This window comes from Neofelis nebulosa, chromosome 2, assembly GCF_028018385.1.
Source record: "Neofelis nebulosa isolate mNeoNeb1 chromosome 2, mNeoNeb1.pri, whole genome shotgun sequence".
NCBI lineage: Eukaryota > Metazoa > Chordata > Mammalia > Carnivora > Felidae > Neofelis > Neofelis nebulosa.
In genome coordinates this window covers 208,200,500-208,438,841 of record NC_080783.1, presented here as the reverse complement: position 1 = coordinate 208,438,841, position 238,342 = coordinate 208,200,500, and the positions used below count along the sequence as shown (strand labels likewise).

Sequence of the window (238,342 nt, the reverse complement as noted above, 5' to 3'; positions counted from 1 at the left end):
AAAAGAGACTTCTATATGTAACACAAGCTTCCAATACTGTAGTCCAGAAAATAAGATAGAAACTGAACAGTAATTTTTATGAATTACTAACTGATTTAAAATATTAGTTTCCTTCTAATCCCAAGAGTCTGGGTAAGGAACTAAAATTTTAAAACTTGTAAAAGAGAGATATAGTCATGTTACAAAAATGCAGTGAAGGAAAAATTAAGCAGCCATGACAATAGTATTAATGTGGTAAGAATACAGACAGAAGAAGTGTGATGAAACCTGGGAAGTGGAAAAATATGGAAAACATAATATTCAATTGTATATTTATGATGTATACACATTAGCAGTTAAAAATACTTCAATCTGAAAACAATAAGAGGTCAGAGCGCCTGGGTGGCTCAGTCAGTTGAGCATCCAACTCTTGATTTCGGCTTAGGTCATGATCCCAGGGTCATGGGATCCAGCCCCGTGTCAGGCTCCATGCTGAGCGTGAAGCCAGCTTGAGTCTCTCTCTCCTGCCCCTTTCCCCTGCTCATGTGTGTGCCCTCTCTCGCATGCTCCCTCTCTCTCTCTCTCTCTTAAGAAATAAAATTCAGATTCCTTGGCTTCACTCAGAACTGCTAAATCAAAATCTTTAGTAATAAAAACAAGAGGTCACTGTCACTGCAGGAACCTCAAAGACAAGAGATCGTGGCATTTTTATTTCAAAAAAATTCCATCTGATAAGAGTTGCTTGAAAGAAATCCTAGTAGACATTGTGTGTTTAGAAATGATTACATTGGGGTGCCTGAGTGGCTCTGTCAGTAAGCGTCCGACTTCGGCTCAGGTCATGATCTCACAGTTGGTGAGTTCGAGCCCCGTGTCGGGCTCTGTGCTGACAGCTCGGAGCCTGGAGCCTTCTTTGGATTCTGTGTCTCCCTCTCTCTCTCTCTGCCCCTCCCCCACTTGCTCTCTCTCTCAAAAAATAATAATAATAAACATTTTTTAAAGAAATAATCACGTGAATAAGCTGCCAGTGTTAGCTCCCAGCAGCCATCAGAGGTGGCCAACAGAGGTCAATCTGTTCTTGGGCTTTTACAAAGTTATCAGAGCCAATAGTGCCTATTTTGTGGAAATTCCTAGTGCAAAACTGAATGCTGAACTGGAGAGCATCTCCTTTTTGGTAATTCACAATGAACAGAGTTGGTTTTTGTCTTTAGTATCATGAATATAAGGAAATAGATTAGAAGCCTAATTCAATTTAGTAATAAGATAGTCATTTGTAATCCACAAGTATTGATTATTTTTCCCATAATACTGCATTGTATATGGTATGAATTTAAAACAGCAGAAAATGTGCCTTGCAGCCTTCTTACTTTAAGAGAGAGGAGCAATCTTGGCAACTGTGCAGGGACTAGAATCCAATGTCAGTTTTACAGAATAGCAGGAAGCAAGACTTACAGGAAACTGAGGACTAAAAGAGCACAATTGAAATGGTTGAAATTATAATAAGGTGAATATCCAGATTTGCAACGCTGTTCTGAAAGCTTGACTGGCAAACTTCTACAGAATGAAGCTTAGATGGAGACACTAATTCAGCTTAACCCAAATAACTTATGTAAGATCACAAATATATCAGAAGAGTTTTCTTTCATAAAATGGTTTTTATATTCCTCAGACCTGCCATTGCCCATCTTTTAGGATTTGCACTCAGCAAAATTGTGGACTGTCACATTTAGAGACAGGAGGGATGAAGGATAAAGCAAATGTGGTAAAATGTTAACATTTGGGGAATCTGAGTGGAGGATATCTGAGGAATCTCTGTACTCTTCTTGTAACATTTCTGTAAGTCTGAAACTGCTTCAAAATACATTTTTTTTTTTAAAGTTTGTGAGTACTTTGCTTTATGATTAGAAAAACATGACTTAAGTATAATGATCTATGTGGCAGGTACTTAGCAGAAGGAAAGTCGTATACATAAAAATCTAGGAAAAGTGGAGTCAAGCGATTAAACTGTATCTTTTTTTTTTTTTTTTTTAATTTTTTTTTCAACGTTTTTTATTTATTTTTGGGACAGAGAGAGACAGAGCATGAACAGGGGAGGGGCAGAGAGAGAGGGAGACACAGAATCGGAAACAGGCTCCAGGCTCTGAGCCATCAGCCCAGAGCCTGACGCGGGGCTCGAACTCACGGACCGCGAGATCATGACCTGGCTGAAGTCGGACGCTTAACCGACTGTGCCACCCAGGCGCCCCTAAACTGTATCCTTTAGCACTACTGGGGGTGGGAGGGGGACAGGAGAGCTGCCCTGGTCAGAAGTGAATGTTCTTGGCAGAAGCACACTGACCATAAAGACCATGCAGAGAATATCACATCCTCTATTCTAACTGCAAAATAACCAGACTTACAATAGCATTTTAACTCATACAGGCTTTTTAAAAATAGGATACGCATTCCAACTGGCAGACATAAGCGTAACCCTACACTCTGGTTTATCACTCTTCTAGTCTAGCATATGGGATATACAACGTCACCAAAACCGTAAACCACTTATGTGAGTAAATGTGCCTTTGAAATGCTTAGTTTGCTTTACTGACTTTCACTCATTCCAATTGCATGTGAGGTGATAGACAAGAGTGTGCTTCCAGGGCACCTGGGTGGCTCATATGGTTAAGTGTCCAACTTAGGCTCAGGTCATGATCTCACGGTTCACGAGTTCAAGCCCCACATCAGGCTGTCTGCTGTCGGTGCAGAGCTCACATCAGATTCTCCATCTCCCTCTCTCTCTGCTGCTCCCCCACTCTCAAAAATAAACACTAAAAGAAAAAGTGTGCTTCCATACAAATTAGTGGCTATTTTATAAAGACCGCCCCCCCCCCCCAAATGTCATCAGTCTGTATACTGGGAAAGGCACCTTCCCAGTATCATGGATCAGAAATTTACATAAGCCTCAGTGCTAATAGAAAAATGGCTTCTTGGGCCTCCTGGGTGGCTCAGTCTGTTAAGCATCCGACTCTTGATTCCAGCTCAGGTCATGATCTCATGGTTCATGAGATCTGCACCGTCAGCACAGGGCCTGCTTGGGATTCTCTCTCTGCCCCTTCCATGCTCATGTTCTCTCTCTCTCTCTCTCTCTCTCTCTCTCTCTCTCAAAATAAAGAAAAATGGCTTCTTGGTTGGAGGTCAGTCTCAAGGTCACACTAATGCCTTCCGAGGAGGCGGGTGTGTGCACATCATTTACCTTATAAATCCTTACTGGAAAGATGGTCTAAATAATACAAAATAGACTTACCTGAAAGAGTATTCGATTGATCTCATAAAAATCTCTAATGGAATAACATTTAAGAATTTCAACCTTGTGGCCATTAAAAAAGGGTATGGGAAATCCATATTGCTAATATGGAAAGCTCTTCACGATACATTAAGTGATAAAATCAAGTTGCAGAACATTATGGAATCTGGAGAGGTATTTACCAAATTGTTCAGTGGTTACCTCTGGGGCACAGAATGGGGGAAGGCTTTGAGGGAGAGGCTCATCTTACAGTTTGGGGCATTAACTTTTTTCTCTTAGTCTTTTTTTTTATTTTTTATAAAGTTTATTTATTTTGAGAGAGAGCACAGAGTCGGGGAGGGGCAAAGAGAGAATCCCAGGCTGATAGCGCAGAACCTGACAGGGAGCTCGATCCCAAGAACCATGAGATCTTGACCTGAGCCAAAACCAAGAGTCGGACCCTTAATCCACTCTACCACCCAGGTGCACCTATTAAATAGTCTTAAAGTAGAGAACTTGGAGGGGTGCCTGGGTGGCTCGGTCAGTTAAAGCGTCCATCTCTTGGTTTTGTCTCAGGACATGATCTTGTTTCATGAGTTTGAGCACAAACCACCCCCCCCCCCCCAGCTCTGTGCTGCTAGCTTGGGATTCACTCTTTCCTCTCTCTGCCCCTCCCCCACTTGTGCGCACGCACGCGCACACTCTCTCGCTGTCTCTCTCTCTCTCTCTCTCTCACACACACACACACACACAAATAAAGCAAAAATTTTAAAAACATGGAGAGCAAAATTGAAGCAGTTCATACAAAGTACCACTATGTCCTTCGTTATTGAAAGGTAGATGGTACCTCTGTTTACATTTTACAAACTTACAATAAAAGTGCACAGAACGTTGTCTACGTTCTTTTGATTATGCAGTAATTGTCAAGTTACGTCCAGCTTGGGGCTCAAACTCACAACCCCAAGATCAAGAGTCGCATTCTCTACCAGCTGAGCCAGCCAGGTGCCCCTCATCTGGCAAAAAATTTTTTAAAAAGGTTCTTCCCCTGAATGTTCTGATTCTGTAGTTAACTCATACTTTCCCCAATAACTGCAGAGTCAAAGGCTAGGGAAAAATTATAACAAAAGCCACAAATTTTACATTATTCCCTAAAGGGACTGACAATCACTAAATAACTAGCTGCAAAATCTTCCACCAAAGATCTTGAAAGTGATCAAATAAAATAAAATTTAAAAACCATTAAAAATGCTGAAGGACTTACTTCTTTAAGTGAAACATTGCAGGGGGCTCCCAATTAACCTAATTATTGAAGAGAGAGGAAGCAGACAGCTCAAGGGAAACCGCACAGAAAAAGAGGAAGACCAGAAAAATCAGAGCACTGAGGGGCAACAGTTTCAAATGCCACAGGTAGAGGCTGGGTGAAGCCAGTCCCAACCAAGCACAGCTTTAAGATGGTGAAAGGTAGGAAATGACAAGATGGACGCTGGAACATGCCATCAGCATCAGCCATTTCAAGCACTTGCTTTGCAATAACTTTAAGTAGAATGGTAATGATCAGAGCTGAAATACAGGGCATTTTATGAAACGGCAGATAAGCCCTCCCCTTAGCTTGCTCTTTCAGATTCTGGCACATATGTAGGTAAATAAAAACCAGAATCTAGCAGAGTTGGGGGTGCTGTGCAAACAGGGCAGGCACCAAGGCAGTAGCTAACGACGCAGCTTGCACACACATATATAGGGCAGTCAACATTCCAGCCGGCTCTCTCAAAACTAGGGCAGAATTTTTTTTTTTTTTTTTTTTTTTAATTTCTTTCCTTCTCCCAGGACACTTTAAACAAACTATGCCTTGAGTCAGGATGAAAAGATGCTGGTTTTCTCCTGGAGACACCTAGATGTTGACTCACTCATTAAAATCAGTTTCAGAATTTTATTAAGTAAAAGTAAAATGATGATCTTGTTTCTTCCTTCTCTATCATGATCTACCAGCAGCATATGACCACAAAAAGATTTCATTGTTTTTTTAAAGTTTATTTATTTTCAGAGAGAGACAGCATGAGTGGGGGAGGGGCAGAGAGAAACCGAGAATCCCAAACAGGCTCCTTGCTGTCAGCAGAGCCCGATGTGGGGCCCGAACTCAAACTTTGAGATCATGACCTGAGCCGAAATCAAGAGTCAGACACTTGGGGAGTCGGTTAAGCATCTGACTTCAGCCCAGGTCATGATCTCATGGTTCGTGAGTTCGAGCCCCGTGTCGGGCTCTGTGGCAACAGCTCAGAGCCTGGAGCCTGCTTCAGATTCTGGGTCTCCCTCTCTCTCTGCCCCTCCCTAGCTCACACTCACTCTCACTCTGTCAGAAATAAATAAACTTAAAAAAAAAAAAAAAAAAAAAAGAGAGTCGGACGCTGAATTGACTGAACCACCCAGCTGCCCCAGATTTCATTTTGTTTTTAATAACACAACTTTCATATGATTGAATTGGCACGCTTCCTATTCAAATACACTCCATTTCTGCATAGCTTTTTGTCCCCTCTAATGCAGAAGTAGCCTCCAAGTCCCACACCACAAAAAAGGACTGACATTCGTGCCGTTCACCATTCACTTTATTCAGACACCCAAGCATACCACTCTGCCCGCAAGGCTACAGATGGTCTCCTCTGCACATGTCATTTCCACAGTAAAGAAAAACTCCATCGTTCCCAGATCCGTGAACAAAGGAAACTCTTAGGACTTCTTCCATTCGTAGCAGAGACAACAGCCCAACCAATCAGCAATGCTTCATCCACAAAATGCCCATTTCCTTCCCCTACCCCCACTCTCCCCTCTTTTAAAGCTGCAAAGGTTACAACAGTAACATTTAAAATCTACTCACTTTAGGAGAAACACGGTGAGGCACTCATTAATTTATATCTAAAAGTAAAAATAAATAATGAGGTTCTTGAACAGGACAACTTCCTCTAGGTCAGAAGAGGACTACAGCCTGGGGGTGAAACGAGAGGTTAGCAGGTACCACGAAATGGTAGATTGTCTCCTCCTTGAAAATCTCTTGCAGGTTGACACAATTCAGTAGGATTAAAAAAGGCCTCAGCTTGCACACAACTTAGGTGAAAAGCACGGACCCAACAAACCAGGACACTATTTCGCACTCGACTTTGATGAACTGAATCAAGGACAGGGTGGCCCACCCTGATGAATGACAGCCTCCAAACAAGGGGCTCAGTTAAAGTGAGTTTTGACACCATATATAGATTCCTCAACTCTTTGGAGAAAGTCCATGAGAAGCTGGATCAGTCTTTAAGCCTCAACTAAGCCTGGATCTTCTTCCTCGACGTAAAACAGCAAAAGCACCTGCGAGGTGGAGTTATCAGTAAGAGTGCCCTCTGGACTTTGAAGCATGAGGCCGGGAAGCAGAAAGATCTCTGGACAGGTCTGGGAAACACAAGAGGCAAACCACAATCAAGTTAGGCAGGCCTCACAAAAGAGAAAAATCTGTTGGGGGTCTTCGAAACAACAACATTCACGAGTGGGCAAAAAAAGGAAACAGGGCGATAGCCTTCAGACGTTGAGGGCAAGTCCGTCGAGATGCTTTGAGATTCTCGGCTGAGACAACGTGTGAGTTCAGCCTCCGTGCGCCACCAACACCGCAGCAGACGTGTCCCGGAAGGAGTCTCCACAAGAGTCCCTCTTCTTCCCCACGACTCCGCTGACACGAACACCCAACACACATCCTCCCCTGGCCTGTCACACTCCAGCTTCCTGTCTGACCCTCTCAGCCCTCAGCTCTCTGTTCTCTGGCAGTGGGTCTTGGGTCTTTACCGCCAGGCCCGATTCAGGAGTTTCACTTGTGCCAGTCTCTTAGTGATCATGGTGGCAAACACCAGGCCAAAGAGGACACTGCTGATTAGCACATAGTCATAGTCGTCCTTCAGGACGTCAAACTGCTTGGATGGGTAGACTCGAGTTTGGTAAATGTCCAAGCCGTAGGCCACAACCTAGAAGGCAAAAGGAGCGAGAAATACGTAAGAAAGGTGGCCAGTGGTCCACCATAACCTCAAACTCTGGTAAGAAAAGATATGGAATCCTCAGCTGTCTTCTGGGGTGAACCAAAAAGCAGCGATCACACACAGTGGCTGTGGGCTCTACTCACCAAACAAGTGGACTCCAGGCCTGAGGGAGCCGTGTAAATCCCTCGCATTCGAGAAACTGTCTGGTTGTAGTTAATGAATCGCTCTGCGTGTATCTGCACGTCTGGAGAGTACGGGATTAGGTTCTCCTCTCTGCAAAACATCAGCCAGGACTGGCATTCAAAACTCCTGCAAGGGGATCTCTTGGCTGCCCTTTTTGAGTCCCAGGAGGTTTCCAGGCCACATAGCTAGCCTCAAATCTTCCTTCAACATCTACTTGCATCACGTAGTTAAAAATTTAGCAGCTGAATGTCAGCAAGGGCTACAAGAAAGAAACCTGTGTGGAGAGTAAGATCTGGATTCCTACCTCGTTCTAAATCTAAGAAAACAACAGAATGCAACTTCACCCTAGAGGAGGAAAGTCAGGGCCACTCTAAAACTCACCCACAGAGCCACACTAGGCCAATTCCTGCTCTTTGCTCCACAGTGACTCGGTCCGTGCTCCTTGGAAAACCCTAGGATCCTCCCACGTGTCTCCCCAGCTTCAGCCGCCCCTCTCTCCAAACCAACACCCCCTTTCCCCCTGTTCCCCTTTTCCTGCTCCCTCTTTCCCACACCCCTAAGTGAAGAGGATTCGGGACAGAGGTGGAGAAATATGCAGAGATGATGGCTGTCAACACAAAAAATTACTACTAACAATGCCAAGCTTTTGACTTCCCCACATAACCCAGCCCCCATTGCCTCCCTGAGCTCACTTCCTAGTGTCCCCCCCATCCCTGCTAGCTGCTGCGGCCACTGTGGCCTCTTCCCTGCCTCTGGCTCACCAGCCATGATCTCAGGGCACAGGCACTGGCTGTCCCCTGCCTGGAAGTCTTCCCTTACATCCACAGGCTGGCTTCTGACCTCCTCCAAGGCTTCACTCCACAGTCACCTTTCCAGAGCAGCTTTCCCAGGCCACCCTCTCAAATTTCACCCCCAGGTACCCCTCCCCAACCCTTCATAGCCCCAGTCCCTTTTTTATTCTCTCCGTAGCATTTACAAGTACCTAACACAACATTATTTCTCTTGCTTATCTCATTTAACCTCCTCCACCAGAATGTTAAGCTCCATGAGGGCAGAGAGTTTTGTTGGATTTGTTCACTGCTATGACCCCAGCCCCAAGCACAGCAGAACGGCAGACAGCAGGCCAAGGACCAGGTTTGTTCAATAGGTCACATTCTCAGGGTCAGAGCCTTCAGCACCACCTGCAAGGTCTCACCTGCTTTGTTCTGTTGGGATCTCAGGACGGCGGGGATCCAGCAAGGCCTTAGGAAGGGAAAGAATTGCTCCGGAAGGTAGCCCAACTACACAGAAACAAGTCAACAGAAGTAAATGTTCACACAGTGATCCAATCCCAAATCGGGGCTAGTCACAAAAATGTCATTATCACAGAAATTTAAGATAGTTTCAAACCAAAAATTGGGTCACTGAAGTGCCCTTAAGTGGCCAAAAACAGTAATTCAAGAATACACATGGGTCTGAATGAAGGTTCCCACTTTTGAAGATACTGGTTTCTTCACACATCATCCTGAGACCTCAGGAAATCAAGTTCTAGAATCAAGAAATGGGTATGATGAGAGAGAAGAGCGCAGAAGGCCACTTGATCTCTTCAGCCCTCTCCTTTCCCTCCAGTGACAGCCGCCCCAACAAAGCGGGCGTCCCCGCCGCTGGCCAAACACCAGAACACCAGGTGTGTGCGTGTCGCTGCAGGCCACAGGAGAGCCTGCTGGTTACAGGATGGAGGGACCAAATCTGGGAAACCCACAGATTTGAGAATAAACTAGTGATCCAAGTGCCTGTCGGAGCTGAGAGTCCCTGACGTCTCTAGTAAAATCCAGCAGACCAAGCAGCCTGCTAAGCTGTCACTAAGTCCCGCACCCAGACACAGAAAGAGACCCTAACCCCTGCGGGTTTCCGCAGTATCGGCACAGACATGACATCAGGGCTCAATTTGCTGGGTGAGGTGAAAATGCCTGACAGAGAAGTGACGTGGCTCATCAGAAATGAGTCGTGCCGTCTCTTACAGGTGACAAAGCCAGACTAAGGAACTTTCTCGGCTGAAACAAAGCCCTCCTCAGTAACCTCCCCTACGGTGGTCAAACAGGGTGTGCCAGTGTCGCGTCTCCAACCATGTCCTTCAGTGTGACGCCCTACGGAAACCCCGCCACCCCGGACACCCTCCCCTGGTCACTCACTGAGCAGGTGCCGGCTGGTGATGCCCCGCTCGGTGATGGTGGCTTCCATGGCACTGATGGAGGAGGGGAAGATGTAGGACTGCTGGAGGACCTGGGGCAGCTGGGGACGGTCCAGGGAGCTGAAGGCAGTGGCGTTGTACTGCTCGGTGCCCTCGTAGAGCTCCAGTGCGGTAAACTCGTTACGCCGGGCCTTGGTGTTCCAGTACTGGTACTGCAGAGAGAAGAGAGGGCAGCTTGGGACGCGGCTGCTGGCTCGGCGGGAGAGGGGAACTTCCACAGGAAGCCAGCTTTCCGACGAGCTACACGTCCAGGGAGGAAAGAAACCACCCAGCACCCCACTTTTCTTCCTTGCTGCCAAGTTTACTAACTTTCAGGGTAGTTTTATCTAGTTTTATCCAAAGTGCACCGTAAGACAAAAGGGGTTTTCAAGATACTCAGAAAGCAGAACAGCAAGTTAGCGTTTGAGCGCTTATTACGTGGCAGGCGTCGTCCCAACCTAGGCCACAGGACACTCTGCTCTCTCTACTTCACAAATGATGCAACACACTGGCTCAAATAACTAGTTCAAGGTTATACAGTCAGGAAAAGGCAGGGCTGGCATCAGCCCCAGGTGGTCTAATTTCTGAGCCTGTCTCAACTGCCATCCAGGGGTTTGGATCCTACAAAAACACAAAGCGGCCACTGGTTGCAACAAGAGGCGATGAAAGGATTCGAGACACGGGGAGACCAGCCACGCGCTCTTGACTGTGTCACGTCCCTGGTAGTGACACCTGTAGATCTGCCCCTCCTTACCACCACCCAGTTCTCGGAGTGCACAATGTGGACGGGGCCCTTGGCTTTCCTCTGCACGGAGGAGTGGATGATGCGCCCGGTGACACCATCAACGAGGAAGATGCCAATGAAGGTGCGCTCGTGGTGTGTGTCTGTGCTCTCCGTCACCACGGCCAGCAGGTTGGGGTTCAGGCTCTGGGGAGAAGGAGAGAAGAGGTCCTTCAGAACCACGATGGCGAATCACGAGCTCCACTCTGCGGCAGACCTGGAGCCTGCCAGCCTGGAGGAGAAAGCAGACCTCCTGGTCAGAAGAGCCTCCTATTGGAGTTCGTCTTCCCTGCACTGGATCAGAGTCCCTGGGTGCCGCGTGCCACACCGGGTGCTTGGCCTACGTCGCCTCACTGAATCCCGTAAACCTGCGGTGGAGCTGTAGCTCTCCACATTTGGTAGGCGAGGAAAGGCTCAAGGTAGTTAGTTACGCAACCTGCTCACGTCACAGACACACCAAATGGTTAACTCAAGATACAGGTCTGCCCACTCACGGACCTAAGTCATCATTGCAGCGACGCTGTTTCTCTCCACCACTGCCCTCCCTACCACTAAGCCAATGGCCGAGTCTGCTCTGGTCTTCCCTGACCTGCTGGTACAATGTGACACAGGGCGGTCACCCCTTCTGGAAACACCTTCTCCGCCTAGTGTCCATGACACGTGCCCCCCTGCTTCTCCTCCACCCCACAGACCCCTCCTTCTCAGTCTATTCTGCGGAGTCCTCATCTCTTCGGGCTCCTGGACCTCGTCTATGCTCGCTCTCATGGTCACGTCACCCACAGGAGCTGGCAATGGCCAAGGCTGCGTATCTATGTCAGACTCTCCCCGAATTCCAGGCTTTGACAGGCTGCCATCTCAGTATCTCTTCCTAAATGTCCCATCTCACACCTGACACGCCACAAAGGGAACTCCTGTCCTGCCCCTGCCTAAAGCCTGCTCCCCGTGGGCCTCCCCCTGCGTCAGGGTCTAAGACCGGAGACCTCCAAGCCATCCTGGACTCCCCCTTCTCTCTCTCCAGCACAGACCCAAGCATCCCATCCATCAGCATATCCCACTGGCTCTACCTAAAGACACACCTGGAATCTGGTCCCTCCTCACCCCCCACCGACCCTGGTCAAGCCACCACCACATCGCCGGGTTACTACAACAGCCTACGCGGTCTGCCTGCTCTCTCCCTCGGCCCTCTGGTCTCAACACAGCAGGCTGAGCGAGCCCTTCATCTTGGTCGTTTACGTCACATTTGTGTTCCCAACTCCCCACTGGCATTCCATCTCACGTGGCCTAAAGGCCAGAGTGGCAGCTGTGGTATGCCCCACCACCTGCCGCCCTCCGACCTCAGCAGCCTGGACTTTCCTCACTTACCCCATTCCAATCACACCATCCTTGCCATTTCTGGAACACTCCAGGCCCACTCTGGCCTTCCTGTCTAGAAGGTTCTTCCCCTGCTACCACACACTGTCCCTTCCTCCTTCCGTCCAAGTTTCACTTAGGTGTCACCATCTCAGTGAGGCCCTCCTAACATTCCTATTTTAAATTGCACCCCCTTCCAATCCCAGCTCCCCATTCCTTCTTCTCAGTTTCACATTTTTCTGTAATCAACCTCTAATTTGCTGTAAACTTATCTATTTATTTTCATTATTGGCCTCTCCAGAATATATAACAGCCTCAATTTTGTCTATTCTGTTCACTAACGTATCCCAGAATCTAAAAAAGTACCTGGCATCCTCATAGCACTCAAAAAAAATGAAAGAAAGAAAGAAAGAAAGAAAGAAAGAAAGAAAGAAAGAAAAAAAGAAAGAAAGAAAGAAAGAAAGAAAGAAAGAAAGAAAGAAAGAAAGAAAGAAAGAAAGAAAGAAAGAAAGAAAGAAAAAGAAAGAAAGAAAAAAGTACAGCTTCCCCTCTGTGGTGTTCCTTCTAAACCCCAACCAAAGTCTAACCGTGAGAAAAACATCAAACAAAAACTGCCTACAAAACACCTGCCCAGTACTCTTCAAATCCACCAAGATCATGAGAAACAAAGAGAGACTGAAAAACGGAACAGAGCGGAGGAGACTAGAGAAACAGTACCACTATGTGGAGCATGGGGTCTGGGGCTGGGGCCTGCGGCAGAGAGGGACCTCAGCGAAAAACCTGGTGAAGCCCGAAGAAAGTCTGGAGTTTAGTTAACAGTCTTGCACCAATGCCGGTTTCTGAGTTCAGACAGATGTACCACAGTCTCCCAGGAGAAACCAGGTAAGGGGTGAATAACCAAATTCGATGCATGGTCTTTGCAGCTTCCCTGTAAATCTAACATTAGGCCAAAACAAAAGGCTTATTGAAAAAAGACTAAACAATGTGTGTGATGAATATGAATCTGTTCTTTTTTTTTCAATCTACTCTACTTTTTCAACACAGAAAAACACAAGTACTCTAGTAAATTTCACCTCATAAAGGTAAATCACACAGTGAATGTATTTTTCTCTAGTACAAGCCAAACGTACTTTAGAATTTGTTATTTTGGTTGTTCTGAATAAGTCAAACTGACTGCAGCCACGTGGAAGGCATCCATCAATAAAGATTTCAGATCAATGGCTCCAACAGCATTAATTACACAGCAGTACACTAACCACGGTCTGTGTTATCATCAATCTTCAAGACAATCCTGTGACGCAGGTGCTCTTATCTCCGGTATATTCTTGAAAACAGACCTTCGGGGAGCCTACCCAAATTACCCAGGACAGAAGTTAGCCTGCGGCAGAGCTAAGTCTGTACGTGGACGGCCCAGCAGGCCTGCACTCTGCGGCACGGCCTCACGCCTGGGGAAAGCAGCCTGCTCGTCAAGGCTCCTGGGTCGCGCTACCCCGTTCTATACCATCTCCTCCTCCAACTCAACCCCCCACTCTGCAGAGGGTGTAACCAATGACCACTACTACAAGGACTGCATTCTCTCCCCGAGGTGCTGCAGCCCACTGACCACCTCTCCGTCTCCCTCCCTTCCCCACTAACTAGTGTCGGACCACAGAGGTGGGGTTTCTAATGGATCAGCTAAGGCTCAACCCCAGAAAGTTCTATCAGCGCTACCACTAGTAACAACAGCTAATCTCTAGTGGGTAGCGGCCACGCACCAGGCACTATGCTACAGGTGAGCATCCGTGTGATCACACAACAACCCTAGGAACAGGGTATGTTATACTCGTTTTACAGACAATAAATTAAGGCTCAAAGGAATGAAATGACTCACTCAAGGTCAAGTATCTGCCAAATCGTAGAGCCAGAATCCAAGCCACTGCCCCTCTACTTGACACCAGACTGCTGAACCGTACCTTATAGAGCACACTGCGGTCCCCCATCACGCGGCCCTGGGAATGAACGTGCTCGCTGCTGCGCTTCCCCTTCACCTTGACGATGCGCTGTACTTCTGGGGGAATAGTCAGCTCCCAGCTTAGCTCAGTGGTAAGATCCTAGGGCCAGGGCAAGAGAACCAGCACTTATAAACTGGAGAGCACTTAAAAAAAAAAAAAAAAAAAAAAAAAAAAGAAAAAAAAGAGGGGCGCCTGGGTGGCTCGGTCGGTTAAGCATCCGACTTCGACTCAGGTCATGATCTCACGGTCCGTGAGTTCGAGCCCCGCGTCGGGCTCTGTGCTGACAGCTCAGAGCCTGGAGCCTGTTTCAGATTCTGTGTCTCCCTCCCTCTCTGCTCCTCCCCTGTTCATGCTCTGTCTCAAAAATAAATAAACGTTAAAAAAAATTAAAAAATAAATAAATAAATAAACTGGAGAGCACACTTAGACCCACAAGAGCTGTAGCCAGATACGTCCCATACTCCTCTATTTGGAGCCTCTGTGCTGGAAGAAATGGAGATCAGAGCTCCTAAGAAAACAGTAATAAGGATCTAGTTTGTGCAGGAGTTTTGGAACTCTCGGTTTGGTTCAGAAAGATACTAAAGCTAGTAAGAAAGGAGAGGAATATTCCATGGTATCTCACTGTTTGAGTAAGAAATATCCAAAGAAAGTTTACCACTTTATTACTGAAGGTGAAGATTCCTAGGGGTGCCTAAGTGGCTCAGTTGGTTAAGCGTCTGACTTTGGCTCAGGCCATCATCGTACTCTTCATAGTTGGAGCCCCACTTTGGGCTCTGTGCTGACAGATCAGAGCCTGGAGCCCACTTCGGATTCCATGTCTTCCTCTCTCTCTGCCCCTCCCCTGCTTGCTCATGCGTGCACGCTCTCTCTCAAAATTAAGTAACATTAAAAAAAAAAAAAGATTCCTGTATCTGAGGCCAGCAGTAAATTACTAAGCTGGCAGGGACCCTGAAACATTACAGGAAATATTTTTTTGGTTTTTTTTGGTTTTTGGTGTGTGTGTGTGTGTGTGTGTACACAGTTGTTTTTTTTTTTTTTTTTAATTTACATCCAAATTAGTTAGTGTATAGTCCAACAATGATTTCAGGAGTAGATTCCTTAGTGACGCTTACCCCTTTAGCCCATCCCCCCTCCCACAACCCCTCCAGGAACCCTCAGTTTGTTCTCCATATTTGAGTCTCTTCTGTTTTGTCCCCCTCCCTGTTTTTATATTCTTTTTGTTTCCCTTCCCTTATGTTCATCTGTTTTGTCTCTTAAAGTCCTCATGTAAGTGAAGTCACATGATTTTTGTCTCTCTCTAATTTCACTTAGCATAATGCCCTCCAGTTCCATCCACGTAGTTGCAAATGGCAACTTTTCATTCTTTTTGATTGCCGAGTAATACTCCATTGTGTACAGATACCACATCTTCTTTATCCATTCATCCATCGGTGGACATTTGGGCTCTTTCCATACTTTGGCTATTGTCGATAGTGCTGCTATAAACATGGGGGTGCATGTGTCCCTTCAAAACAGCACACCTGTATCCCGTGGATAAATGCCTAGTAGTGCAATTGCTGGGTCGTAGGGTAGTTCTATTTTTAGTTTTTTGAGGAACCTCCAGACTGTTTTCCAGAGTGGCTGCACCAACTTGCATTCCCACCAACAATGCAAAAGAGATCCTCTTTCTCCGCGTCCTTGCCAACATCTGTTGTTGCCTGAGTTGTTAATGTTAGCCATTCTGACAGGTGTAAAAGCATATCTCATGGTGGTTTTGATTTGTATTTCCCTGATGATGAGTGATGTTGAGCATTTTTTCATGTGTCGATTGGCCATCTGGATGTCTTCTTTGGAGAAGTGTCTATTCATGTCTTTTGCCCATTTCTTCACTGGATTATTTTTGGGTGTTGAGTCTGCTATATTCTTTATAGATTTTGGATACTAACCCTTTATCTGATATGTCATTTGCAAATATATTCTCCCATTCTGTGGTTGCCTTTTAACTTTGCTGATTGTTTCCTTCGCTGTGCAGAAGCTTTTTATTTTGATGAGGTCCCAGTAGTTCATTTTTGCTTTTGTTTCCCTTGCCTCCAGAGACGTGTTGAATAAGAAGTTGCCGCGGCCAAGATCAAAGAGGTTTTTGCCTGCTTTCTCCTCGAGGATTTTGATGGCTTCCTGTCTTACATTGAGGTCTTTCATCCATTTTGAGTTTATTTTTGTGCCTGGTGTAAGAAAGTGGTCCAAGTTCATTCTTCTGTATGTTGCTGTCCAGTTTTCCCAGCACCACTTGCTGAAGAGACTGTCTTTATTCCATTGGCTCTTTTTTCCTGTTTTGTCAAAGACTAGTTGGCTATACATTTGTGGGTCCATTTCTGGGTTCTCTATTCTGTTCCATTGATCTGAGTGTCTGTTCTTGTGCCAGTACCATACTGTCTTGATGATTACAGCTTTGTAGTATAGCTTGAAGTCTGGGATTGTGATGCCTCCTGCTTTGGTTTTCTTTTTCAAGATTGCTTTGGCTATTCGGGGTCTTTCCTGGTTCCATACAAGGAAATGTTCTTTATAGTCAAAGAAAACCAATACGTATAGCTTTATAGTTAAATACATTTTTTTTAACTATTTACTTGAGAAAGAGAGAATGAACGGGGGAGGGGGAGAGAGAGAGAGGGAGAGAGAATTCCAAGCAGGCTCCGTTGCTGTCAGCACAGACCCAGACATGGGGCTTGAACCCACAAACCGTGAGATCATGACCTGACCCAAAGTCAAGAGTCGGATGCTTAAAAAACTGACTGAACCACCCAGGCAGCTAAATACATTAGTATACATCCATACTGCATATATGTGGAGCCTTGGGGACGGGGGGTGGGCGGGGAGAGAGACTAGAAAGGGACACAAGAAGGGCACCTGGGTGGCTCAGTTAGTTAAGCGTCCGACTTTGACTCAGGTCATGATCTCGCAGTTTGTGAGTTCGAGCCCTGAGTCAGACTCTGTGCTGATAGCTCAGAGCCTGGACCCTGCTTCAGATTCTGTGTCTCCCTCTCTTTCTCTGCCCCTCCCCAGCTCATGCTCTCTCTCTCTCTCCCTCTCCCTCTCCCTCTCTCTCTCTCTCAAAAATAAATAAACATTTAAAAAAAAGAAAGGGACACAAGAGCCCCCCAGGGTCCCGGTGCCATATGCTGCTTCCCGATCTGAGGGCCATGTACACAACCGCATTCCTCTTGTGAACGAGCGAGCCGTAACCTCATGGTTCTGCATTTTCTCAATACCGTACATTGACAAACAATGGATTTAACAAAATAATGAGGTAGAAAACATGCTAAATAAAAGGAACAAATTTCACAAATTCCACTTAAGTAAGAAAACCTGAATATGAACCCCACACATTCTGTGGTCCATACCACCGTGACTCCAGTATTTACAAATGCACAGAAAGGACAAGGGAGGATGCACGGCCAACTACTGACACGCACTCCATCTGCAGAGGTCTGCTCATGTTCTGTGTGCCTCTGGATCAATATTTACAACATGCGTAACTTAAGTTTTTTTTTTTTTTGAAATAAAATTTGTATTAAGAGCAAATCAAGCTGCATCGCCACCGGCTCCTGTGAAGCCATTTGAATGCACGAAAACCTCCCCAGGGAGTAAGGTCACCAGTACGCTCACCTGGAGGTCAACGACCCAAGACTGCAGTTGGCTTATTTCCCACGTAAGCTTAGTGTCCTTTGTCCTCCTTTGGCTACTGTTTCCTCCCATATGTCTTTAGGACTCCACTGATCATGACACCCATGAGTTTGCTCCCCTCTACCACAAAGAACCATCTCTTTCAAGGTCCCCTTTTTATCAACTTGAAGGGACAATTTTTTTTCACCCACAAGACTAAAGAAGATGTTTTCCAGGGAGACCGTTCCCGTGCTGTTTCTGTAAAGATCAGCTGCTACAAAACGTCAGGAAAGGACACTTTTTTTTTTCTTTAACATTTTTAGGACAACAGCAGCTAAAACTTAGATGGCATTTATCATGTGCCAGACATTACTTCATGTGATTTACACCTTCATGTGATTTACAACCTTATGGGGGTAGATCCTACAATCATCTTATTTCACAGATGAGAAAACAGAGGGTTGGAGAAGTCATAAGCCCGAGGTTACAAAGTTAACAAGTGATAGAGCTTGGCTTCACTCAGACAGCCGGATCCAAGCCCTTAAGCTCTACACTGTATTGCCTCTCAAAAGACCCTGCAGGACAGGATGGAGGGCCTCTGGTGAGTCCACAAATCCCTTCTGTCCACAGCCCTACTAACGAGGCCAAAGTCAGCCCCTTGTGAACCTCAGAGCTGGACCCCAGAGCCAGTGTCTACACTGTTTGCTAGTGCGGGGCTCAAGTATGTCAGCATTAGAACAAATCAATCTCGTATCTAAAAATAAAACTCAAAGCACACATTCCATCAGGAGTGGGTCAATAACATCATCCTCATACAGAAAGTATGACTCATTACTCAACCCGGGTTCCCACCTCCCACCCGCTCAAGGATGGACAACATCCCTTCTCTCTGCTATAGAAAAAGAACATGGAATAAAAACTCCCCAGGGGAGGAGCACTTGGGTGGCTCAGTCAGTTAAGCGTCCGACTTTGGCCCAGGTCATGATCTTGTGGTACAGGAGTTCACGTCCCAGAGCCTGCCTGGGATTCTCTCTGCCCCTCCCCCACTTTCTCTCTCGCTCTCAAAATAAACTTAAAAATTAAAAAAAAACCTCCACGAGGGCAGACTTCATGTATCGGGCACCCCTCTTTCCACAGCACCTAGACCCTCGTCTGCCACACAGCAGCTGCTCAGTATGAAAATGACCGCGAATCAGACATCGGGATTATGCTGATACGTCTACAACAGAATGCATGCTATGATCCACTTCTTGGCGGAACATCCGAGGGACACCCTTACTCCTCCCCAAAAGGTCCTGCCATGAGGCGCCTTCCCTACCTTTCGAAGTCGATATCCACATAGCCGTCCCTGTTCTGCATCCACCAAATAGAAGAAGATGGAAGGGGCGAGCTCATGGAGCTGTCGCAAGACATTCCGAGTGGCCGGGAACGCCGTGACCTTGAAAACCCCAGATAGCCCAAGGAAGGAATTAAACGAAAAGGACTCTCCATACAGTTTCTCAAGACTCATTACTGTTCACCACCAAAAAGAGCCTTAAGAATAAAATAGCAAATCTTAAAAGAGTTGAAGTCCACTGACCCGACGTGGGGCATAAGTCTACTTTTGCTGAGAGCCCAAGTTTTCTCAGGTGCAGGAAGAGCCATCGGGTGGCTCAGAGACGCCCCTCAAGCCCACACACGTGCTGGCTGCTTTGACCAGCTCCGACCACACACCTCCCCCCACATCTGACCCTCCTGGATGCTCTCCGGCCACTCGAAAGTCTCGCACCTTGTACTCATCATCGATCAACAGCAGCACCTTGGCGTAGTCTTGATCCATGATGGGGAGAAGCAAAGACTGCAAGATGGGGCGTTTCAGCACCGGGGGAGCCACCTGACTCCATTTCCCGAAAATGGGATTGAAGACATACAGCGAGCTCATTCCCGTCTCCTGAAATGGTCAAGCAAACAGTCAGACTCCACCAACCGGAAAAGAAGGCAAACGCTAAGGGTACATCTGGAGAGCTGGGACCTCAGCTCAGCTGTGACAGCCTCCCCAGTGCCCTCTGGGTGGATTCCCTCTGTGCAAAATCAAGTCCTGCCTCAGCGGGAACGGTCCTTGAGGCTAGCGTGTCAGAAGGGAAACAGGTAAACTGCCTGTGGCTGCAAAGTTAACCAAGCACCGGACATGCTGAGGAACAAACAAAACGGTCAGGCACCGACCGATTCGGCAGTGTCTACCAAACCGCCTTTCTAAGGACATAGAGTGAATCCACAAAAATCCAGCTAATTCTGGGAGGCAGAGATAAACAGCTTGTGTCCTGCTCTCCCTCGTCTAAAGAGAAACCGGTGGCCTGTGTCCCTGGGAACGAGGAGAGCTGGCTCGTTCCAGGTCTGGTGACGTCACACCTCCTCCAGAGCCAACCGCCCCCCCCATCGGTCCAGGATGCTCCCACCACTCAGACAAACAGCTGCCTAACCCCTGAACACCCATCCCTAGCTATCCCAGCATTCCAAAGGCCCCGGAGAAATTTGGCTTGCAAAACACCGAAAAGCCACACCTACTCTGGCTCAAATCCGAGGAGGACAACCTCACCTTGTCCTTTACCAGAAGGGTGCACTGCGGGGGGTGGGGGAAATGGGCGGTAGTTCTCTGGACCATCAGTTTAAAGGAGGAGTCTGGCTTGACGTTGGGGAGATACTGTTTCCACAGGATGGTGCCAGAGCTGCTCTCAATGCCAAAAAGCTGCAAGATAAACAAATAACTGGCTCGCTACTAGAGAGACAAGCCGAAGAACCGACCCTATCCTGGGAGACTAGAACTGGCCCTGTCCCCTACCAGAGGCTTTTTGCTTCCCACTCGCGGAGCCTCAGAAGGTTTGGGTACCCGGGGCTTCAAACGCCCTCACCTTGCCTGAGGCCGTCACCATCACCATCATCTTCTGGAGGTTAAATTCGTCTCTGGCTAGGGTGTCAATGTTGACCTCATTCTTAATCTGGCTTCGGGGCTTCCGAGCGTCGTAGAACATCTTCCAGAGGTGGGAGGTCCATGCCTGCAGCAGGATGAGCTGCGACGAGAGGCGTTTCAGGAACATTCCCAGCAAGCCGTCTGGTGTCAAGGAAAAGGTAACACAACTGAGGCTCCCTCCTCATCGGACTAGGTGTTGCCAGCAAGGGGCTTCTCTTGGCGAGGGGTCTCTCCCGCTCCTGTGGGGCATTCAAGTCATCACACGCCAGGCTGCAAGTCTAACGGGCAGTCCTTTGTCTGAAGCTGCCCATCTCACGCTCAGGTACAGCCATGCAGGAACTTCCAAAACCTGCTTTCCTGGCTCACAGTACTCCACCTCCTGGAATCTTGGGAGAGGAGACTAACTAGGAGGTCAGGGGTCAGCCACGCAGGCTGTAGCCATGCTGGCATGTCTCCGCCACGGCCCGCATCCAGAATGGCCAGAGGAAAGCTTCTGTGTGCCGCGACAAAGCCACAAGAGGGGAGAGTATCGGGGTGCAGGACTCAGAGGCGGGTGCACTGTGGACAGGTACTCCCATTACCCACTGCTTCATTCCCACCCCGTCAGCTATTCAACCTATTCCCAACAGACCAAGTGATGACTGACCCCCAGAGCTATCACTCACTCCACCCCACCCCGTGACTGAGGATGCCACCCTCGAGTCTCCTCTGGAGGGTCAACGTGGCCATCGGAGCCAGCCAGTGTGAATAAAGAGCACGGTCTCTGGTGTCGCCTGAATTAAAATCCCAGCTCTACTACTTATTAGCTGGGTGACCCCTGTACATAACCTCTGACCTCTGGTTCCTCATCTGTAAAACCACCTGTCGTCTGCTGGGCTATTGGGAAGATTAGACCACAGGATATACACACAGGACTTCACACCATGCGGGGTCCACGGCGAGCGTTCACCGAAAAGTAGTGCCTTTGCATATCCTACTTTGCAGCAACCTCACCTCAAGGAAGAGGAGAGCCAACGGGACAAGTCACAGCCCCAGCGGTCCATGCACACACGGTAGGCACCGCATCGATGCCGGCCAGGACAAACAAAGAACCAACCAAAAGCTAGCCACGCGAGCAGGGAACGAGCAACAGGGCAGCAGGAAGCAGGTTTTACCTTGAATTGCTGGATCCGGGCAGCAGAAATGAACAGTAAAGTCAAATTAATCCTCAGCTCAAGAAAATCCACAATGCCTACCGGGGTGCCCGGCCCAGAGGAGGCCGAGGAAACACCAGCTGCGGAGTGAGGTGAGGGGAGGGAGGGAGAGGCGGGAGGCAGGACTGACCAGAGGGGAGTGAACCAAGTCCAGCCTGCGGCTTGGGACTGGCCGGCGTCAGAGGGCACCGCCAGTCACCACGACAACCGCACCCGCCCAGTCACACCTCTCCAGAAAGATGTGGCTGGGGTTTAGGGATGCCCGACACAGTGCCTGGAGAACCAAGGTACCGAGGCGACAGTAGCTATCATTCTACTGAGTCAAGCTTCCTTTCCCTCAGGATCTCGCCACAGAGGGATGCACAAGAGACTCCTTCAGAAAGAAGAACGGTTACCTAAATCCCATGGCCACAAATGCCCCGGAAACTGGTCACAGAGCTAGGTCCACACAGACTGGCAAAACGACTGTGCCCAGGAAGCCGGGGAGGCCACGAGCCAGCGTCTCTTGTGGTCTAACTACCAAACCCATTCCCGGGGCGGCCCCTCCAGCAGCCCTGCCGTCCCGGCCTCCGCGCCTACCCGCCTTCTTGCCAAATTCGCCTTCCAGCTCAGCCTGCGCGCCAGTCAGGGGCAGATCCACCGTCTCCAGGCACACCACCTCCGCCAGCGACTCCTCCCGGCCCCACAGCACCACCTTCCCTGCTACAGAAACCCCGGTTACAAAAGCCAAGCCCACCTCCCCCATCGCCTGAACGCACTCTTCTCCGTGGCTCAGGGATTCCAGCAGCTCCTGTGGGAGACAGAGAAGCAGCGGGGGAGGGGGGGATTCAGCAGCTCAAGTAAGGGGAGTTCCATACCCCACCCTAGAATGCTAAGGGATTACTCAAAAGCAGGTGACATATGGCTCTAAAAAACATTCAGGCTACACTCTGCTGGAATCTTTGGCAGCAGCCGGTCCACAGACCCCAAAATAGAGTCTGACTAGAAATCTGGGCAGGCCTGAAGAAAAAGAAGAGGGCCGAAGGAGGTCCGCTCACCCAGCTGCTGCAGAAACAGCACCAGGTGGTCCTCCGTCTGCACCAGGGCCCGGTAGCCCACGGAGTCATCCTTCTTCAGGAACACCTGGATGTAGAGCTGTGGGCAGAGTGAGAAGCACGCAGTCGGCGAGCATCCGCACGCCTCTGAGCACCAGACCCCAAAGGCCGAGGCATAGGGAGCGGTTAGAGGCCCGGCTCATGGTGTTACTCACTGTGTAAACAACACGGCTACTACTCAGACCCCCCACGAGATAACGTGAACTCGTCGGAGCCGGCGCAGGGGTGCTAGGCTGCAGCTCGGACCTCCCCAAGGAGGAACCTGCGTGCTTCCCAGGCACCGCGTCATTCCTCGTGCTCCAATCCCCCGCAAAGCGAGCAGAAGGCTCAGATTAGACGTTCCATTTTGGAGACGAAGAAGCCACGGCCCCAGACAGGCTGAAGAACACCCTGAACGTGCAGAGTGGCAATGCGGGGCGACAACCGGAAGTGCAGGCTGTGGCACCGGTGACCCCTTACTAGCTCCGTGACTCTGGGTGGCATCCTGAATCTCACCAGGCCCAGTTTCACTGGTAAAATGAGGGCAGTAGAGCCACTTCACAAGGCTGGTGACAGGCGGGGTCCAGTCGATTAGTGCGTTTATGAAAAGCTCAGCACAGCGCCTGGCACGCTCACCGCTTGGCATAAATGACACCCGCCTCTGCTGTGATTCACAGGGACTTGCAACAGGTCGGCTGCTCAGGAAGAACTAGAACCCGTGTCCGGAGAGCCCTAATCCAGGGCCCCAGGCTGCGAGCTGGCCCCGAGGAAGCGAGGCTCACGGTGAGAGGCTCACAGGACAGAGCAAGACCAAGGCCCCAACTCACCCGCTCTGGCCGAGTGCCATTCTGTTCCAGGCTGAAGGTGATGGTGGTGTCCAGCAGCCGCCGACCCGTTTCCACTAAGTAGAGATTGATGGTGTAGGTCTGGTTGAAGCACGCCAGTGAGTCCTGTGGGTACGGACGGCACGGGTTAACTCGAGAGATCCCCCAAAGCAAAGCCCCACAGAGGACGTCCAAGAATTGGGGTGAACCACCCTAGAGGGGGACCAGGCCAAAAGAGGAAATACACGCAAAGGAAAACAAAAGCAAAAAAGAAAGCTTAATCCTGAGACGGAAGTAAGGTACCTGAGTCAACAAACAGAACTACGACTGCCGTACTTGTTGCAGAAGGAAGTCGGTGCGGCGCAGCAGACTTCCCAGAGGTAGGGCCACAGAGCTCTCCAGAGGAGCTTCGGGGACGGGGGACGCAGCAACAAGCGTGCCACCCAGGGTCCCACACTCTGCCCCGATGCAGATGCACAGACTACCACTTGGCAATACCAGCCAGGACCCCAGAAGAGACAGGGAAATTGAGCGCCAGGGGAAAAAGTGCTTAAGAACAGATTCTAGGGTCTCTCCTTCCAAATTCCCAACTAAAGAGGATCCAGAGAAACCGGATTTCATTTACAGAACGTGGCGAACCCCATGTGAGGCTGAGGGCTCCGGGAGACCCGCTCCAAGCCTCAGCTGCTCCCAGCTTCCCTGGAGGGCCGCCCCTGTCTCTAGGTCTGGCACGATGCCAGATGCCCAATGCTAGTACTCAGTGCCGCACTGTACCTGAGGACTAGACTTCTCCGAAAAACTCCCCAGTGACCCATCTTCAGAACTGCTAGGTTTCTGCGGGGGAGAAGAGAAGGACAGAAGGAGAAAATTTAGCCAAAGGGTCATTCCCCAGTCACCAAAATGAAGCTCTCACTTCTGTGTCGTCTCAGCCCCTGGAGAAGACAAACCTCACTCCTGACTCCTGCCCAGAGAGCCTGTGCAGCCCTTAGCAGCCCCAGGGGAAAAGTGAGGTTGTAATATTAGGGTTCATTCCCGGGGACAAGGGGGTGTGCAGAAAGTTCTGTAGAACCAGCGAGAACTTATTTCTCAACGGCTTCCTGCCCCCCGCATTCCAACCGCCCCGACTTTTGGCTCTCAGGGCTCCTGGTAGATATGAGGAGATGCTACTCTCAATACTCACCACTTCACTCCGACAGGTCATGACCGCAGCCACCGTCTTCTCCCCAGTGGTGGCAAAGCTCACTAGGGCAGCCTGGGAATAAAGCAAAGTGCCACTTCCTAAATGGGGCCCGTACCAGCCAGTGGCCTTACAGAGGAGCACCTCTACAGGGAGGTCCCCTAGGCCTTGAGGCTAAAAGTGCTCCTGACTTTGGAGCACAGCAGCCAGGGCACATGAGAACAGACGAAGGCCCCAGGTGCGTCCATAGCTGCACATAAGCCTTTCCCCGTACCTCCAACACAGGCACAGGCCAGTCATAAATCTCATGCTGTTTTTAGTATCTACACGGAAGCTCGAATTAACATCCCCACCCTGCTGCAGACTCAGAGGAAGGCCCTAGTTTTACTCTAAACATTCTTTGGGACTCTCAGAAAAAAAGTGTTCCATTTCTGCTCTAAGGCTAACCCCTCTCAAAGCACACACAGAGATGTCTGGACCCGGAGGAAACATCTACAGATTCAGAGGCAGGGTTTTCTAGCTTCGTGACTTGGCTAGATTTGCCTGAATCCTATGCTGCCTGCGGTTACCTGTGGGAAGTTCTTGAGCAGACTCAGGACCCCGTGACGATAGTGCAGCAGAGCATAGTGACTCGGAGACAACTGCAGGAAGAACTGGGCCCGAGAAGGATCCGCCGGGTTGGGCTGCGTGGGCAGGACCCGGGGCTGGAACCCACTTGCAAATTCCAAGTCAAGAGACTGAAGGGCAAGAAGAAAGAGGATTAGGGCTAAACGCAGGCAAGTCACTGATCCACTGATCCATCCCAGGCCTGCTTCCCCTGCCCCACTTTGCCAGTGAAAGTAACTAGGCCATGGCATGTGGCTCCAAAAGCTCCCATTCAGGTTCCCCAAAGAGAAGAGTGGCCCTTTTCCCCTCACACCAGGTCAGCCAGAAGCCTGACCTTTTCCCAGCAACTGCCAAGGCTCAGGAAGGAAGCAGCATCACCAGGAGAAAGACTTTTCTAAGCGGCAAAGCCAAGGCCTTGGGCCAGAGGGCCGCAGCACTACCTCTCACCTGCAGTGGGATCTGTCTCAACTCCCACTCCGTCTCCAGGGCCAAGGTCTGGAGGGACCGTGAGCTCGGATCAGGACACACCAGCACAGCCTCATCCACCACACCACAGGCTCCGGTGAGACTCTGAAGCCAGGGGGTTGAAACCCTGACCTACAGGAAAGATAGCCTAGTGAGAGGTTCGTGAGAATTTTTACATTTCCCTCTCGGCTCATCAGCAATGTCACCACCAATCTCACGGGGGGCTAAGCTCAAAGGTTCTTCATGGCTGGCTCTAAAGGCCTTCTTCCCATCCCTCCCAACCTCTCAAGAGCTCCAAAGTTGGAGAAAATCAGGATTTTGTTTCTGGTCACTGGAAAAACATACCCAGTCGTCTTTAAGACCTGATACTTCAGGTAAGCATTTCTCCACTATATTTATCAAATGTGGTTTCCTCGCTATCTCACGGTATCATCTTCTAAGAAACTCACAGGCAATGAAAGCAACCTATGTAATTTTCAGCCGCCCCAGTAGAGCACCGTGTGCAAATGTGAGGGCTTTAAACAAGCACTGGATGAGAAGAAAAGAGTCCCAAGTGACCAGAATCAGGGACCACGAATGGCTTCCGGCCAAGTTCTCTGGTCCTGGATGCAAAGAAGGGCTCCATCTATTCCCCTCCACAATCCACAAGGCTCTTCAAGCCGATGCCTTGACCATACCTGCTGAACAATCTCTCCATCTTCCACATTAAACTTGACAATGTTCACGTGGCTGAAGGGAACGACTCCGAGGGCCCACACCACCCCAGAACCGTAGGAATACATCATCTGGTAATGGATGCTGTCACTAAGAGACAGAAGAAAAAAGGCAAGGAGCAACAGCTTCAGCTGTGGGACAGGCCCATCTCAGGGGTCCTCTAAAATCAGTCAGGTCCTGGGGCACCTGGGTGGCTCAGTCAGTTAAGTGCCTGACTTGGACTTGCCCGACCTGGTTTGTGAGTTCGAGCCCCGCAATGGGCTCCGTGCTGACAGCTCAGGGCCTGGAGCCTACTTCAGATTCTGTGTCTCCCTCTCTTTCTGCCCCTTCCCCACTCATACTCTGTATCTCTCTCTCTCAAAAATAAACATTCTTTAAAAATAAAATAAAATAAAATAAAATAAAATAAAATAAAATAAAATAAAATAAAATAAAATAAAATCAGTCAAGTCCTTAGCCAGAAGTCACAAACTAGCAGTCCCCAAGTAGGTTTTGTTTGGCTCACAGTTTTGTTTTGTTTGTTTGTTTGTTTTTTAAATAGTTGTCAATATTTAGAACTGAGACTTTACAGGGGCGCCTGGGTGGCTCAGTCAGTTAAGCGTCTGACTTCAGTTCAGGTCACAATCCTGCCATTCCAAGTTCGAGCCCCACATGGGGTTCTGTGCTGACAGCTCAGAGCCTAGAGCCTGCTTCGGACTCTGTGTCTCCCTCTGTCTCTTCCCCTCCCCCGTTTGCACTCTGTCTCTCTCAAACAGGAATAAACCATAAAAAAAAAAAAAAAAAAAAAAGGAACTGAGACTTTACATGTAAAAATCAGATTTCTAGCTCTTCTTAAAAGTAGGAATGGCACCCCCAGGCATTCCTATAGGGCGCCAATCTGCTGGGTAAGGCTGCCCCCTGGAGGCCAGCCAGGCACACTGCAGCTGCCGACAAGCCCCATTGGGCCTCCTTTGCTCCAGGATGCCATGCACTTGGCCACATAGGAACTTGAGTTTTACACTCTGAAAATGGCCACAGGTCTAAGCCAATCTTTTCCTTTCCTCCCTGCCTCCTAATCTCTCCCAGCTTTCCACATCTAGGACTTCTGGAAACCATCTCAAACCTCACCCAGCTCCTACCCTGGCCTCTTCTTCAGTTGTTCTGATTCATAACATGAATGAAAGGCTGAGTCCAACTGAAGACACACTTGGGTGGCTCAGTTGATTAGGAGACTGACTCCTGATTTCAGTTCAGGTCATGATCTCACAGTTCATGGGTTCAAGCCCCGTGTCGGGCTCTGTACTGACAACATGGAGCCTGCTTGGGATTCTCAGTCTCTCTCTCTGCCCCTCTCCTGATCACGCTCTCTCTCAAAAATAAGTAAACATTAAAAAAGAAAGAAAGAGGGGCGCCTGGGTGGCTCATTCGGTTGAGCGTCCGACTTCGGCTCAGGTCATGATCTCATGGTCTGTGGGTTCGAGCCCCGCGTCAGGCTCTGTGCTGACAGCTCAGAGCCTGGAGCCCACTTGGGATTCTGTGTTTCCCTCTCTCTCTGCCCCTCCCCCGCTCATGCTCTGTCTCTCTCTGTCAAAAATAAATAAACATTAAAAAAAAAATTAAAAAAAAAAAAGAAAGAAAGAGAGAGAGAGAAAGGCTTAGTCTGACTTGAACCAGAAGTCAAAAAGCCCAGAGTGTTATGACCAGGAGCAAGTGAGCCACTCCCTTTGCCGGACTGCCTCTAGTGCCCAGTTTGAGAATTTTCTCCTCACTGCAAAGGAAACGCCAGAGATAGCAAGGCCTTTGAGCGCAGGCCTACATCTAGTGAGCCCAACACCATCCATGTGATACCAATATAAGGTGAGCCTGAGCCAGAACAAACGCTTCAACCCTCAAGGAGACACAGGGGCTTGTGGAGAGCAGGGCGAGGCAGTCATCACCGGGTGGGAAGGTGGCCTTACCTTTCTGGGAGATGCTCCACCCACTTTAGGTGCCCACTGGAGAGATGATGCAGGGCAAGAGTGGTCTTCTTCAGGACCGCGATGTACCTCACTGACGCCTGCAGGCCTACCAGCCCGAGCGCCTGGAAACTGAGCACAGGTACAGGGGTGAGCACGGCCTGGCACCTCCGGGGCCTCGGACTAGAGGAGACGATCTGGAACACTACCACTGCAGCTCGGTAGGTGAGAAAACAGGCCTTGGAGCCAAACGCATCAGAATCCTAATACTGGCTCTGCCTGTGCTTGGCTGACTTGAGGAGCTGCATTTCCAACCACTCGGCTGTTCTGCTCCCCTGAGACCCCAGGAACCTCCTAAGGGTTGCTTCCCCCACCCCACCCCCAGGACTGCACAGCAAGCAGATGATCCCTCTACCGTGGCAACCTTCACACAGTACTGCCACTGAAGGCTACGTGCTTGCCTCCCCCAGCTGACAGTGCGTTTCTTGATCTCACATTCACACGTGTGTTCCCACTGTCTGGAGGGCTTGCCAAGTGTTTGCCAAATACATTACTATCAGAAGAGGTATAGGCTACTGCAAACGACCCTGTAACGGAAACAACCCCAGCAAAGGTGTAACAGTAGCCCAAGTTGCTCTCGCAACGTAAAATTAAAACACTGGGAGGTTTACATGACATTCTTATACCTAGGACATTACAGAGTTCTCAAGTCACGGTAAGATGAGGACCACCATTCGAGGGCAAGGATACACTCTGCACCTAGCACAGAAATCTGCGCCTACGGGGGTTCAATAAACACTGGCAGAGTAACCACATGTTCCATGACCTCAACTCATCAAGACACTGGGTGTTTGATGTTCTTTGGCTCTTCGGTGGTCCGTGAGGAAAAAAGCCAAAAGACCCGGAATTGCTGTCCATGCAGACCTGTGTCCCAGCAAAGCCTCACGCCAAGCCTAGGTGAAATACAGCTTCTTTGCCCTCTACCTGCCACTGTCCAAGGTTATCTCCCAATTCAGGCCCCCAATGTTCGTCTCCCAGGAACGCATGATCCGGCCTCCATTGGACACAGTGATTGCATCTGGAAGAGAAAAGACCACGGTGAAGTCATCTCCCCAACTGGCCCTCTGTAGCCTCCTCCGACAGTCTGTGCGCAATGGCCGCACCTCTGACGTATGGACGCAAATGGAAGTTACTTGCGATACCTGTCCTTTCCTTTTGAAAACACCCCTTCTCCTTTCTTAGCCAACCCTGCACAAAGGAAGGAACCAAGGAATGGGGAGATGGGGCCAACACCACGAGAGAGACAAAGCAGGACTCTGCTTACCCTGTCCACAGAGCAGCATGGCGTCCACAGCCCCTTCTGCTGTGCCCTTGTCAACATGGCGCCACACTGAGAAACACGAGAGTCAGAAATTACTATAAACTATAAAAGAGAGGCATCCAAGGAGACAGGTAGGGGAGAACTGAAGAGCTCTTTGTTTGCGTAGCAGTATCCAATTTTTTTTCAAAGGAGAGAAGGATTACAGCTAACTGGCAATGGTCTCCTCCCACTCACTAGGTAAGGAGGGGAGGAAGGGTTGAGAGGAGCGACTCTTATCCCAGTCTGAAGTATCTTCACTTCCCATACCCCCTGCCACCCTAAACGTACAATTGACAAAACAAAATCTCTGTGATCCACAAGAAAAGTAGTGATCGTAAATTACATGTCCACAATCTTAGTGCCTAAAAACATCCATGAAAGCAGCATAAGGAATTGGAGTGGCATCCAAACCTTTACTGCAGAATAAAAGAACGGGTTTTTTTGAAGCAGTATCTTAAGAACTCGCAGGAGTTCTCTTACTCGCAGTAAGAGATGCATCTTTTGGCCAACCTGTCCCTAACTTGAGTTGCAGCCAGGAAGACTACCTAAGCCATAGGCCATTCTGGATTCACTATGGTCAGCCATCCCATCCCAAGCTAATGGCCTACACAGGTCACTCACAGATCTCCCCTGTCCGAGAATTTAATGCTGCAATCACATTCTTTTCTGTGGCCACAACCAACTTCTTGGATCCAGGGGAAAATTCCAAGGAGGCAAACTTGAGCTTCCCAACATACTGCTGTCTCCTGAGGAAGAGAGTACAGGGCAGTGACAGGGGTCAAAATCATCACTGCACAAAATATTTCGGGAAAAGACAGCTGTGCCAATACGTGAGGTTGTCACCATCTTAGGTCCTTATCTCAGGACACAGGAGAAATGTCTGTTAACGAGATCCGACCAAAAGCAAGATTTCTATGCAGTGTAGTCAGAAGCAAACAGAACAAGGAGAAAGAATACACTCTGGTAGATAAGAAGTGCAAGTCTTCCTTTTAAGTTCACATGTTTGTCTCAAGTGACACATCTGACCAAAACCCCCCTGGAATAAACATTAGTCCTCTCGGTCTTCGTTAATAGAGGGACTAGACGCTCCTATTACACATGAGGAAACAGACACAAAGCCTGTTGTTCACAAGCATACAATCCAACTTGCCCTTCTATTTTCACTGAGCTCTGGAGGAAAAAAAAAAAAAATCATGCAGATTTTCCAACCAAACTCCATAGATGGGGTCAGGCTTCTGTTCTCTACAGCCTTTTTGAGCCCACTCCATGCTTGCGATCCATTTGACTCATTACTCAGACTTCCCTTGGAATAGATCCCGTAACTTTGAACACCGTTCTCTAGCATAAAGGGAATATAGTTAACTCTGCATGGCTCACTACCAAGTACACAGGAGGTGCCCACACATGGCTGTTAGGCAAGAAATACTCTCATCTCTGGCAAACTAAACACACATGGCATTTGCACTAAATTTCTCTTGTGGTGTGGTTTGGTCCGGTTGTTTTTTGTTGTCGTTGTTTCGTCTTCTTTTTTTAAAGAAACTGAGCGGATAGACAGACCTATGTGCCATTTGACAGTTTCTACTTGTATTTTCACATACTTAGTTCTTGCTATATCTATTAAATGCTTTATGAAGTACATAGGATAAACGTTACTAGTTTGGTTTTACAAGTAATAAATGACTACTCTCATTTTACACATAACTGAACTAATGTCTATTGAGGTCAACTAGTTACTGTCAGATCTAGAACACAAAACTAAGAACTTCTGACTCTAATACCCAAGCTCTCTTTTAAAACATTGCTATCTTTTGGGGTGCCAGGTGGCTCAGTCAGTGAAGCGTCTGATTCTTGGTTTCGGCACAGATCATGATCTCACGGTTCGTGGGTTTGAGTCCACAGCAGGCTCTGAACTGACAGCACGGATAAGCTTGCGATCCTCTCTCTCTCTCCCCCTATCTCTCTGCTCCTTACACTCTAGCTCTTGTTCTCTCTCACACTCTCTCGAGACAAATGAATAAACTTAAAAAAATACATTGCTATCTTTTATTTGAACTGCAAAAGTAATGCCTGCTCGTTGCAGAAGATATTAAAACTATGTAAAAGTATTTTTTAATCTTAAAATGCTTAAAATACCACCACTATAAACTTTTTGGTGTTTTAGGGTATTTCCTTCTGTTTATTCTTCTATTTGTAAATTGCATATACCTAGTATTCGGTAAGTTGGAATATCACAAGCACATATATATGAATACGCCGTACGCATGTAATGTTCACATATTACATTGTAAGGATTTCCACATATCGTTAAAAATGTGACTCGAGGGGCACCTGGGTGGCTCAGTCGGCTAAGCCTCTGACTTCAGCTCATGATCTCACAGTTCACAAGTTTCAGCCCGCATCGGGCTCCGTGCTGACAGCTCAGAGCCTGGAGCCTGCTTCGGATTCTGTTTCCCTCTCTCTCCACCCCTCCCCTACTCGTACTCTGCCTCTCTCCTGCTCTCAAAAATAAATAAAAAAGCATATAAAAAAAAAAAAAAGACTTTTTAGTCTCGAGTTGCCTTTGTCACACTGTCTTATGTCACATACAGATACATCTGCCCCACCAGACTGAGCTCCTTCCTAACTCTGTATCCACAGCACCTAGAACACCTGTTGGCCCATTGCAAGCACTCAACAAATACATGAATCAATGTGTCTGATACAGAAAAGACTGCACAGAAGAGGAGGTATCCAAGCTGGGCTCTGAAGAATAAACTGTTCCCTGAACAGTAATAATAACGGGTAACATTCATTAATTGCATTCAATGAGCCAGGCATTGTACTAATTTAAAGGAATGATCTCACTCATCCTTACAACTACTGCAGGTAACAATGAACTACTAGTAAACCCATTTTACAGATAAACCTTGGCACAGCGGGGTTAAGTCGCTTTCCCAAAATCGCACAACCCTTAAATGGCAAAATTTAGTTTCAAATAAAAGCAAACCAATTCCAGGACCTTAAGGAAGGGGGCGAGAGTGAGTAAGCGAGTGAATGAATGAGTTAATGGCACCTCCCGGCTGATGTGAGGCTTGCCGGGTCTTACTCTGAGCCCAGGGTCGAAGTTGCCTGGAAGGCAGCAGAAAGGACACTCGGTTTAGGACCTGTCTTGACCCAAGCCTCTGTTCACATACCCAAGAGACGCCAATTCGCGGAAGAACGAGAGCTCACTGAGGGGCTGTCGACCCCCGACACCCAGTAGATCAGAAACCTGAGTCACAAAAACAGGGCCTGACGGGGGAGGATGGAGCAGTGACCTCTGACCACAAACCCAAGCATGCCTGAATGTCAGGGCCGGCTTCACGGGCTCGCGACCTGTCACCCAGGGACTGGCTTAGAAGTGCCCCTAACGCTTGGTTTAATGCTCTGCTCTGGCCATCTCAAAACTCTTCATTCTTCAACGCGGGGTCCCACATTTTCATTTTGCACTGAGCCCCGCAAGTTATGCAGCCGATCCTGCTGCCTGTAACGGCCCTGCCTTTAGCAACCACATAGGTACTGAGAAAATAGCCACAGATTTCCCGAACAGGCCCCACACGCACGCACCAATCAAACTTGCCCACTTGGTCTTCGTAGACCGCGTCCGAAAGGACAAGCAGGGCGGCCCAGAGCCAGGGCCAAAGAGTCGCCCCTACCGCCGCCGCCATGATAGGAGCCCGGGCCGGCCCGCCGCCGGCCCGGCATGCACCGGGCCGCAGGCTCCGCCTCCGTGGACCATAGAGTTGGGATCGCACGCGCCGCCCTCGCTGGGGCCCTCGGGATTTGGAGGCCTCCGGGTGCGCTTAATGTCGCCCTAGAGAAGTCTGGGTGGAAAGAGGCGGGCTGTGGGGCAGATTGGGTCAGGCACGCGCGAGGGCAGCCCCGGAGGGCCGTCCCAGAGGCCCCCGCGCCACCCGGGTCCTAACAGGCAGCACCGCCTTCCGACACATGTGCGTGCAGCGCGATGCCCAAATCCAAGCGCGACAAGAAAGGTGAGTGAGGGGTCCTGGGATCCGGGGGAGCACCGCCGGCTGGCTGCCAGCTTCGGTGGGGACGTGAGTGGGACGCCAGGGCCTCCGCGAGGAGCTCCGAGTGGGACGCCGGGGCCTCCATGAGGAGTTCCTCGGACTAGCTGGGAGCTGCGAGAGGGCTTCGCGACTGGGGTCCGGAGTCTGCTCCGGTCAGGGGAACGGAGACTGTCTTGCCGGGCCTTCAGTGCTTTTCCAAGGCTTATTGGGCCGGAAAACAGCTTCTGAGCACCCGAGCACCCGATCTCGCCTTCGCCCACCTTTTCCACCCTAGCCCATCTTCCTTAGCTCTTCGCGCGCCTGCCACCCTGGCCGCTTTTCCTTTAAGACGGGTTTAATCCCAAATCTGGCCTTTTCACTTGCCGTTGCCTCTGTCTGGCATGCTTATGTTTCGGTCTTCATGTGCCTGGGTCTGTCTCAGCTGACAGTTCATAAAGGCACGTCTTAAAAGGCCATTTCTGACTCTTTTATTGTGGTAGTGTCTCTCCCATACAGACTCTCTAGCACAGCCACTGAACAAATATACTTGGGAGCCTAGTACTATTGCATCCACACGACTCCTGAAACAGAATGCTACCGGCACCAGTGACAGTCACAACAAAGTTTATTGCAATGAGAGGCAAGGCCGATCGATGGGGACCAACACTCTTGATCAGAGTGCAGCCTCGAACAGCCAGGGTACAGAGTTTTTATGGCCGATCACATCGTTTTAGCATCACCTGGGAACAGAACAGCAAAACAGTTCCCAGACTAGTTAGAAACAGTTCCCAGATGAGTTAGAAACAGTTGCCGGATGAGGTGATTATTTTAGACTTTCTGCCGCTAAGTTGCAACCAGTGGATCTCCTTGACCTTGCCTCTGATGCTCTTTTCTTTGAACTTTTGTTTCCTTAGTTGGTGAAGCCTGATTTACAAGAGTAGGAAGCGTAATTTACAAGAGTAAAGCAAGACTGTTATCTCTCGACTTTCAGTGTCAAAACAAAGCTGTTATTTTTCAAGCTACAGTGTCAACACAAAGCTGTTATCTCTCAAGCTACAGTTAGCCCTACACTACAATTTAACCCTTACAGTACTCTAGGCATTGGAGGATACAGCAGTTACAACAAGAAGACCTAGAGTCCTCAATGAGTTTAACATTTAATCACTGGAAATGTTATCCCCCAAAACACCAAAAATCCTATACGGTCAGATTCTAATGAGTCTTATGGACTAAAGATAAAGAAGTGATATTTCATATAATGCAGCCAGAGAGAGGTCTCTGATGAGCTGACAAGTGAGCAGAAACCTAAAGAAAGGAAGTGAGCAATCCACGGAGTTACCCGGGAGAATGGTATTCCAAGGAGAGGGAAGATAAAGTGCAGAGGGGCTGTGTGGCTGGAGCAGAGTAAGCAAAGAAGGGGAGGGAGGTGGGCAAAGAAGACAGGGCTTTACAAGCCTTTGCAAGGAATTGGCTTTCACACCCAGGTGAAATGGGTAGCCACCTGGGAGCTTGAGCAGAGGGATGACAGGGCTTAACTTTTAAAAGATCACCCTAATTTCCTTGTTGAGAACAGACTGGGGAAAGTGAAGCTAGAGGGCAAGGCTGGAAGGAATGAGACCAGCAGCAATCCAAGAGAGGGTCACACTGGCTTGGTCCACTATTGTAGCAGTGAACCTGGTGGGAAATGGACAGTGGCGTTCTGTTTGCCCTCCTGTGCTGCCCTTACCCTGACTGGCATGATTGATTACCTTTCCAGGTATACGCCTTGTGAGTGCCAGGCAGACTGAATAAGAAATAGCCCCTTACTGGGGACACTCATGGCCTTGCATTTGATGCTTTGTTAAGTGTTTGTGGAATGACTGGGTTCGGTAGAGGGAACCCTGGTGAGATGGCAAATGCCAAACCCTTCTGGATATGAGGAAATTGGGCCCCAGCTCTTGGTAGAGGTGCTTGCCCTCCCCAAAAAGACATTGCTGCATCCAAACTGCAGAACAGGTTGTAGCAGAGAAGATAGAGTCCCCAGATTCATCATTCCACAGCTTAAGCCACCAAGATTTTCTCTACGCACCATGGGGAGTGGAGGGAGGGGATCAAAAAGGGCCCTGGCAAGCTAGGTATCCCTCTGAAAACCGTCCAAGAACAGGAACAAGCCCCGCCCCCACACCTCGGTACAGCTTTTTAGGTTAGCCTAATAGGAGCGAGGGAACACCTGGTTTGTCTAAGTAACAGGAAGTATGTCAAGGGATCTCCAGGCTCAGGAAAACTAGAGAGTTGGCGTTCTGGGGACCCTGGGAATACAAAGCCCTGGTGCCTTTCCTCAGGCTGGCTTGGTCCAGCTGAGCTACCAAAGAGGAGAAGGAAGTGAGCCTGCAAGGCTTCTGGATATGTGTCTCATCATCTATCTTTTTCTTCTTTGTATTAGTTTCCTTAACCAAAACTGCCAAGAAAGGCTTAGAACTGAAACAGAACCTGATAGAAGAGGTAAGAGCTCATTCTTTTTATCGGTTCAGATTTTGGTTTATAAAGGTGGCTATAGGGTTGTCAGGGAAATAACTTTTTTAAAACACACACACACATACACACACACACACAAACATCACAACCACCACAAGGTGCTGGTTCAGCCCTTTTTCCTCCAGCAACAGCACCCGATAAAAACCCCCGTAGTAACGATTTCTGGTTTTCACAGAGCTCTTACTCTGTGCATGGCACCCCACTAAGTACTCCATGTGTGTTCCACTTCATTCATACGTGTCTATGAATAATGATCACTGTTATGCATCTAGGTAACAGAAACTTAAATTTGGTAGCCTGCCCAGTGTCAAAAAGCTGTACAGTCACAGGGCACCTGGCTGGCTCAGTCTATAGAGCATATGACTCTTGATCTCAGGGTCATGATTTCAGGTCTCATGACGGGCATAGAACTTACTTTTGAAAGGTGGGGGTGCACCTGGGTGGCTCAGTTGTTAAGCATCTGACTTTGGCTCAGCTCATGATCACAGTTTGTGAGTTTGAGTCCCACATCAGGTCGGGTGAGCTCAAGGCTTTGGGTGAGCCCTGCCTGCCTCTCTCTCTCTCTCTCTCTCTCTCAAAAAAAAAAAAAAGGGGGGCGCCTGGGTGGCGCAGTCGGTTAAGCGTCCGACTTCAGCCAGGTCACGATCTCGCGGTCCGTGAGTTCGAGCCCCGCGTCAGGCTCTGGGCCGATGGCTCGGAGCCTGGAGCCTGTTTCCGATTCTGTGTCTCCCTCTCTCTCTGCCCCTCCCCCGTTCATGCTCTGTCTCTCTCTGTCCCAAAAATAAAAAAATTAAAAAAAAAAAAAAAAAAGCTCTGGGGTTACTAGATGTAAGTGTACCAGCCAGCCCCCTGTCTACATTGCTGCAAGGCTGCAAGCTGGGTGACAGTAGATTGTCCTCCAGCACAGTGATTCCTTTTCCGTGAGACCTTGTCATGGCTGCAGCCAGCACTGTGGGCAGAGCGGGGCCGATGAGCCGCTTTTTCTTAGTAAATAATAAGGTGTTACAGATTTCCATTTCACAGGAGCCTTCCAAGTGTGGCTGAGCGTTTCTGGGTTGTCAGTTAACGGGCAAAGCAAAGCGATCCATTCCACTCATGGCCACAGATAACCTGGGAAGACCATGGGATGTTGACCCATGGCCCAGCTTCCCCTGCGCTTTGAGATCATGCCTGCTTTGCCTCAGGGGAGCCCCTGTAGTCCGTGATCATGACTTCAGTAATGGAAGTAAGGAGGAAATGATGAGATTAGAGCCTCCAGCTCTAAACTTCCACGGTTGTTAGGGACCTAGAGCAGATTTTTTCCCATCTGAGGCCCAACCCGTGCTGCCCCTTGAACTCCAGAACCCCTTGAATTGTCCCGCAGCTTCGGAAATGTGTGGACACATACAAGTACCTTTTCATCTTCTCCGTGGCCAACATGAGGAACAGCAAGCTGAAGGACATCCGGAACGCCTGGAAGCACAGTCGGTGAGCAGGTGGCGGGAAGAGGGCCTTTCTGGGTAGAGAAGCGGCCAGGGTGCTCTCAGAGCAAGGGGCGGTTATTGACCCTGCAGATACCACCTTATTAAGGATAAAGTGCCACACCCCCCAGAGGCACTTTTTAGCTGTTAAAACTGGCCTTGTGTTGAGCTTCTCACGGGCAGGATTTGGTAGTTGCTCAGGGAATGCCTGAGTAATGATCCCTCAGGAGAAGGGGCATCCTTATCCCTGGAGGCTGGTCCTTTTAGGAACATCCCGTCAGTTTTAAAATGTCGATGTGTCCTCTGAAATGACACAGTGACTTGAGAGCCATGTGGCGGGTACCTGCCCTTGGGGTGAGTCTCTGATGGTACGAGTGAGTCCTGGTGTGGCTCAGACCAGTGACTGTGCCTCTTCCACGTTTCCAGATTGGGGCGCTTAGTGGGTCACGTAATACCCACGGGCTGGTAGTCAATATTGTGAACGTTGAGGTCTTCAGGCAGGAAAATCACGAGAGGGATCCTTGGCTGTGGACAGAGCAGGCAGGGCTGTGTGGAAGAAGTAGGAGCCTCTGGCCACACCTCCTACTGCGGAACAGTCTGGGCCTGCGCTCGGGCTCCCTGGAACTGAGCCGGTTTGCACCTAATTGGGGGGGGGGGGGGGGGGGATGGGCAGGGCGCTTCCTTCACAGACCTCTCTTTTTCTGTGTAGGATGTTCTTTGGCAAAAACAAAGTGATGATGGTGGCTTTGGGTCGGAGCCCAGCCGACGAGTACAAGGACAACCTGCATCAGGTGAGTTTCTGGCCAGTGGCGGGATCAGTGAGAGCGAGGCCTGGCTTACAGCTCAGTTCTCCTTTAAACCCCAGACTCAGAATAGCACCCCCGCCCTACCAGCTCCTGACAACCAAAAACATCTCCAGATTTGGCCAGATGTCTAACGAGACTGGGCCGACCCTCTTTTGTTCTGTAGGTCAGCAAGAAGTTGAGGGGTGAGGTCGGTCTCCTTTTCACCAACCGCACCAAGGAGGAAGTGAATGAGTAAGTGTTACTGAGGAGCAGCAGGGAAGGAATAATCCGGGTACTTTATACAGTATGGAGGCGTTGAGTCAAAACTGGTTCCTGGAACACGGCTCCTGGGTCTTCCTTCTCTGCAGCACTGTGCTCGAGCTGACTGCTGGTCAGCAGCAGAGATGGACAGGGAGGTGGGGGTGGGGGGAGAAGAGGCCAGGGGGCCTGACTTCATGCGGGGCTGGGGGGCCAGTCAGGAGCCTCCCCTCCTACCACTGATCTTTTCCCAAAGGTGGTTCACGAAATACACAGAAATGGACTTCGCTCGAGCTGGAAACAAAGCAACTTTCACCGTGACCCTGGACCCGGGACCCCTGGAGCAGTTCCCCCACTCCATGGAGCCACAGCTGAGGCAGCTGGGCCTGCCCACTGCCCTCAAGAGAGGTACGGGTTAGTCCCTGTAGCGGAAAGGTCACAACTTAGCTGCCGGGAATGCAAGCTTGTGAGCTCAACAGACCCCCTCTGGCTTTGTGGCTGAGCAGGTTATTTCTGCCGGCCTCCGTTTTCTCCTGTGAAAGTGGGACTGAGTGACCACCTCTTGCTCGGGACGAGAGTGGCAGTAACTTGCAGCCAGAATTCAGCTAAAGGACACAAGGGAGGCTTCATCCCCCCGCAGACCCTCCTGAACGCTTGCTGGCTTAGCACGAGTGTGCTGGGGTTGGGCAAGGTGGAGTGGGGTCGGGGGTGCCAGCCAGCCCCCTCCCGGCTCTGGGCAGTCGGCAGAGAGCTGTGCACAGGCCTCTGTGCAGAAGTCACTGTGTGGGGTCCCCTTCTCTGTAGGTGTGGTGACCCTGCTGTCTGACTACGAGGTGTGCAAGGAGGGCGATGTGCTGACCCCAGAGCAGGCCCGCGTGCTGGTGAGTCTGACCCCTTCTGCATCCTGTGGCCTGTAGCACAAGGGACCACGGCCACTTCGTGCCACACATGCTCCTCCTGACCATTGGTTCCCTTTGCACATCTCTTGCAGAAGCTTTTTGGATATGAGATGGCTGAATTCAAGGTCACCATCAAATACATGTGGGACGCACAGTCTGGAAGGTTTCAGCCGATGGGAGAGGACTTGCCTGAGAGTGCGCCCGAGTCAGCAGAAGAATCAGAGGGTGAAGACGACTGACAGGCACTTGGGGCCAGGACACGTGGGAGCAGCAGGGAGCGCAAGACGGATGGACTGCTTTTCTATAAGGTGTAAAACTATCTGCAGGATGGCTCCCTGTGGACAACAAAGAGGAATTTTCCTAGAAAAAAGACCTTGGCTTGGGCTTTGGTTTGGATTCCCAGGATGCCTTTCCTTTTCCGCGAGCCAGTTTCCCGCGCTGGCTCCTGCGTGACGGCTGGGGTGGGAGAGCCGCCACCTGCGCTGGCAGTTCGCTCCTCTGGCCTCTGTGTCCCCCTACTGGACACGGGGTTTGCCAAGGAATACGGGAGCCCTGGCCGCCCTTCCTTCCGCTTTCTTCCCCTCCTCCCAAACCAGGGCCGGGAGTCTTACAGAGAAGGAGGGACACTTTCACTAAGACCAGAGTAAAGCCACTGCTGAAACCCAGAGCAGATATTAAAACTGCTTAACAGCACACCGGGACCTCTTATTCTTGGTAGTGACTCCAGCGGTAGGTTTTTACCTAAATTGTTCTTGGTGGCGAGTATCCCGCGAAGGATCTCTGAGTGACAGGAAATCTTCGGGATGTGTGGCCCTCTTTCTCTTTTGTGTGTAGCAGCATGAGTGCCATCTCCAGCCGCAGTGTCGAGAGATCAGGCTGGATTCGGGACAGGAGGCTGGGAAGCCTAATCCGTGCTCCTGCCCTCTCCCCCCAAGCCCTCGGGAAGGACAGGAACCAGGCTGCAGGCAGCAGAGGAAACAGATTCACCAGGTTCGCTCCCGGGCTGGGCAGCCAGGTCTAGCACCCGCTTTGTCCAAGCAGGAAGTGGCCGAGTGGACCACAGCCCCAGCCCTTTCACGTGAAGGCAGCTGGGGGCACTGTGGGAGTAGAGGAAATAAACAGCTTGTGAACTGGGACTGGGGAGAGAAAACAGGCTCACTAAAGCCGTTTAAGGCCCAGGGTGAAAGTGTGAAAGACGAGGCCCTCTGCCACCCCAAGCCAGCACTGGCCCTAGCAGAAGTCATCGGGACGTTGGTGGCAGCCAGGTGCCAGGCTGCATGACGGGGGGCTATAGGGGCCCTTCCTCAGTTGCCAGGTTCTGTGCCAGCTGCTCCAGGCTGGACATGCCCAGGATGACTGCACCCCCCCCCCCCCCCCCCACCGTGAGCACCTTGCAAGGGGAGACAGCCACATGGGAACTGTTAATGCACCATAGCAACCAGCCCTGCCCCGCCCCTGCTGAGACCTGGTGTCAGATTCTGCCTACATCCTATTTTATTCCAGAAAAAATTTATGTCTTGAAAGCCTTGCCTCTGCAGGCAGACGTGAGTTCAGAGGCGCTCCCCTGTGCTGCTCGGCAGCTGGGTAAACCTGGGTTAGTTACTTGACCTCCCCAAGCTTCAGACTTCCTTTACTATGCAGGGTGGCTGTGGGAATTAAAATCTTGTGAAGGATTTACTTCAGGCCTGGCACTTACCCGCTCAAGAAAGGGCAGCCCTCAGTAGGCCATGGCTTGAGCCAGAGGAAGGTGTTAGGGACACAAGGGACAGCAGAGAGGGGAACCCTGCCAGGCAGAGTCAGACTCTGTGGAGTGTGCCCCCTGGGACAGAACAAACGCTAATGGCTAAAAAGTGTCCATTTCAGAGTCCAATCTGTGCTCATGTAGCTGCGGGACCTTAACGGCCTCTGAAATGTTTCCCCACACGTAAAATTGGGATAATCACTCTTCTAGGGCCAGTAGAGCGCGTAATGTGGCATTGAGGAAACCGGATTAGCATGAAGAAATACCGGAAGAAAAGGAATAATCTCGGAAACCATCAAATAATTGTGTAGCCCTCTCCCTTCCGTTGTCCCCCTCAGCCCACCAAACAAAAAAGGGGAAAAACCCATCCGGGACAGCGGGTTACCCGGAGCTGGGGGCGCTGCCGCAGTGTGCACGGCCTTCTCCATCAGGGCAATGGTCTTGAAGTGGTGTTCCTTCCAGAAGCTGGGCAGGTGGGGTGGGTGGCACAGCGGTCAGTGCCAGGAGGTTACTCCAGGGCAGGTATCCACACGCCGGTCCCTGAGGCGCTGAGAAGCCAACCTCTTAGCATGCATGTGGCCTTCCGGTCCCCCAGCGGGGCATCTTGTAGTCTGGTGGTGGGGGTAGAGAGCACACAGTGGGCAAGAGGAAGAATGCTTGCATTTAACATGCTCACTTCACTAGGTGTGAACAACACAACCCCCCAAATCGGGACCCAGGTCACCAGGGTGCCGCCTGCCACCGGCCCCACGAGTCCCATCTCTGAGCTTGGCTGAAGCCACCTGCCTCCACTTTTCCCTGCTCAGTGAGGAGAGGGGACGCTCCGTGCCAGCCCCTTGCAGCAAATGCAGAATGTAAAGGAGATAATGGACCCCATCATGCTTTGTAAACTAAAGAGCAGACAACGTCAAAATTATCAGGCCTTGATTCCCCAGGGTGAAGCCCAGGCCCTGGCTGCTTCACTGCTGGGGCAATGGCTCCTAAAGTGACAACCTGGCCTGAAAGGTCAGAAAATGCAGTGAGGAGAGGGGGATGCTGGATGAGGACTGACATCACAGCAGTGCACACAGAGTGATCTCACGTATCAGACACTTTAAAAGTCCTTGGCCCGGGGTGTCTTGGTGGCTCAGTCGGTTGAGCATCCAGCTTCGGCTCATGTCATGATCTCACGGTTCATGGGTTTGAGCCCCACATCAGGCTCTGTGCTGACCGCTTGCTCAGAGCCTGGAGCCTGCTTTGGATTCTGTGTCTCCTCTCTCTGCCCCTCCCCCGCTCACGCTTTGTCTCACTCTGTTTCTCAAAAATAAAAATTTAAAAAAAAAAAGAAAATGAAAAGAAAAAAAAAGTCCTCGGCCCTTTGAACAATACTAAACATTGGAGCCTCCTGCACAAAACTCAGCTTCTTGTTCTGGTCCCAGCGACGTTGGGGTGGGGAAGGCAAGTAAACTACACACAGAAATTAACCTTGGAGGCTCATCTTCATTAATGTAGAAAGATTCAGTAGGAGCTTTCCAGCAATCCATGGATGGTGTCTAGATCTGGTAAATGGAGGAACAGCGATAAGGTGTGCATTTCGGGGCTCTTGCAGTAAAGAGCTGTTTAAATCCTCACGACTGATGAGTGCAACTTGGAAATGGGTTGCTTTGAGCCATGGGTACATATTGATGGCTTTTTCAAATTTTAGAAAGTGGGAAACGGAAGGGAAGAAGGCTGATCCCAACATTTGTTCAACTGTAACTATCGACTGGTAATGATCTCATGGCCAAGAGATTACAAAACTCAGATCCCTTTGCCCGAGGTGAAGGGCCCACTAGCAGTGGGGCAGGAGTGCCAGGTTTCCCAAGTCCTCATCCAAGGGCCCCCCTCCCGCTGTGCGCAGCGGGTGAGCCCTTCCAGGGAGAGTCTTGGGGACCTGCCAGAAGGCCCAGGGATCACATTCCCAGTCCAGGCCCTAATCCCTCCCAGGAGACACGATATAGTGGCAGCAGGGATCGGGGAAGAGTCAGGAATGCAGGGGCCTCGGTCTGAGCACCAGGAGGAAGTGCCGGTCCACAGGAAATCAGCCCCAGAGACCCCCTATTTCAGACTAGGGGGACCCAGGCCAACTCTTGTGGGACACGGCCCACCTCCAGCTCACCTTTTCTTGTACGTCTCAGCCCAGTTATCCCCAGAGAAGCAGTCCACAGGTGGCTCCCCACCATCGTCCTCCTTGTACTTGCCGGTCAGCGGGAAGACTGCCATCAGATCCACTGGCCCTCACCACTCCCACAAGCTGTTCCAGACTGGCGGGGGGATGGCAGGGAACCCAGGAGAGCCGGAGGACCCAGCCCAGCCTCCCAGGTCCTGGGCCGGGCATCTACTATGTCAGGAATAGTCAGACACAGGGGCCGGGAATGCCCTCCCGCCCACGGGGAGCCTGTCCACACGGCAGCCCATACCAGCCAGAGGGTTGTAGGCATAGAACCTCAATAAAAAGTGCCTGAGGCAGGGGAGGAGCTCCGTCTCCACCTGCTGGGCGGTGGCCTTGTACATGCCCTGCAGATAGAAGAGCCAGATGGAGAGGATACACATGTCAAAGGAAGAGACCTCAAATCTTCCCTTGCAGAACCCCCAGTTTGCACCCTATCAATCCTAGGGCCTTAACACTCAGGGCGTATGCTTAGTGGAAGGAAAATTCATTTATTCAGCCAACATTTCTGAGCACCAACTATGGGCTGGACATTGAATTTCCATCCACACACCCAAAGGACAAGGCCTCAGCCCTGAGAGATTTAATAGCAAGGTAGAGCGTAAACGGGTATAATCGAGACAAGCCTCAAGTACACTAGTAAGTTCTGTGAGCAGTGCCTGGCACCAAGTAGAGGTTCAAACATTTGCTGGATGAATGAGAAGGAGATACGTAGAGTCTGAGATCTCAGGTTCCTCTGGGGCATCGAGACGGGCCATCTAAGTGGGGCCTGAGCGCTTACTTCTACCAGGGAGAAGGGGAGGAGTGGTCCAGGCTGACGCACAGAGACAGGGCGGGAAGGAAGGGCCCGAGGAGTACATGCGGGCCATGAGGGGAGCCAGGGCCAGAGCCAACAGGTGCCCGTGGGTCAAGCTGAGGAGCCTGCACCTCATCCCCATGGCACCCGGCAGCCCTCTACAGGCTGTCGGTAGGGGAGTGACTGCTAAGGAGAGGGCACAGGAAGCAGTCGGAGGGGCCAGGGGAACCCGGGATCAGCAGCAGCCCCGCGGATGGGCCCTGCAGCCCCGGCCCTCACCTGGTACACCGTGGGCAGGATCCAGCCGCTGCTCTTGCAGAGGGTACAGATCTCGGCCACCTCCCAGGCAGCATAGTTGGAGAGGCCAAGCTCCACAAACTTGCCCTGCAGAGGAGAGGCCTCAGTCAGAAGCCGCCACGGCCCAGGACTCTAGAAAGGGGAGACAGGGGTGGGGACCCCGGGAGAGGGGTCTGCCCCCAGCTCTGCTCTGGGACTCCCCTGGTGCCTCCACCCTCCTGGGCAACGGCAGGCCAAGGAGAGGACCGGCAGACCACTTCCTGGAGCTCGGAGGCTGGCCTCACCTCCTGGTGCAGCTGGTGGCAGGCACGCAGCGTCTCTTCCACGGGGGTGTCGTGGTCAGGGGCATGCAGGCAGAAGAGGTCCACCTTGGAGCACCGCAGCCGCTTCAGTGATGTCTGCAGCTGGGTCCGGAGACTGTCAGGCTTCAGCGACAGTCTCCCAGGGATTGGCCTTGGTGGCGACTTTTGCTTTGGGGGGAGTAAAATTAGAATTCAAACCCATCTGCTGAACACCGGAGAGAGTCTAGCGTAATGGCTAAGACACATCTGGGTTTGTATCCCAACTCTGCCATTACTAGCTCTGTGACCAAGTCACTTAACCTCTCTGAGCCTCAATATTCTCAACTGTCAACTGGTAGTGACCATGGTGCTATCTTGCATGGTGGTCCCAAGGATTGATCAGAACTTGAATGGACATGCTCATTGTCATCACTATGATGGATTATTTACCAGGCACTAAGGCTGGTGAAGCCAACAGTTGGTCCCTGCCCTCAAGGACTCACTGTCTAAGGGGCTACTATACAGTAAGTGAGGCAATGATATGTACAAGGTGCTAGGGGAGCCCAGAGCATAGAGGCATGAGGCCCCCTGGGAGTTCAGGGAAAGCTGCCTTTAGAATCTGAATCTTGGTCTCCAAGGAGAAGTCAGCAGCTGCCAGTTGAGGAAGGGCGGGAAGTTCATTCCAGAGGGTGAGGACAAGGGCAAAAGCCCAGAGGAAAAGAACAGAGGAGCCATGCCTGCAGTTCCAGGGATCTGCAGCACCGGGTTCAGGCGGGTGCACGAGGCAAGAGAAGGCCCACAGACCGGATGCAAAGGGACTTGAGAGCACCCTGTGGAATCTGGACTTTACAGGGCCACGGGGAGCCTCTGAACACCTTCCAGCTGGGGAGCTAAGTGGACGGTCTTGCAGTTTTGAAAGATGAATCTGAACAAAGCATGGATAAAGAGCCTCGGGCAGGTCCGGAACCAGGGAGACCAGCAAGGGGACCATGGCAGGAAATCAGGAAAGAGGGGCAAGAGGCTGGAGCATGGGCCCCGGGGAAGGAAACGCAGGAACCCATCAGAGAAATAGCCCAGTGCCATCTGCATTGAGTCAGGTTCATTACATACTTTTCTCTCGAGCCCCCATTAAGAATCTAGGGTGGCCGGACTGATGGGTGGGAGGAGGGCCCTCTCTGCACATTTGGGGCTTGGCCAGTCAGCTCAGCCGACCGGAGGGCAGTCAGCAGGATAGAGGACGGCCCACTTGGAAAAGTTTCATTCCCTCACCTCCTCACCCTCTGCCCCTCCCTGTTCTTCAAGTGAATTAAACTTCGGATCTGAGGTTTGAGGACTTTGGCCCAGCCAGCTCCGACAGGAAAGAAGGAAGAGAAGGAGGGCTTGGAGAAGAAAACACCTTCAGGAATAAGACCAGAGCGGTCAGAGAGGCAACCAGGTGATCTGGAAAGCATGAGCACCGAGACACAGGCATGTTCTCTTGTTCCAGATCCAGCATGCTGTGAATCACGGGAGAAACCAGGCAAGACTCTACGAGAGGGGAGAAGAGCTTGAGTGACACAGCGCGTGTCCTAATAACACTACCGATAGTAACAGCCAGTATCGCTGAGCCCTCTCTGTACCCGCCCAGCACTGCCCGAAGCTTTTCACATGGCATCAGACCGAGAATGGACGTTCCCCTGCCCACACACAAACCCTCCACTTAGCTACATCTGCCTGCTCCAACACCCTTGGCTTTGCCAAATCGCATTCCCTTGGCACCCCTGCTGCCCACTGTGTGGACGCCTGTTCTCTTCTTACTCCTTGGCGGACTCTATCAGTTCTTCAGTGTCTAATGTTCCCTCTTCTGAGCTTTCTTCAACGGCCCCTGGGGAAATTCTCCCTCTTGTGGGCTTCGCCCAGCCTTCTCTGGAATCCCAGCTCCCTGGACTGGGTTAGTGCCAATTTCCCTTCTATGACCTCAGAGGCTAGCACGGAGGGCAGTTAGAAACGCTACCACCTCCCCTCTCCCATCCTGCCTGCTCTGCCCACTGAGTAACCGCAGCTGCCAGGCACTGCCAGGCACTGCCAGTCTCGTGAAGTGGGAGGCACTGCCGACTGAACGTGGCACCCCGAGCTCCACAGAGCAAAGTCTAGGGCCCAGAGCAAGGAGGATGCAGATCTCCCACCTGTCCCAAAGTCTGATCCGGGGCTGTGCCAGGGAATGCCAGAACAGTAGGGGCAGGGTTCTAGCAGATGGGACCCGCACAGGGCACCCGCGGGGGGCGGGAAAGGGGGCAGGCACTGCACAGCACCAGATCCAACCCTTTCAGTGCCCCCTAGAAGAGCTAACCAAGGCGTCCCAGACTGGACCTGTGTGGGACATTGTTGTAGGAAGGGGACTGGACGATCTTCTCGGAAGGGAAAAGAGGAAACGAAGGAGGTCAGGACAAAGGATGTCCGGCTGTCTGGAGCTAGACGTTCACGGAGTTGCCGGGAGGTCGGCGCCCGGGAGGGGCGCGCGACTGGGACACGGCTGGGGCCGGCTGGGCGCCGCAAAGTGCACGGGAGGGACAAGTTACCTCTGCAGTCGCCGCCGCCCAGCCCGAGGCCCAGGCCGCCCAGGATGCTCTCGGACTGGCCGTCGCTGTACATGAAGGCCGTGTCCAGCTCCGTGTGGCCGCGCTCCAGGAAGGCGCGCACCGCCGCGGCGCTGGCTGGGGCATCCATGCGGCGCCCCATTTCTAAGGTGCCCAGCACTGTGGCGGGTCAGGCCGGGGCCCCCGAAGCGGCCCGCGCGGCGACAGTGGCCGGGACTTGGCGGCGGCGGCGGGCCACTCTGGCGCCCCGGGGCGTGGAGCGCTGCCGTCGGGAGGCGGCGGGAGTCAGCGCCAGCCGAAATCCTCTCCGAGGTGTCTCGGGCCACGCCCACCGGCGTTGGGGGCGGAGTTCGGAGGCCGAAGGGGGCAGGGCTTTGGGGACCGCGTGCGCTTGGTTGGCAAGGAGGGTTGAGCTAGTTCTGAGGGTTTCCAGCGAACCCGAAGGCCAACGGCTGGCCCTCCTGGGGCCTCGCTGCCACGTCTCCCCACCTCCCTCGGCCTCCCCTCGCCCTGAACTGTTCCGGGGGCCCGGCGTCGTTCCGGAGGGGGTTTTCCTACGCGCTGAAGTGTCTTGATGTGAGAGGCCTTGGCTGGGGGAATGAGGCTCTCGGGGCTGTCCCGCCGCCATGCGATCCCAGAAGTGGGTGTGTGATCCCTCCAGTTCCGACTTGCCAAAGGCTTTAGCCCGAGGCCCTGTGGAGTGACAAGCAGAGACAGTCAGGCTCGGATTAATCTATCCCAGCGAAAATACCTTTCCAACATGAAGGCAAAATAAAGGCTCTGTTCAGACAAGCAGAGGGACAGAGCATTCACAGCAAACTTCCACTGTTAGAAGTATTTGTAGACCAAAGGAATTCGATTTTCGAATTTACCCACACAAAACATGAGGGGTGCTGGAGGTGGTCAACGTGGGTGAATACAAAACACATTTGTTTAACCTTTAAAAAAGATCATTGCGTTTTTATAAAATTAAACATAAGTTTACCATATGACTCCCCGAAAGCCTATGTTCACACGGAAGTCTACACACCTGTGTTTTAAATTTTTTTTTAATGTTTATTTAGTTTTGAGAGACAGAGTGTGAGTGGGGGAGGGGCAGAGAGAGGGAGACACAGAATCGGAAGCAGGCTCCAGGCTCTGAGCTGTCAGCACAGAGCCCGACGTGGGGCTGGAACTCACGGACCGCGAGATCATGACCTGAGCTAAAGTTGGATGCTTAACCGACTGAGCCACCAAGGTGCCCCTAAATTTTTTTTTTAATGTTTATTTACTTTTGAGAGACAGAGAGAGACTGTGAATGGGGGAAGAGGAGAAAGAGAGGGGGACAAGGATCGGAAGCAGGCTCTGTGCTGACAGCAGTGAGCCTGATGAGGGGCTCCAACTCACAAACTGTAAGAATATTACCTGAGCTGAAGTCGGAGGCTTAACCTACTGAGCCACCCAGGTGCCTGGGAACCATCCATTTTATTGTGGGTGAAGACAAAGAAGGGTGACTGCTTTTGTAGAGAATGACATTTTGTCTGTAAGTTGTTTCCCTCTAGCTGACAAATGGGACATTTCTTAGAACAAAGAGCCTGATTGGTGGTTTGGTCTAGAATTTCCAAGTTAAGCCCCTTTCCTTACTTCACGTTTAGCAAGCTCAGAGTGTTGACTTCTGCTGCTTGCCTCCCTTGCCCAGAGCTAAACCGGTATTTCCGCACCGGGAATGCTCAAATCCCAGCCACGAGACCTGGGATTTTCTTTTCCAGCCTTGGGTGCCTCCTGCTTGGAGGAGGGAAACGGGGCCCCTGGCTGCCCATGCCACACTTCCAGCAGCACGAGACCCAGGGCTAAGGCTGAGTGTCTTACAGATGACAAGGAGACAGGAGGCTTTCACTAAGAGTAAAGCCATTCCTGAAATTGAGTTTGCGAAAAATGTTCCGCAGCATCTTAGGAGGTGCCTGGGAGCATCTTTATTCTTCTTGGCAGAGACTCTAATGGAAGGTTTTGGCCTTGATGATTCTAAGTACCTCCATTTCATGAGGAGATTCTGAATAAGAGAAAATGCCCTTCAGGGTGTATGGCCTACTTTTCTTCCTTTGTGTACAGCAGAGTGAGGGCCAGCTCAAACCTGCTGTTGAGAGTTCAGGCTGGATTTGGGACAGAAGGCAGGGGAGACCCTCGAGAGGGCAGCCTGCACTGTACCTCTGCCCTCCGGGCACTCCATCTCATGGTTCTGCCCCTCTCGCAGGAAGCCCCTAGGCAGGATGAAAACTGGTCACAAATAAGTCAAGGAGACAGGTTCATGGGGTTTACTCAAGGCCTGGGCTACAGCCAGGTCAAGTGCCTGCTTTATTCAGACAGGAACTTCCCAAGGGGACCACAGCCCCAGCGTTTCCACATTCTGAGAGCAACTAGGAACCAGATGGGAATCTAGAAAAATAACGCATTGATCCAGACAATCAAAAAGACCACACTAAATCAACTTAAGGCAGACTGGTCAGGGTGAGAGAACAGAAGATGTGACGGAAAGGAGAGAAACCTTCAGCAGCTCGGGCCAGGGTGCGGCCTAGCGGAAGTAGTTAGGACATTCGTGGGCAACCAGGTGCCAGGCTCGCTCAAAGGCCTGCACGACGGCGGGCTCCAGGGGCCCTTCCTCAGTTGCCGCCAAGTTCTGTGCCAGCTGCTCCAGGCTGGACATGCCCAGGATGACTGCGTCCCCGTGGGCACCCTGCAAGGGGAGACGGCCACGGGTGAACACCTCATGCGCTGTAGTGACTTCAGCCACACGCCCTCCTCCCAGCCCCGCCCCTGCCGAGACTCGGGCTCTGAAGTTTATTTACGCCGTGCACAGTTCCACAAAGAACTTGAGGCGCCTTCCACAATTTCAACTATGTGACTCCAAACCCTGTCTTCTTTCCCTCCGCTGTCATACTGCTCATCCTCGGACAGACCTACGTTCAGAGCCCCGTTCCGCCACCCGGCAGCTGTGTAAGCTTGGCTTACTTACCTCACCTGTCTGTGACTCAGTCTTCTCTATTTTCAGGGTGGTTATGGGAATGAGAAATTATGTAAAGCGCTTAGCCCCCGTTTATTGAGTAACTACCATGTATACGGCAGACCCCGTGCAACTGTATGTATAAGGCTGATACAGGAGAAAAGTTTTAGCTGAGAAGACAGGGGACACAAGAGAGAGAGAGGGGAAACCCGAGGTCCCACCACAGAGTGAGACTAATGAGTTTGGAGAGATTTTCTGCCCCCTTCCTGGCTGTGTGAACCCATCCCCTCATGGAGAACACCACTTCCTAAGGCGTAAGTACTAACTAAATACATGTTTGTGAAGCTCTCATCCTGGGTCTGGGGCTCACTAAGAACAATGGAAGAATCGCTCACCATCAGGGATGGGGCCGAAAGAAACTTCAGAGGACAAAACTACTTAGATGGGGTGCCTGGCTGGCTCAGTGGGGGCAGCATGTGATTCTTGGTCTCGGGGTTGTGAATTCGAGCCCTATAGTGACTGTGGAGATTACTTAAAAATAAAATCTTTTCTTTTTTTTTTCTTTCTTTCTTTTTTCTAATGTAGGGGCCTGAACTCATCACCCTGAGATCAGGAGGCACGTGCTCCTCCGACGGAGCCAGCCAGGAGCCCCCAGAATAAAATCTTAAAAAAAAGAAGCGGCAGAAGCAACTTAGAAGTCACCTAGGGGTAAGTCTGGCTGTCCTCAGAGGGCAGTAGCAGCACGTCCAGGACGGCGGCTTACCTGGAGCCCGGAGTGGTGGTACATCCAACGGAGGGCGGCCGAGGTCATGCTGGGGACGCTGCGGCTGTACACAGCCTGCAGGGCCTTCTCCACCAGGGCAATGGCCTCGAAGTGGTGCTCCTTCCAGAAGCTGGGCAGGTGAAGGGGGTGGCACAAGGGTCAATAACATGGGGTCACAGCGGGGCTACAGCCAAAACGCCAAGCACAGCAGCTGTGCCCACCTAACTCTGCAGTGAGGAGGGACCAGCGTCTCTCCGGCAGCAGAACCAGTGTTTCTCCCGCTTTATCGGGCAGCAGAACGACTGGGTGCGGGAGGCAGTCAGAGGGACCTCACCAGAGACCCCACCTTTAACCTCTTTAGGAGTTCTTTTGAACTCGTAAAGCTGCCCTACCCTTACCTTACCTAGTGAAGCAGAGGTGACCAGTACAGGGGGGAGTGGGGGGGGGGGGGGGCCGGACTCAGCCCCAGGCCCCGTGAGTGTCAACCCAGGGCTTGCTCCTTCCTTCCTGGCAAGTGGTAAGCACTTCTCAGGGAAAAGCTATGACTTGGAGGGCCCGGCTTAAGGGGCAGGGATCCTCGTTTATTCACAGAGGTCCAGAGAACACCAGAAGTACCAGAGGTCAGGAGATGTAGGTCCAGGCAGCGGGGAAGACCTGGGACCCCGGGAAAGCAGCACAGAAGCTCTCCATTTCAGATAAGGGGGACCCCGTGCCCCACCCATCCTGACGCAGCCCACCCCCAGCTCACCGATTCCTGTAGGTCTCAGCCCAGGTATTCCCGAAGAAGCGGCCCATGGGTTGTTTCCCATCCTTGTCCTCGTACTTGTACTTGCCAGTCAGCAGGCCCCCTGCGGGAAGACTGCCATCAGATCTGCTGGCTCGCACTGTTCCCAGAGGCTGTTCTGGACTTGAGAAGGGGACGGCAGGGGGACGGCAGGGAACCCAGGAGAGCCGGAGGACCCAGCCCAGCCTCCCAGGTCCTGGGCCGGGCATCTACTATGTCAGGAATAGGCAGACACAGGGGCCGGGAATGCCCTCCCGCCCAGGGGGAGCCTGTCCACACGGCAGCCCATACCAGCCAGAGGGTTGTAGGCGTAGAACCTCAATCCAAAGTGCCTGAGGCAGGGGAGGAGCTCCGTTTCCACCTGCCGAGTGGTGGCGTTGTACATGCCCTGCAGACAGAAGAGCCAGATGGAGAGGGTGCTTGTGTCCAGGGAAGAGACCCCAGCCTTCTTTTAAAACTGCCAAAGGGTGCCTGGGTGGCTCAGTCGGTTGAGTGTCCAACTTCGGCTCAGGTCATGATCTCACGGTTCGTGAGTTTGAGCCCCACATTGGGTTCTGTGCTGACAGCTCAGAGCCTGGAGCCTGCTTCTGATTCTGTGTCTCCGTCTCTCTCTGCCCCTTTTCTTCTGGTTCTCTGTCTCTTTTTCTCTCTCAAAATAAATAAGCATCCAAAAAATACGTTTAAAACTGTCAGTCAAAACCTGCCCAGGACTTCAGCAGTGATTTCCCAAATCACTAGTGGTGGCAGAGGCTGGGGAGACGGTGCTGGATCCAAGGCAGGGAAACCCGACTGACTATATCATTGCACAAATATCTACTGTTGCCAGCCGTGGGCTGGACGCTGCATTCCCAAACACAAGTAAGTCCAGCCAGGTCTCTGCCTCTGCCTCTCACAGATGTTAGAGTCAAGCTCAAAACACAGAAGGAAAAAAAAAAACAACAACACAGAAGTAAGTATCTGTCAATAGATGAATGCAGAAGGGAAGGTGTGGTACATATACACAACGGGGTATCACTCAGCCACATAAAAAAGGATGAGATCTTGCTATTCGTGACAACATGGAAGGACCTACGGAGAATTATGCTAAGTGAAATAGGTCAAAGAAAGACAAACACCATATGATTTCACTTACACGTGGAACCTAAAAATCAAACGAACAAACAAAAAGGCAGAAACATTTGGGATGAGCACTGGGTGTTGTATGGAAACCAATTTGACAGTAAATTTCATATATTAAAAAATTAAAAAAAAAATTTTAAAAAAAGGCAGAAACAGACCCACATATACAGAGAACAAACTGCCAGTTGTCAGAGGAGAGGGGGTGGGGGATGGGCAAAAAGGAATGAAAAGGAGCGGGAGATACAGGGTACCGGTTATGCAACGAAGAAGTCACAGGGACGAGAGGTACAGCAGAGAGAATACAGGCAACAGTACGTACAGCGTTGTGTTGACAGGTGGTAGCTACACTTATGATGCACATAACACAGCACAGAGACTAGCGGGATCAGTATGTCATCCGTCTACAACTAATGTCACATTGTGTGTCAACTATACTTCAGTTAAAAAAAATACACACACGGGCGCCTGGGGGGCTCAGTCGGTTGAGCGTCCGACTTCGGCTCAGGTCATGAACTCACGGTTTATGAGTTCAAGCCCCGCAGCAGCTCACTGCTGTCAGCGTAGAGCCTGTTCCGGATCCTCTGTCCCCCTCTCTCTCTGCCCCTCCCCTGCTCACTCTCTCTTTCTCAAAAATACACAAACATTAAAAAAAAAAAAAAAAAAAAAAGAACCTTCTTTACAAGAAAAACCCCCACATACACACAGATAAAAGACAGAATAAAGGCGAGTTCTGTGATCCCAGTAGATGCTTACAAACACTCTGAATGCACAAAGATGAAGTCTTGATATTGGAGGCTTCTCTGGGGTATCGAGACGGGCCATCTAAGCGGGGCCTGAGCGCTTACTTCTACCAGGGAGAAGGGGAGGAGTGGTCCAGGCTGACGCACAGAGACAGGGCGGGAAGGAAGGGCCCGAGGAGTACATGCGGGCCATGAGGGGAGCCAGGGCCAGAGCCAACAGGTGCCCGTGGGTCAAGCTGAGGAGCCTGCACCTCATCCCCATGGCACCCGGCAGCCCTCTACAGGCTGTCGGTAGGGGAGTGACTGCTAAGGAGAGGGCACAGGAAGCAGTCGGAGGGGCCAGGGGAACCTGGAATCAGCAGCAGCCCCGCGGACGGGCCCTGCAGCCCTGGCCCTCACCTGGTACACCGTGGGCAGGATCCAGCCGCTGCTCTTGCAGAGGGTACAGATCTCGGCCACCTCCCAGGCAGCATAGTTGGAGAGGCCAAGCTCCACAAACTTGCCCTGCAGAGGAGAGGCCTCAGTCAGAAGCCGCCACGGCCCAGGACTCTAGAAAGGGGAGACAGGGGTGGGGACCCCGGGAGCGGGGTCTGCCCCCAGCTCTGCTCTGGGACTCCCCTGGTGCCTCCACCCTCCTGGGCAACGGCAGGCCAAGGAGAGGACCGGCAGACCACTTCCTGGAGCTCGGAGGCTGGCCTCACCTCCTGGTGCAGCTGGTGGCAGGCACGCAGCGTCTCTTCCACGGGGGTGTCGTGGTCAGGGGCATGCAGGTAGAAGAGGTCCACCCTGGAGCACTGCAGCCGCATCAGTGATGTCTCCAGCTGGGTCCGGAGACTGTCAGGCTTCAGCGATTTCCCTTCCCAGGGATTGGCCTTGGTGGCGATTTTCACTTTGAGGAGAGAATGCAAGGGCTAAGAGGCTTATTGTGTGCCCCTGTCTAAATTATTTAAGATCTCTGAGCCTCAATTTGCTAATCTGTAAGATGGGGATGGAACAATGGAACTGTCTCATAGGGAGATCATGAGCATTAAATATGTAAGTTCTCAGTGTTCACTGCTGCTTTAATCACTGTTATTAGTCACCAAACTGCTGGCTGTGCCAGGCCCAGCACTAGAGGCACAGTTGCTCCCTGCCCTCAAGGAGCTCACAGTCTAAAGGGTGATGTTATGACACAGTAGAGATAAGCACCTGGTGCTAAAAAAGCCCAGAGCACAGGGTTGTGGCCATTCTGGGAATTCCAGGGAAGGCTTCCTATAGGGATGACCCAGGAGCTGAGTCTCTAAAAATGAGTCACAGCCAACATGGGAGGATAGGAAGCACATTCCAGAGCGTGGGAATGCAGGCAAAGTCACAGGCCAAAAAAAAAAGAAAAGAAGAGTATGTGGAGGGCCATCCCTGCAATGCTGAGTTCTAAGAGCATCAACTCCAGGCAGGGAGCGGCAGCAGATGGGACAAGAGAAGGGTCACAGACCTAATCACAAATGGTTTTCTCAAATACCATCCACCAAAGGCAGCCATGTTCACAGTGTCTGTAGTCGGGAGACAACTAAAAGGGTGGGCCTGGAAACAGGAGACAAGAGGCTGCCTCAAGGACCCTGGAGAGACGGAGCTGCCCGAACAGGCATCACTGGCACACTTCAATCTGAGAGACAGGTCAAAGGCAAAGGCAGCAGGTGATTACAGATCTCTCTCCCCTTCAGACTCAGAGAACAAGACAGTGTTTTGCCATGCAAGCAGCTCAGAAGGGCCTTAACTGGCTGGATTCTACACTTTTCAGCAGGTCACAGGGGAGTCACCAGACTACTTGGGATGTGGGAGGGAATAAGTCCCACCGCTTCTTGTCCACATTGTCTCCATTTCCCTACATTGCTCAAATCCTCTGTGTTCCTGGTGTGAACTTTGCCTCAAGTTCAACCTGTGGACTTTGGCTCAGTGAATGCCTGTACTCAACGAAGCAAGCAGGGAAGGGCTGGAGGAGAAAAACCAATTCAGAAACAAAACCTTCATCGTTAAGGAGGGGCAGGCAGGTTAACTAGAAAGCGTGGGTCTGATTTCAGGTTCCCATTCTGTTCCTCCAGGTCCACCAAGCTATGAATCCAAGGAGGGCCCAGAGGGGGCTCCTGAAAAGAGTAAGGTAGTAAAAATAACAGCAAACGTTTACTGAGCCTCACCACATGCCAGGTAAGGTACCTCCTAGGCACATCCCATGGCATCAGGCTAATGAAGGGCAGTCCCTCCCATGCACAAACATCCTCCACTCAAGCCACACCTGTCTATTGGCCGTCCTTCCACATTCCAGACACTGCATTTCCAAGCCTGGTCTGCACAGCTGTACCTTCAGCCTTTGATGCCCCTTTCTCTTATTATCGTCCCAGTAAATTACTATTGGTCCTCTAAGGCCCAGCTCCAGTGTTCTCTGAACCCTCCATAGGCCTCTCCCTGACCCCATAATCCCCCACAGTGCTTCCTCCTCTGGGCTTCAACTTTCCCTATTAGACTCTAAGCTCCCTGTGGGTGCGTCAGAGCCACCTTCCCTCCTATAGCCCCATAACGAATCTCCCCACTCCACCCCTGCTCCCCCAGCTTGCTCTGTGGTCTAGCTGCAGCTCTCTCTGGGAGCCAGGGTACTGCCAACTAAAGAGAGCAAAGTCTAGGGACTGATGAAAGACCAGGATGAGAAAAGGGTGCTTAGAGAGCCATGGGCCGTGAGGGCAATGGGGAGAGGGAGGAGGTGGAGCTACTGGGGCCCCGCTTTGGGGCACTCGACAGGGTTGGAGGGGGTACTGCAGAGCTCTCTCTGGAGACCAGTGCCCGCAGAAGAGGTGCCCCAAGAAAGCAAGGCGGGGAGGAAGCGAAGAACTAGACCAGGCTCAGGGTAAGACTCGGGGTTCCTGAGCTGCAACCTCCAGAGGAAAGAGAAGGGGAGGGGAAGGAGATCAGGACAATGCACTGTCCGGCTGTCCGGGGCGAGACGTTCACGGAGCTGCCGGGAGGTCGGCGCCCGGGAGGGGACGCGTGGCTGGGGCCGGCTGGGCGCCGCACGGTGCAGGGGAGGTACAAGTTACCTCTGCAGTCGCCGCCGCCCAGCCCGAGGCCCAGGCCGCCCAGAATGCTCTCGGACTGGCCGTCGCTGTACATGAAGGCCGTGTCCAGCTCCGTGTGGCCGCGCTCCAGGAAGGCGCGCACGGCCGCGGCGCTGGCTGGGGCGTCCATGCGGCGCCCCATCTCCATGGTGCCCAGCACTGTGGCGGGCCGGACCGGGGGCCCCGAGGCGGCTCGCGGTGGAGACAGCGGCCCGGACATGGCGGTGGCGGCGCGAGCCTCGGGCACCCGGGGACCTCGGGTGCAGCGGACGGCTCCTCGGGCCACAGCGCGACGCAAGGCGCTCAGCATGAGGTCGGCGCCTGCGCGCTGAGGCGCTTCGAGCCCCGCCCACCAGCCGCCGGAGAGGAGCCTGGAGGCGGTGAGGGAACGGAGACAGGCTGCGCGCCGCCCCACCGCGCACGCTCCGCTTGCTCGCACCGCCCCCAAGGTCTATAGACTCCGCCCGCGGCGCAGGAGGCGGAGCCGCGCGGCTCAGGGGCGGGGCGGGGCGGGGTTTCGGGTCAGCTGACTTAGGCTGTGCAGACTCAACCCAGAAGCCGGAGCTGTGCTGTGGATCTTGGCGCGGTGAGGCAGGTTTGAGGCTGGGGGCAAGGATGAAGGCTGCGGGTCGGGACTCTGGGGCGTCTCTGCCACATTTTCCAATAACCTCCTCCAGCCCCTAGACCGTCTTGGGGCTTCTGTCCCCTCCTTCGGGTACGAGATCCTGGGACGAGGTTCTGAGCCGGGATTAGGTGGCCCCTGGGGGGCATACGTTCCCCTCCTGAGCATGGCCTCTCAGACGAGCCTGTCCAGGGATTAGTATCTGAGTCCCCTGTTCACCTCCTGGTTCCGGCGGTCGGCCCCCGTCGTGTCCGACGGCTTTGTTTTCTCCAGGGCAGGCCATGGGAGGGGGCCTCGCGGCGATTGAGCGCTGACCCCAGCAGCTGCCCTGTCATTATCCGCGCCAAACAGGCGGCTCGCGCGGGGCTGAGTCACCAGGTGGCCACGGACCTGGAGGCCTTGGAGTGGGTGGTATCCACCAGCGGGGACGCCCCTCCCCTCCACAGACGCCGCGGTTCTGTTGGGAGCCCAGATTGCCTCCTCCCCTCATGCCTAGGACAAGTTTTCAAGTGTGTCCATGGGGAGGCTGGGTTTGGAAGACTGGCGCGGGTCTTGTCCATTCAACACTTAACCGAAGGCTGCTTTGCGCCAGGGACTTGCGGAGGGCGGTAGAGGAGCGGGGGACAGTGCTTAGCCTGTACCAGGTACCATGCTCATTTCTTGGCCTGAATTATGTCATTTAATTCTGCAGTTTGTAATTCTGCAGTCTAGGAGGTGGATACCTAGGTTATCCGCCCCCCTCCCCCCCCCCCCCCCCCCCATTGTATAGATTGGAACTCGGAGGCTCAGTCACTTGCCCCGGAGTTCTATACCTTGTAGGCATCAGGCAGGTCAGTTCTAGGGTGTTCTCTCCTCAGACCTAGGTCATCTGAACTCACGACTGGTTTCCTTCCTTCCTTCCTTCCTTCCTTCCTTCCTTCCTTCCTTCCTTCTCTTTCCTTTCTGTATTCCTCTCTGTCTGTCTCCTCTTTCTTCCTCAGCACTTTCTGAACCTTTATTGTGCAGCTGGTGTTTCCAGCCCTGAGAGTCCGTCACAGCTAGGGTGAAGGGAGGGGTGTGGGCTTGAAGAGCAGGATTAGCTGAGGAATGTGATAAGCATTCTTCAGGTAGGTGAAGGAGGGGAGGGGGTGGGGTGACAGGTGTCATCCAGCCAGCCTTTGCAAGACCTCTTTGAGATGACATGTTAGAACTGGGTCAAAGTGTCTCCTTTACCAGGCCCTCCAGGGGCAGAAGGACACTCCTTGGGGAAGAGACCACACGTGCGGAAGCCTGGAGGCCTGCAGCTTCCTTGGGAAGCTTCCATGGGAAGCATCTCCGTGATTCAGCTTGGGATCCGAGAGAGGAACTTGGGTATGGCAGGTGATGCCTTCTCCAGCACAGCCTTTCTCAGAATCAGATGGGGTTGCCCTTCTTTTTTTTTTTTTAAGATTTTAATTTTAGGTAATCTCTACCCCCAGTGTGGGGCTTGAACTCACAACCCCAAGACCTAGAGTCACATGTTCTACCAACTGAGCCAGCCAGGCATCCCAAATCCCTTGTGTTTAAGGCTGCTTCTTGAACCCAAAGACCCTGATCTGAAGTCCAGAGACACTGTTCCTGAATTCTGGACACGTGCCCTCTGTGGTTCCAAGACACCCCTGCTGTGGTCCTTGTCAAACCTGTGGATGCAGCCAAACTTTGTTGGAACCCCGGACATCTGTTCTCACAGTGCTATTTGACCAAGAGGTGGGCCCCTTTCCAGAAGCCAGGCCTGGGGCCCAGGCTGGCTCTTTAGCTGGGTCAGAACCTATAGGTGACAGGCTGTACGCACAGCGGCCCCCAGGGGAAGGCCCTCTGGTCAGGATTCCTGTGCGTCTTAGAGTGCCCTGAGTTGTACCCATGCCCTGTGCATGGATAGGAGACCACCCAGCTAGTGCTCTGGGCCCTCTGAGCCAAGCTATGGTTCTCAAGACACCCCCTTCCCTCACTGGGCATGTGCTCACCTTATTTCCTCCCTAACCTGGTGAAAAGGATAGGGGGTGAGGGGGTGGCCTCAGGGTTGTTGAGCTATAGGGTTCTCATCCCTCAAGCAGTCACCAGCCTGACAGCCAGTCAGGCGCTGGGCTAAGAGCCTCATATGTGCTTCATCTGCACCACAAACCCCAAGGAGTGAGTGTCATCATCCCCATTTTATAGAGAGGCTTAGACGGGTTCCTCACTTGGGCAGGGCCACCCGACCTTATCTGGAAAACGGAGACCCTCTCCACTACCTCGCAGGGAAGTTACGAGGGTGGCGATGTAGTCATGCAATGGGCTGGATGGGCACACTCAGAATCTGTAAGAGGACGGTGGGGAGTCCAGTTGGGACGTGGCTGGGGGACCAGAGGACTTGCTCTGAGATGCCTTTAGCCCAGCAGAGATACAGTTCTTACCTGGATTGTCTGTTAACCTGGGTGGCCTTGCAGGTGCTAGTGGCAAGACATCAGGTCAACAGCTCCCACGTGGGCTGTGCTAAAGGTCATCAAGGTGGGTTACCAGGATGCAGGTAGAGGCTATCAGCACCCTTTCTGGGCCCCGGGGGTACTGCAGAGGCCCGGGCAGACAGTGACCCGGATGCCCTTACCCCCAGCTCAGGGCCTCTGCTCGTGGCCAGTCACAGTAGGGCTGAGAGTCTCAAACTTCCTGAGAAGAGAAGCTGACTTGCTTCCTTTCCCTCCCCGGTGCTCCCAGGGTGCTGCGATCTCAGCACTCCCAAGGGTCTGGCCAGGGTGACAGTCCATTTGGGTGCTGTGACAAAACACCAAAGACCGGGTGGCTTATAAACAATACACTTTGATTTCTTACGTGTTCTCGGGGCTCGGAAATCCAAGGTCAAGGCACCAGCAGATTTGGTGTCTGGTGAGGGTCCGCCCCCTGGCTCATAGGTCTTTTCGCTGTGTCCTCATGTCGCAGAAGGGGTGAGGGAGCTCCCTGGGGTCTCTTTTATAAGGACACTCGTCCCATTTATGAGGGCTTTGCTCTCCTGACCCAAGCACCTGCCAACGGCCCCATCTCCTAATGCCATCACACTGGGGGTTAGGTTTCAATGTACGAATTTGGGGAGCACACAAATGTTCACTCTGTAGCACAGGGCATTGCTTTATGAGGATTCTGGGCCTTCTGAGTAGGAACTGAAGGTGGCCGGAGACAGTCTCAGCCCGGTGAGGAAAGCCTCTGAGCACAGGAAGAGAAGAGGAAGCCTGCCTTCTGGCCACTGGGGAGGTCGGGGCAGTTAGGCCAGGCCACAGGAGAGCTCGGCCACGCCCAGGGACAGAAGCGCCTGAGGCAGCATTGGCAGGGTGGCTATGAGCTGGGTTGTGGTGGGCTCCCAGTCCCCGCTTTGACTCTGGCCTCTGCCGCTTCCTGGCTGGGTACGAGTCCCTTCCGTTCATGGAGTTGATATGAGGACAACGTGAGTAAATGCCTGCGAGGTGCTTCGCACAAAGCTGGCAAAGAGCTTAGTAATCAAGGGCTGTGATGCGTCTCGCCTGGTAGACACGGCGCCACCTGGCTACACTTTCTCTCCCTTCTCTTGGACTGTCGCGCAGACGGGGACTGCTTTAGTCACTGTGCAGGGTGCTCGGGCACCGGGAGGAGACTTTCCTGCCTGTTCCTGCACCAGCCACCTTCTGGCTTTGCTGGTGGTGAGAATGGGGAGGTGGCTCTGGACCCCTTGCCAGCGGGCGTGCCACACATGTTGCTCCTGGAGAATTCTGCGTGAGTGCCACGCTTGGGTCCCAGCCACCTGTGCAGGCCGTCATCCCCTGAGCGACGTTGGCAGATAGCCCTACTTTAAATGAGACGATGTGCTCAACGGGGCCTGGTCTCAGCAGACCCTCCTGGAGTAATTGACAAAACAGACTGGAAACAACGTAAATGTTCAAGAGTCCTGACAGAGGTGCCCCTGAGGGCTCAGTTCTCCGCACTGTAGGGACTCCTTTAACCCTGGTGACATCCGTGTGAGGGCGGTACAGTTACCACCCCTTTCATAGATGAAGGTATTGAAGCACAGGGGGGCCGGGGCATCGACCCAAAGCTGCAGCACCGTCAAGTGGTAAAGCTGGGATTCGAACACACTTGTCCCTGGCTGCAGATCAGCGCTCCCCCTGCCCGTGTCATTGGCACGCGTGTGCTGTCATCTTTCTGTCCTCGAGGCTGATTGTCCTCGGATTCAGAGGCTTGGTCTGTGCCAGGTGTTGAAACTGGGGATGGGCATAGCTGGGGGGGCCACAGGATGCAGACCTTCCAGAGCTGAAGCCGCCCTTTCTTTCTCCCCCTACGACCCTCCCTCCATCCCACAGCGGCCATGGTCTGGAAGAAACTGGGCTCCGGCAACTTCTCCAGCTGCCCCAACGGCTCCCTCGAGTGGATATGGGACGTGTTTGGCGAGTGCGCCCAGGACGGCTGGGACGAGGCCAGCGTGGGCCTGGGCTTGATCTCCATTCTCTGTTTTGCAGCATCCACCTTCCCGTGAGTACCGGCAGGGGCGCGGGGAGCAGGGCAGGGGCGATGGCTTCAGGCACTGCTTGGAGGGGCCCCTCCAGATTCAAGGCCATGTGTGCTGCCTCCACTCCCACTCACTGACTTCCAGCCCGCCCCGGAGGGCCCTGCGCTGAACCCCACCCTAGGCTGACACACAGATGATAGTAACAAGAATATTAACACTTGCTGCCCTGTGTTGAGGGTCCAGTGTGTGTGTGGCTGACTTCTAAGCGCTTGATGTGTTTTTTACTTCATTTAATCCTCATAATAAGCCTGTGAAATAGGAACAGTTGCCGTGCCTACTTTTATGAGGGAACGGAAACCCAGAGAGGCTAAGTAACTTGCTCTACGTTGCACAGCTAGGAAGAGAGGAAGCAGAGGGGTGGGTGGGCTGAGATGCACCAAGCCCTCGTCCTGTGACAGTCTGGTGGTGGGCGGAGAAGCAGGGATTACCAAACAGCGTGGCCACTGGCATGATTGGGGAAGAGGACACCCTGTGACCTGGGAGAGTCACTTTGCTGCTGCGTACCTCAGCTTCCCCATCTGCAAAATGGGAATGTTGTTCCCTAACTGCCGGGGTTGCTGGCGTGAGGGAACGTACGCCTTTGCTCGTTGCGTGCACAACCCCGTGGCTGGACAGAGTGTGTGCGGGTCAGGGACGCGGGGACAGGTGAGGTCAAAGAGGTCACCAAGGGCCCTGTAATGTGAGGCATTCTCCCCTGTTAGGAAACGTGCTCTTTATCCTGAGGGAAAAAGATAGGAGTTTAATCAGGAGCTCGGCATCTTTTAAAAATAGCTTTATGGAGAGATAATCCACATACCATATAATTAGCCTATTTACATGTATAATTCAGTGTTTTTCGTATAGCCACAGAGTTGTGTAACCATTGCCTTAATCAGTTTTAGGACATTTTCTTCGCCCTAAAAAGAAACCCCCAAAGCAGTGAGTCATTCCTCATTTCCCACTCCCAGGCCCTGGCAACCACGAGTCTACTTTCTGTTGCTATAAATTTGCCTACCCTGGACGTTTCGTGTAAAGGGAATCACAGAGCATGCGAAAGCCTGGCTTCTTTCCCTTAACATAACGTCTTCAAGGCTCATGCATGTTTGGCAGGTGTGAGGGCTTCATTCCTGTTTATGTCTGAATAATATTCCCGTGTGTGATATCCCCCCTTTTATTCGTTCGTCCATTGATGGGCATTTGGTCTGTTTCTACTTTGCGGCTATGCCAGTCAAGGCCACTGTGAGCATTCATGGGCACGTTTTTGTGGGTACATGTTTTCACTTCTCTTGGGTACGTGCCTAAGTAGCAAAATTGCTGGGTCATATGGTAACTCTGTGTTTACTCTTTTAAGGATGTTTAAAAAACATTAAGTTTCTGGTCTCATGACGTGGCCTGGCCCTAGTGATGTCATTTTGGGCCTGTGGTTTTCTTTTCTTTCTCTCTCTCTCTTTTTTTTTTTTTTTTTTAAGATTTTTTTTTCATTTTTCTTTTTAATATTTATTTATTTTTGAGAGAGAGAGAAACAGAGCACAAACTGGGGAGGGACAGAGAGAGAGGAAGACACAGAATCTGAAGCAGGCTCCAGGCTCTGAGCTGTCAGCACAGAGCCCGACGTGGGGCTCGAACCCACCGACCGTGAGGTTATGACCTGAGCCAAAGTTGGATGCTTAACCGACTGAGCCACCCAGGTGCCCCTTTTTCAGAGATTTTTATTTTAAGGGACGCTTGGGTGGCTCAGTCGGTCAAGCATCTGACTCTTGATTTTGAGATCATGATCTCACAGTTTGTGAGTTTGAGCTCAGAGTCTGGCTCTGTGGTGATGGTGCAGAGCCTACTTAGGATTCTGTCTTTCCTTCCTTCTGCCCCTCCCCGCCTTTGTGCTCACTCTCTCTCCCCCTTTCTCTCTCAAAATTAATAAACTTAAAAAAAAAAAGATTTTTGTTTTTAAATAATCTCTGTATGCAACGTGGGGCTCGAAGTCACAACCCTGAGATGAAGAATCACACGCTCCACTGACTGAGCCAGCCAGGCGCCCCCAGTGGTTTTCTTTTTAATAAGGAACCGCCAGGCTGTTTTCCAGAGAGGCTACACCATTTTACATTCCCACCAGCCATGTGTGTGAGGTTCCAGGGTCTCCAAATCCCCATCAATGCGTATTTTCTTTGTTATTGTAGCCACCCTAACGGCTTTGCAGTGTTATCTCATTGTAGTTTTGATTTGTATCTGCCTGATGGCTAGTGATGTTAAGCGTAGCTTTTCTTGTGATTTTTGGCCATTTGTGTATCTTCTTTGGAAAAAGGTCTGTTCAGATCCTTTGCCCATTTGTCAAGTGGATTGTCTGTCTTTTTGTTGTTGAGTCGTAGGGGTTCTTTACATATCCTAGATACAACAGCTTCATCTGACATATGATTTGCAAGTATTTTCTCCTGTTCCGTGGGTTCTCTGTTCACTTTCGCAATGGTGTCCTCTGAAGCACAGAAGTCCTAAATTTGGACAGTGTCCAGTTTATCTCTTTTTTTTCTTTTGTTGCTCGTGCTTTTGGTGTCCTATCTAAAAAAGCATCGTAGCCTAACCCAAGTCACAGAGATTTGCCCTTATCGTAACTGGGGTGCAGGGGCACAAGACCACCTAGCTTTGGGGGTCCCACACAGACCGGGTTCGGCCACTCACTGCTGACAGAATCTGAAGGCAGAGACACCGAGTGATGGTGAACCAAGAAAGGAATTTGTTTCCAAGAGGCCCATCCTGGGAAGACCATGGACTTGCGTCTCAAGAAGGACTGTCTCCGTAGTGCTGAAAATCCATCTGGATTTATATAAGGAGAATGTGGGACAGGGGTCAGTGGGGACGTGCTGGTGGGCAGTGAGGGTCAGGTCAGTCCTTGTCTTGGGGTCAGTCATTCCGGGTCTTGCTGGCTCAGGGCCGTCCTTGTCGCCTGAGGGAGTAGTTTCGGTTCCCTTCCCGGGATGCTTTGCCCGCAGGGTCTTTTGCCTGAGTTATGGGATGAGCTGGAAAGAAGAACTTAATCAATTAGAAAGTTTGAGGTCAAAATGGATGTAGGTGAAGCCCTCTTTCGTTATCGTTTCTTCTGAGAGTGTTATAGATTTACCTGATTCTGACACCAGCATCCCTGTGTATTTTTGCCCCACAGCACCAAGCATTTAACTCAGTTTAGGCCCTGTCTACTTTGGGACAGCATCAGATCCCACAGGTTAAGGGCTCAGTCCCACAGGGTTGCCCCTCCCCCTTCAGAGGTCACTTGTAAGTCTAGGTTGTCGGCTGTGCTTCTGGTAGGTGTAGACCAGCTCTAGATCAAACCTGCTTGGGTTTGATGAATTTGCTAGAGCGGCTCACAGAAGTCAGAAAAACATCTTACTCACTGGATCACCAGTTTATCACAAAAGGATGTAACTCAGGAACAGCTACATGGAAGAGATGGAATTTCTAATTTCTCTCCCAGCGCGCCGCCCTCCCTGAATCTCTTACACGTTCACCAACCTGGAAGCTCTCTGAACCTGTCTGTTCCATTTCTTGTGCAGGCTTTGCTACACAGGCATGCTTGATTAAATCAGGGCCACTGGCGATTGACTTCATCTCCGGCCCCTGCCCCCTCCCCCAGAGGTCACTGGATTGGGCCGGAAAGTTCCAAGGGTTTAATCACATCATGGCAACCAGCCCTCCTCTTTGGAGGATCCAGAGGCTTCCCAAAACTTAACCTCGTGAACATAACAAAAGGCACCCTTATTGTTCTAATCGCTTTGGAAATCGCAAGGTTTTTAGGAGCTCTCTGCCAGGGATGGGGTGAAGACCGAATCTAGATTTCTTATTATAAATCGCAGTGTAACAAATTAGCTTTTGAATTTAGGTCTGTTAAGAAACAAAGTGCCACTGGGTAAAATTGAAGATCCAGTTGGTGCTATGAAGCCATTCATGAATTGGACAGCATCCCATCTAGCAAATAGATGCTCTAAGGAGTTTTATAAAATGGAAGATTATAAGAAGGAGAGTGGGGCAAGAAATTATTAGCAGAAAAAAACGAAAGAGAGAAAGAAAGGATGATATCAGGTAAATTCACTTTCCTGCAGGGGATCTTACTTAGTAGATTACCTCATCTTCTTTTGATGGGGGATGGAGAGGACAGATGACCTCACTACTGCTGACCAGAAAATTCCTGACCAATTAAGACTACGTTTCTGGGTTGAAATGCAATTAGATTACTTATTAAGCCCCTGTTTGGTGATTTGGCCTGAGTGACTCCATCTTGAGCCTGTGGTTTTCTTTTTGATGGGTTGTTGATACAGTTTGAGTGATATTTTGTATATGGTGTGAGGTAGGGGTTCAGTCTTTCTTTTGCATGGAGATACCTAGTTGTCCCAGTACCATGTGTTTAAAAGACTGTTTTAATTCAATTCCCCCATTGAATTGTCCTAGTATGCTGTCACGGGCTTGACATTTTTATTGAATTGGCTTATTCCAGGTGCCATTGTGGGTATATTGCAAGTCGTCAAAGCAGATGCCATCCTTGCCTTTGCAGAGCTTCGACTCTGGCTCCCTTTATTTATTTATTTATTTATTTATTTTTAAGTTTATTTATTTTGAGGGAGAGAGAGCGTGCATACTGCCAGCAGGTGAGGGGCAGAGAGCAAGAGGCAGAGAGAGAATCCCAAGCAGGCTCTGAGCTGTCAGCACACAGCCCAACGTGGGGCTTGATCTTACAAACCGTGAGATCATGACCTGCTGGCTCCTTTTAAAAGGCAGTCTGGGAGGGGCGCCTGCGTGGCTCAGTCAGTTAAGCATCAGACTCTTACTTTTGGCTCAGGTCATGATCTCACAGCTACAGAGATCAAGCCCTATGTCAGGCCCCGTGGTGACAGCGTGGAGCCTGCTTAGGATTCTCTCCCTCTCTCTTCCCCTCCCCTGCTCTCTCTCTCTTTCAAAATAAATAAGTCAACATTAAAAAAAAAAAGGCAGTGTGGGAGTCACAGGGAAGAAGGGCTAGAGGGACAGGGAATAAGACTGGAGGTAGGGAGGCCACCTTGGAGGCTATGTAAGCCATCCAACAAGCAGCGATATTAGCGGGGGTTGGAGAAGCCCTTCACAGGCTGACCGGACAGGTATGGGTGACTGATGGAGGCTGAGGGAGAGGGATGCCTTGTTCCGAGCTGAGAGCTTCTCTAGAACGATCTGAGGAGCTGGCTGAGGCTTTTCCTGCCTGCCTGAGCCTGGCCGAGTAACCAGTGAGGGGGGTCAGAGGCCGGAGAGAGAGCCCCAGGTGACAGCAGGAAGGGCGGTCCCCTTCGTGCTCCTCTGTAGGACTCAGCCTTTCTTGAGTGCGGCAGAATCACTCCCCCTGAAATTTATGGAGTCTTGCCAAGACACATGTCCCAGAAGGGGCTTTAGGGGCCAGAGGATAGACCTTAATTAGGGGCTTCCGCGGTGCCAGGCCTGTGCCGGACCCTATTCCTCCCTTCAGGAAGCTTGAGTCCAGGAGGGACAGGGATGTCCTGTGTTACAAGGGAGAAGTGGAGGACACTGGCGAGCTTGCCGCAAGGAAGCCCTGGGGAGGAAGTGATAGTTCTCAAGCCATGAAACACAAAGAGGAAGAGAAGGGAGTGGGCCGGCCGGCTGCCAGGAACAGGCTGGAGAAAGGGAAATAGGTCCTGGTGGAGGGGGCAGGGGCAGAGGAAGAGCCAGAGCTGGGGGCCATGTGAGGACGCGCCCGGGAGGATGCGACTCCTCGCTGAACAGCAGTGAAAGGCTCTGAATGATTTCAGGGTTTTAGAAAGATCCTTGAGAGGGAGGACAGATTCGAGGAGGAACCAGGCGTGAATAAGAGACACAGAGGTGGGTGGTTGGGCAGGGGGCGCTCGGACAGGAGGAGGAGAGGGAGAGATGGCCATGGGGAGAACCAGGCCATGCTCTCTGCTCAGCTTCTGATGTTGGTGATGGTGGGGGTGGGGGTGGGGTGAGGTACCACTTAGCCCCCTTTTATTTAAATACACACCAACGATTAAACAGAAATGTAAAGGCTTAATGGCAGTTGTGTAAGGGTTAAGGGTGACTGGAGCCTCAGGGTCTGGCTGTGACAGGACTGGCCCAGCCCCTATGAGGAACGTGGCTACGCAGACCTGCCCTGTGGGGGTTCTGTGAGGACTGGGTGAGTCCATACGCACAGAGGGCCCAGAATTCTCCTGTAACCTGTCATCGGCATTGAGCTCATGCTAAGACCAAGGGTCCAAGGAGAGGGCCTTTGGGAAAACCACCAGCGTATCAGAAGCCACTGGCCTGGTGGCGGAGAGCTCTGGGGGTCCCAGCCCTGGCCCTCCCCATTGCCCTTTTTAAAAAAATTTTTTAACGTTTATTTATTTTTGAGAGAGAGAGAGAGCTGGGGAGGGGCAGAGAGAGAGGAGACACAGAATCTGAAGCAGGCTCCAGGCTCTGAGCTGCCAGCACAGAGCCTGACGCGGGTCCCGAACTCACGAACCGAGATCATGACCTGAGCCAAAGTCCGACGTTTAACCCACCTAGCCACCCAAGCGCCCCTTCCCATTGCCCTTTGAAGGTAATGGGCTGTCATCTGGTCCATCTTATCACCGGCTGCTCCTGGAGATCGTGCAGCCCCAGGCGTTGTGCTCCCGCCACCGTCCTTTGAACCCCCTTCCCCTCCTCAGAAGAAAGAATGTGGAGTCCCTGTGAAGTGGTCTCAGGGCCTGACACAGAACTTTAGCACCCTGTAAAAACTCCACGTTCCCACTGGGAGATGCCAGGGTGACAACGGAGGGGAATCTGAGTACTGCTATGGGTGGTTCTGGAAAGAGGGATGCCCCACAGGGTTCCCGGGTGACTTCCTGTGCTTCTGCGGCTCCTGCCCCACTCTTCCCCTGAGTGTCGTCTCCTTCCTCTGCCACAGCCAGTACATCAAGGCCTGCAAGACAGGCAACATGGACCAGGCGCTGTCTCTGTGGTTCCTCCTGGGCTGGATCGGTGGAGACTCCTGCAACCTCATCGGCTCCTTCCTCGCCGACCAGCTGCCCCTGCAGGTGGGCCAGACCGCGGGCAGGTGGGCTGCACGGGACAGCCAGCAGGAGGGTCCCCGCTCCAGCGTCCTGATCCATGGTTCCATCTGGCGAGGGCCCCACCCCGTAGAGAGTGCCTTCCGCCCTGCCATGCGGCATGACAAGGGGTCGGTCGGTGCCCTTGTCCGGGCCTCAGTTTCTCCATTTGCACACTGAGCACATCAAACCAGAGGATCGCTCTGGGGGTTGTGCTGTTAGGGTGTGGGGCCCCAGAGGAGGAACGGTTTCCCTTGGCAGGTCCAGGTGCCAGGAATCACAGGAATCCTCTGCCTTCCCCACCAGGACTGTAAAGTCTTTTTTTTTTTTTTTTTTTTTAAATGTTTATTTATTTTTGAGAGAGAGAGGCAGAGCATGAGTGGGGGAGGGACAGAGAGAGAGAGGGGGAGACACAGAATCCGAAGCAGGCTCCAGGCTCTGAGCTGTCAGCTCAGAGCCGGACGCGGGGCTCGAACCCACGAACTGCGAGATCATGACCTGAGCCCAAGTCGGACGCCCCACCGACTGAGCCACCCAGGCGCCCCAGGACTGTAAAGTCTTGATGGCTCCTGTACCAGCCAGACCAGAGCCCTCACTTAACCTCCCAGTCCCGTTCTGTATCCTGCACGTTTTCTCCCTCTGCCTCCCTGATCTCTGAGGCCGGGTAGAAACTGTGCTCCCCTCCTTCCCAGATAAGGAGACAGAAGGTCAGAGAGGTGAAATGAATCGGCCGGGCCACCCGGCTGCTGACCGAGCACGGCGGTGCTGTCGGCACATGGTCCGCAGAGCCTGGGAGCCCTGTTTGTCTTGCAGACCTACACGGCGGTATATTACGTACTGGCGGACCTGCTGATGCTGTCACTGTACTTTCATTACAAATTTAAGAAACGCCCCTCGCTGCGTGAGTACGGGGTCCCTCTGGTCGGGCGTGTCGGGGGCAGCGGGACAGCCGGCAGCCGGGGAGGAAGTGGGTTTCCCATTGCCCAGTGATAAACTCAGCGTAGGGCCTTATCTGCAGGTCTGAGCCCCAGCCGGCCAAGATGGAGGCCGGAGGGTGATTGGCACATCCCGGCAGGACCGCAGGGACTTCCCTTCTCTTGAGCTCTCATTCAGCAAACGTGGCTTCAGCTGCTCCTCTGTGCCTGGCCCTGGGCTTGGAGCTGAGGAACCGAGGACAAGGACAGGTCCTCGCTGCCCTTGAGGATTGAGAAGGGGGAGGTCAGATGGAGGCACTTGGGGGTGGGGCTGTTTCGCTGGCATTTCCGTGTGGGGTAACCCCCTCCTGATCCTGCTGCCTTCGTCTCTCCTTTACCACCCGAGGAGAAGGGTGCTATGATTACACCTGTTCTGTAGATGAGGAATTAAAGCTCAGAGAGGTTCGGTTACTCGCCCAGAGTCACACAGCCACTGAAGGGCAAGGCCAGGACTCAAGTCCTGGTCTGTTTCCTGCCACTGATAACCTAACCGTGGCTTTCCACCTGCCTCCCGCTCAGTGTCTACCCCCATCAATTCTCTGCTCCTGTTCATTTTGGCAATGGTGTGTACCACCCCACTGCTGAGGAGTGCTGGCCCCGTGACTGCCCCGAGCGAAGTCTTCCGGGGGCGGACGCTTCTGTCAGTGGAGCCGGGCAGTAAGGTGAGGTGCGGGTCTGGTAGGGTGGGGTGTGGATTGGGGGCCGGCTCGTCGTCCCCAAGGACCCTGCCCTGCATGGCCGTGGAGGTGGGCACTGCCCTCTCCCAGGGGGCCTGGGGTCTCGCCCTGCACCCCTGGCCCTGTTAGGCACTGAGCACCCCCTCGCCCCCAGCCCTTCACTCGGCAGGAAATCATCGGCTTCGTCATCGGCTCTGTCTCCAGCGTGCTGTACCTGCTCTCCCGGCTGCCTCAGATCCGCACTAACGTGAGCCTGGGGCAGGGGTGGGGGGACCCCCTGTGTTGAGGTGTGGAGTTTCGCAAGAGGTCTGGGTCCAAACTCACTGTTGGCTTGGGCAAGTGCATCCAGTTCCCTAAGCCTCAGTTTCTGCCTCTGGGGAGTGGGCATGGGCCGCCTACGGGCACGTGTGTCCTGTGTGTGTCTCAGGGAAGCAAGAGGTCACGCGAGGTCAGGGGCTAGGCCCAGAGTCCTGAGAGGAGAGGAGAGAGTGGCATATTGGGGCCAGGGGGGCTTGTGGGGCAGCGAGGGTCCGTGGGGGGCGGGGGAGCGGGCCATCGTGGGGCCAATGTCCCACGGGCCCGGAACGGGTGTAGGGGTGCGGGTCGTGGATACCAGGTGCACAGGGAGACGTCAGCTCAGAGCATGCACAGTGCGACAGGGACGTGTGGACAGTGACAACCCAGGGTGACAGGAGTCCTGTCTGCGGCCTCCGACCCCACCCCCTCCTCACCCCTAGTTCCTGAGGAAGTCGACCCAGGGGGTCTCCTATTCGCTGTTCGCGTTGGTGATGCTGGGGAACACGTTGTACGGGCTGAGCGTGCTGCTCAAGAACCCCGAGGTGGGTCAGAGTGAGGGCAGCTACCTGCTGCACCACCTGCCCTGGCTCGTGGGCAGCCTGGGCGTGCTGCTTCTGGACAGCATCGTATCCTTCAGGGGCGGGGCGGAGGGCAGGGCGGAGGGCGTGGCGGGGCGGGGCGTGCTGCTGCTAGACCCCATCATATCCTTCAGGGGCGGGGCGGAGGGCGGGGCGGGGCGTGCTGCTGCGGGACACCGTCCTATCCTTCAGGGACGGGGCAGCGTGGGGCCCGGCTTGGCAGCCTCCGCCTGCACACGGCTCCGCCCCCACCCATCCAAGCACCCCGGGAGGCACCAGACCCGGCGGTGAGCAGGAACCGAATGGCCCTCGCCTGGGAAGCTTACAGCTCAGTGAGGGGGCAGTTGGCACGCATGGAGTGATCAGAGTGTGGCGCGGGGGGCTTAGAAGGTCAGCCAAGGCCACCACAGTGCCATTTAAACTGCCCCGAAGAGGTGCCTGAGTGGCTCAGTTAAGTGTCAGGCTTCAGCTCAGGTCACGATCTCGAGGTTTGTGAGTTCAAGCCCCACATCGGATGCTGTGCTGTCAGCACCAAGCCTGCTGGGGATCCTGTGTCCCGCCCCCACTACCCCAAGCCCGCTCGTCCTCTTCCTTTCTCTCAAAAATAAACATTAAAAAAAAAAAGTTAAACTGCCCCCCCTCCCCGGGAGAAGAAGAAATCACGCAGAGAGACAAGGGAGGGGTGATCTAGACTCAGCTTGTGCAAAGGCCCTGAGGAATAAGGGGGAAATCAGCCCATCCAGGCCAGAGGAGTGTAAGCTGGAATGTGGAGGCAGCTGTCCCTGAGAGCCTCGAAGGAGGGGCTGCAGCTCCAGACCTTGGCCTCTCAGAGTGAGGGTGACTGGGAAGGAAGAGGGGAGCAGCTCCGGAGGGAGCCGGGTCACGTCCGTCCCAATCTCTGCTCCGTTTGGCCTTGACGTCGGCCCCTCCAGATTTCTATCCAGTTCCTGGTGTACAGGAACACGGCCACCTCCGCGGAGCGCCAGCCCCTGCTCCACAGTTGACAGGGACCCAGGCCAAGCCCAGGACAAACCGGGACCTCCAGATGCCACACCCAGCAAGGGACAGCTGTGGGCAGACACGGGGCTGCTGACCGTGGACTGGATCGTGGAGGAGGCTGGGGGTGCCTTGAGCTTCCCGCCCAGCTGCCTCCCCACCCACCTCTGAACTCTCTGGGCTGACTCCCGGGAGCCCCGACTGACTCTTCAGGGAGTGAGGAGTGAGAGGGGCACCAGGGCCAGTCCCCCACAGACCACCTTGGTGTGTGTCTGAGGCTTCTGTCCCTGGAAGCCTCGAGGAGGGCCTGCAGCCAAGACCTTGGCCTCCCAGAAGGCAGCTGGCGCCCACGAGCTCCCCTCCCTCCGTCTGTCTGCATGCCCCCCGGAGCAGGGCGCAGGTGCAGCCGGGTGCATCCGGGGCCATCCTGGTGACTCCGGAAGCCCAGTAAATGGTACCTCCCAGCGAGGCCTCTTTCTGTCCTCATTCCCGAGGTGCTGGGGTCTGGGCTGCTCTGGGCGACAGCGGTGGATGGTGATCCGGGCCCCAGCTGCCGGGTCTCAGGTGGGGGCCTAAAGGTCCGGATGTGGCAGAGCCGAGCAGGAGCAGATCGCCCAGCCTCCTGGGGACCTCTGGTTTTCTCACCTGCTTCTCATGGTGAGGACACAGCAGCGAGGACGATGCTCTGACAAGGTCCCGGCTGCTCTGTGCTCAGGAAGAAGCAGAATAGTTCGGTTCAGACCTTGGTTCTCCATCTTAAGCTTGTCTGTGCCTGTTACCTCATCTGTGAAGTGGGATGACGACATTACCATTTTGTATTTCCTTCCAGGATGGCGTAATTAACGGAGGTTAGCCCCAAAGTCTGGCATGTAGTAAGAGCCTAATAAAGCTTAGCTTTGGTAATCTTCAGTTGGAGGAGAGGCACATCCAGATCTCCCTGCAGGTCAGGGAGACCTTCCTGGAGGAGGCGACATGCAGAAAATGAGCAGGGGATGACGGGGAGAGGTGGGGAATGTTGCAGGGAGCAGGAAGGAGGTGAAAGAACAATGGGAAGGGAGGCGAGGAGGGCAGGGCCCAGCCGTGAGCTCTGGTTCTGGACCCCAACCTCAGTTTGTCTCCCAGATCCCATTCTGAGGCCTCCTTCTTACTGGCCATGACCCTGTGGGTGCCTGAGGGCCCGTCAGGGAGAGAAGCTAGGTCTCAGCCTCTCCGAATCTCCTCTTCTGCCCCAGGGACAGAAAGGAGTCTGGCAGTGGCGCCCACCGCCTCTGTCGAGAGGGACTGCCACTGCCCCAATTTGTTGCGACATGTATTTGCCGAGTGCTGCCTCCACTGGCCCATACTGTGTGGGGTGTCAGGGACGGGGGTGAACCAGCTCTGGTCCTCGCCATCAAGGAGGGAAGACGGCTGCCGGGCCCTGATGGTAATAAGGGCTTTGACCGGAAGGTACAAAGCGCCGGAAGAATGAGGAGACTCAACAGGAAAGGCTTTGTGGAGGAGAGGCCCTGGGGCTGAATCTTGAAGGCAGAGGAAAGTCAGGAAAGGGCTACAGCGTGTGCACAGGCCTGGCATTGAGCGTCTGGGCTGCTCCCGAGATGGGGCCGCTTACGAAGAGCCTTGAAAGCCAGACTGACCGTAGACAGGGTCGTGGGGACAGGGACAGGCAGCGGCTCACAGCAGGTGGCCTGGGTGTGGCCAGGGGAGAGAAGGCAGGAATTGGGGTCTGGGGAGACCGCGAAGGGGCAGCTCAGGCTCAGGTGGGCAGCGAGGGCAAGCAGGACCAGTCTCCCCCGGTCCTGTCCTGGGTCATACCTGTGGGGTCCTGTGTGTACCTGGCACGTGACTTGAGCGCTTCCTGTGTGCTGGGCTGAGCTGTGCCCTGTCGTGTAGGTGTAATTAGCCTGGCCGTTTTATAGATGGAAGATAGACTTTGAGGGACCAGGCTTAAGGTCGAGCAGCTTTTTGAACCACATTATGTCCCTCTGCTGCAAGGGCCATCCCACGCCTGGTGGGGGTTGGGGCCCTCCGAGTCCCCTCCCCGGACGGGGGTCCGGGGTGTTGGGCTGTGTGCAGTCCAGCTTTCCCTCGCTCTCAGGAGCGGCCCAGCCTTGCTGGGCTTAGGCTCCCTTCCCACTTCGAGCCTCTGGCCTTGTCCCAGCCAAAGGGGCCCCAGGCCCCAGGCCCTGGCTGCCTCTGGCCTGGGCCTGGTTCAGGTGCCCTTTGCCAGCCAGCACCTGGCTCCACCCGGGGTCCTGACCTTGGTGCCAGTTACCGGGGGCGCATTCGGAATGGCAGATGAGTCCCAAGTGTGGGCCTGAGTTAGAGCTGGGGGGGCTAAGAGATGAAACCTCACAGCCCTACCTCCAAGCCCTTGTGTGGTGAGGGTGACGTAATCTCTTCCTCAGGGGAAGCACCGAGTCTTTGGGGTGCTAGCTTTTGCTTTCCAGCACTGCCCAGTCTGCTCCGAGCCATGGTTGCTTCCTCTTCAGGAAGCCCCGGCCTGATGGATGTGCCCAGGGGAGTGCCCTGCCCTGTCTGATAGAGGACGTAGCTGTGGTGGTTAAGAGAGATGGGCTTGTAGGCTCATGCCCCAGCGCCTGGCATGTGTAAGCGCCTGGTGGGTAAATGGTGAGCTTCTCCGATGCCCAGGGCCTCCCCAGGCTCCTCCCGGAAAGCACAAGGGCCAGTCTGATGGACCCATTAGTTCCGCCACGCTGGCAGCCGTGCGTGCAGGTGGGTGGGGTCCCGGGGGGGGGGGCTCAGGTGGACTTCTCCACTGGGCACACACCTCTGTATCTTGTTGCAGGCAGGGGGTGGTGGGGCCCTCACCTCTAGGTGTGGCCTGAAGGGGTGAGCTCTCCCACTTTGGACCCTTCCTCCCGCCTGATTCAGCCGAGTTCTGCCTTTAGGTTTCGGGCCCAGGCTCGGCCAAGAAAGCGGCGTCCCACACATCAGTTGTCTGGGAGGGATTCTCCATCTGGACACTCATGGGGGCAGGAGGCTGGGCCGGTCACCCCCAAAGAGCCCGGCCCGGGCGGTTCATATTTTAACTATTGAAGGAGATGCTGTGTATGCAAATGCCTTGCCACAGTGCCTGGCCTCGGTGTCCCCCCAAATCCTGGGGGGCAGGAAGCTGCCTGGCAGGCAGGTGGCAATCTCCAACAAGGCAGAAGGAAGGGCCCAGCATGCCCGTCCTCAGCATGAGGCCCCAGGTCCTCCCAGCCCGGGGTTCCCCTTGGTCATTTAGGGAAACTGGGATTTTTCTTTTTTTTTTTTAAAGTAGGCTTCACGTCCAGTGTGGAGTCCTACTCGGGGCTTGAACTCATGACCCCGAGATTAAGACCAGAGCTGAGATCAAGAGTTGGCACCCAGGCGCCACAAACCTGGGATGTTTTAAGCCATAGCTTAGGTATGGCCTTCAGTCCCCAAAGCTGAGAACGGGGAGGAACGCACAGCTCACCCCTGCACAGCCAGCCAGGTGCTGAGGCTTAACTGTTCCATACGCATGCGCTATACCTGATCAGGTTGAATAAAGTGGGGATTCATTGCCTTCTGCTGTGGGTTAACTCAATGTACCCGAAAACTCAGTCCCCCAGCCCTGTGACAGCCCTGAGGACACAGTCACCCACTGGGATCTCTGTGCCCAGCACACGTAAGTGCTCCATAAAGGTTATTTTTATTAATAATCACTTCCCAGGGTGCCCGGGTGGCTCAGTCGGTTAACTAAGCGTCCGACTTCGGCTCAGGTCATGATCTTGCAGTTCGTGAGTTCGAGCCCGTGCTGACAGCTCGGAGCCTGGAGCCTGCTTCAGATTCTGGGTCTCCCTCCCGCTCTGCCCCTCCCCCGCTCATGCTCGGTCTCTCTTATCAAAAATAAACAAACATTAAAAAAAACCAAAAACACTTGCCCACCCCCACCACAGTATGGGCAGACTGTGTATCCCACCATCGTATCCCCCTTCCACAGTAGGTGCTCAGTAAATGTTTCCATGAATGAATGAGTGAAGTGAATGCCTTAAACACTGTCCCTCAAGAAGCCCTCAGTCTGGTGAAGGAGACAGGCACGTAACCGCCGATCACAGGACTACTGAATTTGTGCACTCGAAATGGGGGAAGTGTATGGTGTGTGAGTTCTATCTCAATAAAACTGCTTGAAAAAAGACCAAATTAGCTATTACTAAATTTGGGAAGTTATGGGTATGAGAATACATTACATCTTGCAACATTTCTCCTCATTTATAACCATTACAAGGTAACCCAAATGCCTAATATTCACCAGGAACTGAAGGATTGCATTCACTAGGCCGGTCAAAGACCTATACGTGTATGATAGTCTATTCATTCTAGGAAGCATTAGTTGAGCTTTTAAAGTCGAAAGCCACAGGGCACCTGGGTGGCTCAGTGGGGTAAGCATCGAATTCTTGATTTCGGCTCAGGTCATGATTTCACGCTTCGTGAGTCCCGTGAGTCCAGCCCCCTGCTCACTCGTGCGTGCGCTCTCAAAATAAATAGACTTTAAAAAAAAAAAAAAGGAAAAACTTAAAAAAAATAAATTTTGCAGATTTTTCTTTAGAGGCTTCATCACTGAGAGAACAGGAGAAAAAGATCCTCCAAAATGGGCAGGCGGGGGCGCGCGCCCCGGCCCCCTGCTTACCGTTAAGCGGGAGTAGACGGTGGCCCCTCGGGCCTGTGGTGGGGGTTCGGTGGCAGTGCCCTCCCCCAGGGGGCATTTCCTCCAGCCTCCTCGGGGTCTGCCGGGTTCCGGGAGCAGAGGCCCACTGGCTAAGCGCCAAGCGTGCAACACGAGACGCTGGAGGCAGGCTGCGGGGAGCTCACAGGAGGGAAGGGAAAGGCGAGCCGGCGGCATCTCCAAAGACCGAGGCCAAGCCGGCTCCAGAGCCTCAGGGGCAGGACCCCTTCCCGGTGGGGATGACGCCGTCCTGACTCTTTGGTATCAGAGTCTCTCGAGGGAGAACTTCTTACCTGGCTCGGCATGGGTCGTGCAGGTGGGGGTGGCGGCCCCAGTGACTGCAGGGCACCCAGGCTGCACGGAGGGGATGGCACCAAAGAGAAGAGGGGCCGAGGCCCAGTCCACACTGCCTGCTTCCCCCGTGGCGGCAGAGGGGTCCACACAGTGGCTGCTTAGTCCATGACGAGAACGAAGGAGACGGTTCGGAGTCTTGGAATCCGGGGCCCCAGGAGGACAGCGAGAGACGGACTTGTCAAGGTCACAGCGAGGGCGTGAAGGGACCCCGGAGACACAGCCCTGCTTGCCCATCTGAGCTCTCACTCTCTCGAGGCCACCACCCTTCCCCGGGGCCACTGAACAGGTGCAGGCTTCACCCGGGAGCCAGGGTGTGGGCCCTGCTGACCGGCCATGTGGCCGCCTGGTGTCAGCCGGGACAGCAGGGTCCGTCCGGAAGGGTTGTGAAGCGTCCCGCTTACGGTGGGTATTTGCGGAGATGAAAGGGGGAGGAGCAGAGGGGACAGCGCAGGGAGGCCGCGCCCAGAGTGACAGAATGACAAGGTGGGGGCCCCCCTCTTCCGGGGCGGGTGGGGCCGGGGAGCCGAGCAGCAGCTCCGGGCTCCGCAAGGACCCCCCTTCTCGCCCACCGCGCAGCTCCCACCCGTCTTCTGTCCGACTCGCCACCCCAGTGGGGGCCAGCCCTCACGGCCAAGGCCACACGTGCCTGGAAAGCGAGGCCGGCGAGAAAGAACACGAGGCCAGTGCTGACTGCGTCCCAGTTTCTTTTTATTCATTTTTTTGTTCTTTTTTTTTTTTTTTTTAAGTATGGAAGCTCAAGTATAAGATGTAGATTTTTTTTTTTAAGCTTTACAAAAAAACAAAATAAAACAAAAACTCCTTTTGCATTCCATAAAAATTGACAGAAAAGCACCTGGCCAGAGCAGCCCGTCAGCAGGCCCCACCCCCGCACCCCTGCCACGTGGTCTCGTGGGACAGGGGCCAGTCTGTGCAGGACATCGCCGAGGGCCACCCGCTTTCTCCCAGAGCTGTCCCCTGTCCCCCCAAGCCCCAACCCCAAGCAACTCCCAAACACACGTGGACTCAGATTTCCAGTTTTTCTTCTCTCTTTCACACACCACAGTTAGTTCATAAAATTTTTTGTTTTACATTTTTTACACCGATGTAACAAAAAGGTGGGAGGGAAGGGGAGGCAGACAGACTGTATTTTATGCCTATAAATGGGGGAGGGAGGCAGACAGGGGGCAGGGGCAAACAAAAAACACACGGTCTCTGTGGAAATACGGAGAGTTTTGATGGCAAAACGTGGTGGGAAGGAGGCCTCAGAGACAGGAGGGTGTTTACTGGGCTTTATTCTCAGGGAGAGATGGTGATGCCGTTGTTCCGTGACCTGGGGGGGGAGGCGAGGGGCGAGGGAGGGGAGCAGAAGACGAGTTTTCTAAGAAAGGGGTCTAACGAGCGCATGGCGTGTCCAGTTAGCGTGGAGCAGGGCTTTAACACTGCTGCTTTCTCTTCAAGGCCTCCACCAGGTCGTTCTTAAGAGCTTCTTGCTTTGATTTGTCTGCGAAAGTCTGCACAGACCTGCCGGAGGGAAGAGAGTTGATCAGCCCGTGTGACGGGCAGGGGGCCGCCTCGAGCACGGCGCCCGAGGCCCGAGCCCTTGGCCCTTTGCCAGGCGGGCTTCCTTTGCAGGGGAAGCGCGCGGCCCGCCTGGACGGGCACCCACCTCTGCGCCAGGCTGGGGGGCCCGGCCGGAGCCACCAGAACCCCAATCCACTTCAGGGCCCGAGGTGGGCCTGAACCAGAAGGTGGCTTCTGGGCTTCTATGCACAAGGCAGCAAAGACCCTCTGTGCTTCTGACCAGCTGCGGACTCGGCCGGTGGGGGGGTGCGCAGAGGGGCACGGACTCTGGGTCGCAGGGACCCTGCTATCAGCTGCCCCTTCACTGCACCCTTGCCGAGCAAAGGCAGCCCGCTGCCCGCCCCCCAAGTGCAGGGTGCAGAGGAACCCCCACTCAGCGAACGTTTAAAAGCCCTGGCCATCTGAGCAGATCGGGTTCACGTCCAGGGTGGCGCCGGAAGGGCAGGTGCTCTCAGCCGTCAGCGGTGAGCGTGGCCGAGAAAATCCCTCGGCCTGGACGTCAGGAGGCAGGACGGGACTGAGCTAAGAGGCCCCAGGTCCCTGCTGGCAAATCCTGATCTGTGGACACATGCTGACGTGAGTGCCCCACGCGCCGGCGTTAATGCTCCTCATTCGCCAAAGCGAACAGCCACTGACCCTCGCAGAGGCTGTACGGTTTACGAAGTGCTTCCCACACACCTCTCACTTCCCTCTCACGGCATCCCGGAGGAGTCCCACCGGGGCTCCCAAGCACAGAAGAGGAAACTGAGGCTCAGGGAAACGCCCCCTGCCAACGGCCTGAACGGTCACTCTGTCAAACGGACTCAACGTGTCGACCGGCCAAGGACTTCTTAAACTGTGTAAACTTTCCAACCGTTTCAGAGCAGTGGAAAGAAAGGAGTGACGGCTGCCCGGCAGGAAGGCGGTGGACGCCACGCCCACGGGCGTCTCAAGCTCCGTGTGCATCAGCCGTGAGAGAGGATGGGAAGGAGGAGTCAAAAAATCCCCAGATTCCAAAAGTAAAATGAAGCAGGACCCAGGAGAAACGAGAGCATCCCCAGTTGAGTTCTGGCTACCGAAGCCCCGAAAAATCGTGGGACTCGGCCTCCGAACGGTACACGGGTGACACGGAAGACAATAAGACGCTCTCACGAAATGCCGACACGTCTGGCTGAGCGTCTCTAAACAAATATTTGCCCTGGACTGTCCTGGCTCTGCGGTGGCCCAAGGAAGGGTCAGACACCAGCCGTGGTGGCCTTGGCTCCAATTCTTAGTCCGCCACGTGCTTCTGGAAAAGCTCCCGGCAGGAAGTGGCGGCGGCTCACACGGCTCCTTGGCCTGCGAGGGTGCTGGCTCTTCCGGGAAGGACGGGCTGAGCGCACCAGGCCTCACCCCCAGCCCCCAACGAAGCGGAGAGTCCCCGAGTTAGAACCAGAGTGAGAGGTCAGAGACAAGACACTGGGCGTGGAATGGCCGGAGCCTCTAAGTAGCAGGACACGGGAACACAGCTTGGGAGGGTCAGTGCCAAGCAACGTCAAACTCATGCCCGGAGCAAGTGCTAACTCGGCACGGACAGAGCGCCAGGCTGCCCACTGCTGCAGAGGGTTTCCATGCCGGAAAGCCTCCAGCGGGTGGCCACGGGACTGACCACGGACAGGGATCTGGCAGATTCTAGGGGCTGCCAAGAAAACCGCACAATGGTGGCCCACCGTAAAAAGGAGGCTCTCTCGGGATGGGAGCGGGACGGTCCCAGCGTGAGGCCTGAAGGTGGCACGGAGCCCAGACCGACCAGCAGCGCCGCCTGGTTACACAAATGGCCCGGCCCGGCCATCCCGCCGAACCTCTGCTGGGTCGGGTTCCCGGTGGCCAGTCCCTGGGCCCTGCGGCCCTGCCCCACGTTTCCCTCCTCTCCCGGGACACCGACTGCTTCCATACACCTGTATCTGCCACAAGCTCAAGCTCTGGTTCTCGGTTATGGTCCACAAGCAAGGCCATTTCCTTGTCGTCAGCACAAGGCGTTTAAGAGGAAGGCCGCAGCTCGTTAGGGGCAGAAGGTTACTGGCCCAAGCGGCTCCAGCAGCCACCGGTCTGGGGGCGCACCAAGCCTGGCCAGGGGGGTTTCGGCCTCCGCTCCGGGCTCTATCCTCAGGTTTGGGGCGACATAGCCCTCTCAACTCACAGCCCCGAACAGTCACTTTCCCACTGAGGAGGCTCACTTGGCCTCTGTGACGCTTGGCGGGAAAAGTCCGAGGCCCTGGCCGCACATAACAGCACACGCAGCAGACTCGGGCTGCCCTGAGCGGCCGAGCGGAAGGCAGTGCACAGACCCCCGCCCCGTGGCCCACGAGAGCGGTGCAGACAAGCGGCTTCTGCTGGAGAGGCAGAGTTAATCCCCAGACGGGGGCTTCTTCCAGGGCCAAACCCCCTCTCTGCCCCACACCCAGCCCTGCCCGGCGTGCGAGACACACACAGCACACGCGTGATACGGGTCCGTGTTACGTAGGGCCGAGTCTACACGTTAACGTGGCCGCTCACAGCCGTGAGCCGACACGGGGGTTAGTGGTGTTTAAAGGACCGCGCGCAGCGACAGCTGGTCCTGGGGGTGGTGGCGGGCTGGTGAGTCCTGTTTAGTGGGGAGGGTGCGCACGCCTCTCAGGCAGGGTACCTGCGTCGGCTTAGTTATCAGGCTGGATGTGGATCTGGCGCTGGGTCAGCACTTGGGAAAGCTCCCTCTGCAGCTGCTGAAACTTGGGGTGGTCGGGGATTACGTCAACAGATCTACAGAGAGTGGTCACAGATGAGCGCGGCGGGAGGCGAGGGCGGCACACACCTGGGAGTACCGGGCAGGCGCGCGCCGGGCACGCAGGGACCCGCGAGGTCGAAGACAGGGCGGTGTCGTCCCGGCCCCCGCACTCCGGCCCGAAGGGGTGGCCGCAGAGCTCGATGCTGGGGGCGGTCTCGACCACCCGCCCGCAGGCTCTCTGGGTCCCTCTCCTCGTTCTCCTGCCGCTGGCCAGGCTGGGCGGGGAGTGTGTCTGCTGAGGATGACGCTCTGGCCCCGGGGTGACCAGAGGACAGCAGTGTTGCCGGAGTCGGGGAGTACGACCCACCGGGGGCCAGATCGTGTTCCCCAGAGGCGGGTGGGAGATGGGGAAGATGGAGACCCGGTGGGGGTGCCTCGCTACTTTAAACTATTGGAGGAGGAGACTAGAAATCTGTCTCCTGGGTGAATTCACAAGTCAGCGTGGCCCCTGGAGCGGCTTCCTGCCTCTGATTTGGCCCCAAAGGAGAGACTCACACATGGAGCAGGGGATCAGAGGGCTGGAGGCTGAGGGCAGGGCACCAGACCCGGGCCTCACCAGACCCAGGGCCTCACACGGTGGCCAGGCGGGCTCCATCGCATCTGACCCCTGCGGCAGGCCTGCCTCCCTGACGGGACGAGGGCCAAGTAGAGGAGCCACCGGCCAAAGGTCACACAGCTCGGGCGGGCAGCACTTATACGGGCTCTCAGCTTTGTGATTTCAAGGCCAGTGCTCACTCCACAGCCGCCCCACCTGCCCCCCAGTGGGCCTCTGGCCTCCTGCTCTGTCCCCCCATGGCCTCTGGAGACCCAGAGAGTCCCTCCCAGCCTTCATTTGGGCCCAGGCTGCAGAACCAAGGACAGAAGATGGGTGGGGAGGGGCGGCTCAGGACCATGGCCGTAGCCAGCAGAGCCCTGGAGGACGCTGGAGTAGCCGGGGAACCCAGAGCCCAGTGGGCTGCACTCCCTCGCATGTTGTGAGGTCCGGGCAGATTCCTGAGATGGAACTGATGAGGCGGGGGACCGAGAGGAGGGGACTTCAGGGACGAGGGCACCAACACCTGTCCAGGTGAATGTCCCAAGACAACAAAAACAGCAGGGAAGGAACCGGCGTCTATTGAGAATACCAACTGTGCGCAAGGGGTCTGACCTTTCAAAATCTGCACTAACGATCCCATGACGTGGGTACTTCAGCAGGTGTTACAAATGAGGAAACTGAGGCCCAGTGACAGAGAAGTGTTATGCAGCACACCTAGGATTCAAATCCTCGTCTTTTGGTTCCAAAGCTTATGTTTTGGGGGTACATTACCTCAGCCCATTGACGATGTCCTTTGTTTTCCCAAAGTAGATCTCATTCAGCGTACTTCTGATTTTATTTTCCATGTCCTGGGAAGGGAGGTCAGTCAGACAGGATGGCAAACAGGAGTCCCGAGGCCCACACCCTCCCGGTTCCACCGGCTCACCCCTGCAGTCCCCGCAGTGGCCACAGGGGGGAGGCGTGAGACCGCACCAAAGCCCAGTGAGCCAGCCACCCCCACGCCCCCTCGGGGCCAAGACCCCGCCTATCATTTGTGCTCTGAGCCCTCCCCAGGCTTCAGACACCAGGAAGCCAATACTCAGGGACTGGCGGCCACCGCTGACCACGACAGGAGCAGGTCTAAACCACACCACCACCTCTCAGGCCCCCCACCAACTTCAGGAACAACTGTGTGAAGCCGGAGAGCACCCTTTCCTCCAAAGAGCGTGGGGAAGGGAAGGCAGAAGCAGCTGCGGCCGGAGAGCCTCCTGAAGTTCCTCCTGAGCCCGTGACCTTGTAGGGACACTTCCTCTCTGAGCTCAGGTCTCTCCTGGCACCCAGCGGGCCGGGGGAGCAGGACCGAGGCTTCCTGCGCAGCCTCCTGGGAGCACGCGCTGGGGGGCACAGAGGGGGTGCCCCGGGAGCTGAGCCCTGCGTGCATTCCCATCAGGAGGCTCGGAACACACGAGCCCAGGGCAAAAGGGCCAAAACAGAAACACGCTGCTGGCCGCTAAGGCGCTGCGCACCGGGGAGGAGGCCCGCGGGCCCGCACACACCCCTGGGGGCAGGATGTCTGGCGCTGGGGTGTGACCCAGAGCCCCACTCACCTCTACCAGGCGCCCTATATTGGCTATGTGTGGGGAGCAGTCGCTCACGGTCTCATCCTTCTCCATCTGCAAGAGAGAAGACGTCCCTCCACGTCAGAGCCGCGCAGGGCAGCCTCTGCCGACAGCACAGGCCAGCCCTGTGCTTTGCGCACAGCCCGTCGCTCCCGCCGGTAGCTGGAGAGTCAGCTGCAGGTGGTACAAGGCCACTTGTCCAGCGCGGAACCCAAGCACCGGGGACTTGGGCTTTGAGTCATAAACAGCTCAGCCAGCAGAGGCCCAGAGGCCCCGTTCCCAGCGGGGGGGCCTTCCGGAGCACCCCCCTCCCGGCCCCCAGGCCGCAGCAGGGAGGGCAGAGGGGATGGCCCTGGCCAGACACTGGCTCAGGCTGTGGGTCCCCTCATACTGCACAAGAGCCTCCACTGCCCTGTGACAGCAACTTCGGAGGGAGGGGCCAGCAGCCGCGAGAGACCGGGGACTGAGGAGCCTCGCCCAAGGTGACACAGGTAGTGTCAGGTCGTGGCCCAGACACTTCTTAGTGCACAGCCTGCGGGGCTGGTCCCGTGGCTGGGGGCAGTTTGAGCAAGAGGATCTGAACCCAGATTCCTGGACAGCAACCAAGTAGGGTTTTGGAGGAGGTGGGACCCAGCAGTCGGGTCTTGGGCGGGGTCAGTTCTGGTCCAATAATCCTAACTATTAAAGTCCTGACAAAGTTTTACTCAAAGCAGTAAAAGAAAGCAGGGGAGGGGATGACAGATGATTCCTGACCTGCACACTTAGGCACGAGGTGTGGACCCCCTACCCTTCCGTCTGTGCAAGGCAGAGTTCCCTCCCAAGACCGTGGATTCCTTAAGGAGAGCCTTCCTGTCTACACCTCACAGGGGGCCTAGGACGGTGGTGAGTTACGGAGTGGACAGACTCCTAGCGGCCCTGCTCACTGTTGGGTGAAACAGGTCCCCCCGAGACAGGATGAAAAGACAAGGACAGGAGTACCAAGACAGCCAGAGCTCAGAATGAATTCAGACAAGAAAGCCCAGGGGGAGTGGGAAGGTGAATGGGCTTCAGAGGCAGGAGAGCAGGGCGGATGCCTGGGGAGGGCAGGGCGGCAGTGTGCTCAGAGGTCAAAGGTCTCTGCTGCTTCCCACACCTAAATTTTGACTTTCTTCTCAGAGAGAACGGTTTTCATGGCAGGAACAGAAGAGACCCCGTTAGGAGCCAGGTGAAGCGAGCAGATGGTACGAGGGACCCAGGTCGCTTTAAATGATCAGGCTTCCGGGGTCAGACAGGTCCGATTCTGTGGACCAGCCATCCCTGAAAAGTCACAGCACAGCTTCCAGGACACGGGGGGAGGGCGGAGACTGACACTACTTTCACCAAAAAGGAAGATATGAGTTGGAGATTCAACACGGACGCACACCAGCCCTGGTGACAGCATCGAGGCTCCAAATGATCAGAACCCAGGGACGTGGGCTGGTACGGGGACACGACAGCTGCCAAGTGCAGGGTCATCTACTCCGCTCAGTCCCTGTAAGAGAACTCTGTCTGCAACCCAAGGAAGCGGAAGCTCAAAGATGTCAAGGCATCTGCCCGGGTCACGGCAGGTCTCGGCTGGCTGGGGTGAGTGCAAACCACATTCTCCGGCTCCAACGTGAACCTCACCAAGTACAGAATGGGAACCAAGTCCTGCGAAGAGACGCGTGGTTTCGAGAGGATTTCAAGCTTGAGGACAACGTGATGTGGCTGCCACAAGAGCTTCCACGCAACTTCAGCTACAGAGATGAGCCGTTACCGGTGCCTGGTCAGGGGCAGCCCAGCTGCGTGGTGTCGGCCCCTCTCCCTCCGGGCTGCCCGGCCCGGCCACGTCTGCAGGGCAGGACTCAGTTTAGGGTGCTGGGTTTTAAGAAACCCGTGGGCAAAGCTGGAGGTCCGGTGCTTGCAAGGTCTCAACACCCTGACCCCAAGAAACGGGCAGGAATGGGGTATCTGGCCTGCCCCTGGCGACCCTGAGGAGCCTCGAGCCTCAGAGATCACAAGGGCCCCCACCAAACAGAAGTGAGAGCGCTCCTGAACTCGGAAGTGACAGCCACTCCCCACCACGTCAAGTTTCCTAAACACCCTTTGTCCTCCCACAAAGCACGGTCTCTCGCCGCCTTCCCCACGCGGGAGCTAAATTCCTGGCAACCCCGGGGAAGTGACGAGGCTGAGCTCACCGAGGGCCCCGTCTTAAATGAGCGCCAACAGCCCAAAGTAAGGCTGGGACTGTTGGCAGAGGGCTTTGGGCCGCCAGGGTTAAGTACAAGCACATCAGCAGCCCAACCTCTCGGGTATCATGATCTGCTTCCGATCAACCTTCAAGGGAACGGAAGGGCAGGAGAACACCGGTCGCCCAAAGGTACAAAAGGTCTGGGGTGGGGGCCGGGGGTAGGGGGAGAGTGAGGAGGCCTGGTCTTCTCTAGGAGCAGACTGACTCCCCAGGAGGACACAAGGGGTCCCTAAGCTTGTGGCAGGGGATCCGAGCCCAAGGAAAAGCCTGGCAGGGACCAGGGACCGGAAAAGGGAAGGAAGACATGGGCTGGGGGTGCGGGCAAGGAGCCCTGGCGCACACAGACGTGTTTCCACAGCCCCCCTGCCCACACCCCTGCTGACTCCCTCCACACCTGGTCAGGGTCAGCTTGCTGGAAACGCTGACCCACCAAAAATAGAATGATTTTTGCAACGCATATATTATTACATCCTTATAGAAGCGGCTGCCAGAGGAAAACATTTTTATGTGCTGTGGCCGCACAGATGTTCCACAAAGTGGATCCAACCAAGTCTGAAGTCAGAGCCCAGCCCACTTGTCCCCATCAAGCTCCTCTCCTCCGCTGTGGCCTGGAGACGGGAAGGACACGGTAAGTACGTGGAGAGCAGGCCGTCTTCCTCAAGTCCAGTCTCTCCCGTGGCCATGTGGCAATTTCCAACAGGCGTAGCCTGGAGGGTGGGACCCTGAAGGGAGCCAGCCCCGCTCCGTGTCCCGCTCTGGAGCCCAAGGGGTGAGGGCCTTGGCCTGCCCATACCTCCATTTCCAGGCCTCTACCTGGGCCCACTATGTGCCCAGGACAGGGCCTGGCAGAACGGCAGCTCCATTCCCGGGACTCCTCCGGTCCTGGCTCTCAGGCAGAAGCCAGAGACGTCCTCCTGCTGACTGAGCTGTGCTCTGGGTAAGAGCTGGGCTGGAGGCCAGGACTTAACACGCTGTCAAGCCAGAAGACGTGGTCAGACAGCCTCTCAAGGAAGGTTCGGTGTGCCCAGTTTAGGGAAATTTTAATTGAGCCTAGAACTGCATATATTCTAGAAGACGGAAAAGTCTCTGCTTATAGGGTATGCGGTAGAAGGCATTTCTGAATAATAACAGAAACAGCTATTATTTCTTGAGCACAGACCACGTGTCCAAATGGTTTTTTATTTTTCCTCTACAACAGCTTTTCCAAACAGGTGTTATTAGCTCAACGGTGAGAACGCGGAGACTCAGAGAAGGGGAGCGGACTGTCCGGATCACACAGCTGGTAAGGGAGCAGGGTAGGACTGACCCAGGTCTGGACAATCCTGAAGCTTGTTTTTCTTCCATGAGACCTCTCCGTGGGCTCAACTTCATGCACATTCTTTCCCAGAAAAATCAAAGACAAACCACAATCCGGGGCTCGGAAATTCCGAACAGTACCCCACCTCATCCACCTCCCTCCCCCCCCCCCCCCCCCCCGCAGGGCCCCCTGCGGATCTCCAGTCCCTTCCTCTCCTGCCTGACTGTCCCTAGAAGCTGATCCCGCCCAGTGCTGATCCAGGCCACCTCACGGAGCACAAAGAAGCAAGCGAGTGCTCCCTGAGCTGCGGGCCGTGCTCGCCTGCCTCCTGAAGACGCCACGGGCCTCGTTCCCCTGCTAGAACATACCGCCCGGCCCAACTGCCAAGCTCAAGTCAAAGGGGATGTCCCTGCCGTGACACAAGGGCAGGTGACTGCCTTGGAGTTTTCTGGCTTAAAGACAAGTCACAGGGCGCCTGCATCTGAGTGGGGAGAGAGCTCAGCTTGCAAAGGACCCGCCTGATCCCCCCACTCGACACAACGTTCCACCTTCGTTTCTAAATGTTTGGAATCTGAAAAAACTATCAAACGAACATCTGGGCCCACCCCGGATCGGAAACCTTGGATCTCCTTCCAGAGATTTATGGTCTTGCCTCTTGCCCACGTCTCCAGCTGTCACACAGGAGAAGTGACCTCTCAACGCAGCTTCCTTTCTAACATGTTGGTACTTGGCTTGCAACGTCTTTCACTTGCTCCACAGCCTTCCCCCTGGGGCCCAGGTGGCAGTCGGCCAGAGGGCACCTTCCGCCCTCCGCCCCCCGGGAAGGACCTTACGATTTGGCTGTGAGGAGCTCCCACAAGCACGGCTGCGCACCCTTCCTCCCCAGCCCCTCAGCCGCCTGCATTTGCCCCCGAGCTTGTTCCCCCAGTTCCACCTTCCAGCCCATGTCCCCAGGAGGCCCTGCTAGGCGGAGGGAGGGTGGAGGCAAGAAAGGGCCAAAGGGGAGGTGACGGGAGAGGGCGCCGAGGGAGCGCAGGCTAGTGCGCCCCTGGTCTGAGCCCACCGGAGCGCCTCTGCAGCCTGGGTGTTGTGAGCAGGGGGGAAAGGCGGCCGTTGTTAAATTCACCAACGATTTAAAGAAAGCTCTCCATTCTGGGGCACCTGGGCGGCTCAGTCGGTCAAGCAGCTGACTTCAGCTCAGGTCCTGATCTCCCAGTTTGTGAGTTCGTGCCCCGAGTCGGGCTCTGTGCTGACAGCTCGGAGCCTGGAGCCTGCTTTGGATTCTTGTCTCCCTCTCTCTCTGCCCCTCCCCAGCTCACGCTCTGTCTCTATCAAAAATACACATCAAAAAAACAAACAAAAAAGGAAGCTCTCCAAGTCCTGCACTTACGCTCCCAGCCACCGAACTGAGAAGAGGACTGGGGGCAAAGCCTCCAAAGCTGGGGAGGGACCCCTGGGGGCCTCTGTGGAGGAGTGCTCCCGACCACTGGCTGGGATGGCTTGTAGGGTGGGTGCCTGGTGACACGGGTCCTTCCTTCCAGACACACACGAGGCAGGGGTGAGTGTGTGGCCGCGGGGAGGCCTAGCGTCCAGAGGGAAAGCCTGGGTCTGGTCACCGCGGGCATGGCTTGGTAGAGGAGCTCAAATGAGGAAGCCTCCCCTGACCCCATCACTCACGTCATGACGGGTCACCCACGCCCCGCCCCTCCTGCCTTGTTCTTCTTTGTTACTACCAGCGTCGGGGCTGACACCAGCTCATCGACTGACCTCCTGGCTGCTGGGCCCAGAGGACAGATTAAGAGCAGAAAGTACAGCATGGTACAAGGCAGCCCTTTTTTTTTTTTTTCTAGACAGACAAATCTGGCTCCGCCTCCTACTAGACAAATCAGCACGAGGACATTACGTAACAGTTCAAACGTCGGTCTCCTCCTCCTGTCGGTTAAACAGGGAGGGGAACGCCACCTCGCTTACAATCGAATCAAGGGGGCAGCCCCCCAAAGCACCATGCGTCGCCCACTCTTTATCACCAGCTTTCCTGGAACCCCTTGGTTCCCGATCCAAGGCAACCGGACGTTTTCCCGAGGTTCATCTGGGACACACAGCTAAACCCGCAGCCCTCATTTCCCGTTTGCTCGGAAGCCACGCATCATTAGCCGAGACCTGTCTCCCTGGCCGAGGCCCTGCCCCTCCTCTCAGTTACTTACCTTGGAAACCGGCCCCAGCTTTAACGCACCTCGGATGAGTTATGCGACCGGCCGTTAGGATGACAGAAGCACGAATCTCCTCATTAAAGGCCGAGGGCACAAGGCGACACAAACGGGCCTGCGGCCCCGGTTGGCGGGCTGAGGACAGCCACTCATCAGGCCCGTGTGGCTTGGCAGCAGGCACCGCTCGCGGCCAGCCGGAACCAGGCCCTGGCCGTGGGCTGGCGGCTCCGACCGAAACTACCAGGAAGGCTGAGGATTAAATATTTGTCCGGGTCGCTGTAAACCAGTGGAATTATAAACAGTTTGGAGCGGTAAGTGGTGCAGGAAGCCGTCTCCGGATATGGATTTAGGATTTTCCACCGTCGCCCGGGTGGCAAGGGGAGGGGGAGGGGGAGGGGGAGGCAGGCTGCGGTACAGCTGGCCGTCCGGGCTCAGCTGCCCTCCCCGCCAAAGGTTCCTGGAGGACAAGGGCCTGTTTCCACGCAAAATGACGGACCTCGGGTCTGAGATGAGTGGGGACAGCCCCGCCCAGGGGCCAGAGACGGGGACCCCCAAGATCCCCGGTGGCTTCAGGCCCCTCTTACTCGGCACAGTCAGTGGAGGCTTAGCATGGGGTGGGGGGGTTGGTCTAAGGCCCTGGGACACATCCCAGGCATGTTGACAAAACGTCCGCCCTGCCCTCTTTCAAATGCATGTATGCACTTTTCTGCTGAGCCCACGAGCCCACAAACCTACGTGAGTCACTAAATTCATCTTTTCCGCAATCTATTTTTTTCTATCAAATACGGCTATTAAAAGTATTGGAGTTATTAACGTTAAAACATTACGGGGCGCCTGGATGACTCAGTTGGTTCGGCTTAGGTCATGATCTCACGGTCCGTGAGGTCGAGCCCCGCACCGGGCTCTGTGCTGACAGCTCAGAGCCTGGAGCTGCTTTTGGACTCTGTGTCTCCCTCTCTCTCTGTCCCTCCCCCACTCACACTCTGTTTCTCTCTCTCAAAAACAAACATTAAAAAAATTATTTTAAAAAAAATTAAAAAATCATTTGCTGTCGAAAGGGACCCTCGGGCACTCCTGGCCGGGGCAGAGGCGAGGTTCTCTGCACGGAAGAGGGCTCCCTCCGGAGGGCGTTCTCAAGACCACCACACTGCTGCCAACGGACTTCTGGGAGCCCAGGGAGCCCAGGTGTTACCAGGTCTGCCCTTTCTCTTCGACCCCGCCCCTTTTTTTCCTAAGACATCTCAGGATGGTTTTTTTTGGTTTTTTGTTTTTAATTTTAATTGACAGAGAGAGAGAGAGAGAGCGAGCGAGCACGCGCGTGCGTGCAAGCGGGGGAGAGTGGCAGAGGGGGAGCGGAAAGAGAGAATCTTTTCCACACTCAGCACGGAGCCCCACGTGGGGTTCGATCCCAGGAACCGTGAATCGTGACCTGAGCCAAAATCAAGAGTTGGACACTCCGCCCCTTCTCTGCCCTGTACACAGAGACACCCCACTGCCCTGCACCAGCTCCAGGTGAAGGCCTTTCTTCCAGGTGGGGCGGCTGACGGTCCTACACGCAGAGGCTTCAAGTGGCATCTGAAGCGCCAGCTCGGCCCAGTCTGCTCTGCAGGAAGCAGCAACTCCCAGCCTCCAGCTCCCAGGTCACCCAGACACACCTGGAGGGGACATCTGGGACACGGGCTGCTGAGGACACCTAAGCAGCAGGCGGGTGAGAGGCACGTGGCAGATGCGACATTCTGCTCTGTGAGAAATCGATGCTTCCATTCCGGTGACCTAAATATAATTCTCATACACACCGGTCTTCCTCCACGGCTCCCAGCTCGTGGCTCCCAAAGCCTTGCAATTTCCTGAGCCACAGTGGGACCGTCTTTTGTCGTAATGGTCTTTGGTCTCCTGTCCTCAGCGTCTGAAATCACTTGGGAGCCATACAGGTGAAATGGGCTTATGTTAAGGAGGAGATTTTGGAAAGCACCTCAAAATGGGGGCTGGTTGCCAGGGGATCTTTCGGTGCCCCCCGATTTCCAGGCAGGGGCGAAGGAGGGAGAGCCAAAGAGTTTCCAGGTTGGGGAACAGAACGCTTCCAAGTGCCGCCATGCCGGGCGCCAAGCTCACGCTCCAGGAGGACAGAAGACAGAAGCCCCTTTGTTTAAGACCTCGCCCTCTGCTTTGTCTTCATTCGGCCGTCCATCTGTATCCTCTAATATCCTCTGTAGGAATCCGGCGCTCGAACGAGCAAATGGGTTTCCTGAGTTCTGGGAGCCACTCCAGCAGATTAATCGAACCCAAGGAGGGGTTTATGGAAACTGCTGACATGTGGCTGGTCAGCCAGCACAGGTGGCTTGCGAGTGGCATCTGAAGATACCTGTGGTGGGGACGGCCTGGGCCCCTACCTGCTGGGATCTAACGGGTCCGAGCAAGGCGGCAAGGCGGACGCCCTCGGGCTGCCGAGGAGGGCTTGCAGAGATGGCCCGAGCCAGCGGCTGTTCGTGGCCGGAGGTACACAGACGTGGTGAGCCCCGGTGAGGGTGAGGAGACGAAGCCGTGGCCACGCCTGCGGCCCCTCGGCCCCCCGGAGGCACGGAGCCAGACGGAAGCGGCAGGTGGCGTTCGCCCATAGACTGCTCCACGGTCTTCACTTTGAAAGGGTGAAGCCCTTTAAGTGTCCGACTCTCGACTTCAGCTCCGGTCATGATCTCACGGTTCATGAGCTCGAGCCCCATGTCGGACTCTTGTGCTGGCAGAGCATGCTTGGAATTCTGTCCCCTTCTCTCTGTCCCTTCCCTACTTGCTCACTCTCTCAAATAAAAATACACTTAAAAAAAAAAAAAAAAGGAAGCCCTGGCTCACACTGGACGTACGGCTGGCTCCACGACGCCCCCTAAAAAAAAAAAGGACTGTGGGAAAGATGATTATCAGATAGATGATGCCTCCGCTGAGGGAGTCTCTGGCAGCCACACTGGAAGGCTCTGAGTCTGGCCCCGAGCTCAAAGGGAAGCCACAGTCATCGTGGTTCATGTGCAAGTAACAAAACCAGAAGGAAGGGCTAACACCTGGACAACTGAAACCAGGATTGAACGTCGAGTGTCGAGAGAATGGGTAAAACCCCAAAAGTGAGGTCAAGTGTAAAATCTCATCTGAAAGAAGGCCAAGTGCACGAGAGCACGACAGGAAATCCCGGGCCCTCGGTGGCTCGTGGGAGGAAGAGGGGTAGGGGGGCACCTGTGGGCTCGTGACGTGCCAGCCGAAGCGATCCTGGGCGCACTGGAGGAGAGCTCCTGTTCGGACGTCACTTTGTGTTTGTTTTTTTTTTTTAAAGTTTATTTATTTTTGAGAGACAGAGAGAGACAGAGTGTGAGCAGGAGGAGGGGCAGAGAGAGAGGGAGACACAGGATCCGAAGCAGACTCCAGGCTCTGAGCTGTCAGCACAGAGCCTGACGCGGGGCTCGAACTCACGGGCTGTGACGTCACGACCTGAGCCGAAGAAGGACGCTTACCGATTGAGCCACCCAGGCGCCCCCTGGGATGCCACTTTTAGTGGAGGCCGACGTAAAAGGAGTGGACAAGCTCCTTAGTTCTGCCCAGTAGGGCGGCAGGTGTCCTGTCAGGTTGGGAGGTGACCTCTCAACTCTTCCAATGTCAAGATCCTGTGACTAAGGCAGCTTTTTGACTGCTCTGGCCAAACGTCCTCATTTTTTCTTTCTGAGGGGAAGGCATGTTTGGAGTTTCGAAAAGCACCCTGCCTGGACCCACACTGAAGGATTCTGGTGAGCATCACCGAGGTCTGTGCTCGGAGCGCTGCCGTGTAGGGCGGGGGCCAGAGCTCAGCAGACAGCAGGCTCCCCCCAGTGCCTGCTGGTCACCAGTCACTACTGGGCACCCGCACGAGGCGGCCACAAAACCCGCTTAGATGCTTAAGGTAGGCATGTCCTCTCCTGGATCCTCTTAGCTTTTATGACAGCCTTTTCTCTCCTTTTTGGACACACTGGCTACCGTCCCCAGCAGCCTGTCGCCAACCCGCTGTCTCTGCCGTCACTCCGTGTACAAGATAACGCCCGTCAGTTCTCTGCACAAAGCACCTCTCCACCAGAGTCTCCTGCCTGCCCACAGCCATCCCTCCCCCCATGGCGAAAAGCAGCCAGATTTTACCGCAGGAAACTGACACCCTTTTTTCCATCTATACCACCACCAACCTGAAGTCTGGCCAGACTGCTTCACGCCCCCCCCAGCCCTGGGAAATGATACTGCGATGGACACAGGTGGCCGAGGCCAGTGAGACATTGCTGGGGTTAGAGGAGACCTATTGTGAAAGGGAAGCTCTTTCCCCCCGGACTGCCCACCGCCAGATGCAAGCCAGAGGCCGCCTGCTCCCATGCGGAGACACGGGAGTCCTGACGCCCCAGGCCCAGTCACACCAAACGAAACCCGGACATCTCTCAGTCACACAAAACGCCTCGTTTTCATTTTTGCTTAAGGCTGTACTTGCCACCAAGAGTCCTCACACAGGACCTGAGTCACAACTGGGACATTCTCCCATTCTAAAGTGTTATCAGCAATCTGTCCTGAACATCACAGAAGCATTTCAACGTAAACACCCTGGCAAAAAGATAGACCCTTCCAAGACCTGATCTCCGGAATCACCAAGAGACCTGTGGGGAGGTCCCCGCGGGCACAGAGGCTGCCCCAGGCCTTCCCTGCGGGGCACCGGCAACTCTTACCTGTCTGGTTAGGCTGCCTCCGAGGTTCATGGTGCCAGAGCCCGACTTGTTGGTCTGCAGCCACAGCATCACCGTGGAGGTCAGCTTGTAATGGGCGGTGCGACCACTGGATTTCTCCTGCAGGATGAGACGGACATCAGGACCCTAGATGCGACCCTGAGCTGAGGAGAGCCCGAAGCGGCCCCTGAACTCAGGGCCATTCTACATTCGAACGTGTCCCTCCCACCACCACGTGCCACCAGCACATGACCTTCTTAGAAAATCCCAGCTGGCTTCTAAAGGGACCGAGTCTACAACCACGTGCACTCAGTTCTTTGGGATCTTTAGCACCAGGGACTACTGCAATCTTGACTTCTCTCTACAGAACTAAGTGGCTTTGGGGCGCGTTTAGGAGTGAACAGGGCTTGAACAGGGCTTCACATATCACAGCATCCCCCCCACTTCAAGAAACTTCTGCCGGGAGGTGGGGGGGGGGGGGGGGGAAGGGCCATACCTGCACTTCCACCACGTGGATGGAGTCCCAGCAGCCCTTGATCTTCTTTGATCCATCTCCAGCCTTCTTTATGAGGATCACTCCAGCAAAACCATGATCCAGATCCCAGAGGTAGACTGATGAGACGCCGCCTTCAAAATACCTGCCGGAAACAGGCCCACGTGCCCATTAGATGTTAAGCCCGTCAAATTACAGCTCATCAGCCCAGGGGTTCATTTGGCAAAGCTTCATCTGAAGGTCTGTCTGGAACTGAGGACCCTCCCTCCCTGCGGTGCTTTCCAGGGCTGACTCTTCACGTGTCCTGAGCACCTGTGCTTGGGGGAGGGGGTCCCAAAAGGAACAGGGGCTTAGGAGTCCTAAAGTTGAACTGGAGTGTGAGCTCTGCCATACTAACTCTGTGGTCTTTGGCAAGCTTACTAAACTTCTCCGGGCTTCTGGTTCTTTCCAGATGAAGGATCCAGCAAAGTGTGTGATGTGGAATGGACGCACAATGGGGGTCATCACCAGAGTAATCGTTACTGTTCGACATCCCTTTCAGGACGGCTATTTCACAGGGGGATCAGGAGAAAAAACAGCAGAGCCCCTCCCCCCCCCACCCCCCACCCCGAGCTCCCTCCTCAGGTCTGAGTTGGTGTGGAAAATCTCCTAACTAAGAACAAATTCAAGAGGGGAAGAGGACGACATCAGGCTGGGGTCCCAAATCCAGGAGACCCAGAGCGACAGCGTGGCAGAACCGGGCGGCCGGGGGCACAGCGGGTCACCAGCCGCTGTGCGGTGAGTACCCGCGTCCCAGCACGCTCTTTATCAGCCCGCTGCTAGAGCACATTCTTTACCGGGACGTCTGTGGCCTCTCTGACCCCAATTAACCTCGGCATCCACGGTGTGGCAGGCACACTCTGGGGCTCGCTGGGAGGGCCAGCAGCACATGCGCGGCGCTGAGCACAGGCTTGGGGGGCACAGGGGCCTGAGCCCCGGCCCCCCCATCACCAGCTGTGGTCACACATTACCCACCCACCAACTCTTTATAAAGTGTTACCAGGTACCGACAGTCTGAACTGGGCCTTAGTTTCATTATAAAATGGGAACAGTAATACCTACTTTATAGGACTGGTAAGAGACAAAAAAACAAAACAAAAAAACCCAAAAAAAACCCCACGGGAAAGTAAAAAATCTGACCAAAGATGATTATTGATTTTAATAACAAAAATAAGTACTAAAAATAAACACGTTTGTGAATTCTCAATAAAGCTGTTACATGACAAAGATATACACGGTTAATACTAATATTTAGAGAATGTGGGTGAAAGGGACACTAGAGTTCTTTGTACTTTTGGGGGGGGGGGTAATTTTCATCTGAAACGATTTCAAACTAAAACGTTTTGGTGGCGACTCACGCGAGTGTAACAATCGGAGCAAGGAAACAGCCTTTCCTCACGAGAACGAGTCTCCTACCTTTGATCCTAACCCACAGTGGGCCCACCGGGTGCCCAAGGGGTGCGGACGAGGTCTGCAACCCTCACGCCTCCCTGCGGGGATTCCTCGGGCAGAGGGGGCAGCCCGCCGCTGCCATCACATCCCATCCCTGCTTCTCGTTCCCCGCAGGATGAGCTGTGATTAAGCCGTCAGATGAAATTCACACCCCCAGTTGCCCTGGGCCAGGGCTAACCACACGGTCAAGCCAAGGAGGGCGGGAAGGGGCTGGCTCCAGGCGAGTGCAACACAGAGCACAGATACACCTGGGTGGGTGGGGGTGGAGGGCAGAGCTCAGAGGCCTCCTAGGCGACCTCCAAGAAATCCACACTCAGGGACCCCACTCAGGAAGGTTCCTTGTCTTGCTCCTACTCTGTCCACACTCCACTCTCTGGGGGTGGGGGGTGGTAATGAGATGTATTCCGGTCTAGGACCTGTGGCCCCACCTCTCTTCCTGGAGATCCAGCGGTCTCTAGAACAGGGCCCCTGCAGTGCTCGGGTGAGCTCCAACCAGGGGCTTGGGAAGCCTTTCTGGCCCGTTCTCCTGGGCTCTGGTGGCTCCCGCAGCTTGAACGTTCATCAGGAGGCACACCAGCACACTAGGGAAGAAAAGCCCCGCCAAGCCCAGTCCTGCTGGGGACGGAGGGCAGGGTTCCAACGCACGGCTTCCCCTCCGGTCTGCTTGTGGGGAGCACGGCCCCACATCAAAAGGGAAGAAACAACAGCTCTAAAAACTGTGGCTTTTTTTTGCTGGCAAAAAGGAGGGGCCGATAATCCCTTCTGAAGGCTTGATGCCCGCAGTCATTCTCACCCTTCCGCCTCTCGTGGCTCGTGGCCCTGGTCTCCGTGACCAGACGGCGGCGGTGGTCTTGTCCAGGCTGTGCGCCCTCTGTGCCCTAGCGTACTGGGGAAAGCGGGCCAGGCAGCCCTGGAAGGGAACCAGGAGAGACCCTGGTGGTTTCACAGCCCTGGTCACCACGTAGAGACCAGCTCCACAGCACCAAGCAGCCTACAGTCAATTCCCCTCGGTCCTGTCCCTTGGACTTGTTTTCTTCCAGAAAACAAAACCTCTACATTCATGTTTTATACGGTGGAACTGGCCGTTTCCACCCCAACGTCCCGCCCGGTGGCCTGGCTCCCACTCTGGGCAGCCTCTCCCCGGGATCCTCAGCCTCCTCTCTGGGCCACACTGACCCGGACAAAGTTTCAAGTCGGAGACAAACGAGGTAAAAACACAAACACAACTCTGACTCCTATGTGGGTTGCTATTCCTTTCTCCAAAATTAAAAACTTCACTGCAAGAACAGTTACAAAACAAGGAAATTTAAAAATTAGCCCACAATACCATATATCAACTTATCCCATAAATCTGATTTTTCCAAATCCCCTTCCAGTCCTTGTCCGGGTGCGTAATTTTTATATAACGAAAAGCACAGCAACGGTACTGCGTTGAGCTCGGCCTTTTTGCCTGGCACAGGATCGTCAGCACTTTTCCAGAGGGCCCCATGATCTCTCACTGTTTTTAACAGCCCAGGTACTAGTCCATTGGGCAGCATCCTAACTTAGTCGATTTGACTTGTAATAAAGCGATGGCAGCAGGGTCGGAGGCGACGCCGTTGACCTCACTTTGAATCTGTTCCCTCTCCCATCGGGGTGTTCCTCATCGGGGTGAGGCAGGCGTGCTGAAACCCGGCCTCTGCAGGCATGTGGCCCCAACACACAGCAAGTCAACAACGGGCCTGCATTCCATTCACCAAAAGGCATCTCCGGGGACTGGGGAGCCAGCAAGTCCCAACCCGATGCTCCAAGACAAAGGGAGCAGAGGACTGAGTGATCAGAAGGGCCGTTTCGGAATCTCCCAGAAACACCAGCCTCCCCGACAAGTGCCGTCAAGGACCGCGGTGAGCAGGTTGGTGGCGGGGTGACTGCGGGGCATGCAGACAGCCCCCCATTACGTGGTTTACAGCTTGGCTCTGCGAGTGAAGCATTAATTAAACAGGGACCTCAACAAGTTTTTGAAAATTTATTCTTACCTACTGTACTTTGATCATAATGACATGAAACAGGAAAAAAATAATTTTTATGTGGTTCACATTTATGAGTTTTTACATAAAGGCTTTTGTGGGTATTTTAAGAATGTGCTAAAATGTTGTCTGAAACCACATAAAGCCATCTGAGGAGTCGCCCGCCAGAACTAACAGCACACACATGGAAGCACTTTAACTGGCCTTTGTATATTTAATGAGTCAAATAGTATTAATATTGTTTAAATGCGAACATGCCGTTTCAATAAGGTGGTTCTACCATCGCCAGCGACCCGCTCTTGGGCCTCGCACGTCAATGTGAATGAATGATCCAATGTGCCGGGACCGAGAGCAGACCAGCGCTTGATCATTTCTAAAGCCCCAGCCCTCCAGGGAGGGAGGGAGGACGGGCCCCATACCAACTGCCACGACACCGCTGTGTGAGCTCGGGAGGCAAGGCCCAGAGTTCCTGCGGTGGGCTCTCTGGTCAAGTGGGCAGCTCAGAGAACTTTATTTATCTAAAAAAAAAATGTGTTTTTAATTTGTTTGTTTGTTTATTTAGAGCATGCACAAACAGAGAAGAGGCAGAGAGAAGGAGAGACAGAATCCCCAGCAGACCCCGTGCCGTCAGTGCAGAGCCCGACACAGGGCTCAAACTCACAAACTGGGAGATCAGGACCTGAGCTGAGATCAACAGGCAGGTGCTTAACCGACCGTGCCACCGAGGTGCCCCCAGCTCTGAGAACTTTAAAACATGAAGGCCTGAAGACGAGAGCAGAGGCTTTTCTTGGTCCTGAAACCCACATAGACTCAGGTGAAGGGGATGAATGATGTCTTAGCTGGGGACAACACAGGGACACTCTGCAGGGGAACTGGGGAGAAGCCACCCTGGAAAGTCTTGAACCATGAGGCAGCGGTGCCCCTGAAAGCTCCAGGGACACCCGCAGTGGGGAAATGACACGCTGGAATCAAACTGTGCTGGTGTCCACTGAAAAGCAAACCCCTTCCACCATCCACCACAGGGCTCCGTGGTCTCAGTGGCTCCCAAGACTTTCCCAGTAAGGGTGAATGCTTCCTTCCCTTTAAAAAAAAAAAAAAAAAAAAAAAAAAATTTAAATTTATTTGTTTAAATTATCACTTTTTCAAAGTAAACCCTACCTCCAACGTGGGGCTCAAACCCACAACCCCAAGATCAAGAGTCACGTGCCCTACCAACTGAGCCAGCCAGGCGTCCGAAGGGTGAACATTTCCTAAGGCAGTGGAACTGCAGAGAATTCGGACAGCTAGGTCTAAGATGGGGCCACCGTGCACCGGCTCCCTAAGTCCGGTCCTCTGAAAACCAGTACCTGAGCACAACAGGCAGATCCAGGTTTCATAAAGTCCAGAAGATCGGGGCACCACGGGCCACCTCCGCCACTAGAGGAGCTGGGGGTAAGCAGCCAGCCCAGCAGGTGGGCTCACATTTATCCACACAGTCAATTACAATTAAGCATCATCTGCTCAAGTTTACTCCCTATCACCAGCTACATCCCTGAACCTGGACCAACTAAAAGCCCGACTCCTCAGAGTTCAGTATCCGTCCTCCCTGCAAATGACTCTTGCACTCGAATCACGTCATAGTCATGGGTACAGATTCTGAGTCCGTAACTCTCCAACCACAGGACTTCTGGGTGGAGGCGTAGCGGACAGAAGAGGGAAAACATAATTCTTCACATGCTTCACACTCAAAATGACCTACTTCACAAAAGCTGAAGAAAAGAAAACATCTCAGCTCCTGAAGCTTCACGGAGTGTGTGCAGCCGAGCTGTGCGTGGAGACCCAGCATGGAAACTTGTTCCGGGAATCTGAGCTCTAAGTATGAATTACCCAATCCCCAGTCTTGGCCAGTGCTGGGCTGCAAATGTAACAGGAAAGACGGGACTGGAGTGGATGGGACCTCGTCGGCTTTCACTCCTTCCTTTCAAATTGCCCCCGGGAGAAGAGCCGGATCCACGCTTCTAATACAGAGGCCCCGGCAGGTAATGAGTCACACGCCACGACCCTCCCAGCAGAACGGCATCCAGGACAGACCTGCTGGGAGCGGGCCCTTGTTGGCCTCACTTGGATGTGCTCTTTTTGCTCTACGTGGCCGGGGGGCTGCAGCAGACGCGGCCCCCTGGCAGTGCGAAGTCATGTTTGACGTGGAGGCCCAGGCCATCACCCCCAAGGTCAGAGAAGCTGGGGGCATCATAAGGCCCCTAGATGCTAGAGTGTGAGGGGCCTCCTTCTGCAGTTGGCTTCATTAAATAAGCCAGGAGAAGGCAAGGAATATTTATTTGGCACCAAGGTGGTGCAAAGACTGTTTTCCCATTTGCAAAATGAGGCAGCTGGATCACAGACTCACCAGGGTCTTATCCGGCTCGGCTGCCCAGGATTTGGTGGCTGCATCAAGGCCCATATGAGGTACACTCTGAGCACCACAGTGCACATTACTAACACCTTAATCAAGTTGGTCAAGATTCTGCTTGCACGCCTCCAGTGACAGAGAACTCACTACTTTTACCAAAGCCATCATTTTCATTTTGGACAGTCTGACTAGTTCTCACAGGGCTAGAGTGAAAACTTCCACCCACTGCCCACCAGAACCACACAAAATAAGAACTTAATGCTCTTCCCTCCAGTAATCCTTTTAAATATCTAAAAATAGCTTACGTAAACCCCAAGACTCCTCTGTTGTGACCTTCCCGTTATCTTATTCCTCCTAAGACGTGAATTTAAGCCCCGGCCCCTTGCTTATCCCCTTCGGTAAGGGTCCGAGAACAGACGTCAGCACCCTGTGTTGGCCAACGTACGGCGGAGCCCAGCACAGCTCCAGGGGCAGAGGCAGCTTCTCCACTCGGGAGCCCAGGAGTGAGGCAGCTTTCCTGGCCACCACACCGCACTCATGATGACACATACGACCTCGTGCTCATCCCTCCCGGAATGTGTTTCCTTACGCACTGTCATAAAATTGTCTCCCGTGTCCTGTATTTTTGAGACCTTGGTGCACTGGACCTGAGAATCCACTTTACACTCATATCTGTTCTACTTAATCTCAAAGACATGGCTTCACCACCTCAGTGTATCTGTGGGGCTTTGGAGCCTGCTGTCTGTCGTCCGTATCCCATCCGAGCCACCCTTCCCGGAGGTCTCTGCATGTGGGAATACACACAGAGGTAGGGTGCAATCAGGGGAGTATAGGACCAAGTTCCAAACTGAGGGAATGAGCTCTCCCAACCAGCTCTAGAGAGTCCTGGAGGCTGGGGTGACCCTTCTGTGGCGAAAGTGATGGTCGACTTGGAAGGACGCACGTGGTCTGGACACTTCTTCCGAGTTGGGGGTCAGAAGTATCTAGGTGGGAATTCCCACGGGCTCTGATCCGACTGGAGATGAAGGGGCCATCAGGATGGAGAGGGAGGGACAGAGGGGATAGATGACGTGCGCAGGCCGAGATGCCAGGCAAAGGGTTCACACTGTATAGAAATGTTTACTGTCAGTCCAATGAAAACAAGGGGAATCCTTGTGGTACTCTGTCTGAAGCCAGGAAGGCTGTCCCTTAAAATGTCCCAAACTATTAAGATTCTAGGAGATTCTTCCTTCCCTACTCTGTGCCCTTGTGTCTCGGCCGTGGTCTGTGGTGCTTCTGGGATCTCCCTGCGTAGCAGCAGTTAAGACTTGGGGGGACACTCTTCACCGTGACTGGCACTTGGTCACGACAGTAACAAGGAGGTCATGTGGGTGCTTGTTCAGATGGAAACCCTCAGGCTCGCTGACTGACTTCATGGCAAAGACAGGGAGAAGGAAACCCAGAGGCAGAGCCATTTCACTAGCGGCTCAAGTTTGGCCCCAGAACAGGACCTTCTTGTTTCCTCCCAGCCAGAAAAAAGTAACTAAAATTCCCAGCTACCAGCAGCAGTTTGTTTTTCTGATCATCCTTAAACATCCTTACAACGTAAGAAGGCACCTGGTACCCACAGGTGGGAACAATTCAATTCCACTCCAGGAAAAAAGAAAAATCTCCAATTTGCTTGGAGAGGCATCTAAAACTGGGCCTCCTTCCTTGCAGTGCAGACCAACGTTCCTCTCTCGTTGGCTCCAAACTGGCCACCACCGAGAGGTGAAGAGTCCTCCCTGTCCAACAGAAGGACGTGGGTGCTGCCCGACGGCTACGGCATCTGGAAAGCCCACAGAGAGCCACAGAACAGGCTGACAGCCACAACCACGAGGGTCTGGGAAATGCGGGCTCCCCCGCCCGGCCCTGGCCCCTGGCGTACCAGCCTCCATTCGGATGCATCCACGAAACCACGGGGGGGGGGGGGGGGGCGCTGGCTGTTCGTCTCCCTGAGGCTCCTTCTCTCTGGGCTGAGAAGGGAAGATCTCCCTCCTCCTAACCTTGGCCTGCTCTGAACTGCACTCAAAGCAACGTCCTGTTTGCTCTGTGAGCACAGTCCCGTACCCACTTCCCTGGGGGCTGGAGCTGGCTCTGCACAAAATGGAGAAAGGCCAGCCCTTGGGTCTGGGCTGGCAGACCCGCGGCTGAGACCCCGCTGCCCCCGCGGGTGTGTGGAGACCAGCTGTTCCCACCGCGGCCTGCCGAACGTGTCCAAGTCTGCCCGTGGACACGGCACAGGTATTCTGTGGAAATGCCTTCCAGGGCACACAGGTGCAACAATCCCCTGAGCAAACATACCGATCGGCTTAGGCACGTGTGACTTTAACGCCAGTTGCATTTTGAAACGCACATCTGGACCACGGCCGCAGCCCTTTACAGCCTCTTTACAAGGTTTTCAATTTTTTCTTTTTTTTTTTTTTTTTTACTTACAGAGACACGACGAAGGTCTCTCTAGAAACAAGGGTGCCGCCCACGGGGGCGGCAGATCTGGCTCTGGGATCCGACCCAGCCGTCCACGCTCGGCGCCACAGTGACTGTCTTCGGGCTCTCTGGAACCCCACAACAATCCTGGCCGTCTGGAATCACAGAGCCATCACAGTCATCAAGGGCTGCCATCATGGGAAACCCATTCTGTGTCAAGGGCTTTGCGTATGTTATTTTACAGTTAAGAAAACCGAAACCCAGAGAGTGAAAGAAACACGCCCAAGCCACAGGGCTGAGAAGAGGGCCGCTGGGACCCGACCTTGGGTCTGGCTGGCCCCGTGTAGAAGGGGCACCGTGGCAGTGCAGGCGGGCAGCGGGGCTCAGGGGCCCTGGCTCAACCCGTGAGGTTGAATTTGGCTCAGATGAACACACACAAGCACGCCACCACCACCGTATACCACGCTGGTCTGGGAAAAGAAAGCAGGAGACGACGGTGCATGGCCTGGCGGCTGGGGCCCACCACACTGGGAATTCTGGAAAGAAGAGAAGGATCCTCCACCTTAATAAGGCAGCTAGGGTCTGCTGGCTGAGCCTCTGTTAAGACCACCCGCTCTTGATTCGTGCACAAAGCAGCTTCCCAGAAAAGATGGGTCTAGGGGCGCCTGGGTGGCGCAGTCGGTTGAGCGTCCGACTTCAGCCAGGTCACGATCTTGCGGTCCGTGAGTTCGAGCCCCGCGTCAGGCTCTGGGCTGATGGCTCGGAGCCTGGAGCCTGTTTCCGATTCTGTGTCTCCCTCTCTCTCTGCCCCTCCCCCGTTCATGCTCTGTCTCTCTCTGTCCCAAAAATTAAAAAAAAAAAAAAAAAGAAAAGAAAAGAAAAGAAAAGATGGGTCTACCAAGAGTCCGGGAGGCAGCTCAGCCAGGAGCACAGCTTGATCACTGAGGGGAGCTGGTCCTTCCTTCCCGATGGGGGTCTTCACCCCAAGACGTGCAAGTGCGTGATCCAAGTGTGACCGTGTGACATATGCTTGCCAGAAGCCAAGATTTCTGGAGGAATCAGAGTCGCCGATGCTGATTCAGGGGACTGTGTTTATAAACAAACTTCTTTTTTGCACACGCCTGCTTTCCATTTGACCTTCCTCCATTTTCTTGGTAAAATTTATTTTTACAGAGACAGAAAGAGAGTGCACACATGGGTGAGGGGTGAGGGGGAGGGAGAGAGAGAGAGAGAGAGAGAGAGAGAGAGAGAGAGAGAGAATCCCAAGGAGGCTCTGCACTGTCAGTGCAGAGCCTGATGTGGGGCTTGATCTCAGGAACCGTGAGATCATGACCTGAGCAGAAATCAAGAGTCAGACACTTAACTGACTGAGCCACCCGGGTGCCCCTCTTTGACCTTTTAGCAGATGAAACTCAGACGGCGTGCCAGGGCAGCCAAACCCTGAGCTGCGGCCTTAGGATGGCGGGTGGCTCACTCCCACCAGCCGCCTCCAGGCTGGGGGCGGCTTGCAGGCTGGTCTAGACTCTCTCTTCAGGGGCTCCGGAAGCCGCAGCGGACAGTGTCCGTGTCAGAGTGGCGGTCACGGGACAGCTGAACCTTGCGCTGTGGGGGCAGGACGCGGACCAGCTCCGCTCCCCCGGAAGGCAGACAGGCCTCTCTCTCGGCCCGTCTCCCTAGCCAATTAAAACGGCACGACTGAGGGGGGCCCGGGTTTCCCCACTAACTGCTCCCAGAGCTTGCACACAAGCCCAAGGCTGCGGCAGTCCGGGTCCCGCAGCAGGCAGGGCGGGTTCCCAGAGGCCCTCCGTACGCGTGGCTGAAGATACAAATAATACATGTGAAAACCCAAGTACTGATTACACTGCCGACAAGTGGAAAGCCAGACACAAACCCTGTCCTCGCCCGCAGTCCCTGGAGCGCGGCCTGCAGCTTGGTGCAGGGACAGAAAGCTTTACGCATCGTGAGCCGTTCAGACCTATCTGACCAAATGGCCCAGGTCTCATCAAGCTCCAGAACTTTCTGAATTATCTCCCCACCACTTCACACTCCAGAGACTGAAGGTAATTGCCAGCTGTTTCTGGGAAGGCACTGGGTGACCTTAAAGCTACAGATTTTACCCGGCCAGACTGAGGGACGAGTAGTTGGGACCCAGTAGCCAGACTAAAGGAAGTCTGGGGTGGGATCTTTCCACTCAGGCCTCTCCAATTCAGCCTCCAAATCGCTTATGGAGAGTTTCTGAGGATGCACTTCAGAGCTGGCCTATGTTCCCCTGGGACCCTCCAGACCCTTCCTGGTGCACTGAGAATGACACCCAAAGCCCATGCCTGACAAGGGCCTGGGTACCTCTCACTACTGCTCATACCCTGCTCCAGCCTCCACTCAAGTGACGCCACAGCCCAGGAACCACAGCCCGAGTGACTCCCACTGCTCAGAGCACTGGCTCACCCACCCTGCCCCTGCCAGGCTCCACGGCTGAGCACGTCCCCCCCCCCCCCGCCCCCAGCCCTGCCCGGCTCCACAGCTGAGCACGTCCCCCCCCCCCCCCCCCCCAGCCCTGCCCCTGCCAGGCTCCACGGCTGAGCCCGGGCTCTCCACGACCACCCGAGGTTGTGATTCACTAAGAGGCTCACGGGACTCAGCACAGAGTCTTCCTCCCCTCCAGGAGCTATTCCAGTGGAAGGAGACAGGGCAGAAGCAGCCGAAGGGAAGGCACGAGGGGGAGGACCTGAGGAAACCAGACACAAGCTCGCAAGAGCTCGTGACTCCTCTTTGGGGTCAGACAGGACGTGCTCCATTCCTCCAGCAATGAGTTGTGTGAGGTGCTGTCTACAGGGACGCTCATCAGACCCGGTGACCAGGATTTTTATGGGTAGAGTGCTCCCTACCCAGCACACACAAAATTCCAGGCTCCCAGAGCGAAGCAGGAGTTCAGCATAAACCACAGGGTTTGTGCACAGAGTTTAAGCAACACGCGCCACTCCTATCAGGGAATGGCAGGGACCCTCCCTGAAAACCAAGCTCCTGGACGCCAGCCAAGGGCGAGCCTTGCAAGGACAGAAGTACCACACCGGCTACTCGAACTCTCTCCTGCGCAAGGGCAAACCCACTATCATCAACGCACGCTCGTACCCCCCTATCTAAAGTCAGGCTCTTTTGCTCTCCTGCCTCCACACCTGGGTTTGGTCCTTCACATCACTCAGCAAATCGTGCAAGCACTTTGTTCCCTTCCTCGGGGTGCACCTGCACCTCTTCAACTTCTGTTAAAATGTGAGTCCCGTGTTCGGGGTGCCTGAGTGGCTCAGCCGGTTAAGCAGCCGGCTCTTGATTTCGGCTCAGGTCATGATCCCAGGGTTGTGGGATCAAGCCCCACGTCGGGCTCCAGGCTGAACACAGAGTCTGCCTGGGATTTTCTCTCTCCACCCATCCCCCCCTTGGCCCCTCTCCACCACTTGTGCTCTCTCTCTCTCTCTCTCTAAAATGATAATAATAAAGCCCTGGGTGGCTCAGTCGGTTGAGCGTCCGACTTCGGCTCAGGTCACGATCTCACAGTCTGTGAGTTCGAGCCCCGCGTCGGGCTCTGTGCTGACAGCTCAGAGCCTGGAACCTGTTTCAGATTCTGGGTCTCCCTCTCTCTCTGCCCCTCCCCCGCTCATGCACGCGCGTGCGCGGTCTCTCTCTCAAAAATAAACAAACATAAAAAAAATTTAAAAAAAAATGGTAATAGAAAAAGGGAGCCCCATGAGGGCAGGGGCTGCACCTGACCCACTCCCTGGTGTGCCTTGTGCTCAGGGCACAGAAGGTTCTTAATATCTGTGGACCGATCGTAAGTACTCTCTCCCATCACCACAGACGGGAACCACTTCACTCCGTTTTCGAGACAGAACTTACTTGAGGTCTCGCTGTGGGCCAGCAGCTGAGCCCCAGCCAGAACCCACAGCCTTCCAGTGTGGCTGGTGATGTGACACGGCCTGCTCTCTCACCACGTCTGCACCCAAAGCCACCTCATACCCACAACCATAAAAGGCCCAGGACATGAAACATCCACGGGATAACTACTGCCAAACTAGAATGATCTTGTCGCGCTGGAGTCGGTGCAAGAGGAGCCTTATGAACAGCACCCCCCCCACACCCCTAAGAGGGCAGGGGGCACCTCTTCAACAGACAAGGAAACAGACGCTCAGAACGTGCACATACTTGCCCAGAGTCAGTGAGTGAGTAAGCGCAGAACGGAGAAGGAAGTCCAGGCCCTTTCAAGGCCCGGCTCCTCCTGATTCCACAGCCGGCCACTCAGGTCCAGCGAAGGCGGGGAGACCCCAGGGGCCCCGGGTGCAAGGTCCGGGGAGGCAGCCGGGAACATGAAGTTCCAAGGATTCGGGAAACCAAGGCGATAAACTTTTTTCACACACAGATGTGGATGCCTTGCCCCTCCAGGGCCAGTGTTGCCCAAATGTCAAATGACAGAGGGACAGGATGGAAGAAGGAAGAGGCAGAAATAACCACAATTCGTGCATGGCCCCAGAGAGGGGAGAAAAGGCAGGGAGCTGGGGGCAGCCCGTCCACCCAGCACCCTGGCCGCTCCCAGAGAGGCTTGTGGGTTTCTGGACTGCCACAGGGACGCCAGCCTTGTTTCATTCTATAAACTTCTTCCAGACAAGGAGAGCTGATTAGAAAAGCTAATTAAATCTTTTGAAGATTATCTCAGACCCGAAGCAAGGGAAGAACACGAAACGCTTTCCCACCCAGCTCCTCCACCCCCCAGACTCTGGCCTTCATTAAGCTTTGATTTCAATCAATTGCACACCCACTAAAATTAACTTATAAGGCCAATAAATTGCAACCGCATGTTTGAAGGTATTATCTGCTGCAAGCCAAGAGCCAAGGACCGCAGAGCACGGGGCAAGATGTTTGGCACAGACGGGAGTAATCATCTCTGGAAGAAAGCGGTGCCAGCCCACTTGGTCAGAACATCTGGTCTCAGCAGAATCCAGGCCGACAGAGGCAAAAGCGAGACCCGGTGTGAAAGCCAGAGGTGGGAAGGTTTCCCTGGGAACCCGAAAAATCAAAGCACCGATCCTGGGGTTCACAGTGCGAGGTCCCTGGCAGCAGCGGTGGCCGCCCCACATTGAAACCCCCACTCCCGACTCTTCCCCGAGGAAGATGCATCGTGTAGATCAAGCGATGGGGTTTTGTGACCGATGAGCTACCCTAGGCTTGGGCCTAAAAAAGCAGTCAACTTTGCCAAGAAAGAACGTGAAGCAATCCCATAAGCCAGCCGACCAAGAGCCTGCCCTTTCTGCTACCTTTTCCCATGTCCCCAGGTGCTACGCAGGCTGCGGGGACACTCCTTGGACTGAGCCAGGCCCACGTTCACAGGTACGAAACCGTCTTGGGGGTTTGGCAGAGGAGAATGGAGTAGCCTGGATGTTGGTGACCAGGGTGGGAGGGCTTGGACGAGGGCAGTGAGCCATCAGGATGGCCTGAGAGTAGACAGCGACCCCACCCAGCCGGCCAGCAAAACAGGCTTGTCCCCTAAGCATGTGCAGCAAATTGACTATTTGGACCTAAAATGAGGGCTGCTTGGGTGGTACAATCAACAGTCGTTGGGACAGTTCTTCCTCCGGGGGAAAGCTGCCACCATACCACTGATGATGGCAAAAAAGGGCATCAATGAACATGGGAGGGACCCGAGTCAGAGGCAGGGAAGCAGAGACCCGACCGGCTTGTGAGGGGCTCCTACTTGAAGGCTCCTCCTGCCCACACCCCAACTGAGGGCACATTTATTCCATGATGGGGGAAAGGTGCATGCAGGCAGGAGAGGGGGCACCACGCCCCTTACAAGTGGAGGGTCTGTGGGTCCATCCATCCCTGGCCCCGGCTCCCTCCCTGTGACCACTCTGATCAGTTCCAGGGGCTCATAATTCATCCTAATTCTCTGCAAACTCAAAGCCTTGACACAGCCCGGATGAAAGCACCCCCCCCCCCCCCCCCCAGACCTGAGGATAGAATCCATCAGGTCCTCAGGATGCTAATGAAGAAGCCGTAATCTCTCAGGGCAGAGAGCAGCCTCTGGGGAGACAGCGAGCACTCCCTCTCTGGCAAGGCCTGGGTGGCTCTAGATGCCTGACCCGGATCACGTTTCAGTTCTGGTCTCAAGCACTCACTCTCCCAAGGAGAACAGCAGGAGAAGGATCGAGGTTAACGGGTCCACGATAAGCAGGGGAGAAAGGGGTGTCTGCCACTTTGCCGGAAGACAAAATATCCCTGCAAGGTCTTCAGGCATAAGCCAACGGGGGCGGCAACAGGGAGGGTGGCAGGAAGGAACACTCCGGATCTCTGTGGGCTGCGTTCAGTGGCCTTCCCAGCACGGTGAGGGCCCTTCCCACCAGCAGTCTACACGACACGCTCCCGGAAGTGTTCGCTGCAGAAGGATTCTGAGCCCGCAGGCCGGAGCCTGGTAGCTTCAGTCACTTGAGAGGGTCAGTGGTCAAGAAGTCGGGCACAAGGCAAGGCCAGTCCTAACTCTGTGACCCATCAGGACCCAAGAAATCAGAAACATCTGGGGTCATCGGGAATCCAAGACCAGGGGAGCACAGGGGAGGAGTCTGCTCTCCAGGCTCCTCAACGCCTATGGGGGTACAGGCCAAGCTCCAGCATGGAATGGGGTGCCCCCGAGACGGCAGCACGCCCTTGCTCCTCTTCTGCGCTCGTGGTGGCAGCACTTTTCTTCCCGGCCCCTCACGCAGCAGACACAAGGCAGTGCTAGGGGAACGCCTCCCCTCGCGGCGACCTTTGCCAACACGACAGGGAGACAGGCGGAAGGAGGGCTTTGTGGCCTCACTCGCTGGGGGCGACAACAAATGAGCCTTTCTAATGGGAAGGGACAGAGCTGAAGGGTCAAGGGAGGGCGTGACCTACTGCCCCTTCACCCCATGGACCGATCCGGTCCCCGGAACACCCAGGTAACCACTGGCTTGTGCTCAAGGCAGAGAAAAGGCCTCCTAGCCCCCAGCTGACTTCTCTCTACTCCAAAAACACAGGGCAGAGAAGAGGTCAGCCTTCTGGGCCGTACCGTGGTCACCAATGTGGCTACCACCAACTCGGGAACTGAACTGAGAATGGAACTTCTGGAGGTGAACGATGTACCACGATGTTTTAAAAAAAAAAAAAAAAAGTAATTAAGAAAAGAAAAGAAAGAAGAGGGGGGAAAAAGATTTGTTTTCATAATTTTTAGCCCAGAAGTGTGTCTCATTTTAACTCTCGTCATGTGTGGTCCAGCTGGGAAAATGTTCCTCACACATGGTCTCAGGAGAGAGTGTCCTCAGTACTCTGATAACAGTGGGTGGTTTGAAACACGACTCTCGGTCCCCAGTGACAGCTCTAATCACCACCTGTGTGGTGGCCTGTGGTTGCTGGCACACGGGAAGAAGCGGGCCTCCCCGCACCCCCCACACCCAGAGGCCCGGAACTCTCTCCTCCCTGCTAGCAGCAGCACGCAGATGCTGCTGGGGACAGAGGTGCGTCCTCTGGGCTGGATTCCATGCCTGCCACGGCACCTCAGGGTCTGGGCTTGTCCACTCGGGTGCAGGAAGCCGTCCTGTCAGTCCCTCTCAAGCCCACAGCGGGTCAGCACCCCTGCAGAGGTGGGCACAGGCTCACAGACACCTTCAGGTGGACATTTGCTCAGGAAGGGAAGTCTCTTCAGGAGATGCCGTGAGGAGATACCCCCAGGGAGGGAGTCCCAGGCCTCGCTATACCGGAGCGGGGTGACCGCTCTAGCCAATCAAGACCCCACAGAAGGCACACGCCTAACAATGACCACGTGTCATCACATATGTGAACCAGCAAGACGGGAAGGAGAAGAAAGTCAGAGACAAAACCGGGCCCTTCCCTAGGTCTGCCCCAAAAGGGCAGGACCAAGGCCACGAGTCTGAATCACTTCACTCAGGAAATCACAACTCAAACCCTTAAGTCCAAAAGAAATCACAACCACTCTCGTTCTGACCCCTGGAGAATCCAAGAGGCGCCCGCACAAGCGGCCTGACAGACTGCTCTTTCCTGGCTCGGGCGTGGCTGGCCCCCTCCGGGCATCAGACCTCAGCTCCAAGGTCACGTCCTGCAGAAGCTTTCCCAACAGCTCCGCTTAAAGCAGCCAGTCACTCTCTGCCCCACCACCCAGCGGGGTACCTGCTCACAACCGTCTTCCCACAGTGGACACTTCGAGAGGGCAGGAACGTGGTCTAGCACGTTCGAGGCCACACCCCCAGTGCTTGGCGGGCACCTTCCATGCCAGGCGAGTAAGTGAACAGACTCTGGACTCTGGACAAGGATGACTTTACATCCCAGGTCCACTGCTCACTGGCTGTGTGAACTTGGGCAGTGTACTTCGGCTCTCTGAACCGGTCACTCACTGGCAGAATGGGGACGATCCTTTCACGCGGGCTGTTCTGGAGAGTAGATGGGGGGGGTGGGGACGGGGAGTCCAGCGAGGCCGTGAGCACAGCGCTCACACCGTCACTGGCTGGCCACCGCCCGTCGCTGCCCTCTCATTATCAGTACCATCCCCACAGCACGAGACGGACTCCACTTGGGAGTTCTCGTAGGAGAGCTGTGCCGGCCTCCTAGCAGACGGTGGAGGGAAAGGTGGCAGTAAAAACCAACTACAGATACACGAGGAGACAGCGGTGCGTCCCCCTCCCAGCCTCACTGCACGAGCAGCAGGTCTCCGGCGGCGTGGTTCTGGACTCGAGAACGCTTTCAACACCAGGATTGGTTTTAACTGTGAAAATCAGTGACTCGTGTTTGTGGCAACAAACACGGACTCACACGCCAGCTCTTTGCCTCGACATCCTGTGGAGCCCACGGTCTCATCTGTAAGGAAGGGACAACCCTCTTCCCCAGAAGTTCTTGTAGGGACGAAAGGTACTGTACGTAAACGACTGGCGTGTGACAGATATCGAAGATACGGCTGAATCACAAGGCGAAGCATTCGGGGGCGACCGAGCTGTTTCAGGCCACCTGTTCCCGGCTTCCTCAGAGCCGGGCTTTTGTATTTCATGCGTCTGCTTAAGCGTCATGGGGATTTTCCGTGCGTGTATGCCTGAGAAGTGTCACTTTTCCTCCTGAGCCAGCTTCTAAAAGAAATTCTTTGTTAAATGTGTTGGAGCAAATCTGCTGTGAGCTGGAAGCCCATTGCAACTGTCTGAAAACCGGAGTCCTGCAGTCGTCGCAACACGTGCACCGCCACCAGCTGCTGGACAATGGTTCTGGCGGTTCGGATGCTTTGCTTCTCTCATTTCCACTTTCTTGCCCACAGCCTAGATCCGGGTGGGCGAACAGCCCGAGGGCCAAATCCCACCCACTTCGAGGCTCGAGAGAGTTTTTAGGTTTTTAGAGGACGATATATACAAAAAGAAAACACTGAGAGTAAAGGACAGACACTTAAGTGACCTGTGAAGCCTAAAATTTAACTTGCTCTCGGGCCCTTCACAGAAACCTCTGCGGATCCCTCTCTGAAATGACCCAATTTGGGGCAATGCATATTTTACGGCTGTGCTCTATTTTCAGTACAGAACTTTTACGGTGAGATTCTACTGATTCGGGAAAAAATGCTTCAGAGGCTAACCTTCTCTGGGGCCTTTCCTTGCAAGGTCGATCGATTAAGTGGCCGCTCCCAGTGGCACCTGCTGTTATTATGAAGCACAACACGGGACCCGCACGGGGGGCTTGTGCATGGCAGCACTCCACCCCCGACCGAGTCAACTGGTAACCGACCCGGTCGCCAAACAAACACCCAGCATCCTGCCGTGAGTGCTGTTTTACTCGGTTAGGCGAGCCAGGTAACAGATTCAAGGAAGGCTGTTTGGCCCGGTCACACTTCCCTTTTGTGATTTACTTATCGAAGCCGCAAGAGCTGGAGTGCAAAGGGAGGAAGGAACTCACAGGTCTCGATACTGGTCAAAGGCATTGTTGGCTTCCACCTCCAGCTTTCTCAGCCGAGCCGAAGGCATGGCCCCGTCTTCCAAAGGAGGGTCATACTTGTTACTCCATGGTGACCTGGAGGGGAGGAAGGAGAAAGAGATAACATGAATCGTTCCAGGAAGACACGGCCCATGAGCCGTGAGCCCAAGCCCCAGGTGCCCGACATTTCAGAGGCAAAGTCACTATCCATAGCAGTTTCCAGGCCCTGCTCGGAGTTTGCAGAGCAAGGGCTTGAGGCACACAGGCCTGGGCACGGACCCCGAGTCCCATCTCTCATCAGCTGTGTACTTCTGGGAAGCATCTTGACTTCTCTGAGCCTCCCTTTCCGAGTGTATAAAATGAGGCTACCATTTGCTACGAGAAGGCTGTTGTGAGGAGCGAAGGAGAAAACACACCGAGTGCCCAGACCAAAGCCTGGCATGTACTAAGTACCAACGATGTGACACCTTCTTCCACCATTGTATTGATCAACAGACGCCCCTCTCGCCTCTCTGACCTGCTGGCAGTTCTGTATAAACTTTTAATCCAAAGACCTGCCTACACAACTAAAGATAAGAGAAGGGAGCTGTCCGTTAGGGAGGCAGCAAGAGACTCAGCCCCAGGGGAACTGCTGATTACATGTGAGAAAACCTGAGGGGTCCTGTTCTCCATGGGAACAGGACAGCCTTCCCAACATCCAAGACCACGGGCACATACAAAGACAGCCAAGTAATGAGAGGCAGCCTTTTTCTAGCCCAAAGACTTCCCGCGTTAAAAAAAAAAAAAAAGTATTTTGCCCCATCAGGAAAGCATTTAATGACAGAGAGTACTGGAAAGGGGGTTCCAGGGGAAGTGCCTAATCATGAATTCCTGCAGGTGGAGTTCAGAGAAAGAATGAGAATGAAAAGGAGAGAGGAACGGAGGGGCGGTGCGGGTGCCACGGGCTGTGGACAAAGTCCTTCCCACTCCTGGACGGAAACCCCTTGACGTCTCCACCGTAAGAAACACATACCGCCTTTCCACGTCGCCCCCAGCTGACAACCAACCTTTGCATCGCAGAGAGTTCCAAAGAACCTTTCAATTTGGCATTGATTTACGGAAAAAAGGGATCACTGTCCTCAGAACCCCAGTATTAATGAATTCCGTGCACAAGCCTCATTCTTCCAGGGGACTGCACTGCCCCCCCCACTCCTGGGCACCCCCACAAACAAATCACAACCGCACCCCACCGCCCCGCCCCACTCCTGGGCACCATCACTAACAAATCACAAGTCTGGAACCAGAGGGAGCTGGGTGGCCACTCCTCCAGCTGCCTTTGCACACAGGCCCCAGCTCTCTCGGCTGCTGGGCCACAGAGGGCAAGCGCGGGAAGAGTCATCGGCCTGGCTCCCAAAGGGGGCTCTAGGCAGTAGTAGCCCCGGCCACTTCGAAAGCAAGGAGTCTGAAAACCCTTCTTTCCAAGCTGACCATTCCTCTGCACCATTTTCCTCTCTGTTGGAACAGAGACTTCACAAGAACGGGGTAAGATGCTCCCTTCTGCCCCCTGACCAGCAGCCAGCTCTGTGATCACCCTGAACTGGGCACACAGCACAGGGAAGAGTTATCCAGTAAGCCAGGACCCATCTAGCTTAGGGAGCAGCTGTGAAGCAGACACTAAGCACCCTCTCATCTTTGCCTAAAGCCCTCTCCCTTCTAGAGTGTGGCTGAGGTGTCTGTTCTTACTGTTATAGCACGTGTTCTTCATTCCCCCAAACTGTGCTCAGAGAACTTACCTCCACGACAGAAATGTTCTCTATTGTCACCGATCAAAAGGGCGGCTACTATCTTTCGGTTGGCTGCTGAGTGTCTGACATGTGGCTAGTGCAACCGAGGGGCTCTGTTTTAATTTTACTTAATTTGAATTCATTCAGGCAACCAACTCCAGAACCAAGGTTCCAAGAAGGCAAGTCTTTCCTGTCTTCTTTGTCCGCTAAGCACCTAGAACATGCTGGCACGCAACCACATGCTCGCTTAAGCTTTTAAGAGAATGAATAAATCCTTCCCCCCCCCCCCCAACACACACACCCTCCACTCTCACATACAGATGTCTATCTCTGCAGCTGCCACAGTCCTAGCCTTCCCTCCTCCAGGCCAGAAGGGCGCCTGGGGAAGGAGCCCACGTTGCCCTCCTCACGTCCCTGCGCCCAGCACAGAGCTCCCGGGTGGTGAGCACTGGTAATGGGCCGAAGCCTTACAGCACGGGGTGGGAAAGAAGGACCCAAGGGGATTCTGCTGGTGGCCCTCCAACCAGAAGAGAAGGAGCCACCCTCCGCTCGTTCTGAGGAACAACAGAGGCCTCGCAGCAGATCCTGAGACAAAGATGCAGTGGAAGAGAACCTGAGGCCCCCCTCCCTGCCCCCCACGTGCCCCTTTCAAGACTTCCCAGAATACTCCCGGGCCTGACCTTCGTTTCCCCAGCTACACAGCCATCGCCTTCCTGCGGGCCTGGAAGACCTTCTCCAACTGGCTTTCATTTGGAGGTGACCTGATTAGACACAAGAGCCCATCTCTCTTGCAGACCGGGGGCCTGGAATTTTCAAGAAGCCTGTAACTCACATTTCTCCTGGCTCACAGACGACAGCATTTGAAGCCGTTAGTCCTGGAGCCGGGGTAATTGTAGCTGGGGGAAAAAATCATAACATTACCCAGAATATTCTTAGTGGAAGGGGCACTCAGAACACATTTAAGAGCTTAAATGGAGACCATTTGAAAAAAGACAGATGGACAGGAACGGTTAGATTTCAAAAGTCAGGCCTTTCATTTCCCTCAGAGAATGCTTTTTGTTTGAGCTAACAGGTTTCAAACAGTGCTGCTGGCAATGGTCACGCCATAAGGATCTTATTTAAGCAAACGATCAAACACAGTTGGGATGGAAATGTGTGGAGAGAAATCAGAAGACCTTGAAGTTGTACCCCGAGAAGGGAAGAAGGAAAGAGAAGTCCTGTGCCCTGAACACCCTGGGCTCCTCTTTGGCTGAGGTCCCCAGGAGGTGCCCCAGGAATGCGGGAGCCGGTGGGGCAACCTGGAGGGGCTGCAGGCACCGGGGAAGCCCGGCCCGGGCATGGACACTGGATACGGAAACAATTCCAGCCATCCCACAGGCTGCCAGGGACCAGCTGCCGCACACAGCGGACTGGAGTTTTCAGGTGGAAAAGAAAAATACAATGACGACATTGAGTGAGCAAGAGTCAGCTCGAGGGCCACCTCTTCCCGGAAGCTTCCTGAACCCTGTGCCTGGAGGGGGCCGCCTGTCCCTTGGCGGTGTGCCGCCCGGTGAGACCACTCGGCACCGCCTCGGACGCCTCTCCAGCGAGGACTGGCCCTTCAGGGCGGAGCCCGATCCATCCCGGCTGCCACAGCACCTCCAGCCATCTCCACCTCATCCAGCCCTCGCTCAGGAATTCCAGGCCATCCGCAGCCTACCTGCCATCTCCACGTCCTACCTAAAGGACATCTCAAGCTCCTCCCACAGTCCTCCTCATCTCAGTCCGCAGCAGCCCCCACCTCCCCATCCCCCCTCACTGCTGCTTCCTCCACGCCCCGGCCCCGCGACAACGCTGCTGACTCTACTCCCGGGACGGGCCTCTCAAGTCGGACAGCTGCTCACCACCTCCACTCGGGTCTCTGGTCTGGACGGGGCCAAAATCTATTCCTGGCCTAACTTCGAATCGAAGCTGGCAAGGGGGCACGACTGTAAAACATTTGTCTCGTCTCTCCGTAAAGTCAGTATCAATGAAATGTTCGTAATTCACACCAGGTTCCGTGCCATTCAGCACTTGGCCTGTGTCACTTCTTTTAACCCCTCGTAGCTCTGTGCTACGTCCTTCAAGGCCCTGCAGGACCTGCCCTGCCGCATCCTTGACCTCAACTCCCACCCCGGCCTTCCTGTCAAGCTTGAGCCCGACCAGCGCAGCTCCAGCCAGGGACTTTACGCCCAGAACGCTCTTCTCCCAGACCCGCGCATGACCGAACCTTCTCATCAAGTCTCATTTCACATATTCCCACAGAAGTACCGTCCCTGACTTTCCATCCTGCCTCTCCTTTTGTATTTTCTCGATTCACTTTTCACAGTCTCGGTTGACTACTGCGTTCGCTACTTGGCTTCCTCACTGGGACGGAAGCTCCATAGAAAAGGGACTTAAAGAGTGCCGGCACACAGAGGACAGGCCTACAGAGACGTCACCACGCGTTATGCCGAAAAGAACAAAGCCCCCGATTTCCAGGTTAGAGGTGAGAACGCTAAAGACCAGAAATGGTAAGTCATCTGTCAAAGGCCTTGTGGCTACAGGGGCCAGCGCTGGTTTGGAGCCAACGTTGTGACTCCAGGTAATTATTCCCTGCTTCCGTGTCTCAGCCCCTGCCCCCTGCCCCAAGAGAACATCAGGCCGAAGCTGTAAGACTCAGCCCAGGTTGTGTGGCCTCCAAATAAACCTAAAGCAGGCTGCATGCCTCCACCATCCTCCAAGGCAATGCACACAGCAATGAATCACAGAAATGCTGGACAGTTTAGGGATTCCTGATGTTTAACAGGAAGAACGCCTAGACACCCTTAAAACCTAGCTCAGACATCACCTCCGTCAGGAAGTTTTCCTGGAGTTTCCCCAGCCTCTTCTAGGCTACCTGCAAATTCCAAATGAGCTCGGTTGGCCCTGGTCGCATGAACCACATCACACAGTAACCAGCTGCTAAGTGCACCTCCTGTTCCGGAGTGGCGGTTCTCCAATGCAGGGGCCAACGTCAACTTCGTTGGGTAGGGCCCTCAGCACGGCGATGGGAAGAGGAAGGAGAGCTGTGGATCTGGTGGACAGAGCTGCCTCCCAACGTCCCTCACTGAAGCAGTCCCTCCTCGCGCTCAAGATCCCCGTTACGTGCACACCCTATACCTTGCCGTTGGCATGGCTTAACGCAATTACTGTTTTGTAACAACAGCCACCTCCCGTTAGATTGGAAGGGCAGGGGCCCTCGCTCACTGCTGAATCTCCAATGCTTTCTGGAGGCACCCCACAAGCACCCAGTGGTTGACCAGATGGCAGGATGGATGGTGGGAAGGGATGAAGGGTGGGAGAGAGGGAGGAAAGTCAGGGAGAAAGAAGGCCGGTGGGCTGTGAGACTGTCCAAGTTCAGTGGTCCTCGTGCTGCTGGGCCGGTGGCAACGCCCGGCCCGGGCTCCGGCCCACCATGCCTGCCGCATTCTCGGGGTGGGAGCTCACCTGTACGAGTCCCCATCTCTGTTGTAGTCACACAAAAGGTAATCCTTCCCCACCACCTTGTCTCTGGCGATTTTCAGGGGCTGGTCAACAGAAGACAGGAGATCTTCACACAGACTGGGGACCTGGCAGAAAGAAAGGAAAAGGCAGAACCGGGGGGTTAAAACAACACGTCAAAACCAGGTTGGCTAATGGCAACCAGAGCCATGTCGTGGTCAGCATATTTAACATCTGGCCCTTGGTACTCTGCCAGAATTATGGGCCTGTTCTTTTCTTTTCCACATGTGTCTGACACCAACTGTGTCCCTCCATAAAGAAACCTGTTCTTGAGTTACAGCGGAGCGTGATTTCCAACACAGCCTTCCTTCCAAATCTGCGTGCAGCGTTAATTACCTGGTCGCCAGGGTGGTCTGGTACATTTAAGTATGTATATGCTTGCTATTGGTCTCTGGTGGGCAAAGTACAAGCTCAAGTCCTGAGAAGAAGGTAAACATTTGAAATACACAGGAATCCAAAGAACTCTGAGAATAACCCGTCCGTGCCGGAGAACTCCCACAGGCTCCCATGCCGGGTGGAGTTTCCAATACTTTCCAGGCCCCCGGCCAAGCATTGCCAGGCTGGCTGGTGGAGTCGACGCTACCTGCTGCAAAGGTAGCTACACACCGGCCTCCCCCAGTGCCGAGCTCCAGCTGGCTTACCTCAGGTGGACCCACTGGGAGCCATGTCACCGAGAAAGAGGGCCCCAGGGCCTGAACCCCACGACAAATGCTGCCGACTCTGACACGTGGCCCCACTGGTAACCAGGCCGCTGGCCACCGCCGCCTCCTCCTCCTCCGCCGCCGCCGCCTCCTCCTCCTCCTCCTCCTCCTCCTCCTCCTCCTCCCAACTCAAACATCAATTTCCACCAAAATATTCCAGGAAGCGATGGCAGCACTTTCTGAAATGGATTCCTTCAGGCCTGAGTCACTTCCATGCTGTATTTTCAATGTGCTGACTTATTCCTTTCATGGGCCTGGGTTTATGGAGGCCCCACCATATCGTTTACCAGGCAAGCGGCTGCCAACTGCACCAACAGCCCTTCCAAATGGAAAAGTTAAATCATGTGGCAAAGGTACCCAGCAGAGCGGCTCAGCAAGGGGGCAGACGGCCGCGGCAGTTCCCGCGTTCCTCCAGAAGACCCTTATCGCCTCCAGAAAGGTGGTGGTGGGGAGACTGCCACCCCAGGGACCACCCAGCCTCCGGGGCCTCTCCGGGAACCCCTGCTGAGCCCCACGGTGCTTCCGGGCAGCTTGTAAGGCCCTGGCTGGCACAGCTGGAAGACGGTGACCCTGTCTCGCATAAACTCCAGCCTCTGTGAGGCAGAGGTTCCCTCTACGTGGACCACTGCCAGTCACCTAGGCCCCCAAGAGATGCCGGCACCACTAACTCCTATACACCACCTGTGTCCAGCTCCCACAAACACACACACACACACACACACAAAACAGGGCTATTTTCTTCCTTTTTTGTTTTTCTTTAGATTTTATTTTAAAAATAATCTCTACACTGAATGTGGGACTCAAACTCACAACCCAGAGATCAGAACTCTCATGGTCCACCGGCTGAGCCAGCCAGGCGCCCCAAAACGGGGCTGGCGAATCAAAGTTAGTTTTGGTGACGGTAACATCCTACCCCCTACCAAGTGTCTGTCATGTATCATGGCTGTCAGAGTACAGACGGTCAACTTGAGAGCTCACACACAACCTGTGAAGTAGGCATGTATTACCCCCATTTTCCAGATTACAGACAGCCGAGGCCCAGGGTTACCAAGCTGCCCAAGGGCCACACCAGAAGCAGGCAGCAGCCACAGAAATCCGCCCCCCCGCCCCCACCTCTGATGGTAACCCTGACACAGAAGAGGAAGGACAGTGCATGCCAAAAGCACACTGTGGTGGCAAATAACCCCCTTCTGCTCCCACCCCCTGCTCAGCAACCAGTGGCCACGGGGCCTGGAAGAAAGCCCCGGCCACGGCAAGGCAGATTTTAACAGCTTCCGCCCGACGCCGCTGGGATCTGGAGGTGGTCTTGCTTTGCTGCTGTAGGCCCAGAGGAACGGCCCTGAGCACCTGTGCCAGCCCAGCATGACGAGCCCCTCCCCTAAGCATCACCGTTGAATGCGCTGGACCAGCTCACCCGGGGGCCCTGACTTCTGCCTAGAACCCCATTCTAACTGGCTGGCGCCCCTGGCACTGCTGGCCAGTTCATCCCGGACTGTGTCAGAGAACAAGCCACCGGGCTCTGACGTGCAACTTCCGGACTCCACCGCTTACCATCCCTGTGGTCTCGGGCAAATCATTTTTACGTCTCAAAGTCCTTATCTGGAAAGTGGGGATAAGAGAACCAGCTCATCGAGATTTGGGGGATCACAGGAGGCAATGCCTTCAGCATTCCAGCCATGCCCAGCACAGGGGCATGCACGCACACTAGTACTGGACAGCGAAGCGCCCGCCCTCCCCCCTCCGTACCCGCCGCGGTCATCTGCGCTCTGTGACTGTTTGATGGCAGCGCCAGTCCAGGTCCCACCTGGATTCACCGCACTGCCTCTTTGGGATCCGGATAAAACGGACCCTTGAGAATCCAGTTCTTCTTGCCTTCAGTTCTGCCTGGAGCCAGCTGTTGCCCCTTCCCCACCAGTCCCGCTGCTTTGCAGGGACCCCCACCCCCACACACAGGGAAGCCCACAAGATCGTGGGATTTGGTATAAAACAGGCTTGACTTCATTGCCATCCAAAAGGTGAATCCGTGGATCAGAAGTATCTCCATAATTTCTTCCTAGCACTTATGCTAACTGAAATGACTTTTAAATTTATTTCTTGTCTGTCTCCCTTTCCCAGGGCAGGGACTTCAATCTTGTTCACTGCTGGATCCCCAGTGCCTACGGCAGTGTCAGAGGCATGGTGAGTTCTCGAGGAGATTTGCATGGGAGGGAGGAATTTTATAACGCAAAGCCTCCCAAACACCAATCAGCTTTGTTACTAAGTTAATAAGCTGGTGTGCAGCAAGAATCTTCATCAAAAGAAGCTGTCGTCCAGAACTGAACTCTGATGGATGCCAGTGACCAATTTTGGTTGTGGTTCCAGCCAGACAATCTCAAACCTGAATCATGACATGGTGGAAAAGCCCTTGGGGGGGGGGGGGGCGGTTTATGAATACAGACCCCGAGGAACACAGCAACGGGGGCAAGACTGAGAACTGAGAGACCAGGTTCTAGCCCCTGCTCTTCTGGCAGACACACCGGGCGCCGACCCGGGAGGCTGACGGCGGCCTGTTATGAAATGAGACGTTTACTTGGGTTTTGTTTTACAAGTTGGGAACTCAGTGACCTACTCTTCTTTTTCTGTTTTTCTTTCTCCTGGGACCTCCCCACCTCCACCTTAAAAAAAAAAAAAAAAAAAAAAAAGCACTTCTGGCCTGTGAAATCAAAAAATGTGGCAGCCACTGGTCTAGAAAATGGGATCCAGCCCTCCCTGCCTGTCAAAGTAGATAGATCAGGGTAACTTTCAAGGTCAGTGTGAAGAACCGGAAGGGAGTCCACTCCTCCCACCTTGGACGTCCTGTCCTTCAGAACACAAAGCTGAGGCAACAGTGCAAAGGATCTGTGGTACCAGCCGTCATCAAGAGCCACTCTCGTAGCCTGCCCAGCCTACCTTTCCTATTCTGGTCACAAAGCTTCTCAAGCCCATGAAGCCCGGGGCAGGGCTGACCTCCCCTCTCCACCGCTGCCCACGGGCAGCCAGAGAGCCTCAGCCCCTGGCCTCCTCAGGGATGGGGCCTCCCTAGGAGTTTTCTCCAGGGGCAGATACACGGCCTGTATTCCCTCTGCCAGGGAAGCGGGTGGGGGTGAGGGCCCTGGGCTGCGGCAGGCCTCAGGAGAGCATCTGCATGAGCTTCTGAGCGAGGCAGAGCGGGTGATACTATCTGAGCTCCCAGATCCAGCTGCCCTTGTGACTGAGGCTTTTAAAGTCCATGGCCAGGTACTAACCAGAACAACATACATCTAAACTGTCACTGAAAAATTATGGCAGTGCACCAGAAACCACAGAGAACTCCTGAAGGCGCAGGGACGTGCCCTTCCGTGAAGAGAATCTGGGACGCGATACGGCCGGCTGATTCTTCAACCAGGCAAGCACAATTTTCGCCTTTTGGGTAAACTTTCAAGTTGGACCGTATTTTTGTATTCCAGTCCCTTCCACCAGTCCTGTTTCTCCGGTCAAAGACAAAGTGCCCTGGAAGAATCCTCTTCCTGTCGCCACAGGGACTGAGACGTGTGGATGACACGGTGTGTCCACAGATTTGTACCAGCGCAGCCGCTCGAGGGTGCGTTAGTCATGATCTGGCACCACCCACACCTGTCTGACTTCCATTCCGTCCTACCCCCCACTCCTGCCTGCAGCCTCCCAACACCATCCTGTCCTGTTCAGCACTCCCTCCATGTGCAAGTTAGCACATGCGTTCTTCCACTGGACAAGTCCCCACATAAAGGGTTGCTGGAGAAAATACAGGATCAGGCGGTTAATTTTTAATTTCAGATACACCACGAATCTCAAAAACATGGAGCGTACGTTTTCATTTGCCAAACCTGGCAACCCATCCCCTTCTCTCAAACCCTACCACCCTTAAGAACCCAGCCCGGGGCGTCTGGGTGGCTCAGTCGGTTGAGCGTCCGACTTGGGCTCAGGTCATGATCTCGCGGTCTGTGAGTTCAAGCCCCGCGTCGGGCTCTGTGCTGACAGCTCAGAGCCTAGAGCCTGCTTCAGATTCTGTGTCTCCCTCTCTCTCTTTCCCTCCCCCGTTCATGCTCTGTCTCTGTCCCAAAACTAAACGTTAAAAAAAATTTTTTTTAAGAACCCAGCCCCAAATCCGACTTCTTTGTCAAGGTGCCAAATTCTTTGGAATTCCTGGAGTAACACTGATGTCAGCTGAACCCCAAATGCTTTGGGGATGGCTGTTCTAATACTGCCATCAGCTCTCACTTTACTCCTTCCTCGCTACTTAACATTCTTTGTCTTTGAGTGCTGTGAGCCTACAGAGGCAGAGACCAGTTCCTGAGGCCGAGCCCCACAAAATGCATGGTGTGCTGACTTCTTCTGTGGAAGTGGGTACTAATCTTGATCGAGGTTATACCAAAACCCAGAATACAGGCAGTTTCTCTCTGCAGTCGCTTACTTACCGATGCTCCCCCTGCATTCAACCCCAAGGCTACCCCCGCTCAGTCCTGTCAAGTGCTTAGAAGAGTGGAAGAAATCACATTAAGTCTCAAAGATCAGGAGTTTGTAGAGCAATTTAAATGAAAGAACGGGTCCAAACAAAGCCAAGAGTTCACTCTGGGCTGCATGTGTCATCGGCTCCACTGCCTCTGAAGGCAAGAACACGTGTTTGGTGCCTACACCCAAGGGCCGGATGGTTTCTGTCCAAACTGCACATCTGAACTGCTTCTCGGCCTTTGCAAGGAACGTTCAGATAACACCAAAGGTGTCAGATCAATCCTGGCTGCTGGGGGGATTTAAACTTAATTCCCAGCGACTTGGAACAGAAAACAAGGATGGCGTTCTGGCCACCCTTCTGGTGGTGAGGTTCAACTTCTCCACTGCAAAGACTCCTTTGAGGCCACACCCCAGGGACCACCCAGCTCTTTAGTGACACCATCATCTGGCTCCCTGGTGTGGGGGGAGGATGGCCCTGGAGGAGGGGGCGGGGAGAGGAAGAGTGAGCTGGGGCAGGGAGAGAAAAAACCCCAGGGGGTAGAAGGTAAAGGACAGGCGAGGACGCCCTGAGCAGCAGCCACAGATGACCCTTTAATAATGAGGATCAAGACAAGCAGGCCGTCACAGCCAACACCAGGCACTGTATCACGAACTCTCCTGGCACCACCTCCTCCAGGCCTCAGGTACCCCAAGTGTGGAGCAGTTATAGAATCCTTATTTTAAGGCCGGGAAAAACGGGGCCTTGAGAACTTGCCCAAAGTCACAGCACTACTCGCCAGCAGTCTGGGAAAGGACACGGGAGATACGGAACGGCTCAGTCAACAAAAAGTGCATCCACTCTTGCTGTCGCCCCAGCCTGAATGCTTTTCTATCTAATGCAACAGCAATCACATGAAAAGAGATACAAATCAGAAGTTTCCGGCCACAAGTGAGGTTCGCGTCTGTGCCGCCATGTGGTTCAACTTTGCCTCTTCCCCTCCTCCGTTAGTTATTAATGTTGAAAACAATTGTTCAACCAGAAGAAGAAACTTGAGATGAACCCTTAAAAAAGCACAAAAGCCAGACCAGTGCAACTCCACGGATAATCTAATCCACAGCACCCCCGTCTTTAAGAAGTGCACCCTTGTACCTCAGTTTTTAAAAACATGGCCAAATGAACACATTCCATCTTTTGATCTGCCCGCTGGCCGAGAGCCTGCCACCAGAGAGATAAGAATCGAAAACAGACCCTGTCCGCTGGGTCGCACACTCGGATGAGTGATGTTGGAATCGCAGCCGGGCACAGGCCTGGCTGGCCGCGCTCCCCTCCCCGCGCTCCCCTCCCCACGCTCCCAGGCATCGAGGTGTCAGGATGCCGGGGCTCCGGGCGGCCAGCAGAGGTCTCTGCCTACAGTTTGCTCCTTTTCTACTTTGGAAGGCTACATCCTTCCCCCCTTTCCGTTAATACGAATACAAATACAAATGAAATCTAAAACTAAAGAGAATGCTTTTAGGGACACAAGTGCTGGTGTAGGAAACAACCTACAGTGTGGCTTTCAGGAAAACACCAACCTTGAAATCAAACACCAGTTCAAATCCTCGGTCTACTGCTTCCTGGCTGAGCGTACCCTTCCTTAACCTCAGAACTGGGGCTACAATACCCGCCTCAACGAGAGATTCATTCCACTTAATGATGCTGAGCACCCACACCAGGCATGTGCTCGGTGCCATGGACTTGGTAGCAGACAAGATGGACCCACGCAGCCTGCTCTCCCAAAGTTTGTTCCGGCCGCTGGGAACAGACAAGTGCACAAGGAGCCATCCTGAGTGGTGGCGAGGGTGGGCCTGTGGAGATTCAGTGGTTTGGGAGTTGGCAAAGAGATGACACACGAATGAAGGAAAGCGGGGGGGGGGGGGGGGGGGGGGTGGGGACGCTGTGATGGGAGCAAGAGCCAGCACGCAGAGACTGCGGCAAGGAAGCCACAAGGCGAGCGTAAGGAAGACACAATCATCTGTGGCCACAAGCCACCCCTCCCATGACAGGGAGCCAGCACTGGGAAGGGGCTGTGCTGTGGGGGTCCCTGCCCACACGAAGCCCTCCAGCCATGCCTGGACCTCAGCAGAAATCCTAAGGCCACCACCCAGCCTAGAGCCTGCTGAGAAATAGGAGGAGCTTCGCACCTGCTGAACTCGTCCCGCACTCCCAACCACACCCACACAGGGGCGCCGTCCCTCCTTCCCACTTCAGACCCAGCCCTCTTCTAATTCATCCATCACTGGACGCCAAGAATGATATCCCTCAAATGAAAGGACAGACTATTCTTCATCGGCAGTCTGTAAATTATTTAGGAAGATGCACAACTGAGAAAGAATATCACTGAGTGTCTGAAACAATTTCCCAATTTTGGAAACATTAAAACGTGATGAACCATGCACACTCAGATTCAAGAGGCTGGTACCTGTAGTGCCCCCAGTAGACTAAGTACGTGCTCACAACGGGCACACAGCTGTTCGCTGGGGGACAGTCCTCAGGGTCTGAACAAAGCTGGCCAAACAGTGCTACCACCAGGAAATTGTTCTTGGTCAACAGATATTTTATTCTACTTAGAAACGAATTTTTCACATGCCATTAATGACAAAGAACTTTCTCAAGAAACCAGTCCCCCTCTCCCCTTTTTTCTTTTCTTAGGCAGGTGCCCTAAACCACCCCAGAGAGAAATAACAGAGATGAACTTCCTGGGCTGGGTTTCAGCCATTCATACTCAAGACTCCAAAGGCTTTGCCTTCTAGAAGCTCACAGCCTGGAATAAGAGGCCAGAACGGTTTTCTAAAGGAAGGGTCAGGAAAGGGCAGAACAAAAAGAGGGCAAATTGAAAGGAAAAATTAAAATCACTATCTGTGAGTCAACCACAGGCGAACACACAAGGTTCCTGTTGTCCATTTGTAACCTTACGCTTCCCTGAAGGGGATGAACCAGGCAGCCGGAGCCTAATTAAATTAACCATTCCCTGGCCAGGGCTACAAGTCCACATCTGGTGGAGGCAAGTCTAGAGAATTCAGGGTCATTCTAACCTGCCTGCTCCTTTTAATTAAGGCCTTGTCCCCCAGGGACAGAGCACAATACACAAACACCTTCAAGAAGCCAGAGGCAGAAAAGTCACCAGACAGAAGGCACTGTGGCCTCGGAGCCTGTGCAGGCAGTTACCCCGAGCAGAGCCCACTGCCCCAGCGTCCTATACAGTCCATCCAGACCGAGGCTGCTCTCCCCGGGGCACCTAAGAACCCCCGCCTGTTCCCTGCAGTCCTAAAGCTTCAGAGAGGAGGTGACTCCCCGGCCTATGCTCCTCCAGGCCACAAGGCCTTGGCTGTGGGCCTCACACATTCAGGACGGGGTCTCTCTCCTCAGGACAAGGGTGGGGCCTAACACCGTCGGGGCTTCCAGTGCTGGTGACATGGTGCTCCAGTGCAGAGCAGCAGGGTCCCTCAGGTCGAGTTCTGATCTTCTGAAGGCTCCCAGAATGTTCTCCCTCCTGGAGACTCGGCTAGGGGGCTGGCTGGCTGGAGGCGAGGGTGAGCGTGCCTGTGACCGCTGGCCCCTCAAGGCAGACGGAGACTCAAGCTCTCAGCCCTAGGGATGTGACGAGCACCCGGTGGCGACCATACGGAGACAAGCGTGGACAGAGAGCTGTGACCCTCTTGCTGGATGTTCCATGGTCCTGCCTCCTCAGTCTTTGTCGTTAAGGGATTACTGTCTTGGCTGCATTCTTAGAAATCACTTCAAATCTTTCAGGGAAAAAGACCAGGTAAAAACTACATGAAAACAACTTGTTGATAATGTGATCTTTACACTAAGGCCCTGTAATTTCATGGGAAGGACAGGGGATCTCCACCCTCTATTTCAGTTTCTGTAATTTTTTTTTTTAATGTTTACTTCTTTTTGAGAGAGACAGAGACAGAGTGTGAGCGGGGCAGGGGGGCGCTGAGAGAGAGACAGACAGACAGACAGACAGACACAGGGAGACAGGATCTGAAGCAGGCTCTGGGCTCTGAGCTGTTAGCACAGAGCCCGATGTGGGGCTCAAACTTGCAAATGGTGAGATCATGACCTGAGCCAAGATCAGACGCTTAACTGACTGAGCCACCCACCCAGGCACCCCCTCTATTTCAGTTTCTAAAAGCTACTACCTGGGGACACCAGGATGGCTCAGTTGGTTGGGCATCCAACTCTTGATTTCAGCTCCAGTCAAGACCCCAGGGTCATGGGTTCAAGCCCTGCATCAGACTCCATGGTGAGCATGGAGCCTGCTTAAGATTCTCTCTCTCCCTCTCTCTCTCTGCCCCTCTCCTTCACTACAGCTGTGTCTAAAATTTTTAAAAAATTAAGGAAAAGAAAAAAAAAAGCTATGACCCTAGCAGCTGTAGATGTTCTTCTAAGTGGTTATGCACAAGGCGTTTTTTTAACATTTATTCATTTTTTAGAGACAGAGACAGAGCATGAGCAGGGGAGGGGCAGAGAAAGAAGGAGACACAGGATCCAAAGCAGGCTCCAGGCTCCGAGCCGTCAGCACAGAGCCCGACGCAGGGCTCGAACCCACGGACTGCGAGATCATGACCTGAGCCAAGGTCAGACGTTTAACCGACTGAGCCACCCGGGCGCCAACACACACGTTCTTACTTTATCATTATGGCAACCCTGTATGACACGCTGGTGTCACTGTCATCCCAAATTATCGCTGACCAGAGAGGAAGACGCCGAGGCACAGGTGGGTTAAGCAATGCGGCTGAGGCCTGCAGTTAGAGGAGGCCCCTCGGCCGGTGCCGCCTGGAGCCTGCTGCCTGGCGAGCAGCCATGGGACAGAACTATTTCAGCTGGAAGGATCACCAAGTGGGTGGTGGCAGAGAGGTGCACCCGGCCGAAGTGGGGTTTGCATGACGAGGTCCACGTGAACCACCCCCCCTCCCCACAACGGCCTGAGGGTAAAGCAGCCGCTCTCAGGGTGGAAGGTGAACGAACAATCTGCCCCCTTGCTCATCGCTGCGCACTCGGGTCTGGGCCCGGGCTCAGGCTTTACAAAACCCACGTGCGAAACCTTCATGCGCAAGCCCTCCTTAAAGCTACGAACAGGCTACCGTGGAAACGCACACACTGAGATCCTGGTAGGGAACTGACAGAGGGCATGTGCCACCCGAGTGAGAAGTGAGCTGCCAGACGGGCAATGCTGGTGAAACGCAGAAACGTTCTTCACTGCTGGTCGGGGAAGGCTCAGCATGGCGGGGAGCGGGGGACAAACCGCTGGGTACCCATCCATGCGTCCCGGCACAGGGACAGGATTCCTAGAGTGGGTGCGGGTACGCCGACCAAAGCAACACCACCTCCCCCACCCCCCCGCCGAGGCCTCACAGGGGGCCAGGTCCCGGTACACCTTGCTCCAGGGACCCTTACGGCCGACCCTGGGAGGCCAACGACCTCGCGAAGCAGCAGCGGAGGCTCAGAGCCATGCAGCCACCGAGTCATATGCCAGAGTTCCGGCTCTTTCCACCACACATTCTCCCCAAACACTCAAGACCACAAACTTCCAAACAACCCTGACAGTCTCGCAAAATTCCAGCGATGTGGCTGGTTCCTTTCAAGTGGAAATGTTCGTGCCATCTGTGTGTGTGTCTGAGCGGGGCCGGAGGCCAGCGCTGTTGTGCCACGTTATGTGAGGCATGCCCAGAACAAGCTGGGCCTTCCCCCCGCCCCCATTAGCACAAAAACCATCCTGGCTGGCTGGCCACAATGTTTCCCACTGGATTCCTTCCACTGGATGGATGCCTCATCAGGTTTTGTTTTAATTTCACTGAGTCACCCAGAGAAAATGACCACGCACAAAGAAAAATCTGTAATTCTTCCTACTGGGGAAGTTGGCTCCACTTAGGAGGCACCAATGTGTCCCCTTTCATTGGCTGGGTCTTTCCAGGATCAAGAGCTCCTCTGTTTCTCCACTTTGGCCCATTAAGAGGTAAAACTCAAATCTGACGTTCCAGATGAAACCCACCCAAGTGCATGAGGGGTTAAATACAGTGTCCCCGCCCTCAAGGAGCTCAAAGTATAGGAGGAGAGACAGGGACACAAACCAAGTCCCGACGTGCTACGTGCTATGGACGGGGAGTACTGGATCGGCCATAGAAACGAAGAGGAGGGCTGCCCAGGGCTCCCTCGGAGGGGAGAACGAGCAGGGGAGTCCAGGCAGATGTGTGGGGAGCTAGCCGGGAGCTAAGTTACAAAAAGTGAAGCACAGGCGTGGCACGGCGATGCCTGGGGGACTGGGGTGGAGAAGGGACACCCACCTGGACAAAGGAGTATGGCATGGAATCCGGATGGCTGCACCATCCAGTGCATATGCCAGAAACCCATGAAACGTACACCTTAAAAGAGTGAATCTTACAGCAAGTAAATTATATCTCCATTAAGCTGTTGTTTAAAAAAAAAAAAAAAAAAAAAAAAGAGAGAGAGAAATCAAGAGAGAATGTCCCAGGTGGAGAGCACAGGTACATCCAGGGAAGTCTAAGTTCCATGCAAATGCAAAAATATCAATTTGGGTTTTTTTAATTTTTTTTTTTTTTTACATTTATATATTTTTGAGAGACAGCACAAGCGGGGGAGGGGCAGAGAGAGAGAGAGAGGGAGACACAGAATCGGAAGCAGGCTCCAGGCTCCGAGCTGTCAGCACAGAGCCCGACACGGGGCTCGAATTCACAAACCGTGAGATCATGACCTGAGCTGAAGTCGGATGCTTAACCGACTGAGCCACCCGGGCGCCCCCAATTTGGGTTTTAGCAGAGAATATATTACATGATTGAAGTCTGGGTTAGTAAGCATCTGGGCATCGGGGGCCAAAGGCAATGTTACTTTTTCCTTCACTCACAGTAGCTACTGGAGCACCAACCCTTATAACCCAGAGCTTTCCCACATCAAAACAAATTAATAAACAGAGCACACAGTAGGGGACGCATCATCAGCCCGGCAGCCAGAGCTGGGTCCTTAGTGAAATGGGCATAGACCACTGGATGGTCCTCAGTTTCCTTATCTCTAAAATGGACCAACTGAATGAGATGGGTCCTTTGCTTCTCCAAGGCAGAGAAGCGGTGCCTGGTGGGATGCTGGTGGAGAGGGGCTCAGGGTGACAGGGCCTGACTCTTTTGTGTTTGTGTTAAGATTTAGCTTGAAAGAGGATTCCAGTCATTAAAGAAATATCTGAAAGCCACCAGACTAGATGACTAGCAAGGTTCATTTTAGCCTTAAGATTCTGCAAAGTCTCACACATCAAGAGAGTCTAGGGCCACCTGGGTGGCTCAGTTGCTTGGGCGTCCAACTTTGGGTCAGGTACGATCTCATCGTTTGTGAGTTCGAGCCCCTGTGCTGACAGCTCAGAGCCTGGAATGTGCTTCAGATTCTGTGTCTCCCTCTTTCTCTGCTCCTCCCCCACTCACACTCTTGTCTCTGTCTCTCTCTCAAAAATAAACACTAAAAACAATATATTAAAAGAAAAAAAAAAAAAGACAGCCTATGTACTTATCTCTATGACCGTCCAGGAAATGGCCTTTGGAGCTAATCAGAAGCTTGTGACGTTCTTCCTAAAACTGAACACAACATCTACTGAGCGAGGCACTGTGTGTGATCCAAGAGAGCCTAAGAGCTGGGCCCACCTCCGAGGTGCACGACCTCAGGACCCAGACCCAGCACAAGGGAGAAGGAACAGGCTCCTGCATGGGCTTCGCCCTCAATCCCACACTCGAATTCAAAGTCGAACAGAAATTTCTTTATTTGTACACAGAACCTACGCTACGCCCTCTTCTCTCTTCCAGGAGTGACCTCCCCCACCCCCTCAGAGCCCCCCATGCCAATTCCACACACCAAAGGGAAGCGGTGTTTTCCTCCTGCCCATGACAGGATCTTCATCAACTTCAGTGTCCCCGTCATGCATCTGAGACCTGGTCACCAGCAGTGAGCACGCCATCCGCTCTTAAAGGGACTGCCGATGGACACACATCAGAAACCCCAGGTCCCCGAAGGACATGCAGGCTGTTCCAGGTCCCGGCCCACGTGCTAGACCCATTTCCAAGGTCAGGGAGACAGGCTGGGCACGCCATGCTGCTCTCAAGTGCTTTCCATCTGGTCCCAGATGTGCTCTACAGGGGTGACCCAGGCACTGCTCACCCAGGGCCAGTGCCTGCCAGGCTGCACAGGCCTCCCTGTTGACTCTCCAAGTCCTGGGGAAGCGGAATCTCTTTCCAACGGACTTTGCTGTCTCACGGCTGTCATCGACCAGAAAGCAAGACCTAATCTAGAGAGATACTGAAGTCTTCAGGCCTCCTCAGTGGAGGCTCTCCAAACATTACCTAAAACACTGCTCCCGGGGGTCCACCGGCAACAGGATGCCACACAGTTCCTAAAACGCAGACGCCAGATAGATCCCTGACTAGGGAGTTCTATTAGGGCAGGGCGAGGCCGAGGAAGGGGTCTTTGTGGGTTTCTGATGAATCACGCCTCCCAGCTCCAGCTGACAAGAACCGCGTATCTTTTTCCCATCGGGAGAGCGCAGCCTCCTGCTACCGGTGATCCTCACGTAGATCAGACTCCTCCTGAACTACTTCCCTGATCTCACAGTACTGCTGCCCACCAGCCAGCACCACGGGAGGACTGAGCTCTTTTGTTCATTTTGCCCAGAACGAAACCCAAACGATACCCTTGTCCTTCGTGCCTCCAGGAGGGCAACAGCACGGGCACCGAGGGCACGCACTGCCACCTCCCGGTGCCGGGGCAATGTGCACCCAGCGAGTCTAACAGAAAGGACCACGGAGCGCCTTCACGATCGATCCAACCCAAAGAGACGCAAATCCATGTCCGGCAGAACAGAAACCAAAGAGGAAAGGATTTCCCCTCTTGGAGGCGTGCAAGGAGACTTGCTGAGCGGCCAACATTTTGGAAAGATGGAATTTTAAACACAAACACGAAAGGGCAGAGATTTGAGGCAGAGGAGCCGGGCACACAGCTGGGAGGCCCTTTAATTAGGGAAAGATTTGCAAAGCCTGTGGAGCATCGGCAGATTTTCCCCAGGTCTCCGGAATGGAAAGAATGTGGAAACCAACAGAGTGACCAACAAGTTTGCGTTCGGCTTGACACTCTCACCAAGAGTGAAGCCCACGGTCCTATCTCCTGCCACCTTTTCAGCAGCTTGGTGATCGATCCCTTGGTGCAACAGAGGGGGATGCCCTGGCCTGGGAGGAGACAGGCTGGACTGGCTCCCTCCTAAGAGCACTTCCCACAATGCACAGGAAACCTCTGCCGTCAAGGTGTTTCATTCACATTAAAAAAAAAAAATTTTTTTTAATGTTTATTTATTTTTGAGAGAAAGACACAGAGCGTGAGCAGAAGAGGGGCAGAGACAGAGGGAGACAGAGAATCAGAAGCAGGCTCCAGGCTCTGAACACACAGCCCAGAGCCTGACGCAGGGCTCGAACTCACACATCGTGAGATCATGACCTGAGCTGAAGTCGGACGCTTAACCGACTGAGCCACCCAGGCACCCCTATTTATATTTTTTAAGTTTATTTATGTGTTTTCAGAGAGACTGAGACAGTGTGAGTAGGGGAGGGACAAAGAGAGAGGGACAGAGAGGATCCCAAGCACACTCCGGCTGCCAGCACAGAGCCTGACGTGGGGCTCAAACTCATGAACCGTGAGACGGTGACCTGAGCCGAAACCAAGAGTTGGAGGCTTAACCGACTGAGCCACCGAGGCGCCCCTGTCAAGGTGTTTTAAGGCAGAAACATAATTCCAGGGAAAACTAAAGAGCCCCGCACACCTGGGGCTGCAGTTCTCGTCTGCACGTATTATATGGCATTTTCATAGGCGTTTCTAATGGACTTAAATATCAGGCACATGGACAGATGGTCTGTAATAAAACAGAAAAATGATATCCCCCCAGCTCCATTCAGGGGGAACGTGTGCCTATTCAGCTCCCAAGGGGCAGAAAGGAGGAGGCAGTGGTTTTCCCCACATGGCCAACACCCGTGTGGCCATCTTCTGTCCGGGACATCGTGATGTCCCACACGGCACCAGGGCACAGTCTTTTTAGACAGGTGCTTTGGCTCTCCTTTGCAGGGTGCCCTGTGCCCCAAGTTCCCAAATCTAAGTTAGGTGACAAGGCTCAGGAACAAAGGCGGGGCCGCCGCGCCCCTCTCCTCCACCACAACCTAAGAGTTCAGGAGAAACAGTACGCCGGGAGCCTACTGCTGGTAACAGAAGCTGTAGTTGTTAGCAACCGGGGCTAAGGAGACACCAGGCGGTGACGGAGTACCCGAAAGACCAGATTTGGAAAGCCCAAGGTCCCTGTGAGATCACACAAGATACAGGCGACTGGCACTGCGGCTGCACGAAGCACTCGGGGTCAGCAGGGCCAGCCAGGTCGCCGCTGCCCAGGCAAGAACTGCCGGGGACTCTTCCACAGGCAGGCAGGCTCGCCGAGCAACTCAGGGAAGAGGCACACTTCCCAGCTCTAGTCTTAAAACTGCAAAGAATCAATCGCTGTCCCTTCTATTATGTGGCTAGAAAGTCTGAGTGGCAACTAACAACTGGTCCTTGGCGAGACTGGAGTGTGCACCCATCACTTGCTTTCTGGCAAGGGACTCACAAGGCCTGAACCGATGCCCGAAGCTTACCAGGCATCAACTCGCAGGTCTAATCTGGACAGAGACACACACTCCTACCTGATCTTTGTCCAGCTAGCTCCCTTCCTATCACCCTGTCTCAGGCTTCACCTACTCCAAGAAGCTTTCCCTGAAACCCACCCACCAAGGGTAAGCTCAATGCCCCTCCATGCTGCCTCCATGGAGCTCTGTGTTCCTCTCCATCGGAATCCTTGTATTAAATCCATCTGGATATCTGGCTTCCCCACGACTGTGGGCTCTCTGGACACAAATATTATCTTACCACTCTGACCCCCGTGCTTCAGCACAGGCTCTAGCGCTTAGGGGTCCCTTCACTGGGGGTCCCTTACGTGCCACACACTGGGCATACAAAAGTGAACAAAGCAGACAAGATCCCTGCCCTCGTAGAGCGTAGGGGGCAGTGAGAGTCCCTGAGAGTACAGGGGAGTACCATGGCTGGGGTGACCAAGAGACAGGGTGGGGGAGCGAGGCCAAGGCAGAGGTCCGAAAGATTAGCAGAGCTGGTGCGGAGATGTTATTCCCAGTAAAGGGACGGCACGCACAAAGATCCTACAAGACAGAGCACAGGGCCTTTGGGAAACCCTAGCAGGTGAGTATGGCTGGAGTGGAGGGGCCTCGGGGGAGGGAAGGGGGAAAGAGGGGTTGACAGGGTCAGGTCAGATCAAGAGTTGTTAAACCCAGACTGTTCTCTGGCCTTGATCCTGATGACAGTGTGAAGTCAGGCAGGGTCATGGAGGGTCACGATGAAAACTGCATCTTGGAAAGTTTACTCTGGCTGCTGATAAGGAGGTGGACTTATCAGTCCACCCGGGTGTGGGACTACAGACAGGGAGGTCCAGAGGCTGTCAGAATAACCCAGTAACCTAGGGAGGGGTAGTAGCAACAAATGTCCACTGAATTGCTCTAAATGAGGATAAAGATGCCTTCGGCCGACAGGCTGGATGGGGGTGGGTGGGACTCCTTACAAGTGACCACCTCGGGCACATGGAACCATGTCTCCACTGGCCTCCAACAGCCCGAGCTGCACCCAGTGCTCCCGGGGCCGGCCTCTGTGCTGGACTCCCAGACGTAGCTCTTCCAGAAGCCACAAACCCTACTTCATGCCTCCACTGCCAAGACCCAAGAGGTCAAGAACTAGAGGCGATGGCATTCAAGCCCACTCGTCACTGTGGGAAGATGTGGCACGCCCACCGCCCCCTTCCCGGCCGGATGACAGCACCACCTCCCAGAGCCCGACCGAGCCGCACTCCCCCACAACCCAGCCAAACCAGACAACACGGGGCGCACGGACGAGGGACACACCCCTCCTTAAAAGGACAGCTGAACTGCAGCGGGTGCAGCCACTTCCTGTTGTCACGAAAGCCGTAAGGAAGGCGCACCACCTTCTCTCTGTCACAGCAGTCGGTGTGACCCAGGGAGCACTCATCATGTGCACCCAACGCTGCCCCGAGCACTCCCTTTAGTCCTTCCACCCGCCCTCTGAGAACAAGGTGAATTCATAACTCACTGTGCCGTACACATGGGGAAACGGAGGCACAGGGAGCCAAGGCAGCTTACTCAAGGTCACCCCGGTCTTCAGGGTGCACCAGCCCCAGCTAAGTCGTGACCCTGGTGATCTTAAAGACGTCCAGTGGTTTCCCCGTGTCCTGCCACCTGCCGGGGCCACCAGTGCCGACTCCGTGGGGCTGAGGCCTCCCTGCACCCTTTCCCCTCTCTCCTCAGACTGCACGGCTTTACAAAGCATGTACGGAGGATCCTGCGCTCTCAGAGTCTGGGGACGGCTGGGTTTACTGGACCATCAACCACTATTTATTTAGCATCAGCAACGTGGCCGGGCCTGTAGACCCCGGGGACACGGATGAGCAGTGTTACATTCCACAGATGCTTTGGAACCCGAGGGCCCTTCGGCGGCTAAGAATGCAGAATCGTTAGGCAGCCAGGCCCTGGCGAGTGACACGGCTTGGAGACGTGGTTCCCCCGGCAGGAGGAGTTCAGAAGCGGGAAGGTCAATGAAACAGGGTGTGAGAATGTCGGGGAAGCAGCAGCAAGCAACTTCCCAGGGCCCGACGCACACCCCTTCCTCCCAATTTACGTTCAGCACCGTCAGAATGAGGGGAAATCCACCAGCACGAAGAATAATCATTTCCAGCCTGGGGCAAACCTCCTAAAGCGTTTTGTTCTGAACCCGGAGTGTTATTTTAGCTTCCAGTCAGTAGTAATTAAGTGTGCCTCCGCATTCCAGGAAGAGGAGAGAGGGAGCTTAACGATAATTAAATCTCTTCTGCATTTGGCCCCGAATCCCTCCTCGAGTGGCCTGCTGTCAGATAACTTTCCCAAAGCCTCCATCTGACACAACTCCTACCACCACCATCTGCGACATCAATTCTGGTCTTGGCGTGAAGGTTTCAATTACACGCAAGGTAACAGGCCCCCCGGGACCAGAGAGTCTGGAGTTTTACAAGCACGTTCTTCCCTCTTCTCCTGCACACCATGCATCCAGAATTTGGTCGGTAATCGTTTGCAAGGGGGGAGGGCACAGGGACAGCCCCTCCGTGAGGCCTCTCGAAGGCAGGTTCTGTGCCTGTTGTGATTGACAGGGTCTCTAATGAACCTTAATTGTGAGCCCAACAGGCCCAGGAAGGCAGCAACAGATGTGGCGACGCGGCAACCAAAAACCGCCTAATGAATAAAAAGTGTCCTGCCTGATGAGGGCCAGTGACCCCAAAACGGAGGACGGAATCATTCCTCACCCCTGCACCCTTTTCTACAGCGCTGACTCCTTCCTGCAAGCGACGGGAAGCCTCGGGGTGGACTGGGAAGGCACCCGCCTCGGCGCTCCCAGTAGAAAGAGACCGCCGGACCTGGGGTCACGTCATCCCCACCTCGGCCGCCCCTGCAACTGGGAAGGGGACTGAGTAACTTCTTGCCGGCGTGAATTACTGTGACGGTATCTGCATTCAGAGTCCGCCGTCGGCTGGGGACCTGCGGTGCCCAGGAGAAAACTATTCCTGGAGAAGCGGTGGGCACAGACAGCAGGGCGACAGAAGAAGGGGCATCTGAGTCCAACGGACCTGGGGTTGCTCCTGACCCTGCCACTTACTCATTAGCTGTGGGGCTCCGACCGACTCATTAAGCCTCCTGTTTCCTCATTTGTAAAATGGGGATAAGACTAACCTTGTGGTTTGTGGTTTAAATACATTAAATAGGCAGAGGGTCAAGAAAGGGATTTGGCATCTGATAGTTACCAACTAAAAGCCAGGTGACCAGCAGAGTTTTAACTCATTCGCACAACGGCCACACTGCACGTGTGCAAGAGCCCCGTGGACACGGCTGCTTACTCTGAGCCAGGTACTGTGCTCGAAGCTTCACACATACGCCGTCTCCAGTTTTCAAGCTCCGCGTCATCACGCCCACCCCTTGGATGAAGAAGCCACACCCCACTAGTCTCCCAGCTCAGACACAGTGACGACGAGAGCTCGGCTTGGCCAGGCCCTTCGGTTTCCAGGTGCTCAACCGTATCAGGTCTGGTGCTCCTAGTGGGCATAACGAGCACGGAGTGTCAGACTCACGGGTGCCCTAAAACTTCCTAACCCAGAACTTTCCAGGAGTTTGATCTTCAAGCATACTCAAACAGGCTTCTGTAGCCTGACAAAGGGTATATGCGGAGGGGGGAGATGGTTAAACAATCGGTCTGTGTCCCAGGAAACGTGCTGAATAAATGGATACTCTGCCGCGAGCCCACCCCCAACATCCACGCTGCGGCTGGTGGCACCTCGCAGGCATTTTCTGCATCGGGGGATGAACAGGGTGTGGCGGGTAAGGTGCTCAAGTAGCCTCCCCACCCAGAGCCACAGACTCAGGAGAGGGGCCGAAGGGGAAAGGCCATGGAACAGAGGCCACTGCTGGATGACTGTGAAGGACCCGCAGACATGGACTTGGAGGGCTGGTCCTCAAGCTGGGGAAAGGATGCCTGGGGGGTCACACTGGCAGTGCGGTGCGGGGTGGCTGGGGGAGATGAGGGGGGTTGGGTTCAGGCTGGGACAAGAGATTAGCAGTCCTGATCAGACGGAAGGGGAACCTGGACAACAGAGAGGGATCCTGACGGTTCTAAGGTCACAAGTGGTCTGTCCCGGATGATACCCGGGTGCCTGGGTGACACCTCCGGGTGGCTGAAGAGAAGGCGATGAGGTCAAATGCCCTGTGAGCCTGTCCGGTCCGCCGGCTGGTCCTCGGGCACTGAGGTCGTGCTCCCCAGCCGTCGGACCATCCGACCCGTCCTGTCTGGCTCCTCCGCCAGGGCTTCCGAAGGCAGAGCTCCAAGCGTTAGGAATTCAGGGAACCGAAGCAGGGAGAAGGGCGCCCGCCAAAGCAACAGGGGAGAAGAGGGGAGACGACTCACACAGGCCGGGAACCCCCGTCCACCAGGACGGGACGGGAAGCAGGACACATCATCACCCTATCCTGCGGCATGACAGATGCCCTTACTGGCCACGAAACCTGCCTGCCACAGTGGGACTCTGACCTCCTCTGCCGACTCTGGGGTTGAGGGCAATGGCGTCTCCCTGCTTTCCATTCAGGAATCCCCACCGTCAGAAGACGGGGCAATGGTTTTCAGGACCACCTAAAAACGTCTCAGCGGAGGGCCCTCTCACCAAGTCCCGGCAACCGTGAGCTGGGTTCTAAAACCCCAGTGAAAGTCAAGACCGGAACTGTCCACCTGTGAAAACACAGGAAGGCTGCTTGGCGTGTCGGGGCACGGCCCCTAGGCTGGCAGAACCCAGGAGTCAGCGAACAGGTCCTGGAAAGCCATTGGAGATAAGAAAGGCATCAGCTAGCATTTATGAAGCACCTGTCTGTCATGCACGTCGACGCTTTCCACATACCCCCAAATCCTCACAACTGCTCCAGGAATGTGGTGTTCTTACTTCGATCCTCTATGTTGGAGGACCTTCTGGGAGGTGAAGCGACCTGCCTGTGGGTGCAAAGCTGTTAGGTGACCCAGTGGGCTTCAGTCCCCGTCAGCCTCGCTCTGCCCACGGAAGTGAGCTGCGGAGGCAGTGGAGCCCCACCCTGGGGGACATGTGCCAAAGGCCCCCGCCTGCTCGGCTCTCTCCACATGTTTACCATACAGGGCGGCCCATCCGGTCCCAGACCTGAGAGAAATCAATTGCCTCTTCTGCCAGCAAAAGGGGATCCTGAAAGCAGTGACACTGACACAAGGTATTCATGGTGATATTCTTTTAGTCCTAGGCAAGAGAACCCAGGTTCTGAGACTGTGACCGTCCGGCCCCCACTTCACAGGAAGAGCAGGAGACCCAGAGAATCCTGCCCATCACAGTGAAGTTAGTGGCAGAGCCAACATTATAGCCCACGACCCCTGACTTCCAGTAAGATTTGCTTAATGTACACAGTGCTTTTATCCACCTTCCTATTTCCCCCTACTGAAGGAGCAAGAAGTTCCCTGAAGCAGTTCTCTATTTGAAGAAACCACAAGGAAAGCTATGTTCTTTCTAAGCCATTTCGCCAGTTAACAAAAATTTTAAACTTGGCCGACATCATACTTATGGCTGTGGTCAAAAAGGGTCTAGAATCCAGGTCATTTGATAGGCAGGTTACGAACTTTTCCAGGAAAGCAATGTTTTCCAAAGTAGATTCCATGAAAGTGAGGTAGAGAAATGCTAGTTTAAAAGAGATGGTTTTGTTTTTTTTAACTGCAGGACTTCTCAGTACCTTTAATAGGACAACGTGGATGGTGAAGCTTCTAGAGGGCAGAGTGTGCCACGTTTTCCCCATTGCTCACTGTCTTTGTTCCTCAAGAGACTCAACCAAGGTGAGCCGACCGATTTCACGACAATCAGGAGAAATGCAGGTTGTATCCAGGAGGAAATACAATCCATCCACTGAGCAGAAACCCAGGTCATCAGTGAAGGACTTTTCCAACCTATCCTGTTTCATTCTGCATTCCTCTTGAGAAGGACAAAAAGGATGTGGATTAGACGTCTGCACTGCTCGCTCACGCTCTCTCTCTGCCTCTCTGAATCACCTATCTGTGTGCCTGGCCCTCTGTCCCAACAAAGGATTCCCACTTTCCTTACTGGTGGAGGCCACAGCACATGGCAGCTGGGAACACGAGAGCCAGACTGCTTGTTCAGAGCTTGGTTCCAGCACTGCTACCTGGTGACCTTGGAAGAGCTGCCCCAGCCCCTGCTGCCACTTCTGGCCAGTGGGAGAGACGAGAGCGACAACTTCAGGAGGAGGTTTCTCAAGATTTGAGGAGGCATGTTCTGTATCATAAGCGGCAAATACTTGTCAGTCTATTCTCTGCCCTTTCATTTTATTTTGTTTCAACTTTTTTTTGTTAATGTTTTTATTTATTTTTGAGACAGAGAGAGACAGAGCACGACCAGGGGAGGGGAAGAGAGAGAGGGAGACACAGAATCCAAAGCAGGCTCCAGGCTCCGAGCTGTCAGCACAGAGCACAATGCGGGGCTCGAACTCACAGACTCTGAGGTCGTGACCCGAGCTGAGGTCAGATGCTTAACCGACTGAGCCACCCAGGTGCCCCTATTTTGTTTCAACTTTTAAGTTAAAATTGCATACGGTCACAGCCATCATTCTGGCATTAGTTTCTATGCCTTAGTAAAGGCCTCCCCCATCTGAATACCAAATATCATCTCTGCTTCCTCTCTGGTTCTTTAAATATATTTAAAGTAAATATGTTTATTTACTTTTGAGAGGGAAACAGAGTGTGAGCCAGGGAGGGGCAGACACAGAATCCAAAGCAGGCTCCAGGCTCTGAGCTGTCAGCACAGAGCCCGACGCGGGGCTCGAACCCACAAACCGCGAGATCATGACCCAAGCCGAAGTCGGACGCTCCCCTCTGGTTCTCGCCTGTCCATTTCATATCAGTCTGTAAGGAGGAGGAGGGAGTGCAGGCTTGGTTTTCCTTCCAAGTTTTAGTTGTTTCAGCAATTTGACCAAACAATCAAGTGTCTTCTCACAGGGAAACATGAACGGGACCTGTAATATACCCTCAATGCTTGCGTGACTGGGCCCGTCGCTGAGCGGTCGGCTCTGCTCGCTGCTGCCCTTGGTTCTGAGCTCTGTGCTGTCTTCGCACACGGCCCGCCCGCCTTTCGTGGAGCCCGTTCCTCGCCGGTGAAGTTCTGCCACTGCCACCAACGGGGTCTTGTCCTCCCAGCGCCCCCAGCACCTCATACGGCCCAACCGGCTTCCGCTGGGCTGTGTGCTGATCCTGGTCATTCGATCTGCTGGCCCATCCCTTCAGTTCTTCTAGTGCAATAGCTTGCTTTCTCAAAAATTTTTAGATTTGCTTTATTGACTGACCGTTACTTGTGTTGGGGCAGAATGTTTTAAAGAGCATCCCCTGCCCCAGCACACACACGGTGTGGGCGTGTGAGCATGACTGTGCATGTGTGCATGCCTGTGTGTGTGTGTGTGTGTGTCACCGAGGGCCTCTCCTCTGCACCACTATTCCAGTGGAGTCCACTCCTCCCAAAAGCCAGGCCAGGCAGGAGTCGGGGGGCAGGTTCTACGCGCTTCAAGCTCTGATGGAGCTTCAAGCCAGAAGAGGCAGGAAGAAGTCTAAGAAGGCTTTTTCCCTCAGGTACCTACAAGTTCCGTGGCCACCGGCCTGCCCTCATTGTGAATTTCTTTTACGGTCTCACCTTAAAAGAGGATTTAATTTTAGCAGGGCACACAGAAAGTGCCGGACTGTCACGTTTTCATTTTTCAGACCGTAATTCAGTGGACAACACCGAGTCGGACCTTCCCCTGGGCCGCACCCCAGGTGGAGGACAGGACACTCTCACTGTCCTCATCCATAGAAGGGGCTCTGCCCGCGCTCCTCCCAGAGGAGCTGAGGAGACGAGGCGACAGGTCAAATGTATTAATAACGTGGCCCACATACAGGAGTGTTTCTGACACCTGATGGGCCTCCATTAAAGCCATGTTTCCATGACATTCACTAAGAACGATATCAGGAAGAATCAAAAAAGAGGGGAGGAGAGTCAAACTCTAAATCTGAGCCCCCACACAAAATAATCTCCATTTAGAATTTAGAATTTCCTCTGAAAAAATAACAAAACTGAACTGGCTGATGGGCATTAACAATGACAGGAAACAGCTTTCCAATTACCTAACTCTGGGGGATTTCAAGCCCCTAGCCATCCAGAGTCATCCACCGTGACTGCTCTGTGCTCTAGAACTGCTCAGGACCAACAGACACGTCGTCACAGCCTCCTGGAAACAGTCTCGGCTCCGCGAGGAACCCATGCACACAAAGGAAAAGCAAAAGGCCCCCCAGATTTTTCTCCTTCGTTCACTTGGCTTCGAGTCTGAATTGTCTAGGCTACTTGTGAAGCAGGCAATTTATCTCATTCTCAAACGGATCAAATGAGGGCCCGTTACTCTACGTATAACAGAACTCATCAGAGATTCAAATAGCTTTCTGGGATGTATCTAGGAGGGAGCAGGCCAGGTGAGGGCACCCCAGGGAGCCCCATTTCCCTTTCCAAGCCAAATCATGCCACGCGGGCCTAGTTTACAGGGCTGCCTAGCTGCCACCTTGACACAAATCAGAGGCCGCACCTCTGAGGTGCAGGGTCCTTGCCTCAGCAGCAGGTTAGGGTCATGAAAGACCATCTCCGTCTGGAGAGGCAGCCCTGGGTCGGGGACGGGGGCCAGTTCAGCACCTTGGTCCAGGGGCTGCTCTCTCCTCTCCCCTGCATTTTTATTTTTTTTTTAATTTTTTTTTAATTTTTTTTTTTTTTTTTTTTTTTTTTTTTTTTTTAGTCCCCACAGCTGCAGTCCATTCAAAGAGCAAAAAAAGCTTGCATGAAAAGGCTCACCACAACTTTCCAAGGAATGGAGTTCATTAAAATACTGCTGGAGGCCCTTGGCTGGAATGCTTTTCCCCTTGTAAAATGGAACTGCAGCTCAGTGTCGCCTGTAGGGAAGCTCAGGATAAGCTCAGAAACATCAGCGCAACAGAGACTGTGCAGGGGCTTTTGCATAATTACCAATTATTCGATCCATTCCCCTGCTCAAGCTCCAGAGACAATATCCGGCCTAGGAGAGAAAACTTCCCGACAGAGCCTATGACAAATGGGAGAATGGAAGCCAAGTTCCCCCAACCCTGACCTAAACCCAAAGGGAACTTCCCTAGGGACCAGAGAATGGGGTCTGGCCTAGGGCTCCCAAACCACCCGGCCCCATGAGTCAGTGGTGTGTCACGGGGGGGGGGGGGGGGGGGGGGGGGGGGCGCGGGGGAACGGGGACGGGGGACCCCTCACCTCCAGCTCAGCTCCTAGGTGCCCAGCAGGGGGAAGCCTACACCCAGCCGGGAGGCCCACGCACAAGGCCCCAGGCAGGAAAAGGCCAACTTCCCCAAGCCTCAACTTGACTTAAAGCTTTGGTGCAGAAAGCATTCTTTTTATATTAAAATGTCTTACATGTGGGCATGTTATGGATTGGAATGTAACTGTTTAAAGAGAAGAAACATAAAATTCTCTACTCCATGCAGCCACTTTGGGACCTGCCCCCCAAACTCCAAAGAGGTGTATCTGCTCCAGTGTAAGGAATGCTGTGGGGAAAGAACTGGAGGAACAGGGAGAGGCCTGGTGAAAGGCGGCCAGCGGAGAGCCGGGGGGAGACAGCACACGCTCCCTGCCGCTGGGGCCCGACCGCCGAGGAGACCCGACCGCCTTTACGCAAAAGTAAAGACAACAAATGCTCCGGCTGGGTATCTGCCTGATAGACAGACAGTGCCGAGCTGGCCCCGGCCAAAGTCTTCCTGCAATTCTGCGCTAAGTGCCAGCTCTATGGAGCCAGGGCTTTTGTCCTGTGCCCTCAGCCCCTGGAAGAGTATTTGACACACAGGGGATATTACATTCTTGTCGAAAGAGCAACTCAGTTCTGCAGCTCTTGACAGCCCCCCTCAGAGCTGATTAACCGGTAAAGACCAACGGGCCGAGAGAACCCAGCCAAGGTCCTTCTCATTAGGGGTCGGGTTTAAGGATCCTGGTATTTTCTCCTGTGGAAAGGGAGCCAAGGAATAAAGGCTGCATTTCTTCCCAGGGCTGAGCGCAGCGACTGACTCAGAGGAGGTGCCCCGTAAATGTGGACTTCAATCCACGAACTTTTCACCCACTTAAGCGAAGACCCCTTTAGAAAGGAGAAGACACTTTTTTTTTTTTTTTTTTTTGAAAGAAGACATTTTAAATGTCGCCTCTGAAACAAAGGAGGAAAAAGTGCTGGTGGGAGATCGGTTTTCAATGGCGACAATAAGGGGCAAGTCAGGCGGGAAGAAGATAAAAGCCTATTCACTCCTGTGTACAGATAAGCTGGATCGTCTTGGCCTGCAAGGCCCGGTCCCCAGGCCCCGCATGTCTTCACCACCTGGGGACGGAGCGGGTTTGGTGCTTCGTTCACAGAGCCACCACTGGGAGAAGAACTTCCAGATCTCATTGGTTCTGCTATTAAAGACTGAACATTGAGTAACAACGCCTGGCAGAAATCAGACACGGTAATATTAATGGACGATTAAATATAATATTCGCCTTCATTTCAGCAGACTCACAAACGTCTGAGAGCTTGGCTCCACCGGCTGCCTCACGGAGAGCAGGAGACTTGGAGACTTCAAGCTGTAGGTTCCCACTCGCTCATCTCCTGGGCCCCCGGTGCCTAAGAACCCGCCGTGCACCCCAGCCTTCTGACCTGTCAGGTGCAAAGAATCGCATGCTCCCTGCAGCCCTCACGCTGCCGAGAGGCAGACACTTTCTGCAAGCCATTCAAAGCCCAGGGCTGCTGAGGCTGGCAGGACAAAACCCTGCACCCAGCTGGCCCCTTCTATTTCTGGAGGGCATTTCTGGCTACTACAAAGAGGGATATGCGGCCATGAAAACCGACCTGGTCCTCCGCTCGCTGGGAGAAGCACCAGGATGCCTCTTGCCGCCTCTAACCCCCAGGCCTGGCCAGGATAGCTTGGGGGCTTTCCCAGCTGATGACCTCCCCCTGGCTCGAGTTAGGTCTGGGGACACCCACGAGCTGGACCTCTAGGTGGCTACAGCACAAAAGAAAGAAGGAATGAAAAATTAAACAGCCAACGTTTGCAGGCAAAGACTCTCCTGCCTGGTTAAACGGATTTAGGGCTATTTTTGGTCTGCTCTGAAAGAGGGCAAAGGACGGATGGCCTGCTGGGTGCCAACTCGCAGAAACAAACTCCTTCCTCAGCTCAGGGCTCAAAATACACCCAGCCAAGTTTCGGCTAGAGCTGCCAGTGTGCAGAGTGAAGCCACAGAAGGTCAAAGTTCAGGGAGCCAAGGGAGCATCTAAACATCATATGATTCTTGGCCCACACGGACAATGTGGGTATTTTTGAAACAGCTTAACAACGGATTTCAGCTGGCTTCACTCTAGTACGACAGGATTAATATGCAATAAAATGGATGTTTTGGCCATCTGCAAAGGAAGGTCATTTCCCACCAATCCCAGCATGCACCATAATCCCGAAGCAGCAAACGCTCAAACGCTGGAAAGAAAAGAGAAGGAAGAAAGCTCAACGGGCATGATAAATCCGGCTGCCCCGGCCTCACAGCCACGCACACGCCACATTTCTCTTTAATACTGCTCTGCAACTGGACCACTGGTGGACCGGATCAATTCCCCTATAGTTCTCTGGCTCCAACATCTAAGCGTGGCCGTTCCCTTCACGGAGAATGCTGGCAAATCCTCACATTTTTGTCAGTCTTAAAATTGGAGACTTCTCTTGAAAACAACTACTGCCCCTTCATTATTTTGGGCAGGTGAGCACGGGAAGAATGACTGCGATTTGCACCGCGCGGTGTGTTCGCCGCAATGGAAAACACCGGACTGATCCCAGATCATGTGAAACAAAGGCCTGGATACACACACTGCTTCTAGACAGACCCGTGGCGGTGTGAGTTTTCGGAAATTATAGCTCTGGGAACTTTAGAGGCACAGCAGTACACTCAGCATAGACCACCTCTTACAGGAATGAAAAGAATACTGCAGACCCAGTTAAAAAGAAAAGAAAAAAAAAAAAAAAGGCAAACAAACCCTGTCATTCCCAGGGCAAAGAGAAGAAAATCAGCAGCAACGAAAGACAAACATTCAAAGAAGGAATTTCTAGGATTGGTCACAGGATCTTGAACAAAATGGGCCCAAGTGCTCCTTATACACTACAGTGCATAGCGAGGACCTTGACGCAAGGCCATTAATCAAAAAGTGGCCTTTGAAGCATGTCAATATAGTTTTAACGAGGTGTGCTTTACCAGATCCTAATTCGGCGAAAAGTCATGCTCCATTTCCATTTTGAGATTTATCATACTTCAAATTAAAAAATTAATGAGCACACTGATTCCCCAGCCCATGCTGGATGATGGGGATCTATTACATACGGCCTCCTGTTCAGCCTTAGGAGGTAGATGGGGCCCAAGGCTGGCCTCCACACAACTTGGTGAGGGGAAGTCGGCACCCCTCCAAACTCCCCACAAAGCACTGGACAAAAGTGAAGTGCTAATCCCACGTGGCCTAGCTCTAAGAAGGGAGCGTCTTTCAAGTCTCTAGCTGCTGCTGCTGTTGTTTTCAATTGTATGAATTTTTTTTTAATGTTTATTTTTGACAGAGAGAGAGACAGAGTGCAAGCCGGGTAGGGGCAGTGAGAGAGAGAGACACAGAATCCGAAGCAGGCTCCAGGCTCTGAGCTGTCAGCACAGCAGAGCCCGATGCAGATGCAGGGCTTGGACCCACGAACCTCGAGATCGTGACCTGAGCCAAAGTCGGACACTCAACCGACTGAGCCACCCAGGCGCCCCTGAATTATATGATTTAATTCTAAATTACTCTCCATAAAACATACATTTTAATATTTTAAATTACTAATGAATTATTTAACCCCCTTTTCCCCAAGCAGGTAAGACGGACACACTAGGAAGACGTACCATATTTAATCTGCTGCTCTAGGGGTGAGTGATTCACCAAAAGGTACCCAGCAGAGTGATCCCACCTGGAGGAGTTGGGATTCCTGGTGCTGCTCAGCCACACCACCGCCCCGGCTTCTTCCTGACCGAGTCTAAATCACCTGAAAGAGGTGCAGTGGTCCTGCATGCATTTCAAAGGGGACTGTGAAAATCAGATGAAATAATAACGCAAACCAAAGCACCTGGCCCAGTCCTGGGCACACAGCAGGCGTTCAACCGTTAGCTGTTGAACCCGCCACCCGCATCTCCCTCCAGCCCCTCGCCAGCCACGTTCTACGGAAGACAAAGTTAGAAGGGGGGAAGCAGTGCCTCTGACCCTAACCCACAGGATGCCACAGAGCACGTCACCTATCTGGGGCAGGTGCAGGGTGGTACTTCAACCTGGGCCCAAGCACCCTTCTGCAAAGTACGTGCCACAGTGGGCCTCTCGCACCCAGTATGTGGCTGAGGTGAGAGGCGGCTCTCCTTCACTCCCGCCAAGCACAAGTACCAGTACCAGACCCAGCCAGGGAAGCTGACCAGGTTCCCATAAAGGCGGCTCTGGGCACATCTCTGAAATAGAGAGCGGCGAGGGGATCGCACAGAAAACACACAGCTGTAGAACACTTCAGTTGCCCTAAGAACAAAATAGCCCCAGGAATGGTCTACTGAGAAAAATTTGCTCACCATTTCTTCTATGTTCGGTTGATTTCTAAAATACGGTACCAGCTAAGTTGGCACACTGAATTTAAACTCAGCCAAGCATGCTTTCATGCTGAGTTTAAAGACAAACAGGCCTCCGCCACTGACCCAATTAGGGATCTGATCATACCTTTGGCCTCTGCCCACCTCTGCCACATACGATCAAGCAAAAATAAGCAAAAATCTCCGATCAGGAAAAACACAGAATACAGCACTTCCCAGTTCGCTACTTTAACGGGGCCGGGAGTCAGCAAACCAGTCCGCACAGCCCGGTGTGCCCCAAGTTCACGGAGTGGATGATGGTGACAATAACCCCCGCCTCACGTTCAGGCTCTCCTTCTGAACTTCAGGGACCCCTCGGAACCACCCAAGTCTGTATTTCACCATTTCCCAACACAGGCTGCTTTCTCTCAACAACCCCTCCACCCCCGCAAGCTGCCCCGCCCAACTCACTGCACATCCTCACGCCCAGATTGTTTACAAAATCAGGTCTAACCAATCCAATGTTTGGGCCCATGCTGGAAAATCAGGAAGTTTCACATCAAATTCTAAATGTATGGCTTCTCCAGAAAAATCCGCAAGCAAGTAACAGAGGACCACCCTCCCACAGGGCAATAAACAAGCAGCTGGAACGACGCGGCCACTGCCCTTTCAGAGGGGGCCTGCCCACCAACCCCCTCGAGTACATTCCGTTCCCCTCACGGGCTGAAGGCACCTCCCAGGCTCTGAGTTTTGACTTGATTCTGCACGTTCGGAGGCTCGTTTGCCTCGCGCTTCCACCCACTCTTCTTTCACATGCCCCTAACGCGCCTCCGTGTCAGCCGGGACCCATCGCGCCTTGCGTCGCAAGTACCTGTCGCTGTCTTTCTCATCAGGGCCGCTCACCTCAAGAAACCTCCTCCTCCTTCTTACTTGTGGAACTGTTACCCGCACAAGCTAGCAGGTTCACAACTCCTCACTGGGCTGACTGTGTCACACAGCTGCCTCCCGACTGGGACTCTGGGTGCCTATAAATACACAGACAGTTGCGAGTAGGGGCCTGCAGACTGCTGGGAAGTTCTCCGTGGCAATGACACGAGTCTCCCACGGTAAGGCTTTGCTAGTACAACTGCTCTGACCTCATACAATGGAATGAAGTGTGTGGACAGGTTTTCAATCCATTACAGTAAAAGCCACCTCATCGATGAGCCACGGTCAGCAGGTGACGATCACATCCAGAAGACACGGGGGCCATGAGCACAACAGGGGACTGGACTCGGAGGCCCAGGTGCCAGAGCCGGAGCCAGAATGTACTGGCCAAAAAATCTAGCAACTCAGTTGGCCTCTTGGGGCCTGATTTTAGTTTATTTTACTTCTTTTCAATATTTCCCATAGCTTTATAGGTTATTTAAAATAGTGTGAGCTATTTCAAATAATATCATGGTGCCAGTTAATCTGAGGCATCATTGTGAGACCAGTCATTCCGAATTAAAAAGAAAAGACACATTTAAAAAGTAGGTGTGATGAGGGGCGCCTGGGTGGCGCAGTCGGTTAAGCGTCCGACTTCAGCCAGGTCACGATCTCGCGGTCCGTGAGTTCGAGCCCCGCGTCAGGCTCTGGGCAGATGGCTCGGAGCCTGGAGCCTGTTTCCGATTCTGTGTCTCCCTCTCTCTCTGCCCCTCCCCCGTTCATGCTCTGTCTCTCTCTGTCCCAAAAATAAATAAAAAACGTTGAAAAAAAAATTAAAAAAAAAAAAAAAAAAGTAGGTGTGATGAGATCTTTGAAGGCCGGCTTTTGTGTCTTATACCATTCCAAGTGGAAGGGAAGCCCTCAAGTATGTCACAGGAGAAACTTCCACAACAGCAAAGAAATGAAGGAAGCCTGGCTCCGGGCACTACCGAATGCCTGCTGGGCGTGTATGGCCTCTTCCTCCCTGCGCGGAGATGCAAGCTTCTAGAACCTGAACCCATGCAGGTGGGGCAAGGAGACAGACGGTGACCAACTTCAGAAGTCCTATCTTGGGCTCTGCAAACGCAGCTGGCTCCGAGACAACCGCGTGGAGGAATCTCAGAGCTCAGTGGGGGTGGAAGGTTTCTGCTGCATTTTGAGCGCCACACGGCAAAAGGCACACAAACACAACCAGTTGGGAGCCACAGCCCAAAGGAAACCATACGAACAAAGCTCATACCAGGTCGATCAGGTCGCTGAGGTTTTTCTCGATTTGCTGTGGAGGCAGGCGCCTCATCAAGTCCAAGGCACAGTCCAGCTGCTGATCGCTCTGTGAAAAGAGAAGCAGACGTGTCTGTGTTATTTTGCTTTTGCCAACAGAAGCGCCAAAACCCCCTTTTATTATTTTTAAGTTTATTTATTTGTTTTGAAATGGTGGGGGGGCAAGGAAGAGAGAGACAGGGAGAGTGTGTATGAGCAGGGAGGAGCAGAGAGGCGGCGGGGAGAGAGAATCCCAAGCAGGCTCCGCACATTCAGCACAGAGCCTGATGCAGGGATTGATCCCACAAACCGTGAGATCATGACCTGAGCCAAAATCAAGAGTCAGACGCTCAACCAAATGAGCCACCCAGGCGCCCCTAAAACCCCCTCTGAAAAAGCATTCTTGCAGTTTCAGCTTGCCCAGGGTACTCTAACTCCAAGCAGGACTGCAGCGGGCCCTCCAACACATCTCCCAGAGAGAGGGGGACAGGCTCTGTGACGGCACAATCTCACATGGAGGCATCCAGAACATACTCCAAGTGGGAAGCAGGCCAGAGCTCCACCCACAGCTCAATGCCCCTCGGCTTTCCTTTTCCAATTCAACAGACCGTGGGATATGCCGACATGTGACCTCCTGATCAGCCCTACAAGGGACCATGCTCCAACAGCAAGTTAGGCTTTCTCCTTTGCTGTCACTTGGACACACAAGTCAGGTAATGTTACCAGGCAAAGAACAGCCGGCAAGATGCACACCAAGGTTAAAGTGTTTCGGTGAATTCAACGGAAGCTTGGGACATGTCCCCAGGCGCCAGGCCCTTGCAAAGGAGACCGAGACCTGGAGCATCTCCAGTCAAGAGGTGGCTCCAGCTGCAGAGCAGACGGCCAGAGCAGCCAACGGGGGTCACTGCAGCCGCAGGGGCCCAGGAGGATAAAGACTATACCGTGAGCTTCACAGTACTCTCGCCTCATCTGGCATTCAGTCTGAACACATTTACCACAAGCCGCCAGCCAGCCCTCATAAATACGGGGACCGATGACGGAGGCAGGAGGGCGGAGGAAGGACCGAGTGGGGGTGAAGTGAAAGTAATCAGTGCCCAGGGGGCTATGGCACAGGAGGCACGACGAGAAAGGGGAGAAAGGCAGCCCAGGCAGACAGGGCAGACGACCGCACGCCCACCCTGAGAAGTACAGGCAGGGAGGCCGGCCCGATGGCTCAGAGGCACCGCCTCGTGCGTGTCCCCAACCTGCTCTGCCCAGACCAAGCGCAGAATCTTTAAAAGCCCTCCATCAACACACTAGAGTATCTTCATAAAATACACAAAGTGATCCTGGAGATGCCACATTGGCCTTAGTGAAATAGAACCCCCAAGTAGGACCGCCTGTGCCCTAGGTATGTTAACCACAGACGCTGTGGGGCGAGGACCCGCTCCGTACTTCACCACGGAACGAACACGTCGAGGTGGCTGGAGGCTGTTTCATTCCCAGGTAACTGATATGGCGTATACAGCAGGCTGTTTTTAAAAAAGAAGAAAACAAAACAAACAAATACAAAACCAACTTGTGCCCTGCTGAAGATGGTGATCAGTGACACTTTATTCTGGGACACACGACCGTCACTACTACCCTGCAAAGCTGGACAGACACACGTGCACACGCACATACTCTCACCCCAGAAATGGTAAAGCACTTGTTCTGTTTGGTGGAACATTCCAGCAACCGTGGGTTCCCCACTTGCGCCATGCCATCTATCTACGCCAGCCAAGGCCATAGTGACATGGGTCTGGCCTACTGGCACGGGAAGACGTTTTAACACCACTTAACGGGTCGAGAACGCAGAAAAATGTAGTTACTGCCAGAGAGACTTCTAGTCAACGTCCAGTTCTGCCATTCATCAACTAGAAAGAACCTTGGGCAAATTTCTTAACCCCTCCAAGCCTCTATTTATCCGTAAAATGGGACAGTATGTACTTCACACGGTTGTTGCAATGATTCACTTAATACCCGTGAAATTTTTAATATACAACAATATGTGTTTGGGAGTACTGTCTGTGTATGTGTATTAATACATGTTGTAAGTATCTTGACATTTTAAAATATAAATGTAACATCCACCCCACTCAACCTAGCCCTCAAGTCTTTCCGGCTGCTGTAAATTGGAGACACGAGCAGCTGTGTCTCCCCTCCCCCACAACCGTGCCAGAACAGAAAACCCTGAAGTATTCAAGTCAAACTAGCTAAAAGATGTAAACTAATGAGCCAAAGACCTAAACAGACACCTCCCTGAAGAAGAGAGGCAGATGACAAATGAGAATATGAGAAGATGCTCCACATCATTTGTTACCAGGGAGATGCGGAGAAATATAAACGAAAGCAGCGGTGAGATCCCATTACACCCCTATGAGAGCGGCCCAGACCCAGGACTCTGCCGACAAGGCTGTGGGGCAACAGGAACTCTGACTCGTTGCCGGTGGGAACGCAAAACGGGACGCAGCCACCTTCGAAGACAGTTTGGTGGCTTCTCATGAAGCGAAGCATGCACCTGCCATTGTATTCATACGATCCAACAACTGCACGCCTTGGTATTTACCCAAAGGAGCTCAAAACTTATGACCGTCCACACAAAAACCTGCACACAAATGTTCATAACAGCTTTATTCGTAACTGCCCCACCCTGGGAACAACGGAGATGCCCTTCCGTAGGTGAATGGATAAGCAAACCTGTGGCCCATCCAGACACCGAAATACTCTTCGGGGCTAAAAAGAAAAGATACCAAGCCATGGAAAGACATGGAGGAATCCTGAATGCCAAGTGCAAGAAGCCAGTCTGAAAAGGCTACATACTAGTGATTCCAACGAGGTGGCATTCTGGAAGAGGCAAAACTATGGAGACAGGAGAAAGACCAGTGATTGCCAGAGGCTGAAGGGGAGGGAGGGCTGAACACGCAGAGGGACAGCACACAGGATGTTCAGGTCAGTGAAACCACTCTGCACGGTACTATAATGGTAGACATGTGTCACTGTAATGTGTCCCAAAGCACAGACCGTACAACACGAAGAGTGAATCCTAACGGAAACTATGGATTTTGAATGATTATGATGTGTCAGTATAGATTCAGCAGTGTTAACTCTGGTGGGGAATGCTGATTTATAGTGGGGAAGGCCCTGTGTTGTAAGGCAGGGAATATACGGGCACTCTCTGTACTTTCTTGCTCAATTTTCCTGTGAACTAAAAACTGCTCTGAAAAACTACGTCTATTAAAAAAAAGCCGGGGCGAGGGGCGCCTGGGTGGTTCAGTCGGTTAAGCGTCCGACTTCAGCTCAGGTCACGATCTCGCAGTTTGTGAGTTCGAGCCCTGCGTCGGGCTCTGGGCTAATGGCTCAGAGCCTGGAGCCTGCTTCCGATTCTGTGTCTCCCTCTCTCTCTCTGCCCCTCCCCCGTTCATGCTCTGTCTCTCTCTGTCCCAAAAATAAATAAACGTTAAAAAAATTAAAAAAAAAAAAAAAAGCCAGGGCGGCTCAGTCGGTTAAATGTCTGACTCTTGATTTCGGTTCATGAAATCGAGTCCCATATCAGCACAGAGCCTGCTTGGGATTCTCATTCTCTCTCTCTCTCTCTCTCTCTCTCTCTCTCTCTCTGCCCCTCCCTGGCTAGTACATGCTCACACTCGCTCTCCCTCTCTCAAAATAAATAAACATTAATTTAAAAAAAAGCTGTGAACCAGTGTTTTCAACTGGGGTTGATCCTGCCCTCCCACGAACCCCCAGGAGACATGTGGCAATGCATGGCAGTATTTTTTCGTTGTCATCACAGGAAGAGAAGGCGCCACTGGCATCTAACGGGTAGGAACGAGGGATGCTTCTAAACATTCTACAATGCAGAAGACAGTCCCCAACAAACCTGGCCCCAAATGCCAGAGTCAAGTTTGAAAACCCTAATTTAAAAGTCAGTTGAAAGTCATTTTGGGGGACTGCAGACGCTCAGACTCTGATCAAAGTTAAGGCTCTAGAAAACTGCACACCCACAGAAACATTTTACACACAATTCCAATTCACAGACCACTCACAACCCCTAAAAACTTCTGGTCTTTAGAAATATTCTCAACTGGGTATTAATACTCTTCCTGAGAACAAAAAAACCAAAGTTAGATAGAAGTAAACCTAGCTATGCTGAAACCTTCATCCAGAACATACAGGAAGTCAAAAGCAATAAACTAGAAATTGAGCAGTGTATTATCTAGGAAGAGAAAGTCGTAACTTGGCCAGAAAAGAGCCACATGGAAAGATCGGGTGTCCACCCTTCCATGCAGCCTGCGCACAGCCTCGCCCCCGAGGGCGCCACGGCCCGGAGGCCCCGTCCTGGACGGTCCTCTGTCTGACTGCATCTATTTGAGACCACTAGAAAAACACAACTGCAAAATGGTCTAACTCCTATTTTGCATTAATCCCAATGAATCCTACTCGGAAATGTTTCACTACAAATTTCGAGGGCTGAGGACATCTGTCGTTAAATTAGGAAAAGGACCGAAGGCTTCCCAGAAGTGAAGCAACATGGGGAAGCTTAACGACAGCTTGTAAAAAGTTAAAATTAGAGTGAACCGGGGCCCTTCACCCGGGAGTCACCCCATACCCTGAGGGGTCCAAACAGGACACAGCACCAGAGAAGGAAGAGAACACGGATGGCCCGCAGCTCCGGGCAACAACGTGAGTGAGCCCAGAGACGCAGTGACCGGCTGTCAGGCTTGGGTTTCCCGCCCCGGTTCCTGCCCTTGACCGGCTTTCTGTGTATTTTGTGGACGCTCATCCCACGACTGAGTGCTCCCCATGGGCGGACGGCGCCTTCAAAGCCCAAAGTGCTCCCAGACACACCCCGCAGACAACACGCCTCCGCAGGTCTACCTCCCGCTGGCGGTGGTCTCCAGGCTGAAGGGCAAATAATAAAAGCACGACCACCGCCCCTCCCTCCGCAGAGTGCTCTGCCCATTCCATTAGTCATTCGATAACTACTCGAGTGTTTCCTAGGTGACAAGCACTGTTTTTGATGCTGAATGGTGAGTAAAACAAAGTGTCTTCAGGAACTTATGCTGTAGTCAAAATCTGCATGGGGAAAAAAAGATCTTTGTTAGGAAGAGTCTCTGTTAGGACGTCAAAGAGTAAGGAGGGGACAGGTACCCCACTTTAGGCTGGTAAGGTTCTACGGGATCGGACTACGAGTTCTGGGTATGTGTGTGTGGGGTGGGGGCTGTGTGTGTTTAAGCATATAAATCAAGCCAGGAAATGTTTCACTTTCTGCTCGTTTTTCACACGACTTGAAGAAAAAAACACAAAACTGCTTCAATCACCCTCCAACAAATAAAGCCACTGTTAATACAGAGTAGAAACAATTTTTCAGAATAACAAGCTGAATAAAACACTACAGCCTAAAACAAAAATCTCCTATGGAATTCTAAGACAGCCGCCAGGGTTGCCCATCATTTGCAAGCAGTTCAAACTCGGCCTGTAAAATGAAGTAAAAAGGCACAGACTGATTTGGAAATCCTCACCAAACAATTTATCCAGCCCCCAGGCACAGGACATGTCCCAACCTGTAAAAAACTCGAAGTCTAATTCAGTGAACACACCTATCCACAAAAATGAAAAAAGTCACAGTAAAGATGACACTAAGTGGTACGGGGAACCTCATCTTTTATCACTGGCTACATACAATACAGGCTAGGAGTGCACGAGGCAGGCATGGGGGGATGGAGGGGGAGATGAGGGCTGGGGAAGAGAGGCCCTGCGATAAATGGGTAAGGAAGAGGACAGCACAGGGACACGTAGGAGGAAGGAGTGGCACTGGGAGGGGACTAGGGTCTCATCACGAAGGGCCTCCGGTCAGGCTGGTTTCCGCCCACCGGGCTCAGAGGGCAGCAGTTTCTAAGCAGGCTCCAAGCCGGGGCTCCAGACCTCAGGTTCCCGGCAGCTGTGCCGCGGTCTACTTTGTAGAAAGGCTTCTGTGCCACGTTCTCTGGCCTCGCAAACTTTAAAATCGACTTCTCCAGAGGGATTAGGAGTTCCTAAAGATTTGTCCACAGAGGAATGACAGGAGCACTGCTGCGTCTCAGAAGGTTAAACAGATTACATTGTCCAAAAATGGCCATAACAAGCTCTCTCACCGGGCCTGCTCCTCTGACGTGACTTTGACACTCCTCCCTTTGAGGGGTGGAGTCTATGTACCCCCTCCTTGGAAATGGGAGAGCTTTGATGGCTATTTCTATCAACAGAGAATAGCAGAATTGATGCTCTGCGATTTCTGAGGCCAAGCCATAAAAGCCAATTCGTTTGTTGTTTTTTTTTTAACTTTTTCTGTTTTAAAAAATTTATTTATTTTTAATTTAAAACTTTTTAAAATTTACATCCAAGTTAGCATCGTACAATAATGGTTTCAGGAGTAGAATTCAGTGATTCATCCCCTACATAGAACACCCAGTGCTCATGCCAACAAGTGTCCTCCTTAAGGCCCCTTACCTATTTATAGCCCACCTGCCCAGCCACAACCCTTCCATCTACCCTCAGCTTGTTCTCTATATTTAAGAGTCTCTTAAGTTTTGTCCCCTTCCCTGTTTTTATATCATTTTTGCTTCCCTTCCCTTATGTTCACCTGTTTTGTATCTTCAGGTCTACATGTGACTGAAGTCATAGGATATTTGTCTTTTTCTAACTAATTTCGCTTGGCATAATACCCTCTAGTTCTGTCCACAATGTTGCAAATGGCAGGATTTAATTTTTTGATTGCTGAGTAATATTCCTGTGTGTGTGTGTGCACACACGACATCTTCTTTATGCATTCGACAGTTGAGCTCTTTCCGTACTTTGGCTGTTGTCGATAGTGCTGCTATAAACGTGGGGGTGCACGTGTCCCTTCGAAACAGCACACCTGTATCCCTTGGATAAATGCCTAGTAGTGCAATTGCTGGGTCGTAGGGTAGTTCTATTTTTAGTTTTTTGAGGAACCTCCACACTGTTTTCCAGAGTGGCCGCACCAGTTTGCGCTCCCACCAGCCGTGCGAAAGGGTTCCTCTTTCTCCGCACCCTCGCCAACATCTAGCGTTGCCTGAGTTGTTAATGCTAGCCATTCTGACTGGTGTGAGGTGCTATCTCATTGTGGTTTTGATTTTGTATTTTCCTGATGATGAGTGATGTTGAGCACTTTTTTCATGTGTCTGTTAGCCATCTGGAAAGACAATTCATTTTCCATCTTGAGTGCTGAACACTCGGACTTGGAGCCCCAAGCTTCAATGTAAACAGTTTGCCCTACAGCGGCCACACTGTGAGGAAGCCCAAGATAACCCACGCAGGAAAGCCACATGAAGGGACCATGAGAGTCACCAAGCCCCCCGATGTCCCCTCTTCCAGCTGCAGCTAGCTGTCTGACGGCAAGAGCTCAAGACCCCAAGCCAGAACCACTCACCCAAGGCCCACCTGAATTTCCTGAGCCACAGAAAGCACTGGACATAAGGATTTCTGTTATTTTAGGTCACTAGATTTGGGGGGGATTCTGTTAGTCAGCAATAGTAACTGATACAGAAGGACATCTCTGGTGACTGTGGGGGAGACGGTCTGACCAGAGATGGGACCGGGGGCAGGAGAGCCAGGACAGGAGCCTCTACAGCAACCAGGGCTGTGGCTGTGTGGCTGGAGAGAGGACAGTGGGGGGCGGGGGGGGGGGGGGGTCAGGAACTTTAAGAGGCAGGAAAGACAGGACAAGGGCACTTACTGGAAACGGGAGGAGGCCCAAGAAGTTGGGGACGGACCACCTGCTAGAGGACAGCGCTGTGGCCTCGTTCGCGTGCGTGTGGTTTCTGCGTGCCCTTTTAAAACACGTTGTTGTAATTTCAAGGACAAGCAGTGACTCCGACCGTGTGGATTTCTGAGCGGAAGTCCTGCTTGGCCCGCGCTGGTGTCTGGCCAAGGCCGATGTGCACTTAACAGCATCTGTCTGTACATAAACAACCACCCAAAGCTTCAAGGCCTTTACAGTCTTTCCTAAGTTCATCAAGACCTTCACGCGTTTACATTCCCGAGCGGCTTAAGTCAATTCCTGCTTCACAGACAGCACCGAGGCAAACTTCACCCAGGCTGATTTCCCACAAATTTATGGGGTCTAACTTGACCATGACTTGTATCATCTGTGACCCAAGAAGCAACTCTGTTTACAAGGTGCATCTCTTTTCTGCCATGTGGCTCAGGAACAAGTTGTGCTGGGGGCTATTTGGGGAAAGATTCACCAGCCAGACCAACCCACAACTCGTCTGTAGGTCACTCTGGAAAAGTGTCTCTTCCATTGACTGACTGCCCTCTGGCTGAATCTTCTTGGAGGGACGCACGGTGGTGAGGGCCGAGCGCAGAAGGACATGGCTCACCAAACACACACAAGCATTCCCTCTGGATGACTTTTCATTCCCACGGGAAAGCCCAATACCCTCTATCAAGCGAATCAAAGCCACAGTGAAAGCCCATTTGGCAGATCAAGCCTCCTTCCACCTTTTGGGGTCAGTGCCGCATATCATCACAGCCGGATCAATGTCATTTGCCAAAAACTGAGGAGAAAACCGCGCGATATAAAAACCATTTTACAGTGGCAGTGGCGGGACCACCGTGCTCTGGATCCCTCTGGAAACACCATGCCTTTACAAGTCTCCGCTCTACGAAAATTCTATCAGAATCACAGGACGGACTTCGAGTGCATCTAGGTCCCGCCCTCTCATCTTATGGACGAATAATGAGGTTCAGAGAAAGTCTGGCAAGGTCACACGGCCAGTGGCGAAGTCAGCACTTGAGCCCGCACCTTCATGCTGAGAGGTTTTCTACCACACCTCACGCTATCTTTCCACCTGATTCAGTTAGCACAACCGTGCGAGGGACGGGCACACACGGGGGACACAGGGCTGGACTAGTCAGACATGGTCCCTGCCCTCAAGGAGCTTGTGACCCAAGGAAGAAGGCAAATAGCAGGAAAGGTCTATGCCACTCTGTTCAACCCTCAGAACTACGGACACGTCACTCACCCCATCATCACTGAGGAGCTGGGAGCCCCTCCAATAACCAAAGTATCAACCTTGTTTTCATCCGGAGAGATGGTAACCCTTCTAAAATGTTCTACAGGGTCCGTGTGTTTACAGAGAAGACAAAGCAGTGAACACAGTTAAACCATCTCTCACTGGCAGAGGGTTCCTGGAACACAGCCCGGTGTCTGCTTTTTACATTTTTCTGATCTTCCGTTAGCTACACTTCATCTGTTACTTTTAATCTACTATGAGTGTGGAAACTGGAAACCTATTTTTGTTTAAAAACAAACAGACAAAACAAAAACAGCATCAACTCTGATGGAAGGAATAAACCACAGGTTTTTAACTTGGGGTACAGAGTCACTGTTCCACAGCTTGTGAGTGCCTTGACAGTTTGTAAAGGGGTGTGTGAAGGTACAGATGTGTGTGTATGGGTGAGAAAGGAGGCGAGGGTGTGTATGTGTGTGTCTGTGTGCGTGTGTGAAGGTAGGGATGCGTATGTACGCATGACAGAGAAAGTAGGGGCATGTGTGTGCATGAAGGGAGGGGTGTGTATGTATGTGTGGGAGAGAAAGTGTGTAGGAAGGGATGTGTGTATGAAGGCAGGTGTGTATGTGAGAACGTAGGGGGTGTAAGAAGGCAGATGTGTGGGTGTGTGCATGAGAAAGCAGGAGTGTGTTTAAGAAGGTAGAGGTGTAGGGGCGCCTGGGTGGCTCAGTCAGTTAAACGTGATCTGACTTTGGCTCAGGTCATGATCACCTGGTCCATGAGTTCGAGCTCAACATCGGGCTCTGTGCTGACAGCTCAGAGCCTGGAGCCTGCTTCCGATTCTGTGTCTCCCTCTCTCTCTGCCACTCCCTGCTCATGCTGTGTCTCTCTCTCTCTCTCTCAAAAATAAATAAACATTAAAAAAAAAAAAAAAAGAAGAAGGTGGAGGTGTAAATGTTACAAAAGCATGTGTGTGTGAGAGAGAAAGCGGGTGTGTGTGTGTGTGTGTGCACACATGTGAGCACACAGGTTTCCAAGGTTAAGGGTCCACAGCTTTTTTCAAAGAAGTCTAAGACTGTGAAGGCACAGATGTGATTTAATAACAATAAAAATTCCTATTCTCCCACTTCACCTGCAGGGTGGAGCTAAATCAGTCACCACTTCGTCCCTTGGAGCCGTGGTTTTTAAAACCGTGAAGCAGTGTGGCCTAGCAACGCTCTCTGTGCTGCGGGACCACCGGGAATGAGGCAGAGGGTCTGGTACAGCGTCTGACCCAGGAGCTCCCCGCAGCCCGTCCTCCTCAAGTGGCAAGAGCCTTCTCAGAGGGCAGAGCACATGGCTTACCTGCTAGGACTTTCACACAACAGTTTTGTGGGTGCTCAAGGGCCCTTTCCTCCCTGATTTTTTGCTCATTCGACTCAGGTTTTCCACTTGGGCTGCCAAGAGTCTCTAGCAAGGCAGGCGGAGCGTGATTTCTGTTTCCAAGTCATGAAGCACCAACAAAGGAGGGCAGACTCCTGCAACTCCCCGCCCCCCCCCGGTGCTCCCCGCCCTGTTTATGATGGAGCATGTGAGACCCATGGCTCCCCTAAAGCCGAAAAACAGTAAGCGTTGATCAAATTCCATATTCGCCCCCAAAAGATCTTCTTCTTTTTTTTTCTTTCTGTTCTGTACTGTTCTCTCCTTGTTCAGCTTTATTTCTGAAGCCCTCTGGCCAGGACAGCACCAAGGGGTATCTCCATCAATTCGGCTTTCTCTGTATTTACTGGTGTTCCCAAACCCGTCTGAGGCCACTGAAACCAATGTCAATGGGACAACCCCCAGAGAGTCCCCCAAACAACCTCGACTCCCCACCCAGCAGTGAGAATGTCCAAGTGCCTCTCTCCCTGGTATATTTATTCCAAGACAAAACTTAGCAACCCCTGCAGAGGCTCTGTGTCAAATACTACGACAGCCATCAGCCGATGTTTCCCTTAACACGTCCCTTCAGGGAGCGCGAGATCCCAAATGAATCACACTCAGCAGGTGGAGCTGTATCTTTGCTGTAGTGTGGCTTAAAACACTGGTTTGGGATATGACCGATTCAGTGTTTATAGTCCCCAAACCTCACAGAACACAGAACGGTTTCTCCGCAAAGATCAAAGTCTATCTGGTAAACTTGGTGGGATGGGAAAACTTCCCAATGCAGAGTCAGCAATCGAGTCCCGGAGGAGGCATGACTGGGCGAGCACATTCTGCACGGCAAGGCAGGGTCCCTGCTTAGCAAGGGGAGGAAGCACAGGTGCATGTGTTCTACCTCCCCTGTAAGGCAGAAAGAAGCCCTTTTCCTCCTGCAGCCTCCCCCTGTACCACCCCCTGCCAATACTCCAGAAAGCCTGCCCACCCCTGTTCCGTGCACAGAGACTCAGCTCCCGATCTGCCCTCAACTCGAAGGCAACTGCTGGTCGCTCTCTGTGGCGGCCAGGCAAAGCACAGGGGATGACTTTACGCAGGGAAACATCCCAGGTCAGATGACAACTGACAGGATCGCTGTCTGCCAGATTTCTTTCTTCCGCACTGCTCTTGGCTCTGCTCTCGAGCCAGCTGGGGAAGTGGAGCATTTTATCTTGGGCGTGCCTCCCTCTACCTCTCCAGATTGCAAGGCGCAGAATCAGAGAAACGGAAAGCTAAAGGGAGCCTGAGCAACCATCGAATCAGCAACTTCTTTTAAAAACGAGAAAAACTGAGGCCCAGACTTACAGAACTAATTAATGCAGACTTAATCAGATAAACTAAGTAGCAAATGAACCAAGACCACAAAACAAGTCTCTTCATTAAACAGTTTAGTGCTATCTGCTTACAGAGCAATCCTAAATTAATTCAAGACTGAGGACAGATTCGCCCCCAAAATCATCATCTTTAATAAAATTCTATATTATTAGAATCAACAATGGTGTTTCAAAGACTACTTATATATATCATCCATATAATTTTGTCTTCCAAATTAGTCATTCTTTATCAGAACATGAAGAACCCAAAATGCAGGGGTGCCTGGGTAGCTCAGTTAGTGAAGCATCCCACTCTCGATATTGGCTCAGGTCATGGTCTCACGGTTCCAAGTCATGAGTTCAAGCCCCGAGTCGGGCTCTGTGCTGACAGCACGGAGCCTGCTTGGGATTCTCTCTTTCCCTCTCTCTCCACCCACCCCCGTGCTCTCTCTCTCTCGCTCTCGCTCAAAATAAATAAATAAACATTAAAAAACGACAACAACAAAAAAAACAAAATGCAAACCAATTTCCAAAGAGAAAGGGCAGAGAACGGGCTTCTGCTACGGGCCTACTACGGACTGTAACTTACCCACATGGCGCATATGGGTTTTGGGAAAAGTCTCACCACAGCTCCATGAGTTTCCCCAGTTATAGAGAAGTAAACCAAGTCTCAGAGAAGTTAAGACTTGCCCCAGATCCTGAGCACTGAATGACAGAAAAGGACACAGAACACACAACACACTGGTCCGCCTCCCGGGACCAAACACTCTCTAGAGAATGTCAAAGGCCCAAACTAAAAAAAAAAAAAAAAAAAAAAAAAATGATTTCAAATAACTTTTGGAGAACGGCTTGCTGGCTCACAGAATCCTTAGGGTGAGTCTCTTCTCCCCAGCTGGGCAAGTCGCGAACAATTCTACCTACAACCAAATTCTGAAACCTCCTGTCATCTTGGATTACAGACTCCATTCTCACAAACACTATGGCCGACGTGTGGATTTCTCGAAAACGCTAAAACCTTTTTCAGACGGTTTCTCTGGTTGATGGTTTCCTGGACCCCTTTGTAAGATGTGCAAGGTGCCATTACCTATTGTCTCATCATTAATGCTTCACAGATGTCTACAGCCACTGCCCCGGCATGTTCCTGACTGGTTTCACGTAACAAGCTCTAATCCTTCCACTTTGTCAGCTGGTAGTTAGATGCGTAATTAGGGCCGATCCTGAGACGTCTTCAATCAAAGTCATACACGCTGTCCACTTCTACTTCAATGACACAAGGAATTCAGGAAGGCTTTCACAAAAGTCGAAGGTGATTAAAGCAGAACGTCCCAGGATTCCAAACATTAAAAAAAAAAAAAAAGTTTGGGAGAAACATCGTCCACATGTTCCCCAATGGAGGCTGAGAAAAGTAGACCCCTTTTTCATGGCAGGAACAGCCACCTACATAAACCCTCTCCCACACTGACTTATAAGATGGCCTGGATAAAATTTAACATTTCCCCGTGGGCTTTTGCCAGTAACACGAGTACGTGGTTTCCAAAGGTGTGGGGGAGACCTTGAGTCTAACTTGCAAATAGTACAGACAGACAAATCTTGATGGAAAAGCAAGATTTAAAGGAGCGGGAAAACTAAAGGCTCCATCAATCCAAGAACTTCATCTAAAAGGGGGCAGCACTGCCTTCTGTGCAAAGGGAGGCTTGAGGAAAAAACCACAATGCTTACCCATCAAGCAAAGCACTTGGCCCACTCCTATCCTGGGTTCCTGATGCCCTATCTCAGAGATGAATCAATACGGAAGACTCTCCAACCTCTGCTTGTCCTATGGAACTCAGGGGCAGCTCCCGATCAAGGCACCACCCTGTACACGAGCCACCCCGGGCACCACTCATCACAATACCGCAGAGTCCCGCAACAATGACCGGCCCCCTGGCACTCCCAAATACGTCACCAAAGCTTCCATATGCTTTGCTGACAGTAAAGTACAACGAACATTTTACCAACCTGTGATAAATCTGCAAGTCTAATCTAAGTCCAGTCTCAAAGCTCATCCCTTCTGGTTGTCAGGACTCACTAGACAGAAAGATGCCTTAAAAATGAAGTCCTTCTGGCTTCAAGATCTATGACCTTCAAGACAAACACACCACCTTGCCGGTCAGAGGCTGGCACAAAGGACCTTGGAAGTTAAGACAGACAAAGGTGTACATCTTTCACCTGCTTCTTCTGAGTAATGAAGATCTGGACAGGTCTTTCCCCTCCTTCAGCCTCAACTCCGCCATCTATTAAATGGGTACAATAATAGTACCTGCCTTGCAGCACTGTTTTGAGGACATCAGAAAGAATATGAAAAGAACCTCGCACAGGTCCTGAAATACATTAAGTAACTCAATAAAGAAAGGTATCATCACCGTCCTCTTACACAGCTTTTAGTTCCAGAGGGCCCAAGAATCGAAGTTCCTATGTGGAATTAAAGCGCACGCGCGCACACACACACACACACACACACACACACACGCACGTTTACATAATTAATATTACCGGAACGTGTACAAGCGGGTAGCCCTGGAACAAGAGCTTGAGTATCAAATCAGGGTCAGGCCACTCCTTTTTGGTTCTTTTGGGCTAGACGAAAAGTGATTGTTACGAGTGAAAACTACTCCCCCATCTACACACACGTTTCCTTAGGGCTGGTGTATATTGTCGCCAACAAGACATTTTCACAAGTCCAAACCTTCTTTTCTTCCACCCTCAACGGAATGCTAAGTGCTCTGTCTCAAGAAACTTGGTGTGTGCGTAAGGAGCTTAAAGTCCCTCAATGAGCAGAAAGAACTAAAGAAAGGGAAGCAACAACTTCCAAATCCGAAATCTCTTTCGGACGACCAGGAACTACACCCGAATACCGCACGGCACCGTGATTATCACCTCTCGCGCCAGCACCGCAAGCAGGGCTCGGGCAACCACAGCCTACAGATACGATCACCAGTAGCAGCTCTCATAGTTTCCACTGAGCAGTGACGCCACGGCCGGCTCGGACCCAAGGGATCAGAAGGCATTCACAATAATAGCTAAAACGTATTCGGGCACTAAGTGATTATATGCCAAAATCTCATTTCATCTTAACAACAATCCTAGAGGGTCACTACTGGTGTTATTCTCAGACGTGGAAACTGACGCAGAGGGCGTGGTGACGGCGCGAAGCAGGGACGCAAAGACAGGGCTCTCCGACCCCACAGCTGGAGTGCCCAGGCCCTCCCCGGCACTACCGTCTGGTAGCCAGGCACCTGCTGCCACCACCATGCTCTCTCTGTGGCCTAAGAACCACTGCCAGCTCTCTGTTGCCAAGTCTCCGAAAGAAGGGGAGCAGGTTATTCACCGTCCTCTTCTGCCAGCTAGGCGGCAAGCGAGGGTGGTGATGGAGCGCTCTAGTTAAGGATACAGGTTTTGTGTTGCTGTTGTTTTAAGTTTGTTTATTTTTATTTTGTGAGAGAGCAGGGGAGAGGGAAGGGGACGGGGACGGGGAGGGGGAGGAGCAGAGGGAGAGACAGAATCCCAAGCAAGCTCCGCATTGTCAGCATGGAGCCCGGCATGGGGCTTGAACCCACGAACTGTGAGATCATGACCTGAGCTGAAATCAAGAGTCGGACGCTTAACCGACTGAGCCACCCAGGAGCCCCAAGAATACAGGTTTGAGAAAGGTCATCTGCACTCAAATCCTGGGTACATCAGGTTCTAGCTGTGTGACCTCAGACAAGTTACTAAGCTCTTCTGAGCCTCAGGTTTCCCAACCTATAAAATGAGGGTAGAGTCAGTGCATACTTCACACTGTTATTTTAAGGATCAGATGGGGGGTATTCCTTATTACAGCACTTAGCACACACACACGGAATGTAGTCACTGCTCCCTAAGTTTTCCATGACAAGTCAACAGAGTAGAGGAAGCGGGGAGCGGGGGTGGGGGTGGGGGAATAAAAGGATATGATCTAAAATTTCAAAATAAAGGTCTCTGTGGCCTTCCGCCAACCTCTAGAAAACAGCGCTGGACTTGTGCTCCTGCAGCAGGGCAGTGACTGTGAGCCCAGGGAGTGCTCTGGGCCTGCAGGGCCCGGTGGCTTCACCGTCACATCACAGGAGGGCTGGCTCAGGCTTGGTGGGCAGGGCTGGGCCTATTTCAGCCCATACCTCCACCAAGAGGAAACCCAAGGATGGGCCTCTACGGCAGTTCTTTGGGAATCCCAATGCCCGACTTCTCAGAGGTGGTTTCCCATTCCGTGGCAGATGAAGTGGTTTCTCATCCAGACGTATAAATCCACTGACGGCTTTCACTAAAAGCAAAGAGTCTGTGACAAAAGACCTCAAGTCGGTAAGGTCTTCACGAACGTAAGAAATGTCACTGTGGCCCAGGCCAAACACGCTCACAGACCTGCTTCTAAGAGCAGGCAAGGGAGAAACTGAGGACAAGGTGCTGACCGACTCAAGGGCTGGGGTGTAATTAGCCTATCCACCTCTATCTAGCCTGCACACTCTTCACCTACGGGTGAAAATTACGGTCAAAGCCGCACGGGGTGCAACCGAGGCCCAGGAGACACTTTCCTAGATAAGGTTTCAGAGCGGGGTGCTTGCTACGTTCTACTAAATAAACGGTAACGTCAATTATTGCCTGTCACTTGGTCACATGAATAAATACAGAATGCAGAGTCGGCCAGCCTAAGAAACTTGTGCCCCTTCTGCACAGTCTTACAAAAACTTGCCACGGAATGGGGGATCTCTACGACTGGAAAAGCGATCAGCAGAACCCAACGGGCAGTGAAACTCACTCCAGGCGCTGTCACAGCAAGAACCCCTTCTCGCATTCCCAAGCTAGGAATGCATTCTCCCCGTGCTCCCACCAGCCCAGGGAAACCGAATGAATCGTCTACAAGGGACCCCAGCAAAGCCAGCCTGAAACTCACCAGTGAGAGAGCTTCGCAACACAGAGAGAAAACATCTTTGCTTTAGTTTGCCAATTTTCTGAGCTCATAAGTTCCGTGACCACAGTGAAGGGGGAGGCACCGCAGGAGAGCTTAGAAAAGTACAGGGGGCTTGTTCTGCGAGTTCTCTTTGCTCTGACACGAAGGTAGAAATCAATTCACTTTCCCCTTCTAACCCCTGAGTCCCAGGAGAACCATCGTGTTCGGATGGCCTACAAATGCTCAGCTTTCCGGCAGCGCCCCAGACAGGGAACGCAGCCATCCAAGTATTGTTCTTACCTCCCACCTCCTCCTACGTCAGGGGAGGGGAGCGGAGGGGAGCGGGCACATGGTTCCGAGGTCACGCTCCTCACTTAAAGGATCGTGGGAATGCTTATGGAAACACTTGTGACAGCTCTGCCAGCTGGAATCCCTGCTTCTAAGAGGCTGGAACGCCAGCGAGTGCAGGATCGGACACGGGAGGGAGGCGAGCGCCAGGAGGCAGATGCTGGCGATCTCATAAAACAGACGGCGATGACCAAACTGTCCCCTTCAACGCCGCGTCACTTTGCGTGCTCCGATTACACCTCAATAAGGTTGGGAAGAAAGAACAGGAGAGAGAGAGACAGCCGGCCATTCTTCCACCCCCTCAAAAGTACACTGCTGCCCGACAGCTTGGGGAAAGCGGGTTTTCGAGAAAATTCAATTAGGACGTAAGCTTAAGGAAACCCAGAGCATGCCGAGCGAAAAGAGTTTCCCAAGCGTCTCAGGGCCGAGCGGCACACCCAGGTACCTGGAAGACTGACCACTGAAGCCTCCCACTGCTCTCTGAGGAGCTGAAGTTCAGACAGGGCCCGGGGCTCACCCACGCTTACACGTGAAAGCAGAACCCAGACCCAGAGCTGTGCTACCTTTTCCATTTTCCTGTGCCCCTTCCTGGTGAGACTCAGCACAAGAGGAAGTGGCCGTGTAAGACTGTCCAAGTTAGGAGGTCCGTTCTCAAACACGCCAAGTTGTTCAAAGAAGGTATTAACACAGATGTCTGCCCGACTCCCCACCGGAGGCTGCCAGGCCCTCCAGAGCCTTCAAGGTCACCAGCGAGGACACCCCGCTCCCTCTCTTGTCGTTTCCCCGCATAACCAACTGCAGGCAGCTGGTCATTGTTGGGATGTCCTCTGACTGGGGAAAATGGCTTAGCTGATTATCACAGAAAGAGTAAATCCAGGGCAAGGGGGCAGGGTTAGGAATCGTTTCCAGTGATGGAACAGATCTACTCATCAGCCAGGATTCTTTCTTGCAGGATGTAAAAATCAGCAGGTTCCACCAAAGACCCACAGAAGTCCAAGGAGGTATATGCAACGTGGTGGCACATCTGGGTGAGAGAGTCCTGTGGGAAAGAGCCCTTCCGGCCTCGGGCAAGCCCACCAGAGATAGGAAACAACCTGTCTCTTGGAAGGGAGCCTCAAAACTTCCACAAAGTTTTATTGGAAAAGTGAGACAGAGGAAAACAGTGCCCATTTCAGCAAATTTATTATGAGTTATGAATTTGTATTTGTACAAATGTAAGAAAAGATAGTTATCAACTAGTAAAGTCTTTGAGTGAAAGGTCTCTTGTTGTTCAAGAATCCAGAATGTCAGAGTTTTAGTGACCCCCGAGTCCCCCGTCCCCCTCACAAACCCCCTTCAGCCTCTGCCTGGTCATCACCGGAGGGGACAACTCACCGCCCATTTTCACACAGCAGTCCTGCCCCCCAGAGCCATCCCAAAGACGTGCAAGGTCCTGGCCTCATGACATCCCTTCAAATACGTGAAGCAAGCCCTCACACACTTGTGTCCTCGCCCAGAGAGCGGCTCACTCCCGCTCAACACTGCCAGTGCTGCCTGGGTCCTGCAGAGGACACAGTTCTCACACCACTCTCCATCACGCACTCCCCAGGGTCAATTCCACTGACTCAGGCAGTGTTTACTACGTGCCGCTCGGTTTAGATTGGACTCCCCCTAGCTGCAGCCCTTGGAGTTGTTCTATTTTGTTGTTTGTTGAGGGAATCAAGGTCCTAAAACAAGTACTTCCTTCGGCGGTCTCCCCAGCTGCCATCGTCACATCCTGAGCCTGGACGTGAGAAAGCACACCAGGGCCAGGCAGGGGGGTGCTACCAGATTTTCCCTCAGCTAAAGGAGAAAACACACACGTTACTGACAAGTCCAATAAACTGCTCAGAAAGTACTTCCAAGCATAACCATTCAGGAAACGTTTTAATAAAAGATACATCGTAATGAGTATGCTAGAAACAGAGGTTAAGAAAGTGTAAAAACAATTTGCTCTTGGGGTGCCTGGATGGCTCAGTGCGTTAAGCATCAGACTTCAGCTCAGGTCCTGATCTTGCGTTTGGTGAGTTTGAGCCCCGCGCGGGGCTCTGTGCTGACAGCTCAGAGCCTGGAGCCTGCTTCAGATTCTAGGTCTCCCACTCTCTCTCTGTCCCACTTGTGCTCTCTAAAAAGACAAACAATCCGCCCCCCCCCCATAACCCCAACAATTTGCTTTTGTATGTAGATCGAGCATTTCTCCCGGAACCCAACCCTAGCAGCTCAGTCCAACCTTCCTCGCAGCCAAAGGGTGACTCCCAATCCAGCCTCGGGCCGGCTGTTCTGGATGGCAACCACTGGATCCAAGCTATGTTGCTGGAACGTGTGGTTTGTACACTAATGAAGTGGCATCAGCAGACATCCACGCTGAGGTCCCCGAGGTGGGGCGACTCAGAATTAATGTCCCAAATAGAGCTCTGAACGACCGAATCCCCGATGGCTTGCCTTGCATCTTCTTGGCTGTGCAGCGTGCGTGTCCAATCCAGAACGGGGGACACATGGCACCCGGGTGACCTGGGCTCACCAGGAGTTCATCTGCTCAAGGACTTTGCCCGGAAGTAGAGTGAGCGGGCGAGGCGTGCTCAGGAGCGCCACATTTCCTGGGGACTCGGTTTTGTTGCCCAGCCAGCCCGGGGGGGGGGGGGGGGCGAGGACGCTCTGTTGGCCCGGTGGGAGCAGGGTGCAGCGCATACACTTAGCTCCATTCGCTGGGCTCCCATCACGCCTATAAAGAACGAGTCCCCAACCGGAGGGTGGTGATGGGCATGCGCATCCCTCCTGCACAACATAACACCCGGCGACTCACCAACACACTAGGAACTCAGAAGTCTAGCACTGCTTCAGACCCTCCCCGCGTGCCCGCCCCTGCCAAGTGCCACAGGCAATGGTGACGCTGGGTGAGGGGCAGCCCGATGGGGACCGCAGAGCAGAAGGCAGAGGCAGTGTGCACAGGGGCCCTTCAAAATCGTCAGGGTGGGTATCTCCAGATGGGGCTTTGTTATCTATAAACTTTGTGATTTCTAATTATAAGAGGCAGGCACGAGTGTGTCAGCACAGAACAAGCTAGAGTTTTTACACTTAAAAAAAGTTTTTAAACTGACAATTTTCAAAACAAAAACCAGCAACCAGTCGTCATTCAGAGTATGGTACAGAGAGCAGCAAAAGTCTATTCTCAGAATGGTCACCCAGATTGCTCATCAAAATTAAACTCGGTGGGGGCACCTAGGTGGCTCAGTCGGTTAAGTGTCCGACTCTTGATCTCAGGGTTGTGCGTTTGAGCCCCACGTTGGGGGTAGAGATTCCTCAAATAAACAAATAAACCTAAAAAGTTAAACCAGGTAATCTGATTCAAAGGGGAGGGTGGTGTGGGTGGGTATAGATACAAGATTGGCCATGGGACAAGCCACTGGTGCTATATGCTTGAAATTTTCCACAATAAAAAGGGTTTTGTTTTGTTTTACAAATTTAAATCAGGCAACACCCCCTCGCATTAAGCCCCAGCTGCCAACTAAGCCAGGCTCCGAGGCCTATTTAGCAGACATTAGGCAACTTTCTCCCACTTGCAGTAGGGCCTGGGAAGCACCCTCTCCACCCACCTCCCCAGCCAAGGGGGGTACAAAAGGAGCCCTGCGCAAAGCTCTGCAGCAGCCCAGGTGCTTAAAGGACTGAAAATCACAGGGTCCTCAAAGTCACCAGAACTCTCCAATCTGGAGAGCTCTGCTTTCACTGGCTTCCTGCGACGATGCCACCGGGCGCTCTAGAATCTCCAACTCTGGTTTGGTTTTAGGAAAGTTCCACTGCTTCTGGCTTTAGCTTGGCTCCCTCTACACGCTATAAAAATACTGCTTCCTAGAGCTGCAGTTACTCACAGCAACTGCACTGAGAGAAGTTGTCATGATCGGCGTTCGTTCCGTGAACAAAGGGCAAACAGGTACATGGCTAGCACTGGTTGGATTTCACGCCCTTTCTCCCTCAAAAAAAAAGAAAAAAAAAAGCCTAATAATTATATCCTTCTCTACGACGATTTAAAAAATCCATTCCTTGGAGCGTCTGGGTGGCTCAGTCGGTTAAGTGCCCGACTTCTGATTTCGGCTCGTGATCTCACAGTTTCATGAGTTTGAGTTCCACGTCAGGCTCTGCACTGACCCCACAGAGTCTGCCTGGGATTCTCTCTCTCTGTCCTTCCCCTGCTCACATTCTCTCTCAAAATAAGTAAATAAACTTAAAAAAAAATAATAATAAATAATAAAAAATACATTCCTTATTTTAAAATAAACAAGATACCATATAACAGAACCACATTAGCATCACCAGACTCCGGGTGGAAGAGACACAGAAGGTTGCTCGGCTCAATTCTGGATCCATGGCTCCTTTAAAGACTTTATGAACCAAAATTCAAATAAGAACCCAGATGTGACTCTGGGTGCCTCCAACATGCCCAGCACTTCACAAGGAGGAAACAGAGGTGCAGGGAGGCTAGGTCACCTGATCAAGATCACACAGTACAGATGTACTGGCTGCAGCACGGGTGTCCCTAGTTAAGGACGATACCAGTCCCTCTGGAGTATTCACAGTTCTGCCCCTTGTGAGGCCAGAGATGAAGTGACCCTCTCCACAGACAAATGCACACACACCACAGTGTGGATAAGACAGCTGGTGGGGTCACACACGTCTCCCATTCCCAGACATCCCAGGTTAAAAACCTCGGTTCAGACTTTGGATCACGAAAGGGCTTGGGCCAGAGAGTCTCCAATGAGAAGGGGACATCCAGGTAACTGGCCTCGCCTCCCCTGGAGCCTGCAGGATCCCAGAGTTGCTCTCGAGGTCCGTCTGCATGCTGCCTCCTCCCCAGCCCTCGGTAACTCTGGCTTGAATGGGACCAAAAGTCTCTTTGGGCTGACCCTCTTAAAATAAGGAAGGCATCTGCTCACCCATCTATGTAAACAAAGCTTTACTGCAAACTAAAGATGAACAAAAAGGGATTCTTTACAGAAAACACAAGGTGCCTAAGCCCTGTCTAGATCACGAGCACGAGATTTTGTGAAGGTAAACTCGATCCTGGCTCCCATGGGCACGGCTCTTCCGTTTATCCCCCTGCCACTTTCCACCTCGCACCTCAATCCGACATAAAGCCACCTCCTAGAAATCTAAACCCGATCCTTGGAGCCAAATAAATAATTTCAAGGAGCAGGTGACACAGAAGAAATCTAGAAAACAATTTTGCAAACATAGCTGCAAACTGGGAGAGAAACATTTTTCTTCCATGTACAAACCCCTTGACCCAAGGGTTTTGCAAAGGTCTTACACAAAGCTTTTACACGTTCGTTCATTCATTCCACATTATTTCCAGTAGCAAAAAGTAAAACTAACCTTAACGCTCAGTGTACGGGAATTACGGGGAACCATTAAATGAACCACTATATGATCATGGACAAGAAGTTTGCAACAGTGTTGTAAGTTAGGTGAGAGAAGGGCTTCTGTGATGCCGGTACAAACAAGCAAGGATGAAAAATTTGAAATACGAAAGCCAGATTTTAAAAATATGCTCAGAGAAAACCGGGGGCTGGGGGAACCAAACCCACACCAAAGTAAAAGTGGTTTTATCCATGAGGGGGGATTTCTGAGAACTGTTCGTTTTTTATCCTCTTTGTACTTTTTGCATTTTCCAGAAATGAAATACGTACTCTCCCTCCCCTTTTTTTTCTGACTGTAAATGTGATACAGGCTCTCTGTCAAAAATTCAAGCATTACAGAAAGCAGGAAGCCCCCCTCCCGTCCCATCACCCAGAGGACATCACTCCCTAAAGGTAACTCACACTAATCACTGGGCTTCCATTTAACCAGATGTTTTCCAACAAGCACTACTTTAAGAATCAAATCTTTTCCTCAGAAAACCATCCGTATGATCCCATATAGGCGAACCATCCAGAAAGAAGAAAAGATCAGTGGTTTGCCTGGGGGCAGAGAGCGCAAGGGATCTTTCTGGGGGGGATGACAATACTGTTAAATTGGACTGTGGGGACGGCTCTGCAACTCTAAATTTACTACCAAACTTACAAAACTGAGCTGCACGCTCAACGCCAGGGCAATCTGTGCTATGTAAATTACACCTCTGTAAAGCAGTTGCAGAAAAGGGAAACACGACAGGGGCAGAACCAGAGGCCCCTCGGGGGCGGCTGTGCACCCTGCTTCCCTCAAGAGAACTTGCCAAGACCAAGTGGTCGCAGCAGAGGAAGCTGGTGACCTCTCAGGAATCACTAGACAAACCTCCCGCTCACAGAAGCTCGTCAGATAAAGTGCGAGAGCGAGCGCGGGGGGCCAGAGGTCAGTTCCACTGGACACAGGACACAGCGAAGTCCCGGCCCTGAAAAGCCATTCATAAGGGCGGGGGGGGGGGGGGGGGGGGGGGGCTGGACTGCCAGGCTCTCCTTAATGACAAGTGGCGGTGGAGAGGGAGCACAGGCCCAAGGGGCCAAATACCACACGGGGTTCAGGATGTGCTGTGTGTACGAAAACCGAGAACACTGCTCTCATCCAACAGAAGCTTCAAAGCTGCCTCGACAAGATGTCACTCCCCGGAAGTGGTCAAAGGTGAACAGAAATGGGCCAAAGTGGAAATGGGGAACAGGACAATGAGCCATGTGGAGGAGAAGGTGAGTGGAGGTTCATATATTACAGAAAAGGCACACAGAACAGAAAAGCAATCTGGATGCTGGAAAGGACGGAAATGAGTACAATTCTTTTAGAAAGTAATTGGCAATTATATGTCAAAAGCTTTTAAAGTGGTCACACCCTTCTAGGGAAAATGATGATAGTCTGTCACCAACCATTACAGTGTTTGCAGAGAAAGTCCTTTAAAACATGGGAAAATGATCTATTTTATGTTAAATTAGCACAGTTGGATATAAATATTTAATCTCAACTAAGGGAAAAAAAAAGCCAATATCCTGGAGAGAAACAATACATGAAAATATTATGTGTTTTCTCTGGGAGGTGAAATTAAGTGATTCTTTTTCTTTTACCTGTTTTTTCGAACTTTCCAAATTTTTATTTTTCAATCTCTAAAATACCCACGATCCAGCTGCCGACTGGATTTTTTTAACTTTACCCTCTAGGGTTTGCACTGTGCAGAAACTAGGCTTTGTTTTCCAAATATAAAATTCTAATGCTGAATCTGCTTTTCCAAATTACAACCCACCGATCAAAAAATGACAACCCCCAGGGGGCCCCCAGGCGGTGTGCATCCCAGCCCTCACTGAAAATAATCTCTACTAGAAGCATGTAAAACTTCTATCACCCTTTGGGACATGAGGATTTTGTAGCTGTTGCTTTGTTTTCAAGCGGGAAGGGGGGAAAAAAAAAAAAAGAAAGAAAATTAAGAAACTTAAGAAAAACGATGGATTTAAACCTTAGCCTAGAGAGACAGGGTCACTGGGCAGGCCCAAGCCTTGTCCTTGAGGGAGCCCAATACCACCTAAGAAGGGAGCTGGAGCCACAAGACCTTCGTGCCTTCTTAGAAGTGTTCTGTGGACACAGCAGTCCAGCTACATGATTTCAGCTGGCAGAGTCCCTTAACAGACATGCCCCCGGGATGCCACCCCAAGGTCAGGGGCAGAGCAGTCTGGACAGAGCTCAGCTGAGACCTGGCAGGGCAGGGCCCAGCTAACTGGCCCCAATCACAAGCCCCTCGGCTCGGAGGCCTCAACCAGAACGCTGGGCCACACTGATGAGCCGGGGCCACCAGAGCAACGGGCAGTTAATTCAAGTCACAGCACAAAGTTTATTTTACATTTAAGAATGAGAATAAGTTTGGGGCGCCTGGGTGGCTCAGTCGGTTAAGCGTCCGACTTCGGCTCAGGGCATGATCTCACAGTTTGTGGGTTTGAGCCCCACGTCGGGCTCTGTGCTGGCAGCTCAGAGCCTGGATCCTGCTTCGGATTCTGTGCCTCCGTCTCTCTGCCCCTCCCCCACTCGCACTGGGTCTCTCTCTCTCTCTCTCTCTCTCAAAAGTAAATAAATAAAACATTAAAACAATTTAAAAAAAGAATTAGAACAGGCTGGACATTAGCTCTCTAATTAGGACACTCTCCCTTGTATCCTAAGAGCTTCCTCCAATGTGGGAGAAAAAAGGTAAAGACAGAGCTAACACGGGCAGTGGACTCCAGCCCCACACGGGGTGGGCTTTTCTTTGGGAGAGTTAAGAGCCCGCCAACGAATCAGCCAATCGAGTGTTAAGGGGCCCTGGTCCGCGGACAAGGAAGTCAAATAATCTCCAAGTAATCAAACAGAAGATCGGGTCTGCCCAGCCCCGTTTCAGCAGCAAGCCGTGCCGCTGGCAGGGAGAGGCACGCTAGGGCAGCTCCAAAGGCGAAAGTAAACATCCAGAACACCCTTCTCTCCTGGCACTTTCCATCTCTCAGGGGGTTTTTCCTTTGCAAGGCAGAACTTCCACTCCTAGTTGTAAATCAATTTGAGTGCGCTGATCGCCTCTCCTCCCTCCCACTCTTTAGGGTATCTGATGAGTATCTTTCTACTCTCTCTGCCCCCGAACAAGATTGTTTAGACACCGAAATGAATGCATTACTTCCCGCTCTGGCAACCTCCTTAATCCACAAGGCTCGGAGGTAGAGACCCCCCCTCGTTTTCCCTCTCTGAACCACAAATCAAATCCTGGTGGCAGTTGTGACAACTCAGACCCAAGGAAGATACCAAGTGCTTTGCCACCCCTCACCTTTCACAAATGCTTTTTTCCTTCATTCGACTGCAAATGACTCGCGTGCCAAGTGGCCTGGAGACCAGACCAACTCAACTCAACGTAACTCCCTAATCTGTAGCAAGCTGTCACTGGCCAACACATTTCCTGGGGGGGCTGTTTTCAGTGTGTCTTCGTTTAATCACTGGCCTTGCTCCGTCCAAAAGCCTCTCCTGCCCGTGTGCCATGTGGATTCCATTAACTTGGCTATTTACTCTCCCTGCCGCCTCCCCCTCAGCCTGACAGTTAAAGTTTCCACCCCGATGGCCACTTAGCCACCTGTCGCTCCTCTTCTGCCATCCAATCTGACGTGAGTGTCACCTCTCTAGGTTCTGGGTCACATCTTCCGGGCTGGCTGTGGCCTGGGTGGGAGGACCCTGCATCCCGGAACTGTCTGGGCATGGGAGAGATGCCCGGTTACACGCAACCCCCTGCAGGCTGACGGGGCCTGGGAGGGGCCGAGATGACAGGACACGCGGACGCTGCTCCAGGCTGCCCAGCGCCCCCTCCCAACTTCCCCCATCTGGCTCCCATCTGACCCGAGCAGCTGGCCAGGTGGTTTTCATTTGCAGACGAAACCCCAGCAGCCCCAGCACCACACACCTCCTGACCCTGGAGCCCATGTGAGGCCGACAGGCACGAAGACTGAAAGGCCGCACTTTCCGAGGCCGGAACCAGGGGTAAGAGAGCAAAGTGGGGTCTCGAGGCTTGGTAATTCTGACGACAGCCAAGAAAAAGAAATGCGCGGGTCTGACAAGATGTGAATCAAATCTGGCGCTGGAGTGGAGGAAACAGGGAGAGGATCCGTCAAGGTTCCGTGTCCACCAGCATGCTGGAGACCACGAAAGCAGCAGCGGGTCTTGCGTGCGAATTGTGCTATGTCTACAGGGTGTGTTAGGAAACCACTAAAATCAGGTTTATAAAGGAAGCGTAATGATTATGATTTTTTTAACGCTTCTTTATTTTTGAGACAGAAAGAGAGTGTGTGAGCAGGGGAGGGGCAGAGAGAGGGAGACACAGAATCGGAAGCAGGCTCCAGGCTCTGAGCTGGCAGCACAGAGCCCGACGCGGGGCTCGAACTCACGGACCGTGAGATCCCGAGCTGAGCCCAAGTCAGACGCCACCCAAGCGCCCACGTAATGATTATGATTTTAACCACAGTTATACTGTTGAAGGCTTTCTGTGTGCTTACTATGTGTTAACTCATTCAATCCTCATGACTGGCTTATCAAACAGCTCCCATCATTAATCCTGTTTCATAGATGAGAGGATCGAGGTACGGAGAGGTTACGGAACTTATCAAGGGTCACAAAGCTAGTCAGTGGCACAGCTGGAACATGAACTCAGCCTGGCTCCAGAGGCTACGTTTGTAACTGCCATGCTACGACCCTGCCACCCAGCAGGGAACAAACAGAAACACAACAGCACCTACTTATATACCCACCAGAACGTTAAATAATAAAACGCCAGAAAGAAGTACTCCAAAATAATACTTTGTCTAAGTAGTGGGATCGAGGTGATTTTTATTTTTTTATGCTTTGCCAGTTTTTTCTAATTTTCTACCATTTGCTAAGTCAGGAGGAGACCATGACTATGTTCGCTGTGGAGTCCTGAAAGAAAAAAAGATCCCTTCTAGCAGTAGGGATCACCTGGCATCAGTCCCCGGCACTTGTAATGAAACTTTCACACGAGTCACTTCAACCACCAGCACGCGTGCGAGTGTCTCCACCTGTGAAATGGAAATGCCACCACCCGCCCTCAGAGCCGGCTCAGGGAGACACGAGAGCACGGGCGGAGCCCCTGGCCCTGGACTGGCATCGAAACGATCACACCCTTTCCAGGAGGCCCAAAATATTACTGACCACAGCAGCTACCGCTTTCTGATGCTCACCCCCGCCCCCCGTCCCCCAGGCACGGAACACAAACGCAGTCAATTCTTTCTAACGCCCTGGTAGGTGGAAGGGAGAAATGAGGTTCAGGAGCTCACCCCGGGCCGCAGGGCCTGGAAGAGGCCAACCCAAGATTGGAACCAGGTTTGCCCAGCCCCAGGGCCCACTCTCCTTCCACGATCTCCACTTCCCTTTCAGATCAGGTTCCAGGTGAAGACCATCTTCCTCTTTCGGCTGCTCCCTTTCAACTATTTCAGACTCCTTAAAGGTCCAGGGAGAAGGGAGCATGCCTCACATTGAAATGATTACAAGGCAGTTCTCAGTATCTTTGTTCACACTCGAAACCTGATCCACCTTGTTCAATTATCCCCCAGCTGTCCTTAACTCAGTCCAAGTTCATAGACAGATTGATGCTGACAGTCTTGGGAGCAAGCATCAGCCCTGCCCTCCTACAGCCATACTTAGGAGCAGTCTATTTTTCAGAACTGCCTTCAGGAGATGGTTGCCGTTTTGGCATACTAGATCCTAGACAGGAGTGGTGTGGTGGTTATTAAACACGCCCTCTGCCGGGAGACACCGATCCCAGTTCTCCCGCACGGGCCAAAGCTCAACCCCAGGGGGCTCAGATGGGTAACAGTGATGGCCTGGCCACGGATTGCAGTCTGGGGCAGTGGAGAACAAGCATGCATCCCCGAAACGGTGCTGGAGCGCTTCCGAAGAGGCCGACGGCAAGCCCTCTGGAAGCAGGACCACGCTGGATGGTGCCTCCTGACTCACCAGCAGGGGTGGGCCCTGCTTTAGGAATCCAAACATGTGAGTATTCTAGTTCCTCCTGACCTCCAAACAGACTTCCTGCCAGGGTTAATCAGATGCAGAAGAAATGTTTACTTCTTAAAAAAATGTTTAAAGTTCATTCTACGGTTCCCTAAAGTGTGGATCTGATATACAAAAAGTCCATTTTACTTGCTGTACATCAGTAGGAGTGTTTCAACCGCCTAAGGGCAGAGGCCACCCCGACTGGGTGCACGTTGAAGCAGGAGGAAGACTGCACCCTGGGGATTATCGAGGTTCACATGGTTGTTCCACAAACAAGGAAACCGAGTCCAGAAAGAAAGCAGCTGGTACCAGAACCTTTGGAAGCAAAAACCCTTACAAACGATCCCTTTATACGTCTGCAATGTCAGCTGATATGGAGGCTTGTGTTGGAAAATCTCGTACTTCTGAAGGATAAGGGGGCAAGGGAAGAGAAGTATCTGAACTGCAGACACTCACCATGTTTATTTTGGGAAAGAACAGTCAGGAGTCCACGGAAGGTTATGAAAAACCCCAGTGACTCCATCTCTAATGTTTATCTTTGGAATAATAGAAAGGGATGTTTATTATTTGTAAGAATTCTCTTTGCTATTCCACGACTCGTTCCTGCATGCTAAGACTGCTCTCATCCGGTGCCAAGGAGACACTGCTGAGTCATCAAGTTGGTAAAAGTTATCACTGCTCAATTCGTGTCACCCTGCAGGGCAGGCTGCCATGCACCAAGTCAGCTACGCGGAGGGACTGCCGTCGTTCGTTCCCAGCGGTTCCCATGGCACCTTACGGCCTCAACGACATTAAAGTCTGAGAACCCATCAGCCTGAGCAGCGAGCTGCTCCGAAATGCCCACCAAGTCAGCACGAGTTTCCCAAGGAGAAGCCACTGAGGGATCTGGAGGTTGGATCATGGCACAAGGAAGGGGAGAAGTGGGGACAGAGGATGGAAAGAAGGAACAGGGAAGGGAAGACTATGGATGAGAGGAAAAGAACTTACTGCCACAGTTGGCACACGAGAAGCCTCTGAGAATGTGAGCGAAGAGGCTCCTGGGTGGCTCAGTCGGTTGAATGGCCAACTCTTGATTTCGGCTCAGGGCATGATCTCGAGGTTCGTGGGATGGAGCCCCTCCCATTGGGTCTGCACTGACAGTGCGGGCCCTGCTTGGGATCCTCTCTCCCTCCCTCCCTCCCTCTCCCCCCTGCCACCCCTGTCCATCTGTCTCTCTCAAAATAAAGTAAACATTAAAAAAAAAGAATGCGAGGAACAATCCTGTAATTGGGAAAATATAAAAGCTTTTTTTTTTCCCTACTCCCAACCAACACGTGGTGGAAGGGATGGCAAGGAATATATAATACTGGATGAAATACTACGAATACCACCTACACACGTGCAGCACCCAGGAGCCTGCAAAGTGCTTCCACGTCAGCTGCAGAAATCTCCGACAAAGTTGTGAGGCCGACACCACCACCATCCCCGTCTGTAGGAGAGGACGCGGGTGCCCCGGGAGGTGAGCGGAGCACGCCCCGTGGCACAGAGCTATGCAGTGACAAGGCTGGGGCCAGAAGGTGGGAAAACTTCTGCACCTGACAGTGTGGGAATATTAACAAATAATACATCCCTGAATCATCTAATTACCATTGCCCCACTTCTCTGAACAATTCTAGTACCAAGGTCCTCAACATACCCCAAAGCATATCCATCATGCAAATGGCTAACATTTATTGAGCGTGAAGCACGTTATTATTACAAGTATTATTTTATTATTATTTCTCTCCATCCCCAATACCAACCATCCCCCTCTCGCCCAACCCACCGGGTCTCACCTGGTCTACCACAGTGGTCTCCTGACTGACCCTCACTTGCCCAGCCCCCTCCCTTCTCCACATCGGGGTCAGAGCAAGCTTAAAGACTCAAACAATCAGTCCCACTGCTTACACCCTTTGAGGTCTCCTGGGAAAGGGGCGCCTGGGTGACTCAGTGGGTTAAGCCTCCGACTGCTCAGGTCATGATCTCACAGTTCGTGAGTTCGAGCCCCGCGTCGGGCTCTGTGCTGACAGCTCAGAGCCTGGAGCCTGTTTCAGATTCTGTGTCTCCCTCTCTCTGCTCCTCCCCCGCTCGTGCTTGCATGCGTGCGCAATCGCTCTCTCTCTCTCTCTCTCTCTCTCTCTCTCTCTCTCTCAAAAATACAATAAATGTTAAAAAAAATTTTTTTTTTAAGTCTCCTAGGAAAAAGACAACCCCCCCACTGGCAACTAGGAGGGTCCTGCCCACCTCTCCATTCTCCTCTCCCACCCTGCTCCTTGCCACCACTATCTTCCTTCCATCCCTCTACTCATTAAGCTCCTTCCTGCCACAGGCTTTGCACCCTGTGGTTCCTTCCACGTGGGCTGCTATTCCCTCAGCTCAAGCCCAGACCCTCCTGACTCTCCCAATGTCCGCCCCCATCCTGCAGCCTCAGGCAGCAGGACTCCCTCTGGGCACCATGACTACCTGGTCGGTGTGGGGCTCCCCCACCAGGCTGCAGTCTCCAGGAGAGCAAGGCTGATGTCACTTCCGTACTGCCCGGGTCTGGCACAGTGTTTAACTCGGGGTCGGTGAATAAATATTCACGGAACAAGCGGACGAGTCTGCTATCTACTTGAGCACCGAGGACACAAAAGGCTGCCAGCTGTCTCCCAGTCGCAAGCGAGCCGCCCACCATCACGCAAGTGCAGCAAGGATGATGAGGGGCTGCAGGGAGGTGTGGGAAGAGCGCTGGATGTGGGGTCAGCATGTCCTGACAGGGGTGAGGCCCGATGATGACCAGCCGCGTGGGCGAACATCACTCAACCGCAGACAAACCCTGGGTGGCTTCTGCTTGGAGGCTATGTCCACCTCCCCGGCCTGGGACTCTGAACCAATGCCAATCCCACCCACCTCCACCGCACAGCCTCCCTCTCACCGAGCGTCCCGTTGTCACCCTGCTTGCTTCTACCCTTGCCTCTCACAACCCCTCCTCTGTGCAACAGCCAAAATAACCTTTTCTTATGTTAGCTCCCGGTATTCTCCTGCTTAAAACCCCAAGTCTTCTTATTACCATTAGAATAAGACCCGAGGCACAAGGCCCTGCATCCTCAGGGTCCCGGCAACCCGGCAAGGCTCAGCAGACCCTTCTGCCCGCTCCACCTTGGTGCCCCTGCCCCGGCCGGCGCCCCCCCCGCCCCCCGCGGGCCCCTTGGAGCTGCCTCCCTCTCAGTGCTCTCACCCGCCTTCCCTGCCTGCCCAGCACACCACCTGCTGCTTCCTCGCAGCACTTATCACTGGAAAGCCTTGTGTTTATGATCTGTCCTCTCGCCACAAACCAGGGACTTTGTGTGGGTCACCACACGGGTGAATATTTGCGGAATCAACGCCTCCTACAATTTTGTTGTTGTTTATTTCGAGAGAGCGAGAGAGCATGCGAGTGCGCGTGTGGGTGCGGGGAAGAGCAGAGAGACAGGGAATCCCCAACAGGCTCCGTGCTCAGTACTGAGCCTGACGCGGGGCTCCAACTCACGAACCGCAAGATCATGACCTGAGCCTAAATCAAGAGTTGATGCCTGACTGACTGAGCCACCCAGGCACCCCAACAATGTTAATACAACCACTGCGCCCTTCCTGGGGACCAGCTGCAAGAAGCGTATGAGATGCATTAACTCATCCTCCAAACCACCACCCTATTCCCATTTTACAGATGAAGAAAGTGAGGAACAGAGAGGATATGTGGGTTTCAAACCCAGGCAGCCAGCTCCACCCAGCACCTGAGCTGCTGACCACTACCCCACGTGTGCCGCCTCTCATCGCTTCCCTGGAATGCAGACTTTTCTTGCACGTGGACGGAAGCTCCTGGAGAGCAGGTACTGGATCTAGAGGTGCCTGTTTCCTCAGGGTTAGGTACACTCATTGGAGGTCCTAGAAGAAAGCTTAGCAATAAGTGACGAAATCAGGGCTGCCTGGGTGGCTCAGTTGGTTGAATGTTCAACTCTTGATTTTGGCTCCGATCATGATCCCAGGGTTGTGAGGTCGAGCCCCGCACTGGACTCTGAGCTGACTGTGGAGCCTGCCTAAGATTCTCTCTGCCCCTCTTTCCCACTTGTGCACGTGTGCACATGCTCTCTCTCTAAAAAATAATAAATAAATGAAGCAAGGAAGGAAGGAATCAGAGGGGCACCTGGCTGGCTTAGTCAGTAGGGCATACGACTCTTGATCAAGGGGTTGTAAGTTCGAGCCCCACATGGAGTGTAAAGATTACTTAAAAAGAAAATCTTACAAAAAGAAAAAAGAGAAGAAAAGGCATCAGAGAAGACTTGGCTAGGAAAGCCGTACAAAAGATGGCACCCTGTCTGCCGTGTTTACAACTCACACACTCACACTCGAGGATGGAGGCACCAGGTGGGAGCTGGTGGGACCAGCAATGAGACACTGGCCACCTGAGTCACACCTCCAGAGAGGGAGTCAGTCCTATAAGGTCTCCTATCTCTACAAACTCTTTCCCACGACATGTCATGCAAATGACATTTGGAGGGGGTTTCCCACTGCTTTCATTTTGCAAAGTTAGAGAAGAATACTAACAAGTACTATTGTTTTCTCCATGTTGTGCATTTATGCACAATCTCTGCTGTATCCTTGTGACCCCGCGGAGCACACGTGGTCATCCCAAGTGAGCAGGGAGGCTCGGTGATTTGAGAGAAGCTGACCCACACAGCCGCGAGCGGGGGATCCAGGCTGTTTGGTTGCAAACCTGCACTCTCTACCACGATGCCAAAGCTTTCGATAATGTGTTTCGGGAAAGTGGTCCCAATTTTCTCCAAATGACTTCAAGTAGTACAGCTTAGAGACTGCAAGGCAAAGGCGGAACCATGTTTGGGTGAAGCACTTCTTCTAAGCTGATGGTTCAAAATGCCCCACCACAGCTCAGAGCTCCGGGGGTGCGAAACCACAGCCGTCAGCAGGCGCCCTCATGGAGAGATCGGCCCCCCGTACGGGAAGGAGGGCCTGAGTCTACACTGTGAATTCACGGAACCGGCCTGCGAAGAGGAAGCCAAAATGCAGACCAAGCAGCCAGGAAGCCAAGGGCCCACGGGGGCTGCCTGCGCAAGCCTCACAGGCCAGTTACAGGTGGCTCCGAGGGACTGAGTGGCAGGCGCAGACGACGCCACCTGGGCAGAGAGGAAACGGGAGGCGTCTAAGAAATGCCAAAGGCCAAAGCCGGGCTGAGTCCCGGCTAAGGAGAGCAGAGCGTGGCAAAAGCACCCAATACCAGCCGGCAAGTGCCCACGAGGGCGCCGGGCCCCCAAGGGCTCATGGCATCCAAGACTCTGGTGATAATCCGCTCTATTATTTCACTCAATGAATCAACTTTATTCTCTGAAAGAGGCCAATTTCAAAGGACCTCTCCGTGCCCACCAATGGTCTGCCCAGCGAGCGGGAGTCAGCCAAGCTCACCATCTTAAAGCCTTCCAAAAGGGCTGGCCCACCCCAAGGTCCAAGGACATGGTCACGCCCAGCACCACGGTGGCTACCATATTCTTTCTCTCCAAGCCATGAAGAGGGCACAGTCTCAGAGCAGGCTGTTTACTTGAGGAAAATAAAGACGAATTTCCTGCATTTTATAGGGTTCTTAAATGCAAGGCTCATACCTGTAAGAGCAACCAAACAATCTGCTACCACTGTAAATGGAGCGAGTTGAGGAGAGAAAAGCTTTGAGAAGTAAAAGAAATGAAATACAAAAATGATCTCTGAATACTAATAAAGCCTCTCAGAGGAGGATCAGCTGCGAATCCAAGGCAGGATTAGGTATTCTATAGGCAACAATGCACACACACACACACACGCACGCACGCACGCAAGATCTACGTTTTATACAGATGCTGTCACACAGGAACATCCTTCCAACAATACCAGTCTCAAGATCCCGGGCTTCAGTTCCCTTGACTGGGGCTGCCCATGGTTCATAAATAAACTGCCTTGGATGGAATGCAGACCCACCCCACCTGGCCATGACTGCACTGTACAGAAAGGCTACTCCAACCTGGCCAAGTAGCTCCATCCAACCACGTGACATCCACAGACCGCATCTCACCTGGGCTGCCCCAGTGTTCTACCTGGGAAGGGGGAAGGAGCAGCGTACTGCAACACAGAACTGCTCAGACCACGGGATCTACGCAACACAAAACCACTTACATCTCAAAGGGAGAAGTGGGGAGGGGGGGGGGTTGCCTAGACACAACTTGAGCAAGAGAGGCTCCTACACAGGTCACCTCTGTTCCTCTAGGTCATGAGACTGTAAGAGGCACTAACGAGGGGTCATTATACTCACCTTAACGGGGGCACTCTGGAGGATTTTCAGCCAGGAAATGGAACAATGACCAGCATTCCCGACTATTACTTAGAGATTAGCTCGGTGCTGTGGGGCAGGGAGAGGGGAGGTTTAAAGGGTTCTATTTAACCCCAGAAAAGCAGGAAGTTCCAACAAAAAGGCTGTCACTCTACCCCAGTCTTGTTGGAGCTAAAGCACAGCAGGAAAATCAAACAAACCAAAGGGGAATTGGAGCCATTTGCCAAAGGAGGGGCCTCGGGATTAATGGACTCTCTAATTTTCAAATTTCCTGAGGTTTCCGGCTAATTAGGCCCCTTAGCCATACTGTAATGTGATCAAATTTCAGCTGAGTTCACAGAAGGGCTAAAGGTAGAAGATGGCACTAAGCTCACCACTGGGCCCCAGGGACTGCAGACAAGGCCCGTGGCACTTGCTTCCAGCTTGATCCGCACTAATTAGGCACCTCTAATTCCCCCAACAATGACTCAGAGGCCGGCTGGGAGGGCACCGTGTAATCCACCATGTACACTCAGGGAGCTCTGGTCTTGCACGTAAGGATAATTCTCGAATTCGGTCTGAGCGTGCAGACACACACGACTCACGGGTGGGGAGAGACGACGCTGAGTGAGTGCAACGCCAGCAAACACATGCGAGAGCAAACACCTTCAACCCCGCTAACCAAGAAACGGGAAAAATGAGGTACTATTCGATGCTCATGAAATCAGAAATTTGACGGCCGACAAGGAAGCAACACACGGACACTCCTATCGCTGGTGGCGTCAGGACCTGGCCTGACACCCTGGGAAGACGGTCTGGCAGTGTCTGTCAAGGGCTGTGACAGGGTTCCCACCCTGACACACTGGGGGTCCATCCTACCGAAGAATCCAAGTACAAGGGAAACCGCGTGAGGGAGCCCAGTCACTGTGACACTGTTCCGCATGCAAAACACGAAGCGACCTACACGGATGTCGGGGAGGTTAGGGCTGTGTCCATCCATCTGCTCTGCTCTAAGGAGCCATTAAGGAAGGACAGCTGAAAGACTTCTTGCTCGCCTGGGCAAAGTCCTAGGTCACGGAAGTTGTTTTGAGTGGACTTTACTTTTCAGAGCAGTTTTAGGGTCACGGCAAAGCTGAGCAGAAGGCACAGAGATTTCCCATCTACCTGCCACCCAACTCGTGCACAGCCTCTCCCAGGACCAGCACTCCCCTCCAGAGCGGGGCCTCAGTTGTAAGGGAGGGACCCGCATCGATACGTCGTTATCGCACAGTCGTGGTTTACCGCCGAGCACCCACCACAGAGCATCATCACACAGACGAGTTCCACCAGAAGTTCCTACAAGTCCCGCACGCTCCACCTATTTCAGTCTTTCCTCTCCCCCGACCCGACAGCCACTGGCCTTCTTACGGTCTCTACAGTGTGCCGTTTCCAGAATGTCCTGTTGCCGGAATCGCACAGACTGTAGCCTTTTCAGACCGGCTTCTTTCACTCGGTGCATTTAGGTTTCCCGTGTCTGCTCATGGCTTGACAGCTTCTTCCTCTTTAGCGTTCACTAGTGTTCCACTGGAGTGGGTCACAGTCTGTCCATCCGCCCACCTGCTGAGGGACACCTTGGTGGCTTCCAAGTTTTAGCAATTATGAACAAAGCTGCTCTAAACACCCATGTGCAGATTTCTGTGTGGACATAATTTTTCAACTCTTTTGGGTAAATACCAAGGAGCACGGCTGCTGGAATACAGGTTTAGTTTTGTAAAAACCTGCTAAACTCTTCCAATGGGTCTGTATTCCCACCAGCAACGAATGTAAGTTCCGGCTGCTCCATGATGCCAGCACTTGGTATTGTCAGTGTTCCGGATCTGGGTCATTTGAACAGATGGGGGGTGGGGGGGGTGCATAGGGGGAAGCTCCCTGTTGGTCATGTTGGCTCTTAAAAAGGAAGATAAGGGGAACCTGAGTGTCAGTCAGGTAAGCATAGACTCTTGACTTCAGCTCAGGTCGTGATTTCACGGTTGTGGGATCGAGCCCCGTGTAGGGGTCCAAGCTAAGCATGGAGCCTGCTTAAGATATTCACTCTCTCTCTTCCTCCCCCATTAGCATGCACGCTTCTCTAAAATAAAAAATAAAGTGCTCCTGGATAAAAAAAAAAGGGGGGGGGAGGAGATAAAAAACTACCTGTGCCCTATGACCATAACTAATCAAAACCCACATGTACGTGATAAATAAAAGGACTTATTAAAAATGTCATTCTCGGGCGCCTGGGTGGCGCAGTCGGTTAAGCGTCCGACTTCAGCCAGGTCACGATCTCGCGGTCCATGAGTTCGAGCCCCGCGTCAGGCTCTGGGCTGATGGCTCGGACCCTGGAGCCTGTTTCCGATTCTGTGTCTCCCTCTCTCTCTGCCCCTCCCCCGTTCATGCTCTGTCTCTCTCTGTCCCAAAAATAAATTAAAAAATGTTGAAAAAAAAAAAATTTTTTAAAAAATAAAAATGTCATTCTTGGGTCACCTGGGTGGCTCAGTTGGTTAAGCGGCCGACTTCAGCTCACGTCAGGATCTCACGGTCTGTGGGTTCGAGCCCCGCGTCGGGCTCCGTGCTGACAGCTCAGAGCCTGGAGCCTGTTTCGGATTCTGTGTCTCCCTCTCTCTCTGACCCTCCCCTGCTCATGCTCTGTCTCTCTCTGTCTCAAAAATAAATAAATGTTAAAAAAAAATTTTTTTTTAAAAAATGACACTCTTAACAAGCAATTTTTCCTTCTACAACCCAAGCTTCTCTCAATGAAGCTTTATCGGACTGAACCGTATGAAACAGCCAATGTCAGTCACTGTTGGCCTACGATGATGGCAACTTCATGTGGCTCAGCTTAATAGTTCTATAATTAAGTCTTAATAACCTCAGGCATTCACAGCATTTGTCCCTATTCTATGCCACCACCCCCTCCTCAGTGTAGACAAACCTCTCCACACATGTGGGCAAACAAGCTGATGGGTGTGCAAGCCAACCTTTACAAAGCTGTAATCCAAAAAGGTAGAGAAGTCCTCCCAAGAGGACGTGAAGCAGCTGATAAACAACAACAACAACAACAACAACAACAACAACAACAAACAGCCAGGGGCGCCTGGGTGGCTCAGTCGGTTAAGCGTCTGGCTCAGGTCATGATCTCACAGCTCATGAGTTCGAGCCCCGCGTTGGGCTCTGTGCTGACTGCTCAGAGCCTGGAGCCTGCTTCAGATTCTGTCTCTCTCTCTCTCTCTCAAAAATAAATACTAAAAAAAAATTTTTTTTAAATAAATACACTTAAAAATAAGACAACACAGCCAGTGGAAGTCAATTTCACCACATCTCAGTCCCATCCTAAAAGCCACAGGCAGCCTCTCCTGGGACCACAGTGTAGAGAGGGCACTTCTAAGCTGTGAATTCAAAGGGCAGAAAGCCGTCACTTGGTCAGGGAAGCCGGGGCACAAAGTCCAGCATCGCGGCCTTCTGTACAAGGGGGCGTGTGCGAGGGGCGACAGTTGCTACCGGGCTCCCCTCACTTCTGCCTGCCCTTCCACAGGCCTCCTTCACCCCAACCAGGACCCACCTTTCAGGCCAGCGTCTCAGAGGACATTTGCTTCCCTTTCCTGGCCTCAGGGCACGACCAATTCTACTCCACTAGGTACCGGGATTCCCGGCGCCCAGAAAACAGGATCTGAAGGACAGGAAGGCACACTGGAAACAGCACACTGAACAGCTGTCTGCAGAGGTGGGGCAGCGTCTTTCAAACGTCAGCACACAGGTAGAAAATATCTGGACAGAAACATACATCACGCTCCTAGCACCATCGCTGGGGTGGACTTAGGGGTGGTTCCACTTTCCTAATCACACGTTTCTATGCTGTTCAAATTGAGTATTGCTTTTCTAGGGAGAAAAACAGGGAATTAAATATTTTTAAAAAGAGAGAATGAGAGATCTGCTTTCAGTTCTTTCCGAAACTTCCTACCACTCCTCACTCAGCCTGCTGGCCTCTACCTCAGAGTTCCCACGTAGTAGAATTTCTTTATTCAAAAAAGAGGGGTCGGGAGAAAGAAACCTCATGTACTGGAAGGTCCCCCCAGGCCAGGCACTGTACTAGGGATTTCATCCACGTCATTTGCCCGTTTGATTAGCTGAAGCGGGTCCTGGCCCTTCTGAACAGTTACGAGGGCCGAGGGCCGTCTTGCAGGCAGCTGAGCTCTCTGGCTGGAGATCCACTACCTGGCAGGGAGCGCCGGCCTCGAGGGAACCCAGTCATCTCTGGAGAAGGGCACCAGGAGCTGTGTTAGTGTCATTTACTCTCCCAAACAACCCCATGTGGTAGTTTCCTGAGATCAGCGCCGCTGTTTCAAGGATGAGTAGGAGAGCTCATGGTCAAGCAGAGCGCAAGCTTCCTGGAGGCAGAGCTTTATTCCCTGTCGCATCCTGGGCGTGCAGAACAGTGTGGTTCATGGGAGAAGCCTCCGGAAGCACGACTGCTGGGTGTGGCGATGGAAACCCACAGGCTCGAAGGGGTGGAGTGGCTTGCACGAGGCTGCCTGGCTAAGCAGGTGGGTGGTCAACTTCTGCTCCAACGCAGCAAGGCTGGCCATGGTTCTCCACTGCTTCAGGGCACACAGGGGAGCCAGAGAATGTTTTAGGATGAAGCTCCGCCTCTTCCTCTCTCCCGGAGCCCACTGTGAGCTCACTGCTGGTTCCTGGAGCTCTGGCTGACCTAAGCTGAGCAAGGGCATCCCAGCAGGAGTGTGTTCAAAGCAAGCCTTTCGTGGATACGCGTAGAGGAGGACACAGGCTTGCCAGATGGGCTGGCCTCCCCCCGCACCCCCTGCTCACCTTACTCCTAAATCCTCACAGCCACTGACCCCAACTTGAGCACCACTGTAAAGCCTATCTCTTAAAAACCCCAACTGAACTTTTACCTAAAGCAAGACTTATTTAATTATTTATTTATTTTTTAACGTTTAGGGGCACCTGGGTGGCTCGGTCGGTTGAGCGTCCGACTTCAGCTCAGGTCATGATCTCACAGTCTGTGAGTTCGAGCCCCGCGTCAGGCCCTATGCCGACAGCTCAGAGCCTGGAGCCTGCTTCGGATTCTGTGTCTCCCTCTCTCTCTGCCCTTCCTCTGCTCACACTGGCTGTCTCTCTCTCTTAAAAATAAAATAAAAACATAAAAAAATTTTTGTAAGTTTTAAATACTTAAGTAAATACATGTATAAAAATACATCTATTTTTAAAATAGCCATTATAGGGGGGCCTAGGTGGTTCAGTTGGTTAAGTGTCCAACCTCGGCTCAAGTCATGATCTCATGGTTCATGGGTTCAAACCCCGGGTCAGGTTCTGTGCTGACAGCTCAGAGCCTAGAGCCTGCTTCAGATTCCGTGTCTCCCTCTCTCTCTCTGCCCCTCCCCTGCTCACACTATGTGTGTGTCTCTCTCTCAAAATTAAACATTAAAAAAATTTTTAAATAGCCATTACATAAATAAAGCTTCCACTGAAAATGAGCTCAGAACAAGGCAGCCCTGAGTGGGAATCTGAACTCTACAGTTAACCGGCGACACAGCTACAGGTAAAGGACTTGGCCAAGCCTCAACATTCTCATCTATGAAACTAGGATAACACCTAGTTTCCTTGGGACAAACATTAACTCATTCCTCTTACATGAGATAGCGCGGGGCGTCTGGGTGGCTCGGTCAGTTAAGCGTCCAACTTCAGCTCAAGTCATGATCCCATGGTTCAAGATTCGAGCCCCACGTGGGGCTCTGCACTGACAGCTCAGAGCCTGGAGCCTGCTTTGGATTCTGTGTCTCTCTCTCTGCCCACCTCCCCCCCCCCCCCAATAAATAAACATTAAAAAGTAACTAAACAAATAAATAAATGAGACAGTGCATTTACTTAATGTCTTGAATACCATGCCCAGAACACCGGGGGGAGTTCAATGAGTAAGTGCTATTGCTATTAAAGACAAAATCATAAAATCTAGTCCATCTGGTCCAACACCCTCGTTACAGATGGGGAAAAGGAGACCTAAGGAAGGGAAGTTAACTTCCGCTTATCCAATATAGCGCCCATCACGGTACCTTATCAACAGAGGGCACCCATAAGTGTACTGTGTAAACAGTGCACGCGAAATAGCGGTAGTACTGGATATGAAACAACACATTCACCTAATCTGCTTAGAAACCAATTAAACCATTTAATGGTATTCCCTATGGCTGCAATCTAGAATGATTCTGTAAGTTGTTGAAACTTTTTCAGTGAGGGTCAACATTCACCCGGACGTGCACTGCCCAACACCGCAGCCACTAGCCACTCCTGGTTATTTAAGAAAAATTGAATGAAACTAAATATTCAGCTCAACACACTAGCCACATGTGAAGCGCTGCATGTTGTCTAGAGGATGCTGGACGGCACAAGTACAGAACATTTCCATTATCACAGAAACTTCCAGTGGGCAGCACAGCTGTAGAAGACAGAAGACATCCTTAAGCAATGTTTCACTTCTTAAACAGTGGATCTGGTTTCCCAAATCCTCCTGTCTCCTAACAGCACTACCAGAAGATCAGAAAAAGACTTCATTAGCCTTCTTTTTCTCATGCGTTCTCTTACCAAGCCTAACGTCCCGCAAAAAGTTACAAACAATGTATCACTGGGGAAGGAAGGGCGCAGACAGGGGTCTAGAAGGCAGCGGGGACCAAGGACAGGTAAAAGTAAAGATGAGCCTAATCAAATGTGTCCTGAGCAAACACCTAACTTCCACCACTATTCTCCACCCACATCAGTAAAGGGAACATGCTTCCCAACAGGTCAGAGGTCCACTCACCGCGGCTCCTTACACAGAAGGACCTTCAAAGGGCTGGTAGCTTTACCTCCGCTAAGAGGCACTTCCAGTTTTGCAACAGGATACGATGAGTGCACAAGCTAATTTCTTTTGCAATTTAATTCTAACACCAAAACGCTCAGGTAACCCCACCTAAGCCCAGCACAGCCTCACACTCGCCCCTTTCAAGGGTCCACAGAGTGAGAAGCCCTGCAACATTGGAATAGACCCAGAGAGCGGTCCTCTCTGCAGCTGTGCCCGCTTCCATTGCCTTCTCTGAGGTCCCAGCAGGCTGACACCCCCCTCCAGAAGCCAGGAAGGCCACTTGGCAGCCTCAGCTCCTGGGATGCTAGGACACACACACACACACACACACACACACAAAATCACACGAATGATGCAGAAGATTTTCATAACACTCTACCTTTTACATTAAAAAGGAGGGGAAGTAAAGGATCTATTTGTATTTATTTTACATCTTAAAAAATGAGTAAAGAAAAGAAACACAGCCAGCTACACAAAAGCTTTCCCATGAAGATTTGCAGCAGAATTACTCATAACATCCCAAACCTGGAAGCAACCCCAAATGTCCATGAACTGGTAAAAGGACAAACTACAAAATACCCATGCCATGGAATACTGCGGAATCCTACACAGCAGTGAAAAGGAACAAACTATCAACACAACCAACCACGTGCATGAATTTCAAAAAAATCAGGCTAAAGTAAAAGAAGTCAAACACAAAAGTCTACGTCCTGTGATTGCTATGAAATTACAGAAAAGACAAAACCAACGTAACAAGGCACATCAGTGGCTGTCCAGGGATGGAGTGGGGGAAGGGCGAGAGATGAAAAGGAAGAGGCACAGGGAGCTTGTCAGGGTGAACGAACTATTCTACAACTTGGTGTGGTGGTGGCTACATGATTATTACCAAAACTCATTAAACTCTACATTTAAAACTGGTGAATTTCATTGCAGGGAAATAATGCCTCGATAAACAAAATGAAAGAAAACAAAGGATGGGAATATTACCAGTGTCAGACAATGGATTCAGGGAAGGGGGGGGCAGGCAGGAGGAGATGGACACACGAGGGCAGGGACAGGAGGGACCCTGTTCATTACACAGTGCGTTAATGCAAAAGTTCTTATTTTTCATCCTGGGATTGCACTGCCCATTCCAAATCTGAGTTACAATTCTTTTTTTTTTTTTTCTAAATTTATTTATTTTGAGACCACAAGAGAGAATGAGAATCCTGAGCAGGCTCCACACCGTCAGCACAGAGCCTGATGCGGGGCTCAAACTCACGAACCCAGATATCATGACCTGAGCTGAAGTCAAGGGTCAGACACTCAACCAACTGAGCCACTCAGGAGCCCCCTGCGTTACAATGCTTTCAAAGCTAGACTCAGAGGAGAGCTCTGGGTACTGGCTCAGCTGGGGCAGGGTGATCCAATGTATGGTTCCTGTCCAATGAGCTACAGGCACGAAATCTTACAGGGCCGGCGGTGGGAGGGGGGAGCGGAAAGCCTCTACATCAAACATCAAACAGAGTTGAATGTAGAAAGTCATCACCTCCTCTTCTCCAGAGGCCAGAGCTACCTGTCCCGGCCTTCCTATGTTATTAGAAAAACAACGGGGGGGGGGGGGGGGGACACACAGGGCGCGCCTGGGTGGCTCAGCTGGTTAAGTGTCCAACTCTTGATATTGGTTCAGATTATGATCTCACAGTTCATGGGATTGAGCCCCACGTCGGGCTCTGCACTGAAGAGCCTGCAATGAGAGCCTCTCTCTCTGCCCCTCCCCTGCTTGCACACTCTCTCTCAAAATAAACGTTAAAAAAAAAAAAGTAAAGAAAAACAATAGTGACCATTTGTTGAGCACGTACTATATACCCCAGGTGCCATACTACTCATCTGACACGTACCATCTCATTAATAACAAGGCCAACAACGACATGCATGGAGCCCTTACTACATGCCAGGTACGAGGGCAGGTATGTTACCTGTTTTATTTCACATAACTTCCAACGGAGCCTCTGATGGGGCACCGGCCCCACAGGGTTAAATGACACCCAAAGCCACGCAGCTGAAAACGGAGGAGCTAGGACCCAAACCCAGGTGGTCTGGCTCCAGAAGCCAGGCTTTATATCCATGTCCAAGAACAACTCTGTTGCCAGGACAGAGGCAACACTAACCGCTACACCCACATCACACACCCCAGTGCTCTGCGCTCCAGAGCACGGCAGGCCTGCCACGAGGGTCGCCCACTCCCACACTAGAGAGGGGGCCAGAGAGACAGAGGAGCTCAGGATGCTGCCAGGCTCCGAGGCCTTATTCTTTGCACTAGACCAAGCTGCTCCGTTGGCTAACAAGCCATGAGGGCTGAAACCCAAATAAAAATAAGAAGCACGTGGGAAGACAAAATGTTCCTGAGCTGCAATATTTTTAAATCTCTGTTTCTCTGAGCAAACGAATTACGTGTCCAGGTCAGCCCAAGCTGCTGTCAGAGGAGCAGGGAAACCACAGAGGTATCACTGAATGGCACCCCAGAATTCTTGAGCCTGGAGGGACCCTGGTGCTCATCAGTCCGATATAAAGAAGAAATGGGAGAGGGGGAGGCTGGGGGGGGGCTCAGTCGGTTAAGCATCCGACTCTTGATCTCCGCTCGGGTCATGATCTCACAGTTTGTGAGACTGAGCCCCGCGTCAGGCTCTGCAATGACAGCACAGATCCTGCTTGAGATTCTCTCTCTCTCTCTCTCTGTCTCTCTGTCTCTCACCCCTCCTCTATCTCTCAAAATAAATAAACTTAAAAGAAGAAGAAGAAGAAGAAACAGGGTGGAAAATTCCCCTGCCAGAGATGGGAGGGGAAGCATTCATCATCACACAGCACATCAGGGGCCAGGACGTGGCCTGAAGTCAGGGCTCCGGAGTTCTGGAGCAGTGCCCCCTGCCCCTGCAACATTTCCCGTGCGGTATGCAGATCACTGGAGTCTGAGAGAGGTTTTAGAGGGGTATGGACACATGGAATCCAGCGGTTACTGATTTTTAATATGCACAAAAAATATGACAAGCACCTCAAATGTGACCTTACAGATGTTTCTGCTTAGGAAGAGGTGAAAGCAGGCGGCGGTGTTAGGCTCAAGCCAATTTGAAGAAAATCACTAAATGATAATAAAGGTAGCATAAAAATATGGCAGAGTGCTGGCAGATGGCCAAGTAGGGAAACAGGTCCTACACCGTCCTGGGCTCACCCCGGCAGCAGGCTAAAGCAAGAAACCAAAGGAAAAGGTGAAACAGAAAGGGAGAGAGGAACAGAGGTGTGGAGCCCCACGGGTAACCCCACTCTTACCCAGTGAGTGAGTGCCCGCAGCCAGGGGCATCCAGGTGTCCCGCTCGCCACTCCCAAGCTGATCCAGCCCAAGCCAACAGTCTTCCCACCCCAAATGTGAGAAGGTCCCAACACCAAGCGTCAGCCCAGTCCAAGGGCACAGACATCCTGGATCCTGTGTACCCCCCCATCCCCAGACTGCAGGCAAGGGAGCCTTACTCTGCTCCCAATGCTTGGGCCAGTTGTGAAGCTGTAATCCATTTTCTTGCCTCGGTGATGCAGATGTCACAGACTCTCCTTTCTATTTTGCCACATGCTTCTGTTAAACTCCCGGTGCGGGGAGGCCAGAAGTCCCCCTCAAGGCCTCCCAGGTGGCAAGAGCCCAAATTACCGGTATTGGTTTTGGTTCAAAGTACAGTTCGGGTTCACGAAATACCACGTTATGCCTCCCCGTCATCTGTTTCCACGGCAGCGTCAGGTGCTGGATCTGTGGCTGGAAGCCACTGCAGGGCAGCAAAGGCCCTTAGGAGCTGCGCCCGCCCACCCCGAAGGTCTCCAGGAACAAAACGCTCATCTAAAATCACGGGGGATACAAAGCACCTTCTGATCACAATGGAGTCAGCCTCGCTCCAAGAGGCAGAAGCACCCAACCGTCTAAAGACAGGACAAGTGACCCCCGAGCACTCAAGTCTTCTCAGGCTCTGGGAAAGATTCGCTCATTACTGGAAAACTGCCTCTAATACCTACAGGGATAATGCTTTTCCCCACAACTCCCCCTCCCAATGACAACAACAAAAATCAAAGTCTAGGGAGGAACTCTATTAAAATCTTATTTTCAACCCATCATCAGTGTCACCACCTCTGTGTCACCAGCTAGACGGCGCGGCCAGACACCGGGTTCATTCGGCACGCCACGTCCAACAGCCGGTTCTCGCTCGCTGCAAAGTCACCTCCTTGCGAAAATTTATGAGTAAAGCCCCCAATCAACACTCGGGGGCACTTTCACAGTCACGCCCAGACCTGCGCAGAGCCTCAGACTCGCTGAGCTGCCCAACGCGCACGGTCTCCGAGACGGAACAAGGCGACGATCTGCTCCACCTCAGCTCTCGCGCCCTCGGCAGGAGTCCTTCCCGCAGGCTCTGTCTGCAGTGTCACCTTCTCCATACCTCGGTGCGCTCTGTTGACTTCGTGGTCTAGAAATGGCCCCCAGGCTCAGCGCCGTCCGGGGCTCCTGAGCACGGGCGGCTGGGAGCGCGAAGGAGAACGTGTGCGCGCTTAGACGGGCTCCGCTCAGGCCCCAGGTAGCGCGCGGCGGCCCGACGGTGATGGTAATGAGCCAACCGCACCAAACGGTGTCCTCAAGCAGAAACACACATAACGCAAGGTGTTTTTTTCTTTTATGTTTCACATCAGATCCTCAGACCTTACTCATCTTGTAGCTGAAAGTTTGCGCCCTTTTAGCAAACTCGATTTCCCCTGCACAACACCCCCCCTGCCCCCCGCCAACCACCGTTCCACTCTGCTTCCAAGTTTGACTGTTATTTGTTTGGATTCCACATGTAAGTGATGCCATACAGTATTTGTCTTTCCGGTTATGTATTAATCAGAGGACAAAAATGTTGTGACCGGAAGATCCCAAGAACTGTAGCCTGCATTTCTCCTAGAAGCAATGGTTCAGGATTTGCTAATTCACCGTTCGTGGTGACGCTACAGAATGATAACTGAGCAACAGAAATAGACTGTATACACGTAGGTAGGAAGAGAGTTCGTATCTCAAGACACAATCACATGGAGTTGGGGAGAGGTCACACCCACAAGACATGATCACACGGGCAGGGAGAGTTCACACCTACAACATGACAACGTGGCAGGGAGAGTTCACACCCACAAGACATGATCACACGGGCAGGGAGAGTTCACACCTACAACATGATAACATGGGCAGGGAGACAGTTCATACCCACAGGACACAATCACATGGGTGGGGAGGTTCATCCCCACAAGAACAATCACATAAGCAGAGAGAAAGTTCATACCTCAGAAACAGCCTATAGGAACAAAGTCATACATAACATGCAATAAGCAAATAAGGATGACCAGAAAAAGTGCTGTACAAAAGCCTCCACGTTATTAAAAAAAACAAAACAAAACACACACACACAAACATGCAACATTAAGAAAAAATTAACTCCTACTTATCCAACAATGGAGGAATGGTTGACCAAATGACAGCATTAACCAGCTGAAATATTAGTCATTTAAAACATTCACGAGGGGCATCCGGGTGGCTCAGTTGGTTAAGCATCCGACCTCGGCTCAGTCACGATCTCGCAGTTCGTGACGTCGAGCCCCATGTCGGGCTCTGTGCTGACAGCTCAAGAGCCTGGAGCCTGCTTCCAATTCTGTGTCTCCCTCTGTCTCTCTCTGCCCCTCCCCTGCTCACACTCCGTATCTCTCTCTCTCAAGAATATTAAAAAAATAATTATTAAAAAAAAGTTCATGAAAATACTGAAACAAAAAAATTTTTGTGAAAAAAGAGCACAACATACAAATCACACAGAAAGTATGAACACAATCCACAAAAAAACCTTTAAAAACCACGCAGAGACAAAGACACTAAAGCGATATACCGAAAGGTTAACCGTAGCTGCTGGCAGGGTAAGATTACGGGCAAGTTTTTTTTTCCTTCTGCATTTTCTGACTTTTCTATAATGAACACGTTACTTTTAAAATAAAAGGAAAGGGGCGCCTGGGTGGCGCAGTCGGTTAAGCGTCCGACTTCAGCCAGGTCACGATCTCGCGGTCCGTGAGTTCGAGCCCCGCGTCAGGCTCTGGGCTGATGGCTCGGAGCCTGGAGCCTGTTTCCGATTCTGTGTCTCCCTCTCTCTCTGCCCCTCCCCCGTTCATGCTCTGTCTCTCTCTGTCCCAAAAATAAATAAAAAACGTTGAAAAAAAAAAAATTTAAAAAAAATAAAAAAAAATAAAATAAAATAAAAGGAAAAACGCTGAACTTTAAAAAAATAATACTGTCAGATTCCAAAGGGATCCCTAGTGGCAGGGAACAGGGTCAGGAAGCTTCCCGGGGCCCTTGCCACTGGTGTTCACACCCAACTAGATGGCCGTGGGTCTCCTCCACTAGGCTGTGGGCTCTTTAAGGCGAGGCCCTCCCCTCACTCAGCGGAGTGTCCCAGGACACGGCACAGAGCACAGGACACACTCAGCACACAGCGATGGGGGGAAGGGCACTGAACCACCAGCAAATCCTACTCCAGGGACGAGAGCGTCAACAGCTAAACCTCATGGGTAAGGGTTGTGCTGTGTTGCAGGTCAGGCCAGGGTGTGGACGGGGCACACAAATGGACAAGAGTGAAGTCGGAGCCTCCTTCACGACACGACACAGGACGTCTTCACAAGGGACCCCTGCTGGGTCACGTCAAGCTCTCCCACCCCTACCCTTCTGGCTCCAATGACTGAATTATTGCCGATTGCTGGTTCCGCTGAACAGGCCACGTTCTCCTGCACGTACCGTTCTCTCTGCCTGCCGGGTCTCCACCACCCGTCCTCCTGGTAAATGAGTCTTTTCATCTCGCTTCAGACAAAAGCCTCTCCCCTGAAATCTCTGTTGTGGTCCCCGCTCAGTCGAACCCTCTTCGCTGCACCCGCACACACCCCTTTCCAGCGATTATCTTCCATTCCACAGCTTCGCTGGACAGACACTTGGTCTCCTTATAGATACAGTAACGGTCTTTATTATGCCCGCCCCCCCCCAGCAGAGCCCAGAGCATTGCTGAGTATTTGCATGGATGGATGGACAGATGGTGGGCAGACAGGATGTGGAGGGCTATGGTAGTCAGAGAAGGCTTGGTGGCCACGAGGGGACAGAGCCAGGCCTGGAGGCAAGCGGGGAGGACGCAGGAAGAAGGGAGGAAGGCACGGAGGGGGATGCTGCAAGCCGAGGCCCAGAGAGAGAAGCAAGCCAGGCTCTGAGGGTCACCAATTTTACGTGGTCCTCAGATGAGCATCTCTCCTACCAACAGTTACAGGAGTTGACTTCAACGTATACTTTCTACTCGGGGCAACTGATACTGGTTCTCCATTCACGGTAACGGCAAAGTTTCTTCAGTTAAAAAATGAGGTAATCTAAAGAAAAATGACTGGTTCTGATATGGAGATGCTGTCGCAAAAAGCATGGCGGCTACCCCTAGATAGAACATTTCTTTTTTTTTTTTTTTTTTTTTTTTTTTAAATTTTTTTTTTTTCACATTTATTCATTTTTGAGAGAAAGAGAGAGAGAGAGAGAGAGAGCGAGCATGGGTGGCAGAGGGGCAGAGAGAGAGGGAGACACAGAATCTGAAGCAGGCTCCAGGCTCTGAGCTGTCAGCACAGAGCCCGACGTGGGGCTCGAACTCACCAGCCATGAGATCACGACCTGAGCTGAAGTCAGACACTTAACTGACTGAGCCACCCAGGTGCCCCTAGATAGAACATTTCTGCAGGAAAGCAAGGAGCTCTCTCAGCTTGGCCAGAACAGGAAGCCAGACTGCGTAAACAAAGCCGGCGAGGCAGGGGGGTGAGGTCAGATCCAAGGGCCTGGAGGCAGCCTGCGAGGCAGAGGCTGTCATAAGTTATGAGGGCAAAGGGACAGGAAAGACGGGTGGGGAGAAAAATGCTCGTTCTCCTTAGCCCCACAACCCACTCCTGAGGGTTTACTGCAAGGAAGTGACTCTAAGGAGGGGAAAACATACATGTGTGCGTCTAGATAAACAGATAATCAGTAACCACTGCAACTAAGACACAGCAAAAGGCTTGCAAACCGGTCATTTACTGAATCCTCACAACCCCAATAAGGCAGGCACTCTAACGTGAACATCCTAGAGAGCGATGTAGACAGAACAGCCCGACTCCGGGCTTTGCTTTCCTCGACACCACCACATTTGAATGGCTGTATTATATACCATTGGGCTACCGTGCCACCATTTTTCAACCGACTGTCACTCGCTTTCGCCAGTGCCCTGCCACTGTGATTCCCGTCTCCTACAGACACGCCACAAAGTAGGAGCCAAAACCAAAGGGATCTGGGTTGGAGTCCAGACCTGTCCCTAGATTTCTTCTGTAACTAAGGGCACTGGCTTTCTGGGCTCGTCTGAGCTGAAACTCTCTTAGGACGTCATGCTGGAAAAGTGTGGTCTTTGCATGCGTCACTGGAGAAGCACGTTCAGAGAGGAGTTTTCAAATGTGGCTGAGTTCAGGCAGCAGCAAAGGCAACAGCCCACTTGAGAACACAGAGTCCAGATTCTAGTGTGTCAGACACAGGACCCCAGTCCCAATCACCCTAGTGGTGTACTGTGGGATCTGGGGCGAGCCACAAGCCTCATGCGGGCAGCAAAACTCCGTGACCAAAGAGGTTACGTGCAAAGGCTTTAAAGTCATAGCAACCAGGTTCAAGTCCCAGCTCTGCCATTTATTAGCAATTTACATCAAGTCTCTAAATTTCCATAATTGTCATTTACATAAAGGCCGAAATTCACAGGATCCCATGCTTAGGAGCTAATTCTAGGGGCCAAAGGGAATAATGCATGATAAGTACTAAGTAGAGTAGGGCTGGTGCCTTCCTTTCCTTGTTAACTCTGAGGGCTTGCTAAATGCTTCAGCCGCCTTAGAATCCGCTTGTACTTGTTAGGACCCATGGCCCATCACCTGAGGCTTGGAAATCGTTTTTTTCCCTTTCCTGAGACACCGGGCCATGTCATGGAATTCAACTCATGGGGTTTTATCAGTTAATTCAATGGCTCACAAGGCACTCTGAGCTCATCCTATGGAGGTCCAACACTATTTCTGTGTCCTTGTTCTGCCGATTAGTCACATGATGGGAGGGCCCTTCCTTGGGGACCATGGCAACCAGTACTTGCTTGTTATTTCAAGAAATGCCTTCTCGACAATCAATATGTACCAAACAGATACTGTGGAATCAAAATAAAAGCAGGATCCTGAGGAAAACGCCCAGGATGCTTCCGTGTGCTCTCCATCTGGGATTCAGCAAGCTCAGAAACCGCGGTCCATGGCCAAGAGGGGAAAAAGCCTTACAGCCCTGTGGTACCAGTTTTATGGCAGGCAAGAGGACAAGGGAACTCATCTAGGTGGCAGTTGAATAATCACTTCCGGAGAAAGTGATTTAAAGGAAGAATGAAGAAATCAATGTTAAGAAAATGTGAAGGCTGGGCCCATTTTCCAGGCGTATCACCAAGTGCCAAGTAAGACAACAAGGAATAGAGGTTGCCATGAATGGAGGCCATGGAGGCTATGGAGACCCTCCCCATCCTGCAAGCAGGTGCCAACATCCACAGCCCGGCATTCTCAGTTCCTTAAGATCAGGAACCTCTTTCGGTACCTTAGATTGGTTTTACCTCTTGGGGTTGGACTAATTCCACTGGTAACATAGGTAGGCAGACCACCAGAGTCTTTCTGTTCATTTCTGGCCCTAGTTGCAGGTGCAGCACAGCCAGGGCATGGAGTAAGTTGATCCTGAATTCAAATGCTAGCTTGGTCACAAACAACTACTGTATCCCCAATAGTGCATTATTTCAGAGCCCAGCTGGATATGCACAGAAGGGAGGAGACAGGACAGGTGGCAGTAAAGACTACATAGTGCTCAGGGTCTTAAGAGTAATTCAAGGTTAGAAGCTACAATGTAGGAAACAAGGTTTCCCTTTAAATGAAGAACCACAGTCACGGCAAGCTCATTCTTGTAGCATCTTAAGATGGGCTCCAAGTCATCAAAGCAAAACCAGGGGCAGCCGCCTAACACAGTCTGCTTTGAGCTGCAAAACATATAAAAGCACTAAAGAACATTAGTTACAACCATCAACATAAACACTTTCCTCTGTACATAAAAACAACATCGTAGGACCAGCCTAGGATTCTAGAATGGAATCTAGAATCAGAAGACCAAGTTCAAAGGCCACCTCTGCCCCTTACTAGCTGTGTGACCTTGTACAAGATACTTCTTCCCTTCTTAGGCCTCCATTTCCACATCTGCAAAGTGTGTTGGGGGGCACCGTGACCAAAATGGGGCTACGGTACAGATTACAGGAGATGGTATCCACGATGGTCAGCGCACAGGGGCTGGCCCAATGCAAGTCCCCCTGGGTGATGAAGCCTCTAAGCCAAGGCACAGAGGGCTGCTCGGTCCAAGAGCAAAGTCCCTGGAAGCCACAAAGTCACAGCCTCCCCTTAGTGTGATCATTACATCTGCTTTTCAGATTTGTGGTATTTCTCATTACAGGGATTTTCAGATTCAACCCAAGTCTCTTCCCCATAGAACAGTGCTCATTTATATGAATGATCAAGTCCCTACAGATAATAACGAACCTGTATTAATGTCCACACAGGAGGCCTGTGTGGACACTGTGTAAACACTGTTCTTATTTAATCCTCTACCCTGTAAAGAGGCAGATGTTATGTGCATTGTACCGATCAGGAAGCTGAGGTTCAGAGAGATTAAGTAACTAGTTGAAGCTCACACAGTTCACAGGTAGCCACGGTGGGAATCAGAGCCAGGAGCCTCCTGCTATACCTTACGAGGCTGCCTTCCAACAAGTGTTTTCTCTGCCCATTTCCCTTTATTTTGCCTCCTTACCCCTAAACCCCAACACTGTACATGCCTTAAAAATCTAACACAAGCCCTCAAAACAAAACATTCGGCGCCTGAGGCAGCAAAGTCTCGGAGGTCTGTGGCAGTTCACAAATGCAGCACTGACTAGTAGAAGCTGGGAGCACCTACGAACACCTGCCTGTTCAGAAGGACGAAAATGGCTCAGAAAGTAACCACAGTCCCGGGGTGGGGGAGGGGGGGGGAGGCAGGAATGACAAGCATCACTGATTAGCATCATGCCCCATTCCACTCAAAGACCCTGGATACCAAATGTAACTGGCCCTCCAGGGTTGGCCACTCATGCCAGGAGAAGAAAAAACTAAGCCATTTTCCAGAAGAGTGACTTTTATTATAAGCTGGAACAAAAGTACCATTCCAAACAACTTGTTCAGGGATAGTCAGGTGCATCTCTGCAAGGCCCGTAAGTAACAAGAGTTTCCAGTGAGCTACCAAAGAAGCACTTTCCTGAGAGCTAGGTGTTCCAATACAAAGCAGAGGCAGTCTCCACATTCGGCTGCGATAGCACGTGACCGACAACTCCACAGCACCGATAACAACACCGCCTTATTACTGACGTTAATAATGTTACCACGTCGGGCTTGACATGTATTAACTCGTTTAACCCTGGCAAAATCCATCAGAAATACCTGTAATTTTACCATTTCATAGACAAGGAAACTGAGGCAGAGAGTGAACGAAGCCACCATGTCTGCAGGTGTGGATCTAAATTCAGGCTCCCGACCCTGCCCTTCAACTGTCCCTGCACTCCAGAATCCAGAGTGCCTGGGATCATTCGGAAACTCCAAGCCAGCCATGTGACTCTGTGCCCAGTGCTCAGGGACACCACGTGCAGAGCCACCAGTGAAGCTCAGAGTCATCAGGATGACTGCTGCCACCATATCCCGATCCCACCGCTGCCGGTGCCTCCGGACAACCTTCAATGTCAGGGTGGCTTGAACAGCTAACGGGTGCACTGACCCCATCTCAGAGGCAGACCCTGCTCAGCTCCTTCCGTTCTTGTCACCCCTACCTAAAGTGAAACCGACAAGTGGGAGCCTGACACTGGCTCTGGACTGCCACAAAAGTGTCACACTTGGAATCACCCTGCTCAAAGTGTTTCATCTGTATAGGGCTAAACCACATACAGTGCTGACAATCGGCCATTTCTGACCTGGGAAAACAGCAATTCCATACAGTTCAACCTCATGGGGAAGGGGCCCTCACATTTATTAAGGGCCTACTAGACATCCATGCATTCAACAAACACTATGGGGCAATGGCCCATGTGCCAGGGACAATGGAACACTGTGTGGCACTCACACTCCGAGGGGGCACTTATTGTGCCCCTTCCCTCCTAAGGACCAGAAACAGCTTGAGGCATTGGGAGAGTCGCCAACTGAAGCCACTCAAGGTCATAGAACTACTGAACTGGGCCCCTAGGCTCTTTCCCCTCAGAGGCCCAGCAACCTGCGGCAGGCTGTGGCACCCAGGGCTGGGCTGGGCCTTCAGAGGAAAAGGTCAAGGGAATCCTGCAAGGTTTCGTGCAACCAACAGTGTCAGTGGGGGGCTGTCCCAATCACTAGGATACGCACCAAGAACTACTGTCCTACCCAAAACGCCAAGATGTGACCCTACTGATGGCACGTCAAGACAGATCTCTCACTTGAAGGTTGAGCAGGTAGCTTCCCCAAAACAGACTACAGCTCAGAAAGACCCATCCATCCCCTTTCATTTTAACAACCCGAACCAACAAAATCTTCTAACGTCTAAACCCAGGCTTCAGCCACCATGGCCGGACCCGCAGGTGAGCCGCTCTCAACCTCAGCTTCCTCGTCTATAAAATAAGCATCCTGGTGAGTCCATGCAGGACAGGCAGGATAGCAGAATTCCAGAAGCATGCAATTTTGAGTGGGAGGGCCCTGCACCGGAATGCTGACTCTGCCACTGACTACCTGGGGGCCTTGCAGCGAGCCACTAACCCTTTCCGAGCTTCAGTTTCCTTATCTGCTCAGTGAGGAAACCACCCCCCAGGGCTGGGTTGAGAGAATTAAAGACCGTGACTGTGTGCATCCAACACAGTGCAGAAGGCAGGCACTTTGAAGATGCACGGAGAACCCAGGAGGGAATCCTTAATAACCCAGGGGTGAAGACTGCTAACCCAGGCACCTCCAATTCCTGTTGCACAAGCGCCTCAGGACCAAGTCAGAGAACTCAACTCTCAGGACGACCAAAGGTCCACACCCACTATGGCCAAAAGAGATCTGAACACGGGAGCCGTCGAGAGGAGGATACGCAAGGAAGTCAGGACAGCCCGGGCGGGAAATTCTCAAAGAGCAAAGCACGCAAAGTGGCCCAGCCCGGCCACTGCCACGTAGGGGTCTGCCTTCCTCAGTGATGGGTCCCTCTCCAGCCCCAGAGACGGCCAGGAAGTCACAAGGCAAGCTGTGCTCAGCAGCGGAGCAAAGGACTGATAAAATGAAAGCCAGATCAGTCAATGGGGCGTGTGACTCTGGATCTCAGGGCTGCGAGTTCCAGCACCACGTTGGGTGTAGAGATTACTTAAAATAAAAAATCTTATAAAAAAAAAAAAAGCCAGCGATGAGACAGAAATTCAAGAATAGCTCCTTCAGTGGCTGTAGTGCCTACAGTCAGACTCTTCACCAGGAGTCTGGGGTAATAAAAGCTCCTCCTCTCAGTTTCTTAGCCCGAAATTCTATGCAGGAAGCCCGTTCATGGGAAATCTGATGTACCCCTTCGGGGCCAAACCTCACAGTGGGGAAGCCTTGAGAAGCAAGCCAGACCCGAACCCTCCGGCCACCGATCATCGGGCTATGGGCGACGAGGAAGGACGAGGGCGTCTGGTACCACCAAGAAACACACAGTTCCACTGGGAGGCCGCCCACAGAGAGCACGTGCAAAAGTATCTTTTCATAACTTAGGATTTTAAACGATCAATATTTCACTCTCATTAAATGTAATGAGTCCTGTGCCTGAATCTTGGAGAAAACTCTGAAACAGTTAAGTCCCGATAATACTAACATCCTGGTCTCGCGGCAGGTCCCTGCTCAGAAGGGTCCTGGTGAGTTCAGGGTTGGGACAGGAAGCTTCATGAGCAGTTGTAGGCAGTGGGTGAGGAAGTTCAGGGGCTGAGCAAGCGGCAACGACTGCTGGCAGTCTGCAGTGTGGTGAGATCTTTGTGGCCAGGGCACACCAGGCTGCAAGCCCTAAGGACTGCTAGCCTTTGGGGAGCCTGGGTGGCTTGGTCGGTTGAGCGTCAGACTCTGTTTCGACTAAGGTCACGATCCCAGGGTCGTGGGATCAAGCCCCACATCAGGCTCTGCGCTAAGCGTGGAGCCTGCTTAAAATTCTCTCTCTCCCTATGCCCCTCTCCTGGGCTTGCACGCGCAAGCTTTTTCTCAAAAAATAAATACATAAAAATAAAAGACTGCCGGCTTTGGGCAGAGGACTCTACTTCTCAGGGGCTCTCTGCACAACAGGGCACTACACTTGCACTTGCCCTCCAAGCCGGCGGGGTGGGAAGAGGAGGAAGCAGGGAGAAGGGAAGGCAAGTGGCTCCCTTAAGCCTAAGCCCTTCTGATGTGGACTCCCCCAACCCCACCCCACCCCGGTTGCTGCTGCATGATGTGTGCCCCAGACGTGTGCCCCAGTCTGTCAAGACTCCAATTAACCTGTCTCCACCCGCCTCCTCCGCCTAAGACTCATATTCTATTAGGTCTATCTGATGGCTCGGTGAGCATCCACACGACAAACGCCTGGATGGAAGAAACGCCTGGAGGCAGCAGCGCAGGGGCCCAGAGCCCAGGCTGTGGGGTCCAACTGCCCAGGCGGCCTAGGTTTCCTCGCCTGCATGACGAGGGTAACACGAGAACCTGCTTCATAGGACTGCTCTGGGTATTCAAAAGTAGTCAACAAAAAGTAGCTCCTGTTATGGTCGCGGCCACCATGCACAGTCCCCCCTTCCCGCCCCCCTGCAGACCGGTGGTCTTAGGTGTTTGCCCGCCCAGAGCCTAAGGCTGTGCAAGCAGAGTGGAACTGGGGGCCACCCGAAGATACAGGATTGCTGGGCTAACCAGACTAAAATCCCCGCTTAGTTGTTAGTAGGATATCAAGGCTTTGCAGACAGTACTATCTAGGATTTAAACTGACCAGAAATAGCAAGTTGGATCAATGATACAGCAGCCTATCAGAATGCCTTACCAGTGAGCTCTGGGGGCACAAATGTCCCTCTCAGACCCAGAGGTGGTAAATCACGGCCTCTCACTCTGCCTTCCTATCTTCATCCTTCTCGCCCATGTGTTCCTCTCCGTACCCCGGGCCTCACAAAGGGCTGGGACCCTCGTAACCCCACAGGCTGGTGCTGGCCTCCCTCCGCTCTCTCACCTCTTGGGGCCTTTGTACACACCAGGGCCAGATGACGCTTCCTAAAATACCACGACTCTGCCAGCCTCCTCAAATTTCTACCTGCCCCGTCAAATATTTAACTGGCTCCACACTGTCCCAGATCAAATGCAAACTCCTTAGCTTAGCAACTCAGGCACTCCCCAGCTGACTCCCAGGACTGAGGCACCCCCACTCGCTCCGTCTACTCTGTGGCTGATCTCCAAACTCACAAGACTGACCGGACCCCTGAACTCTGCTTTTGTTCCAGGCAGGGCCTGGAATGGCCTCTCCTTGACTGCACCCCACCCTATCCTCTCTGCCTGGGCAAGGTCTCCCCGGGCTTCACACCCAGCCCCCACCCAAGCTGCCTGTGGGCCCAAGCGGTCTGCAGGGCTTCCTGGAGGAAGTGGAATGCAGGCCGCGCAGACACGTGCCCCTTGCCAATAAAGCCTTTTCCATACTGCGTCCTTCCTGCTGCACAAAACCTTCTGGATGCCTCTGGTCTCCCCTTGCGGATCAGAGAACGGGGATTATGGCCTCTGTTTGTGTCCCTTACTCTGCGGTGTGCAGAATAAGACACATAATAACCGTAGCTACCACCTACTGTGTGCCAAGCACTGGATTCAGTACGTTGCAATTTTCCTTCTCCCGGTATCCCCGCAAAACGTTACCCACGTGCTACGGATCAAGAAACTGAGGCCAAGGGACATTAAAACTCCCGCTTCAGATCACCGCTGAGGCAGGACTCCGACCCGCCTGGGCCCAGCTCCAAAGCCCACGTTCTGTGGTGCAGGCGGCAAACACAGGACAGGGACTCTCGGCTCTCACTTCGCATTGCCTGGCGTTGCTGAAGCGCCCACCGAGTGCCAGGTGACCAGTGCAAGGTGTGGGTGATGAGGGGGCACCAAACAGATGAGCGCCCTGCTCTCACGGAGCTCACGTGCTCGGTCCCCAGGCCTGACCCTCTTCTTCCAATCTGGGAAGAGGGCAAGGATTCGGTCCGTAAGGGGTTCCACCAGGCACAGGCCCGAGATACAGCAGCGGACCGTGACAATACACAAGTGTCCGATGTACAGGAAGCCTTTTTGGTGAAGTAGAGACTCGGGCTCTGTGAGGGAAGCTCTTCACTCGAAGCACAGCCCAAAGCCAAGCAAACCTCAGCAAGCAGTACAGAGTGAAGGAAAGGGGTCTGTCTCTGGAGTCAGAAAACCCAGTCCCCCACTTAACGGCTACACAGGGACTCCCCACATACCCCTTTGAACCTCATCTATAGTAGGGTGATAATAACAACAATAGTGACTGTGTATGCAATTATGTGCCAGATGCTGTTAGAAGCACTTGACATGTATTATCTCATTTAATCCCCATAACAAGCCTTACGAGGAGGTCCTGTTATTATCCCGAGGCAGTCTGGCTCCGAAGTCCTAACTGCTTATACTGTGCTGCCCCCCACCCAAGGCTGAACCCTCCCAGCGGGGCTGATGCAGGGATCCAGTGAGCTAAAGCTCGCAGCACAGTGCATGCACATGGCTGGTGCCCTATAAAGGCACATCTCCGCCTCCTTACGCTGCAACACGGCTCTCTGAAAGCCTAGGTTTGGAAATGGCATTGCTCTAGCTGGTCCTAAGGTGGGTGATCTTGTGACGGCATCCTCCGGCCTGGCACGCCCCACTCTCACGGCTGGGATCCGCTGCACAGAGCAATGGGCCCAGAGCCTGTACTGCAGGCTCACAGCTTCTGAGAAGCAAACTGAGTGTCCAGCACGGGAGTCGGGTGGCCCCAGCCTGGAGTCCCAGGCCTGCCACTCACACCGGTCACTCAACCTCTCGAGCTTCAAGGTTCCACGCAAGTAAGATGGGGGATGGGCTATAATCTAAGCCACGTTTCTGCATCACAGTAGATTCTCCATCAGTGGCCGCTCCCCAGGTTGGGAGGGCGGGACTTCCACGGCACCACAGCGTTACAGTGCTGGGTAGGAGAGGTGCTGGCGTGGAGAGGATTCACTTCCACAGTTATGGCAGAGGGAAGAACAGGCACACTCCGAAAGGTCTGGGAGTGAAGCCTGGCACAAGCCAACTTTCTCTTAAATCTCCTGCTGTGTCTCACGCAAATGGCTTGCGGCTGCATCAGTCAAGGTTCTTCCCCCTTAAACTTTAGGTAGAAGTGGCATCCCCCACCCCCACCCCCCAAACAATGTAAGCTGTGAGCAATGGACGCTCATCTTGGTCATCACTGAGTCCCTGGCACAGAACGCTGCATAAAGGAGGCACTGAATACACAGAGAATTAATGCTATCCTACAGCTTCGGGCACCCCCTAAGGCACCGCTGTATTTGCCTAACGGCAAGCATCGCGCAGCCTGGGAAGCAGGAGTTGGAAGGTTATGTACCTGCCCAGCTACCATCTCTCCGGGCTGCCTGCCAGTCATCCGTCCTCTCCATGGGACTTCCGAGTTATAAATAGGAATATCTGCTTTCAAACTATGATTTATCATCTCCATCTCAAGCTATCGATTGTTGGCTATTTTTTTTCAAGCATTCCACCAAAGAGGCCAGTTAAGTTTAATTTTTTTTTTTTTTTCAACATTTTTTATTTTTTTATTTTTGGGACAGAGAGAGACAGAGCATGAACGGGGGAGGGGCAGAGAGAGAGGGAGACACAGAATCGGAAACAGGCTCCAGGCTCCGAGCCATCGGCCCAGAGCCTGACGCGGGGCTCGAACTCACGGACCGCGAGATCGTGACCTGGCTGAAGTCGGACGCTTAACCGACTGCGCCACCCAGGCGCCCCTGAGGCCAGTTAAGTTTAAACGGACGGGACTGCGCATCCATGTGGGGTCCGAGCTGAACTGTCTCTCGTCTACACCAGGAGACCAGCCAAGACACATTAGTGTCAACTATATTGTTTCACCTTGCAACAATGTGACAGGCCTCTCCTATCAGCTCCTGTCAGGCAAAACCATCCGGGAGCTGGAGGGACAACTCATGAGGGGGCCCCACCATCTAGCACCAGAATCAGAACTCTTAAGTTAGAACAATCATTCTTGACTTGGAAGCTACAGCTACGTAAGGAAAAGTTGTCTATGCATTCTTAACCGATGCCAACAAAAATCATGGCATTTACTCCAAAGTCCAACGCATTTTAGATTCTCAAACTGCTATTCCCCTCCATTGATAACTGAGATGTAGCTTGTTTTCTCAACTGTCACACACTACTGAAAATAACCACGGTGGTCTTAACTCATTTACCTATTCCAACATCCCACGTCACCACTTGTGTCTCAGCCCGACTGACCAGTCTGGATTATTAGTCCCAGCATTCATGCAAGGGACTGACCTGACAAGCAGCAGTCAGAAATTACTCAGAAGCCTAGGGGAAACAGCACGTTCCCAAGAATGAGTACAAAAACCCAAGTGACCGGGTTCATGGACATAAGACACGCCCCAAAAGCCATTTCCTTCAGTGCCAGGTGTTGTTCTAGGCCCCAGGGGTGCAGCCATGGAAAACACAGGGGAAAACCCCTGCCCTCCAAGAGCTCCTGTCCTGGCCCATGCCAAACCCACCTATACCACCATCCGAATGACTACTGCTCTGTTCAGTGAGGTCTCCGGTGCAAAGGACCCAGAACACAACCAGTCCTCAGTAAATGCTGCTGCTCCCTTGCCATCGCTGAGTAGCCCACTATTCTGTCTTCTAAACAGTGTCCTTCCTATCTTCTGGCACAGCAGCAGCCCGGGACAGTGGGGAGGACGGATGTCGGAGGCTGACAGATGTGCTTCCACTGGCTAAGGAACACCTGGAGTAAGTTACTCCACGACCGAGCGGCAGCCTCTTCACCTGTACGACGGGAACAGTAACTCCCTCAAAGGGCCCCGTGTGGATTCAAGGAGCTCATACAGCTGAACTGCACAGCACAGTGCCTGGCACCTAGTAGCCCTCAAGAAAGGTCAGCCCTTTTCTTCCAGCTCCTCCACGGTTCTTTCAGACTGTCCAAATAAAACCCAAATACAGGACTCCTGAGAAGCATCATATGTCGCTGTGCTGCTCCTCCTAGGTCATTACGGGCCTTGTCCCATTACCTTTGGAGAATCGGGCACCTGGGGCTAAGCCAAGATGCCCCTCCCTGCTAGATATGCTGCCGTGAGCAGCCCCGCCTGGCCATGTTCCCCTCCCTGCTTTTGCCCCAAGAGCAAATTGATTAAACCTCCCCCCACTTTTAAAGTCCTCACCCAACACTGTCCTGGAACACTTCCCCACCCAGGCCCGGGGCGGGGCCGCCTCCCAGCAAAACACCCATCAGAGAAGTCTAATCGCATTAAAAATGGCATAAGCCACATTTTTAATCAATATACAGGAAGGCACCAAGAAAAAAAACACAGCCACTCTTAGTCATCCTGGTTCAGCAGCCACATCTCTTCATGAAACAAGAAACTGAGACCCTCAAAACACTCTGAAGCCCAAAGTCCACACGCAAACATCTATCTGCACTAGGCAGGAGGAGCAGGTGGGTGGCCTGAGCTCTGTCAGCCCATCTCCAAAGGTTCCTTGACCTGAGGCAGAGAAGCCCTCTGGCCCTTCCAGTCTGGGCGGAGAGCCCGTCCTGCAGGAGGCTGCAAGGTGGAGGCAGGGCAGGCTCACTTGCGTTGGCCCAGGTGAAACCTCAGGCCATCCAGAGGACCCAGGGCACCTGCCACCATGACTAAAACAAACACCACGAGTGGAACTGGCTAGCTATCTCTCTCGGTGTCTGGCTCACCTGATCCGAGGCACCTCCATAATCAGCAGTTCCAACCCTCACAAGCTGACAGTTCAGGGGGAAGGGGAGGCTGCGCCTGCTGTGCTGCATCGTGTCCGGGCCGTTTGTTGGCCTCGGGGCCTGCTGGTCCCCCCCAGGGGCCGCAGCCTCACAAGGGCGATTGTGCGTTCATTCCTGCCCCGGAGACTCCCCCCGCCCTCATCCCTCTGCTCCCACTCAGGCCCCGGCACGACGCCCCACAAGCACCGCACGGGGGCAGCGGCCGCGGAAGGGGCCCCGCAGAGTGCGGCGCTGCCTTCCTGCCTTCCGGGCACACAGGTGCCCGCCCTTCCCTCGCTCGGTCCAGGCGGCCTCCCCAGAAGGGGGCAACCCTCCACCTGAGAAGTCACAGCCCCGGGACCACCACCCTCCCCGCGGGCTGGAGAGCTCCCGATGCTTCCCAGAGGCGGCAAAGAAGGTTCGCCCTGGGTAGAGGGGAGGGACCACCTGGGTCGGGGGCAGGGAGCAGGGCCCCGGAGAGAGGGTAAAGGCCAGGACAGAGGGGGGCTGACGGAGGCTACGCTAAAGGCGGTGAGAAGTCTGAGGAAGAGGATGGGAGGGGGGTGTTAACGTCCAGGCGGGGGCCACGGACGGAGGAGGGAGAGGTCCAGACTAAGGCCAAGGAGGGAAGAGAAGGCTCAGGCTGAAGCCTTGGAGGAGCGGGGAAAGAAATCTAGGCTGGGACCACTGGAGGAGGCGTTGACGGGGGCCCAGACCGAAACCACGGAGAAGAGTCGGAGGGAGACGGAGGCCTAGCCCGGACCACAGGGAGGGGAGCCCAGCCTGGGCCACGGGAGGGAGAAACGAAGGCCTACCCTGGCCTCAGGGACGGGGAAAGAGGACCCAGCCCGGGCCGTGGGCAGGGGCAAGGGGGACCACGCCTGGGTCACCGGAGGGGGTGCCTGGCCTGGACCACGGGTCCAGGAGGGTCTAACCTGGGCTGCGGGGGAGACTAGCCTGACCGAGAGGCGGAGAGTGGGACTCCAGCTTGAGCCAAGGGCGGGGGCTGGGAGAGGGAGGCAGGGTTGCTGCCCAGCCCCGCCGCCCGGGCCGGCAGCCCCCTCCCGAGCCGGCAGCGATGGTGTCTACCTGGGTCCCAGACCCCGCCCCTCCCCCACCCGGGGGACCCACCCTTCTCGGGCCGGGGGGTGGGGGAGGACGGCGGAGGCAGGGGGACACGAGCTCCGGCGGGGCCCCCGGGCCTGGGAGAGGGTGACGTCGGGCCTTTACCATGGTGGCGGCGGCGGTCCCGGTCCCGGCGTCTGTGGCTCTCCCCCCCGCAGCAGGGCCCGGCGCTTCCACTTCCCCGGGTGCCCAGGAGTGAACATCCGGGTCAGCGGCCCCCTCCCCCCGCGCCGGGCCGCCGCCACCTTCCTTCCCCGCCCCGGCCGGGCCCGGGCCCGCCCCCACGCAGCCGGCTCTCGGCCAATGAGCGCACAGGGCCGCGGCGATCGCCAAGTATGGAGCGCGGCGCGGGGGGGAGGAGCGCCGAAGGGGGAAGTGAGGGGCGGGGCCTGCGAGCGGGGCGGAGCTGGGCGCGGCGGCTGGCGGGGTGGGCGGGTCCGTCCGAGGCGCCGGGACCTGGCCGGGGGGCCGGCAGGGGGTTTCCGCCCGCACCCACGCCCTAAGTCGCGCCCGGTGGCTACCGAGGCGGGGGTGGCGGAGCGACAGTGCGCGCGGGCCTCCGGGGCGGGGACGAGGAGGGCCCTGGGACTGGGAGGGGTCAGGCCCTGCCCTCCCCTCCCGGTGCACCCGCTGTCTCCCGCGCGGACCCGGAACTGGTGTTGCGGCGGGCCGGTCGGTCCCGGGGAGAGCGTCCGAGCGATCGCGAGGTGTGATCGCAGCGCCGCCACTTGCTGCGTGGGGACCTGGATCAAGTCGCTGCACCTGAGCCGAATCCCAAAAAATAAAAAAAAGAAGAAAAAAAAAAAAGGAGCCCTAGGCCACGCCATTCATTGGGCGCCCACTGTATACCAGGCCCTGTTGGGGGCACCGAAAGAGAGTTGCACTCGACGTGAAGATGCCCTCAGAGCTACCTGCCGCAGGTAGCTGTGAGGACCCCGCAGATAGAGATTAGAAAACTGGACTCAGGAAATGTTAGGCGTTTACGAGTGTTTTTAAATGTGCTACAGAGAACAGCCCAGTCGCCCAGTGGGGCTGCCTCACTCCACGGAGTGACTCAGAAAGTTTTTTTATTTCCTTTTCCTTTTTTCTCTCTCACTCGCTCCATTCAACAAGTATCTGTTGAGCTTGGTCTAGAAAGCAGAACTAGGATTCTGGCCGTGCTGATAATACCTGCCCTCCCTGGCTTGCTCACTCTATTTTGTGAGAATCAAATCAGGTCAGCTGAGACAGGATTGTAACTGGTTAATGTTGCACAAATGGCGGGAATTGTTACCATAGGTCAGGCCATGTCCTAGGCCCCCATCCTCAGGGAGCTCAGAGTCAAAAGCTGCCACTGGCATAAGAAACCAATACAAGTAAGTGATTAAGGCCTGTGTTACGGGAATTCAAAGAGAGTGGGACTTAAGAATTTTTTCAGTTGGTAAGCATTTATGGAGCACCTACTGTATACTGAGCACTGTTCTAGGCTCTAAGGATAGAGTAATGAATTTGACAGTCCCAGTCCATGACGTGATAGAGGTGGACCCTTGGAGGAAAGACAATCACCTGGTAAGTAAACATCGTGTCAGGTGGTGATTAGAGGTGGAGAACACTCAGGGCGAGGGAATAGGCAGGCAGATTAGCCAAGTGGGGCAAGGGGAGGGCTAATTTAGAAAGTAACATTTGATCACAGGGAGGCACAAGAACCAGATAGGGCACAGACCCAAAGGGGACAGTCTCTGGTGTGTTCATGGACCAAGGAGGCCCATGGACTGGGTGGCCCAGTTTAACTAGGGGGAGAGCCCTGGAAGCTGAGGTGGGAGGGACACCAAGCAGTGACAGGATCAGGCCTAGGCTTGAGCAGGATCAGGAGGTTGCTGTGTTCTGAATGGACTGTAGGGGGCTAGGGCCAGTAGAAAGCTATTTAAGGCATGTTTTATTTATTTAAAAAGCACTTAAATGGGGTTTCCTACATGATGAACACCGTTAAGCACTTTACAAATAATAATTCACTTCATCCTCAAAACAGAGGCCCGAAGAGGTAAACTGAAAGTCACACAGCAGAGAGACGAAGGTGCCTACTACCCTGGGGACACAGTGGATGCAGCAAGGGAAGACCCCTTTCTGGATGTTTGCTGATGGCCTGGCAGTGGGCACAGGAAGAAGAAAGGAGTCAGGAATGATGCTAAGATTTTTAGCTTGATCAACACTGGAAGGATTAGCCATTTATTGATCTGTGGAAGATGAGAGGAGGAGCAGGCGTTTGTTTTGATTTGGGGTGGTTATTTTTTTCTTTTTTGTGGGGGGAGGATAAGAGTCAGTTTGGGACAAGTTATGTCTGAGATGCCCGTTGGAGCTCTGAATGCAAATGTCAAGTGATTGGATGTAGAAGTCTGGAGTTGGGGAAGAAGTTAGAGTTGGTATGAGAACTATTAGCTAAGAAATGATATTTTTAGGTACTGAAGGGCGCAAGACATCCAGGTGAGTTCGCTTAGGAGGTGAATGTAGAGGAGAAGAGGTCAAGAAGATACAGAGGAACCAGCAAGGAGACTGAGAAGGAGTGACCTGGGAGGGTAGCAAGAGGACGAAGAGAAGGTGATGTCCTTTTTTTTTTTTTTTTTTTTAATTTTTATTCTTGAGAGAGACAGAGGGAGAGAGACAGGGTGTGAGTGGAGGAGAGGCAGAGAGAGAGGGGGAGACACACAATCCAAAGCAGGCTCCAGGCTCTGAACTGTCAGCACAGAGCTGGATGCGGGGCTCAAACTCACGAGCCACGAGCTCATCAGCTGAGCTGAAGTCAGACGCTGAACCGACTGAGCCACCCAGGCACCCCAGGTGGTGTCCCTTCTTAAAGGCAGGGGATAAGAGTATGAGGGAAAGGTTTATGATAGAATAACACTTGAACTGTTTACTTGAAAAAAATAAGACTGACAGGGAACCTTGCTGTTCCAAATGCATTACCTGTATTTTCTCATTTAATCCTCATACAACCCTGTGAGGTCAGTGCCTATTATTCCCATTTCACAGATGAGGGAGCTAAGGCACACAGAGGTTAAGTAACTTGCTCCAGATCACATAGCTAATGAGTTCAAAGCCAGGCAGTCTGGAACCAGAGCCCACATCCGTAACCCTAAGTCTGATCCTGTTGCTTCGCTGCTCACAAAGTTAAGTCACATCTGGGGCACCTAGGTGGCTCAGTCAGTTGAGCATCCGACTTCCGCTCGGGTCATGATCTCGCGGTTTCTGAGTTCATGCCCTGCATCGGGCTCTGTGCTGTCAGCACGGAGCCTGCTTTGGATCCTCTGTTCCCCTCTCTCTGCCCCTCCCCTGCGTGATCTCTCTCTCTCTCAAAAATAAATAAACACGGGCGCCTGGGTGGCTCTGTTGGTTAAGCGCCCGACTCCGGCTCAGGTCATGATCTCACGGTTCATGAATTCGGGCCCGTGTCGGGCTCTGTGCTGACGGCTCAGAGCCTGGAGCCTGCTTGGGATTCTGTGTCTCTCCATCTCTCGGCCACTCCCCTGCTCATGCTCTGTGTCTCTCTGTCTGTAATAAATAAACGTTAGGGGAAAAAATTAAAAAAAAAAAAAAAGGTCACATCAGACAAGAGGCTCGGGGGACAGCCCCCTCGGTCTCTCTCATGCAGCTCTGTTTTCGCTTCTTTGGATACATCTGCTACATTCTTTACGGTCCTGCACCCTCAGCTTGCTTATACCACTATTCCCTCAACATTTCAGCCTGCTTGGGGTCTATCCTGGTGGTCTTTGTTCCTCCTTCATTCGCTGCATCAGCTTGCTCTATTACCTGGCAAAGTATTTTTCTGTTTCATAGTTCAAATCCCGACAGAATCCAGTGGACCCATCTCATGTCTTAATGATGGCAGCTTGTTGGATAGATCCCCGGCTGATCCCAGATTGAGCCCCCACACGTTGGATCCTACCCCCGACCCGTCAACCATTGCCATGACCATGGGGCCATGGGCATTAAGCATGGCAGCCTGCCAGGGGCTGCGGGCTAGCAGCAACAAACACCATAAATATTTTTAGTACTCTTTCTCCTCCCCTCCTCTTTCAAAAACCCAACCCCCCTTGAAGTTCATGCTGTCATATTTTCCAGCGGCCACCTCTCCTTTTTTTGCCCTCATGAACTAACCTCCTCCCCTCTTGTACCTTTCTTTATGACTTCAGCATCCATAAGCATAATCCATCAGAAATCTTACTGACTCCTCAAGGATTTCTTCCTTACCAATGAGTTTTTCCTTCCCTCTGCCTTAAGTACCCACTCCCGCAGTCTTACCTTGAACCTGCTCCCGCCCATAATTGCAGTCTCAGAACACACAATTGCAAATATCTCATATCCGACTTTAACCTCATTACTATAGTATCACATGCAAGCATTATTTCAACCTCATCAAGCCCTGCAAACCTTCGACCCTGCCAGGTCTTTGCATTTATCTTCCCGTTCACGCTCACCTCCCTCCTCACCCAGCTTAGTAATGAACGCTACACTCACTTCCTTGCAAAAACCAGTAAGCCCTTGCCCCTCTCTTTTCTTCTAACTGGCACCAACCTTGTTAAGCCTGGCTATTCCCCAACACTCTGCCTGCCTCAGAACGTCTGAATGTTGCTGGCAAATTGAAAGTGACTGGTGTCACTCCAGATTGATGTCCACAAATTTCAAATGAGCCCTCAATCCTGGCTAGCAGGATTGCTACCTCTCTGCCATATTCTGTTCCCCTTGCTACTCTGCGAGGATGATCTATCAGCCTTGACCCTCGGTCCCCTTTTCATCCTTCACTCTAAGCGACGGGCTTGCCTCATACTTCACAGACATAACAGTATGAATCAGAACCTTCTGGTCTACCAACAACTCTGCACCTTACCCACGTTCTCTGCCTTCTGGCTTTTGAATGAAGGGTTTGTGCACCCATCGAAGCTGACATCTCCACTCCTACCCTGGATTCCTCTTTCCTTAATCCTCAGTTTCTCCCTCCATACTGGATCATTCCCACCTGCACAAAATAACATGCCCTAATATCTCGTATCCTAAGAAGTTTCAACAACACAAATCTTGATCCCACATCTCCTTATAGCCACCTCCCCATTTGTTTGCTCCCCTTCACCCCAGCACCTTGTGAGTTCTCTGCAACTGCTGTTCCCACATTAACTCCAATTTCTCAGATCAGTCTGGGGTTAGCTTCTGCCTCCACCCGTCGGCCTGGAAACCATGTCGTAGAAGCCAGTGGTCGCTTTGGTGACCTCATGGTGTTTGCTGCATCGGTCACTCTCCTTGATGCACCTCTCTCGGTGCTCTGGCTTCCTCTGAGTTCCCTTTGATGCCTCCTTGTCTGTATCTACATACTCTTTCGGTTGCCCTGGGTGTTCAGTATCTAGAACATAACAGGTGTTCAATGGAGGTCTATGAAGTGAGACCAATAAAGTATGGCTACTTTTTTTTTTAATTCTGTTTTTAATGTTTCTTTACTTTTTGAGACACAGAGCACAAGCCAGGGAGGGGCAGAGAGAGAAGGAGACACAATATGAAGCAGGCTCCAGGCTCCGAGCTGTCAGCACAGAGCCAGACACAGGGCCCGAACCCACAAACCACGAGATCGTGACCTGAGCCGAAGTCGGCTGCTTAACTAACTGAGCCACCCAGGTGTCCCAAAGTATGGCTACTTTTTTTTTTTTTTTTAATTTTTTTTTTCAACGTTTTTTATTTATTTTTGGGACAGAGAGAGACAGAGCATGAACGGGGGAGGGGCAGAGAGAGAGACACAGAATCGGAAACAGGCTCCAGGCTCCGAGCCATCAGCCCAGAGCCCGACGCGGGGCTCGAACTCACGGACCGCGAGATCGTGACCTGGCTGAAGTCGGACGCTTAACCGACTGCGCCACCCAGGCGCCCCGTATGGCTACTTTTAAGTGAGTGCTTACTACATGCTACACTCTTCCCATGCGTTACCTCCCTAATTCCTCCTAACAATCCTTTGAGCTAGGAACTTCTATTTTGACCATTTTATGAAAAATGAAGCTGAGCCTTAGAGATGGCTTGCATAGGGGCGCCTGGGTGGCTCAGTCAGTTAAATATCCAGCTTTGACTCAGGTCATGCTCTCACAGTTCCTGAGTTTGAGCCCCTGCGTCGGGCTCTGTGCTGACAGCTCAGAGCCTGGAGCCGCTTCAGATTCTGCCTCTCTCTGCACCCCCCTGCTTGTGCTCTCTCTCTCTCTCCCAAGAATAAATAAAAATTAAAAAAAAAAAACACTTTTTTTAAAGAAATGACTTGCCTAAGGTCACACAGACAACGCATGGACGAATCTGTCGTGACTCTGACTCAGCGTCTGTCCCGAGCATCACTAAGTTGAGATCATGTGTAATAAAGTGTTTTGTCAGTGCCAAAAGACGATGCTACGACACATAGCACATAGCAAGGCAATTTACACATAGTAGGGGCCCATAAGTGTTTGCTGAGTGGAGGCAGGGTGGGAGGAAACCCCCGAGCCAAATCGTACTGTCAGCCGAGGAAAGAAAAAGCCATCTCGAGGACCTCAGAGAAACAGCCTTCCACAGCACGTCGAATCTTTTGCAATGCTTATCAGCCAATATAGGACACAGTAGAGCAGGCATTACCCAGAAGCTTGCCCAACGCGGCTTCTCCTTTTCGTTAAGTCCCCACAGCTGGAAACAGTGGGTTAATAAAGGCACACCATCTCAGGGGACGGGGGCTTGCTTAGCTCCTAAATCCCCTTTGATTTAACAGGCCTGCTTTCTGAATTGGGGATCTTCTTGGATTACTAACAGTGGTTTTAGATGTTTTACTGTGTCTTTGGAGATACAAGAGAACACTAGGATTAGCCAGCTTTTAACCTCTCTCTATACTGAATTCTATAGGCAAGGGGTTTCAATCACATTCCTTGAACATTCTAATTCCATATACTACAGTTTCAGTGGGATTTAGGGGTCTTGTTACCAAAGTATCAGAAGGAAGGAACACCACCTGGTAATGTCATCTTCCCCATCGTTCAGCTGGTTCAGAGGTCACTTCTGGGGCATCCTCTCTTTTCTACGACTCAAGCCTTTCTCATGCTCAGACCTTTAGTTTGGGGAGAATTGAGGCCACCCCCAGCTCCAGAGGAGAGGATCCTGATTGCCTGAAGACAAAGTATGGCCTTGGCCATACTAATGGGTTTGGGAATGGACCATTAACCTAAGTTGGGCCACAGCACTTTCTGCAGAACGCTAATCAAAATAAACTCTGCGTGAAGGGAGTTGGTCCATCAAGTAAGTTTGGGAAATGCTATGAACGATATTCCCTCTCGGGGATTCTCTGCTCACAGGAACCTTACACTTCAATTATGATGTCTCTTCCCAGACTGTTCAACTACTCCCTCTCAACTAGATGATTGCTGTGCTTTTAAGCATCCCTAAGTACTTTCCATCTCACGTTTAAAAAGAAAAAAAAGGTCTACATGAAAGCCACCCCTACACCAGCCTACCGCCTATCTCCCGTCTTCCACAGCTACAGAATTGTCAGGCTGTCCTCTGACTTCCTAACTTCCCATCCTATGCCATCACTCCTCCATACAAAAAAAGACCCCAAGGTTGCCCATACATCCATGTCGAAAACACATGGGCTTTGCTCAATCCTCACCTCCTTCGACTCTGGTAGCATTTGACACCATTGGGCACTTTCTCCTTGAAGCACCTTCTCCCATTGGCTTCTATGACACCGTGTGACTCTCCCGGTCTTAATCCTACCTCCGTGACTGCTCCTTCTCTGTGTTCTTTGCACACTGTGTCTCTCCTACACAACCATTAAACGATGGGGTCCCTTGTGGCTCAATAGTAGGCTCTTCTCTTAAATTGTGCCCTCTCCTTAGACCATCTCAACCACGCCCCTAGCTTCGGTGACTAGCTGGCTTCAGTCATGAGCCCACCCCTGAAGCTGGCAGGAATGGGGATGTGATCATGGGCGGGGCGTTTCCCTGGTGATGGGAGGAAATTGGAGTACTGTGACCAAAAGAAGGAGAAAGGGATGCTGGAGAATAGAAAACAAAACAAAACAACAAAACAAAACCAAAAAGATGGCTATTACAGCCATGCATTCTGGGTAAACTCATGCAAAGCAATGAAACAGGCACGTTTTGGGTCTCAGAAATTTGTATCATAGAACCCCTACGCAGGACTGAGTACCGGCAAAACAACAGCCTGATTTCCTTGGAAGACGGGACACTGTGTGGTTAGTAGAAGAGGAGCCTTGGCTAGACAGCTTAGATCAACTTTTTCCACCCCTTAGCATCTTGAAAGAACACGTGGCAAGCAACAGGGAAGTAAACAGGCCACCTGCAATCCACTTCTTTTTAATATATCCCCAAAGTCAGTGCCAAGAGGACCTCTCAGTCCGAGGTTAGACACCATCATCTCAGGGCTTTTGTTTTTGCTCTCCTAGGGGGTACCTGGAGAACTCACAGCTGCCTTCTGCTAGACCAGAACTATGTGTATCCTGACCATCTGTGGGGTCTTGCTCGGAGTTACAGAAAGGCCTCTCACATGTGGGCCAGCTGTTGGAGTTTTTACACGCACACTTGGGAGAATTCGTGTTTGGTTTATTAAGCTGGCCAGCCAGCCACCCACCAGGCTTGGGATGGGCCTCTACAATGCGTCTGAGGCTGCCCCTGCCTCCTCCATGTAGTTTTTTTCTGACAGTCCCCTCAGAAGCTGAGTTTGGGAACCCTCCTGTTCTGGGTTCTCCCGGAAACCCTGTGTTTTGCACACTTTTTCACTTGCAATTTGTCCCCTCTGCTTTCAGGGCTCCTTGAGACAGAAACTCCAAGTCCTCTCATTAATAATTAGCATAGTACCTGGGATATGGTGCTCTGTGAATGAAGCCTGTCAAAAGATGAGCCAGAGAACCTCCAAGCACAGTCGTCCAGGATGCAAATCTCGGCTCCTCCAAAGCACGCATCCCACGTTCCAATCAGACATTGCAATGTTGCAAATGAAACTGGACCAGATGCAGAACGGACGTAGGAGCCGGTATGGGGGCGGGACTCAGGGACCAGTCTAGTGAAACGGTGCAATAATAAATCAGAGCAACAACCCACTGAAAATCAAATATTTAAAAATGCCATTTATGAGGGGCGCCTGGGTGGCTCAGTCGGTTAAGCGTCCGACTTCGGCTCAGGTCATGATCTAGCGGTCCGTGTGTTCAAGCCCCGCGTCAGGCTCTGTGCTGACAGCTCAGAGCCTGGAGCCTATTTCAGATTCTGTGTCTCCCTGTCTCTCTGCCCCTCCCCCGTTCATGTTCTGTCTCTCTGTCTCAAGAAAATAAATAAACGTTAAAAAAATTTTTTTTTAAATACCACTTATGAGGGTGCCTGGCTGGCACAGTCAGTAGAGCATGTGACTCTTGATCTCAGGGTCATGAGTTCTAGCCCCACGTTGGGCATAGAAATTACTTAAACAAACAAGCAAGGAAAAACAGAAAAAAAAATACTTAGGGATGGGGTGCCTGGGTGTCTCAGTCAATTAAGCATCCAACTTTGGCTCAGGTCATGATCTCACGGTCCATGGGTTCGAGCCCCGCGTCAGGCTCTGTGCTGACAGACTTGGAGGCTGGAGTCTGCTTCGGATTCGCTCTTTCCCTCTCTCTCTGCCCCTCCCCTGCTCACACTCACTGACTTTCTCTCTTTCTCTCTCTCAAAAATAAACATTAAAATTTTTTTTAAAAATTACTTAGGGATACATTTAATGAAAGATATACAAGTCCTGTGTACCCTGAAAACTAGAAAACATTGCTAAATAAATAGATGTCCCCTATTCATGGGTTGGAAGACTCAGTATTGTTCAGATATTCATTCTGACGATCTATAGATTCAGTGCAATCTAATTAAACATCCCAGCAAGTTTTTTTTTCCTTCTAGAAATTGACAAGCCGGTTTTAAAATGTACATGGAGGGCCACTTGGGTGGCTCAGTCGGCTCAGGTCATGAGCTCACGGTTTGTGGTTTCGAGCCCAAACCTGCTGACAGTGTGGAGCCTGCTTGGGAATCTCTCTCTCTCCCTCTCTGTCTGTCCCTACCCTGCTGGTGCTCTGTCTCTCGCAAAATAAATAAATAAATACAACTTAAAATTTTTTTTATAATAAAATGTATCTGGAAATGCAAAGACCTGGCGTGAGGCTCTTAAGGGAGGAAAATAAAAGTGAGAGGACGTGCCTGCTACCTGATTTCAAGACCTACTGCAAAGCTGTAGAAATAAAAACAGCATGTCATTGGCAGAAGAGACACACAGATCAATGAAACAGAGTAGTCCAAAATTAGACCCACACATATACATCCAAATAATTTTTGACAAAGATACCAATGTATTTCAGTGGGGGAAGAAAAGTGTTTGAAACGAATGGTACCAGAACAACTGAAGATCCATGTAGAAAACAGTGAATCTTGACTCGTACGTCATTCCATGTGGAAACATGAACTCAACTGCATCACAGACCTGGGGCACCTAGTTGGTTCAGTTGGAGGAGTATGTGACTCTTGATCTTGGGGTCATGAGTTCAAGCCCCACATTGGCTGTAGAGATTATTTAAAAATAAAATCTTTTTTAAAAAAAGCTAAAACTCAAGCTTCTGGAAGACAACATGAGTGAAAATCTTTGCAACATTGAGCAGGCAAAAGTTTCTCAGGATACAAAACACACTAGCTAGGAAAAAAAAAAAAAACCCTGATAAATTGGACTTGATTTTTTTTTAAGTTTTTATTGTTTATTTATTTTTGAGAGAGAGAGAGAGAGAGACAGTGTGAGCAGGGGTGGGAAGGAGGCACAGAGAGAGGGAGACACAGAGTCCAAAGCAGCTCCAGGATCTGAGCTGTCAGCACAGAGCCCAATGCGGGGCTCAGACCCACAAGTTATGAGATCATGACTCAAGGCGAAGTTGGAAGCTTAAGCGACTGAGCCACCCAGGCGCCCCAAATTGGACTTGATTAAAATAAGACAATCCTGCTTTTCCAAAGATACCATTGAAGAAAAGGCTTTCAGAACCATGTAAAGCATTGTTTAACTTTACATAGGACTTAAAATCTTTTTGAAAGAAAATGGCATTCTCTTCACTACATGAGCTCCAATCCTTCCAAATAAATAAACATAAATATTAGCTTTATTTTTTAGTCAAGGGAACCAATGGAGTGCATAGCATAAGAGGTCCTTTGTTGAGATTGTTAACTCCCAGGACCAGGCTAGACCCAACGACCTATTTATTGAAGGCAATTGATGTCATTATAGTCAGAAAGACTCCAGATTCTGGCCGAAAGGAAAGCAGAGGTCAAAGGCAGAGAAGTGACTGCAAATATCTGGCCCAGCAGGTAAAGTGACTGTACATAGGGAAAATGAATCACCAAGTCTGAAGGTAGGCAGGTGGGGGACGACATGCAAAGGAGAAAAGCAGAGGGCATGATGGGTCAGGTTGATTCAGCACAGAGGCCCAGAGTGATGACGGTAGGGATAGAGCTCATTTCTAAACCTCACTGGTGCTCACTGGTTTGACAGCTTGAAACAGCCAGGCAGGAACAGACATACTTGATTTTAGATCCTATGAGCTCTGACCCCATGTAAAACCTATACGTATCAAGAAAACTCCAATTGCCAGACTTCTCTGTTAGGCACCACTCCCCGGACAACTGCCATTGTAGTTCTGTTGGCTTCATCTGGATGACTTTTCATTCTTTGCTCCACACTAGCTGTGATTGCTGTAGGTACGTAGCACAGGCAGGTCACCTGTTCCACTTCCTTTTCCCGGATGCAAACATCGTCTGTATTTCCCAGCCTCCTTTGAGGTAGGTTGTGGTCATGAAACTGGTTTCATCCAATGGAATGTGGGAGGAAGTAACATGAGTCACCTCCAGGCATGGCCACAAAAGGCCACTTGTAACCTGCCCCATTCTCTCTCTCTCTCTCTCTCTCTCTCTCTCTCTCTCTCTCTCTCTCTCTCGTCATCAGCCAGCCAAATGCAGAGGAAGCAAGAGAAGACTCCACGGTGGAAGAAGCCTGAATCCCCTCCCAGGGCAGTTCACAGTCCCAGTGTCTCAGGGAGAAAATAAACCTGTATGGTCGTAAGTCACTGAGAACTGGAGGTTGTTTGTTTCGGCAGCTAGCATTATCCTGACCAGCACAAGTCTCAAGAGCTCCCCCATGATAGCTTCCAATCTAGCAGGTAATGTTTGGGGCCACCAATTTAAGCAGGATTTCTTTTTTTTTTTTTTTTTCAACGCTTTTTATTTATTTTTGGGACAGAGAGAGACAGAGCATGAACGGGGGAGGGGCAGAGAGAGAGGGACACACAGAATCGGAAACAGGCTCCAGGCTCCGAGCCATCAGCCCAGAGCCTGACGCGGGGCTCGAACTCACGGACCGCGAGATCGTGACCTGGCTGAACTCGGACGCTCAACCGACTGCGCCACCCAGGCGCCCCTAAGCAGGATTTCCATACCAGTGTGAAGGTTCCATAGGTATCTCAAGATAGAGTTGGTGAGATGGACAAAGGTCACACAGCTACATGGATGGTGAGCCGGGGTTTGAACGGAGGTCTGTCTGACCCCAAACCTATGCTTTTCACATTCTTCCACATTACCCAAAAACAAAGAGGTGTTTAGATGTTTCGAGTGATGATCATCACAAGGATAGGCTGTAGGGCTCTGCGTAATTTACTCTCTGGCACATTTGTGCTATGTATTTTTTTTTTAAGTTTATTTGTTTTGAGAGAGAGAGAGAGAGAGACGGAGAGAGAGCGCTTGAGCAGGGGAGGGGCAGAGAGAGGGAGAGAGAGAGAATCCCAAGCGGAATCTGCTCTGTCAGTGCAGAGCCCAGCACAGGGTTCGATCCCATGATCCTGGGATCATGACTTGAACCAAAATCAAGAATTGGACATTTAACCGACTGAGACACCCAGGTGCCCCATCTGTGCTCTGTGTTACTATAGAGCCTCCACCGCTTCCCCACAAGCCAGTGAGGTTGAGTATATATGAACATTTGAATAGGTAATGGAATCCTCATTTTTATATCAACATCATCCCCAAGGGCTGAAACGTGGGTGATTAAAATTATTATCTGTTTCTCTAGCCAGCAACCCAAATGTTCACCAGTCTGGTAAGAGACTCTGGGGACCATGCCAGAAATATAGCTGTCTTCCTTCACCGTCCACTTCTTCTTTTCTGCCTCCACCATCCAGATCATAAACTGGGCTCTCTGCTGAATACGTGCATCTTCTTTCCCCCTGCAATGTTGAAAGAGCAGGCGATAAAGCCCCTATCTCCTGGTTTCCACATCTATAAAATGGGGGTGTGATACCTACCACATACAATTGTTGTGAGATTTAAATAAGCAATCAACGGGTGGCATGTAGGATGCTGTTCATGTTTATGCTAGTCATTATGCACTCCCTACCCCCCCAACAATCTCTCTCCACTGTTCCCACCAAACATCAAATGAGTCTTGGTATTTTGTGAATACATTTGCCGGTCTTATCACGGTGTCCCTGTGTTTTATGCCTAGTTATGTCAGCCTTGTATATCTGTGACCTTAAACTCCAAGTAGGCAGAAAACCCATGATTGCTAAATATTTATGGGTCCCCTGACCAGACGATGAATTCATTGTTCCAACCACAATAGGACACCATTGAGCACTTCCTATCCCATGAGCTTTATATAAAGAGGCTCCAGGAATAAGACTCTGTTTCTGCCCAGTAGGATGATCAGAGGGAGGATTTTTTAATGTTTATTTTTGAAAGTGTGAAAGAGGAGGAGGAGCAGAGAGAGGGGGCAGAGGATCTGAAGCAGGCTCTGTGCTGACGGCAGCGAGCCCGACGTGGGGTTTGAACTCACGAGCTGCTAGATCGTGGCCTGAGCCGAAGATGGATGATTTAAAAAAGTATGGCAGCTTATTATTCTTAAAAACAGCATTTTAAGGAGCACCTTGGCTGGCTCAGTCAGCGGAGCGTGCAGCTTTTATCTTGGGGTTGTAGTTGGAGCCCTACATTGGGTGTAGAGATTACTTAAAATCATTTTAAATATTTATTTATTTATTTATTTATTTATTGTTTATTTATCTTGAGAGAGAGCGTGTGTATGCATGCAGGTGCACACGTGCAGGGGAGGGACAGAGAAAGGAAGACCAAGAATCTGTGCTGTCAGCACAGAGCATGACACGGAGCTCAGTCCCACCAACTGTGAGATCACGACATGAGCCAAAATCAAGAGGCAGATGCTTAACTGAATGAACCACCCAGGAGCTCCCCTCCAAATTTTTAAAATGGTATTTTAAGCATCTGGCTACAGAAATACCTGTTCATTTTGGAAAAATTATAGATAAAAGCATCAAAAAAAATACTCAAGAAGCAATCACTGCTGTCTTTTTAGAACCTATCCTTCCAGGGTGCGTGGGTGGCTCAGTCAGTTAAACATCTGGCTCTTGCTGGGGCGCCCGGGTGGCTCAGTGGGTTAAGCCTCCGACTTCGGCTCAGGTCATGATCTCAGAGTTCATGGGTTCGAGCCCTGCATCGGGCTGTGTGCTGACAGCTCAGAACCTGGAGCCTGTTTCAGATTCTGTGTCTCCCTCTCTCTCTGCCCCTCCCCTGCTCATTCTCTGTCTCAAAAATAAATAAACATTAAACAAAAATTAAAAAAAGAAAAGAAAAACATCTGGTTCTTGGTGGCAGCTCAGGTCATGACCTCATGGTTTGTGAGTTCAAGCCCCATGTTGGGCTTCATGCATGGAGCCTGCTTGGGACTCTCTGTCCCTCCCCTGCTCACACTCTGTCAAAATAAATAAATAAACAAAACAAAACAAAAAAAGAACCTGTCCTTCTAATCTTTTTTTCTCTGTTGCACATATATATTTTACAAAAATGGGATCAATTTTTATAACCTGCATTTCCCCATATTATCAATATTTTATTTATTAATAGTATTAATTAATAATATTAATTAATTGATATTAATTAATATTTCACACGTTATTGAAGATTCTCCTATGGCATAATTTTTAATGGTGCCTTAGTATCCATTGTATGGCTAGATCATGATTTTTTTCATCTTTTTTTTAAAAGCGTTTATTTTTTGGGGCGCCTGGGTGGCGCAGTCGGTTAAGCGTCCGACTTCAGCCAGGTCACGATCTCGCGGTCCGTGAGTTCGAGCCCCGCGTCGGGCTCTGGGCTGATGGCTCGGAGCCTGGAGCCTGTTTCCGATTCTGTGTGTCCCTCTCTCTCTGCCCCTCCCCCGTTCATGCTCTGTCTCTCTCTGTCCCAAAAATAAATAAAAAACGTTGAAAAAAAAATTTTTTTTTAAAAATAAAAAAAAAAAAAGCGTTTATTTTTTGAGACAGTGTCTGAGCAGGGGAGGGACAGAGAGGCGGGGGGACAGAGGATCCAAAGCAAGCTGTGCACTGACAGCAGCGAGCCTGATGTCCTGATGTGGGGCTGGAACCCACGAGCCGTAAGATCATGTCCTGAGCTGAAGCGACTGAGCCACCCAGGCGCCCGCCCCTAGACCACGATTTTTTTTTTTTTTTAAGCAACTCCCTCATGTTGTACAGTTAGGTTATTTCCAATTTTTCACCATTATTAGCAATGAACATCTCTGAATGCATTCCTCTGGTCACATCCCTAATTATTTCCTCAGAGCCCACAAGTAGAAGTTAGCATCAAAGGAAGGGCACACTGTCAAGGTATTTCCTACCCGTTGCCAAGTTCTCGATTAGGAAAATCATACCAATTCGCAACCCCACCAGCAGTGTGTAAGAACGCTATCATAAAGGCTTTTGTCCAAGATGATGATTACAAAAAAATAATCAAGAAGATAAGTGTTTGCTAAGGGCTCGCCCCACGCCAGCTGTGTTTATTTGTTGAACTCTGTAGCCATGTTCCTTGGACCAAATGCTGAAGGTCCTTCAGACTCTTTTTATTTAGTGCCTCTTTCAACACCCTGACACTTTGACCCAAGTTTTATCCGCAGGAAAGGAGATTTCTGGTAAATACAGTTTCCAGTTTGGAAACTCAGTTCAAGCACTTCCACGTCTTGTCCCAGCATGGACCACCTCTGTGATTTTAACTGCTGGGAATCAGTCAGAAGGGGCTGCTGCTGACTTGGGGCCGAGAGCATACGTGCTTATAAGAAATGAAAGAGCTGGTTTGGGGTGAAAAAGTCATGTTCCGAGGTACAAAGGAAAAACCAATAACAACCCAAGGGTTTGGAGTTTCATTTGACCTGCTCTGATAATATCACTATGGTGATGGGCCCCGTAAACAGTTGCAAAACAGCAAGATGAAAAGGAACGAGCCAGTTCCACCCAGGAGATCTGGAGTTATTTTAGGGATCAAGGCAATGTCATCTGGGGTAAATATGGAATGCAAAATCTGTTCTTTTAATAATCATCCCCTTCTTTTGTGAAGCTGAACAAAGGGCCGGCAGATCGGTCATGTGTGTCTTCAGGGCTGAGAAGGAAGCACGGCCAAAAGAATGGAAATAGTGGTTAATAACAGATGCGGGGTTGAGTCTTCTCACACCCTTGGCCTCTGGGACTCCTGCGGAGCCCGGTGTGGAGTCCAAGCGTGGAACACGGGTGATGTTGTCGGGAAGGGCCGGCCTGGTTGGAGAGGCTGGGATCGGGACCGCCGGGAACTGAACTTGGTTGTCTGCCCCTGACCTTGATTCCTGGGCCAGAGCGGGTGGAGGGAAGCATCTTCAAGGCCACAGTCGGCCTCCAGAGCATCACCATCTGCCGCGGATGACATCTGCCACTCCCATCCCCATGCTGTTCTCTTTGAACCCCTGACTCAGCGAGCCCCGTTCCAAAAAAGCAGAACTCGCTATTTTTGCACCAAGAAAAAAAATGTCAGGCGATACACTTGCTGAACTCCTTCCTGACCCCGAAACTCTTACTCTTTACCCTTAACCCCTTGCTCTTTGCTCCCTTCTCTCTCCCCCGCCCCCCCCCCCCCCACTGGCTTCCGTTTCAGGCTGCTAAATTGCAACCTCCACCATTCTGTCTAGTGAAAACTATCAAGGGAAAAGATTTTTTCTGCAGCCACGGAGGCAGGAGCAGTTCCTGCCACACAGAAGTTTCTCTGTAAGTGCTAGCTGATAGGAATTGAACTGAAAAGCCCATGACTACCCTAAAGTGGACGTTTCCACAAGTGTATCTGAGACAACGGCTATGTGTTCATTCATTCACCCGTTCAACAAATATCTGAGTACCCACTAGAGGCCACAGCTTCTGCTGGGGATTGGAGAGAGAGCTCGGGGACTGTCCTTACAGAGATTACATTCTAATGTAATTAGAATCAAATCAGGTCGACCCCAATACCTCGGTGGTGACCACAATTGTCATCCTATCATAGAGCCTTCTCCGATCATTGGACATAAAATCACACTCACCCCCTGTTCCCTGTTTAATTTTTCTCCCCAGTACTTATCATCCCAGGGCATGTTATATATATACACTTTTTTGGTTTTTGGTTTATTCGTCGGCCTTCCGACGCAAAAATATATCCCCTTTGACAGTGATTTGTCTGTAGGGTTCACTGCTGAAGCCCCAGGACCATGCCTAGCACACAGCAGGTGTTCAAACAAATATGTGTCAAATCAATTTGTTCAATGAACTGATTAGTCCCCTGGAACTTTCTAGCAGAAATCTCCAGGGAAGGAGCTGAGAAGAACTCCAGAGGATCATAACAACAAATGACAACTGTCCCGGGCTCTGTGATTTCTAAAGCAGGGGGCCATATGCAGGGGTACTCGGGGGACTTCACCTCCTGATTTCCTCCTTGTAAAGTGGAAATAATAATGCCTACCTTTGGGAACTGTTGTGGCAGGTGGATAAGGTAATACACGTTAATCACCCACCCTGGGACCCCAGTACACGGTAGGTGCCCCGTGTCTGCAGAGGAAAACTAATGTTTCTTTATTATTTGAGCTTCATAATTCCGCGTGGACATTATCATTATCGCCACTTAACTGACAAAGAAAACAGAGCTCACGGAGGCTTAGTGCTCTGCTCATGGCAGTTCAGGTGGGACTAACCCCCCCCCCCCCAGAGGGGCAGAATTCTAAATGCTGTGCCTTATCTGTAAGCCCACAGCTGCCAGCTACGGCAGGAAAGCACATCTCACAAGCGCCTCCCAATTACTCCTCTGCCCTCACTTTGCTGGTCCTGTTTTCAGCATGCCTTGTTTTCAAGGCTAACTAGATGACTTTCCTTTACCAACAGCTCCTGGAGACCCACCTGCTCCCAAGTGTTAGCTCTTCCTGCACAAGCACCTGCCCATGCCAGCACTGGGCATCGTTCTCACCCACCTCTGTGTCTGTCTGCTAATGGCAGGCATCCATCTACAGCTGCTCTGTCCAACACGGTGACCATTGCCACGTGTGGGTGTTTACGTTTCAATTAAATAAATAATTTGGTGTCTCGGTCTCACCGACCATATTCCAAGTGCTCAATAGCCACACTCAGCTAGTGGCTACCGTAGTGGACAGCACAGATACAGAATGTTTCTTAATAATAGGGAGCCTGGGTGGCTCGGTGGGTTAAGTGTCCGACTCTTGATTTCGGTTCAGATCATGATCTCATGGTTCATGGGACTGAGCCCTGCATCAGGGCTGTCAGCACAGATCCAGCCTGGAATTCCCTCTCTCCCTCTCTTTGCCCCTACCCTCGTCAAAGTAAATAAATAAACTTAAAAAAGAAATTAGGGGCGCCTGGATGGCTCGGTTGAGCGTTGGAGCCTTGGTTTCAGCTTGGGTCATGATCTCTCAGTTCGTGCCTTTGAGCCCCATATCAGGTTCTTTGCTGTCAGCATGAGCCTTGCTTGGAATTCTCTCTCTCTCTCTCTCTCTCTCTCTCCCCCTCCTTGGCTTGTGTTCTCTCTCTCTCTCAAAACAAATAAATAAACTTTAAAAAAAACTCCACAAAATACATCTAAAAAAGAACGTTTCTAACATGGCAGAAAGTTCTATCAGATAGCAGTGATGTAGCATCCAGACTGAAGACAATCTCTTGAACTTGGCCACCTCTGATCAATGGGTTGGCCGGACCATGACTTTTCCATCCCTGAGACTGTACTCTCTCATCCCATCTATGCTCTCCAGAGAATTCAGGGATCGGGGAAAATTAAGGCTGGCCCCTCCCACTCAAAGGTGGGGCCTCCCAATTATAGTTATTTAGAAGTGCTTTGCAGAGTGAAGGTCGATCAGGCAGGGCGGGACAGTGGAGAGGGTAAGAGTATTGCTTTTTATTATGAATGTTCTCAACAGAAGCCACTTATTGATGTCTACCATGTGCCAAGCACTGTATGTATTTTATCGTCATTAATACTCACAACCCTGAAAAATAGGTTTTACTCCATTATATACTAAGATGAAGGCACTGAGGCTCAAAGAAGTCAACGGAAACTTGCCCATGAACCAGAAGCCATACCTTCAGACACCAAGGCTCATGCCGTTTCCATTAGGCCAATGTGCCTCAGCGGGGAGAGGAGGAGTCCAAATCTCAGAGAAGGATTCTCACTGGCCCTGCTTGTATAACAAGCCTGTCTCGGGACCAATCACATTGGAAGGAAAGATCGGTACCACATTGGCCTGGCCTAAGCCGTCCACCACTGTACTGGCAAGGGCAGTGATAGTCTGATTCAAACCATCTGAGGTTGGGGAAAGGTAGTTGCCAAAGAGAAATAATTGTCAGTGGGCCTACCCACGCACTGATGTCATTTGTTTTCAAAATTCTCTCGGGGAGAACCTTAATAGCAATTACTGCCATCTTTCATGGAGAGCCTGGGTATTGTGGCATGTACTTTTCCCATGCATTACTGTTGATCCTTACACTTGGACACGTTGTTCTTCAGTAATGTTGTGCTTGTTTTCTTTCTTCGAGTAGAAATAGTAGATTTGATTTCCTGGAAACTCAGACGTGACCTCCCTAGGTTCTCTGTGGTCTGTTTCCCACAGCTGGCCCACCCCTGCATCACGTGCCAGACTAATTCAAGTCATCCACATATTAAACATCAAATCCTTTGCCCTGAAGCCTACACTCTCTGAGAGTTAAATGAATAAGACATTCACACACAGGATTACTCATTAGGTTGGGCACCAAGGGGCCAATTCTAGAACAGAACTTAGTCTACACTCAGTGGACTAGGGACTGGACAGTTGACTGGAGGCTGGACCGGATGCCCTCCAGAGGGCCCTGGAGAGCTGAGAGGTCTGAGTTTCAATGGTCAGGGGAGAAGGAGGAATGTTCCCGGGCCATGGCTTCTCCTTGGATTGAGTCCAGCCTACACAAGAGCCGCTTGGGGCCCAAGTTGTCTAAGTAAACACTGATTCCTTGACAAGTTTCCAAAATCGGGAACAGAGCAACTGTTTGGTTTGAACAGGCTGTGCTCTGTAAACCACTGCCTGCATATCACCAGGGCCCCATGTAAATATTTTAGCTACAGATTGGAAGAACACAACTTTTTTTTTTTTAATCCCATCACTTCATTGCAAGACTTATAATGAATTATGTATTGTCTCTGTTGTTAAACCTAAAATGAATTATGTGTTATTTCTATTTGTTGGGAGGTTTGATTCCCTAATTTGGTGATAAGCATCTTAGATGTAGCTCTACAGGGACTGTTAGGGTTTGAGGAGAGCCCAATAAATAGCATGCCGGTTTTGCCTGCTTGAATTTGGAACAAAATGAAGACACAGGAATCAAGTACGTAGAGATGAAAGTATCATTTTATTATCAGTACAACTGATTATGGAGATGTTGGCTTCAGGTGTATGAGTTAGGATCTTTCTAATTCTTCACTCCAGACTTGGGCAGACTTAGTCATTCCGTCTGAGACAGCACTGGCCCGGGGTGGACCTGCGGAGAAGCAGAAGAAAACATGTGTAGCCAGAGAGAAGAAAGGAAGGAAGGCACTGAGCTAAGCATTTCCTGTTTCTTCTCCCAAAGCCACCAATCACTGAGCACGTCCTCCTCTAGGAAACAGTAGGACGGGGGACCCAGAGCAGCTGAGATGTCAGTGTGATGGGCCTCCTGCCTCGTGGAGACATGAAGCCAGAGAGAAGGACGTTCTCCGCGAATAGACCTTGATTGAGCACGAGACAAAGTGAGGATCTGGTCAAGAATCTCCCCAGACACAGCGTCTTGGCAGAGATGACAACTGCTTGAATCAGAAAGCAGAACTTGATCTTGAGGACAGACAGTTTACCTTCAGGCATAGCTGCAGCAACACTGGTAATAAATACTCAGAAAAACAGAGACTCAGGAGTACTGTTCCTATTATGGCTCTGATCACCACAACTGACCTCACTTGCTGAGAGAACAGGCCACCCTCTGTCCAACAGCACCTCCCCTCTAGACTGTGGCAGACAAGACCTGTGGTACTGAGCAGGGCCATGGGTTGAGTAGAAATTAACATTGTGGATTTCAAACCTGATCCCGTAAATGTTTCCTTTCTTGGTTATGTGGCAGAATGGGTTTCTCCCGGCTCTGCCCTCTCTCTGCCCCTTCGCATTGTCAGCCCTGGAAAGAGATGAAAAGGCAGGGCTTTAACACAATAACGCCCCAAAGATCTACAAAAACCTATCAATATTGTCACACAGAAATAGGTGTCTTTAGCCTCAGTCACAGGGGTTGTGGTGGATGGAGCCAGAGGCCCTGGGGGGCGGGCAAGGAGGCAGAAAATGAAATTTCGAAAAAGGCAAAGGAGAGAAGGCACGTGCGGAGAGCAGAGGAATAGTAAAAGATGTCTTACACCATCCTCTTGACTTTGAAGGTGTTGGTGATTTGGGCTGGCTATAAGGTGGGGAACTTCTTGGGAGCGAATACTACCTGTTTGCTTTGCAGGGGTTGCTGGGCATGAGGACAGGGTTTTATTTACATGGCATCACCACCCTCAATTTCTGGTGGCCTCTACCAGATTCTCATTGATGACCACGCCTTGTCCCTTCCTTCTCTGCAAGGTCTTTCTCCCATCTGTCTCATTTCTATTTTCACTGCTCATTAACTCTCCTTGGAAGTGTTGGAAAAACTTCTCACCTAGACTTCCTGCCTTTATCACCTCTTGTGCATTTCCTACCAGACTGATCTTTCTGAAAAACAGATCTGAACTACTCAAGGCTCTGTGTTATTCAAAGGTCTCTCTGCTTGCTCCCCATTACCTATAAAATAAAGTCTGAGATCCGAGATCCTCAGGCAAGCATCCAACTTCTCCCCCACCGTTATTATTCATACATCCTGCACACTAACACAAGTATAGCTAGGTGAGTATGGGATATTGGATTAAGAAGAAAGAGGTTAGGGGTAAACTGGACAAATGAACCAGATTTGCAGGAAACTGGTAAGAAGGAGAAACCATTTGGTTTCATGTATTTGTTTGTTTGTTTGTTTAAAGTTTATTTAGAGACAGAGAGGGCAAGCGAGGAGGGGTGGAGAGAGAGGAAGAGAAGAGAATCCCAAGCAGGCTCTGTGCTGTCAGCACGGAGCCCGACGTGGGGCTTGAACTCCCGAATCGTGAGATCATCACCTCAGCTGAAGCCAAGAGTCAGACGCTTAACCGACTGAGCCACCCAGGCACCCCTATTTATTTATTTGTTTGTTTGTTTGTTTGTTTGTTTGTTTATAATCCCAAGCGGGTTATGGATCTGACACACCGTGAGATCATGACCTGAGCCGAAACCAAGATGTCAGACGCTTAACCGACTGAGCCACCCAGGTGCCCGTTTGGTATTTTTAATATTTATTGGGTCTTCCTAAATATCCAGCCAGAGGAAAATGATGATCTATAAAATCTCTGCTTATGATATGTTATATACTTACAGTTTAAATTACATTTATGGTTCAAAAACAGGGTAGTCCAGAGGTGCCTGGGTGGCTCAGTTGGTTAAGCATCCGACTTTGGTTCAGGTCATGATCTCATGGTCTGTGAGTTTGAGCTCCGCATCGGGCTCTGTGCTGACAGCTCAGAGCCTGGAGCCCGCTTCCGATTCTGTGTCTCCTTCTCTCTCTGCCCCTCCCCTGCTCATGCTCTATCTCTGTCTCAAAAATAAATTAAAAAACATTAAAAAAAATAAAATTAAAAAAAACGGGGTAGTCCGCATACAAGAGAAACCATGGTACATTTATATGATATTTTATTATGAAGTTATCTAAAAACCAGATTTTGAAGAATACTTAATGATATTGTAAAGTTTAAAAAGGCAGAAAAAAATGTATTATTATAATGATTTCCATGAAGTGAAAGCAGATTAGAATGTTTTACAAAAATATATTACTGTGATAGGATAATAGGAGACTTTTTATTCATTCTTTACACTTTTTTGTATTTTTCAAATATTCTACAATCAGCACGTATTATTTTTATTTTACAGTCCATCAAAGGATAATGTTTACAAGGTTAAGAATAATATCAGAAAGTGCAATTTGTTGTAATGTGAAATTTAAAAGGCAGAGGACAAAATTACATAGAGATATCAACTGTATTGTAAACAATATTTTGAAAAGGAGCACCTGGGTGGTTCAGTCGGTAAGGTGTCTGACTTCGGCTCAGGTTGTGATCTCATCGTTTGTGAGTTCGAGCCCTGCATTGGGCTCTGTGCTGACAGCTCAGGGCCCGGAGCCTGCTTCGCATTCTGTGTCTCCCTCTCTCTCTGCCCCTCCCCCGCTTGCGCCCTGTCTTTCTCTCTTAAAAATAAATAAACATTAAAAAAAAATGTAAAAACATGTTTTTGAAAAGGTGGGAACACACCCAAATGTTAGCAGTGGTTGTTTTGGGGTGTTTTCTTTAACATGCAAGTATTACTTTTATTATGGGAGAAAATATTTTATACAAAAATTTATTGCGGAGGCCCCTGGGTGGCTCAGTTGGTGAAGCATCCGACTCTTGATTTTTGCTCAGGTCATGATCTCATGGTGAGATCAAGCCCCTCACCAGGCTCTATGCTAGGTGTTAAGCCTGCTTAAGATTCTCCCTCTCCCTCTCCCTCTCCCTCTCCCTCTCCCTCTCCCTCTCCCTCTCTCTCTCCCTCTGCTCCTCCCCTGCTCATGCTCGGGCTCTCTCTCTCTCTCTCTGTCTCAAAAAAAAATGTATCGTGACACTATATTAGTTTCCTTCAGAGAAACAGATAGGATTGATCAATTGATTATAAGAAATTGCCTATCACAATTAGAGAGGCTTGTGAGTCCCAAATTTGCAGCAGGCCTGACAGGCTGGACACCCAGTGGAGTTGATGGTACACTTCCAACCCAAAAGCAGTCTGCTGGAGAATTCCCCCCCTGCTTGGGAGGCTGGTCTTTTTGTTTTATTCAGGCCTTCAACTGACTAAATGAGGCCCACCCACACTATGGAGGGTGGCCTGCTTACTCAAAGATTAAAATATTAATGACATCCGCAAACACCCTCCATATAAAACTGACAGTTGACATATAAAATTAACCATCACAGATAGCATAACCAGTAAAGTATTCTTTCCAAAAAAATAAATCTAACTGAATCTTATCAATCTTCTACATCTATATTTATCAGTTTACATGAACAGCAGGGTATAGAGAAGTATGTTAAAGGCTACTATGGGAATGTGCTTATCCAACCCCGTATGAAACAAATTCATAGCATAAAAAAATAGAGGAAGGGTAATAGATAAAAACTGGCTTGAGAGCCTATCAGCTAAACGTGATGCATGGACCTTGTTTGGATCCTGATTTGAATGAACCAATTGTAAAGAGACATGTATGAGAGAGTCAGAAAAATCTGCACCTTAACTAGATATTAGTTGATATTAAGGGTTGGGGTTTGTTTGTTTGTTTTTACATGTTAC

General features: G+C 52.2%; 6 protein-coding genes and 3 long non-coding RNA genes across 16 annotated transcripts; 4 read left to right on the top strand and 5 right to left on the bottom strand.

Moving 5' to 3' along the window:
- Positions 1-5,820: 5,820 nt before the first annotated feature.
- Positions 5,821-33,418, bottom strand: EMC1 (ER membrane protein complex subunit 1). 2 transcript variants are annotated; one of them, XM_058718874.1, is made up of 23 exons: positions 33,271-33,418; positions 30,307-30,431; positions 29,650-29,715; positions 29,310-29,403; positions 28,329-28,457; positions 26,355-26,481; positions 25,660-25,809; positions 25,176-25,343; positions 24,610-24,681; positions 24,204-24,263; positions 23,433-23,555; positions 22,570-22,666; positions 22,112-22,234; positions 20,281-20,480; positions 19,968-20,117; positions 19,161-19,322; positions 18,711-18,830; positions 13,715-13,852; positions 10,386-10,559; positions 9,594-9,804; positions 8,618-8,702; positions 7,383-7,512; positions 5,821-7,227 (listed from the first exon to the last, which is right to left on the bottom strand). In XM_058718874.1, the coding sequence occupies exons 1-23, from the start codon at positions 33,369-33,371 to the stop codon at positions 7,048-7,050; spliced, it is 2,985 nt and encodes a 994-aa protein (XP_058574857.1). In that variant the 5' UTR covers positions 33,372-33,418; the 3' UTR covers positions 5,821-7,047. The 2 variants fall into 2 exon arrangements, with proteins under 2 accessions (XP_058574857.1, XP_058574858.1); XM_058718875.1 differs by having other exon boundaries at positions 22,112-22,231.
- Positions 33,419-33,525: 107 nt separating this feature from the next.
- Positions 33,526-39,888, top strand: MRTO4 (MRT4 homolog, ribosome maturation factor). The gene is made up of 8 exons (XM_058718882.1): positions 33,526-33,695; positions 36,133-36,191; positions 37,588-37,691; positions 38,394-38,475; positions 38,654-38,721; positions 38,984-39,135; positions 39,532-39,608; positions 39,719-39,888. Exons 1-8 carry the CDS (start codon positions 33,668-33,670, stop codon positions 39,863-39,865), a joined length of 717 nt encoding a protein of 238 aa, XP_058574865.1. The 5' UTR covers positions 33,526-33,667; the 3' UTR covers positions 39,866-39,888.
- A 20-nt stretch (positions 39,889-39,908) lies between these two features.
- On the bottom strand, positions 39,909-49,658 carry LOC131505377 (aflatoxin B1 aldehyde reductase member 4-like). Its single transcript, XM_058718877.1, is given in 8 exon segments — positions 39,909-40,723; positions 41,753-41,978; positions 42,832-42,905; positions 43,505-43,902; positions 44,631-44,735; positions 44,933-45,086; positions 45,088-45,118; positions 47,488-49,658. Coding segments are annotated over 5 exon segments (1,107 nt in total). The 5' UTR covers positions 48,134-49,658; the 3' UTR covers positions 39,909-40,723; positions 41,753-41,978; positions 42,832-42,905; positions 43,505-43,731.
- A 132-nt stretch (positions 49,659-49,790) lies between these two features.
- Positions 49,791-57,309, bottom strand: AKR7A2 (aldo-keto reductase family 7 member A2). The gene is made up of 7 exons (XM_058718876.1): positions 56,954-57,309; positions 54,590-54,777; positions 54,288-54,392; positions 52,321-52,417; positions 51,994-52,093; positions 51,246-51,375; positions 49,791-50,215 (listed from the first exon to the last, which is right to left on the bottom strand). Exons 1-7 carry the CDS (start codon positions 57,279-57,281, stop codon positions 50,054-50,056), a joined length of 1,110 nt encoding a protein of 369 aa, XP_058574859.1. The 5' UTR covers positions 57,282-57,309; the 3' UTR covers positions 49,791-50,053.
- On the top strand, positions 56,632-72,918 carry SLC66A1 (solute carrier family 66 member 1). Of its 4 annotated transcripts, none has more exons than XM_058718880.1 (8): positions 56,632-56,763; positions 61,913-62,081; positions 69,008-69,137; positions 69,963-70,050; positions 70,643-70,785; positions 70,955-71,047; positions 71,538-71,723; positions 72,608-72,918. In XM_058718880.1, the coding sequence occupies exons 2-8, from the start codon at positions 61,918-61,920 to the stop codon at positions 72,677-72,679; spliced, it is 876 nt and encodes a 291-aa protein (XP_058574863.1). In that variant the 5' UTR covers positions 56,632-56,763; positions 61,913-61,917; the 3' UTR covers positions 72,680-72,918. The 4 variants fall into 4 exon arrangements, with proteins under 4 accessions (XP_058574863.1, XP_058574861.1, XP_058574862.1 ...); XM_058718878.1 differs by lacking the exon at positions 56,632-56,763 and adding an exon at positions 57,426-57,557; XM_058718879.1 differs by lacking the exon at positions 56,632-56,763 and adding an exon at positions 57,473-57,562.
- Positions 72,919-78,402: 5,484 nt separating this feature from the next.
- On the bottom strand, positions 78,403-213,726 carry CAPZB (capping actin protein of muscle Z-line subunit beta). Of its 4 annotated transcripts, none has more exons than XM_058718873.1 (10): positions 213,620-213,726; positions 150,505-150,594; positions 118,703-118,824; positions 113,436-113,549; positions 95,172-95,313; positions 94,679-94,795; positions 84,200-84,265; positions 83,385-83,461; positions 81,941-82,053; positions 78,403-79,236 (listed from the first exon to the last, which is right to left on the bottom strand). In XM_058718873.1, the coding sequence occupies exons 1-9, from the start codon at positions 213,620-213,622 to the stop codon at positions 81,951-81,953; spliced, it is 834 nt and encodes a 277-aa protein (XP_058574856.1). In that variant the 5' UTR covers positions 213,623-213,726; the 3' UTR covers positions 78,403-79,236; positions 81,941-81,950. The 4 variants fall into 4 exon arrangements, with proteins under 4 accessions (XP_058574856.1, XP_058574853.1, XP_058574855.1 ...); XM_058718870.1 differs by lacking the exon at positions 213,620-213,726 and adding an exon at positions 212,351-212,503; XM_058718872.1 differs by lacking the exon at positions 213,620-213,726 and adding an exon at positions 168,154-168,177.
- LOC131505371 (uncharacterized) lies at positions 84,583-88,472 on the top strand. The gene is made up of 2 exons (XR_009258375.1): positions 84,583-87,087; positions 87,658-88,472. It is a non-coding gene; the product is annotated as an uncharacterized LOC131505371 (long non-coding RNA).
- Positions 98,651-104,294, bottom strand: LOC131505373 (uncharacterized). The gene is made up of 2 exons (XR_009258377.1): positions 103,506-104,294; positions 98,651-102,156 (listed from the first exon to the last, which is right to left on the bottom strand). It is a non-coding gene; the product is annotated as an uncharacterized LOC131505373 (long non-coding RNA).
- A 9,113-nt stretch (positions 213,727-222,839) lies between the features above and the next one.
- On the top strand, positions 222,840-225,607 carry LOC131505372 (uncharacterized). The gene is made up of 2 exons (XR_009258376.1): positions 222,840-225,327; positions 225,491-225,607. It is a non-coding gene; the product is annotated as an uncharacterized LOC131505372 (long non-coding RNA).
- Positions 225,608-238,342: the final 12,735 nt, after the last annotated feature.

Coding starts and splice junctions, on each gene's coding strand:
- EMC1 (XM_058718874.1), bottom strand. CDS start 33,371: ATGGCGGCGGCGGTAGGGGCGACTCTTTGGCCCTGGCTCTGGGCCGCC. Junction 25,344..25,659: donor TGAGACAGATCCCACTGCAG/GTGAGAGGTAGT, acceptor CTTGCCCTTCAG/TCTCTTGACTTGGAATTTGC. Junction 20,481..22,111: donor CGAATTTGGCAAGAAGGCGG/GTAGGCGCGGAG, acceptor CCTTGACACCAG/ACGGCTTGCTGGGAATGTTC.
- MRTO4 (XM_058718882.1), top strand. CDS start 33,668: ATGCCCAAATCCAAGCGCGACAAGAAAG. Junction 38,722..38,983: donor ACCAAGGAGGAAGTGAATGA/GTAAGTGTTACT, acceptor CTTTTCCCAAAG/GTGGTTCACGAAATACACAG. Junction 39,136..39,531: donor GCCCACTGCCCTCAAGAGAG/GTACGGGTTAGT, acceptor CCTTCTCTGTAG/GTGTGGTGACCCTGCTGTCT.
- AKR7A2 (XM_058718876.1), bottom strand. CDS start 57,281: ATGCTGAGCGCCTTGCGTCGCGCTGTGGCCCGAGGAGCCGTCCGCTGC. Junction 52,418..54,287: donor TCCTGCCCACGGTGTACCAG/GTGAGGGCCAGG, acceptor TTCTGTCTGCAG/GGCATGTACAACGCCACCAC. Junction 50,216..51,245: donor ACCACCACTCCGGGCTCCAG/GTAAGCCGCCGT, acceptor CTCCCCTTGCAG/GGTGCCCACGGGGACGCAGT.
- SLC66A1 (XM_058718880.1), top strand. CDS start 61,918: ATGGTCTGGAAGAAACTGGGCTCCGGCAACTTCTCCAGCTGCCCCAAC. Junction 70,786..70,954: donor CAGTGGAGCCGGGCAGTAAG/GTGAGGTGCGGG, acceptor CCTCGCCCCCAG/CCCTTCACTCGGCAGGAAAT. Junction 71,048..71,537: donor TGCCTCAGATCCGCACTAAC/GTGAGCCTGGGG, acceptor CCTCACCCCTAG/TTCCTGAGGAAGTCGACCCA.
- CAPZB (XM_058718870.1), bottom strand. CDS start 212,440: ATGCAGCACAGCAGGCGCAGCCTCCCCTTCCCCCTGAACTGTCAGCTT. Junction 113,550..118,702: donor AGAGATGGGGACTCGTACAG/GTGAGCTCCCAC, acceptor CCTCCCCTCCAG/GTCACCATGGAGTAACAAGT. Junction 95,314..113,435: donor TTTGACCAGTATCGAGACCT/GTGAGTTCCTTC, acceptor TGTTTCCGGCAG/GTATTTTGAAGGCGGCGTCT.